General features: G+C 43.0%; 10 protein-coding genes and 1 long non-coding RNA gene across 24 annotated transcripts; 4 read left to right on the forward strand and 7 right to left on the reverse strand.

The window, feature by feature from the left end:
* Positions 1-13,322: 13,322 nt before the first annotated feature.
* On the forward strand, positions 13,323-30,527 carry lmbrd2b (LMBR1 domain containing 2b). Its single transcript, XM_023983656.2, has 18 exons — positions 13,323-13,429; positions 22,051-22,263; positions 22,421-22,536; positions 23,207-23,305; positions 23,522-23,689; positions 23,889-24,099; positions 25,660-25,734; positions 25,919-26,032; positions 26,173-26,356; positions 28,095-28,276; positions 28,415-28,548; positions 28,846-28,951; positions 29,042-29,139; positions 29,343-29,446; positions 29,564-29,610; positions 29,715-29,829; positions 30,077-30,203; positions 30,368-30,527. The coding sequence occupies exons 2-18, from the start codon at positions 22,090-22,092 to the stop codon at positions 30,429-30,431; spliced, it is 2,118 nt and encodes a 705-aa protein (XP_023839424.1). The 5' UTR covers positions 13,323-13,429; positions 22,051-22,089; the 3' UTR covers positions 30,432-30,527.
* Positions 30,528-35,511: 4,984 nt separating this feature from the next.
* On the forward strand, positions 35,512-39,649 carry LOC111961415 (calcyphosin-like protein). Of its 2 annotated transcripts, none has more exons than XM_023983659.2 (5): positions 35,512-35,632; positions 35,991-36,135; positions 36,529-36,706; positions 36,816-37,025; positions 38,960-39,649. In XM_023983659.2, the coding sequence occupies exons 1-5, from the start codon at positions 35,542-35,544 to the stop codon at positions 39,059-39,061; spliced, it is 726 nt and encodes a 241-aa protein (XP_023839427.1). In that variant the 5' UTR covers positions 35,512-35,541; the 3' UTR covers positions 39,062-39,649. The 2 variants fall into 2 exon arrangements, with proteins under 2 accessions (XP_023839427.1, XP_023839428.1); XM_023983660.2 differs by having other exon boundaries at positions 35,515-35,632; positions 35,994-36,135.
* Positions 39,650-40,098: 449 nt separating this feature from the next.
* LOC111961414 (interleukin-7 receptor subunit alpha-like) lies at positions 40,099-51,512 on the reverse strand. Of its 2 annotated transcripts, none has more exons than XM_023983658.3 (8): positions 51,332-51,512; positions 50,996-51,113; positions 50,654-50,805; positions 47,677-47,828; positions 47,332-47,491; positions 47,092-47,191; positions 43,706-43,787; positions 40,099-40,980 (listed from the first exon to the last, which is right to left on the reverse strand). In XM_023983658.3, exons 1-8 carry the CDS (start codon positions 51,411-51,413, stop codon positions 40,561-40,563), a joined length of 1,266 nt encoding a protein of 421 aa, XP_023839426.1. In that variant the 5' UTR covers positions 51,414-51,512; the 3' UTR covers positions 40,099-40,560. The 2 variants fall into 2 exon arrangements, with proteins under 2 accessions (XP_023839426.1, XP_023839425.1); XM_023983657.3 differs by having other exon boundaries at positions 40,099-40,983.
* Positions 51,513-60,856: 9,344 nt separating this feature from the next.
* LOC111961417 (unconventional myosin-Vb-like) lies at positions 60,857-142,958 on the reverse strand. The gene is given in 40 exon segments (XM_070441267.1): positions 60,857-65,032; positions 65,143-65,223; positions 65,441-65,615; positions 65,821-66,115; positions 66,386-66,536; positions 66,793-66,882; positions 67,047-67,198; positions 67,474-67,623; positions 67,763-67,856; positions 68,058-68,256; positions 69,948-69,978; positions 69,981-70,041; positions 72,762-73,007; positions 76,622-76,684; positions 76,868-77,002; positions 77,108-77,227; positions 77,321-77,454; positions 81,455-81,548; positions 82,208-82,444; positions 82,701-82,940; positions 83,388-83,544; positions 83,725-83,936; positions 84,514-84,625; positions 85,407-85,493; positions 88,494-88,591; positions 88,865-89,014; positions 91,081-91,164; positions 93,954-94,076; positions 94,621-94,761; positions 95,454-95,535; positions 100,334-100,599; positions 100,722-100,831; positions 101,002-101,109; positions 101,318-101,399; positions 101,688-101,831; positions 104,063-104,219; positions 104,908-105,052; positions 106,761-106,932; positions 107,528-107,638; positions 142,767-142,958. Coding segments are annotated over 40 exon segments (5,553 nt in total). The 5' UTR covers positions 142,878-142,958; the 3' UTR covers positions 60,857-64,879.
* Positions 142,959-144,990: 2,032 nt separating this feature from the next.
* On the reverse strand, positions 144,991-149,090 carry cfap53 (cilia and flagella associated protein 53). The gene is made up of 8 exons (XM_023983662.2): positions 147,813-149,090; positions 147,254-147,483; positions 146,977-147,150; positions 146,576-146,879; positions 146,249-146,467; positions 145,905-146,121; positions 145,637-145,739; positions 144,991-145,511 (listed from the first exon to the last, which is right to left on the reverse strand). The coding sequence occupies exons 1-8, from the start codon at positions 147,885-147,887 to the stop codon at positions 145,268-145,270; spliced, it is 1,566 nt and encodes a 521-aa protein (XP_023839430.1). The 5' UTR covers positions 147,888-149,090; the 3' UTR covers positions 144,991-145,267.
* A 2,611-nt stretch (positions 149,091-151,701) lies between these two features.
* Positions 151,702-161,968, forward strand: LOC139026002 (uncharacterized). Of its 2 annotated transcripts, XR_011477705.1 has the most exons (4): positions 151,702-151,918; positions 152,213-152,305; positions 152,407-152,490; positions 161,880-161,968. It is a non-coding gene; the product is annotated as an uncharacterized lncRNA (long non-coding RNA). The 2 variants fall into 2 exon arrangements; XR_011477709.1 differs by lacking the exon at positions 152,213-152,305 and having other exon boundaries at positions 151,708-151,918.
* On the reverse strand, positions 158,384-169,011 carry LOC111961419 (leukemia inhibitory factor receptor). 4 transcript variants are annotated; one of them, XM_070441284.1, is made up of 18 exons: positions 168,995-169,011; positions 168,825-168,897; positions 167,120-167,312; positions 166,835-167,019; positions 166,561-166,714; positions 166,197-166,451; positions 165,909-166,035; positions 165,583-165,719; positions 165,340-165,476; positions 165,094-165,247; positions 164,887-164,948; positions 162,485-162,863; positions 161,843-161,944; positions 161,572-161,745; positions 161,313-161,438; positions 161,138-161,231; positions 159,111-159,177; positions 158,384-158,996 (listed from the first exon to the last, which is right to left on the reverse strand). In XM_070441284.1, the coding sequence occupies exons 3-18, from the start codon at positions 167,184-167,186 to the stop codon at positions 158,541-158,543; spliced, it is 2,676 nt and encodes an 891-aa protein (XP_070297385.1). In that variant the 5' UTR covers positions 167,187-167,312; positions 168,825-168,897; positions 168,995-169,011; the 3' UTR covers positions 158,384-158,540. The 4 variants fall into 4 exon arrangements, with proteins under 4 accessions (XP_070297385.1, XP_023839432.1, XP_023839431.1 ...); XM_023983664.3 differs by lacking the exons at positions 168,825-168,897; positions 168,995-169,011 and adding an exon at positions 167,598-168,322 and having other exon boundaries at positions 158,384-158,993; XM_023983663.3 differs by lacking the exons at positions 168,825-168,897; positions 168,995-169,011 and adding an exon at positions 167,598-168,320.
* Positions 169,012-178,553: 9,542 nt separating this feature from the next.
* On the reverse strand, positions 178,554-199,676 carry LOC111961420 (rapamycin-insensitive companion of mTOR). Of its 3 annotated transcripts, XM_023983667.2 has the most exons (38): positions 199,568-199,676; positions 199,384-199,431; positions 198,167-198,264; positions 197,343-197,407; positions 196,472-196,603; positions 196,257-196,320; positions 194,380-194,506; positions 194,127-194,296; positions 193,957-194,024; positions 192,579-192,646; positions 192,352-192,434; positions 191,989-192,076; positions 191,785-191,875; positions 191,625-191,691; positions 191,405-191,485; positions 191,132-191,232; positions 190,637-190,802; positions 190,444-190,545; positions 190,287-190,333; positions 189,352-189,487; positions 188,928-189,127; positions 188,532-188,658; positions 187,696-187,860; positions 187,469-187,545; positions 187,304-187,382; positions 186,995-187,192; positions 186,797-186,889; positions 186,544-186,650; positions 186,178-186,416; positions 184,820-185,909; positions 181,556-181,639; positions 180,835-181,012; positions 180,545-180,629; positions 180,126-180,320; positions 179,252-179,410; positions 179,003-179,126; positions 178,788-178,926; positions 178,554-178,722 (listed from the first exon to the last, which is right to left on the reverse strand). In XM_023983667.2, exons 1-38 carry the CDS (start codon positions 199,614-199,616, stop codon positions 178,651-178,653), a joined length of 5,262 nt encoding a protein of 1,753 aa, XP_023839435.1. In that variant the 5' UTR covers positions 199,617-199,676; the 3' UTR covers positions 178,554-178,650. The 3 variants fall into 3 exon arrangements, with proteins under 3 accessions (XP_023839435.1, XP_023839436.1, XP_023839437.1); XM_023983668.2 differs by lacking the exon at positions 181,556-181,639; XM_023983669.2 differs by lacking the exons at positions 191,989-192,076; positions 193,957-194,024; positions 194,127-194,296; ... (5 more) ...; positions 199,384-199,431; positions 199,568-199,676.
* A 5,911-nt stretch (positions 199,677-205,587) lies between these two features.
* On the forward strand, positions 205,588-211,952 carry skp2 (S-phase kinase-associated protein 2, E3 ubiquitin protein ligase). 3 transcript variants are annotated; one of them, XM_023983671.2, is made up of 10 exons: positions 205,588-205,997; positions 208,187-208,431; positions 208,574-208,685; positions 208,854-208,997; positions 209,093-209,227; positions 209,335-209,433; positions 209,612-209,739; positions 209,829-209,880; positions 210,037-210,138; positions 210,261-211,952. In XM_023983671.2, exons 1-10 carry the CDS (start codon positions 205,984-205,986, stop codon positions 210,460-210,462), a joined length of 1,233 nt encoding a protein of 410 aa, XP_023839439.1. In that variant the 5' UTR covers positions 205,588-205,983; the 3' UTR covers positions 210,463-211,952. The 3 variants fall into 3 exon arrangements, with proteins under 3 accessions (XP_023839439.1, XP_023839440.1, XP_023839438.1); XM_023983672.2 differs by having other exon boundaries at positions 205,588-205,896; positions 210,031-210,138; XM_023983670.2 differs by having other exon boundaries at positions 205,589-205,997; positions 210,031-210,138.
* Positions 211,953-212,710: 758 nt separating this feature from the next.
* nadk2 (NAD kinase 2, mitochondrial) lies at positions 212,711-221,535 on the reverse strand. Of its 4 annotated transcripts, none has more exons than XM_023983674.2 (12): positions 220,524-221,535; positions 219,590-219,678; positions 219,388-219,476; positions 219,104-219,185; positions 218,848-218,931; positions 218,382-218,521; positions 218,061-218,145; positions 217,680-217,823; positions 217,388-217,443; positions 217,169-217,222; positions 216,954-217,077; positions 212,711-214,115 (listed from the first exon to the last, which is right to left on the reverse strand). In XM_023983674.2, exons 1-12 carry the CDS (start codon positions 220,749-220,751, stop codon positions 213,977-213,979), a joined length of 1,314 nt encoding a protein of 437 aa, XP_023839442.1. In that variant the 5' UTR covers positions 220,752-221,535; the 3' UTR covers positions 212,711-213,976. The 4 variants fall into 4 exon arrangements, with proteins under 4 accessions (XP_023839442.1, XP_023839441.1, XP_023839443.1 ...); XM_023983673.2 differs by having other exon boundaries at positions 218,358-218,521; XM_023983675.2 differs by having other exon boundaries at positions 217,680-217,775; positions 218,358-218,521; positions 220,524-221,534.
* A 7,052-nt stretch (positions 221,536-228,587) lies between these two features.
* LOC111961424 (ran-binding protein 3-like) lies at positions 228,588-248,633 on the reverse strand. Its single transcript, XM_023983677.2, has 14 exons — positions 248,230-248,633; positions 237,955-238,013; positions 237,795-237,822; positions 237,604-237,669; positions 237,217-237,279; positions 236,006-236,071; positions 235,750-235,847; positions 234,852-234,949; positions 234,486-234,558; positions 234,263-234,347; positions 233,939-234,060; positions 233,725-233,845; positions 233,256-233,603; positions 228,588-232,517 (listed from the first exon to the last, which is right to left on the reverse strand). The coding sequence occupies exons 1-14, from the start codon at positions 248,438-248,440 to the stop codon at positions 232,471-232,473; spliced, it is 1,485 nt and encodes a 494-aa protein (XP_023839445.1). The 5' UTR covers positions 248,441-248,633; the 3' UTR covers positions 228,588-232,470.
* Positions 248,634-260,354: the final 11,721 nt, after the last annotated feature.

A 260,354-nucleotide genomic window follows, 5' to 3' on the forward strand; every position in this document is an offset into this window, starting at 1 on the left:
CGCGATGGGCACACTCGCGCCCTCATCACCTAGCATAACTAACGTCGCCAAAAATGTCCAGTCATCAATTGACAATAAGGATTGATGAAATTATCAGCAGCCCGACGCAGGGTAGCACTTCCAGGAAGAAATCACGCGATTGCAACGGGACTAACATTGCTTCACCAGGAACATGGTTAACTCAAGAACGCCTAATAACGAGAAACACGTGGCCAGCCACCTGTTTGCTTCATGCATCGCCGCCAGACAAGCAAAACAAACATCTTCTCCTGTAAGGCAAGAGGGGCCGGCACCCAGCGGGTAGTGCGCACTTAGAGTGTAAACTTGAGACTGGTGTGATTCAGTGTCAATGGAAACAACACACCAGGAAAGGTCAAGTCAGTTCTGTTCAACACGATCGATGATCCCTCAGCAATTCTCAAAATGCGACACGTCTTATTCTACCCAAGCGGAACTTCTCCTTCAATCACTAATCGACAGGCCGCGTCATAGTAATATTCAGCCCCCCAAGCAACACAATCGAATGCGCCGTGGAAAACGAACATTTCACGCGTGACTCTTTGTCAAGCAACTGGAAACCCACCACACCGCTGACGGCTGCAGTATCAATGCGTAGCTGGGGATATTTAACAAGGCTAACTCTAAACAAAACCCAAAACAACTCCCCCTAAGATACGTAATTCAGCATATCGATTGCATGCACCCAGCGGCTGGGAAAAACCCCAAGATCAATTGCCTATATCACTAACGTCTTCCGCGCACGCATATTACCCCTCCCCCGCCCCCCTTTCGGGAAGCAAAGACTGACACGACTCCATTTTTGTTGATTCCAGGCCTACAATAACAGAAACTAACAACAACCAAGCTATCCCGCCGCTCAGTCGTTCAACCCTGGTCCCGACCAATACTGAATCCACGCCCTTCAAAGACTGCTTCGATCCACGCGGATTTGAATATGTTTCCGGCCATTGCACCGCTTCCAACAACAAATATTTGAGCGAATCATTGCTGCATTTCGCCCTTGAGCCGACGTCATTAGGGAAGGATGCCATTTGACGCATGTCGTCACCCACCAACAACGCATTATAAACATTCCCAAGACCAGGGAACCGCTGCGGATTGACGCGGCGCGGAGGCGCACGCGAGCGAGAGCTAGCATTCGCCGCATGAAAGAAGTCGACCGAAAAGACCACTGCATTCTAACCAGAAGCCATGCCAACCGACGTGACCGGGAAGCAATGACCGGACACAACAATACACAAACAGATGTAGCTATCCTACTCCGCGAAAGCACATCAAACAGGCTAAGTCCCAGTACAGAGGAACAAAATCGAGGGTCGCAATTCGAACACGTCCAGCTCCAGCACCACCAAGCGGGTAGTATGTGGCAAGGGTCATAAGCAGTAATCACGGATTACACAAAAGAAAAACCAGACACCCGTCGGCGCACGGGACCAGGATGTCTTGGCTCCCAGACAGGACTAAATAAACGTTCTTTTGCGCCGCTTTTGAGGACAACTGACAGTGCCACTGACACGAACCCCCTACCAAAGACCCCGCGGGCATCAATCCTTTCACCTTCGCCAGCCAAGAGGGTGAGTAAAAACACTTAACACGGTGTATAACCACCTCGCAGAGGCTTGCCAGCACCAGACCGGCATTTCCCAAGCCGCGTCCTCAGAGGCATGCGCAACCAGCTGGGGGTGTGTTGACGGCGACACTATTCAATCAACTTCCCCTCTATCACGCAGGTCTGCTGGATTCACCCCAAGTGCTTCAGAGGGCCACCATTGTTCCTGGTTCCCAAGATAAGCTAAACGGATACTGAGCTAAACCGGTCCCCTTACGGCCCCGTGATCAGGGCTAATTCACTTCCGTCATTCCAATGAAGTGCTTTGAGAGCGACTAGTCACAGGACCATATTCACCTCCCCCTGTACCGGACCACCCTAGACCCACCTCCAATTTGCATACCGACCGCCCAATAGGTCCACAGACGACGCCAATCGCAACCACCACGTGCACATGCCCGTAACCCAATCTGGACCAACGAGGATTATAAACCCATGTTCTTTCAGAATGTGTCTTATCGATTACAGCTCAGTCATTAAACACCATAAGTACACCTCAAACTCCGTCATCAAGCTCGAGACCCTGAGCGGTCTCGACCCCGCCCTGTTGCAACGGGGTCTGACTCCTGAACGTTGCCGCCCCCAGGTCGGTGAGGGTAGAACAACAATCTCCACCCCGCTGATTCACTCAACACTGGGGCCCACAAGGGTGCGTCTGAGCCCTCTCCCCTGGTACTCCCTCGTTCACCCAGAACGACTGACGTGGAGCCAGGCACGCCTCCAATCAATCATCCAGTTGCCGGCAAATGGACACTACAGTCGAGCTAGGCCTATGCTTACCAACAACCCGACAGACGGCCTTAACTAGGCTTGAGGACGGTGAGAGCCCTCGGATGTCAGGTGTCAGGAATAATAACCTCACACTCACAGACGTCAACAGACAAGCAAAGGAGATGCAATTGCTGGACTTCCAGAAACAGCAGAGGAAGCACCCCCGATCCCACACATCGAACGGCGTCCCAGTAGGTGGAGAAGGTGGAAGTTTTAAGTCCTCGGTGAACCACATCACGGAACAAATTGAATTGGTCGACGCGCACACAGGACACGTTGTGAAGAAGCGCCAGCAGCCGCCTCTTCAACCTCAGGGCTGAAGAAATTCGGCTTGTCACAACAAAGCACCTCACAAACTTCTACAGATGCGACAAATGAGAGCATCCTGTCGCTGTATCACCGCCTGGTACGGCAACTGCTGCCGCCACAACTAAGGCTCTCCAGAGGTAGTGAGGTCTGCAAACGCACCACCGGGGGCGAACTAACTGCCGCTCCAGACACCTACACACCCGATGTCAGGAAGGCCATAAAGATTACATCAAGGACAACACCACCCAAGCCACTGCCTTTTCACCCCGCTATCATCCAGAAGACAGAGCGTCAGTACAGTGCATCAAAGCAGGGACCGAGAGAACTGAAAAACAGTCTTATCTCAAGGCCATCAGACTGTAAACAGCCACCACTCAACATTTAGCGGGCCGCTGCCAACATACTGACTAAACTCCAGCCACTTTAAAAATGGGAATTGATGGAAATTATGTAAAAATGTACCACTAGCCACTTTAAACAATGCCACTTAATATAATGTTTACATACCCTACATTACCATCTATATGTATATACTTGTCTTCTATTATCTAATGCACTCTTGCCATCTTATGTATACATGTACCACTAGCCACTTTAAACTATGCCACTTTATGTTTACATACCCTACAGTACTCATCTCATATGTATATACCGTACTCTATACCATCTACTGCATCTTGCCATGCCGTTCTGTACCACCACTCATTCATATATCTTATGACATTCATATCTTTATCCCTTTACACTTGTGTGTGTGTATAAGTAGTAGTTGTGGAATTGTTAGGTTAGATTACTTGTTGGTTATTACTGCATTGTCGAACTAGAAGCACAAAGCATTTCGCTACACTCGCATTAACATCTGCTAACCATGTGTATAGTGACTAAATAAATTGATTTGATTTGTTAATAGCCATAAAAGGGGTGAGTAAAAACAGTGCTAATAGAAAAGAAGGCATTTTGAATAGTTAAAAGGGTTACTTTCCGGGTACTTTCTCTCTCTCCCTCCGGGTAAAGGGAAGGGGCGGGCAGGGAGAGGAGGTTAAAACAGGACTTAAAAGGAGATTTTGTTGAGAGAGTTGAGGGGGAAGGTTCTAGATTCTTCCTCCCCCTGGGAGCTCTCCCATTCAACTTGCCCTTTTTTTCCTCACCCTGTTCGGGTCGGAGGCTCCTCAGCATTCTTTTTCGTGGGGAAGGTGTTCCTCCAGAATCTCCTCACGTCTCCTGTATCTCCTGACACCGTCCCCATGCTGTTTGACCCACTTAGGGACTCTCGCTCAAAAACTCTTCCTTCAGGGGTCACAGCAGTCTGGCAGGGGACTGGGGTGGGGAGGGTTTTTTCCTCTCCTCCCACTTCTTCCACCACCGCACCTTCCACAGGTGGGTGGGCGCTCGCCAAAGAGGTTGCACAAACTTCCTCTCATCTCTGCATTAGCGTTGCGCACACCTCCGGCATTTCATGCAGACCACCTTGTCGCAGGCTTCTGCTAGGTGGCCATGTTCATCACACTTACGGCACAGCTTGGGCTGGCGGTCTGTAGTGAACATAGGATGGCTTTTCAACCACCATAGCCCCCGATCCTCCCTCTGCTGGACAGTGACCCTCCAGGCCCTCACATTCTGACCACTGCCCAGCCATACATCATGCTGTGGCACACATCATCACATCCATCATATGGTCCTCCTCATGCCAGCCAGTGCTGGGCATGCTCCCTTTAAAACCAAACACCAGTGAAAGGGGAGGGGAAGTGAAAATGGAGTGGAAGGGAGAGGGGGTTGGGAGGAAGGGGAGGAGTAGTAGGCAAACGAGGACACTATGGTGGTTGAAAGCCATCCTATGTTCACTACCAGGACCAGCCCAAGCTGTGCCGTAAGTGTGATGAACATGGCCACCTAGCAGAAGCCTGCGACAAGGTGGTCTGCATGAAATGCCGGGAGGTGTGCCAACGCTACGAGGAATGCACRAACGGAAGKTTGTGCAACCTCTKTGGCGAGCGGTCCCACCCACCTGTGGAAGGTGCGGTGGTGGAAGAAGTGGGAGGAGAGGAAAAAACCCTCCCCACCCCAGTCCCCCTGACCCAGACTGCTATGACCCCTGAAGGAGAAAGGGCCGAGAAAGACGGCTCTGGAGAGTTTTTGAGCGAGAGCTTCCTAAGTGGGTCAAACAGCATGGGGACGGTGTCAGGAGATACAGGAGATGTGGGGGAGATTCTGGAGGAACACCTTYCCCCACGAAAAAGAAATGCTGAGGAGCTCTCTGACCCCGAACAGGGTGAGGAAAAAAAGGGCAAGTTGGAATGGGAGAGCTCCCAGGGGGAGGAAGAATCTAGAACCTTCCCCCTCAACTCCTCCAACAAAATCTCCTTTTTAAGTCCTGTTTTAACCTCCTCTCCCTGCCACCCCCTTTACCCCGGAGGGAGAGAGAGAAAGTACCCGGAAAGTAACCCCTTTTAACTATTCAAAATGCCTTCTTTTCTATTAGCACTGTTTTTACTCACCCCTTTTATGGCTATTAACATCACAACTATTAATGTAAGGAGTGTAAAAACAGAGACACAGGCACAGTCGGTTTTATCCTTTTTAGAAAGGTTTCATTTAGATGTGTTTTTATTACAGGAGTGTGGTCTACCCTTTTTATCTTCTTACATTAAATGGGAGGATAAGTGGCAGCACGGGCCCTCCATTTGGAGTGGTTCCATTTTTACAAAAATGACGGTGTTGCCATTTTAATCAAGACCCCACAGGTGGTGGTGAGGGKGAGCACGGTGKTGGTTGGTGGGTGTGCTCTTTTAGCCAATTGCACTTTTATGAGGAGGGATTTTAATGTGCTAAATGTGTATGGTTTTAACGATAAACATGACCGGTGCACAGTTTTAGARGACCTGCAGTCCCACATGCTAAGGAGGGATCCTCTAGTTRTGGGTGGGGATTTGAACTGTGTTTTAAGTAGAGCAGATAGAMGAGGGGCGGTAGAGGATTTTAAGGTAGATAGGTCAAGTGTTTTATTGCAAGGGTTGTGCAAGGATTTTAAACTGACTGACTGTTTTAWAACTCTGCATCCAAGAGAGGAGGGCTTCACCTGGACCAGTGGTGACGGCACCAGAGCCTCTCGCATTGACTATCTGTTTACCCGGGACTGTCCCCCAACTGATGCTAGAATAACCCCTGCTTTCTACTCAGATCACGTAATGCTGACGTGCACCTTTTCACTAACTTCGGGTGTGACTGTGGGAAGAGGGCCCTGGAAACTGAACTGCTACCTTTTAGAAGATGATAGAGTAGTTAGTCAGTACAGGGAGCAGTTCAGCCAGTGGCAGAYGCTACAGGACTTMTTTGACACACGAGCACAGTGGTGGGAAATGGTGAAGGGTAGGACGAGGACCTTCTTTAGAGRGATARGAAAGAAGAAAAGKAAAGAAAAAGATAGAACCATGGTGGGACTGCAGAGRCGACTGGAAAGGTATTTTAATCTAGGTCAACAGGGCTTTGATTTTAACCATGAAATTAAAGTAAAAAAGGAAATGGCATTTTAGCAGAACAGAAAAGTAAGGGGGTTATTTTAAGAAGTAAGGACAGGGAATTAGAAGAAGGGGAGAAGTGCACAAGGTACTTGTAACGATTGTTCTCCTCCTCGTCTGAGGAGGAGCATGGATCGGACCAAAACACAGCGAGGTATGAAGACATAATGATTTTAATAATAATAACGAAGACGAAAATACACTTGAACAAACTACAAAACAATAAACGACGTCAACAGACCTGGACATGAGAACTTACATAACACGAAGAACGCACGAACAGGAACAGACTAAACAAACGAAACAGTCCCGTGTGGTACATACACAGACACGGAAGACAATCACCCACAAACAAACGGTGTGAACAGCCTACCTTAATATGGTTCTCAATCAGAGGAAACGTAAAACACCTGCCCCTGATTGAGAACCATATCAGGCAAATACAATTAACCCAACATAGAAACACWTAACATAGAATGCCCACCCAGCTCACGTCCTGACCACTTAAACACATACTAAACAAAGGAAATAAGGTCAGGAACGTGACAGTACTTTTTAAAAGAAAATAGTAAGGGTAGGACAATGACCGGTTTAAAAAACATAGATATTGTTTTAAAAACATATACAGAAGGAATAAAATAAGTTGTCGATGATTTTTATGGGGAACTGTTTGGAGTAAAAGATGTGTGTGAGGAAACCATGGGGGATGTTTTAACATATATTGACAGGACCTTACCCAACACAGACGACCTAACAAAAGACCTGACGATGACAGAAATTGACAAAGGACTGAGACATTTTAAGAGGTGTAAGTCACTGGGGGAAAACTCCCTTGGGAGGTATCGTGACACTTTTATATAAGAAAAACGACAAGRTGGACCTTAGAAACAGGAGACCGATTACCCTTTTATTTTTTGATTGTAAACTTTTTACTAAGGTTTTAACACTCAGAATGTCTTCTGTTTTAGGGGAAGTGATCCACCCGGACCAAACCTGTGCCATTCCCGGAAGGAAGATCACAGACAGCCTGGCACTGATGAGAGATGCCATCTGTTATGCAAGAGACAGAAACATGTGGCTTGTAGTCCTAAATTTAGATTTCGAAAAAGCTTTTGATCGGGTCTCGCACCAGTACCTCTTCAAGGTACTGCAAAAATGGGCTTCCAGGACAGGTTCTTAGCTTGGGTGAGACTGCTGTATGGGGATATCACCAGCAAAATTCTTGTAAATGGGCATTTGTCAAAAGCAGTGGGAGTACACTGTGGCGTCCATCAGGGCTGTCCGTTATCTCCTCTTCTGTTTATGGCCTGCATCAAACCACTAGTACAGGTCTTGCAAAGGGACCAACGGATCAGTGGGGTGGGTATCCCGGGGAGTGGGGGGATGACCACCTAGTGCATTTTTTACATGGACGACGTCAACATTTTATGCACCGACCTTTTATCTGTCGACAGGACCCTGAACAGGACTGACTGGTACGGACGAGACAAGACAGAAGCCCAATTTTTCGGACCATGGGCAGACCCAGACTTGACCAGACTACCAATGACAGTTAAAATGACTGACATAACTGGGGGTAAAGTTTGACCAGAAGGGAGGAGGAAGCGGCAACTGGAGTGGGATCCTGGGGACTGTACGACAGAGACTGGGTTTTTGTGAACTTCGACAGCTGACTTATGAGGGCAAGGGTTTAATCATTAAAGCTGTGATTTTACCTGTGCTTTTATTAATCAGTTCCGTTTTTATACCCCCACAAACAACTCTTTTAGTTCTGGAGCAGATGCTTTTTTACTTCCTGTGGGGAAGCAAGTGGGAGAGGCTGAGGAGGGAGGTGGTCAAGAGACCCAGGTCCAAGGGGGGGAAAGGCTTGCCTGACCTCTACTTGTTCCTGGGCAGCCGCTACACAGCGCTACATCTCACTCTTGCCACCTCCCCGATCAACAACAAGACCCAGGACCTCGCGCGGTTCTGGCTGGGATCTTACCTCAGGACTTCGAGGCTGATCCCAGTCGACCTGCGAGACCTAGTCTCTTTCCTGCTCTCCACACACTACTTCCAGCTCTAGAAGTTTTTAAGACATTTTAAACTGGAAAAAGAGGCAGTTACGGTTTTAACTAAACACCGCTCTCTTCTCTCTCTTGTGCAGGAGCAGGAACCAGTGTGTCCAGTGCGCAGGCTTGCTATAGGTGAGCCCACAATGGTTTGGCGCAACGTGGCCCATCCTGCTCTGCTGAATCGGCACCGGGACCTGTCCTAGATGGCCGCCCACGAGATCCTCCCGGTCAGGGCCGTTATGCACTCCCGGGGCATGGCGAGGACATCCGCGTGCCCCCGACCAGGCTGCGGCCAAGATGAGTCGGTGAGGCACTTGATCTGGGAGTGCAGAGCCACCAGGAACCTGTGGAAGGAGGCAGGCCACCTGATCTCTCCGTGTCTGCCAGCAGGGGAGGACCTAACGCCCCAGCTCGTGCTGTATGGGGTGGGCCGAAGGCCTATTCCACCAAAGGCCTTCACTAAGCTCTGGCCCACCCTCACATGTCTGAAGGATGCACTGTGGTCCTCCCACAACCTGCTGGTAGCAGAACGAGTAGAGACCACCCCCCAGGCATTGGACATGGTAGCCATGGAAGCCCTGGGGTGGTACGGAAGAAGGGGGGCCTCGACCCCAGGTAAAAYGTCCCCCACTACACCCAAGGTCCCGGCGGCCACGGCTTGAAAGCACTGCGGCGCCTAGGGGAGGGATCCCCTCTGGGCCCCGAAGGACAGGACTGTTATTGATTCAGAAGAGCAGGAGGAGGAGTCACCCCATTCCTGTACATTCCTGTACAAAGTCACTTTGTCTTCGGACAGCTTTTTAACAAAGTGACTTTTTAACATGTTTTCATGTCTTAAAAATGTTTTACTTYTGTTAAATCATCTGTACACATTTTAAATGGCTTTTACAGATTGGATGTTTACAAGAAAAAGTATGTTTATTCATAGTTGTTTCTACTGTTTTTAAATAAGCAACATGTACTTTTTAACTAATTTAAATGTAATATTCAAATGCTGTTTTTATGCTTTTATGCTGTTTTTATGTGTATAAATGTACAAATATAAATGAGCTGTTTTTAAAGGAAATGTAATAATAAAACTTTTCCAAAATAAAAAAAATGAAGGAAGTTAGATGTAGTCGGCAGAGCCAATGCTAAGTAGCGTTAGCGCAATGACTGGAAGTCTATGGGTATCTACTAGCATGCTAGCAGATACTCATAGACCTCCAGTCATTGCGTAGATACCCATAGACTTCCAGTTATTGCGCTAACACTAGTTAGCATTGGCTCGTGAAACTACCTCTAACTTCCTTCATACTGGACACAGAGACATAAAAAATGGTATCCACGAGTTCATCTGACTCTAGGGAAGTAGTTTAAGGGGCCTCATTGTCAAAATCCTAAAGTAACCCATTAAATAAATGCATGTGACATGAGAAACTTAAGGTGTCTCTGTTAATAATATATATATACACTACCGTTCAAAAGTTTGGGGTCACTTAGAAATGTCATTGTTTTTGAAAGAAAAGCAAATTTTTTGTCCATTAAAATAATATCAAATGATCAGAAATACAGTGTAGACATTGATAATGTTGTAAATCACTATTGTAGCTGGAAACGGCAGATTTTTGATGGAATATCTACATAAGCGTACAGAGGCCCATTATCAGCAACCATCACTCCTATGTTCCAATGGCATGTTGTGTTAGCTAATCCAAGTTTATAATTTTAATTATGTTAGCAGAGCTGAAAACTGTTGTGCTGATTTACAGAAGCAATAAAACTGCCCTTTAGACTAGTTGAGTATCTGGAGCATCAGCATTTGTGGGTTCGATTACAGGCTCAAAATGGCCAGAAACAAACGACTTTCTTCTGAAACTCGTCAGTCTATTCTTGTTTTGAGAAATKAAGGCTATTCCATGCGAGAAATTGCCAAGAAACTGAAGATTGCGTACAACGCTGTGTACTACTCCCTTCACAGAACAGCGCAAACTGGCACTAACCAGAATAGAAAGAGGAGTGGGAGGCCCCGGTGCACAACTGAGCAATAAGGCAAGTATGTTAGTGTCTAGTTTGAGAAACAGACACCTCACAAGTCTTCAACTGGCAGCTTCATTAAATAGTACCCGCAAAACACCAGTCTCAACGYCAACAATGAATCAGTGACCCCGGGATGCTGGCCTTCTAGGCAGAGTTGTAAAGAAAAAGCCATGTCTCAGACTGGCCAATAAAAAGAAAAGATTGGCAAAAGAACCCAGACACTGGACAGAGGAACTCTGCCTAGAAGGCCAGCATCCCGGAGTCGCCTCCTCACTGTTAACGTTGAGACTGGTGTTTTGCGGGTACTATTTAATGAAGCTGTCAGTTGAGGACTTGTGAGGCATCTCGCAACACACCTCCAGTCTGTGTAAGGGCTATTTGACCAAGAAGGARAGTGATGGAGTGCTTCATCAGATGACCTGGCCACCACAATCAACCGACCTCAACCCAATTGAGATGGTTTGGGATGAGTTGGACCGCAGCGTGAAGGAAAAGCAAGTGCTCAGCATATGTGGGAACTCTTTCAAGCTTGTTGGAAAAGCATTCCAGATGAAGCTGGGAGTGTGCAAAGCTGTCATCAAGGCAAAGGGTGGCTACTTTGAAGAATCTAAAATATTTGTTTAACACGTTTTTGGTTACTACATGATTCCATAAATGTTTTTTCATAGTTTTGATGTCTTCACTATTATTCTACAATGTAGAAAATTGTAAAAATAAAGAAAACCCTTGAATGAGTAGGTGTGTCTAAACTTTTGACTGGTACCGTATATATATACTACATGGTCAGAAGTATTTGGATACCTGCTCGTCAAACATCTCATTCCAAAATCATGTGCATTAATATGGAGTTGGTCCCCTCTTTGCTGCTATAACAGCCTACACTATTTTGGGAACGCTTTCCACTAGATGTTGGAACATTGCTGAGGGGACTTGCTTCCATTCAGCCACAAGAGCATTAGTGAGGTCGGGCAGTCGGCCTTCCAATTCAGTCGGCCTGCCAGTCAAGTCCTTCCACACCGATCACRACAAACCATTGTTGTATGGATCATTGTCATGAAGAAACAGGAAGCGTTAAGATTTCCCTTCACTGGAACTAAGCCCGAACCATGAAAAACAGCCCCAGACCATTATTCCTCCTCCACCAAACTTTACAGTTGGCACTATGCATTCGAGCAGGTGGCGTTCTCCTTGAATCTGCCAAACCCAGATTCGTYTGTCTGACTGYCAGATAGTGATGCGTGGTTCATCACGCCAGAGAACGTGTTTTCACTGCTCTAGAGTCCAATGGCGACAAACTTTACACCACTCAAGCCGACGCTTGGCATTGTGCATAGTGATCTTAGGCTTGTGTGCGGCTGTTCGGCCATGGAAACCCATTTCCCGAAGCTTCTGACGAACAGTTATTGTGCTGATATTGCTTCCAGTGGCAGTTTGTTGCAACTGAGGACAGACRAATTTTACGCGCTACGCGCTTCAATGCTCATCAGTTCCGTTCTGTGAGCTTGTGTGGCCTACCACTTCCCAGCTGAGCCGTTGTTGCTCCTAGCTGTTTCCACTTCACAATAACAGCACTTACAGTTGATCAGGGCAGCTCTAGCAGGGCAGAAATGTGACGAACAGACTTGTTGGAAAGGTGGCATCCTATGACAGTGTCAYGTTGAAAGTCACTGAGCTCTTCATTACGGGCCATTCTAGTGCCAATGTTTGTCTATGGAGATTGCATGGCTGTGTGCTCAATTTTATACACCTGTCAGCAATGGGTGTGGCTGAAATAGTCKAATCCACTAATTTGAAGGGGTGTCCACATACTTTTGTAAATATATTCTATATACCCATTGATTCTTGAAGAACATAGTGGAGCTTAGTTCAACTGTTGTAACCCATGAGAACCCAAAATATATGCTTATTTTACTCCAATGTTTGCAAACAAAGTAAATGGAAACAAACAATATCGTCTTAAAACATGTTTACAACTATGCATTATAGCTCTTTCTATTAATTTGAGAGTTGAAACATGTCCCATCCCTCAKCTTTTTTCGCCAAAACAGTGGTGGGGAACACACTGTTATTGTTTCAACTGCTCATTTTTTTTTTTTTTTTACCTTTATTTAACTAGGCAAGTCAGTTAAGAACACATTCTTATTTACAATGACGGCCTAGGAACAGTGGGTTAACTGCCTTGTTCAGGGTCAGAACAACAGATTTTTACCTTGTCAGCTCGAGGATTCAATCTAGGAACCTTTCAGTTACTGGTCCAACGCTCTAATCTAACCACCCGATTGCTGCTTTAAGGAGGCCAAATGACAGTACAAGGACAGACTGGAGCAACAATTCTCCACTAGAGATTGCTCATCTGTCTGGAGAGGGCTTCAAAAGTTCACCAATTACAAACACAAAGCCCCCATATAGCAGGCGACTCCCTACTGCCGAAAAAACTGAACCAGTTCTATTGCAGTTTCGAATCACAAAAGACCCTCAACATTCAGGTCACTACCCCCCCCTCCTCCAATCTACTAGCAACCCTGCACACCTCTCCTTCCCCCATTTCTCTCCAGGCTCCTYTCTACTGTGCCATCCCAGACAACGTATAGAGACAGAAACAGACAGAGGAATTTACACAAAGTTTATATACATTATAACCAAAAATTATAAGTGAACATAGAGAGCTGTGTAAATTCCTCTCTGTTTCTGTCTCTATATGTTGTATACTGCTAGCAGCACCATATCACCAATAAAAATTCTGGGTATGTGTAAATGTATTAACCGAATAAAGGTGATTCTGATCTGGAATAAGAACATAGTCATACTGATTTTGAGTGATTTTAATGCTTCCTTCTTTCCAACTTTTCTTTATTTTTGTCTGCGTTGTCATTTTGAAAGACGTGGCTCTCTCTGACTTTATTATTGGTTCCTGTATATGTAGTCCATAGTATTTTAGCTCAAAGGTACTTTGAGACAAAACATGTTAGAAACGCCAACAATTCCCATCATCCTCAGCGGCCATAACGCAGACCAGGAAGAACCAAGGATGTGACGTTATTTCTTACATGGTACACAGTGGTTGTATTTTACAATATCATAGCTGGGATTTTGGCTATAATTCTAACCGTATATTCGAAACAAAAACGAAGGTAAGATACTATTTTAGCGTGTGTAGTTAGCTACAAAGACAGCTTGTTCGCGAGTCGAGGTTAGCTAATGCTAGCTATAATTGAAAATGTTGACAGGTCGTTTGCTATTAATATTTCATCGCGGGCCAAAATGCGATAAATACATCTATAAGGCAATTGAAGCGTTGATCTTAATTTGGTTTGACAAGTTAGATTTTATGTTGTTTAACAAGTGTGAAAGCATCTTTGTTTKTTTTATTATTGAATTGTAATGTGAGCTGACATACTAGCTAATACGTTGGGCGCGTTCGACATTGCAGCCGACTTTAAGTCAGGTCGAGACTGACTCTGATCTACACATCACCTTGCATCCTAAATAACTACTCAATATTATTTGTAGATCAGTCATTCAGTCACWATTTACCCATCATACATCACGGTTTTGATGCTCTCGAACACGGCCAATATGTAGAATTAGCTAGTTAGCAAGCAAGGCGGCGCTCTCTGCTCATTTGAGGGATTTTATGTTTCCATACACGGGTTTACATTTTTCTAGCGATTAGGGAGTGACCGTTATTTATAATAAGGGTTGCATGGAGAAAATCGGACCTCTCAGAAATTAAAATGGATGGCCCTCCCTATATTTTACCTAAACCCTCCCTGGATGCTTGAAAGTGACCTTCCCCTATATACCCAAAATAATAATTAAAAYAAATGGGATAGCAGAAAACATGTTCACCATCAGGTCTTGGACAGACCAGATCCTTAGATATGCATCTTTAGAAACTGTTGCTGTAAGCATTACATGGATTTTGATGGTACACAGGGCTGCGGGCCAGCAGGTTGTGGGTTCGCAGACCACAGTATGGGTGGAAACATAYCCTTCATAGTAAAAGCATTGCATGAATCTATCATCGTATTTGCAGGTCCGAGAAAAAATGTCCTATTGTAGATTAGAACAGTGTTGCGGCGTCAYTACAGCCTGGGGTTCGATCCCAGACTGTGTCATGACTGGGAGTCCCATAGGGCGGCGCACAATTGGCCCAGCGTCGTCCAGGTTAGGGGAGGGTTTGGCCGGGGGGGGACTTTACTTGGTTCACTGAGCTCTAGGGACTTCTTGTGGCGGGCCTGGCGCCTGCAGGCTGACTTCGGTCGTCAGTTGAACAATGTTTCCTCCGACACATTGATGGAGCTGGCTTCCTGGTTAAGCAAACAGTTATTAAGAAGCGCGKTTTGGCGGGTCACGTTTCGGAGGACCCATGACTCGACCTTCGCCTCTCCCGAGCCCGTTGGGGTTGCAGCGAGGAGATAAGATCGTAATCACGAAAAGGGGGTAAAAATAAAAATCTGAGACATCATTAGGATCTGAGCCTGGTACTTTCAAARGTTAGGTCTACCAACGCAGAAAAATGTAAGCTTTATCTGCAGGCTACTCTTCTTCTGTTGCTTAACGAGGTCACAAGTGTTTCGCTAAAAGCTGGCTGGGTTTAAACATTTTCTAATGTACAGAAATTGAATAGCTTAATCAATTGATAGTGACTGAATTAGATTACTCCCCAAGCAAATTAAAAATTGACTTTTCTGTTAAATAAGGTTGTAGTTCAGCCTCTCAATGTTAAAGAAATGAAAAAAATGACATCACCATATGCATCGGAGTCACTTCTTTCCCGGGTATTTTACAGCTTGTTTCTAGCATAAAGCATCGCGGACCAAAGCGCTGTTATGGATTACTTTATTAAAACGGATCCGTTTTATTTTCTTCTWAATCTTAAGCTAACAAGGGGTAGGCCTATGCCTTTTGCCATTTTGCATACTTTCTCAAGTCGAGTCTTGGTTTTAACTTAACAGCCCTGATATGGAGGTAGGGCATTTAAAGAGTGCATGGTGGTTGGAGGAACTGACCGACAAATCTATGGATATAGCAGCCTTTAGYCTAATATAGTCTGTCAAACAGGTAGGCCTACCTCATAATAGAAAGATGTAGTCTCCAACACAAAGCTCTTTTGTTGTTAGCAAAGTCTAATTAAAATTAAGACAGTTTAAATTAGAGGTMGACCGATTATGATTTTTCAATATTGCACTTTTACTTTCTTCTCCAACACTTTATTTTTTATCTTTATGTTTCATTATTTATTTGAGACTAAATTGATTTTATTTATGTATTATATTAAGTTAAAATAAGTGTTCATTCAGCATTGTTGTAATTGTCATTATTACAAATGTATATATATAAAAAAAATTGCAGATTAATCGGTATCTGCTTCTTTTTTTTTGGTCCTCTAATAATCTGTATCGGCATTGAAAAATCATAATCAGTCGACCTCTACTCTCAGACCATGAGAAACAATATTTTCTGGTCTGATGAAACCAAGATTGAACTCTTTGGCCTGAATGCAAAGCATCACGTTTGGAGGAAACATGGCTCCATCTCTACGTACAAGCATGGTGGTGGCAGCATCATGCTGTGGGGATGTTTTTCAGCGATAGGGACTGGGAGACTAGTCAGGACCGAGGGAAAGATGAGAATGGCCTTATTTCTATTACAGCATATTAGATGACTCTCATTCATTTTCCAATCACCCAGTTCAATATTACAGCGATGGGTTTAGGCTACTATATATCACATTTTCCCWATATCAAATCAAAATGTATTGGTCACATACATGGTTAGCAGATGTTAATGTGAGTGTAGCAAAATGCTTGTGCTTCTAGTTCCGACATTGCAGTAATATCTMAAAAGTAATCTAACAATTCCCCAATAACTACCTAATACACACAAATCTAAAGGGGTGAATGAGAATATGTACATTATAAGTATATGGATGAGCGATGGCCGAGCGGCATAGGCAAGGTGCAATAGATGGTATTAAATACAGTTGACGTCGGAAGTTTACATACACCTTAGCTAAATACATTTAAACTAATGTTTTCACAATTCCTGACTTTTAATCCTAGTAAAAATTCCCTGTCGTAGGTCAGTTAGGATCACCACTTTATTTTAAGAATGTGAAATGTCAGAATAATAGTAGAGTGATTTATTTCAGCTTTTATTTCTTTCATCACATTCCCAGTGGGTCAGAAGTTTACATACACTCAATTAGTATTTGGTAGCATTGCCTTTAAATTGTTTAACTTGGGTCAAACKTTAAAGGTAGCTTCCCACAATAAGTTGGGTGAATTTTGGCCCATTCCTCCTGACAGAGCTGGTGTAACTGAGTCAGGTTTGTAGGCCTCCTTGCTCGCACATGCTTTTTCAGTTCTGCCCACAAATKTTCTATGGGATTGAGGTCAGGGCTTTGTGATGGCCACTCCGATACCTTGACTTTGTTGTCCTTAAGCCATTTTGCCACAACTTTGGAAGTATGCTTGGGGTCATTGTCCATTTGGAAGACCCATTTGCGACCAAGCTTTAACTTCCTGACTGATGTCTTSAGATGTTGCTTCAATATATCCACAATATCTTCYTCCCTCATGATGCCATCTATTTTGTGAAGTGCACCAGKCCCTCCTGCAGCAAAGAACCCCCACAACATGATGCTGCCACCCCTGTGCTTCACGGTTGGGATGGTGTTCGGCTTACAAGCCTCCCACTTTTTCCTCCAAAAATAACAATGGTCATTATGGCCAAACAGTTCTATTTTTGTTTCATCAGACCAGAGGACATTTCTCAAAAAAGTACGATCTTTGTCCCCATGTGCAGTTGCAAACCGTAGTCTGTCTTTTTAATGGTGGTTTTGGAGCAGTGGCTTCTTCCTTGCTGAGCGGCCTTTAATGTTATGTCGATACAGGATTAGTTTTTACTGTGGATATAGATACTTTTGTACCTGTTTCCTCCAGCATCTTCACAAGGTCCTAATTTGCACTTTTYGCACCAAAGTACGTTMATCTCTAGGAGACTGAACATGTCTCCTTCTCCTGCTGTTTCCTGAAGTCCACGATCATCTCCTTTGTTTTGTTGACGTTGAGTGAGAGTTTGTTTTCCTGACACCACACTCCGAGTGCCCTCACCTCGTCCCTGTAGGCTGTGTTGTTGTTGTTGGTAATCAWGCCCACTACTGTTGTGTTGTCTGCAAACTTGATGATTGAGTTGGAGGCGTGCATGGCCATGCAGTCGTGGGTGAACAGGGACTACAGGAGAGGGCTGAGCACTCACCCATGTGGGGCCCCAGTGTTGAGGGTCAGCGAACTGGAGATGTTGTTTCCTACCTTCACCACCTGGGGGCGGCCCCTCAAAGTCCAGGACCCAATTGCACAGGGTAGGGTTGAGACCCAGGGCCTCCAGCTTGATGATGAGCTTGTCAATGTTAGCGAGCCGCGACGGTGGCACTATTATCCTCAAAGCGGGCAATGAAGGTGTTTAGTTTGTCTGGAATTGTGACGTCGGTGTCCATGACGTGGCTGTTTTTGTAGTCCGTGATTTCCTGTAGCCCTTGCCACATACGTCTCGTGTCTGAGTCGTTGAATTGCGACTCCACCTTGTCCCTGTACCGGCATTTCTCTTGTTTGATTGCCTTGCGGAGGGAATAACTACACWGTTTATATGCAGCYGTATTTCCAGACCTCTTTCCGTGGTTAAATGCGGTGGATCGCGCTTTCAGTTTTGCACGAATGCCGCCATCCATCCACGGTTTCTGGTTAGGGTAGGTTTAAATAGTCACAATGGGTACAACATATCCAATGCACTTCTTTATAAACTCACTCAGAGTCAGCGTATAGGTCTATGTTGCTCTCTGAGGCTGACCGAAACATATTCCAGTCCGCGTGATCAAAACAATCTTGAAGCGTGGCTTCCGATTGTTCAGACCAGCATTGAATGGTTCTCGTCACTGGTACATTCTGTTTGAGTTTCTGCCTATAAGACGGTACGAGCAAGATGACGTCGTGGTCGGATTTGCMGAAGGAAGGGTGGGGGAGGGCTTTGTATGCATTGSAGAAGTTAGAGTAGCAGTGGTCGAGTATTACCCCTGCGCGTCGTGCAATTAATATGCTGATAGAATTTAGGTAGCCTTGTTCTCAAATTTGCTTTGTTAAAATCCCCAGCTACGATAAATGCAGCCTCCGGATATATAGTTTCCAGTTTACATAGAGTCAATCAATCAATCAAATKTATGTATAAAGCCCGTTTTACATCAGCTGATGTCACAAAGTGCTGTACAGAAACCCAGCCTAAAACCCCAAACAGCAAGCAATGCAGGTGTAGAAGCACGGGGGCTAGGAAAATCTCCCTAGAAAGGCCAGAACCTAGGAAGAAACCTAGAGGAACCAGGCTATGAGGGGTGGCCAGTCCTCTTCTGGCTGTGCCGGGTGGAGATTATAACAGATGGCCAAGATGTTCAAATGTTCATAGATGACCAGGAGGGTCAAATAATAATCATCACAGTGGTTGTTGAGGGTGCTACAGGTCAGCACCTCAGGAGTAAATGTCAGTTGGCTTTTCATAGCCGATCATTCAGAGTATCTCTACCGCTCCTGCTGTCTCTAGAGAGTTGAAAACAGCAGGTCTGGGACAGGTAGCACGTCCGGTGAACAGGTCAGGGTTCCATAGCTGCAGGCAGAACAGCTGAAACTGGACCAAATCGGAAAGATTGGTAGGAGCAAGCCCATGTAATGCTTTGTAGGTTAGCAGTAAAACCTTGAATTCAGCCCTTGCCTTAACAGGAAGCCAGTGTAGAGAGGCTAGCACTGGAGTAATTAGAGTCCAGTGAAGTTCCGTGAGGGGTGTCTTGGTGTTTGCTTGAGGGGGAATGTACACAGCTGTGACAATATATAGCCATCATAAGGTTGCTAAAACCCAGCCTATGAATGAAAGTTTACAACGTAGGTGCACACAGGTCGAGAGACAAATTTGAGGCGACAGACAGTGACATTAAATACTGCCTTGCAMACTTGCCTGCATCTAGCTGATATAGGGTGTAATCATTAGTCCAACCGTTGCAAACGAGAGTTTCTATTGGACACATTCAGGTATGTTTATCCCCGTTTGCTTCAGTTTAATATTTTTTTGAAAGTGAACTGAGTTCACTTTCATAGCAACCACGTAGTATTCMTTTTATGCGCTCTCCTCCTCTCACCTTGTCCCTTCGCTTGTGGACTTCAATGCACAACACATCAGCTGTATGTGACCAGGCGAAAAAACCTTTCMAAGCCAAACCTCTACACACAGCCTACATCRTTGTCACCATATTAGCTAAAGTAACGTCATAGACAGCATAGCTAATGAAACTAACATGTTAGTAAACCTGCTGCAATCATGCAGTAACATTAGTGTACAGTCAGTAAGCAGTTATACCGGCGGGCCCCGGTGGCAATAAATTAGTCATACCAAAAGCTTACCTTGACTTGGAAGAGTTCCAGTGTTGTGTTGGATAGTCATAGCCAACTAGCTAATATAGCATTGCTCTGTTTGAGCAGGGTGTTGCAGTAGGCTAAACTAGCTAGCTGTATTTGCTAGCTAAGTGAAACTGAAAGTGAAAAAAATGACAATCTCTCTATATTTCTCTCTTGCTTCTCCTTCATTGAGGAATAAATACTATTACTAAGAAAACTATTGTCTTTCTCACTCTGAGTCAACTACTCACCACATTTTATACACTGCAGTGCTAGCTGTAGCATATGCTTTCAGTACTAGATTATTTCTCTAAAACTTTGATTGGGGGACAACATGTCAGTTCATGCTGCAAGAGCTCTGATAGGTTGGAGGAGGTCCTCCGGAAGTTGTCATAATTACTGTGTATGTCTATGGGAGGGGTGAGAACCATGAGCCTCCTATGTTTTGTATTGAGGTCAATGTACCCAGAGTAGGACGGAAGCTAGCTGTCCTCCGGCTACACCGTGGTGCTACCCTACAGAGTGCTGTTGAGTTTACTGTAGACCTTCTTTGCAAAATAGTGTGTTTCAACCAATTGTTTGGTGATGCGATTATATTCAGTATAGTTTTATCTGAAATAATTACTTTTTAAACGTTTTACCATCTTTACAATTTCCTCCTCTGAGGAGCCGCCACTGTCGCACAGTGCTCMCAAAATAATACTCCTGCTCGCACAGCAAAATATTTGGTCGCATATGCAACCACATTGGTCGCRCTTTAGAGGCCTATGCTCCATTCAGTTTAGGAGTCTCAAAACCCCAAACCCTGCTCTCCTCAGAACGCTGCAATCAATACCTGTGCTTCTTCCAAAGCAAAATTGAAAACCTCAACACCATCCTGTCCTCTCCAGCCCCTTAGTTGATCTACGCTTCCTGAGTCAAGGTTCTCCACCTYCACCACAGTCACTACTGCTGATGTAACCAAGCTGGTTAGGACAATGAGGCCAGGAGGCCCACCACTTATTCACTTGACACTATTSCCCACCTCCCTGGTCAAGACCTGCTTACCTGCTCTGGAGCCTTCCCTCACAGAAATCATCAAGTCCCTTATCACTGGATGTGTCCCTCCTCAGCTCAAACTCGCCTCAGTCAAACCAGTACTTAAAAAGGCTGGAGCTTTATTTTTTTCTTAAGATCCCCATTTTATTTGGATCTGACCCTGACAACATCCAGAACTACAGGCCTATCTCCAACCAGCCCTTCCTGAGTACGCTCCTCGACACCATCTGGCCACTCACAACCTATTTGAGCCCTTCCAGTCGGCTTTAAGAGCTCACCTCCCCCATCTTCCAAGCAAAACAATTTAGTGGCCCCCCTCTTGACAACAGAGAGAAGTTTTAGAGTTCATTTCCTGCAATTCTACACATTTTGCCTTGGGGCGGAGAGAAGATTTCGCAATTTTATAACTCCGTTCATGCAATTCTACTCATTTTGCCATAGGGTGGAGAGAAATGTTTGCTAAGAAAATCAATGGGGGCCCCCCGGTTGGTAATTCCACCTTGATTACTACAAGTTTAATTATCTGGCCGCTAGCCTAACTTACCAATCTAAAACATGTTAGCCCACATGGGCTAGTTGAGTTACTGTCAGTGACTGACGAGAGAAAATCTGTACCCAAGAATCTGTCTGTCCTCATTCTACCCTCTTGCCCCACACACACCTTCACTCCTCCAGGTCTATCTCCCTTCAGCAGCCCCACAGCAGACTAAAAACTATGGGTGACACGGCTGTGGAACAGACTTRTAGTCACTGTCAGGGCTGCAGAGTCTCTGGCCTCTGCATTTAAGGCTCAGCTCAAGACTGAGCTGTTCAGAAAAGCTTTCAAGGACCTCTGTTAATTCTGTTCTACTGTCCACTGGACCTGACAACACCTGTATATAGCTTTGATTGACGTCTGCTTACTATGTCCTGTGTTTTGGATTGTTTTTATTATTAGAATTTTATTTTTGATTAATTTCTTCAGTGCCTTGGGTGTAAGAAAAGCCAGCGTTCTCTCCAAAGSAATGTTAGAGAGGCGCTGCGCCACCTTGTGGACTGGTAACATATGTTATCATATAAGGCAATTGTTTGCTCTAGATTGCAGGAAATGGTGGTTACAGTTCCCCCCCGGCTGTACGCAGCAGCACCATCTCATTAAAAGAATCCGCGGAAGAACCCTGAAAGCAAATTTTAAATGAATTATTATTTTATTAGGTAGTSAATATGGCATTTCTCTTTCACAGCCTCTAGTCTATATAACTTCTAGGGATTGATTCTAAAACGTTGTCTCTTTTCAGTGACTGTTTTGCCGTTGAGAGAGCGGTAAGAGAGGCAGGATGAGTGGGGCTGCGCTGGGCATTGAGATAGTGGTGGTGTTCTTCCTGGCTCTGTTCCTGCTGCATCGTTATGCAGACTTCCGTAAGCAGCAGAGGATGGTGCTGTTTGGCACCTTGCTGGCCTGGTACCTGTGTTTCCTCATCGTCTTCATTCTTCCTCTGGACATCAGCACGGTTAGTACTATTACTGAACACATTCACCACACACTGAAGCCCCATCTTATCCATTCCCTTTGACAAAAAAATTGGATCAAAATGGTGACCATTAACTTTGTGGTGTCTGTGTGTTTGCATACCTCTCTGATGTCTTCCTGTGTGTTTGACCTTTCAGACAATCTACAAGCAGTGTAAGATTGATCATGAAGAACATCCCGCCGTACTCCCTGTGACCCCACTGCTATCCAATCAAACAGCAGGAAACTCAACTATGGCCACTGCCACTAAAAGGTTAGAGTGCCTAGGGTGTCATCAAATGTTCATGTGTAATAGGATTTGGTTCAGCATTCAGGGTAATGACATGATAGGTCAGGATTTGGTTGAACAAAACGCCAGCATACCCTGGTTAAGACCAGGGACGAGGGGCCCAGCCAAAAAGCAGTAACCACTGCTGTAATTTCAAACATGACACTGTGTTTCAGCTGTCTTCTCAAACCAGAGAGGTTTTGCAGAGGCTCGTCTAAATCAGATTACAAGGCAGGTTTTGTATATCTGTTGTCACACACACTTATTTGCAACAGCTAGACGTAATCTAATTTCACTTATAAGTCCAGCCTCTTCCTACCATGAAAAGTTGAGTACTTCGGGTCCTTTTTAGTTTTGCTCATTGTTATGTAAAGTGTTTTTTTCCCAGTCTGACATGTTACCCTAATAGTTTATACAAGGCAAACATTGGAGTTCCATGGTTTTAAATATGAAGATCAATGTTCGTGTACTTTGCTCCAGTTTCAATGTTTTGATTCATCTTAAATAGGTCACCAGCACACTAGCACAGTATACACTGAGTGTACAAAAACATTATATAATTAACTCCGGGCGTACTCCGTGTATAATCAGTATAGCGTAAGCGTTATTTCCCCARGTTTGCTTACATATTAACACTTTGTGTTTCCCTTGACAGTGTTCTCAAGGTGTGTTACAAGCCATGGAGCTACATTCCAGATGGAATCATGCCTGTGTTCTGGAGAGTTGTTTACTGGACCTCTCAGTGTCTCACCTGGTGAGGTTTAGAGCAGAATTTGCATGGTGTTGTATGTACTGGAAACACTAGACTGACAAGGACTTGGGACAGGAATTGTCTGCCCGAGTTAATATAGTTTGACTGACCAGTCTTTCTTCACTAAGCCAATCACCCACATCTGTCCCTATAGAGATGTTCTCTTACTTCACATATTCTAGTACACCTACCTTACTCCAGATGTTTATGTTCTTGTAGGCTGCTGCTGCCCTTCATGCAGTCCTATGCACGCTCAGGGGGCTTTTCCATCACTGGGAAAATAAAGACTGCACTGATAGAGAACGCCATTTATTACGGAACATACCTGCTCATCTTCGGCTCGCTGCTTATCTACGTGGCCGTTCACCCTCAGTGGCACCTCTCCTGGTGAGTGCACAGCAACATGGACAAATTAGTGGTTTGGAAAGTGTAGCTGTTGACTACAAAAACAACGTTTAACATTCCGTATTTCACCTCATTTGTATTCTWCACAACTCCGTGCAAACATGGAAGGGTAATTAGGAGGAACCATGTTTGTCTTCGTCTCGCGTAAATCTGGTTTGGTATGTCTCCCTGCTTCTCTCAGGTATGAGCTGCAGACAATAGGCATCACTGCAGCCAACACCTGGGGTCTGTTCCTGCTGGTGCTGTTGCTGGGTTACGGCCTGGTGGAGATTCCGCGCTCCTATTGGAACGCCTCGCGGCGGGGACACCTGCTCATCAAGACCTACTTCAAGGCAGCCAAGCTGATGACGGAGAAGGCTGATGCACAGGAGAACCTAGAGGATGTCATGGAGGTAGGGAAAACTTCCTGCTCTCACTATGAAATGGAAACTTTAGTGTGCTCTGTTTCTTAGAAACTGAGTTAAATTGTGTTTAACACTAGAAAAGCCTGGCCTCGTTAGACCCCCCCCTTCGGGCCACATTCTAACAGTCTAATAAGACATTTTATATACAGTATGCTATCTCAAAAAATATCATTTGGTTGTGTTTATAACATTATAATACGAAAGAACATTTATTATCAAAGAACACAATAGCATTTTCAACTGTAGACCTTACAACGGTAAAACCACAAAAACGCCACAATTTGTGTTAAAAACCATTTAAATAAACATCGTCACAAATATCATTCATTCATTACAGGCAGGTCTTAAGGAACATTTTGATTTTTTTTTTAAAGCATTGAAGAAGAACAGAGTAGCATTTTGAATTTAAATATATTACTGTGAGTTTTGCGAGTTTACGTGGGGAGCGCATAGAATCTTGRTAATTCTGTCAAAAAGTTATATATTTTTTTTATAGAGCTCAAGGGTTGTTTTGGCAATGATAGGTGATTTGGGAACTGCAGAATATGCTCTTTTTGATACTATGTAGACATTTGAAAAAGTCACTTTTTGGCGCTCTGTTTACCTGCCTGTGTCAATTCCAAGCCCCGCTGTGAATCAATCAATCAAATGTATTTATATAGCCCTTTTTACATCAGCCGATGTCACAAAGTGCTGTACAGAAACCCAGCCTAAAACCCCAAACAGCAAGCAATGCAGSTGTAGAAGCACGGTGGCTAGGAAAAACTCTCTAGAAASGCAGGAACCTAGGAAGAAACCTGGAGAGGAACCAGGCTCTGAGGGGTGGCCAGTCCTCTTCTGGCTGTGCCGGGTGGAGATTATAACAGAACATGGCCATGATGTTCAAATGTTCATAGATGACCAGCAGGGTCAAATAATAATAATAATCACAGTGGTTGTAGAGGGTGCAAAAGGTCAGCACCTCAGGAGTAAATGTCAGTTGGCTTTTCATAGCTGATCATTCAGAGTTAGAGACAGCAGGTGCGGTAGAGAGAGAGTCGAAAACAGCAGGTTCGGGACAAGGTAGCACATCCGGTGAACAGGTCAGGGTTTCATAGCCGCAGGCAGAACAGTTGAAATATATTGCAACAGATTCTTCATATACAATTCATAATATTCTCACCCATCAGTCTATTGTCAATTTAATCTCCTCTTTAGGCTAACTCTCTTATTCTATGTGTGAATTTATTTTTCAGGTGTAGTTAGGTGTAGTTTCGATGGGCCATCAGCTACGCAGGCTGACTGCCAGTGAATGACTTGCGGTGAATAAGGGRCAGGGGGGAAAAATGTCATGTCCTCTTGAAACGGCTTATAACTCAATATGTTTGATTTTATAGACTTATTTAGGAAAGTCAAGGACAGGTGGGGACATGGCACGACTTAAAAAATGGCAGAGTAATTAAAAAAGTGCATTTTGTTTTGAGTCAACATGACGCTCTCGGCTCCCCTAGAGTTAATTGATGTCCTTTTTTTTTTTTTTTGTCCACATTTGTTGTGCGTCTGTTTTAGGAAGTGCGAAAGGTCCAAGAATCCATCAAGTACAACCACCCACTGAGGAAGTACATYGATACTGTTCTTAGAAAGGTAAGATTAAAGGAGCTTCACGAGGAAAGAAACAATTTGCACGTTCTTAGTGAAGAATAGATGGAGCCCCACCACAATCTCTGCTCCGTGTGCTTAAAGTGAGGATTAAACAAGTGAGGAATGTGACGTGGCCTGAGAGAGACGGGCGCCTTTTGTTAATCCTAACACGAGTTTTCTCCCTTAGTGCCCTGTGGACTACCAGGAGAAGATGGGCAGAAACATGGATGACTATGAGGACTTTGATGACAAACAGAACACCTATCCCAGTGAGAAGAGCCTGGTGAAGCTTCACAAACAAGTAAAATGAAGAAATATATTAGAAGGCTTTTCACTTAAGTATTTCATTGTGTTTACTTTATTTTACTGATATATCCAGTAGCTATATTAGATTCAATTGTGGTTAAATCAGACTAATGTGGTTATTTTGTGAATGGTCAGGTAATTTACGCAGTGCAGAGGCACAACAGGACCCGTGTCCAGTGGCTGATCCTCCTGCAGCAGGCTATGCACCTGGAGGATGTGGCAAAGAATGAGACCAGCTCAGCCCACCAGTTTGTCCGCAGCTTCCCCTCCACAGAACCAACTAGCTGGCTCAGCCGATACTTTTACACTCCTACCGTAGGTGGGTCACATCAAATTGTATTTGTCACATACACGTGTTTAGCAGATGTTATTGCGGATGTAGCGAAATGCTTGTGTTTCTAGCTGTAACAGTGCAGTAATATCTAACAAGTAATATCCAACAATTTCATAACAACACACTCAAATCTGAAGTAAAGGAATGGAACCAAGAATATACAAATATTTGGGCGAGCAATGTCAGAGCAGCTCCGACCAAGATACAGCAGGAAAGGAACAGGAACAGGAAAGAACACAGCATACACATATGAGATGAGCAATGCAAAATATGTAAACATCATCAGAGTGATTAGTGTTCCACTATTAAGGCGGCCAGCGAGTTTAAAGTCTATATATATAGGGCAGCAGCCTCCACAATGTGCCAGCGATGGCTATTCAACAGTCCGATGGCCCCTGTCCCTCAGTCTCTCGGTCCTAGCTTCAATGCACCTTTACTGACCCCGCCCTCCGGACGACAGCAGGGTGAACAGGCAGTGGCCCGGGTAGCTGCCGTCCCCGATGATCCCCTTGGCCATCCTGTGACATCGGCGCTGCAGGTGTCCTGGAGAGCAGGCAGCCCGCCCCCGGTGATGCGCTGGGCAGACAGCACCAACCTCTGGAGAGCCCCGCGGACGGTGCAGCCACCGTATCAGGCGGCGACACAGCCCGACAGGACGCCTGGTGTGCATCTGCAAAAGTTTGTGAGGGTTTTAGGCGCCAAGCCAAATCCCCTCAGCCACCTGAGGTTGAAGAGGCGCTGCTGCGCACCCTTAACCACACTGTCCACACGGGTGGACCACCTCAGTGTCAATGATGTTTACGCCGAGGAACTTGAAGCCCTCCACCTTCTCCACTGCGGTCCCGTCGATGCGGACAGGGGGGCACCCCCTCCGCTGCTTCCTGAAGTCCACGATCAGCACCTTTGTTTTGTTGACGTTGGGTGAGAGGCCATCTTGCCGGCACCACACCCCCAGGTATCCCACTTCCCCCCTGCAGGCCGCCCGGCACTGTTGGCAATCAGGCCCACCACTGCCGTGTCGGCCGCAAACTTGATGACCGAGCGGCCACGCAATCATGGGAKTACAGGARGGGGCCGAGCACGCATCCCCGCTGGGCCCCAGTGCCGAGGACAAAAGAAGTGGAGGTGCCCTTCACCACCTGGAGGTGGCCCGTCAGGAAGGCCAGGACCCAGTTGCACAAGGTGGGGTTCTGACCCAGGGCCTCAAGCTTAATGATGAGCTTGGAGGGTATTATGGTGTTGAATGCTGAGCTATAGTCAATGAACAGCATTCTTACATAGGTATTCCTCTTGTCCAGATGGGATTGGGCAGTGCAGTGTGATGGCGATTGTATCGTCTGTGGATCTATTGAGGCGATAAGCAAATTGAAGTGGGTCTAGGGTGGCAGGTAAGGTAGAGGTGATATGATCCTTGACTAGTCTCTCAAAGCACTTCATGATAACAGAAGTGAGTGCTACAGGGCCATTTAGTTCAGTTACCTTTTGCTTTCTTGGKAACAGGAACAGTGGTGGACATCTTGAAGCATGTGGGGACAGCAGACTGGGATAGGGAGAGATTGAATATGTCCTGGATCAACTTTACAACTGACTGATTGTTCACTCACCTACAGTATGCTCTTCGCAGTGTTGGGTGCAGGGCTGTCTAGTCTTCCATTCCGCTTCTCATTTGGGATGTTTCTGAACGTCTAAGATCCTTGTGTGTTTGTATGTTGTTCTTCTCCAGAGTGGTACTGGGAGTGCCTGCTGAGACATTGGTTCTACCGGCTGCTGGCTGTGGTGCTGTCTCTGTTTTCTGTGGCCGTGGTGTGGTCTGAGTGCACCTTCTTCAGCACCCGACCCGTCCTCTCACTCTTCGCTGTCTTCATCCAGCTCGCTGAGAGAGACTACAACTACTTGTACATTGAGGTGAGATGCCAACGGAAAGCAGTTACTGGTGTACTACTGTACTAATTGGTGTATCTGATAATATCAACATCCTGTTGTGTATTCATAATTCAGTTGGAGCTTGTCGGTCTCTCACATGGTTATTGTTTTGTCCACTAGATGGCGTGCTTCATCACCATCTTCTTCCTGTGCACCTGTGTTTACTCCACTGTGTTCCGGATCAGAGTGTTCAACTACTACTATCTGGCCTCACACCACCAGACTGACGCCTACAGCCTGCAGTTCAGTGGCATGTAAGTGACTAGATGGTAGAGAGCAGTGAGAGGATGAATTTGGGTCTGATTGGATAGCTAAGTATCAAAGAGGGAGAACATCTCTGGAAATCATAGACAGTATAAGGTAGAAATGGACAAAATTGACATTCAGAAAGTGGTGTGTGTTTCTGGTTTTGGTGCATGTGTGCACAGAGCTATACTGTATGAGGACAGCTACACTGGAAATGACCATACCATCCCTTACTTTTCACCTGGTATATGTTTATGTAACATGATTTAATGTTAAATGTSTAATGTAGTCTTGTTGCTCTTTAGGCTGTTCTGCCGTCTGACCCCTCCTCTGTGTCTGAACTTCCTGGGTCTGATCCACATGGACTCTGCCATCTCCCACCAACTGAAGGAGCAGACGGCCTACACCTCTGTAAGACACAGCACGTCCTTCTGACAGTGATCMAACGTATTCCTTGACGTGTTCTTTTCCTCATGTTGATGATATGTCACTCCTCTGCAGATCATGGGTTCTATGAGGGTCCTATCGTTCATAGCTAATGGCTTCTACATCTATTACCCCATGCTCATATTACTGCTCTGCATCGCTACCTACTTCAGGTGAGTCCAGTCTGCTGTTTAGATTTTGGAATTCAATTGCATTTGTAGATCAATAATATTAGGATACATGATGATATCAACTTACTGTTCTACAAGGAGTACTCCTCCAATGACCCAAAAGGACTATCAGCGCACATACATACTGTGCAAGAACAAGTATTGATTTATGATAGACCATCACTGTTTCTGTATGAACCCTTTAGCCTGGGCACCCGCTGTCTGAACCTCCTGGGCTTTCAGCAGTTTGTGGGAGACAATGAAATGACCTCTGACCTGATCGATGAGGGCAAGGAGCTCATTCGGCGAGGTTTGGCACCACTTGAATTGAAATCTTTTGACAGGGGGGAAAAAAGCTTTGGTTTTCTGTTTGTGTGTGGTTGTCGACTAAAACAACGGTACTTAGTGATTTCTCTGTTTCTAACAGAGAAAAGAAAGCTCCAAAGGATTGAGGATGGAGAGAACCGACGAAGGGTGAGTGCCTAGTTTTCATTTCCCATGCCCCTTTATTGTGTGCGTTGGTAGTTATTTTTTGCAAAGAAACAGATCCAGATGATAACGTCAGGCCTGTGTTGTAGGAGTGGAAAGAGCGCTATGGTAACACGCGGGAAGACACCGCCAGGAACAGGATTAGAAATGAAGCAGCAGAAATGACAGAGACCAACTACTCCGATACTGTCCCTAACACTAGACGTGAGTGAATGGTCGCAAAGCCTGCTTACATTACGTTGTACTTGTTTTTCTACCGTTTGGCTAGATTTTACTCATTGCTTTGTTAAACAATTAATCACTGGTTTGTTTCCTAATGTAGTCATGGCTCATCATAATGCCACTAAGGATATCAACACCACATCTTCTTTATAAATCCCTTCTAACATGTATCRGAATTGAGCTGCGGAAGGCAGTGAAATGGTATTGATTGTTGTCTTTTCTCCAACAGAGGCCAAGTACTCTCGGACTGGCAGAGGAACAGAGAGAGACTCTATAGAACTTCTCCAGGACGCAGAGCCTTTGGACTTCAATGCAGAGACACTTTCAGACGACCCTCTTGAAGCAGGCTCCACCAGGTAATACGTCCTCCGGTGCCCACTCTTATCTATTTAAGTGTGTTAGTATAATTTTCTGCTCTGCTGTGGTCGATACCTGTAAGCAAATAACACAGACGTGTGTGTGTGTGTGTGTGTGTTGTTAAACATATACAGTATGCTCACTGTGCCTCTCCATGTTGCAGACATGTACCAGGCAGGTACCTGTCCATGTCCTCGTCACGGAGCAGAATCTTTGATGACGTTTGAGAGAAGTAGAGAGGGGAAGTCGAAGGAACAGGAAAGCTAGAAACACACATTAATGTTCATCCTCCACTTTTCAGGGAAGACCATACGAAGGAGAGACGCTCTCTCAACCTCTGTGAATGTAGCACATGACCTCTATCTCACACTACACTGTTGGCCTGATGTATCTGCTACCCCTCGTTTCCAATAGCTTGTCGCCTGTCAGAACACTCCAGTGGCTGTTAATATACACTTCCCCATTAGGCAGATAGCTGTCCTCCCCAGTGCCAGCCAGTGTGCATCATGTCATGAATGCATGAACCTGTACCCTATTTGGGCTTATCATTGTTAATCCGTTTTGTTATTTCATTTGTTACTTATGTGCATGAATTTCAATTAAAGGTCATCTGTTCATTTGATACCCACTGGAATGTGTCTTCCCTCAAATCTGGTTGACGGGTTGAGCGAATTGTTAATTTCTTTGAGAAGATAAGTAATTACCACTAATGAAGGATATTCTGGAGGGGGGAGACATTATATACACTACTGTTCAAAAGTTTGGGGTCACTTAGAAATGTCCTTGTTTTTTGAAAGAAAAGCAAAAAATATTGTCCATTTTAAAATAACATAAAATTGATTAGAAATACAGTGTAGACAYTGTTAATGTTGTAAATGACTATTGTAGTTGGAAACGACATWTTTTTTATGGAATTTCTTCATAGGCGTACAGAGGCCCATTATCAGCAACCATCACTCCTGTGTTCCAATGGCACGTTGTGTTAGCTAATCCAAGTTTATCATTTTAAAAGGCTAATTGAACATTAGAAAACCCTTTTGCAATTATGTTAGCACATGGAATAGCCTTCATTTCTCAGAACAAGAATAGACTGACGAGTTTCAGAAGAAAGAGCTTTGTTTCTGGCCATTTTGAGCCTGTAATTGAACTCACAAATGCTGCTGCTCCAGATACTCAACTAGTCTAAAGGGCAGTTTTATTGCTTCTTTAATCAGGACAACAGTTTTCAGCTGTGCTAACATAATTGCAAAAGGGTTTTCTAATGTTCAATTAGCCATTTAAAATTATAAACTTGGATTAGCTAACACAACGTGCCATTGGAACACAGGAGTGATGGTTGCTGATAATGGGCCTCTGTACGCCTATGTAGATATTCCATAAAAAATCTGCCCGTTTCCAGCTACAATAGTCATTTATAACATTAACAATGTCTACACTTTATTTCTGATCAATTTGATGTTATTTTAATGGACAAAAAATGTCCTTGTTTTTTAAAGAAAAGCACATTTCTAAGTAACGCCAAACTTTTGAACGGTAGTGTGTGTGTGTGTATATATATTTTTTATGCGTTTGTATTTATCTCCGAAAAGTTCCTAACTACCTACTTATTTAACTGTGCCAGAAAAATAGAAATAGTGGAACAAATGATCAATGTTTCAATTAATTAGTCTTGTGTTGTCAATTTGTCAGTCTTGTAGAATTCTATGATTTATGGTTCTGGTTTATGGAAGGATGGACAGTTGCTTGGGACTRTTTCTGAAGCTGCTACCATAGAAACGAAGTGTACAGTAGACAGTCCTCTATTTCTTGTATAATCTATGTGATCAGGCCCACACAGAGCTAACACACATGGTGTGTATACTGCCCATAGAGCTGAATACTAACTTGAGATGTGTGTTCTTAATTCACATTTTTTGTGCAAGGGAATTGATGTCAGATTTGTGTAAATCGGAACTCAAGTGTGAATTCAGCACATAACGCTAGAGATGTTGTTGCAATTGATGGAGGTCAACTGATACAGCTGTTATGTATTGTTATGTATACTCTCTTTTCTATTCCTAATGTCAGAATGACCTTAAACTTTCGTGTTTGAGAATTTATTTGTTTAAATTCTGTTGAAAGGCCTGTTTTTAAAARATTATTTGCAATATTGTGTCATTAACCATTGACCGCTTGACATTTAGTAAACTATTTAGAATTTAGGTGTTAAAGAATCTACTGAAGTCTTTTTGGGGTATCATTGTGCCATTTATTGTTTTATTTGTGTTTATTCGGCTGCATTACGAAAATGGCAAATGCACATTTTCCCAATTATGATTCCATTTTTTGGTTTTAATTACTTGGCTCAATCAACAACAAAAAAGTGACCTTCAAATGTCTTACATTTTAAATATTTATTCTTACATTGATCAAGAGGTCTTGCTGGCAGGTACAGCAAAGCAACAGGCCATTTACATCTCTGAAATACTGTACATTCCCAAACATCTTTCAAGGCAGGGTCCCAAAAGTAGGACTGCACAATGTGTCAACATGGAATAACTACTGTATGCGCTTAGTTGGATTGAGTAATTCAGATGTAACACACACACACACACACACTCAATAGCATGCAAGTTAAATGCATGATATTCATATTTGAAGGAGATGGACAATTATCCTAAAATCATGTTCAATTATAATTGAATGTAATCTGCTGTAAATAATATTTTWGATTTAACCAGAAAAGTCTCCATGTCTTTGTTAATGATGCACTGTTGTATATTTTGTTAGATTTTTTTTGTTTTGTTTTATATTGTTCTTTTAATATAGCAGACAGAAAAGGTCAACACATGTACAACATGCTATTTATTGTAAATGAATTGAACTACATCTGTTTAGATGCCCATTTAACTTAATCTCCTTAAAATCTCTGTAAAAAGTAAGAAATGAATTATACAGTATACTGTAGTGTTAGTGAGATGGGTAACCTCACACTGATGATTTTGGTGAAGACGTTTTTGCTTTGTATCTTGAAATATATTATGTACAGGTATATTTCATTTTCTTTGCACATGTACTCTGATGCTGGAATGTTATAATTTATTAAACCCTGGTGTTGGTCCTCTGTGGGGTTTTTTATGTAGTATTTAGACTAAAGTGTTGTGGAACTAAATAAAACATCTTAAAATGATGTATTCCTATCATATTGTATTTTTTTKGGAGAGGACTGACAATTTACAGACAGGACAAGGGGCACCTATGGTGCACTTGAGTAACCTTTCTTTTCAACAATAAAAAGGTTATTATGATCTTYGTAAGCAGTGGTGGGAAAAGTACTCAATTGCCATACTTGAGTAAAGATACTTTAATAGAAAATGACTCAAGTAAAAGTGAAACTCACCCATTTAAAATTCTACTTGGGTAAAAGTTGAGTGTTTTTGAGTCTGCCAGATTAGAAGCAGTAGGGATGACAATGCGTAATATTGAGGATTAATGTATTGTAGGCTACTTACTGTGATGTGGTTGTCCCACCTAGCTATCTTAATGTGAATGTACTAACTGTAAGTCTCTGGATAAGAGCATCTGCTAAATGACTCAAATGTAAATGTAAAATATTGATAGGTGTGTGAATTGGACCAAATTRCTCTCCTTGCTGAGCATTTGAAATGTAACTAAACTCAGCAAAAAAATAAACATCCTCTCACTGTCAACTGCGTTTATTTCCAGCAAACTTGTGTAAATATTTGTATGAACATAACAAGATTCAACAACTGAGACATAAACTGAACAAGTTCCACAGACATGTGACTAACAGAAAAAGAATAATGTGTCCCTGAACAAAGGGAGGGTTAAAATCAAAAGTAACAGTCAGTATCTGGTGTGGCCACCAGCTGCATTAAGTACTGCAGTGCATCTCCTCCTCATGGACTGCACCAGATTTGCCAGGTCTTGCTGTGAGATGTTACCCCACTCTTCCACCAAGGCACCTGCAAGTTCCCGGACATTTCTGGGGGGAATGGCCCAAGCCCTCACCCTCCGATCCAACAGGTCCCAGACGTGCTCAATGGGATTGAGATCCGGGCTCTTCACTGGCCATGGCAGAACACTGCCATTCCTATCTTGCAGGAAATCACACACAGAATGAGCAGTATGGCTGGTGGTATTGTCATGCTGGAGGGTCATGTCAGGATGAGCCTACAGGAAGGGTACCACATGAGGGAGGAGGATGTCTTCCCTGTAACACACAGCGTTGAGATTGCCTGCAATGACGACAAGCTCAGTCCGATGATGCTGTTACACACCGCCCCAGACGATGACGGACCCTCCACCTCCAAATCGATMCCACTCCAGAGTACAGGCCTCGGTGTAACGCTCATTCCTTCGACGATAAATGCGAATCTGACCATCACCCCTGGTGAGTGAAGAGCACTTTTTGCCAGTCCTGTCTGGTCCAGCGACGGTGGGTGTGTGCCCGTTGTTGCCTGTGATGTCTGGTGAGGGCCTGCCTTACAACAGGCCCACAAGCCCTCAGTCCAGCCTCTCTCAGCCTATTGCGGACAGTCTGAGCACTGATGGAGGGATTGTGCGTTCCTGGTGTAACTCGGGCAGTTGTTGTTGCCATCCTGTACCTGTCCCACAGGTGTGATGTTCGGATGTACCAATTCTGTGCAGGTGTTGTTACATGTGGTCTGCCACTGCGAGGACGATCAGCTGTCCGTCCTGTCCCCCTGTAGTGCTGTCTTAGGCGTCGCACAGTACGGACATTAAAATGTATTGCCCTGGCCACATCTGCAGTCCTCATGCCTCCTTGCAGCATGCAAGGCACGTTCACGCAGATGARCAGGGACCCTGGGCATCTTTCTTTTGGTGTTTTTCAGAGTCAGTAGAAAGGCCTCTTTAGTGTCCTAAGTTTTCATAACTGTGACCTTAATTGCCTACCGTCTGTAAGCTGTTAGACCGTTCCACAGGTGCATGTTCATTAACTGTTTATGGTTCATTGAACAAGCTTGGGAAACCGTGTTTAAACCCTTTACAATGATCTGTGAAGTTATTTGGATTTTTACTAATTATCTTTGAAAGAAAGGGTCCTGAAAAAGGGACGTTTCTTGTTTTGCTGAGTTTAGTTTGGCCTACCCTTTCGAAAATGTATGGGAGTAAAAAGTACATATTTTCTTAAGGWATGTAGTGAAGTAAAAGTTGTCAAAAAATATAAATAGTAAAGTACAGACACCCCCAAKAACTATTTAAGTAGTACTTCAAAGTATTTGTATGTAGATACTTTACACCACTTTCCGTAAGCTGACTTGTGCTCAAGGGCCAAAGGGGGCAGGCAAGAGGATAAGGCAAGCCCACATTTCTATGGGAACGCGTAGGGGTGTGGACTGGGAAGAGGGGCCGCTGCTGATGTTGTTTACAGTTACAGGTTGCAATATCAATATTAACTTGCACGGTAGGTTGCTCGCATCTACAGATAAAGTAGCAAACAAATTCTAAATAACTTGTATTTAGGAAGCTAAATATCTAAATGTGTACCATTAGACTTTATTGCAAACACGGACATAATGCAAACGACTTGCTAGGCTAGTTTGACCGTTCAGCTAGCAAGCGCCAGGTGACAACTTGAACCTACCTGTTCGTTTCCCCACTACGCCCTTTTTGTCACATAGCTATCACATAGCTTTACGTTTCATTTATCATTGTCACCGTCTCTCAAATACTGTACTAGACATCATTGAAAATTGAATGTTTTCTGTATCAAATCGAAATGTATGCTTGGAAATCAGTTATGCAAATGCGTTTCCTGGCAGCAGGTTTCATGGCGGGGACGTCACGACATGATCGGGAGATGGCAGTGAACGCCAAAAAACAGCTGTCTGTGTGCACAGACCCTGTGGAAAGCTTGAGGTTGCAGTGTCTTGCAAGAGGCTCTTCTGGCATCAAGGGTCTGGGCAGGTGAGAGAAAGGACAGTATACTTTTATGTGATGGGCAGAGGAAATGGTTCTATATCAACTGTTGCCCAGGAGGTCATCAACATCAAATAATTTATTTTATTTTATTTGACCTTTATTTAACTAGGCAAGTCTGTTAAGAACAAATTCTTATTTTCAATGACGGCCTAGGAACAGTGGGTTTGTTTGATGCAGTAGTGATTTAACAGRCCAACTGTATCAAATATGTCACTAGTCAAGCCTGTAACGTAGTCTGAATTAGTCTAAGGACCTCTCTTGGTTGGTTTATAAAATGCAAGGATTGTTTCAGTAATGTGAACTCCACGAAATACTGTCTGATTTTCTTCAACCAAGTATTTATCTTTTTTCTTCTGCAATTGTTTAATTATCTGTCAGAACATTCAAGATAATGGATGATGACAATAACCGTACGTTAGATATGAAGGAGTTTATGAAGGGCCTTAATGACTATGGTGTCCTCATCGAGAAAGAGGAAGCCATGGCAATGTTTCAGCGTTTTGACCGGGACAACAGTGGATTCATCGACTTTGATGAATTTCTCCTCACTCTCAGGGTAAATATCAGTGGTAGGGGTAAGCCTCTGAAGTACATGATAACTGTTGAAATGTGATCACACTTACAGTATGCCATTTGTAAACGTTGTGCATTATTTCTGCTTGCAGCCTCCGATGTCCAATGCCAGGAAGGAGGTGATCATGCAGGCCTTTAGGAAGCTGGATAAGACTAATGACGGGGTGATCACTATTGAAGATCTAAGGGGAGTTTACAATGTCAAGTACCACCCCAAATATCAAAACGGGGAATGGACAGAGGAGCAAGTATTCCGCAAATTCCTGGACAGCTTCGACTCTCCTTACGACAAGGACGGACAGGTAATACTGATAACAATGTTGGGTAGAGGTAAAAAGGGTCTTACCATCATCCACCTCAACTATAGTGTACACCTATACTGCTCAACTAAGAAATATATAAGCAAATGGAGAGCGTTACACCCCACTAAACTTCTGCGTAGAGAAATATATAAGCAAAAGGAGAGCGTTACACCCCACTAGACTACTGCATAGAGAAATATATAAGCAAAAGGAGAGCGTTACACCCCACTAAACTTCTGCGTAGAGAAATGTAAGCAAAAGGAGAGCGTTACACCCCACTAAACTTCTGCGTAGAGAAATATATAAGCAAAAGGAGAGCGTTACATCCCACTAAACTTCTGCGTAGAGAAATATAAGCAAAAGGAGAGCGTTACATCCCACTAGACTTCTGCGTAGAGAAATATATAAGCAAAAGGAGAGCGTTACACCCCACTAAACTTCTGCGTAGAGAAATATATAAGCAAAAGGAGAGCGTTACACCCCACTAAACTACTGCATAGAGAAATATATAGGCAAAAGGAGAGCGTTACACCCCACTAATCTACTGCATAGAGAAATATAAGCAAAAGGAGAGCGTTACACCCCACTAAACTACTGCATAGAGAAAGACCATGGTGTCTCCTTTCGCTTATATTTCTCTATGCAGTAGTTTAGTATAATATGTACATGGGGCCGTGCATTATCATGCCGAAACATGAGGTGATGGCAGCGGATGAATGGCACGATAATGGGCCTCAGGATCTTGTCACAATATCTTTGTGCATCGAAATTTCCATYGATAAAATGCAAATTAATTGTTGTCCGTAGCTTATGCCTGGCCATACCATATCCCCACCACCACCATGGGGCACTCTGTTCACAACGTTGACATCAGCAAAACACTCGCCCACACAATGCCATGCCACGCTGTCTGCCATCTGCCCATTACAGTTGAAACTGGGATTCATACGTGAAGAGCACACTTCTCCAGCGTGCCAGTGGCCATCGAAGGTGAGCATTTGCCCGCTGAAGTCGGTTACGGTTACCCTGGTGAGGATGGCGAGCATGCAGATGAGCTTCCCTGAGACGATTTCTGACAGCAGAAATTCTTTGGTTGTGCAAACCCACAGTTTTATCAGCTGTCTGGATGGCTGGTCTCAGGCGATCCCGCAGGTGAAGAAGCCGGATTTGGAGGTCCTGAGCTGGCGTGGTTACACGTGGTTGTGAGGCCAGTTGGACATAATGCCAAATTCTCTAAAACCACGTTGGAGGCGGCTTATGGTAGAGAAATTAACATTACATTCTCTGGCAACAGCTCTGGTGGACATTTGTGATGTCAGCATGCCAATTGCATGCTCCCTCAAAACGTAAGACTTCTATGACATTTTGTTGTGTGACAAAACTGCACATTTTAGTGKCCTTTTATTGTCCCTAGCAGAAGGTGCACCTGTGTAATGATCATGCTGTTTAGTCAGCTTCTTGATATGCCAGTGGATGGATTATCTTGGCAAAGGAGAGACTCTCACTTACAGGAATGTAAACACATTTGTGCACATAAAAAAAAAAAAATCAGCTCATGAAACATGGACCAACACTTTACATGTTGCGTTCTTTTTTGTTCAGTGTATAATGCACCTTTAGTGGCCTGATTAAATAAGCATTTGGACGTTAGATGAAAATGTCTGAATGTATTGATCAAATCAAATGTTATTTATCACATGCACGGAATACAACAGGTGTAGGTAGACCTTACAGTGAAATGCTTACAAAAAAAGGGTGGGGGGCAATGCAAAAGGGTGACACCCTCAGCTCTCACACAACCTTGCCTTTCCCTTTCAACTCTTTTGTGTTCCAGTTCTCCTTATCAGTGCAATGTGGGTTTTCTGTCTCTATCTGACACTGATGGTATAGGCTGGTTCAGTAAGCTCTGTCTGTCACTTCCTCCCCTTCTGCAGGTCACCAAGGAGGAGTTTCTCAACTACTACTGCGGAGTCAGCGCCTCCATCGACAGTGATGTCTATTTCATTCTAATGATGAAAAATGCATGGAAATTATGAGTTTTAAGTTGATACATTTATGATAATGATTTTTAATGGACAGTTCTTCAAGGTGCTTTCTTAAACTAATATTTTGTTATGGAAATCATGTTGACAAACTAATATTTATAATTTCCCAATGATATGCAAGTGGTTATGAATGACTTGTTCATATTTTGTGCAATGTTAAAATATGTATTTCAGTTAGTCACTCTCTCCACAAGCTAACTAACTACATCTAGCTATATATGTATTGTAGAAAACTGTAGTCCACAGTCTGACACCTCGATCAGACCGACAGCATCATTACATACCGTTTTGCATAGCTACGCAACTAAACTGAACGCATGTATATACCATACCATGTTATGCATTACACAGAACGCACTGCAACTGCCTCTGCAACGCAATGCTGCAAAGCAAAAGCAGAATTCCTTTGTAAATGAATGTACTTCAACAGCGTTTTGGTACACCAGGTCTGATTGAGGCGTCAATGTTGGAATACAACTTTATAAAGACACAGGAAAACCATAGAGATCCCCTTACATTCAGATTGGTTGAACAGATACAACATGAATGATAAATCAAAGTACAGTCATTTCAGGGGATGAGAGCAGAAGAAATTATACTTTTAATTTATTTATTATGCATACACATTTGATCTGTTTTAATAAAATGTTTTAAACACAAAATTCAACAATGGTCATTTTTATACAGGAAATGCTGTCACATTTGTCAGAGTAAAATATACAAATACCAGATACACAGAAAAAAAAGCTGTAATACGGTGAAGCTGAAGACTGTCTAATGCTATGTCTCCCATAACGTGTTCAACAAAATGATCAAGCGTTCTGCATTGAAAACGAATGCATGATAGTTCATAGTACAATACATTCAAAGTTTTAAAAAACTACGTACTGGTAACTGCAGGAAATACAATCATGTATGTGCAAAAAGAATTAATCAAACCTTATTGCCATGTTTATGTCTATAAATGTGTAGAAGGGTTCAAACCCTGAGGAATTGAATGATACATTCTAGGTTTACTTTGCAGCTGTTGTCATGGTAAAGTAAAGAGTATCTTTGTCAAGGTCATAAGAAGCAGCAGTGTGTGTTATAATAATATTAGGCCAGGATATCACGGTGGCTCCTCAGTACAATATACAAAATGGGAAGAAGTGCAAATGCAAAAATAATATATAAAGGAGGGACAGCTTTGTATTTCAAGTTAGTCAAGTCAAGTTCTCCCTTGTCTTTTGCAACTACCAACAGATTAATAACACAAGACCTAAGAAACATAATGAGGATTATTCCTGTTCTGTCTCCTATCATTTGTAAATAACATGTGCATTGAGTTCTGCTAGTCTTGTGATACTGGGAGTCAGTGGATAGTCAGTTTGAGTCACGGTGGATCAAATAGACCTCATATGAAAGCAGCCGTTAACAAAGTCGCTCAGAGCTCAGCGTAAGAATGTAATAAGAAGCTATAACCTTGAATAAGCTCTTTCTCTCTACATCTCTCACTGGATCTGATAGAAACTAGACATGGTGACATACACCTCACCTTTACCTCCTTGCTGGGTAGCAACTAGCCCCTCAGGACCAATGTTACCATCACTGTCGTCTGTCTCCACACTCTCCGTGTCACTCTTCAGGTCCAGGATACCCATGGTGGAGCCACTGCTCCCAGCCCCAAAGTCGGGGTGCTCTCCTGGGGACTTGCACCTCAACAGTATGGCCTCCGAACCTTCACTACTGGTGCTATGGCAGGACTTCGTATCCCCATCACACTCTTGAATGAGGTATTGATCTTTGACCTCAGTGAGGTGATGGGCGTCAGAGTCAGGGGGTTGGGCAGTAACGTGCTGCTCCTCGTCCAGCTCCACCAGCTGGATCTTGAGGTCACTGAACACCTCTGGGTTAAAGCTCAGAGGTTGGCCCTGCTGGGTCACAGGAAAGAGACAGGATAAACCAATATCCTTCTAACTCATTATGGACATTACTGTTCCCAATCTAGTGCATATCAGAGGACTTACACTACATAACAAAAAGTATGTGGACACCTGCTCATTGAACATCTCATTCCAAAATCATGGGCATTAGTATGAAGTTGGTCCCTCCTTTGCTGCTATAACAGCCTCCACTCTTCTGGGAAGGCTCTCCACTWGATGATGGAACATTGCAGCGGGGACCTGCTTCCATTCAGCCACAAGAGTATTATTGAGGTCGGGCACTGATGTTGGGCAATTAGGCCTGGCTCGCAGTCGGCGTTCCAATTCATTCCAAAGGTGTTCGAACGGGTTGAGGTCAGGGCTCTGTGCAGGCCAGTCAAGTTCTTCCACACCAATCTCGACAAACCATTTCTGAATGGCATTGTCATGCTGCAATAGGAAAGGCCCTTTCCCAAACTGTTGCCACAAAGTTGGAAGCACAGAATAGTCTAGAATGTTATTGTATGCTGTAGCATTAAGATTTCCCTTCACTAAGAACTAAGAGGCCTAGCCTGAACCATAAAAAACAGCCCCAGACCATTATTTMTCCTCCACCAAACTTTACAGTTGGCACTATGCATTCGGGAAGGTAGCGTTCTGGCATCCGTCAAACCCAGATTCGTCCGTCAGACTGCCAGATGGTGAAGCGTGATTCATCACTCCAGAGAACGTTTCCACTGCTCCAGAGTCCAATGGCGGCAAGCTTTACACAACTCCAGCCAACGCTTGGCATTGCGAGTGGTAATCTTAGGCTTGTGTGTGGCTGATTGGCCATGGAAACCCAGAGTTTGCAACCACACATACAGACGATTTTTACGCGCTATGCGCTTTAGCACTCGGCTATCCCATTCTATRAGTTTGTGTGGCCCACTTTGCGCTTGAGCCATTCTTGCTACTAAACGTTTCCACTTCACAATAACAGCACTTACAGTTGACCGGGGCAGCTCTAGAAGGGCAGAAATTTGACGAACTGACTTGTTGGAAAGGTGACATCCCATGACGATGCCACGTTGAAAGTCAAAGTCACTGAGCTCTTCAGTATGGCCATTCTACTGCCAATGTTTGTCTATGGGGATTGCATGGCGATGTGCTGGATTTTATACACGTGTCAGCAACGGGTGTGGCTGAAATAGCCGAATCCACTCATTTGAATGGGTGTCCACATACTTTTGTATGTACAGTGCATTTGGAAAGTATTCAGACCCCTTCCCTTTTTCATATTTTGTTACGTTACAGCCTTATTCTAAAATGGATGTAATGTATTTTCCCCCTCATCAATCTACACACAATACCCCATAATGAGAAACAGAAAACAGGTTTTTAGAAATTTTGCTAATTTATTTATATACCTTATTTACATAAGTATTCAGACCCTTTGCTATAAGACTTGAAATTGAGCTCAGGCGCATCCTGTTTCCATTGATCATCCTTGAGATGTTTATATGATTGATTGAATTTACCACAGGTGGACTCCAATCGATTGGGCATGATTTGGAAAGGTACACACCTGTCTATAAGGTCCCACAGTTGACAGTGCATGTCAGAGCAAAAACCAAGCCATGAGGTCAAAGGCATTGGCCCTCAAGCTCCAAGACATGATTGTGTCGATGCACAGATCTGGGGAAGGGTGCCAAAAACTTTCTGCAGCATTGAAGGTCCCCAAGAAAACAGTGGCCTCCATCATTCTTAAACGGAAGAAGTTTGGAACCACCAAGACTCTTTGTAGAGCTAGCCACCCGGCCAAACTAAGCAACCCGGAGAGAAGGGCCTTGGTCAGTGAGGTGACCAAGAACCTGATGGTCACTATGACAGAGCTCCATCTGTGGAGATGGGAGAACCTTCCAGAAGGACAACCATCTCTGCAGCACTCCACCAATCAGGCCTTTATGGTAGAGTGGCCAGACTTAAGCCACTCCTCAGTAAAAGGCACATGGCAGCCCTCTTAGAGTTTGCCAAAAGGCACCTAAAGGACTCTGACAATGAGAAGCAAGATTCTCCGGTCTGATGGAACCAAGATTGAACTCTTTGGSCTGAATGCCAAGCGTCACGTCTGGAGGAAACCTGGCACAATTCCTACGGTGAAGCATGGTGGTGGAAGCATTATGCTGTGTGAATGTTTTTCAGCTGCAGGGAAAGGGAGCAAACTAAAGAGAGATCCTTGATGAAAACCTGTTCCAGAGCACTCAGGACCTCAGACTGTGGCGAAGATTCACCTTCCAACAGGACAACGACCCTATGCACACAGACAAGACAACGCAGGAGTGGCTTCAGGACAAGTCTCTGAATATCCTTGAGTGGCCCAGACAGAGCCCGGACGTGAACCCGATCGAACATCTCTGGAGAGACCTGAAAATAGCTTTGCAGCGACGCTCCCCATCTAACCTGACAGAGCTCGAGAGGATCTGCAGAGARGAATGGGGGATACTCCCCAAATACAGGTGTGCCAAGCTTATAGCATCAACACTCGAGGCTGTAATCGCTGCCAGAGGTTCTTCAACAAAGTACTGAGTAAAGGGTCTGAATACTTATGTAAATGTAATATGTCAGTATGCTTTGTCATTATGGGGTATTGTGTGTAGATTGATGAGGAAACATATATTTTTAATAAGGCTGTAACGTAACAAAATGTGGAAAAAGTCAATGGGTCAGAATACTTTTAGAATGTATAGTGTACCTTCATTGGCTCGTAGGTCTGGACGATCTGGAGAAGTGTGTGTTTGGGATGTGGAATGCTTGGCCATATGAAGGAATGTATTCTGTGAGGAAAGAGAGATGTGAGAGTGGAGGACATGCACACACACACAYGGAGCGGATGGCTGCCGTCTTATCGGTTCTTAACCAACCGTGCTATTTTGTTTGTTTTTTCACGTTTTGTACATAATGTTGCTGCTACCATCTCTTATGACCGAAAAGAGCTTCTGGACATCAGAACAGCGATTACTCACCTMGAATTGGACGAAGAGTTTTTCTTTAATGAGTCAGACGGGAAGGATATACTACAAACACTCTAACGGACCCTCATCCCCGTCATTCGCTCGAGAAGGAAACAAAGATTTTGCGTAAAGAGATCAGGGTGCCTTGTGAGGATCAGGCGACGATCTGCCTTTGCCATCCGTCCTGCTAGCTATTGTTAAATCGCTGGAAAATAAATGGGACGAACTGAAAGCACATATATCCTACCAACATGACATTAAAAACTGTAATATCTTATGTTTCACCGAGTCGTGGCTGAACGACGACATTAATAACATACAGCTGGCGGGTTATACATTCTATCGGCAGGATAGAACAGCAGCTTCTAGTAAGACACGGGGCTGGGGTCTATGCATATATGTAAACAACAGCTGGTGCACGATATCTAAGGAAGTCTCGAGGTTTTGCTCACCTGAGGTAGAGTATCTCATGATTAGCTGTAGACCACACTATCTACCTAGAGATTTTTCATCTGTAATTTTCGTAGCTGTCTACATACCACCAGACCGATGCTGGCACTAAAACCGCACTCAATGAGCTGTATACCGCCATAAGCAAACAGGAAAGCGCTCATCCAGAGGTGGCACTCCTAGTGGCCGGGGACTTTAATGCAGGGAAACTTAAATCAGTTTTACCTAATTTCTAGCAGCATGTTAAATGTGCAACCAGAGGGGGGGAAAACGATAGAAAAAAAACACCTTTACTCCACACACAGAGACGCGTACAAAGCTCTCCCTCGCCCTCCATTTGGTAAATCTGACCATAATTCTATCCTCCTGATTCCTGCTTACAAGCAAATATTAAAGCAGAAAACACCAGTGACTCGGTCTATAAAAAGGTGGTCAGATGAAGCAGATGCTAAACTACAGGACTGTTTTGCTAGCACAGACTGGAATATGTTCCGGGATTCTTCCGATGGCATTGAGGAGTACACCACATCAGTCACAGGCTTTATCAATAAGTGCATCGATGACGTCATCCCCACAGTGACCGTACGTACATACCCCAACCAGAAGCCATGGATTACAGGCAACATTTGCACTGAGCTAAAGGGTAGAACTGCCGCTTTCAAGGAGCGGGACTCTAACCCGGAAGCTTATATGAAATCCCGCTATGCCCTCCGACGAACCATCAAACAGGCAAAGCGTCAGTACAGGACTGATCGAATTGTACTACACCGGCTCCGATGCTCGTCGGATGTGGCAGGGCTTGCAAACTATTATAGACTACAAAGGGAAGCACAGCCGCGAGCTGCCCAGTGACACAAGCCTACCAGATGAGCTAAATAACTTCTATGCTCGCTTCGAGGCAAGTAACACTGAAACATGCATGAGAGCATCAGCTGTTCCAGACGACTGTGTGATCACGCTCTCCAAACCCGATGTGAGTAAGACTTTGAAACAGGTCAACATTTACAAGGCCGCAGGGCCAGACGGATTACCAGGATGTGTACTCCGAGCATGCGCTGACCAACTGGCAAGTGTCTTCATTGACATTTTCAACCCTGTCTGAGTCTGTAATACCAACATGTTTCAAGCAGACCACCATAGTCCCTGTGCCCAAGAACACTAAGGTAACCTGCCTAAATGACTACCGACCCGTAGCACTCATGTCTGTAGCCATGAAAGGCTTTGAAAGGCTGGTCATGGCTCACATCAACACCATTATCCTAGAAACCCTCGACCCACTCCAATTTGCATACCGCACCAACAGATCCACAGATGATGCAATCTCTATTGCACTTCACACTGCCCTTTCACACCTGGACAAAAGGAACACCTATGKGAGAATGCTATTCATTGACTTCAGCTCAGCGTTCAACACCATAGTGCCCTCAAAGCTCATCACTAAGCTAAGGACCTTGGGMCTAAACACCTCCCTCTGCAACTGGTTCCTGGACATCCTGACGTGCCGCCCCTAGCTGGTAGGGGTAGGTGACAACACATCTGCCACGCTGATCCTCAATACGGATGCCCCTCAGGGGTGCGTGCTCAGTCCCCTGTACTCCCATTTCACTAATGACTGCACGGCCTGGCACAACGCCAACACCATCATCAAGTTTGCCGATGACACAACAGTGGTAGGCCTGATCACCGACAACGATGAGACAGCCTATATGGAGGAGGTCAGAGACTTGACCGTGTGGTGCAAGGACAACAACCACTCCCTCAACGTGATCAAGACAAAGGAGATGATTGTGGACTACAGGAAAAGGAGTACCGAGCACGCCCCCATTCTCATCGACAGGGCTGTGGTGGAGCAGGTTGAGAGCTTCAAGTTTCTTGGCGTCCACATCACCAACAAACTAACATGGTCCAAGCACACCAAGACAGTCGTGAAGAGGGCACAACAAAACCTATTTTCAGGAGACTGAAAATATTTGGCATGGGTCCTCAGATCCTCAAAAGGTTTTACAGCTGCACCATCGAGAGCATCCTGACGGGTTGCATCACTGCCTGGTATGGCAACTGCTCAGCCTCCGACCGCAAGGCACTACAGGGGGTAGTGCGTACGGCCCAGTACATCACTGGGGCCAAGCTTCCTGCCATCCAGGACCTCTATACCAGGCGGTGTCAGAGGAAGGCCCTAAAAATTGTCAAAGACTCCAGCCACCTTAGTCATAGACTGTTCTCTCTGCTAACGCACGACAAGCGGCTAATCAAATGGCTACCCAGACTATTTGCACCCCCCCTTTCTGCGCTGCTGCTACTCTCTGTTATTATCTATGCATAGTCACTTTAATAACTCTACCTATATGTACATATTACCTCAATTACCTCTACACCGGTGACCCTGCACATTGACTCTGTACCGGTATCCCCTGTATAGAGCGCCGCTATTGTTATTTACTGCTGCCCTTTAATTATTTGTTATTCTTATCTCTTACTTTTTTGAAGGTATTTTCTTAAATCTTCATTGTTGGTTAAGGGCTTGTAAGTAAGTATTTCACTGTAAGGTTGTATTCGGCGCATGTGACAAATCAAATTTGATTTGATTTGACACACACGCGCACACACACACACACACACACACACACACACACAAAAGATGATTTGCAGAGGAAAAGGAGACCAATTTAATACTCACTGTAATCTCCAGAAAATACTAACTGCCAAGGTGACCAGAAGCAGAGCAAAAATGGCCACAATGAGTGAGTAGGACAGCATCTGGACATCTGTCTTTGTCTCTGTAGGTGAGTGGAGAGAGAACGAGAGCAGAGACGATGCATGTGACTCCCATTTCCTATACCCTCTATCACTTCCAACTGCACAGTCTCAATATCATACTATACTTTTTAGACACGTAAGTCTTTTTTTTTTTTTTTACCTTTGTCTGTTCTGAAACTGAGGGGGACACTCCATTCACTCCAGCTCCCATCAAAGTACCTCCCGTTTGGCTTGGCTCGAACCTTGACGTGATACTCTGTGTTCTTATGGAGGTACTCGTCCCCCTCGATGATCAGAGGCTGATAGGTTATGCTATGAACCTATGAACAGGGTACACCGTAAAAGAAGAACAAGACAAGAAATTGTGTTCATAGAATATACTGTACTATACAGAGTAACTACAGTGTTGCTAAATAATTATGTCTGAACTAAAGGGAAATATATATCATATAGTTAAGCGTTTGCATCCAAAAATCCAAGAAAAATAGACTTTTGGCTACTGTACCAGAGTATTTTTGACACTCCAGATGCGAAATTGGAACAGTTGATTGCTGGGGTTCAGGTAATCGTTTAGGTATGGATTCCCAATGTAAATAAGAGCCCGGTTGGAGCTCCCCAGAAATGTGACATTCACCACCCAAGGACTCATGGGTTTAACTAAACCATAAAGATGAACAAGAAACAAGAGGATAAGTGTTAAGGGCAATTGATGAAGGAGACAACTAAGGACTCTCAATTGATGGAAGATGTCATGTAAAAACTGTCATTCAAACCATAGTGTCTTCACGATATTTTCAACCTCTCCCTGACCCACTATGTAATACCTACAAGTTTCAAGCAGACCACCATAGTCCCTGTGCCCAAGAACGCCAAGGTAACCTGCCTAAATGACTATTGCCCCGTAGTGCTCACATCTGTAGCCTTGAAATGCTTTGAAAGGTTGGTCACATCAACACCATCACCCCAGACACTCTGGACCCACTCCAATTCGCATATCGCCCCAACAGATCCACAGATGACTCAATTTCTATTGCATTCCACACTGCCCTTTCCCAGCTGGACAAAAGGAACACCTATGTGAGGATGCTGTTTATTGACTACAGCTCAGCGTTCAACCCCATAATTCCCTCCAAATTAAAAACCTCCCTCTGCAACTGGATCCTTGACTACCTGACGTGCCGCCCCCACGTGATGAGGGTAGGCAACAACACATCCGCCACGCTGACCCTCAACACAGGGGCCCCTCATGTTTGCTTAGTCCCCTCCTGTACTCCCTGTTCACCCATGACTGCGGTGATATGCCTGATCACCGACAACAACGAGACAGCCTATAGGGAAGAGGTCAGAAAGCTGGCAGTGTGGTGCCAGGACAACAACCACTTCCTCAATGTCAGCAAGACAAAGATGCTGATCGTGGATTACAGGAAGGGCCGAGCACGCCCCCATCCACATCGACAGGGCTGTAGTGGAGCAGGTCGAGAGCTTTAAGTTCCTCGGTGTCCACATCCCTAAGAACTTATCATGGTTCACACACACCAACACAGTCATGAAGAGGGCACGACAACGCCTCCTCCCACTCARGAAGCTGAAAAGATTTGACATGGGCCCTCAGATCCTCAAGAAGTTATACAGCTGCACCATTGAGAGCATCTTGACTGGCTGCATCACAGCTTGGCATGGCAACTGCTTGGTATCTGACCGCGAGGCGCTACAGAGGGTAGTGCGTACGGCCCAGTACATCCCTTAGGCCGAGCTCTCTGCCATCCAAGACCTCTATAGCAGGTGGTGTCAGAGGTAGGCCTTAAAAATTGTCAGACTCCAGCCATCCAAGTCATAGACTGTTCTCTACTACCGCATGGCAAACGGCATCGATGCACCAAGTCTAGAACCAACAGGACCCTGAATAGCTTCTACCTCCAAGCCATAAGACTGCTAAGTAATTAGTTAAAAAGATAACCACTAGGCCTCCTGAGTGGCGCAGCGGTCTAAGGCACTGTATTGCAGTGCTTGAGGCATCACTACAGACCCTGGGTTCGATCCCAGGCTGTGTCGCAGTTGGCTGCGATCGGTAGACCCATGAGGCGGCGCACAATTGGCCCACGTCGTCCGGGTTAGGGGAGGGTTTGGCCAGCCGGGATGTCCTTATCCCATCGCACTCTAGAGACTCCTTGTGGCGGGCCGGGTCCATGCACGCTGATTTCAGTCGCCAGTTGTACGGTGTTTCCTCCGACACATTGGTGCGGCTGACTTCCAGGTTAAACGAGCAGTGTGGCTTGGCGGGGTCGTGTTTTGGAGGACGCATGGCTCCCAACCTTTGTCTCTCCCGAGTCCATACGGGAGTTGCAGCTATAGGACAAGACTGTAACTACCAATTGGATATCCCGATATTGGGGTAAAAAATAAAAAAATAAAGATGACCAATAGCTACCCGGACTATTTGCATTGACGCTTTTTTCACTTACTCTTTTGACTCATCACATACGCTGCTTGTACTGTTTATTATCTATGTTGCCTAGTCACTTTATCCCTACCTACAGTACCAGTCAAAAGTTTGGACACACCTACTCATTTAAAGTTTTTATTTTTATTTTTTTATTTTTTTATCTTTATTTATACCAATTTTCTACATTGTAGAATAATAGTGAACACATCAAAACTATGAAATAACAAATAAGGAATCATGTAGTAACCAAAAAAGTGTTAAACAAATCAAAATATATTTTATATTTCAGATTCTTCAAAGTAGCCACCCTTTGCTTTGATGACAGCTTTGTACACTCTTGGCATTCTCTCAACCAGCTTCATGAGGAATGCTTTTCCAACAGTCTTGAAGGAGTTTCCACATATGCTGAGCACTTGTTTGCTGCTTTTCCTTCACTCTGCGGTCCAACTCATCCCAAACCATCTCAATTGGGTTGAAGTCGGGTGATTGTGGAGGCTAGGTCATCTGATACAGCACCATCACTCTCCTTCTTGGACAAATAGCCCTCACACAGCCTGGAGGTGTGTTTTGGGTCATTGTCCTGTTGAAAAATAAATGATAGTCCCACTCAGCGCAAAACAGATGGGATTCCAGGTGATTACCTCATGAAACTGGTTGAGAGAATGCCAAGAATGATGTCTTCACTATTATTCTACAATGTAGAAAATAGTAAAAATAAAGAAAAACCCTTGATGTGTAGGTGTGTCCAAACTTTTGACTGGTACTGTGTATGGACATACAGTATCTGCCTCAATTATCTCGTACCCCTGCACATCGACTCGGAACTAGTACCCGTGAGTATAGCCAAGTTATCGTTACTCATTGTGTATTTATTCCTCTTGTCATTATTTTTCTATAAAATATATATTTTTAACTCTGCATTTTTGGAAAACAACCCATAAGTAAGTATTTCACTGTTGGTCTACACCTGTTGTTTAACGAAGCATGTGACAAATAGGTGTAATTTAGGGTGAGAAGGTATGAAATTATGATAACTTACTTATTTTTGCCAAGAGGATTGTTTTCCAAAATGTGCTGCCTCCTTTTAATTGAATGGTGAGATTACACGGTGGCAGAGTGGCCAGGTTCGTAAATGTGACATTATTCCCCTTCTCTTTCAGACAGCGTTGCTCACCAATGCTGTTGCTGTAGCTGTAAACATAATATTCATAAAATCAGATTCAGGGAATAATTTCCGAGTCCAGCTGAGGATTTTACACATTTGGATATCTGTATATGCAGTAAGGGTGGAGTTCTTCTACCCATGATTTATGTCCTATGTAATGTACAAGCTCCTAACTAACATAGCTGATGTTCAGTGGTCTTCTAGAAGGTTCATTACCAAAGAATCATGGCTTTTACGTCCTCTATTTCATCATCACCGTTGTCATCATCAAAGTGGCAGGTTAGGGTGTTTGGTGATGACACACTTAGATGAGAAGTGCAGAGTATTCTGGGTTCTGGGAGGGAAAGGAAAGGAAAGGAAACCATTTAAGCAATTTAGATGAGGTCAACAGCAGCGAATCCAGATACATTTTGTCAAATACATTTTGGTATGGAGTGAGAAATAACAGTCAATGATGCACCAGCACTGTATTTTTGGACACAAACGTTGCAGTGAATGTAAATAATTCTTAAAGAGAATTAAAATAACTCTTCAAGAGAAAAGGCAACTCACCGTTGTCAGCCCATTCTCTTCCACTTTGAGAGTGCACCAGAACTGGGAGAAGGAGTAGGGCGATCCACAGGCTGTATGCCATTTTTCACAAAGGTGTCACACTAACATAAGATGTAGTGGCACCACACACAGCGGTGTTAGACTCTAGGGCACACACGCACAAGGAACTCAAAGTGATGTCTCAATGAACTTTCAGTATAAATATCACAGAGGAGAGCAGAAAATAGCGAGAGAGAGTGGTAGGAAGAGGGGGTGGCAGAGAGAGAGAGAGAGAGAGAGAGCAAGAGGGAGAGAGAGGGCGGGGGCAGAGAAAGGGTTTTTGGGTCCATATACCTTACCGGATACGTTTATGCAATTGTCAGGTTATATTCTATATTCTGTAATATCCCTGAGAGTAGTATGATACTCATCCAATTGTCGGGTTATATTCTTCTGCTATTGACGGGCTAACCCTAACTTCAAGATTTGTATTGCCATTGTTTATTCATTGTTTATTGTTTATTCTGACCCCGTGATATCACTCTCAGTGATATCACAGGGGGTCAGTATTTCAAGGTTTATCTAGCCAGGTCACATTCCTGCATGAGAATTTCAGATAGTTGTTTCTGTGAGAATGTTTTCTAAGACAGGGGGAGGTGTTGGCTGCCTATTTATTCAGTGCTCCAAGCATTACAATATGGGAAAGGTTCGCTGTTACGGAGACCTTGTATATTTACACAGACAGAAGAATATATCATTTTCTTACTTTCAAACACTTGTGTTTTCACATAGTGTAAGGACCTAGTCGTTTGAATATTATAATACTTTTCAGCTGTCTTTACTATTGTGCAACAACCTGTGCTACGTGCATTTAACAAGAAGACAGTCTTCCTCTCCATGTACTAACAACCATGAAGACAAAAAACAAACCAGTAACCTACAAACCACTTCCTGTCAACTCAAATTAACTGGTTTGGTTTCAAATGAGGCCAGAACGTACTGAACTTACTCAACACTAACCTTATCACTGAACAAAAGTTTGAGTTTGAATAATTCTTCACTATCGATATATCCATCATTGCTTGCCAAAATATAACAATATAAAATCAGAAAAAGGAGTTCAAACCATTTACCACTACAGGATGTTGTGAGGATGACTTGACACTTGACACACTTGTTTCAACAGTTTCTAGTATTACATTGATAAGGTTCCATTGCATTTGTGGTATGTGTCCTGTAACTTGACAGTAAAGAAAATCCCCTTACTGTATATAATTTCCCCACATTTTCCTGTTATGTCTAGAGACCAACCTAACTACCAAGGAAATATTTAAAAAGTAAAAAATATAAATAGTAAAGTACAGTTACCCCAAAAAACTACTTAAGTAGCACTTCAAGGTATTTTTACTTAAGAAGGCCAGCATCCCGGAGTCGCCTCTTCACTAAGTGACCCCAAACTTTTGAACGGTAGTGTACATTGTAGTATTGTTGTATGGATACTCATCCAATACTCAGGTTATATTCTTCTGCTATTGACGGGCTAATCCTAACTTCAAGATTTGTATTATCATTGTTTTTTATTTTCTTGTAGTGAAGTAAAAGTAGTTAAAAATGTAAATAGTATAGTACAGATACCCCAAAAAACTACTTAAGTAGCACTTCAAAGTATTTTTACTTAAGTTCTTTACACCACTGGACACAGTAAAATACCTAATGTGTTTATCAGGATTTAACATTAGAGAGAATAACATAACCTAGATCTTTCATATTGTGAAGGAGGATTGGAGGGAAGGTGATGGATCTGTGTGTGTTTTTGGTACCTGCGGGTGCCCGTGGGTGGAAGGTAGATGTTGGTGTGAGCTCTCGAATGCGTCTGTGGGTGGCAGCTGTGGTTCTGATGCTGGGTTTGATGTAGAAGAAAGATTCAAAAAACATGTAGGGGAAGGGGAAGAATCCTATTCCTCTCTACACTCACTTTTGCACTGTTTACATTTAGGGGCCACATCTTACAAGAGATTACTGATTACAAAGCAGGATCAAGGAGGTGGCCAGCTAACTTGCCTAAATATTCAGAAATAACTGTTTTTGAAAGATAAGATTGAAATAGGCATGGTCTCATTGACTCAACAACCACAAACACATAGCCGTTTATCAAAGCCCGTGATTGCCTGTGTTACACTGATACCTGCGTTAGGGAAGGGGAGATGGTTATGAGAAGGGTCAAAGGTTAGTTAACACTTGCCTAGCAGCACAGCATTCTCTAGAATGCGTCGTAAAGCCTGGTTGGTACACATCTGATTCTACGGAGTTCTGAGGAACCAACCAGCCTGCCCCGCCTCCCCCGATGAAACCACAAGCTGGCGGCCTTATCTCTGCACTCATCTCACAAACATCATCTGCTGTGGTTTTATACCACATGGTTTTATAGCGCTCCACACCGGCCTGGGAATCTGTTCTCTCGTCTGTTTTGTAGTCTCTCGGGGGTGTCTAAATCCTCATCCTTTGACTGAGTGTAGAGACTATTTAGTGCTTGTGGGTAAAGCATGATGCATGGTCCCTGTGTGCTGGTGAAAAGAGTCTGTAGTAATGTATTGAAAAGCAACAGCAAAACCCCCCAAAAATATCACATAATTAAAGAGCAACTGTCCTTAAAAAGCTACTTTTCGTTTTGAAAATGGCCTATGTGGCATCAATATGAAACATTTATTATTGTGTAAAAATTGACTACAATGTGTAAATAGGATAACTTTTGTCATAAAGTCAACCTCGTCCAAAACTGAGATTTGAGAGATGATAGGATAAAATGGTATGTTACTGAATGAAGGGTACCGTAACAGTTTTCCATGGGTTGGGTTTATTTTAATCGTGCTCAGATGCCCACAGCTGGCAGCACCCAAGTAATCATACATTTAAGCGCAGCAGCATTGGACTCAATTGTAATGCCCATGGTCAATTTGGTTGTACATTCGACATCCCTATGGGGCAAGTTAGGGACCATCAGTAAAGGATGTACAAGGAACAATATTTTAAAAGATCAATAGCTCCAAATTTCAATGACTTAAAAACCTCAAACCAACTAAATTGTAGAAATTAATTTACAAATATTTAAAGCATTTATTGAGACAACTAATAGATATCAACATTAAAATATTGTCTCATTTACATTGTGTAATTTTATTGACGTCCCAAACTATCCTCAGATATAGTATATCCAAAGTCAAACCAATTTTGCCACAGTCGCACACCAGCGGGCTGAAGCTAATTGGCTAAATGATTTGCCTAAGTTTTCCCACCTGCAAACACACACAGGATACACCCACATCAAACCACACACCGAAACCAACTCACGTTGAATTCAGTAATGGCCGCTAGCATTTCTTAATTAACCAAATCTAAAACAAGGCCAAATCAGGAAGTGCAGTCGACCTTTAAAGATGCACTCCAGGATCTGAAGCACAACAAATTTGTAACATCATATGAATAGCAAAAAGAATATAAATATATACAGTATATATTTTTTGGCCCCACAAAATGGATGACGTAATACACAAAAAACGGGGACCACTATTGACTCATGAGCAGCACTTTCAAAACTACTGGCTGAAATTATACAGAAGTTTGAGAGTGCATCTTTAGCCAAAAACAATTAAAACATCCCCATCAAGCATGTAAACAGATTCGGTAAAGTGCTACTTAAGCCACCTCTGACCTCATCCTTCAGATATATCCTCCACCTCCTCTATGAAGGCACACTGTGAGCTCTTACTACTATTGTTTGGCTCATTTCCAGTGAAGCCACACCAAAATAAGCAACTCTTTGAACCTATGTCTGTGGCAGCCACATGAATCTCTCCGCTGCACAGCAACTCTGTGAGCTTCCTGCTTCCTTTTGCTTGTTTCTCTAACCAAGGTTGCACTCAACATCAACAAACTGTTTTGCAATATTCTGTAACAAAGGTAGACCTGGTTGCAGAGGTAACTGTGTTTTTGCCTATAAAACTCAACTGAATGCCTTTCACCTGCATATCTTTTGACTAATTGGTCAAGAAATCCACCTCCTTATGTCACTCTGTAATTGTGTTCAACATTCACGAATGTAGAGTGGATGTTGTTATCTCACAATGTCTCAAGTCTGTTCTAATCATATAGCTTAGTGTTTTTGGTGCAGGCGGAGGCATCGAGATACTGAGATACCATTCAGTGACAGCTGCTTAGCTATAGACACAACCGGTCTCTCTCCTCTGCTCTCATCCTTCTAGACCTATCGGCTGCCTTTGATACTGTGAACCATCAGATCCTCCTCTCCACCCTCTCCGAGCTGGGCATCTCCGGCGCGGCCCACGCTTGGATTGCGTCCTACCTGACAGGTCGCTCCTACCAGGTGGCGTGGCGAGAATCTGTCTCCGCACCACGTGCTCTCACCACTGGTGTCCCCCAGGCTCTGTTCTAGGCCTCTCCTATTCTCACTATACACCAAGTCACTTGGCTCTGTCATATCCTCACATGGTCTCTCCTATCATTGCTATGCAGACGACACACAATTAATCTTCTCCTTTCCCCCTCTGATAACCAGGTGGTGAATCGCATCTCTGCATGTCTGGCAGACATATCAGTGTGGATGACGGATCACCACCTCAAGCTGAACCTCGGCAAGACGGAGCTGCTCTTCCTCCCGGGAAGGACTGCCCGTTCCATGATCTCGCCATCACGGTTGACAACTCCATTGTGTCCTCCTCCCAGAGTGCTAAGAACCTTGGCGTGATCCTGGACAACACCCTGTCGTTCTCAACTAACATCAAGGCGGTGACCCGTTCCTGTAGGTTCATGCTCTACAACATTCGCAGAGTACGACCCTGCCTCACGCAGGAAGCGGCGCAGGTCCTAATCCAGGCACTTGTCATCTCCCGTCTGGATTACTGCAACTCGCTGTTGGCTGGGCTCCCTGCCTGTGCCATTAAACCCCTACAACTCATCCAGAACGCCGCAGCCCGTCTGGTGTTCAACTTTCCCAAGTTCTCTCACGTCACCCCGCTCCTCCGCTCTCTCCACTGGCTTCCAGTTGAAGCTCGCATCCGTTACAGAACCATGGTGCTTGCCTACGGAGCTGTGAGGGAACGGCACCTCCGTACCTTCAGGCTCTGATCAGGCCCTACACCCAAACAAGGGCACTGCGTTCATCCACCTCTGGCCTGCTCGCCTCCCTACCTCTGAGGAAGTACAGTTCCCGCTCAGCCCAGTCAAAACTGTTCGCTGCTCTGGCACCCCAATGGTGGAACAAACTCCCTCACGACGCCAGGTCAGCGGAGTCAATCACCACCTTCCGGAGACACCTGAAACCCCACCTCTTTAAGGAATACCTAGGATAGGATAAAGTAATCTTCTAACCCCCCCCCCCCCCTTAAAAGAGTTAGATGCACTATTGTAAAGTGGTTGTTCCACTGGATATCATAAGGTGAATGCACCAATTTGTAAGTCGCTCTGGATAAGAGCGTCTGCTAAATGACTTAAATGTAAATGTAATACTGGGTCATCCTCGGAGTCAAAGATGAACCACAGAGGCCCATTTGACCACACGTTTGTGTGAGACACACTATCATTGATGTAAACCTCCCAAAACCTGCTTTAACCCAGAAAGCTGTGATTTGTAATAAGACTGGCAGACAATAGAGATGTTGGTTATGGTGGTTATGTCAATGGAGGTCAACCTGTCTACGTCAGCCTTACTGTCAAACTAAACATAACGTGGCCTGGTGTGTTCTGGAGCACATGTACGATGTACCGCTGCCAGCATGGGTTTGAATCAGACCCACTGTTCTGTCAGCATTCCCTCTCCTGCCTTTAATTAAACAGACAGATTTTGATGGGGATTTTTGTGTTATGTTAATTAGATTTCCACAGGGCCGTGGAAACTGTAGAAAGGTTAACCTCTATCGTTCTCGATCCAACAAACATACTAAAAATGTACAAATATATTGAAAAACAAAACATACCAAACAGCCATGCAACACTACCTATCATTTCCTCGCTGATCAGCCTGCTCTGAGAGCAGAGTTACTAACCACCTGAGAGACTGAAGGTAACCACGGACACTGAGCTAGACAGCCATTCAGTGACAGCTGCTTAGCTATAGACACAACCGGTCTGCTACCATGCGAGACACTTTCACAAAGCCTTCCACACATCGGCTCTGTCCGTGTATCGGTGTTTGTGTGAAATGAAGGTGTCTGTGAGAGGAAGAAGGGGAGACTGCCATTCCACCAATACCCACAGACACCAAGTGGTTGCAGGGCTGTAGTTGTGTTATTACAAAAGAGTAACGTCAGCTACTCTTAACTAATACAGGAAGGAGCCTTTGGAGCAGTTTAAAACATTCCCCAGGGTAATCCCACACAGCAGATAATGTATGCAATTCTGTAATCACATCTGAAATGTTGTTTTGATAGTGTACAGGCTTTGGTTTTTCCATTTATGTTTTGAGGTTGGACTTCAGCACATATAGCTATAACCAATTGATGTCACCTCATTAGTCAGTATGCGTACACCTGTGCTGATTTGTCATCTCATTAGGTGTTTCACCTGTGCTGGCACAGCTGATATTTAAGAGTGGCTGGCCCAGTGCTCCGGTTGTCTTGAGAGATGTTTTTATTTTTTTATTTATTTAACCTTTATTTAACCAGGTAGGCAAATTGAGAACACGTTCTCATTTACAATTGCGACCTGGCCAAGATAAAGCAAAGCAGTTCGACACATTCAACAACACATAGTTACACATGGAGTAAAACAAACTTATCTGCAATTAATACAGTGAAAAAAATAAGTCTATATACAATGTGAGCAAGTGAGGTGAGATAAGGGAGGTGAAGGCAAACAAATATATGTATAAATAAATAAAATATAAAAGGCCATGGAGGCGAAGTGAATACAACACAGCAAGTAAAATAAAAACTAAAAACACTGGAATGGTTGGTTTGCAGTGGAAGAAAGCGCAAATAGAGACAGAAATAATGGGGTGCAAAGGAGCAAAATAAATAAATAAATACAGTAGGTAAAGAGGTAGTTGTTGGGCTAAATTATAGATGGGCTATGTACAGGTGCAGTAATCTATGAGCTGCTCTGACAGCTGGTGCTTAAAGCAGTGAGGGAGATAAGTGTTTCCAGTTTCAGAGATTTTTGTAGTTCGTTCCAGTCATTGGCAGCAGAGAACTGGAAGGAGAGGCGTCCAAAGGAAGAATTGGTTTTGGGGGTGACTAGAGATATACCTGCTGGAGCGCGTGCTACAGGTAGGTGCTGCTATGGTGACCAGCGAGCTGAGATAAGGGGGGACTTTACCTAGCAGGGCTTGTAGAGGACCTGGAACCAGTGGTTTGGCGACGAGTATGAAGCGAGGGCCAGCCAACGAGAGTGTACAGGTCGCAGTGGTGGGTAGTATATGGGGCTTTGTAACAAAAACGGATGGCACTGTGAGACTGCATCCAATTTATTGAGTAGGGTTTTGGAGGCTATTTTGTAAATGACATCACCGAAGTCGAGGATTGGTAGGATGGTCAGTTTTACAAGGGTATGTTTGGCAGCATGAGTAAAGGATGCTTTGTTGCGGAATAGGAAGCCAATTCTAGATTTGACTTTGGATTGGAGATGTTTGATGTGAGTCTGGAAGGAGAGTTACAGTCTAACCAGACACCTAGGTATTTGTAGTTGTCCACATATTCTAAGTCAGAGCCGTCCAGAGTAGTGATGTTGGACAGCGCGGCAGGTGCAGGGCAGCGATCGGTTGAAGAGCATGCATTTAGTTTTACTTGTATTTAAGACAATGGGAGGCCACGGAAGGAGAGTTGTATGGCATTGAAGCTCGCCTGGAGGGTTGTTAAACCAGTGTCAAAAGAAGGGCCAGAAGTATACAGAATAGTGTCGTCTGCGTAGAGGTGGATCAGAGAATCACCAGCAGCAAGAGCGACATCATTGATGTATACAGAGAAGAGAGTCGGTCCAAGATTGAACCCTGTGGCACCCCATAGAGACTGCCAGAGGCCCGGACAACAGACCCTCCGATTTGACACACTGAACTCGTACAGAGAAGTAGTTGGTGACCAGGCGGCAATCATTAGAGAAACCAAGCTGTCAAGTCTGCCGATGAGGATGTGGTGATTGACAGAGTCAAAAGCCTTGGCCAGGTCAATGAATACGGCTGCACAGTATTGTTTCCTATCGATGGCGGTTAAGATATCGTTTATGACCTTGAGCGTGGCTGAGGTGCACCATGACCAGCTCTGAAACCAGATTGCATAGCGGAGAAGGTATGGTGGGATTCGAAATGGTCGGTAATCTGTTTGTTGACTTGGCTTTCGAAGACCTTAGAAAGGCAGGGTAGGATAGATATAGGTCTGTAGCTGTTAGGGTCAGAGTGTCCCCCCTTTGAAGAGGGGGATAACCGCAGCTGCTTTCCAATCTTTGGGAATCTCAGACGACACGAAAGAGAGGTTGAAGAGGCTAGTAATAGGGGTGGCCACAATTTCAGCAGATAGTTTTAGAAAGAAAGGGTCCAGATTATCTAGCCCGGCTGATTTGTAAGGGTCAGAGTTTTGCAGCTCTTTTAGAACATCAGCTGACTGTATTTGGGAGAAAGAGAAATGGGAAGGCTTGGGCGAGTAGCAGAGGGGAGGGCAGTGCTGTTGTCCGGGGTAGGGGTAGCCAGGTGGAAAGCATGGCCAGCCGTAGAAAAATGCTTATTGAAATTCTCAATTATAGTGGATTTGTCGGTGGTGACAGTGTTTCCTATCTTCAGAGCGTTGGAAGCTGGGAGGAGGGTTCTTATTCTCCATGGACTTTACGGTGTCCCAGAACTTTTTTGAATTTGTGTTGCAGGAAGCAAATTTCTGCTTGAAAAAGCTAGCCTTGGCTGTTCTAACTGCCTGTGTATATTGGTTTCTGGCTTTCCTGAAAAGTTGCATATCACGGGGCTGTTCGATGCTAATGCAGACACGCCATAGGATGTTTTTCTGTTGGTCTGTGGAGGGTCAACACCTTTAGTTGGCTCTCCAAATTTGATTTCTAGAAAAACATTCCTTTGTCTGATTTTGTTTTGCTCCACTTTTTGTTTTACGTCCTGGTGGGGTTTTCATTTGTTTTACATCCTGGTGGGGTTTTCATTCTGTTTTACGTCCTGGTGGGGTTTTCATTTTGTTTTACGTCCTGGTGGGGTTTTCATTTTGTTTTACGTCCTGGTGGGGGTTTTCATTTTGTTTTACGTCCTGGTGGGGGTTGTTCATTTTGTTTTACGTCCTGGTGGGGGTTTTCATTTTGTTTGCCTGTTCTTGGGCAAATTTAGTGGGTCTCATGGTGGGTGTCTTTTTGGTTCCAGTTGTTGTAGTTAGTTAACTTTCCGTGGACACACCCACAAGTGTCGTTCAGAACCCCTCCTAAAACCCCACAAGGTTCCTTTTGGTAGTTGTCAGTGACTGTTAGTTCCCCCTTCTGTTTGAGCAACATTATTTGGTTTTCTTGCTGGGCGACGTAACAGTAGTAAACCACAATTCACAACACAAAATATATATTGAACATTTTATTTCATTTTTACAACATTTTTTCAAAGAAAGATTGTGAGGTTACATTTTGTTCAAACTGAGTCAATACACTGTATTTCAATTTCCCCCCAATGACTAAATAAGTTTCCTAATTATACAGATATAAGATGGAAAACCGTACATCACCCTGACCATACAAAACATTGTCATATGCATTTACTCATCCACAAAACCAGGTCATTGTGGGCTTTCAATGCTTCATCTAAAATATATTCATTTAAATTCACAATCCTTGATCAATCAATGAGATGTTGGCAGAATAAATGTGTCCATGTCACCAAATTCATATTGTGCAACATGTACTAATCTGCATACAATTAAACACACTTCCATAAAGTCCACATCAAGATTCAACTTTAGGACAAGACCACTGCTTTAGAAAGAGCTTCAATTAAGGACAACACATCAATCAATGTATGAACGCTGGCATCCATACTCTGATCACACACCAAGGCCTTGACTCCTGTTCAATTTCATCATTGATTTCCCCCAATAAATTACTGGGAGTTTATATATAGAGTGTGCGACAATATTTTTTATAATCAATGAAAATTATGACATTGTTAAATGTATGCATTGTTTGTGTTTTCTAACTGTTATTATGGCACACAGGGGCCATAGACTGAAGGCCTCTCTGAGGATGTGGCCCCTGTGAAATATTTTATTCTGTGTATAGCCTCATGATATAATGGATATGATCGTAAATTATGACAAAGAGGAATGCAGTGAAAAATGCTGAACTTCCAGTCTTAACATAAGCAATATCAAGTTCTTTATAAGTGAGAGTAGCAGAAAGAATGTTATAGGAACCTGCATTTGAAACGCTCTGCTATAAATGGCACAAAATCGACAGAAGACCAAGTTATATAACCACACAACGGAAATAGGAATGACGCTCAAAATGAGCGAGTAGTAGTGTTAGAAAAAGCCTGATCCCTTTACCATAAACTCTCAACAGTAATAATAAAAAAAACAACACATTAACATATTCCAAACAAAATACAAGCACAAGGTGAATCAAAGATGGTCCTGTACATGTTAGTGGCATCGTTAGTAGCTAGAGACCTTTCCCCACACAGGCTTTGTTCTAGTAAAAGCTGCTCTGATATCTCTGAACGTGATTTGAAGACGAGCGTAAAACTTCAGAGGCCCAACAACAGTATGTGTTTTCTATCCAATAGGAATAGCCGGTGCGGAAACAGTGGAGTTGCAGACATGATCTGTTATTTATTACTTCAGTTTCATGGAGCTGATACGCTCGGAGTCTTAACTTGAGATACAGTGCTCTCCAAGTATCATAATGAAGTTACTTTGACCTTCCACGTGCTCTCTGCTTCACAACTGTGGCAGCAGTCCAAGGAAATGGCAACAAATCAGACAAATGCCGCTTTCGATTACTTGGGCTCAAAATGTAGTCATTATTGGAAGTCAAGTTTCATTCTTCCTCTCTCATCAGTAGTCTTTGATAGCTGTGTGGCTCTTCCCGTTCCCGTCCAATGTCACTTCTAATTTTCTCCCTTTTCACTTACTAATGAACAATCTCTCACTTCCACTTAACCTTTAACCCTTTACACTCGTACCAGTATGCGGGGTTGTAAATGGCAGATTTGGCCACTGATAAGCGCCTAAATTGGAATGCAGTGGATGTACAGTAGCATGCTATACATTACATCCGAGCTCTGGCTCTGCGCTTCACAGCGCTGTAGGATTGTGACTGACAGCCGTTCTGAACTCGAGCACCGCATGCAACAAGAAGTTGACTCCATCCCTCCTGCTAATTGGGATACTTTAGCAAAATGTTTTGTTGTCTGAGTGAGGGAAAAGCTGTAATTTAAGAGGACTCATTGTATTTTAAAATTTGAGATGTTGAGAATTATAATAAATACCGCTTTGATGTCAAACAAGCCACATTTCCATATCCTAAAACTCGCATCATATACAGTGTCAAACGTTTATGATCACTATGTTTGATATACAGTTAGAAGATGACATGGCGTCATACCCTGGGGTGTTCTGAACGGAATGAGCCTGTTTGTCTAATGTAAAGAACATTTGCTCCGGAACACGCACCTAGATGCACTCAGGACTCCTTTCTACGCGCACCAAAATCTGTTTCTCTGAATTGCCTTGTGAAAGCTTAACACTGTAATATTGTATTTTTCTAACTTAGCTAGTCATGTTGGCAATAGAACAGGCTTTCATATGATGCCCACCTGACCCAGATTTCAATTTATAAATGGCCCGTTTTTTGGATTGGGAAAACAACAGTAATTGTGTGATGGCGGGGATGCAGGGTTGTGTTCCAAACAAAACTACAACTACAACTAGGAGAGATAAAAAAAGCACCTTATAATTGAAGGCTCTTCTTTGAATCGTACAAGTGGATTGAAATGACTTATAAAAGTGTGTGGCCACTTGGAGAAACCAGTTAGTCCTCTCACTCAAACCCTTGTCATTTTTTTGTATTATGTTGCACCTACCCCACAATTTCCAGGGAATATTATTATGTTACTGAACGTATCCAGAATTTTCAGATTTCGTTATCAACAAATGCGGCAAAATGTACAGTAAATATAAAATGCACATCCAATCAACAGTGTAATGTTTGGATTCAGTCTTACAGTATGTCAGGTGAACTGTTGTGTCCTCAACTTTGGTCTAATAATTTCCCCATAATATCCAAACTGTTCCCTTTCAATTGCTACCATGCTTCTGCATATGCTTTCCATAGGTCTTCTGTGAGAAACATTTCAATTTAGCCCTATCCATATGCCAATTCCCACAAGTGTAAAGGGTTAATCCCTCTGTCCTGCAGCAGACCTAGCATGGCCCCAGATCTGTTTGTGCGGTCTTGCCAACTCCTGCCAGTCATTGTCATGCCATGCAGGAGTTGGCAAGACCGCACAAACAGATTTGAAACCAGGCTAAGACTGTCCTGCAGGAATGGCTATTAGCTTACTCTACACAGGAGACTCTCCAGTCCCATTTTCAAGTGCTCTCTCTCGCCCATCTCTACTCAACCCTAGTCTTCACAAACACATGGATCTACCCCACTTACATAAAGCTTGCCTTCACTTCTCCTGATTCGGAGATGATACGGGTTCAATTCATTCAAATTGAATTCAGAGTAAAAACAACAACTAATCACTCTGTTGAGAGATTTGTTGAGCACTTCAGACTTCCTGGACCATAGCGTGTAGTAGGAGATGGTGTGACGGTGTGCTCTGATCTGAACACAGAGGAGATACGGCTCTTATATAAGATCAAACTCGAGCCTCAGTGAGAGAAGGGCTCTGAAGACTGAGGATTCCTCAAGGCAGAGGAAGGATGGAGAGCAGCAGAGCCACAGTGCTGCGTGTAGAGTGTGAGTCACAAACAGAGCCACTGCAATGCAGGGCTGCTCCCGAGTCTGATCTGCTGTCCATTGACAGGGTGTAGAGAGGAGTGAGGCTACAATTAACTCATCATGAGAAAGCCAGACAGACTGACACGGTAGACCACTGCCTAAGGTACAATAAATACAACTGGACACTTTGAATGCTTGGCGGAGTGGCTAACTGGGAATCAATACCTTGTCAATGGAAGTGAGAGCACAAATTTACACAGATTCAATTCATCTTTAAGAGGAATAAATTTACAGTCAGCTTACCATAGAGACTCCTTACAGTGAATGAAAAGAAATGTGACTGTCTGGGACAGAACTGATGAAGCACAGCATCTCAATAGCCCACTGTAGAAGATGCCAAATAGAGGAAGCAGTTGTGGACAGCTATAAAGAATGACTTGACACATTCTGCTGGATTTACACACAGAGGCTCGACAGCATCCAATGTTGGTCAGCTGGAAGGTTCTTTGCCTTCCATTGAGTCCTGTAGACTTGGCGCCCTCTGCTGTTTAGCAGAACAACTGAAAGCTACCCAGGTTAGAGGGAGCTCCTTTGGGCTCTCCTTCTTCTTGCTAAGAACCTGTGGTAGGCCTCGCTGAAGCCTCAGACTCGAGTGAGGAAGTGTAGGCTGAGGTTGGCAGGGATGTGAAGGGTCTCCAGGCTGAGGGCTGAGGGGGTATAGGGGAACAGGACAGGGAAGGTGTGCTTGGTGTCCACCAGGAGCATTGGGACATCGTTCCTCTCCTGCAGACGATTCTGAGGACAAGATACAAAAAACCCAGGAATAAATGGCATGGAAAATAGATTATATTTGACTGGAAGTGGTTTCAGGCAATCACACATTATAACGGACGGAGAGCTGTTACCTGGATGTTTCTGATGAAGGACACAGTGACTCTTTCCTCAAACTCGTTGAGCGGGGTGTAGAGGTTGAGGATTTTCACAATCTGTACGACAAATAGGACACTGGTTAATATATGAAGACAAGACACGTCACTCTTCCTGTGAACGTTGAGACGGAGTGGTGAGGGGCGTTCCGGTGCTCAAGGATTGTTGATGTGCAACAGGCTCGTAACAGCTCTCTGTAACAGGTGTACGAGTGTACCTGTTGCATGGTGAGAGCGGTACACAGTATGTGTATAAGAGACAGGTGTACGAGTGTACCTGTTGCATGGTGAGAGCGGTACACAGTGAGCAGATGGCCTCGGCGTCCTGGGACGTCTTCTTCTTGACCTGAAGCAGCTGGGCGGCCTGGATGACGGGCTCCATGTTAACCGCCGCCCCACTCTGGTGGAGGTTCTTCCCCCGAAGCCACTCCTCCATCTGACTGATGTTGTACCTGACCAATCCCAGTGAAAGACACTTAGTATAGACCCACCTCTTCAGTGACGGGTCATACATGAAACCCTTATGCTACTTTAATGAGGGCTCCTCTCAGCTATACTGTATGTAGCATTAAAAGACCTTTTCCTGGTCAGTCCCTAGAACATATAATATCCCCAGCATGGTTCTGTATATATATATATATTGATATATAAACATACCGGAGCTGCATGCCAGTGCTCCAGGAGCAGACGTCTTTCCTGAGCAGCAGGTTGTTGAGGGTGACAGCGTTGATGCTGTAGAACAGCTGCCGGACCACCTGGCCTGCTATCTCTGGGTCCAGGCCGTGCTCGCCCATCACCACGTGGAACTGGCCCAGCTGTCTGATCAGGGCCTCCAGGGTGTAGCTCCCTGGGCCCTCCTCGTCCTTGTCCATGCTGGAGGAGCGGTTCCTGTAACCCATGGGCTTCACTCCCGCAAGGCTGGGGATAGACTCACTCTCCAACATGGCCGACACTGCCCAGTTGAAGGAGATAGTTAACGCAATGTTCATTCATTGATATCTATAGGTTTAACTGGTTCACTTTTCTTCTTTTAGGAAACCTAAGTACTGAACTATAACATTCAGCTGTGGAAAATATAGATCAGTATAATAAGGGATTTTACAATGTCAAAACAGCGGTACAATCAACCCAGAATGAAGAAATGGTTGGTCAATTTCCAACTCCATTGTCTCAAACTTCTGGACCATACAGTTCTTGCCACCGAGCTACCCCAGCACCTCACCGATCATGGGCTGCATAACGTGCTCTGCCACCTTGACGAGCTGCTGGTAGATCTGGATGGAGAGGTCACTCAGCACCTGGCGGTACTCTGCCAGGTCAAAGTTCTTCAGACAGTGCTCATTCTGCTTGGCCGTGTTCTGAGTCATAAACGCCTGGGAACACAGCAAGACAGGAATGAGAGTTGTGGAGATCTACAATTTGTAGAGTAGGTTAAAGCAAGTTTATTTCCGTCTGTACATCTTTAAAATGCATTGTGCATGGAGAGGAATCAAGGAGTAGTCAGACTGTATAAATGTCAGACAATCTACCTCTTATTTCAACAAGCTAAAGTACTGAGAATCCTTTCTAGCATCTCGTCACAGTTTATAATAAGCAGAATGATCTCTGATCGTTCAAAGTAAGCCTCACCTCATCTCCACTGTACTGCTTGAGACAGTGCAGCAGACGACTCGTGTTGGCCAGCCAGAAGGAGGTCATCTCAAAGTCATCATTGTTTTTCTGCAGAGGCATTGCAAAATGAAGAGAACGTTCAAATACCAGAGTCGCTGTACTGTATTCTGACCGAGCTTTCCTCGCAACTTACTTCCAAAGATTGTGTACCGCATTAAAGTATGTGAGTGAAGTCGCCATCTGTATGCGGGAATACAGCTCTGTATCTATACCTTGAGGACCTTCTTAATGGCGTTGATGGTGGAGGTGAGCAGAGAGTGGACCTTCTGGTCATCGTTGATGTAGTCCGCATGGCGGATGCACATGAAGAGGATGTAGGCAGGTAGGCAGGGCACTGTTGCTGATACAGCGTGGGGCTTCATGTCTGGAACACCAAATCTTAGTTATTACAATAACATTGTTATCACAATAACATTACATGAACACAGCATTACAATAAGTTATCCCAATGTTATCCCATTCCATTTCGAAAACAGAGAGTTATGTGTCCTGGAACAAGTTCATCCACTCATTTCAGTAATCATTGTAGTCATCGTGTGGATTTGAGAATATAGTGATACGCCCTGGACTTGACAGGTGTTTGTACTTTGGATGCTGTTATATTGTGTGATGAGCTGACTTTCTGCCGCCACGTCGTACCTGTGATGAGCGTTTTGACCAGCAGGGCCTCGTCCTCTTTGTAGTACTCCAGCATGCCCTCAAAGTCCTTCTCCCTGCGCTGGACAGTCACCTGACGGGTCATCTCTGGTTTGGCCGTGGTGGACTGGGATGCTGCTGCAGTCACGGACACTGGACAAAGCAGAGGACAAAGTGGTCACTGACTCTGCAAAAACCATCATACAGTATGTCCATTTGGCCTTCATTACAGCTTAGTGAGACCAATAAATGAATAGGCTACAGAATTCATTAGGAGCTCCAGGTCTCTCACCTTCCAGCTCCTGTACTTTCTTCATGTAGATCCTCAGCTGCTTCTTCAGCTTCCTCTCGTTCTTCTCCAGTTTCTCCACAAGCTCTTTTAAGTCCTATAGTAACAAAAACATTCAAGATGTTCAACTCAACACTAACCTTCAGAGCTCCGGGCTGTTCCATTCCAATAGGTGCCCCTGGGCCTGTATTCAAAGAGTCTCAGAGTAGGACTGCTGATACAGGATCAGTTTTGCCTTTTGGATCATAATAGTATGGTTGAGAGTCCTAGATCAGCAACCTGATTGCAGTGTTCTCACCAGGTTGTCGTTGGTGAGCCGGGTGATCTCCTGCTGGACGCTGTACTCCACCTGGGCCTCAGGGGACAGAGACATGGTGTGGTTCAGCATCTCCTGCTTCTTCTCTATGTCGTCCTTTAGCAGCTCCACCTGGGTGTGGAACGCCTCCAGCTCATCCTCGTGCTTCCTGGCCTGAGACTGGAGCTGGGCCTCCAACAGCCTGGGGGAAAGGAGGAGAGGGGGAGGAGGAGGAGAGGGGGAGGAGGAGGAGAGGGAGAGGAGGAGGAGAGAGGGGATGGTTACAATAAGCCTAAAGCTGACCAAACCGTCACAAACTTCTACCTTGTAGAATTCCTGTACCATAGTGTGGAGACTTACTGTATTAAGTATGGTTTCATAGCTCATTAACTCACATCTTAACCCCCACAGTTTGTGCCTCTTTTACCAGAGGCATAGGAACGGGGAGAGGATAAAACAGGAAGGCAGTAAGTAGAGAAGGAAAGCAGAAGACGACAACCTGGCCACTTGTTTTAGACCCTGGTATGCCAGGCCCAGCTCGCCATCTTCATTCAAATAACCCCAGTCCGAAGCTTTGCTGCCGGTGGCAAGCCAGGAGAGATTGCGAGACAGAGAGATAGAGGAAAAGAGATGGAGAGATGGCAAGAAGAAAGGAGTGACAGGAGGAAGTGAAACAAAAATGGACAGGAGAAAACATAACAGAGCAATAGGAGTTAGCACCACAGAGAGGTAGAGCAGAAACAGAGATTCTCCAGTTAAAATCCTGTAGCTGACATAGGAAAAAGCTCTCACACAACAGACAGACAGACACTACCATCACCCTTTTAAAACCCGATCACGGTGAGAGTGTCGTTATATCAGCATCTGCCTCTCATTACTGCCATCTATCTGCATTCTGCCATAATGAGGACGTCTAACAAATACCTCCAGGTTAAAAGGTTCTGCTCTGCAGACACAACAGAGGTGTTCAAATCACCCTGGCATTTTGGCTAGGTCTCTCAAACCGGGCCGGGACACAGAATGAAAGATATAAAACAGGAATAGATCGCGGGTCAACGGAAGATTGCTTTGGATCGAGATGAATCTGTGTGCTTCGAGTGGCTCATTATGAGCAACACAAATGTCTTTCCTCCCTGGCAATCTGAGTGCCATCTAAGTCCCGTCACTCACTGGCTGTCTGAGGGTTCTGTTAATGATGACACAGAGGGCCATGAAGGTAGATGGCTCAGGAAGGATATTACTGTGTCAATTTCAATAGGGTGGAATCAAAAGCAGGGCAGTTTTCCATGAATATGTCATTATACCGTCAAAGTGATTGGGACAGTTTAGATTAGAAAGGTGATCCGATGTTACCCTGAGAGTAATCTCCTGTGGGCAGATTCTGCTCATAGACTGAGAGAAACTTCCTGGACTGAATGCGATGCGGGAGATCCGAGCAGCATTAGTTCTGTTTTTGGGGTTTTCGTCACTGGTTATATTGACGTATAAGGATTGGGTGAAGACGGTGCTTAAACTGCTTCGCCTCGAGTGCTTTCCCGTTGGGGGGGGGGGGTTGGTCTGTCACCTTGAGCATACTGTAGCTACACTGTCTCTTGGACTAAGCGCCGGACATAGAAGTACAGTAGTGAAGGTCTCTAGGCAATTTCTAGTTGGACAAAACAATAGTAGCACTGGCAACAGTTTGATGTAGTCACATGGAATGAAAACTGAACCACCAAACACTTTCCTCATTTCCATTTCACCCTGTCAACCCAGAAGTATAAATGTGATATTTACATTGAAAAACATTCTGTGCGCCAGTGGGTATGACAAAAAAAAAAGAGGCCATTATCATCACAGGCCAGTGTGTATTCCATGACTGTACTTCCAATATAAGGTAAAGACAGACCTTACTTCTTAGACTCACAGAGTCCATGATAGGCCTCAGAGCCTCCTCCTTGTCTATGGGCTTCTTGCTGTTGGTCCATTCAGGCAAGTTATTGGTTTCCTATGGAGAGAGGGGGACATGAAGGTCAATTTATGATGCCATTGAAGAGGTAGCAAAACCCGTGGGAGAGAGTTGGTGGGTACATCTGCCACTGCTTTATAAGGTAATGACATTCATCCGACTTGTCTCTTTCCCTCTTTAGGTCAAACCCAGTCAGTGTTTAACACGCACTCAAACGTGAGTCATAGGACATATTGTAGTACAGCTGCCCTCAACACACTTTCATATTACAGGCCAGCGCCCTCTCTAATATCTGCATCTGAACCAATCAGCTTCAACAGTTGGGAAAAGAAGAATCAGAGTGACAGGCCATCATCTCGGAGGAGTCATAATCACCACCCTTCTAAGGAGTATGACACACAAGGCATATCCGCCACTAGCCTAGCAGGTGGGACTGGGAGAGCGCAGCTCAGGAGTGTCTGAAATATTACTAGTGGGGGGGGGGGGGTGAGGGGGTAGAAGTGGAAACGCCTGAGTGAATGAGAGCTGTCTGTTCTGCTGCCTCCCGCACACCATGCGCTCTCTCTGCTCTCTGTCCTGAGGCACTCCCTCTCAAACCAAACGCCTGGCTACCCACGGTGTTTAACAGCAGTGGGGATCATCTTCGGAACTCTCTTCAGGAGGACATAACTACAGGTGAATGCCGCGCTGGATTATTACAGTGTAAGGACTGATCTGTCAGACGCTGTCATTCTCAGTTCCAGTTGGAGGTCTGGCACGGAGGCCAGTCTCTCTCAAACGTCTCATAATGAGACTCTCCAGTTACATACTAGTCTGCCTGTACCTCTGTCTAAATCCAACTGGAAACATTTGATCAAATATTCCAGTGTTTTGTTTGGGTAAGATACAGGTCACTGGAATCCATAACATACAGTGCAAGACTATCATGTGCTTTTCCATCACTGGCTGACTTGACTCAATTCAATTACGCTGCATAATGATAATAATCGTGTTGACCTTCAACCCACATAAGTCACAAACAAGAAAAGAATATCAGCCATCCTTAAACGAACGTTCAGGATTTTTTTTTTACCTACATTTTTTTGTCACGTTACGGAAACAGCTTCCAAATGCGTTCTGTAGATCAAAAAGCTAGGTATTGTTGTTTTCCAGATTTGACCCTAAGTGACATATTTGGAGGTAATCACGTGTTTTTGGAAAACTACAACAAGCTTTAGGGAGGAGTGAGGTTGATTTCCTGGTCTCCGCTTGTCCCACCCCCGAACGTAAGGAATTAAACAGCCATGAGAATGTAGTTCTGTGTCAGTCAGAGAGCTTCTATCGTTACTACTGTCACAAAACCTATAGCAGGGTTCCCCAAATGGTGGCCCGCGTGTGATTTTATTTGGAACCTCAAATTCTCTGAACAAAACCATCACTAACACAGAGAGGCTGCTGCCTAGATACAGATTTGAAATCATTGACCACTTTAATTAATGGATCACTAGTCACTTTAATAATGCCACTTGAATAATGTTTACATATCTTACATTACTCAGCTCATATGTATATACTGTATTTTATACCATCTACTGCATCTTGCCTATGCCGCTCGGTCATCCATATATTTATATGTATATATTTTTATTCCATCCCTTTGGTTAGATTTGTGTGTATTAGGTTGTTGTTGGGAAATTATTAGATTACTTGTTAAATATTACTGCACTGTCGGGAACTAGAAGCACAAGCATTTCGCTACACTCGCAATAACATCTGTATGTGACCAAAACATTTTTATTTTATTTATTTTAATGTTTTATTGTTGGACATTAAAGACTGTAAAAACACCAGCAAATCAGCTCCAAGTAACTTACATTTTGGAATGCTGTTGCAAAGTATTCCCATGCATAATAGAAAGATACTTTGTGATCATACACTCTAGTATACAAATGTAAGCAAGGTGTGAAATTAATATGTTTTAGTAAAATATATCGGTTTGTGCATCTTGCGGTCAATGTGCAGTCTACAAATTATTTGTAATTATGTTCCGGCACCCTGACCATCCACTCGAGGAAAAAAATATGCCTGGGGCCAAGAGAACAGACGACAACAGAGTAAGTGTTTGGGGCGCCTGCTAGATAATGTTTTTATATAGGCATAATTTCATATAGTGCTGTTGTGTGCATTGCGGTTGTGTATCGTTAGTTCTGCTATCGTTCCTATATAAAGCTTAGACACACCTCCCCATACTGTACCTGCCTTCCAGATGCAAAGCACCATCGAAGCTGTATTAATCTCATCATTCTAACAAATGACTTCCTGGTTCGATGCTTATATGCAATAAAAAAAAAAGTTTTCAAATAAATAAATAAATAAATAAATATATATATATATATATATATCTGGGCAATTTGGATAACTAGGGCCACTAACAACTTGCTGTGGAGCCGTGGAGACAAGCTGTGGAACATTCTTACAACCCTTGGCCTACAATGGTCGCGCCCCAGTGGAAATCTAATTAACATAAAAACATCTCCATCAAAATCCATCTGCTTAAGCTAGAGATGTGTGTGAGATGCTGAGACTCATGGACATGATGGTGTTCTCCGYTTTTCCCTAGAACGCAAGCCTCACAAGACTAATTTTAAGGTCCCTGGTACCAGTTTARTGTRKAGATAACCTTTTGATTAACAAATAGGGCCATATAAACTGGACAATAAACACTTCCCATTGGACAAATGAAGCCATGTCAACTTTCAGCTCCCAGTTTGGTGACTTACAATGTGATTGGTTGTCTCCTTCTCTTTCTGCTGGGCTGCAGTGACAATCTGACTCCTGAGGATAAGGACCTCATCCTTACGCACATCCAGCTCCTCATTGGCTGCCTTGAGCTGGCCCAGCAGCAGGTTGTAGCCGTCCTGAAGCTCATTGGAGGAGCTGTTCTTGGAGGCGCGGTCAGCGATGGCCTTCCTCAGCTCGTTCAGGTCATTCTTCAGCTTCTTGTTCTCAGACTCCAGCTCCTGTCTCTGTGGAAAAACAAGGCCAAAGTTCAAAGAGATTTATTGGCAATCTAAAATTTAACTTTGGTAATCGTTGGTAATAAAAGTAATGAAATGCCAAGGCTCAATGTAAGGAAGAATGACAGTGATTGATACCAATACAGGTACTAAAGTAATATAGAGCAGAATAAGATGTGATTGCTGTTTTACCACATTGTGAGTACCTTAGTAAGGAGGCTGGAGTATCTTTTGTAGAAGAAACTATTTTGTAGTTGATTTCATTTAGCTATGGCAAGTAGCTACAGTATTTAGCTATGGCAAGTAGCTACAGTATTAGCTATGGCAAGTAGCTACAGTATTTAGCTCATGGCAAGAAGCTACATATTTAGCTATGGCAAGTAGCTACAGTATTTTAGCTATGCAAGAAGGCTACAGTATTTAGCTATGCAAGTAGCTACAGTATTAGCTATGCAAGTAGCTACAGTATTTAGCTATGGCAAGTAGCTACAGTATTTAGCTATGGCAAGTAGCTTACAGTATTTAGCTATGGCAAGTAGCTACAGTATATTTAGCTTATGGCAAGTAGCTACAGTATTTAGCTATGGCAAGAAGCTACAGATTTAGCTATGGCAATAGAATCTACAGGATTTAGGCTATGGCAAGTAGCTACAGTTATTTAGCTATGGCAAGTAGCGACAGTATTTAGCTATGGCAGTAGCTACAGTATTAGCTATGGCAAAGTAGTAAGTATTTAGCTATGGCAAGTAGCTACAGTATTAGCTATGGCAAGATAGCTACAGTATTTAGCTATGGCAAGAAGCTACAGTAATTTAGCTATGGCAAGAAGCTACAGTATTTAGCTATGGCAAGAAGCTACAGTATTTGCTATGCCAAGAAGCTACATATTTAAGCTATGGCAGTAGCTACTATTTAGCTATGGCAAGTAGCTACAGTATTTAGCTATGGCAAGAAAGCTACAGTATTAGCTATGGCAAGAAGACCAGTATTTAGCTATGGCAAGTAGCTACAGTATTTAGCTATGGCAAGTAGCTACAGTATTTAGCTATGGCAAGTAGCTACAGTTTTGCTATGGCAAGTAGCTAACAGTATTTAGCTATGGTAAGTAGCTAAAAGCCACAAAACTACTGCAGTTGATTCATAGATACACTGACAAGATTATTAATCTTCTAAGATACTGTACAGTGACTGAAAGTGCTCAACTCTCTCTCTCTCTCTTTGCAATGAGTCCAGAAAGGCACCAATAGCAGTTATCATTTCACTTGTGCAGTAGACTCAGCTACATTAGATCCCATGGCTCAAACCTGTAAAATGTTCACGACGCACACATTTTTACTGCCAATCGAATCTAAACCCTGTGGCCTGTGCTATTATGGTGCTATTATATGGGATCAATATCATGCCAAATGTATTCACAAATGTAAATCCCCAATCCACAAATGCAATTCACTATCCAAACACCTTCTGATTTGTAAATCGATATATTGCATTATAATTTTTTTATAACTGCAGATATGCAGGTCATTTCCAAGGGCCTTAATTAAAATGACTGCCATAAAGATTTGCACATAGAAGAGATATGCGCAAACATGACAGACATGGCAAACCTGCAACTCCATATTTGAAAGCGCTTAGGTCCCCTGGCTTTTGGCAGGGATTTGACGACAAGAAAAATACAAAATGTTCTCACGCGTAGAAAGCGATTTGTAGTCGTAGAAAAAAAAAAGTTCACATGCGTATAAAAAAAGTTCACACAGACAGCGATTTGTATTCATAGAAAAAAGGTTAATATCCATAGAAAGCGATTTCTAGAAATCGCTGGCAGCTTCTCGTTCGGCCATGTTGATACCTGCCTTTCAAGGCTGCAGAAATTATAGTATGGTAACCATAATATGTTAACCATGTGTGTAACCATAGTATGTCTAACGTAAATAATCGAAACCCTATCCGCAGAAATGTTTTGGTACCCTTCCCCAGATTTGTGCCTCGACACAATCCTTTCTCGGAGCTCTACGGACAATTCCTTCGACCTCATGGCTTGGTTTTTGCTCTGACATGCACTGTCAACTGTGGGACCTTGTATAGACAGGTGTGTGCCTTTCCAAATCATGTACAATCAATTGAATCTACCACAGGTGGACTCCAGTCAAGGATGATCAATGGAAACAGGATGCACCTGAGCAAAATTGAGTCTCAGGGCAAAGGGTCTGAAAACTTACAAAAAACAGATACCTTGTTTGCATCTGTAATACATTTGCAAACATTTCTTTAAAAAAATGTTTTTGCTTCGTCATTATGGGGTATTGTGTGTAGATTGATGAAAAAATTAAATACAAATCAAATTTAGAATAAGGCTGTAACATAACAAAATGTGGAAAAAGTCAAGGGGTCTGAATAGTTTCCAAATGCACTGTATATATTATAGGTACTTAGTTTTATTAGTTGTAGTTGGAAGTCATTTTTATTAGWTGTAGACCTATTAGTAGTTGTACAACAACTTTTTTATTCTGTTGATTGTACGTTTTATTATTAGACAGTAGTTGCCATATTTTTGTTACCAAGTATTGTTTGTAAAAAAATAAATAATAATTTGAACACTTGAAAATGGAATGGTGCATCAAGAGATTTCATCCTGCAAAATTTTAAATCAATAAATAAAGTTGGTTTTTGGACTCATCACAATAGTCCCTAAAGAGTTTGAGAAAATAACGCTGATGCATTAAAAGATGGCCACACTATACCAGTGGAAGCATATTAGCACATAGGCTAATATGCAAAAAACACTTCTCATGAACCATAGGACCAAATGACAACACATTTGGAAAGTATACCCATGGTACGTGTCTTAACTTAGCTTGAGAAAAGCTGGACAAAAGATGGCGGAGTTCAGATTTTACGTATCCATTTAAACCACTTTAAATTCACTTCGCAGTTGCCTATTAACTTGAAACTTGTCATCGCTATCATGGACGTCTCTAAGGTAAACCACATTGAATTTGGTATTGATATCTCAAAAAACAAGGACTTTCAACATCTAATTATTTGCATATGTAACGGTAATGCTCAAAATCAATCATCTTGTCCTCATGCACCATATGCCAGATTCACTCCTGATTTTGTATTTAGACTCAAGTCTTTAATGGTTTTGAGATTTTTTGTTGTTGCTGCATTCAAATATGGCCGCATTGTACCTATAGATATACATTAGCAGATATGCTAAAAAAATACTTTAAACATATTCCTCTAATGAACCTTTGCTTTGTTATTCAACTGCCCGTGCGTCCTTTCTCTCATCCTGTGAACCCCATTCATTGCTGCTCGCAGCTATATTTTACTTTTTTGTTTTCAACTGTGTGTCATGGATATTGAAATTGTTATTCCAGTGAAAAGGTGTTGCTACAAAATTAACATGAATCAGATCCTCTACCTTTCTGTGGCGACCTGTGAACATACAATTTCATTTTTTGAATATGATCGAGAAGTTGAGGGCAGGAAGACCAAAGACACCAGAACATCCAGAGTGAAGAAGAAATGGAACACCACAAATAGAGACATCCCACTGCTGAATAGTACTGTACACTGTGGTTGTCTGTGTGTATGCATGTTAGTTGGTGTATCTGTACCTTGAGACTGTTGTAGGCCAGATCCGCATTCTCTTGCTCTGATGTCATCTTTGGCTCAATGCCCTAAGAGAGATGGCTTATAGTAAATATTCCACTTTGGGTCGATAAGGCAGAGGCAGGCAGCTTGAGGATCTTAAACTTAAAGGTATTCAAGACAAAGAGTAACGGGAGAAACTTCTGTGTAGGTATTTTAGAAGTATAGAAAAACAAGCAAGAGCATAACACTAGACTGAGACATAGGCCCACCTTGCGCTTAGACTGGTCCTCCATCTTTTCCAGGTTGACTTGCAGTCTCTTCCTCTCCTGTTCCAGCTCCCTAACACGCTTCTGCAGCTTCATGAACACACCGATGTCCATTGCTGCCTTCTCCACTCCCATCTCCTGCAGGGGAACAATGTCAGGTCAAAACCTAGTCCAAGCAACTATGTACAGTAAGCCTGTGTTAGACTGTATAAAACTGGTTAATCCTGGTTAAGGAGGTCTTACCTCTACGAGTTGGATRGCATCGTCAGTGTCTCCCACCTCCGAGGTAGAAATGGAGGGATAATTGGAGTCAGACTCCAGGCTGCTCTGGTTAGAATTGTTCCTCCTGTGGCCAGGCTGAAACTGAAGGGTAAGAGGAGACAGGAAACCATTGGATATCTGGCTTGGCATAGGACACCTACATGCAAATGTGCACACACACAAACACACACGCACCTTGGCCTCCTGTAGGTTGTCATATCTCTGCTCCAGTCTGGAGAACTCCCTGAGCAGGTTCTGGTAGCGCTGCCTCTCCTCATCCAGCTCTGCCTGGACCCGACCCACACTCTGGGATGCACTGCTCTCCTGGTCTGAAACACGCACACGACCAGTCCACATCAATCACTTTCATGAGTCTCCACTTTTACTATTACTCAATCACTGTCCTATAGATGAGCCTTCATTTGAGTGACTAGAAAACAAGCCATCAATAAGTTACATACAGTATTCTCCATTACAGGTACTGAATATCTATTGCTAGTCTTTGATGTCAAGTTTATTTTATTAAGTTACTTGGAATAGCACATTGGTGTCAGCACCATTTCAWATGTTAATTTGAGGGATAGGTTATTGTATTGTCAAGATTCCAAATAACTTTTCTATCTTGGACCGTTTTCACATTGCCGATAGCATAGGGACATTCTTGAGAGGTTCTCGAGAGGCATAGATTTTTGAGAGACAATACTGTCACGTAAACTTGCGAAATGATCACGCCTGGAGCGTTACATCTGGTTTTACACTAGAAAAGAGATGACAGTTTTCACGCACTACACTCGCCTGACAGTTGACCCCTCCCGAGCAGGGCAGTTTACCTCGTTGAGCTTAACACTCCTACAGAGCAATGTTTTTGAAACAGCTGAAATGTATAGACTATATTAGATACTTGTTTTATTGAGTTTTTACCTGTGATGGGTTCAGATTTCTAAACTTTAAATATTGAGACATGAGGGGTGCTATAGTCTAGGGTCTACACCAGAAGTTAATGGTTATCTGTAGGAGGAATGTATATGTGGAGGCAATTAAGCTTGGAATGTACTGAGTAAAGGAAAAACGATCACGTTGGCAGGCACTGATAAGGGTGGAGAGCTGTGGATTAGTGAGGAAGGGGGCCGAGGTCAGGTCACGTTAAGGGAGAAGGAACAGTTTATTGCCCGCGTCACTTAATTTCCTGCCTAGCAACAGAGATGTAATGTTTAAAGAGGAGGAGGAGATTCCACCCCAAACTGGGGTACATATACCACCACTGGTGGAACCATGTATAAACTTGGTTTAAGCTTTCATAGTGTACATTGAGTTCTTACTCTGATATTTAGAACCTAACAACAGAAATTGCAGTTAACACCCTGTTACATTCTGAAATTGTCACAGTAGCCGCTGCCTGCCGGCTGCACTGAGCCAAGAACAACAATGGAAGCCTATTAGCGCAGTGTGTGTGTACACACACACACTTTGGAAAGTATTCAGACCCCTTGACTTTATCCACATTTTGGTTAGGTTACAGTCTTCTTCTAAAATTGATTAAATTGTTTTTTCCCCTCAATCTATACACAATACCCCATAATGACAAAGCAGAAACAGATTTTGGATAAAATGGAAATATCACATTTACATAGGTATTCAGACCCTTTACTCAGTACTTTGTTAAAGCACATTTGGCAGTGATAACAGCCATGAGCCTTCTTGGGTATGATGCTACAAGTTTGGCACATCTGTATTTGGGGAGTTTTTTGCATTCTTCTCTGCAGATCCTCTCAAGCTCTGTCAGGTTGGATGGGGTGAGTTGCTGCACAGCTATTTTCAGGTCTCAGAGAATTCAGAGAATTGTCCCGAAGTCACTCCTGCGTTGTCTTGGCTGTGTGCTTAAGGTTGTCCTGCTGAAAGGTTGAACCTTACACCCAGTCTGAGGTCCTGAGCACTCTGGAGCAGGTTTTCATCAAGGACCTCTCTGTACTTTGCTCCATTCATCTTCCCCTCGATCCTGCCTAGTCTCCCTGTCCCTAAAAAACATCCCCACAGCATGATGCTGCCACCACCACGCTTCACCGTAGGGATGGTGCCAGGTTTCCTTCAGACGTGACGTTTGGCATTCAGGCCAAAGAGTTCAACCTTGGTTTCATCAGACCAGAGAATCTTGTTTCTCATGCTATGAGTGTCCTTGAGGTGCATTTTGGCAAACTCCAAGCGGGCTGTCATGTGCCTTTTACTAAGGAGTGGCTTCCGTCTGGCCACTCTACCATAAAGGCCTGATTGGTGGAGTGCTGCAGAGATGGTTGTCCTTTTGGAAGGTTCTCCCATCTCCACAGAGGAACTCTGGAGCTGTGTCAGAATGACCATCGGGTCCTTCTCCCCCGATTGCTCAGTTTGGCCGGGCGGCCAGCTCTAGAAAGTGTCTTGGTGGTTCCAAACGTCTTCCATTTAAGAATGATGGGGGCCACTATGTTCTTGGGGACCTTCAATGCTGCAGAAATGCTTTGGTACCGTTCCCCAGATCTGTACCTCGACAGAAACCTGTCTCGGAGCTCTACGGACAATTCCTTCCACCTCATGGATTGGTTTTTGCTCTGACATGCACTGTCAACTGTGGGACCTTATAGACATGTGTGTACCTTTCCAAATCATGTCCAATCAATTGAATTTACCACAGGTGGACTCCAATCAAGTTGTAGAAACATCTCAAGGATGACCAATGGAAACAGGATGCGCCTGAGCTCAATTTCGAGTCTCATAGCAAAGGGTCTGAATACTTAAGGCATTTCAGCTTTTTATTTTTAATACATTTGCAATCATTTCTAAAAACGTGTTTTCACTTTGTCATTATGGGGTATTGTGTGTAGATTGCTGAGGATTTAAAAAAAAAATGAATCCCTTTTAGAATAAGGCTGTAATGTAACAAAATGTGGAAAATGTCAAGGGGTACTTTCCGAAGGCACTGTATATATTCTTTGATAGGCCTACTATCCCAAAATGTTTAGATATGCAAGTCAACATTTTGATATACACAAGTGAAACTACGCAAGTCAAAATGTTGAGATAGTAATTCAAACAAATATAATATATTTTTTCATTTGTAACATTTTGTGGTGATTTTAGAGGTGGCACCAAAGGTCCCAGAGTGATGGGGGGATAGTCTTTCATGATCTGGTAGGCTAACCACACCAGGTAAAACTCTGGTTATGATATAATAATAAATCAGTTTTATTTAGGCTATGATAAAAAAATTGTTGTATTTAGGCTATGATGGGACCAGATTTGAACTTTTTTATTTATTTCAATTTTACACCTTTTTTTCTCCCCAATTTCGTGTCATCCAATTGGTAGTTACAGTCTTGTCCCATTGCTGCAACTTCCGTACGGACTTGGGAGAAGCGAAGGTCGAGAGAAGTTCGTCCTCCAAAACACAACCCAGCCAAACCGCACTGCTTCTTGACACACTGCCCGCTTAACCCGGAACCTGCACCAATGTGTCGGAGGAAACACCATACACCTAGCGACTGTGTCAGCGTGCATTGCGCCCGGCCCGCCACAGGAGTCGCTAGTGCACGATGGGACAAGAGCATCCCTGCCGGCCCAAACCCTCCCCTAACCCGGACGACGCTGGGCCAAACCTCCCCTAACCCGCGACGACGCTGGGCCGAACCCTCCCCTAACCCGGACGACGCGGGCCAACCCTCCCCTAACCCGGACGACGCTGGGCCAAACCCTCCCTAACCCGGACGACGCTGGCAAACCCTCCCCTAACCCGGACGACGCTGGGCCAAACCCTCCCCTAACCCGGACGACGCTGGGCCAATTGTGCGCCGCCCCATGATTTCCTTTTAACTGCTCTGTGATGAAAAGTCCCGTTTGAAGTACTGCCCATGGTATTTAGATAAAGGCAGTGGTCATGTTCAGAGATTATGATGTAAACTAGAAGTGACTTCTCATTGACAAAGACAAGTCCATTGACGAATGGATTTAACAAATTGATTGATTTATGTTTGGCACACATAAAGGTACATATTCCAAAACTAATAGTTTTCCACGTGAACACAGTGCTAAACAAGGGCTGACTTCAGTTTTTTTTTTTTTTTTTTTGTCTCACATTGCTGCTGCCGTGTAACTTGATGCGGTTTCTGCCTCTTGTCCTACTTCCACAAAAAAAACTTTTGTGTGGGGAAACAAGCCGTCCCTCCCCTCAGGTCAGGCAGAATGCAGGGCTCACTGTGACTACAGTTTCACCTTCAACCACTCCTATATATATGTATCAACTAATCACTGTAGTAGTACTATCGTTTACGTCTTAGTGGTGTATGAGATCTAAAAAGCACTTACCTTCTGTGCTCTTGGAGTGGTGCAGAATCCTTTGGTTCATCTTCTCCTTTTCACTCTTCAGCAGGGAATTCTCCCTCTCCAGCTCCTCCACTCTCTAAGGAAAAAGAACAAGAGCATTCATGAAAGAAATAGAGACATCAGAAAGAGCATGGTGGCCGTTCAAGAGCAATGCATTTTCTTTTATCTATTTCAATTTGCTACTTCAGACGAGACGCTACTTACTCTCTAAAAGTGAGAAAAAGGTCTATTTAGTTGTTTTGTTTCTCTTTAAGTGACTATAAATCTGTCGATCCTGCGTGTGAGGCTCTCATACTGATGTCAGACGGAGCTAGAGAGCCAGGGACAATTCCTGCATTGTCTGACTGACTTGGGAGAGAATCAAAAGGACCAAAGAGGGGTGTCTATTACCACTGAGAAAGCCCGAGGCCAATCTACTTAACAATGATCTCCTTAAGTCAGGTAGTCAAAACAATACAAAAATGTATGCATGATATCACTTTCAGACCACTGATACATACAGTTAAATCCACAGTGAGATTGTTGGAGAAACAGATGTTCAGTAATTCAACTCTTAGAGCAAGAATTCAGTAAAACCGCTGCTACCAGCATCTTCTGTAGTTACTCGGGCAACTGAAGACTGTTTTCACCCACGTGTTTCAAACAGAAGGCTGTTTTCAGTCAACATTAGGGCTTTGGAGAACATACAAGGTAAAGGAAAATGTACTTTCTCCTCTTCAGTGATTGACAGCTCACCTGTTCAAATCTCATCTTCTCGTTGCTGTGCTCCTCCTCCAGCTTCTTCCTGTGGGCATGTGCTTCCAGGAGCTCCGCCCTCAGCTTCTCCAGCTCATCCTTCAGAGAGGTCAGCTGACCGCCGTCTCCCTGGCGACTGCGCATGGTCTCCAGCTCCTTCTGCAGCTTGTTCACCTCTGAGCCCAGGGAGGCTTTGGCCACCACCAGCTGCTCATTCTGAGTCTTCAGATCTTTGGTCTAAACAGTGGGACAGGAGAGAGAGCTCTGTTACTACTATGGGACGTCACATCACTTTCAAATCCATCCCTTTTTAACATAACTTACAGTCTAGACTAGCCAAAAAACATTCTGTGCCAAAATGATTGCAAAGGGAAATATTGACCTTTCATTGACCCGTCTTTGTATTATGGCACTCATTGTAGGCTACTAGCGTTACAGGTCAGTGTACTCCTATAAAGTCGCCTGGGTCAGAACCACGCGTCTTTGACTGTACCTGGTCATCCATCTTCCTCTGCAGCTGGACGATCTTGTTCTCCATGCCCGTGTTGAGCTTCTTCAGATGTTGAGCGGACCTCGCCTCAATCTTCAGCTGTTTCAGCTCCCGCTTGGCTCGCATGCGGCGGTAGGCACACTGGATGGTGATGGCGGCGTTCCGTGCCACCTTGAACTTCCTCCTAGTAAGCCAGCCTCGGACATGCTTCTGGATGATCATCGCTTTGTGATGCAGAAGGAACTGGGGTGGGGGAGAGGAGAGGTAGAGATCAGGGACAAAGAACCATTTATTATACTGTACAATGTGATGAGAAATATGTAGTTAACTAGATTTCCCAGTAGGGGGAAATTCTAGAGTACTAAATCCAAAGGGAATCTAGAGTATCTGAGAAGGCGCAATAGCAGGCAGCATTTATGCAAGGCCCGCCTGATCACATTCCATTTCAAATCCGAGCACTTCGTCTCCAATTTTCCAGTCACACAAACAGGACAACAAGTCCAAGACTGAGGCCTCTTCCCAGGGTACTTTTTACTCCTGATAGAGATAGAGATCTAATAGAGATCTGATAGCTTCAACATGAATACAGTGTGGGATTGGGAACAAATGAGAGTGTATACAAAATCCAGGATCAAAAAAGGTAAAAGGTAAACCAGTGACATAACAGGTAGAGTGTTGTGGTTGTAGTACCTCCTGGAAGATCCTGCGGGTGAACATGCCCCTGGTAAAGGCCTGGATGGTGACAACAGCCTGTCTCACCCTCAGATAGCCCCTCCGCTCTCGGACCATACGATACTGCTTCTGACAGATAACAGCAGCGCGGCTTAGGCGCAGCCGCTCCGCATACCTGAGAAAGACAGCAAAAGGAGGAGGACACGGAAAGTAGTTACAACACTGGCACCGATATTGATTAAAACTTGTTCAAGACCCTTGTAGTGTGATTTATCAAGAAGTTGCCTCGTGGGAAAAAATCTGAATTGACCAGCTACTTTGTTAGTCTAGCAGAACGTTGTGCTTCTCCTCTCACCTGCGGGCCATGTAACCACGGCCAAATCTCTGCAAGGTGATGGCAGACTTGCGTATCTTCTTGTAGCGGGCCATCTGTAGCCAGCGTCGCACTGTCTTCTGGATCTTGATGCAGGCGGAGCGGAACTTGTCTGCCCTCAGCTTCTCCAGGTAGGCCACTTGGCCCGCCCGGAAGAAGATCTTGGTCTTACCAAACTGGAACTTGTCTGGGTCCTGGTGAGGGAGAAAGATGAAGTCATTTSGTTTCCAGTCATTCATTCATTCAGTTAAATTGAACTTCAGCTCGATCAACTGAGCATCAAGGCAGCTAGTTAAGTGGACGTTATCAAACACAAGGTTAAATTGTCCCCCCCCCCCCTAAGGAATCCATGACATACTGTCCAAGGCGCATACAAATGATATTCCAGTAATAATGTATTAATAACATGATTCATCTCAGGCTGTGTATGCTGAATTCTCCACTGTTCCTAGAGAACACAACGGGGTTTGTCCATTAGGACTGAAACTCGTGACCTGCCTTTTTACATCCCCATTCCCCAGGTTCATACATTCAAAGCTGTCTCTCAATACTGGAAAAGTTAACATGTACTGTATCAGAGCAGACATGCAGTAGGTTCAATGATGCAAAGATGGACTGGCCCTGAAGGAGTTAGGGAGCTCCGTTGAAGAGAACAACATCCTTCAACCATGGGAGGAACAATAGTGATCCTTTCTATTCATTCATTTCCTTTCTATTTGTTCATTTCCTTTCCTATCCTACTTGGGGCTTTAGGGCGTAAATCTTTCTTACCTTGACCAGGGTCTCTAGTAGGTTCCTACACACCAGTTTCTTGTCTCCTACGGTCATATCTGACTTCTTCATGAGGACTCTGTATCTGTTGAAGAAGTCTGGGTACGTCCACCTGGAATCACATAGGACTGGCTGAGAAGCAAGTCAAACACACACAGCCCAAATCTGAAACAGGCTTATTTTAATTCATGAAAAAGGAAACCATTGTATTATTTTGAACAAATCAAATTGTAAAAAATGTCCTTGCGACATAAAGGCATGATTATTGTTCATCTCGTTTCTTTTGGTTTGCGACCATGAGCAGGTCAGGACTAGTGTCGGTCCTCTAGACTTGAAACAGTAAGACTGCACTTTCTCACGCAGTACTTTGTCTTATGCAATCTGTTTTATGCTGTGTAACGGAATCAAATTGTTATTAAGAGAGTTTGTGCTCTGTGGTGAATTGCTCTCCTGCTGTTCTTCCTCAGGGAAGCACGTACCTCAGGGGAGACGGAATTCAATTTCCTCCCTGCTTAGGACGACCGAGAAAGCTCAATGATGGAGCAATAAAAACAGACAGAGGAAGAGCCTCCGTCCAGGCAGCACAGATTACGGAAGTGACATGCCCATTACATCACCAGGAGTCGCATAACAACCACATTCTATTACAAWATATATAATAATAATAATATTATTATTATATGCCATTTAGCAGACATTTTTATCCAAAGTGACAAATGTTTTCTATGGGTGGCCCCAGCGGGAATCAAACCAACGCCCCATGACGTTGCAAAGCACAATGCTCTACCAACTGACCCACACAGGACCACAATCAATTTCTATGCATCCACTATCTATTGCACAGAGCAGACAACAGGGCCACCCGTGTGACGGTGTGTGAGAAGCAATCTTACCTTGATGGGTAGCCAGCAGCACTGATGCGGATGGTCTCCAGGACTCCACATGCCCTCAGTTGCTGCACAGCTCTCCTAGAGTCAAACCTTCAACAGAGAGAGGGACAAAAGAACACGTATACAAAGTTTCAAAAACAATTCCCCATCACAATGAAAACACACCACTCTGGGAGTAGGGTTAATTACCATACATATACACAGGTAAAGGCTATTACCCTCTCCTTACTGTACCTGAGCTTAAACTTCCCCTTCAGTATTGTACACATCTCCACTAGGCAGAAGACAGAAGCATTGAGAGGAGGTTAATGCTAGTCAGCTAGGTGCTGCCTGGGCAGACTGACTGTGTCCCTACATACAGCCGTCGGTATGTTTGCTAAAGTCCAGCCACAGCATGTGACCAAGGCACATCATTAGATTTAGAGACCTTGAAGAGGCACTTGTGCAAAAGAATGCATCAAGACGATGGCAACATAACCTGACCTCTCCTTCTGTCCTGTTTTTCGGAAGTAAACATTCTAAGTCGACAATGTGTGCTGTAGTAGAAAAGCTTCAGAACACAAGACAATTCCTTAAATCGACCTCGAAAAACAAAAACCTAGGATMTCTAGTGTGCTGGTTTAAATGCCCCATTCAACACTGCTTATCAAGACAACATTGTTTATTGAAAAACAGTCTTTATTTTGGACGAGAGTTTCTGGTAACAGTCAACATGGCTGTGCCACTGTGAGCAAGAGAAACTGTTATTGAGTCAGAGGACTTGAGAGAGTTATTCAGCAAGAGACAGAATCAGCACCTCAGGCTACACTCGGGTCTAGGCAACCAAAGAACAAACACAGCACACGCAGGTGATGTCTCTCGCTCTGTCTGTCACACACAGTACTCTCTCCTAGTTGTCTTTTCCCATGACTCAATGCATGTTTATTAGTGTTCTGTTTACATAAGCCATCATTACCTCACCATGACCGTACCACGTTTAAATAAGAATGGCAGACCACATATTAGGCTCCTAGATCTGATTAGTGAAGCCAGTCACAGTAAGAAGTTGGCTTCTGATTCTTAAACACACTGTACACAAACATACACACAGAACAGAGCCCTCTTTGTTTACAGTAATACTGTAGTAATACTGTAGTAATACTGTAGTAATACTGTACCAGTGGGTACAGAAGTCCCAAAAGCATCTCTTCCACTAAAAATGGGCAAGGTTTTTCAGTCAACATGAAAAAAGTTTGCTAATCCAAACAACTTGGCTATTTGAGCAGAGAAGTTACATGAGACAGACAAGACACACAAACTCTTCCGTATTCTGTTGCCTACATACAGTTGAAGTCGGAAGTTTACATACACTTAGGTTGGAGTCATTAAAACTTGTTTTTCAACCACTCCACAAATTTCTTGTTAACAAACTATAGTTTTGGCAAGTGGGTTAGGACATCTACTTTGTGCATGACAAGTAATGTTCCCAATAATTGTTTACAAACAGATTATTTCACTGTATCGCAATTCCAGTGGGTCAGAAGTTTACATACACTAAGTTGACTGTGCCTTTAAACAGCTTGGAAAATTCCAGAAAATGATGTCATGGCTTTAGAAGCTTCTGGTGGGCTAATTGACATCATATTTTCATATTGACATCATATTTTTGAGTCAATTGGAGGTGTACCTGTGGATGTATTTCAAGGCCTACCTTCAAACTCAGTGCCTCTTTGCTTGACATCATGGGAAAATCAAAAGAAATCAGGCCAAAAATTGTAGACCTCCACAAGTCTGGTTCATTCTTGGGAGCAATTTCCAAATGCCTGAAGGTACCACGTTCATCATTACAAACAATAGTACGCAAGTATAAACACCATAGGACCCACGCAGCCGATTAACGTACTTTGGTGCGAAAAGTGCAAATCAATCCCAGAACAACAGCAAAGGACCTTGTGAAGATGCTGGAGGAAATAGGTACAAAAGTATCAATATCCACAGTAATACGAGTCCAATATCGACATAACCTGAAGGGCCGCTCAGCGAGGAAGAAGCCACTGCTCCAAAACCGCCATAAAAAAGCCAGACTACGGTTTGCAACTGCACATGGGGACAAAGATCGTACTTTTTTGGAGAAATGTCCTCTGTTCTGATGAAGCAAAAATAGAACTGTTTGGTCATAATGACCATCGTTATGTTTGGAGGAAAAATGGGGAGAAAAGGGGGAAGAACACCATCCCAACCGTGAAGCACGGGGTGGCAGCATCATGTTGTGGGGGTGCTTTGCTGCAGGAGGGACTGGTGCACTTCACAAAATAGATGGCATCATCACGAAAATTGATAATTTGAAGCAACATCTCAAGACATCAGTCAGGAAGTTAAAGCTTGGTCGCAAATGGGTCTTCCAAATGGATAATGACCCCAAGCATACTTCCAAAGTTGTGGCAAAATGGCTTAAGGACAACAAAGTCAAGGTATTGGAGTGCCCATTACAAAGCCCTGACCTCAATCCCATAGAACATTTGTGGGAAGAACTGAAAAAGCGTGTGCGAGCAAGGAGGCCTACAACAATGACTCCGTTACACCAGCTCTGTCAGGAGGAATGGGCCAAAATTCACCCAACTTATTGTGGGAAGCTTGTGGAAGGCTACCCAAAACATTTGACCCAAGTTAAACAATTGAAAGGCAAAGCTACCAAATACTAATTGAGTGTATGCAAACTTCTGACCCACTGGGAATGTGATGAAAGAAATAAAAGCTGAAATAAATAATTCTCTCTACTATTATTCAGACATTTCACATTCCTAAAATAAAGTGGTGATCCTAACTGACCTACGACAGGGAATTTCTACTAGGACTAAATGTCAGGAATTGTGAAAAACTGAGTTTAAATTTAAATGTATATGTGTCCTTTCTAGGGAGTTTTTCCTAGCCACCATGCTTCCACACCTGCATTGCTTGCTGTTTGGGGTTTAAGGCTCGGTTTCTGTACAGCACTTTGTGACATCAGCTGATGTGAGAAGGGCTTTATAAATAAATTTGATTTGGCTAAGGTGTATGTAAACTTCTGACTTCAACTGTACACCGTCACTGAAAAGCCAAATATTTACTCACGAGAATGCCTCCTTCTCGTCATTAGGCTTGATGCAACGCACATAGTGGGGGGTGGTGGCATTCAGGGTCTCCATGAGAAGCTGCAGGGAGCTGCGGAACTACAGTAAACAAACAGAGGAACGGAGGATGAGAAGCTGCAGGGAGCTGCGGAACWACAGTAAACWAACACAGGAGCGGAGGATGAGAAGTACTGCAAAGTTTAAAAAACTTGCTTAATCCCACCAATCATTGTAAAAATACAGACTTGTTACATCATTGCTTCCTAATGAAAGGTTAAAGACATTGTTAAGAAAATGACTATGACACTAACACAGACAGGCTCCTGTCCAGAGGCACACTGTTTGAACTCAGGCCTCATGGTGGATGCTAACCTGGTGGCCCACGGTTTTCCTGTGCTCCTTGTTGGGGACTTTAGGAGTTGGTTTGGCCGAGCGCACGTTGATCCTGGAGGACTTGCTGGAAGACGTGGAGCTGCTTCCGTCTTTATTAGTGTCCTGGAACAGATCCGCCACGAGCTGAAACTGTGAGAGGGGGAACATCATTAATATGTTTAGCAGATGGTTTCATCCAAAACAACTTAGCATAAAACAGATTATATTATAAGCCATTTTACAGCCGGATAACAACATCAATTCACCAAACCGCACAAAAAAAGAGGCGTTGAATTTCCACAAAAATCTTTTTCATAAGATATATTTTTACATAGTGCTGTACTGTCGGATCCAGTGTAATAGCGGGTGTGTTAAAGAACACTGATGAGACTACAGTAATGAAAAGCATGGCTGGACAGGACGTCAATAAACCAGCATTTAGGCGTCTGTCAGGAGAGTTCTGTAGTCACATCTCCACAGCAGAACCAGTGAAGGTGAACAATTTGAGTGTCAAGCAGCAGCATCCACGTATTTGCAGTGGATGCAGAGGGAATATTGATAATAGCACAATAATATCTCTGTCACAGATAAGGCTGGTGCGGTAAAACAGTACTAATAGACTGCAGTGCAGTCCCACCACCATATTGATAATAGCACAATAATATCTCTGTCACAGATAAGGCTGGTGTGGTTAGACAGTACTAATACACTGCAGTGCAGTCCCACCATCCATACGGATAACTATTCTCTCATGCCAAACTTGCGAAAAAATATTCTGACATTAACACGAAATTCCTTTTCGGAAAATGTTTCCTTTATCACTTTGCAAAGAATATGCTCTGTAAGCAGGATTGGACTTCTATGAAGATTCATGGAAGTTCCTTGATCCATCCACCTCCTCTGGCTTGRGGGTACAGCTCAGGTACCTCAGAGTTAGCAGGGCTTTCAGGCTGTGAGAGATGATAGTAATGGTCATTGAGGAAAGACTTATCAGCCGGAGGAAGTTTCATGACCCTCACATGTCCTCCAAGGCTCTCCAATGTTGATAGGTTTCTGCATCACTGTCAGCTAGATATGAGGGGGTTTAAAACAAGCTAGGGGCTCTTGCCAAGTTCTCAACTACTGAGMAAAATTGACACTAGAAAATCAATTGAAATGACAGAGACAAAAATGCAGTACAGCATATTGTACAATATTGAGACTTGCTATGTCTTTATCACTGCTTTTGTTTCGGAAACCTCACTGCAGCGTTTCCCAAACTCGGTCCTATCCATGCTGTTCWATGGAGCTTGGTGTCTTTCTGATAGTGAATAGATTTGGCACAGACAAGATGCTTTTAGACAGAACATAAAATATGAAATCTCTCCTTGCCTCTCAATATTCCTTCTCATTTGCACGCTCTTAATGGCTGTTGCATTAGTAATGCTGAGGAGAGGATTTTGGCGAGAGGGAGACAAGATGGTTGAAAGAGAAAGGGCTGAATATGAGATGCCTAATACGAGATGAAGTGAACTAAAGTTGGTATTTGTCCCAAAGAGAGTGGCAGAGAGGGTGAACTGAACAGAAATGACTGAGAAAGCTAATGCACTTTTGGCTCTCATCACTTAATCAGTAAAAAAGTTCATGCAGAGAACATGAGCTGAAATTASGTTCCAATCAAGCAGTTTGAGTTTGGCTTGGAGAGGCAGGAGTCAGCGGATCTCTAGAAAGTGTGTGTGTGTCTGTGGGAGACAATTCATCTGCAATATATTAGAATTTTGATATGACATCTTAATTTACATTTCATGTATTTCAAATGAGAATGTAAAGCAGGATTTAAACTTTAGGGTTCATGTGAAGTGTTGCCAAGTTGTCAGCCTGGCTTTAAACAACAACTATACCTGATAGGAGCTATACTGCCCATCATATGAACCTGTGAAATGCTTCCAACTTGCCACTTTCTAAATCGTGTTACTTTTTTTGTGTCGTTGCACTCTATTCCAAAACTGAAGCCTCTTTCAGCAGTAATCTAATTTGGTAAAAGCTTTAYGGTGCTGCTTTTCCAAGAAGTCCACACGGTTAAATTAGTTAGARCTTAAAAATATAATTATTTGCGACATGCTTTCTGCATTTAAGTGGTCAGAGTGTGCTGTTGAGTGTGAGTTGAAGTGTCCACTAGAATGGTTTTGATGATTGTGTCATTGTGGTAGCGATCTAATGACATTGTTCTCTCTCACCTTGCTGGCCTTCAGAATGTTGATGTGTTCCTCGTAGACGGTGTCTCTGTTCTTCTCCAGGAAGCCATCACACTGGTACTCAACCTGCCAAGGGCGGGAACAGAGGTATATATAACAGACTACACTTCACAGCCAAATACACTGACAACTAAATTAGCAAACATTTAATCAACTATGGTAATTATGTACAATAGGGACTGAGGGTTGTTTGTTCAAATCCCAGGTGGCCCATACAGTCCTGCTGTTGTGTCCCACAGCAATGCACTTACAGTAACCGTAGCCAAACATCCAGCTGTACATTGAATAATTTAAAGCATGTGGCAGTTTAAACAGAAGCATTTACTGAGCATAAAAAAAAGATGAACCAGATTAGCAAACATTCTGTTTATTTATAAAAAGTCAGATGTAAAATAACATGAGTGCAGGTATTGTTTGGAAGGAAATCCCCCTGTCAGTCAGTCTATCGTCCTTCCCTTTGTCTGTCCATCAGCAGCCCCAGCCTCCAGGCAGTCTGGTGTCACACTTCACCCCTGCTCTCTCCTCTTTCTCACAGATAGGGTTGCAGGCTGTTCTAATTGTACAGCCGTGGCCAAAAGTTTTGAGAATGACACAAATATTAATTTCCACAAAGTTTGCCGTTTCAGTGTCTTTAGATATTTTTGTCAGATGTTACTATGGAATACTGAAGTATAATTACAAGCATCTCATAAAGTGTCAAAGGCTTTTATTGACAATTACATGAAGTTGATGCAAAGAGTCAATATTTGCAGTGTTGACCCTTCTTTTTCAAGACCTCTGCAATCCGCCCTGGCATGCTGTCAATTAACTTCTGGGCCACATCCTGACTGATGGCAGCTCATTCTTGCATAATCAATGCTTGGAGTTTGTCAGAATTTGTGGGTTTTGTTTGTCCACCCGCCTCTTGAGGATTGACCACAAGTTCTTAATGGATTAAGGTCTGGGGAGTTTCCTGGACTTGGACCCAAAATATTCGATGTTTTGTTCCCCGTGCCACTTAGTTATCACTTTTGCCTTATGGCAAGGTGCTCCATCATGCTGGAAAAGGCATTGTTCGTCACCAAACTGTTCCTGGATGGTTGGGAGAAGTTGCTCTCGGAGGATGTGTTGGTACCATTCTATATTCATGGCTGTGTTCTTAGGCAAAATTGTGAGTGAGCCCACTCCCTTGGCTGAGAAGCAACCCCTCAAATGAATGGTCTCAGGATGCTTTACTGTTGGCATGACACAGGACTGATGGTAGCGCTCATCTTGTCTTCTCCGGACAAGCTATTTTCCGGATGCCCCAAACAATCAGAAAGGGGATTCATCAGAGAAAATGACTTTACCCCAGTCCTCAGCAGTTCAATCCCTGTACCTTTTGCAGAATATCAGTCTGTCCCTGATGTTTTTCCTGGAGAGAAGTGGCTTCTTTGCTGCCCTTCTTGACACCAGGCTATCCTCCAAAAGTCTTCGCCTCACAGTGCGTGTAGATGCACTCACACCTGCCTGCTGCCATTCCTGAGCAAGCTCTGTACTGGTGGTGCCCCGCTCCCGCAGCTGAATCAACTTTAGGAGACRGTCCTGGCGCTTGCTGGACTTTCTTTGGCGCCCTGAAGCCTTCTTCACAACAATTGAACCGCTCTCCTTGAAGTTCTTGATGATCCGATAAATGGTTGGTTTAGGTGCAATCTTACTGGCAGCAATACCTTTGCCTGTGAAACCTTTTTTGTGCAAGCAATGATGACGGCACGTGTTTCCTTGCAGGTAACATGTTTGACAGAGGAAGAACAATGATTCTAAGCACCACCCTCCTTTTGAAGCTTCCAGTCTGTTATTCGAACTCAATCAGCATGACAGAGTGATCTCCAGCCTTGTCCTCGTCAACACTCACACCTGAGTTAACGAGAGAATCACTGACATGATGTCAGCTGGTCCTTTTGTGGCAGGGCTGAAATGCAGTGGAAATGTTCTTGGGGGATTCAGTTCATTTGTATGGCAAAGAGGGACTTTGCAATTAATTGCAATTCATCTGATCACTCTTCATAACATTCTGGAGTATATGCAAATTGCCATCATACAAACTGAGGCAGCAGAGTTTGTGAAAATTTATATTTGTGTCATTCTCAAAACTTTTGGCCACGACTGTACAACTGGCGCGTGAGAGGAAGAGCAGTAATTGAATGCAGATCCTACTCCTTTTCACTTGAAGAGTTAGACGAAGAGAAACACCAAGGGAATCGGTTTAATACCATCTTAAGAGGAGAGCTGAGGAAATCCCATCCACATTAACAGGACTCTCTCGTCCCACTCTAGCCACTCACATCCCTAGCTTTTCACGGAAATTACCACGGTAAATAAAAGGACATTGCTACAGCTGCCTGCCTTTCATCTGTTTACATGACCCACTTTAGGCAGACACATAGGCAGTCCTTTCTATTTAGTGCCAGCTCCTCTGCGTAGGAGCACTGCTCTTTGAGTTAATTAGAGCTTGTGTATGTGTCATAAGGAGGAGGGGTGACATTGCAGGGCCAATGAGATCACTCACAGTAATACTAACACACAAAGCCTCTCTGATGAGTCATCATGGGATAATCATATTAGCTCTTTTCAGGCAAAGCCCCTGCAATGAGGGTGATTCATGTCAGGTCCTTTGAATAGCACAATTTGTAGATGCTCCCAATTACTCAGCCAGGTATACTGAAGCAGTTMGGTTTAAACACACAACCTTGCTTAAGGACTGTAACAACAGGATTTCCCGGCCAAAATGACATTTGAACCAACAGCCTAGCATCAGGTCAATTTTCACCTAACTGAAGAGCCTTACGTACAGGTGCTTTTCATGTGAAACATGTCTCTAGGCTGGGTCTACCCACCTTATCAGCAAAGTGAATGATAATGAAAGATATGTTGGACATCCGTGGTTTCTGGAAATGGACGCTGCTTGAAAGGCGATCGTACAGCTTCTGGCACCAGTTCTGATCTGTCCCTTTGGGCACCTGTARCAGCAGCAGGCGAAGGGGAATAAAGGAGAAATATTATGTAAAACCATGAAGGAAACCAAAACTTTCTATCCAGGTTAGCTGTGCTCAGAATAACAATTATTTTGAGGTTGTTCCAAATGATCGTCAATAACTTCAAAGGGCTGTGGGATGAGGATGAGTGAAATAAATAAGTAATCTGTGTTTTGTTGCAAAGTCCTTAACTCCGATAACAATCTGGATGCAGGCAGGGGAAACAGACGCAGGCCACGGTGTGCACCTATGAATGCAGGATGAATCCCATTAAACTGAGACCAGAGGTTTAAAACGCAGGGATCAGCAGTGTGTTCCGCTCTGCTCCCTCCAGACCAAAACACAGAAGATTGTTCAACACCTGTGACTGCTCAAGTGCATTCAGCGTTAAAACTCCTCCAGTTGCCAATTGTTCATATACACTTCCCCRCTAATGCATCCCAAAAAGAGAAGTTAAGAACTACTGGAGCAAGGACAGAATTCAGGACTAAAGACGAATACATTATGTATGGAAGACCGGGTACTCCACCTTGCACTCCTCATCCAGCAGGTCCAGGATRCCCAACTTGGCCTCGATGAGGTCGATACACGGCTGGTTGTCATAGAAGTCGATGAGCGTCCAGGGGATCTGCTCCTTCATGTACTCCTCCTGCTCCAGCTTGAACACATGCTGAGGACACACAGAGGCAGTCCCACAGTGAGCTACAGCACAGTAGGTTATCAGTTAGACTAAGTCCTGAATTATTTCACTTGAAAACATTCATGTTGAGTCATGAGGTTAACAGCTTTATGTTTAATGTTATGTTTTATGTTTTGCTTTATGTTCTCAGGTCTCCTCTACTGAACATTGGAATATAAGGTAGGTAGCTACACTGAGTGTACAAAACATTAGGAACACCATCCTAATATTGAGTTGCACCCCCTTTTGCCCTAAGAGCGGCCTCAATTCGTCAGGGGCATGTATACTCCAGTTGTGTGAAGTTGGCTGGATGTCCTTTGGGTGGTGGACCATTTTTGATACATACTGGAAGCTGTTGAGTGTGAAAAGAACTGCAACACTGCTGAGTTTAACACACTCAAACCGGTGCGCCTCGCACCTACTACCACACTTAACTATTTGGTCTTGCMCATTCACCCTCTGAATGGCACACACACACAATCCATGTCTCAAGACTTAAAAATCCTTCTTTAACCTGTCTCYTCCCTTTCATCGACACTGATTGAAGTGGATTTAACACGTAACATCAATAAGGGATCATATCGTTCACCTGGATTCACCTGGTCAGTCTATGTCATGGAAAGAGCAGGTGTTCTTAATGTTTTGTACACTGTGTATATTATAAATATAAGGCTTAAACTCACTTGATTGAACTGCTGCTGCAGTTTCTCATTGGCGTAGTTGATGCAGAACTGCTCGAAGCTGTTTATCTCAAAGGTCTCAAATCTGTTCAGATGAAGAGAAAACAGTCACATATCTGGTGAGTTGGAAGTCTCCGGTCTATTTCCATCCTGTGTTTTAGACAGTGATTTTAGGCCTAGAGGAAAACTAAATAGTAAATAATGTAGTGTGTAATTTTGGAGTCACTTTTATTCTAAATGAGAAGATAATGTTTCTAAACACTTCTACATGCATGTGGATGCTACCATGATTACTGATAATCTTGAATGAATTGTGAATAATGACGAGTGAGAAAGTTACAGATGCACAAATATATCCCCCCCAAAATGCTAACCTCCCCTGTTATTGTAATAATCTGAAATGCAACCAACTCAAAACAGYAAATGCATCCAGCAAATTTGTAGAGTCACAAGCTTAATGTAGTCATAGTGTGCTATGAATATGGGACCAAATACTTCACTTTTTACTACTTTAATACACATAAGTGAATCTGTCCCAATACATTTGGTCCCCTAAAATTGGGGGACTATGTACAAAAAGTGCTGTAATTTCTAAACGGTACACCCGATTTGGATGAAAATAACCTCAAATGAAAGGGGACAGTCTGCACTTTAACCTCATAGTCATTGTACAAKTTCAAATCCAAAGTGCTGGAGWACAGAGACAAAACAACGACAARACTGTCCCTTAAATTTTGAGCTTTGAACTCACTGTTGATCACGTGTCAAACTCATTCCACAGAGGGCCGAGTGTCTGCGTGGTTTCACTCCTCCCTTACACTTGATTAATAAATGAAACTCACTAATTAGTAAAGCACTCCCCTCACCTGGTTGTCTAGGTCTTAAAAAGAAACTGCAGAAACTAGGCCCTCCATGGAATGATTTTGACACCCCTGCTGCATAGCCACGGGAAGTAGGGGTGCTGCAGCACCCCCTGAAAAATCTGAATTCAAAAATATATTTATACAAACATTTTTAAAAAGTACTGTAGTATGCCTTTACCAGTATTAGCGGACAGATAGCTTGGGCAAAATGTTTTTTCCACAGCATCTCTGCTTTGGCAAATAAGGTAGTTGTATTATTGAGAACTGTATCTTGCAGCATTCAATACAACTGTAAGAGTTGTTGCCCTTGTCCCTTTCTTTGCGATTGTCATTCTAATGGAACCCAGAAAGATTAAAAACCCTGTCCTCAAACACTTACATCAAAAAGGTACAAAGTTATGGGCAAAGACACAAAACATCCACATCAAATTAAATATTTTTCTTAATCAAATAACATGGAAAACAACCACTTTTTGTGCAGCATTAATGTGCCATCCTTACAAACCAYTTCATGTAAATGTATATTACCGTATTGTACATAGGCTGGTCATCGAGGTTTGTACCTGTACACTTTCCATCACAATACAGTAATTGAGTACATTGACGATGATGTGATGTGGCTCAGTTGGTAGAGCATGGCACTTGCAATGCTACGGTTGTGGGTTCGATTCCCACAGGGGACCAGTACGAAATAGTATGAAAATGTATCCACTCGCTACTTTAAGTTGCTCTGGATAAGACTGTCTACTAAAATGGAAAAGGAATGTATAGACCATTTCACATAGAAATAAGTTGCGTTTGCAAAGTATTTCAAGAAACTGGAAAACATGACAAACAGTGAATCAAGCAAGTATTTTATATTCCACAAGTATTTTCAGATGAACTGTTTTGTACAGATAATTATCAGACTCAAGTTACAAATAACCCCCCGCTGTATGTCTTATTATTTGGGCTTTCTACTGTAGCTCAGCATCTTTCCCCTCCCAGCACCAGGCTGCCAGTTTTATCAATAATCTAACCCACAGCAGAGAACCAATTAAGCCCTCAGTCAAACAGGGTCATGAATAAGAAAAGCACCGCTCCCCCAATTCAATATGGTTCCATGCTCTATCTACTGTAATGAAAAGAGGCACTTGCAACACAGGGGATGGAAGTATTTGGCTGGAGACACGCAGAGCGCTCACACACACAGATGAGTATGTGGCAATGTCTACAGACAATCACGGATTACAAAGGGAAAACCAGGCACGTCGCGGACACCGACGTCTTGCTCCCAGTCAAGCTAAACACCTTCTTCACCCGCTTTGAGGATAACACAGTGCCATCGACGTGGCMCGCTCCCAAGGACTGTGGGCTCTCGTTCTCCGTATCCGACGTGAGTAAGGCGTGCTCACCCTCGCAAGGCATACTCACCCTCGCAAGGCTGCCGGCCCAGGCGGCATCCCTAGCCGCGTCCTCAGAGCATGCGMAGACCAGCTGACTGGAGTGTTTACGGACATATTCAATCTCTCCCTATCCGAGTCTGCTGTCCCCACTTGCTTCAATATGTCCACCATTGTTCCTGTACCCAAGATAACAACAGTAACTGAACTAAATGACTATAGCGGCTAGGGATGCCGCACTCACTTCTGTCATCATGAAGTGCTTTGAGAGTCTGTACTTTGCCTACCTTACATAAACACCCTTACATAACACCCGAGACCAAGGGGAGGCAAAGTACAGCCCGCATCCGGCCAGCCGGGCACTTCAATCCGGCCCGTGAGACATAAGAAATACATATTTTTTTCCCCTTTTTTCTCCCCAATTTTGTGGTATCCAATTGGTAGTTACAGTCTTATCCCATCGCTGCAACTCCCGTTACAGACTCAGAAGAGGCGAAGGTCGAGAKCCGTGCATCCTCCGAAACACGATCCAGCCAAGCCGCACTGCTTCTTGACATAATGCCCACTTAACCTGGAAGCCAGCCGCACCAATGTGTCAGAGGAAACACTGTGCACCTGGCGACCGTGTCAGTGTGCATGCACCCGGCCCGCCACAGCGCGATGGGACAAGGAAATCTCGGCCTGCCAAACCCGGACGATGCTGGGCCAATTGTGCGCCGCCTCATGGGTCTCCCAGTCACAGCCAGCTGTGACACAGCCTGGGATCGAACCCGGGTCTGTAGTGACGCCTCAAGCACTGCCATGCAGTGCCTTAGACCACTGTGCCACTCGGGAKGCCCCCACAAATTCATTTTAACAAACAATTGGTCCTCCAAAAAATGTGGCCCTCCGTTGAATTTCAAAATCCCGATGTGGCCCTTGAGCCAAAAACTTTGCCCACCCCTGCCTTAGAACCACTTAAATTTGCTTACCACCCCAATAGATCCACAGTCGATGCTATCGCCATTGCAGTGCACACTTCCCTATCCCACCTGGACAAGAGGAATACCTATGTAACACTGTTCATTGACTACAGCTCAGTATTCAACACCATAGTACCCTCCAAGCTCATCATCAAGCTTGGGGCCCTGGGTCTGAACCCCGCCCTGTGCAACTGGGTCCTGGACTTCCTGACGGGCCGCCCCCAGCTGGTGAAGGTAGGAAACAACTTCTCCACTTCATTGATCGTCAATACAGGGGCCCCACAAGGGTGTGTGCTCATCCCCCTCCTGTACTCCCTGTTCACCCATGACTGCGTGGCCACACACCTCCAACTTAATCATCAAGTTTGCAGACGGCACAACCATAGTAGGCCTGAGTACCAACAATGACAAGACAGCCTACAGGGAGGATGTGAGGGCCCTGGCGGAGTGGTGCCAGGAAAATAACCTCTCCCTCAACATCAACAAAACAAAGGAGCGGAACGTGGACTTCAGGAAACAGCAGAGGGAGCGCCCCCCTATCCACATTGACGGGACAGTACTGTGGAGAAGGTGAAAAGCTTCAAGTGTCTCGGCGTACACAGTCACTGACGATCTGAAATGGTCCACCCACACAGACAGTTTGGTGAAGAAGGCGCAACAGCGCCTCTTCAACATTAGGAGGCTGAAGAAACTTGGCTTGGCCCCTAAGACCCTCCGAAATCTTTACAGATGCACAATTGAGAGCATCCAAGTGCATCCAAGAGCCCGCAAGTGCAGGGCTCTCCAGAGGGTGGCGCGGTCTGCCCAACCCATCACCGGGTCACACTGCCTGTCCTTCAAGACACCTACAGGACCTGATGTCACAGGAAGGCCAAAAAGATCATCAAGGACACCAACCACCCGAGCCACGGCCTGTTCACCCCGCTACCATCCAGAAGGCGAGGTCAGTACAGTTGCATCAAAGCTGGGATAGAAGCTGTTTTTCAGTCTCAAGGTAGACTGTTAAATAGCCATCACTCGGCGGCTACCACCTGGTTACTCAACCCTGCACCGTTGAGGCAGCTGCCCTATATACAGAGACATGGAATCACTGGTCACTTTAATAATGGAACACTAGTCACTTTAATGTTGTTTACATACTGTTTTACTCATTTCATATGTATATACTGTATTCTAGTCAATGCCACTCTGACATTGCTCGTCCTAATATTTATATATTTCTTAATTCCATTATTTTACTTTTAGATTTGTGTGTATTGTTGTGAATTGTTAGATTTTACTACACTGTTGGAGCTAGGAACACAAGCATTTCGCTACAGCAGCAATAACATCTGCTAAATATGTGTATGTGACCGTTATGAAATCTACTCATCAAATATCATGCTTCTCCGTGCCTTTAGTACAGAAAACATTGTGTGACAGAACTGCGAGGGAAAATGAGAAATATTGGGCTGATGTTCTTCTGTGTGTCTGCTGTCACAGTGTGTTAACTTACTGCCAGCCTGGGATGCTTTTACCATTCACCATGGCTGAGATTACACTCCTGAAATAAGACTTCTATTGCTGGCATGAAAATCGGTTCTCACCACACAGTCAAGTTTCTCTCACAATCCAAACCAACCCACTGTTGAGGTTTGTTTTCAGAGGTTCTGGGGAGCCCAGGTGGGCAGTCTTACCCATAGATATCCAGAACACCGATGAAGGAGTGTTGTTTGGAGGAGGTGTGCAGAGACTTGTTGACGTGCWCCACAATCCAGTCAAACATGTGTGCGTAGATGTGTTTGGCGAGCGCGTCGCGGGCATTAGCCGCCTGTTTGCGGGACATGTTCTTGACGTAGGTCTCTGACGTGGTGACCAGCTTCCTGTGACATAGCCAGTGTTCCATCTGCTCCAGCTCCACCCCCAGCAACCGGCAAAAGTGCGTCAAGTGAGGGTCGTTCCTCTACAAACACACACAGATTTAATCAATAAATTAGGTATAGAGAAGATATACGGTTTGAGGCTGTGATGTGGAACTATAAACTCAAACAGAATTAATCTGTACAAGGCTGTATAGTGACATACTGATATGTGGCAGGAGTCTCCGTCTCTCTCCGAGCAGATCTCCACGTTCCCCAGATGCAGGATGGAAGCTATGATTCTGAAGATGCTGCTTTGATTGCTCTCCTTAACACCTGCAAAAACAAACCACAGTAAGGTAAATATTGTTCCATCGGGAGATTGAAAAAAAGAACAAAAAACCAGTCAGTATTTATGTCCAAGATACATAAACCCTTTGTTCTGAGCCTGTTCTAATGTAGCGGTGTTACCATCTTAGAATRTACCCATGCAGTCAGACCATTACCCAGTAGCGTAAAGGCTTCCTTCGTCTTCTTGAAGTCCTCGGCATCATTCACCCCCTCAATGAAGATGTTCTCTCCTTGCGATGTGAAGATGAAGTCTTCCGCACTGGCTTTAAGATGAAAGCAGAGATAGAAATAAACGTATTAGAAAAGTGTTCTTTTTTGAACGTCCTCACAGACGACACGTACTATTCTCTGAATGTAGTTCGAAGGACTATGCTCCAGTAAACATGACATAAAAATAACGATTGCAGTTATTATGCAGTTGCTTCCTTAACAGAAACGTAGTTGAATATTGGCTCGGTCTGCGACACTTACTCAAGGCTAGGTCTTTGAACTCCGGGAAGCTAGCAGAGGCACACAACTGGTAGAAGATGTGGTAATTCCTCTCATCCTCAGCCTAAAAAGCAGAAATATACTACACTTAACTCTTGATCAATAATATATTCTGATGAATGAAATACTTTTGTTAGCACATGAGTTCCCCCAAGCTGCAATTTAATATTGTATTAATTTCTGTAAAGTACTTAGATACGTTTATTTTGATATTTGATTGGCTGGAAAAAACATGTCAAGCTAGGACCTAATCAAATGTTTAAATGAAGGAAAGTAAATGTGAAGGGAAGCATGGACTTAGTAAGTAGCAATACAGAGTTTCCCAGACTGCGCAGCATGGAGCTACACGTACCTGGAACACCACCCTTGACTTCTCCAGCAGATACGTGCGCATGTTGGCACCTATTATGTGATAACGCCTGTCAAAACCAATCTGGATGTACTTCCCAAAACGACTGCTGTTGTCATTGCGCGTGGTTTTCGCATTTCCAATAGCCTGAAAAGAGAAGCAGAGGGGTGGAGAGTTTCAGAAATCAAAAGAAAATCATAACCACTGTAAAATATATTTAAACTCGGCAAAAAAAAGAAACGTCCTCTCACCGTCAACTGCGATTATTTCCAGCAAACTTAACATGTGTAAATATTTGTATGAACATAACAAGATTCAACAACTGAGACATAAACTGAACAAGTTCCACAGACATGTGACTAACAGAAATAAAATAATGTGTCCCTGAACAAAGGAGAGGGTTAAATCAGAAAGAACAGTCAGTATCTGGTGTGGCAACCAGCTGCATTAAGTACTGGCAGTGCCATCTCCTCCTCATGGACTGCACCAGATGCCAGGTCTTGCTGTGAGATGTACCCCACTCTCCACCAAGGCACCTGCAAGTTCCGCGGACATTTCTGGGGTGAACGGCCCTAGCCCTCACCCTCCGATCCAACAAATCCCAAACGTGCTTAATGGGATTTGAGATCCGGGGCTTCTTCGCTGGCCATGGAGAACACTGACATTCCTGTCTTGCAGGAATCACACACAGAACTGAGCAGTATGGCTGGTGGCATTGTCATGCTGGAGGTCATGTCAGGATGAGCCTGCAGGAGGGTACCACATGAGGGAGGAGGATGTTCTTCCCTGTAACGCACAGCGTTGAGATGCCTGCATAGACAACAAGCTCAGTCCATTGTGCTGTGACACACCGCTCCAGACCAGACGGACCTCCACCTCCAAAATCGTTCACGCTCCAGAGTACAGGCTTCGGTGTAACGCTCATTCCTTCGACTATAACGCGAATCTGACCATCACCCCTGGTGAGACAAAACCCTGACTCGTCAGTGAAGAGCACTTTTTGTCAGTCCTGCTGGTCCAGCAACGGTGGGTTTGTGCCTACAACCCTCAGTCCAGCCTCTCTCAGCCTATTGCGGACAGTCTGAGCACTAATGGAGGGATTGTGCGTTCCTGGGGTAACTCGGGCAGTTGTTGCCATCCTTACCTGTACCTTCTATGACGGATGTACCGATCCTGTTGTTTCACGTGATCTGCCACTGCGGGACGATCAGCTGTCCGCCGTGTCTCCCTGTAGCGGGGTCTTAGGCGTCTCACAGTACGGACATTTGCATTTATTGCCCTGGCCACATCTGCAGTCCTCATGCCTCCTTGCAGCATGCCTAAGGCACGTTCACGCAGATGAGCAGGACCTGGGCATCGATCTTTTGTGTTTGTGAGTCAGTAGAAAGGCCTCTTTAGTGTCCTAAGTTTTCATAACTGTGACAATTGCCCACCGTCTGTAAGCTGTTAGTGTCTTAACAACCGTTCCACAGGTGCATGTTCATGAATTGTTTATGGTTCATTGAACAAGCATGGGAAACAGTGTTCAAACTCTTTACAATGAAGATCTGTGAAGTTTKGGATTTTTACGAATTAGCTTTGAAAGACAGGGTCCTGAAAAAAGGAAGTTTATGTTTTTGAAGAGTTTATATCTTCTGAAATTGTGATTCATGCCACACAAAAACCTTTAGCTTCTCCTTGCTGCTCGTAATGTGTCTTGACAGTTGTAAAGCTCCTAATTTTGTGTTGTGTCATCTGCCAAGATGGAGACTGTGCCCAACTGGCCTTGCATACAGATCTGTCCTGTTTCTTCACTCTGACTGATCTAGCTGAGGTGAGGCTGGTAATGGACTCAGAGATGTCGGACTCTCCTCAGCTATAACTTCCTGAAGGACAGAGAGTCATGACAACTTTCTAGCTAGCAGCTTCTCCTAGTCGTATCTTTCCAGSCAGGCTGTGGGACTTTGCTGTTCAYGGACTCCTGGTGTGTTTAGCTTCTCCACCTACAGTTTACAAAATGATTCCCCATAAGAATACTGTGCTGTAAACTCTACAAAGTTACAGCCGAGTTCATAAAACTTTCAGGGCATAGAAAAAGTAAAACACGATGACGTTTTCACTAGAACCCATCTAAGCAGGTAAATAAAATATGACTTGGTTATCCAGAAGATACATGTGTCATCTCCAAAAAGGCACAAATCATATTATGTAACCCATATATTCCGGGATCGACTTCCTTTACTAGGTTGCCATACTGCTGGGCTGGCCTACACTATGGGACCAGCAGCCCACCCCCAGTTCCCCTCCTCACCTCCAGTATGGGACCAGCAGCCCATCCCCAGTTCCCCTCCTCACCTACAGTATGGGACCAGCAGCCCATCCCCAGTTCCCCTCCTCACCTCCATGATGGGGCTGGAGGCCAGCACCTTCTCCTCAACGTTGGTGTCGTTGGCCGACCCTCCCACAGTGGCGAAGAACCGCATGGCGTACTTAGCAGAGACGGTCTTCCCTGCCCCCGACTCCCCACTTACTATGATGGATTGGTTCCTCTCATCTCTACGGGAAAAGAAAGAGAGAGAGAAAAAGAGATTTGGAACATTTAATAAAAATAGGTAACTGACCAGAGCTGCATTAATGGGCCACGTCTACAGTTACACAACGCTCATTTTCTCTACATGACTGGAGTTGCCAGGACTACCCAGCAGTGGGCATGCACAGTATGTAGGCAGTGGACATGGTATTTATTGTCTTTTGCTCTACAGAGAAGAGCAGCATTGATGAGGTTGACAGTTAATGTGGACCGGAGCACTGTTATTATCCACCCACATCTTCCATTGAAGACACAGTTTATCTCTGTGGCAACTCATTATTCAGTCCCACACCAACACTATTTACATTTTAGCAGACGCTCTTATCGAGAGTGCATACATTTACATTTCACACTTTTTCCCCCTCATACTGGTCCCCCATGGGAATTGAACCCACAACCCTGGCGTTGCAAGCGCAGCGCTCTACCAACTGAGCCACACACTATCAAAATGACATATCAAACCGAATGAGGAGTCTAATCAAGTGCCTCCTACGCAGCTCCATGTGCCACACAGTAACAACTCAATTGCTTCCCAAAGCAGACTAATATATAGAAYGTGGTTATTAATTGGCAACTCTTCCAGGTCTAATACATTAACAGTATCCTGATCCTGTGTTATACCCGTTTAGCTGTACCCTGAGGCTCATCCAGTACCTGGCCATCTGCTTGTATGCCTCCTCAGCAACAGCAAAGATGTGTGGGTCCATGTCTCCCATGTTCTGCCCACTGTAGGCATTGATGACCTCCTCTCCATAGATTTGAAGCTGGTCGTAGGGGTTGATGGCCACCAGTACGATACCTATAGAGCAAGGAGAGAAGGGAGGACAGAGAAAATAGTATGACCAGTCAGTGAGACTGTAACCTCTAGTTCCTTAATCCTATATTTAGTAATACATCCCATATATTCTTGTGGGTGTGTATTTGTGTGTCTCACCCAGCTGAGGATCTTAGCCATCTATTTCCTGTGTTTGAGGAGTGCAAAATCCACTTTGTCACTGAAATCTTGCTGGATTGATTGCTTTCATTTCACTGGTGACTCTTTCCCACTATTGCTTGTGCCATTCGTTCCCCCCCCCCGTTAAATGTAACGACCGCGGAAACGTTTGTAATGACCTGTCAAACACACTCCGGTAATGGCTGAAATGGGCTCAATAGAATACATTGGCTTTCCGTTGCATCTATAAGAACGCTAACGCTTCGTAAGGGATTCAACGGCACGTCTTCGACAGTTACATCCCAAGAAAGAGAACAAAGATAAAGGTATTTTGATGGGTGTTAGTTTTTTTGTCCAATTTGAGAGAAAAAAGTAATGATTTAATACAGTTGAAATATTTACAAATGAAATGCGCTGAAATGAAARCAACTTCTGAAAATGAACACTTGGATTAGTGACATTATGTCTCATCTCACAAAAAACGTAAAATATGTTTGGATGGGTGTAATCTAGAGCCAAGCGTGTAGAGTTCTATTAGCATTGGTTATCCTTCTCCCGACACACTTTCTCCCGACACACTTTCTCCCGACACACTTTCTCCCGACACACTTTCTCCCGACACACTTTCTCCCGACACACTCCTTACTGGTGACAACAACAGTAAAGAGTAACCTAGAGACAGAGCAAGTTTTTGGTGGTTGCAGCCCTGCTCCACCCCTTCATATTAATTTATTAATGAATGCAAATACACCCAGCATACTGTATATATGCAAATGAGGCAACATATTTTCAAAGTATTTAAGAAATACCTGATATACTAAGAAAATGTATGAGAAAGTAAATACCTGAATTCCCACCAAAATACCTTAAGTCCATTAATTGTATGTGCATCTACATTTCAGTCATTTAGCAGACGCTCTTATCCAGAGTGACTTACAGTTAGTGAGTTCACATTAASATAGCTAGGTGGGACAACAACATATCACAGATAATAATTATATAATCCTATCATACAGTACAGTACAATATGCTACTGTGGGTAAAAACACATTGTTAACAGCCCTTTGTATTTTTCCTGCTAACTTTGATAGGCAAATACTGTCAAAACATCCATATTACCAGAGGAATGTAGTAGGCTCACCCAAGTTTGCACTGGCAGGGTTACTATGGGGACAGATTTCCCTAATTAAAACATGATGGTGATATCTATAGCCAGTGTAGGATCAACAGACAAATATTGTCTTTGCTCATTCCCCTTTGTCTGCTTTGTTTAGGGCGCATATCACACATGGCAACAGCTCACTCGTTGGCTGTTTAAGTCAATGGAACCCTAGTTGATTGGGGAATTGGGAGGACAGGTTTGTAAAAGTTGGGACAAGACAACCATTAAAAAGGTAAATGAAAGCATCGACCCTACATGGTGTAAAATAAGCCAGCTACCATAGTAAACATAGGAGGAATTTGCAGCACAAGGTCAGGCCAAGGGCTTTGTTAAGAGACCATATACAGACCAGACATTCTGGTTACTATAAGTGGCGCTGTCAGAGCAGGTGGTGGTACAGTATAGACTTACCACAGTATGTGTAGATGTGGTTGGGCTCGAGGAAGCGCACTTTGAGGTTGTGCAGGACAGCAGGCTCGTGCAGGTAGCTGAGCGCTGTGAGGTCATTCTCCCCCACCAGGATATCAGGGTTCCGGAGGAAGGGAAGAGGGTTGTCTTTGGGTCCGATGCGGTATTCCAACGGCTGGGACAAGAGGGGTTCAAGCAAAAAATGTCAATACTAAAAAAACATTAAAAGCAAAGTCTTTGTACATGTGCACCTGGTTTGAGGGTATGACGACTCCCTTTACCAGTTGAAATCATAATGGAGCACTGTCCATAACTACACATGTTAAAGGATATGGATTTGGTGGCTTCTAGGTGTTTATGAATCATACCTGTATCAAGTAGAGATTGTGATCATGAGTAGGGGAATATACTGCTGCTGCACAAAGCGATAATATCATCATCTGCTGATTCATTCAAACTACTCTTGGCACAGTACATTGTTATTTAATAACTGTATCTTGCATCTCTCAGGGCTTGCATCTCTCACTTCAAAAAATATGATTAATGATTCATGGCACCAAAGTTTCTGAATGTGTGTAGGGGCGCACACACATTAACTGCTTTAAAATGAGGACATGTACAAATGTACATGAGCACGACAAAATAGACCAAAGCATATTGAGTCCTTAGGCAAGGGCTATAAAAAATAAAATACAAATATTACGATATTTATCTTATAATTGTGGCCTGATCTGGGGGGGTTAGGGTTAGGAGAGGGGGGGGTAGATTACCGATTCATCTTCAAGTTTGAGGTGCAGGATTGGCTCTCCCTCCTTGTAGTCCTTGATGATCTCTGCAGCTCTCCATACATCCTCTGGGTCTGGGATCCACACCCGAGTGTACTGCAACACAAAAACACAAAGAGATTTAATTCAACTCATCAATTACTTTGAATATTGTTTGCACATTTAGACAGCATTCCTCCCCCACTTGCCCGTGTTCATTGACAGTGTGTAATTTATTGTCAATGCATACATACTGTCAATCCATAAAAAGCGACAGAACAGCTGAATGCTCTAGAGATGTCCATTTGATATGACAGCTCAAAGATGTTGCAATGCGTTACTGTTTCAACAAAAGCTGAAAATAAGTGTCAATAGGTTGACGGTGTGGCAGTGTTGAGGTAATTGTGTTTGCGACACATCCCGCCTTGAGATACCCTAGATAGGCCCGTAGTGAGGCGAAAATGCTGACTGATCATTTCCAAGGGCACATTTGTTTGCTAATCTTACTTCTTATATAAACCTAGCCCTACCTTTTTGATTGACTCACTTAGAATCACATAAAAATGTACTTCAAGTCGGGATGCCATTAACGGCAAAACTAAGTCGTCTCCTAAAGCGATCGTCAACAACTTATTCCATCTTCCAAAAATGATTAAATTGCACCTTTCTAACAGTTCCTTTGACGATAAATTCGTAACTTTACGGGATGAATAGAACACATTATTATGAGAGAAGTTTGGCCTGATGTTGAAGATAAAGGTTTTGTTTTTAACCTATTAGTGCTGCTGAGGCATCACCCACACATTGTGAAGGAGAAGGGCTTGACCCTCGACAAGATCACCATCAGATTCCATCAACCATCTCCCTCTACCTTCATCTGATCAAGCCATAAACTGACCATCTCCCTCTACCTTCATCTGATCAAGCCATAAACTGACCTTATTCATCCCTCTACCTTCATCTGATCAAGCCATAAACTGACCATCTCCCTCTACCCTTCATCTGATCAAGCCATAAACTGACCATCTCCCTCTACCTTCATCTGATCAAGCCACTAAACGACCATCTCCCTCTACCTTCATCTGATCAAGCCATAAACTGACCATCTCCCTCTACCTTCATCTGATCAAGCCATAAACTGACCATCTCCATCTTTGGAGGATTCATGCACTCAAAGACTTGGCCTCTATTGGTTGACCTAGCTAACTATAGCTAGGCTACTCACGACATAGCCTATTGCTTGATCGTTTTCTTTTGTTGTTGCTTTTGAATCGCTTTGAGATTTCTTTCTGTTATGAAAAGTGCTATAAAAGTTTAAGAAATGATTATTATTTTTGTCAGGAGAGTGGGAGTGATTACTCACTGTGAATAATCATACAAACCATTAGCTGGTCCTCTGCTGCTAATTGCATTTTGAAATTAGAACAATTAGTAAAAAATAAATAAAAAATAGGGGGGGGAAAAGAAAAGAAAAACACATGAAATTAGGTATTGTCAATTTCATTCAGGATCAGAACAATCATTTTTGTTTACARAAAAATCCCTGCTGAACAAACATTGAGCATATCATTTTATGGAGTTCAATGCAAGAGTTTTATTCGCTAATTAATCATTAATTGACTAGTCCATTTCTCAGCACATCGGCCTAGGTTTCACTTCAATGAGTTAGGCCTATAACGACCGTACCACAGATGCAAACGACTGCCCCACAGAACAAAAGGACAAGCAGTTTATTTTTTGTGTTCTTGAGGGCAAAAAGAAAAGCCAGACAAATGATCCAAACACAGTCCTCCTGACCTCCTATTCCTTCACAGGCACAAAACAGCCTAACAATGCACTGCCACGAGGTAATAGGGAGTAAGTGGGGGAAACAGCAGACAAAGGAGAAGGCTAAACAAAACTACTGTACGCAGTACAATCACTGTTGAGATGTTTCAGCTCTTTAAAAACCATGACCATATTTTAACTGACAGAGATAAGCCCGCCTAAGCTGCAGACCTTAGAAACACAGTAGAGTAGAGTAGCAGCCTAACCTCAGACAGCAAAACTACATAGGGTTCACTGTGCGTGATCAACCACCAGTCATTTTCTATTAAAAGGTATCTTWACCTTGACTCAAGTAGAATTGGGTACCTTTTCCACCACTGCACAGGGGTGAAAGTAAGGCGGTCCGGTACGGCGTCCCGGCAAAATAAATAGTGGGGGTACGCCGTACCGGTAAAACCTGGGCCGATCACAATAACTAAAACATCAAGAAAACTGTAGGCTGTACCACCATTAKTTATCATTACCATACGTCAGAGGCATGAAAAAGCGAATGGACTCGAAAGTGGGTGATAGCCTATGTTCCAAAATGCAATGTGGTTCGACAAGATCACAGAAATGTGCCAAGGCAGAGATGAGTGGCCACACCGAGAAGCACACGGACAGCAGTGGAGGCATTAATTCTGGCCTAATGACAATCACCAAATGTCATGACACTTTTTTGGTGTAACAGAAGTGTCTTTCCATTCACAACTGTTTGGAGGATGGAAATATGTTGTGAGTGGATGAACGTGTGTTGGTAGCCTAGTAAAGGAGCCCTTTGAAGAGATTGTTTGACAAGCAGAGGAAAACATCATGACTGGTTGTGTTTATGCCACTATAAAGCTCAATGACAAATCTTTATGACTAGGCCCACACTCTGGTTTGACATTGGAGAAATATGCCTATTCCTCTGTCCATTGTTCCCTGAAAGCTCTATTTTTCATTATCCATCCYTCTTTTCAGACTTTTTCAGAGCGAYATTCTCTTGACTGCAAGCAGTTTTCCCCCAATCAACGCACAAAGAAATATAAAAAACGAATTTAATAGAGACGTTGGTGATTTTATCAGTGTAATCAGATTGAAAATATGAGGATATGTTATTGACATTGACCTGATTACATAGCCAACTAACCAGATGTGTTAAACATTGTGTTTAATGTGTAACGTAGGCCTATGAATTGGGCTGCTATTATGTTCTGTTCTGCTGACTATTAGCTGAGAAAACTTGCCCTAGGCCAAACCTATTGCTAATCCCTGCTGTACACTATTCTAGTTTAGCGAGGATGAGGGGGGGGGTATTTTTTGTCTCGCCTAGGGCGGCAGAACTTCCAGGGCCAGACCTGTTAAGCTCATACATTTTCTAGGTGCACAGGCATGCACACATAGGGAGGTCCCATACCAGGAAKAAATTAATTCTACTTTCACACCAATATATACACAGTTTATGTACATAAAACCAGCAGATAGCAGCTAGATGCATGTCAATTTGATGCTAGCAGAGGAAGAAAGCCAAAACAAAAAAGGGGTGCTGACAGAAGGAGAKGGGGGGTAATAAAGCAGCAACATCCCTCCAGTGCAGAACTGTTTCTCCTTTACATCACCCCAGAGAAACACTACAGAGGGAGAKAGGAGGAAACTTTTAGAAAAATAACTACATCTGAAAATGTTAATGAATATTCCAACTMATTTCCTCCATTCTGCCACATTGGCATTATATTCATTAGAAAAGGTAAGTGGACGGAATCATTTGTAGACGATGGTTCACATTTCAGCAGCAGACTGAATTAACACAGTTTGTCAGGGGTAATAGAGTTTATGCAGTGCTCAGCCCTACGGAGCTGTGTACTCTGTGTGTAAGTCAAGTGGATTTTCCACAGCTGAGCTCTGCGTGTCTCAAATGGAGAACAAACTCTCTGTACGACCTTCTCAACTTCATAGGAAACTTCTCAACAAGTTGTCAGTGTTTACTGTTACCAGAGGGCTCAGCTATCTCCGATCAGTACATCATGATATCTCAGCCTGATATCAGAACAGTGAGAGGAGTCAGATGACAATGAGGTTTAACCTAACATTTACCTCAGTCACAGAGGGCCCATTCATATTTCAACAACAACAAGCACACCTCCCAACCAAGTCGCAGGCCACTCCCCTGTAGAAATACATTATAGAGAAGACACCTACTGACGCCAAGTCCTCGTTACTCATGCTCTGACTGAGAGGCTGAAAGACTGAACTTTGAGCGCTGTCTTCCCCCCTGGGCAACTGAGAGTCACAGCGTATTACGACAGGCGAGATGACAGCAGCGCTTTTTAATCCGCTTTAATAAGGAGGCAGCGGGCGGGCTGGCAGATAACTGGGGGGGAGATGTAGCGATACAAAATAACCTTGCGTAGCGCTGCAACCGACCGTGCTATCACTAATATTACCCACGTGTCAGCCAGGGTYACATGGGCTTTGACTCTGGGAACACTTGAAGACAGTTTGTCTCCTAGTCTGAAACTCTCACACAACCCTAGGGAAGATCTTATTGTACTGTGAATGACTTTCATTCTGTTTTGCAGCTTACAGTTGTAGGTAATAGTATGGCTCATTTGACCTGATCAGTACCTTATTTATGACTAACATATTAGGTTACATAGGGCCTTGTTCAAAACAATTGCACAACAGAGCCAGCAACTCCCTCACCACCAGTCCATTTAGACGTGGGACATAAAAACCGATTCACGCGCTGACTTTTACGTAGATCGACGACAGGTCACAAAGGTGCTTTCACTTCGCTCCCGATTGCAAGCTTACGCTCATGGGTTACAATGCTTCTCCTTTGCTCAGAGTTCTTCTTTACAAGCACAGAGACCTTTGTGCACTTGTCAAGTATCCAGCAGAGCCATGACAATTTGTGATCGTTCTTTTAGCACGGAAATAAAAGAACAATGAGTGAGTCACCCTACCTCCAAATCACAGAAGTCAGGTCAGGTGTGACTCTACATTACTGTAGTTCATCATCATCATCCCAGGGCGACACATCAGAGAAGGAAATAAACAAAGCCTTTTCTCTGGATCCCACTGAGCAACTACAGTAATTCCCATGCCGCTGATACCACATGCTCGGACACATTTTCATTTGTTAGCTCCATGTAAATCAGTTACTTAACATCACCAGGGAAGAAATCAATAGGGGAAACATGAGAGAGCATGAGAGGGAGCGAGGGATGGATCTAAGGAAGGAGAGATGGAGGGAGAAATGTTTAAATCAATACAAGATGTTTGTAAGCATGGCTGACATCGTCACACTTCTCCGATGAATCCTTATTGACAAAACGATTGAGGACATTTTTTGGCACAACCGTAGGCATATAATGCAAGAGGAATCCTCGCTACTCTTTTCACACACTGTTGCTTCTTCATATTTGAGAGGCTGATTGAATGTCAAGATCAAGAAAAGATCAAGGATTTGGAAGGGAAATGGCAACTGTGCTGTGCCATTTCCAAAGGTTGCGTTTGAAATGGCAGCATTCATTATTAGCCTAATTGAATTACTATGCATGTCCTGGGGTTGTATCCACAAAGCGTMTCAGAAAAGGTCCTAGGAATCTTGTTAAAACCGGTTTTAAAACAAAAAGAACTCCCAGCTCAGAGTGGGTTTTAGGATGATGTTCAACTCAACCTCAGCCGGTAATCGTGACAGTTTGAGGTACCGCAAAGGAAAGATAGCGATGCCGCTTATTGACATTGTTGCAAATTATGGGGAATAACCAATGGCGATGAGGCGCCAGCTGTGAACTCTATAGCATGCCTCAGACAACCACAGTGAATGTGACTCTACATCAAAATGTTGCAAAGATAAAAAGCGTGATATTTTTGCCTGACACGATCACTTTGTCTACTCTTAAATCTTTTTAACAATTCTGATATGTTAAATAATGTGATAGGCATATTGCACTGAATCATATGTGGTTGTTCAAAGCCAACTTTTTATAATATTAGGCTACTGCTTTGTCAACACACTCGTCACTCCCGTTCAACAACTCTAAATGGCTTTGGCAGAGTAGGCATCAAGTCCCTTGCTGATAATGTTGCATGAAATGTTTGGAAGGTCTCTCATTTTCACCAAACACAATCAAAGTTCACAGAGGCCTTGGATGCCTTCAATAGCCCAACTTACAGGCATGGCCAATTTAGGCATATTTTTCAACAACGTGATATTGCGCTCCAAAGGGATAACTTGAAATAACATGATTAATGGAATAAATCGGGAGGGGGGGAAATTGTGATTATTTATTAGCCTAGAGGTTATAAGTATTTAGGCATATCATGTGAAATAGGCATCATGGTGAAATCATTGTCAAAAGCACAGGAGAAACTGCTGCATGAAGGCCTAGGTTATTTACGGATTGATCAAACAGGAATATATACACTGAACAAAAATATAAATGCAACACGAAAAGTGTTGGTCCCATGTTTCATGAGGTGAAATAAAAAGATCCCAGAAATGTCCATACGCACAAAAAGCTTATTTCCCTCAAATGTTGTGCCCAAATTTGTTTACATCCCTGTTAGTGAGCATTTCTCCTTTGTCAAGATAATCCATTCACCTGATTACACAGCATGATCATTACACAGGTGCACTTTGTGCTGGGGACAATAAAAAGCCACTAAAATGTGCAGTTGTGTCACACAACATAATGCCAGATGTCTCAAGTTGAGGGAGCGTGCAATTGGCATGCTGACTGCAGGAATGTCCACCAGAGCCATTGCCAGAGAATTGAATGTTAATTGGTGTACCATAAACCACATCAAACATCGTTTTTTAATTTTTWATTTGGCAGTACGTTCAACCGGCCTCACAACCGGAAGACTACGTGCAACCACGCTAGCCCAGGACCTCCACATCCAGCTTCTTCAGCTGCGGGATCGTCTGAGACCAGCCACCCGGATAGCTAATGAAACTGTGGGTTTGCACAACCGAAGAATTTCTGCATAAACTGTCAGAAACTGTCTCAGGGAAGCTCATCTGTGTGCTTATCGTCCTCACCAGGGTCTTGACCTGACTGCAGTTTGGCATCGTCACCGACTTATGTGGAAAATGCTCACCGGCACGGCGGAGAAGTGTGCTCTTCACGGATTAATCCCGGTTTCAACTGTACAGATGGTGTCGTGTGGGCGAGCGGTTTTCTGATGTCAACGTTGACAACAGAGTGCCCCATGGTGGCGGTGGGGTTATGGTATGAGCAGTCATAAGCTATGGACAAGGAACACAGCTGCATTTTATCAGTCGCAATTTTAATGCAGAGAAACCGTGACGAGATCCTGAGGTTCATTGTCGTGCCATTCACCCTCCACCATCACCTCACGTTTCAGCATGATAGTGCACAGCCCCATGTTGCAAGGATCTGTACACAACTCTTGGAAGCTGAAAACATACGTTCCAGTTCTTCCACGGCCTGCATACTCACCAGACATGTCACCCATTGAGCTCTGGATTGACATGTACGACAGCATGTTGTGTACAGATCCTTACCACCAATATCTAGCAACTTCGCACAGCCATTGAAGAGTGGGACAACATTCCACAGGCCACAATCAACAGCCTGATCAACTTTATGAGAAGGAGATGTCGCGCTGCATGAGGCAAATGGTGGTCATACCAGATACTGACTGGTTCTGATCCATACCCCTACTTTATTTTATTTTTTTTTTTTTAAAGGTATCTGTGCCCAACACATGCATATCTGTATTCCCAGTCAATTWAAAAATATATATTTTACCTATATTTAACTAGGCAAGTCAGTTAAGAACAAATTCTTATTTTCAATGACGGCCTAGGAACAGTGCCTTGTTCAGGGGCAGAACGACAGTTTTTTACCTTGTCAGCTYGGGGGTTCGGTCTTGCAACGTTTCGGTTACTAGTCCAACGCTCTTACCACTAGGCTACCTGCCGCCGTCAGGGGAAATAAATAGAATAGGGCTTAATGCATTTTTTTCAATTGACTGATTTCCTTACATGAACTGTAACTCAGTAAAATCTTAGAAATTGTTGCGTTTACATATATATAAAAAAACTCCAAAGCAATTGCCTGTATATGGCGCGGGAACCACTAACTCGCTGCCTTTTATGACATCTCATGAGGTCTCCTAAATAATCTGTCGACTCAGTAGGAGTCTTATGACTAAAAGAGGCTTCATGCATAGCTTTTATTTTTACCCATAAGAGTAGGCGTAAAATGTCTACATCGTCAGGACCAATTTTCGAGTCTGAGACGCGTTATGGATATGGCCCCTGCACCGATACTGTTTGAATGAAAAGCTTAGTCGCCATGACATTATTTCTTAAAAATTACAAAGTGGCTGGGATATAGCCAATATTTTGTATCCCATGGCAAAAAAAAAAGAGGAATTCAGCATCACGTGTATTACTGCGCCTCAGTCTGCACTCAGGCTGGTGGGCAAACTTCCATTAAGTCTTCATCTTTACTGGGTCTTTGATGTCTGAAATCCTTTTGCCAAAACCCCATGCAGTGGTAGTAAGACAATTTTCCATGAAATTGGATAAACAATATCTAAGTGGATAAATAAATCGCAAAGAAGTACTGAAGCATCCCATCTCAATGTCACTCATTGATGCATTTGACTTCAGCATTACTGTGCATATGAATCTCCTAATTAAAATCACACTTGTCTCTGTATCATTGAATTGCAAGAATCCACCACTACACGGTCTTGAGTGACTACAGTGCCCCTACACAGTAGACTATCTACACATGCATTTAGAGAAGAGAATAATTCATTTATAAATAGCAAGGATTTTGGCAAAGTGCCACTGAACTGGCCATTTGATTATCCTAAAGATTGGATGATGGGACCAAGACAGAACTTTTGGACCATGTGATTGTAAACAGAGCATAAACATACAGTAAACAGAGTTTGCTGCCGTTTTTCCTGGCTCTGCGGGTTTGGGTCGAGCCAGCACAGCGCTCTACTCAGCCCATCACCTGGAGCGTGTGTGAGATCCAGACTGACACAATGGGGACATGATTCAGAGTCTCTCTCAGCCCACTATTGGATGGGATGTAGGATGGATCTGCCCAGAAGAGWTGACCAATCAGGCCCAGAGCCCAGAGCTCCAGGTTACAGACTCTTTCAAAGGACAACTGGTATTTCAGTGGCACACCAGAGTCATTTCACTTTGATCCTGACAAGATGCTTTTAACGCTCTGCTTCATTGGCTTCCACTACGAGCATCACTGATGGCTTCAAAACATCACTTTCAAAGCACAATCTAACCTACTCACTGTACTATTTGTTCAATGGTTAGGCTATTTGTTCAAAATTGTGGGGGGCACCAAAGTTTCCTGGGGGGGAGGGGGGTCACGGGACCTTCCTTGATATGAGTGGAAATTTTATAAAAACATTTTATTTTACAAATTCGGGATTGTATGAACCGATCTATAACAACGCATAACTCTGTGAAACAAGCTGTACAATGCCAGAGATAGACGCGACTGATGCACATGGGAATATCTTTGGTTTGTCTCTATGACGTTCAGAAGCTGAGCTAAGACCTTCTAAAGTCGAGGAGTAAAAAAATGTAGACTTTGCTTGGGAAGTTATCTAACGTGTGACTGTCACTATACATAGATCTTTTGACTTTCTGTAAAAAGAGAATAGGCTTATGTATAATTCAATTGAGGGTTCATATAGTATAACATTATAGTAATAAAACATTTTTTAACAGAATATTTGGGGAAATCTGCTCTAGACTTAAATTTTCCTTATGGGCATTTTCATGTAAAAGGACTGATGAAAGATTGTTGTCCTTCTGGAAGTTTCTCCCATCTCCACAGAGGAACTCTGGAGCTCTGTCAGGGAGGTGACCAATAACCTGATTGGAGCTCTGTCAGTGACAAACTTCCAGAAGGACAAGCATCTCTGTAGCACTCCACCAATCAGGCCTTTATGGTAGAGTGCCAGACGGAAGCCACTCCTCAGTAAAAGGCACATGACAGCCCGCTTGGAGTTTGCCAAAAGGCACCTAAAGGACTCTCAGACCATGAGAAACAAGATTCTCTGATGAAACCAAGATTGAACTCTTTGGCCTGAATGCCAAGCATCACGTCTGGAGGAAACCAGGCACCGCTTATCACCTGGCCAATACCATCCCTACGGTGAAGGATGGTGGTGGCAGCATCATRCTGTGGGGATGTTTTTCAGCGGCACGGACTGGGAGACTAGTTAGGATCGAGGGAAAGATGAACGGAGCAAAGTACAGAGAGATATTTGACGAAAACCTGCTCCAGAGCACTCAGGACCTCAGACTGGTGCAAAGGTTCACCTTCCAACAGGACAACGACACTAAGCACACAGCCAAGACAATGCAGGAGTGGCTTCGGGACAAGTCTCTGAATGTCCTTGAGTGGCCCAGCCAGAGTCTGGACTTGAGACCGATCGAACATCTCTGAAGAAACCTGAAAATAGCTGTGCAGTGACGCTCCCCATCCAACCTGACAGAACTTGAGAGGATCTGCAGAGAAGAATAGGAGAAACTCTCCAAATACAGGTGTGCCAAGCTTGTAGCGTCATACCCAAGAAAATTTGAGGCTGTAATTGTTGCCAAAGGTGCTTCAACAAAGTACTAAGTAAAAGGTCTGAATACATAAATGTGATCTTTCTTTATTTAGAACTTTGCAAAAAGTTCTAAAAAACAGTTTTTACTTTGTCATTATGGGATATTGTGTGTAGATTGATGAGGCTGTAATGTAAACAAAATGCGTAAAAAAGTCAAGGGGTCTGAATACTTTCCGAATGCACTCTCTCTAGCTGAAACTGACTTTTTTAAACGCTAACCAGATTACCATAGAGGTRTGGACATCGACTCTGGGGGGTTAACAAGTAATCTTTCTCAAAAAGATTGGGGTCAAAATTACTGGTACCCTGTTTTCAATACCTCACCCTGCAAGGGTAGCGGCGCAGAGCCTTTTAAATATTTTACGAGACCAATAACATTTAATCCCCCACCATATTTTGGGGTTCTTTTCTGCTTATGTATCCTTATTTCGAAGCCAAACACACCACTGGTGTGCGTGGCCAAAGAGCTCCATTTTCATTTCATCTGACCATAGCACCGGTTCCAATCCAAGTACCAATGCCATGTAGCAAACTCCAGGCGTCTACATTTGCTGGGCAGGGAAAGGCGCCTTGTTGAAGGCTTGTAGCAGTCCTCTGACTGGGGGATACCCGCCAGAGATGTAAATAACATAAGGGGCTTGTTGAAGGCTTGTAGCAGTCCTCTGACTGGGGGATACCCGCCAGAGATGTAAATCACGTCTTAAGCGGCACTCTGCTCACCTGCTGGTGGTAGAACTTTATTGCCTTCTGCTTCGGGAATGGGGAAAATAGCGAGCGTCACGCTTTGTTTTGCATGCTGGGTGGCTGCTATGGCCATTCACACAGCAGCAGTGTCAGACCATTGTGATATAATCTGGTTTGATGGCAAACAGTTCTAACGCTGTAGCAGCCCAGTCAGTTTCTCTCAGCAGTGTAAACATGACCGGCACATATGGTTGCCTTTACACAGACACGGCAACGTTCTAGGGGACCTGAACAAGAGCAGATGGACAATCTGCTGGCAGTAGTGCATGGTTGTAGTAGTCACTTGGGCATCATGTAAGTTAGAGTGGACATACAATTCTCTAATTTAGCACATAAAGGACAAATCTGTGGAAAATACCCATGTTTGACCATAGACAAAGTTCAAAGGCTTCATGAATCAACACAAATAAGGAACTATGGTACAGGTACTACCTCTGATGTGGTATTTGCCTAATAATGAAAGAAAGACAACAGAAAAGGGAAATAAAGTGTGGTGGGATGGAAACTCTGTCAAAAGAGGAAGAACAGGAGAAACATGAGAGATTGAAAGGTGATTGCCATTACATTGTAAATGGCTTCAGTCAGTCAGTACTCCGTCATAAAGACATTTTGAAAGGAATAGGCTAATTCAATTGTCTTGGACTGCTCCATGGGTCAGGTGATTGTGCAGCACTCTGAAGTGAACTGGAAGCAAGAGGGAAAACTCCCAGAGAATGCTGTTCCTTCGTGCAGTCGTAGCAGAAATGCAAATCTTGCTCAGTGATGGCAGGAACTCATTTGATTTGTAAAACAGTGTCATCTCCTAGAGCTCCGCYTCACTCCTCCTCAAACCAGCATGATATACACTTAAACTAAACAGCAATGGCTGACAGAGCCAGGGCTAAATATGACCTCACTGTTACATTAGAAAACAAATGAACGGAGAGACTTGACAGAGGACTTCTGACTGCAGTTTGCTTTGTAGAGATCAGGAAGGTGCACTAATGACTTCACAATATCCGTTCTAGCCACCATTCCAACAGCTGCCCCTGCTGTAAGCAGTGCTAAGCTACAGCAATGCCTGGGAATAGCAGCAGCCACCTGTAAGTCAAGCTGCAGTGGTGCTGAAGTAAATCAGCWCCATTGAATGAGACGGACTTGATCAGTACTGTAAAACTCCCTCTACTCCTCATCTTTCTCTCACTCGTTACATTCTATTGCTGGGACTGGCATTCCGGCATTTTCCTTCCTTCGCTCCGCTCTTTGCTTTGTGATTTTCTACAGGACGAAAGCATTTCGAGACTAACAACAAACAAAATGAAAGCCCTGTTATGTGGCATAAATCACCTTCTACAGAAGCAACAACAGTACGCATGCAGCTTTTGCATCAAAACTGGACCATTAGTCCACCTCTCAAAACAGTCCATCACAACACTTGACTATTTCCAAAGGTTTGTTGCAAATTTGGACTGAGGCAAGACAAACATTATTAAATCAAGTAGCCAAAATCATACCCCGGTTAGATGGAACGTGGAATTGTTGTTTCTCTTCTTGTGACAATATTCACGATATCCTCTCAAAATGTCATAGATGCTGCATCGGACTAAGAGAGWGAGTTAAAAGGGGGAAACGAGGTCATCCGTAGTAAACTCCTCCCCGCACCCATATGAGCACATGCCGTAGTAGACATTTCTGCTTCTTGCAGGCCTGGGCATTTTAATAAGTCGGCCTAAGCTATTCTGTTAAAATTGAAATATATCAGTGGCAAAGCGAATCCTCCTATCCCCGTTTTCTGTGTTTATCTGGGTCAGTGAAGTTCTCCAATATGTACAGCGTACAGAAAAGAGTGCTGCCCATCCCCTGAATGCAGAACAGCTCAGTGTGGGCCCTATCAAACTGTAATTAGGACACCAAGAATGTACTGAAAACTCCCACTATAACACATACAAAAGAACACAAAGTCCTTTGAAGAGTTATCTGACTCAGAGAATAAGTTTGGGATGATTCCACGCCAGCGTAGACAAAAATATTTTGGGTGTCTCAAATTGTTCTGGCAATACTTTCAAGACCCTTTCTTCTTTAAGGTTGCTGCCCCAATCATCGCAAAGCCYATCTCCAACCTTTTTAACCCGTCTCTCCTTTCTGTGGAGGTTCCCATTGCTTGGAAGGCAATGGTTCGTCCTTTATTTAAAAAGGGGGAGATCAAGCTGATTCTAACTGCTATAGGCCTATTTCTATTTTGCCCGGTTAATCAGTGTGTTGGAAAAAGTGTTGGAAAACTTGTCAATAGCCAACTGACTGGCTTTCTTGATGTCTATAGTATTCTCTCTGGTATGCAATCTGGTTTCCGCTCGGGTTATGGATGTGTCACTGCAACCTTAAAGGTCCTCAGTGATGTCACCATTGCCCTTGATTCTAAGCAATATAGTGCTGCTATCTTTATTGACTTGGCCAAAGCTTTTGATACGGTAGACCATTCCATTCTCGWGGGCCGGCTAAGGATTATTGGTGTCTCTGACGGGTCTTTGGCCTGGTTTGCTAACTACCTCTCTCAAAGAGTGCAGTATATAAAGTCAGAAAAACTGCTGTCTCAGCCACTRCCTGTCACCAAGGGAGTACCCCAAGGCTTGATCATAGGCCTCACGCTCTTCTCAATTTACATCAACAACATAGCTCAGGCAGTAGGAAGCTCTCTCATCCATTTATATGCATATGATAGTCTTATACTCAGCTGGCCACTCCCCAGAGTTTTGTGTTAAATGCTCTACAACAAAGCTTTCTTAGTGTCCAACAAGCTTTCTTTACCATTAACCTTGTTCTGAATACCTTCAAAACAAAGGTCATGTGGTTTGGTAAGAAGAATACCACTGAGGGTTTAGAGCTTGAGGTAGTCACCTCATACAAGTACTTGGGAGTATGGCTAGACGGTACACTGTCCATCTCTCAGTAGATATCAAAGCTGCAGGCTAAAGTTCAATCTAGACTTGGTTTCCTCTATCGTAAATCACTCCTCTTTCACCCCAGCTGCCAAACTAACCCTGATTCAGATGACCATCCTACCCATGCTAGATTAAGGAGACATACATTTATAGATATTGCAGCCCTCATTCTCCACATACAACACCCATTCTGCCAGTCACATTCTGTTAAAGGTCCCTAAAGCACACACATCCCTGGGTCGCTCCTCTTCAGTTCACTGCAGCTAGCGACTGGAACGAGCTGCAACAAACACTCAAACTGGACAGTTTTATCTCAATCTCTTCATTCAAAGACTCAATCATGGACACCCTTACTGACAGTTGTGGCTGCTTTGCGTGATGTATTGTTGTCTCTACCTTCTTGCCCTTTGTGCTGTTGTCTTTGCCTAATAATGTTTGTACCATGTTTTGTGCCGCTACCATGTTGTTGTCATGTTGTGTTGCTACCATGTTGTTGTCATGTTGTGTTGCTACCATGTTGTATTGTCATGTGTTGCTGCCTTAGGTCTCTCTATGTTGTGTTGTCTCTTGTCGTGATGTGTGTTTTGTCCTATATTTAATACATTTTTAATCCCAGCCCCCGTCCCCGCAGGAGGCCTTTTGCCTTTTGGTAGGCCGTCATTGTAAATAAGAATTTGTTCTTAACGGACTTGCCTAGTTAAATGAAGGTTGGCACACTCAGACGAGAGTGTTCTGAAATCAGAGTAAATAGCCAGAGTTAAYTTACGAASGCAAGAGATATGCTAACTGGATAACAGTCGTTCAAATTCAGCATAGCTAGCAAAGCGATTCACACTTYTTTCTAGCTAACCAAAKGACACCCACTCCTCCAATGACATGACATCCTCCCAGCAGCTAGCTAATGTTAGGCTGTGTGTTTTTAGCTTGCTAAATAAATAGCTACATAAATAGATACGCTAGCCTATTAGCCACGTTATGACTGACTTGTGATCATTGCCCTTCCTAGTTWGATTGTATTGGCATTCCCAACCTTAGTTGCAATCATCCATTTTTGTCAATATAGTGATTTGAAACTGAAACAGTGCATCCCAAATGGGTGGAGGCAACAAACAATTTACCAGGCCAGCTGTGATTTACAACCTGAAAGCAATATTTTTAGGACTACCAAGAAATGTATTAATTAATTATATAAATTATGCATTGTACTGCATCCATCGATTCTGTCAACAATTCTTTACTGTACGTCATGGAATTTTGAGTAAAACATAAAACTTRTTTGAAAAACCTCTTATAAAAGTTGSTTTTGAGCATAAACTGGGAATTTGATATGACAGATTTTATGATTGTCTGTTTGTTTCATATCTGTGAAGTAGTTAAAAAGTTTGGAACAATATACTCTAAGTACATTACATTTCCAGAGTGGGCTCWCTCGTAATTCTGAAGTTATGAATTCAATTCAAGTAAATTTTATGAGCATCGCCAACATAGTGAATGAGAACATGGTTTCAAATGGATCTCCCTCTGCTGGTGATTTGCTGAATGTGCAATCCTAAAGGAGGGCTGTGATTGGTTATAATGTAAATGTYGATGTATAAAATAGGTCATATCATTAAAAGTACCACAGAGCCACTATGGAAATTTGACATGTTTGAAGAGCATATTGTTCCAAACAATATGTCTAAAAATAAGCTAAATAAAAAGGGGACTTTTGAAATATTCATCTTTTATGAATGTGAAAATGTTTATTTCATAAAATAGACAGACTCCATATTTGAGAGCACACTAAGGAGTATAATGACAGCCTGATGGTGTCTGTATCATGTACGGTTCATAGGGTCTTACAGGAGGCATGTATAGGTCTAATTTCATCATGATTTTCTAAAAATTGGTTTGTGACACAAATGTAAAAAGCATGTTAAACATCCTTCCTCCCAATAAGTTTCTACGTGAGAATTTCCAGAATAAATATTTCCACGTTATGCTGGCATGGAAACTCCCTTTGTAAAAAATGGACATGGCGGCACAGTTAAAGGTGAAGACCTCTGTTTTCCCTACTAAACATGGAGTTCATGAGTAAATGGTTCAGCATGACAACAATAATAACAACAACCTCTTCCTCTGATGCAAATGCAACCACCCAGGGGGCTGATTCTCCTCCTTATAAATCCATTTAGAGATTGAGGGTGGGGGGGGACTGGCCCTCTGACTGCGCCCGTCTCATTCAATGACCGTCACAAAGGACCTCWACATGTCCCACGGCCCATGGATTGACCCAGAGAAAACAATACAAACAAAGCAGGCCAAACATACGGACTTATGGTATGTAGGCTATGCCTAACATACAGTAGGCCGGAGTAGTGTATGCCTTTATTAAGAAACCTGGTGCTTAGCCTGGATGTAAGACACATTTTTTGTTTTGTGCTGACACTCAAATGTAAAATTAGGAGTTTGTTTCATAAGCTAAGGCATCCAGGAGATCATGATCATTAAGGATTATTTCAGAACACATTTATGCAAGTAATCAATTCTTGCCAGACTTCCATAAAAGCATCAGGGGAAATCACTTGGCGAGGTGTTCTTCTCTCTGCAGTTGATTTTTCTCTCCTAATCTTTCATGTCTCTCTCCCACGGTGTGCTAAGGCGTTTGAGGGCAGTGTTCTTGCTAGGTCCTGATCAAACCATCTTTAATTATGTACCAACATAGACAGAACACCGTAAGAGGAAAGCCAAGCTCCTCTGCCAATGTGAGCAAAAGACGGCTAGATCCTTCTCCACATTGATTCAACGGATTACTTAGTACCCTATCTGTGCCTCTGGTGAAACATAGAGGTGACTAAACATTCTCCAAATTTCAAACTCTTCAACAACTGAGTTGAAATCCAAAATAAAATAACTTTATGAGTAGTGCAGCGGGTCACTTCAGCCCATCACTGTTTGAAGAAAGGACAATAAGACAGTGCCAAATGAACGTGCAACCTAGATGGACAGAGAGCTTTGTGAAGGAGTCTTTTTGCTAAAGACTTCTGTTCTGATGCGATGCCACACCCGGTCCTACCCACCTTCTAAAACACATACAATAGCCTATACACACACACTTTTCCAACCCATTCTTCACTTCGGAAACAAACATCAATCCTGAACGCGTATGAAGCAGCCTAATTTATCCTGAAGTGTCCTCCCCTAGATCCATGACACCACTCCTTTCCTCCGTCAAAACATATACATCACCCTCCTAAACYGAACCAATCTATCCTGTCCTTAGACGTGGTTCACACAGAAGTCATCAGAATCACAATACTTGACCAACTAACCTTGTTTCCTACTTACAAGCAAAAACTCAAACAGGAAGTAGCAGTGACGTGCTCAATACAGAAGTAGTCCGATTAAGCGGATGCTAAGCTCAGGACTGTTTCGCTAGAACAGACAGGAATTTGTTCCTGGGTTTATCTGATAACATTGAGGAGTTTACCACGTCAGTCTCCAGCTTCATTAATAAGTGCATCATTGTCCCCACATGTCCCCACAGTGACCGTACGTACATATCCCAACTAGAAGCCATGGATTACAGGCAACATACGAACTGAGCTAAAAGGCTAAAGCTGCCACTTTCAAAGAACGTGACACTAATAAGTTAATGAGAGCACCAGCTGTTCCGGACGACTGTGTGATCTCGCTCTCCGTAGCTGATGTGAGTAAGACCTTTAAAACAGTTAACATTCACAAGGCTGCGGGGCCAGATGGATTACCAGGATGTGTACTCAGAGCATGCCAGCGAAAATGGAAATTGTCTTCACTGACATTTTCAACCTCTCGCTGACCCGGTCTGTAATACCTACATGTTTCAAGCAGACCACCATTGTCCCTGTGCCCAAGAACGCCAAGATAACCGGTCTAAAGAACTTTTGCCCTATAGCACTCACATACGTGGCCATGAAATACTTTGAAAGGCTGGTCATTGCTCACATCAAACACCATCATCCCAGACACCCTGGGCCAACTACAATTCACATACCGACCCAACAGATCCACAGATRAAAATATTTTTCATGGGCCCTCAGATCCTCAAAAGGTTCTACAGCGGCACCATTGAGAGCATCTTGACTGGCTGCATAACCGCTTTGTATGGCAACTGCTTGGCATCCGACCGCAAGGCGCTACAGAGGGTAGTGCGTACGCCACAGTACATCACTGGGGCTGAGCTCCCTGCCATCTAGAACCTCTATACAAGGCGATGTCAGAGGAAGGCCCTAAATATGGTCAAAGACTCCAGCCACCCAAGTCATTGACTGTTTTCTCTGCTACCGAACGGCAAGCGGCACCGATGCACCAAGTCTGGAACCAACAGGACTCTGAACAGCTTCTACCCCCAAGCTATAATACTGCTAAATAGTTAACCAAATTGCAACTATTTGCATTGACCCCCCCTTTGAACCAACTCTTTGACTCATTACACACTGCAGCTACAGCTTATTATCAATATTGTTTCCTACTCATTGTGTATTTATTCCTTRTGCTATTATCTTTATTATTTTTCTCTCTGCATTGTTGGGAAGGGACAGTAAGTAAGCATTTTACTTTTAGTCTACACCTGTTGTTTACAAAMAGCATGTGACAAATTGTGATTTGATAGGATAGTGTGGTGGTGTTCAGATAGAGTAGACTACATTACAGATATCTGCCTATAGATACTCTAAATTGAATACTGTTGATGAAATGTGACCATATTTAAAAATATATATTTTTGAGGCAGCCGTTTGAATTTAGTCTGTTCTGCTATGTCAAACGCTGCGGTGGTGAAACTTCAGTGAAGACTCTGATCGTAATGAAATGAGCCCCCAGCATGTTTTGAAAGCCAAGTTCAATGACACTCAGCTGAGTGTTTACCTCTACACTCCTCTCATCCAATCCTTACCATCCCACTGTGAAACGAAAATAAACKAAAAAAAATGCTTCCTCGCTGGGCAGAAATAAGTTATTTCCTCATTCTCCTAGAAATATGGTTCCCGMTTTTGATCAAATAGGACCTTATGTCTTTGATAATGGAACTGACATGATTTGCAGTATGTGCTGCATCATATGCCACAGTTCTATGATGATTGGTACAGTTCATCAGAATTCAAACACAAAGAAGCAGTTTGCTCAGCAAAAAACKTTGGGATTCTGCAGTCAGACATCAGCCAAAATAATAGGAGACATTAACATTACAAGGACAAAGTGCCACCATGATTTATACTGGGAAAGATACAATAGCCAGGACCTMATCTCCATGTCCCTTCTACTGTCCATCAGTCACAGACAGGGTAGTCAAAGCATTACCTACAGGTATTGGMTATAAGCACATTCAAAAAGAGACAATGGGTGACATTTGCTGTACACCGACAGCTGTTGTTGTGAGTAATACAGTMATTTTTGTTCAATCAGTGCTATTTAGAAGACTAACAATGTCGCCCATGGTTATCAAAAAAAGTGATGCCATTCCTCATTGTTGAGTACAAAAGGCAGGATCAGTAATGACAGGGTATAATAAGCCTACATTCACTTAGTACTGGCTTTGACTACTAACTAACTGAGCCCTACTCTCGCTCACTCCCTGACTCTTTCTCCCCCTCCCCTTCTGATCACACTTCCAGCAGACCTAATGAAATTGCTTTATTTTATTTTATTACCATCGGCCACTGCACTGGGTCAATTCAATCAGGCTTAGTGTTGGTCCTGCTTGCTTTGCAGATGGGCTGACAAGACACAAAGGAGTTACACAGGGATGTTTATGATCTTGACAAGGAAACATTGAGAATCAGTCTTTACTCTAGTGTGTGTGTGTGTGTGTGTGTGTGTGTGTTCTCTCTCTCATGACCATGGACTGACAAAATTGTGATAGGGGTAGTACCCTATGCACTGTGTCAAATATGTAGAACATAAGAGAAGGAAAACGAATAGATAGATGCCTGAAATCTGATCTGAGTTACAACAGTGAGAAGAGGCAACAATACATTAGATACAGTAGTACTCCAACCAAATACTACTAATGTAAAGAAAAATACATAAAACAAGCACCCAGACAGGTCTGGTGGTGCTGAGTTAGTGGAAGTACACCTGTAAGTACACCTGTAAGGGTGGCGGGAGGGATGAGTAAGGAAATAAGGGGGAGGAGAAGAAGATAACGTAAGAGGAAAAAGTTACATTACYGGTTTCCCCTTTGACCCTGATGAAGTAATGCTGTTGCGTAATGTCTGACAATGTTTTAAAATCCCCTTACCTTTCTGATACTACCCGTATCCACGTCAGTTAACCAACCTACAACAACACTGATTAAACTCATGAGGTTATAACACTAGCATAACCAGTGAGGTAGTGGTAAAAAATGTCATGGGTAAACTAGGGCTGTGACGGTCATGGAATTTTGGATGACGGTAATTTCGACGGACATTTTTTCCCTCTTCTCGGCTTCTGACTGTGTGCTGCCATAGATTTTATTTCTGTGTGATGCTGCTGCACCTTGCTTGTAACGCACAGCGTTGAGATTGCCTGCAATGACAACAAGCTCAGTCCGTTGATGCTGTGACACGCCGCMCCAGACCATGACAGACCCTCCACTTCCAAAATCGATCCCACTCCAGAGTACAGGCCTCGGTGTAACGCTCATTCYKTCGACRATAAACGCGAATCCGACCATCACCCCTGGTAAGACAAAACCGCGACTCGCCAGTGAARAGCACTTTTTGCCRGTCCTGTTTGGTCCAGCGACGGTGGGTTTGTGCCCATAGGCGACGTTGTTGCCGGTGATGTCTGGTGAGGACAGGCCTACAAGCCCTCAGTCCAGCCTCTCTCAGCCTATTGCGGACAGTCTGAGCACTGATGGAGGGATTGTGCGTTCCTGGTGTAACTCGGGCAGTTGTTGTTGCCATCCTGTACCTGTCCCACAGGTGTGATGTACCGATCCTGTGCAGGTGTTGTTACACGTGGTCTGCCACTGCGAGGATGATCAGCTGTCCATCCTGTCTCCCTGTAGCGCTGTCGTAGGCATCTCACAGTACGGACATTGCAATTTATTGCCCTGGCCACATCTGCAGTCCTCATGCCTCCTTGCGGCATGCCTAAGGCACATTCTTGCAGATGAGCAGGGACCTTGGGCATCTTTCTTTTGGTGTTTTTCAGAGTCAGTAGCAAGGCCTCTTTAGTGTCCTAGGTTTTCATAACTGTGACCTTAATTTCCTACCGTTTGTAAGCTGTTAGTTTCTTAATGACCGTTCCACAGGTGCATGYTCATTAATTGTTTATGATTCATTGAACAAGCATGGGAAACAGTGTTTAAACCCTTTACAATGAAGATCTGTRAAGTTTTTTGGATTTGTACTAATTATCTTTGAAAGACAGGGTCCTGAAAAAAGGGACATATCTTTTGCTGAGTTTGTGTGCTCCTTTGCTACAACACCTTGCTTGTATCAGCAAGGAGCAACATTGGAGATAACATAAGACAAGTACTGAAAACAATGGAACACTATGAAMAATCTGGGAAACCAGGCTGGGTATTCATAGCTGACTTTGAAAATGCTTTTGATAAAGTACGACTGGAATTTATATATAAATGCTTGGAATATTTCAATTTCAGGGGAATCTCTTATACAATGGGTTAAAGTTATTTATAGTCACCCTAGGTGTAAAATAGTAAATAATGGCTACTTCTGAGAAAGTATTAAACTGTCGAGAGGAGTAAAACAAGGTTGTCCACTATCGGCATATCTATTTATTATGGTCATCGAACTGTTAGCTATTGAAATCAGATTCAACAAAAATATCAAGGTGCTAAAATCCAGGGCTTAACAACAAAAGGTGTTATTGTACGTTGATGATTCATGTTCTTTTAAATCCACAATTTGGATCCCTCCACAGCCTAATAGAAGATCTAGATACTTGTTCTAACCTCTCTGGATCACAACCAAATAATGATAAGTGTACTATATTACGTACTGGATCACTTAAAACTACAACTTTTACATTACTGTGTAGTTTATCAATAAAATGGTCTGACAGTGATGTGGACCTACTCTGTATTTATATCCCTAAAGAAAAACAATTCTCACTACAATACATTAATAGAAAGTTGGTAAAAATAGATAAGATCTTACTACCATGGAAAGGAAAAAGTATGTAAGTTTCATTTAAGGACCAAAAAATCTATGTGGCACAGCTGTACAAAATAGTTGGGGAAGAGATTTGATGCACCGATTCCATGGCACATGGAACTGATACACAAAACGACGCCAGATTTAAAACTTCACATTTTTCATTTGAATTATTATACAAAATTCTTGCAACCAATATAATGTTATATACAGTGCATTCAGGAAGTATTCAGACCCCTTGACATTTTCCCCATTTTGTTACGTTACAGTTTTATTTTAAAATTGATAACTTTTATTTATTTTTCATCAAACTACACACAAATACCCCATAATGACAAATCAAAAATAGGTTTAGAAATGTTATTCAACATAAAAAACTGAAACATAACATTTGCATAAGTATTCAGACCCTTTACTTAGTACTTTGTTGAAGCACCTTGGCAGAGATTACAGCCTCGAGACTTCTTGAGTATGACACCACAAGCTTGGCACACCTGTATTTGGAGAGTTTGTAGGTTTCCTCCAGACGTGACAATTGGTTCAGGCCAGAGTTCAATCTTGGTTTCATCAGACCAGAGAATCTTGTTTCTCATGGTCTGAGTTTCCTTTAGGTGCATTTTGGGAAACTCCAAGTGGGCTGTGATGTGCTTTTTACTAAGGAGTGGCTTCCGTCTGGCCACTCTACCATAAAGGCCTGATTGGTGGAGCGCTGCAGAGATGGTTGTCCTTCTGGAAGGTTCTCCCATCTCCACAGACAAACTCTGTCAGAGTGACCATCGGGTTCTTGGTCACATCACTGACCAAGGCCCTTCTCCCCACATTGCTCAGTTTGGCCAGGCGGCCCAGCCCTAGGAAGTGTCTTGGTGGTCCCAAACTTCTTCCATTTATGAATGATGGGGGCCACTGTGTTCTTGGGGAACTTCAATGCTGCAGAAATGTTTTGGTACCCTTCCCCAGATCTGTGCCTCGACACAATCCTGTCTCGGAGCTCTACGGACAATTATTTTGCCCTCATGGCTTGGTTTTTGCTCTGACATGCACTGTCAACTGTGGGACCTTATATAGACAGGTGTGTGCCTTTCCAAATCATGTCCAATCAATTGAATTTACCCCAGGTGGACTCCAATCAAGTTGTAGATTTTTTTTCTTCATAAATCAGCAAAAATCTCTAAAAAAACAGTTTTTGCTTTGTCATTGTGGGGCGTTTACGTTCCACTAATCCACTGACTAGAACATTGGAAAGTTTGGTGGGCCATATTGTTAAACATAATCGCAATGATTAAAAAATGAAATCAAATAATATATTTAATAATATATTTTTTCTTCAATCTCCATTGTCATTTTTGTGAACTATTAATGGGTTTTATAACAGTTGGTGAAAAGTTATCCTCTTCTTATCTATAGGATAAATTGGTGAGGAGTCGTGAGGAGAGAAAACGAGGTTAACCTGAAGAGACGACTCTCGGGTTTCAGTAAAAGCCCCTTTATAAACTGCTGAAGTAAATACACACAGGTAAGATGCAAACCCTGAGAATGGAGCTAGCTACTGTACAGGTGTTCCATCCTTCCGCTCCAGTGCTGCTATTGCCCCGCCCTGCTAGTATGTGCGTGTCAGCACAAGGACTATTATTACCTCGTCAGGTGAAACCTGCTGCCTGGGTGTTGCCAATAGGAAGTCACGTCCATAATCCCTTCCTCCAGGAACTTTGACCTGTCTGTTTATCGTAAAAAGAGAGCGCTAATTACACCTGCTCTAAAGACAGAAGCAAGGAGAAACGTTTAGGTGTTAGGGGAAAATGCTGAGAATGTCAGCTAGCATGATCATGAGGCAGGCAGTTGGAATAAAAGGTTTTCCTGGAGTGCTTTGTTGTACAAAGGACATGACACATTTTCCTAAGCAACAGACTAGCTCCAGATAATTATCTAGAGATAAGCTTGATGATGCAAAAGATGTGGTGTTAAAAACATGTCACCCTTTTCAGTAGAATTCGACCACAAAACTAAATGCTAATCACTTTGGGCCCTATTCAGACTGGAGTTGACTTGTTAAGTCTACTTACAGTATCGCAAGTCAGAATCGGGCCGTTTTAGAATAGCCTACATAGGACATTGAGGCTATATGCAACTAGTATCTCCCTGACAGACATTTGTGGGCTGGCAAGCGACTCTACTGTGAAGCTTCTGAGTAATGTTACAGTTACAAGCCCTATGAGGGACAATATATCCCTAGGGAGAGGAACACACAGACACACACCTGGCTTTAAGCTCAATTCCCTGAAGAACCAAGGTTGTTGTTTACCAGCTTCTCTATGTGCTGTACTCCTGAGAATCACAGCAACTTCCTGCTTCATGGTACAATTTTCTTCCTCTGTTTTGTGCCTTACATTTTTACAGTTAACTTCCCTTCAGCTACRATACAGTAGGACCGAAACACGGACCCTCTTACATACAGTAGCCAAGTGTATACTTCAGGAGTTTAGGACACTGGGGTCTGGAGTAAAGAAATGTCTGTTTAGGCGTGTATGGAAAAAACTTTTAGAATAGCCTGCAAGATAACTTATGTTGGCACTGAAAGTGGCTCACTGACAGCACCCTATTACCTGTTAATGAAAGKAAAGTACTGCACTGGCATGTCTAAGAAACAATGTATAGAGTAGAATTACAGCATCATCTAATACCTTTTGACATCTTGCAATGGAGATGTTTAACATTAGCTGACTGCTGCCATTTAGCAACAAGCACTTGTCAATACTKCTACATTAAGTGGGAGGTGAGAGTTCAAACAATTCAAATATTGCAATGATAAATGGGAAAAACAAAGGCCTACCAATAGGCTGGGACACAAGCATATTAGAAATAAGTGAATTGTCCTCTCGCTATCATTGCCTCAAGTTAAAGAAAAGGTCAAGACAGCGTAACATTCCTCTGAGGCCCACATTAACACATACAGTTGAAGTCGGAAGTTTACATACACTTAGGTTGGAGTCATTAAAACTCATTATTCAACCACTCCACAAATTTCTTGTTAACAAACTATAGTTTTGGCAAGTCAGTTAGGACATCTACTTTGAGCATGACACAAGTCATTTTTCCAACAATTGTTTACAGACAGATTATTTCACTGTATCACAATTCYAGTGGTTCAGAAGTTTACATACAGACTGTGCCTTTAAACAGCTTGGAAAATTCCAGAAAATTATGTAATGGCTTTAGAAGCTTCTGTTAGGCTAATTGACATTGTTTGAGTAAATTGGAGGTGTACCTGTGGATGTATTTCAAGGCCTACCTTCAAACTCAGTGCCTCTTTGCTTGACATCATGGGGAAATCAAAAGAAAATCAGCCAAGACCTCAAAAAAAATTTGTAGACCTCCACAAGTCTGGTTCATCCTTGAGAGCAATTTCAAAACGCCTGAAGGTACCACGTTCATCTGTACAAACAATAGTACGCCGTCATACCGCTCAGGAAGGAGATGCATTCTGTCTCCTAGAGATGAACGTACTTTGGAGCGAAAAGTGCAAATCAATCCCAGAACAACAGCAAAGGACCTTGTGAAGACGCTGGAGGAAACAGGTACAAAAGTATCAATATCCACAGTAAAACGAGTCCTATAATCGACATACACTGAAAGGCCGCTCAGCAAGGAAGAAGTCACTGCTCCAAAACGGCCATAAAAAAGCCAGACTACGGTTTGCAACTGCACATGGGGACAAAGATAATACTTTGTTTGAGAAATGTCCTCTGGTCTGATGAAACAAAAATAGAACTGTTTGGCCAATGACCATCGCTATGTTTGAAGGAAAAAGGGGGAGGCTTGCAAGCCGAAGAACATCATCCCAACTGTGAAGAACGGGGGTGGCAGCATCATGTTGTGGGGGTGCTTTGCTGAAGGAGGGACTGGTGCACTTCACAAAATAGATGGCATCATAAGGCAGGAAAATGAGTGGATACATTGAAGCAACATCTCAAGACATCAGTCAGGAAGTTAAAGCTTGGTCGCAAATGGGTCTTCCAAATGGACAATGACCCCAAGCAAAGTTGTGGCAAAATGGCTTAAGGACAACAAAGTCAAGGTATTGGAGTGGCCATYACAAAGCCCTGACCTCAATCCTATAGAAAATTTGTTGGCAGAACTAAAAAAGCGTGTGTGAGGAAGGAGGCCTACAAACCTGACTCAGTTACACCAGCTCTGTCAGGAGGAATGGGCCAAAATTCACCCAACTTAATTGTGGGAAGCTTGTGGAAGGCTACCCGAAACGTTTGACCCAAGTTAAACAATTTAAAGGCAATGCTACCAAATACTAATTGAGTGTATGTAAACTTCTGACCCACTGGGAATGTGATGAAAGAAATAAAAGCTGAAATAAATAATTCTCTCTACTATTATTCTGACATTTCACATTCTTAAAATAAAGTGGTGAACCTAACTGACCTAAGACAGCGAATTTTTAAAAACTGAGTTCAAATGTATTTGGCTAAGGTGTATGTAAACTTCCGACTTCAACTGTAGGCATTTGTCGTGGATTTAGGAATCCACTGAAACCTCTGAACAGAGGGCAGGTTTAGGCTAAATTCACTCCAAGGCACCCCCTAGCCCAAACTGTAGGGGGCTAGTGTCGACTCCAAATAATCGCACTCTAAAAGGCCCACAGCTTGACTAAACACAAAGAAACAACATTCCACCAGCAAACCAAACACACAGAGGGTAGGCCTAATTACTATAGGTCTGCAATGACATCACAACATCTACAGGTTATGTACATAATGCAAGGTAGATAGACGACACATGCTGAATCTGTGTTTTGACTACAACATAGTAAGCTAAAAAAGAATGTGTGTGCCAACTGGTACAGCCGTTGATCACAAAACAGATGGAATCGTAGGATTTGTCTTTATTCTGGATTACTGGGCTTCATGGGTGGGGGGGGGGGGGGCTACAGAGAGTGTGAGTGGGATGGACCAGGAGGATAACAGCTTATTAACTGACGAGTGCAATTTGAGGACTGTTACTGTACTGCAATCCAGTATCAAAACTAAATCTAAAAGCTAAATGGATTCCTAATCAGAAGACTTTGAACTGGCCCAGCGAGACAGAATTATGGCATGAAGAATCTTCTGATACAATATAATTCACAGACTGGGTAGAATATTTCATAGAGATGTCACACAATGCAAGGTAAAAGGTCATGGATGAAAGCACCGAGCAGGAATGACTAGAGAGGAGAAWTACTCAGATGACAATGCCTACAGGTGTGTCTTTAGTGTTTTACAATGATGTCACAGTCCTATTTTTTACTAACTATASACAAAGGAAAACATTAAGAAAAAGGTTTGACATCTGTCAGASTAAGTTAATTATTCACAGGACAAAGTTTGACTGGTCTGTCCCTGAGTAAACAAGAGAGACAGAGGGAAATAACTAGTAAATAAATAGAACAATACGTTTGGACAGAGAACTGTAACAGCCATTCACTCAACAAGTCAAAAGTTGAGTAAAGGGAACACCTAAACTAAATCCAAGAGTTCTAAAGTAAACAACAATGCAGCTATTTTTGTCATTTCTGCAGAGGAATGCGAAACTAGATTTGGAGTCRTGGAGGATTAGTGACAAATAATGTGTGTAACCTGATTCTGTTCTCTATCCAATTACACCTGCAATGTATGACTCTACACTTCAAAGACATCGCTTTCTCAATAGTTTGGCTAGGTTTCTTCTAGCCCAATTATGGACTAAAGTAGCCCAACGTTACTCCTTATAGTCCAAGGACCTTACATGTTCTGTTTAAAGGTGAAATGGCTCTGGCTGCCAAAAGAGCCAAATACTCCATTTAAACGTGAATCGATATCAGTATGGTTCTAGAAACATATATCCCTCTACTTTCATATCACAGCAAAATAATTTCACAAATGCAAAAACACTAACTGTACACTGTTTTAACCGGTTTTAACACAGTTGCAGCCGACAGTATTTCTCAGTGACACCACGTTTGTGGCGTCTGTCTTCCGTTTGCACACAGGTGTTCAGAGACGCAGATAGCTAATTAGCACAGGTAGTCTTACGTCTGTTATACGTAAACAAGCACTGTAACATGGAAATATGGCCATGTGGGAACCCTAACCCTATTAAAAAGGTATGAAGTAAATTAAACATTTTGTTTTTGAAAATTATTTCTCGCTGATATGAAAGACACGTTCCTTATGTTTCCAAAACTGTGCCGCAAGCGATGAGTGTTACTGTTTAGAGCAAGCATCAGGGCTTTTAAAMAACTCCCCCGGCCAGGAGACACTATCGTCACTAGGCGCTGAAGGCAGTTAGTGTCTTTCATTGGGCTAGTTKTCTTCCTGAAATGAGTCATTCCAGTGGTGTACACAAATCTTCGAGGTTAATCMACACATAGGCCTACACCACAAGAAACTATAATATTTCATAACAATTGGAACAAAATACGAAGTATAAATTCAAAGTACTAATTTCACACAACAATCTATGTCAGAGAGTAGGCCAGTAACCCATCAATTGTCTGTAATGTGTGTAATGGTGTCAGCTCAAGTTATTGTTGCATGTTCATTCAACTGTGGGCCCCCAGTATTGGAAAATAGGCTAGTGGCAAGGCCCCCAAAATGTTTTACATAACCCTACCAAAGGTATAACGAAACAACCACATTTTTCCATATCTCTAAAGGTCTCCTATATATGAAAAGGATGGTTGTATACAAATATTTGATATCAAAAGTGGTTAAATTGATAGATGTTGTGACATCCCCTTAACTCAATCAGTACAGAATAATCCCTGGCTGGAGGGGGAGTGGGCCACATAAACTCATGTAACCCAATACTGCAAACTCTGATATTGCTCGAATTTGGAATACAAGGAGACAATTATCTGCCCTACATACCGAAACAAACAACATTAGCATATGTTAAAGCATCTTGTAAATGTAGACCTGTAAACACACAGATACAATAGACGGCAATATCAACTACGAATATTTATGATGAACTTCACGTTTTGGTAGCTGTTCAATAGAAAACTTTCCAAGTCAAATTTGCTCTCATTCAATGCCGTCTGGTCCTGCCTGAAAGAAATACATACAGTTACACATTCTTTGATGTTGTGGCTATTGTAATTGGCTCTAAGGAAAACAACAAACACCCATATAAAAAAACTTTTGGGGTCCAAGGTTCCTTAAAGRATTGCAATTAGGTCAAAGGGGCAATCACAGATTATCTTTATATTTTGCCTCAAATCCTAAATCTAAATTATGGCTGCCATAATAACATTTGATCACGGTTAAGTCACCTGCAAATATGAATTTTGTAAATGAGAGGCATTTATTCACAATTGTGTACAACCCTCATGCCTAATTGTGAATCAACTATATTCGGATTCCAATATGGCCAACATGATTACCCTCAAACACCTTAGCCTGCATATAAATAGCCCTTGTTAATTTTGTTATTCTGTCTTTGAAATGGTTTCATAAGGCTCTTGGTATATCAAGGACAATGAGTGGCACTGTCATGCCTCTGTTGTGTTTGAATAGCCACAATGTGTGTTCATGTTTTAATCTCATTCATATCAACAAGGGGCAATACCTTCAAATATAATAACAAGCCTTCACAACACACAGTATCGTAACCAAGTAACAGGAAAGCAACCGTAATWAAACAGTCAGCTACTCTAGTAGTGTATACACTACCGTTCAAAAGTTTGGGGTCACTTAGAAATGTCCTTGTTTTTGAAAGAAAAGCAMWTTTTTTGTCCATTAAAATAACATCAAATTGATCAGAAATACAGTGTAGACATTGTTAATGTTGTAAATGACTATTGTAATTGACTATTGTAATTGGAAACGGCTGATTTTTGGGGGAATATCTACATAGGCGTACAGAGGCCCATTATCAGCAACCATCACTCCTGTGTTCCAATGGCACGTTGTGTTAGCTAATCCAAGTTTATMATTTTAAAAGGCTAATTGATCATTAGAAAACGCACAGCTGAAAACTGTTGTCCTGATTAAAGAAGCAATAAAACTGGCCTTTAGACAAGTTGAGTATCTGGAGCATCAGCATTTGTTGGTTCGATTACAGGCTCAAAATGTCTAGAAACAAASRMCTTTCTTCTGAAACTCRTCAGGCTATTCTTGTTCTGAGAAATGATGGCTATTCCATGCAAGAAATGGCCAAGAAACTGAAGATCTCGTACAATGATGTGTACTACTCCCTTCACAGAACAGCGCAAACTGTCTCTAACCAGAATAGAAAGAGGAGTKGRAGGCCCCGGTGCACAACTGAGCAAGAGGACAAGTACATTAGAGTGTCTACTTTGAGAAACAGACGCCTCACAAACCCTCAACTGACAGCTTCATTAAATAGTACTCGCAAAACACCAGTCTCAACGTCAACAGTGAAGAGGCGACTCCGGGATACTGGCCTTCTAGGCAGAGTTCCTCTGTCCAGTGTCTGTTCTTTTACCCATCAATCTTTTTATTGGCCAGTCTGAGATATGGCTTTTTCTTTGCAACTCTGCCTAGAAGGCCAGCATCCCGGAGTTGCATTGACTACGGTAACTGGAATTTTATCCCAGCATGAATGTTGCTGGGGATACACCAGTAATGGAATGGTTGGTTGTCTGGATGTGAAGGACAGTCTGTGAAAGGGCTGTCAAAAACAGACTTGCCTTTAGATCTTTCCAATGCATAATTGGCCTGTGGGTGTTTTTATTTATTTTTTATATATGTTGAATGTGGCAAAATGTCCTGCAGGTCACATTCTACATATTCCTTCATATTCCTTTGGAAGTCAGGTAGGATGATAATTTCGCCAATATTATCTGTGGGTGGTTGGCATTGATTAGCGACTGGGGCACAACAAGCAGGAGATGTAGAATGACAGAACCTGTGAGGGTGACTTCAATTTAGAGGTTAGTTAGAGTGTAGCTATTTTTTTTATTTTATTTAACTAGGCAAGTCAGTTAAGAACAAATTCTTATTTACAATGACGGCCTACCCCAGCCAGACCTGGACGACGCTGGGCCAATTGTGCGCCGCCCTATGGCACTCCCAATCACGGCCGGATGTGATACAGCATGGATTCGAACCAGGTACTGCAGTGACGCCTCTTGCACTGAGATGCCGTGCCTTAGACCGCTGCACCACATAGACTATGACTAAGAAGCGTTGGTTGTGAGGGACATAGCACAGCTCCACACACATATACATTTGAAGGCGATACCTGGGATTTGATGGACAGTAAAAGGGTTGCAGAGGAGGTGGAACAGACTAAGCATGACGCACAAAGACCGCTCTCATAGTCAATACCCAGCCACCATAAACSATCACATACAGCAAGTTTTACCATCCTAAGGTTCCTCATTTGCCATAAATGACATATGTCCTCATAGGGATGTTGGGATTTTCCCAGACCAAAGCATGAGTCACATCAGCAGAAAAGGCCATTCTTCACAAGTGAGTCCAGTTCAGGTATCACATGGCTTGGCCAGCCATGGTTGGTAGCCAAATACAGTACGTACATATGAGGACAATGCACGCCAGCAATGTCCAGATGGCATTTTTGCTGTTGAATGGCCTCCTGACATGTGGCAGTCCAGTTCCATGGTGTGTCTGTCTCTAGTAACTACATGAGGGAAGGACTGATAGTGGATTGGGCCTATCAAGGACAGTTCTGGGAGATCCAGGATGGCATGTGAAGGCCCAATAAGTTGATGGCATTTCTTGTCAATGAGTTTCAGGTTGTGTTGGTTCATTGTAGTGAACACCTGCCTTATGAGCTTGTTTATGTGTGGTTGCATCCTCCCCATACACCATAACTGTCACCAAGTCAAGATGTACAGCAAGTCCAAGGCAGATAGCCAGGATGGTGGACATGAAAGTCTGGAAGAAGCAATGTGCCAGCTCAACCCAAACAGGATAAGAGTGCACCAGAACATCCCAATAAACATCAGAAATGCAGTGAGCCAGCAAAAGGTCATGTTAGATTCAGGCAGACATATTAGACTAGCAATGAATCAAAGCTCACTTCTAAATGATAAGGAGGTGATTTGAGAGCCCAATCCTGGAGGTGCAAGTTATACCACAGTGGAGGCAAGTTGTAGAGCTAGGGAGACGGTGTCAGAGTCCAGGGTTAGATTATCTGTCCTGTTGTTGGAGCCTCCCAGTCGCCTCATTGATCCTCAGAGGCTTGTGACTTGGAATAACTACTTGGTGTTGCCATGCCAAGCAGTCTGCTGCCTTTTTATATATCCAGACAAAGGTGTTTGAGTGTATTCATGAATTCCTAACATAGTTGAAGTACACAAAAATTATCTTGAGTACAGTACACAAATCTGACATTTCTCATTTAAAACGTGTACAAATACAGGTAATTAAACCACCATTTAATTGCAATGTGGCAGCCATATTGGATTTGGAGTCAAATCTAGGGGGGGAGGGGCCTAATGTAATTGCAAGAGTAGGGGCTAAACAGAGGAGCCTTTGGCTGGAAAAAAACATGACAGTCTTTAGTGTCTGAGCCCACTTGCCTTAGAGCTGATTACAGTAGGCACAACTTTAAAATAAAAAATGTAACTGTATGCATTTTTGTCAAGCAGGACCAAGTGAAGTTAAACTATTAATTATTATGATGAATGTTATATTTTCATGCTAGGTCTAAATTTCCAAAGGGAATTAAGATATGCTAATGTTATTTGTTTGTGTATGTAGGGTAGACAACTGACCACTTGTATTACAACATTTCAGCAATACCAGAGCTTTCCATTTTGGGTTACATGAGTKTGTGGCCCATGTCCCTCCTGTCAGGCATTATTCTGCACTTTTTGAGTTTAGGGGGTGTTTTCCTTAGAGCAAATTACAATAGCCACAACATCAAAAAACATGCGTTGCTGTATGTTTTTTTCCCAGGCAGGACCAGACAGCCCTGAATGAGAGCAAATTTGACTTGGCAATGTTTCTATTGATATTTACACCTATTTTATCTCTGTGTTTACAGGTCTATATTTCCAAAAAGCTTTAATTAAGATATCCTAATGCTGTTTGTTTGGGTATGTAGGGCATTCAATTTACTACTTTTATTCCACAATTTGGGTTGAGTTTATGTGGCCCAGCCCCAAATCCATCAGCCAAGCATTATTCTGCACTGTTTGAGTTAAGGTGGTGTGTCACAATATCTATCAATTTAAACACTTCTCCAGTAAAATATTTTTATACAACCATCCATTTCGTATATGAGAGACCTTCGAGATAAGGGGGAAAAAATGGTTGTGCTTTGTTATACCTCGGGTAGGGGTATATTAGCCCTTTTTGAGGATTGGGCACAAGCCTGTGTTACTGCATAAAGCATGTTCCCACTAGAAATAGAATATTCAATCAATCCATGATTAAAACGCCTCTTTTGACCCTCTTCACAAAGCAGCTTAAGTATAAATTGTTTGTAATTATCTATCCCGTGTTCAAAATTCACTGCCGCCTGGGAGATACTGTACAATCAGATTATGAATGCTTTGACTCGCTTTCCTTTAATAAGATATTATCAGTTATTTTATCTTAAGACTAGTCAGTATTGAAAATGTATGATTTTACTATTAYGGACACAACTAGGTCCAGCAGTAGCCCACAAGGCTAGAAGACAACAGTAAACTACAACCGAACACCGATACCAGACCGAAACTAAACTTGCTCGTGCACCTGTCAAACAAGCTGCAATGACATCCGAGCAAGCAGAACTGGGATGGCTGGCGCTCGATTTCTTCCTGAACACTTGTCATTATGCCTGCATTAAAATACATGACATCCAAGCAGGAAACTGGCTACAATGGCGAATTCTACAATTACACCCTCTATAGATGTGGTGGCCCAAGAGGTTGCCACAATAATTATGCAGTTATGCAACACGAAATGGACCTGGACAGGAGAAAGAAGTGTATATAAAGAATCAATTACTGTACAAAGCACTCACCTTTGAATATAACTCGTTTACSGACATGGTCCAACACTATCAACGAAAACTGAAAAGTAACTGCAGCGTTTTATAAATGACAATATCTCATGATTGTTGATAATCCCATAAAGTTGTTTCATCTAATTAGAAGTTAATTTCGTCGTCATATTCCCGAGTGTCGTCGTCCAGAGTTGAGTTAAATATGTTAGCCACTTCCGACCCCTTTCCTGGTCACGAACGGCAGGTGTCTTCACGTGGATGAGTTGCGTAACACCTCAGTTTTGCTTGATCCCCCTTATATTACTCAATAATGAAAAACGCCAACGAATGACGACTGGATATGGGTAGCCAGCCCCAGTAGGTTATAAGTGCAAATACATAAACTATAAATAGTTGATCAATAGCTTCCCTTTAGATCCTCCCCGTCGTATCCATGGACTCAAGTCATGTTGACTGGCAATGGCTCAGGCTGTACCGGAGTACCGCACGAGACCCCATCTGGCTCATCAGCGCACTACAATTTATTCCACGCTCTAGATTAGAACGAACATTAACAGTGGGGATACCATGGTGGACTGTGGAGGGGTAGATCCAATTATGGGTTTAGGTCATAATGTTACATTGAAAACTTCTAATATAGGCCTATATGTATGGCTATTATATGATTTATCTTGACACATTTCGGGAATCTTAATGAAATTAACGCAACTTTTTGCTCCACCCCACAAAATCATTCTGAATAGCAAAGGTATGGATAATCAATTACTATGATTTCCTGAACTCAGTGGACCTAGTATCTTAGTTCAAGGCAAGCATCAACACGTCAGAGTGTTATCTTTGATTGTAGTAGTACAATCTGTAACAGGAACTAGGCTGGTACCTGAAGCCTATAAAAATGTCATGCTTAAAATTTGAAGTTTTATGTCCATGACAGCTGCAAGGTTACAATATTTGGGGAAATTAGACTTTATAAAACACAGCATCATTTATACATCCTGTTCCGCATTTCGTCCCACTATGATCAACAATATCACAAAATACAACATGCACTGTAGGTCTACAGCAGTAGTATGTTACCTTGCAGTAGAGTTCATAGTCAATCTTCCCCTCTTGTCTCTTCATTATGGTGTTATKTTSCTTCACTTGCCTTTTCATTATGGCGTTATGTTCCTTCACTTGCCTTTTCATTATGGCGTTATAGTCCTTAGATACTGTATGTAGTAGAAGATTCTGCTAGAGTATTCAGAGGTAGCTGTGATTATTCCACGATCCAGATCATACTGTCCTCAAGTCATTACTGTCAGCAGGCTATTTAGAAAGAAGAAAAAATCCATTCCAATATCATGCCATGACTACACTCCCAACCACTCCTTCTGCAGGTATGGGGTGTTGATTGACTTCACCTACCAGGCTGCTATATGGAATCTGAAAAGTATGCAGGCACAGTCAAAATACATTCCACCCATTACAATCATTCAAATAAAAAAATAAAAATTAAAGCCCTGCCTTATCTCAGCTCACTGGTCACCATAGTAGCACCCACTCGTAGCACGCGCTCCAGCAAGTATATCTCACTGGTCACCCCCAAAAGCCAATTCCTCCTTTGGTCGCCTTTMYTTCCAGTTCTCTGCTGCCAATGACTGGAACGAACTGCAAAAAATCACTGAAGCTGGAGACTCATATCTCCCTCACTAGCTTTAAGCACCAGCTGTCAGAGCAGCTCACAGATCACTGCACCTGTACATAGCCCATCTGTAAACAGCCCATCTATCTACCTCATCCCCATACTGTATTTATTTATTTATCTTGCTCCTTTGCACCCCAGTATCTCTACTTGCACATTCATCTTCTGCACATCTACCATTCTTGTGTTTAATTGCTATATTGTAATTACTTCGCCACCATGGCCTTTTTATTGCCTTAACTCCCTTATCTTACCTCATTTGCACTCACTGTATATATACTTTTTKTTTTCTTTTTTTCTACTGCATTATTGACTGTATGTTTTGTTTATTCCATGTGTAACTCTGTGTTGTTGTGTGTCGAATTGCTATGCTTTATCTTGGCCAGGTCGCAGTTGCAAATGAGAACTTGTTCTCAACTAGCCTACCTGGTTAAATAAAGGTGAAATTAAAAAAATAAAGAGAACAGAGATCACAGATGGAACAGGTSACAAGGAAAATGACTAGTAATGTGTTATTTGCTCCATGCCTTGTACAAGAATACACAATTATTTTTCAACATTCTACAATTTGTAATGTATACATTCTACTGAAGTTCACATTGAACTACAGTAGTATTGATAACTAGCACTGATAAKTAAAAGGGTTTGTAAGGAAAAGGGTTTGTGTTATGAAATGGGCCTAAAACAGTCGGTTACAAAGAGGATAGACATTACTCAGTGCTTGTGAAATATTTCCCACAGCAATCCGTTTGGAGAGTTGTGTATGCCTCATTCCACAGCAGGTGGTCCCAACGTTGGGGCTAACACCATGGGTTGCTTTGGGAAATGACACTGAGATAATAGGACTCAATGCTTTGACATGCCACTAACAACCTTTTCYGGTAACTCAAGTCAGACTAACCACTGAATTCCTATCACCTGCTCAACTACCTACAGGTATGTGCCATGTGATGAGTCTAAGCATAATAGACTTAATGGCAGTATGGCACTAAAATCCAGTTAGTCGAGTTGGGTGATACAATAAGCTTTTAGCCCAATTCTTATTTTTGGCACCASTAAATCATGCCTTATTTAACATGCTAAATACAGGCACATCTAATTTTTGCTTGGTAGATTTATATAGCACATGATGCATTAATTTAAATGTCACACACACACTTTCACACTCGACAAGATAGTTTTTCTTGTATCTTTCTCTGCCTTCACTTGCTGTAACTATATCCAGAGAAAGCAACTTATGCTCATGASACATAATGTATTTCAGACTTTATCCCTGTATTACCCAACAATGTTATGTTTGCCATCACGTGAGATTACATTACAGTGCAATGAAATCCAAAGACACTGCTCTCTTCATGTGTATGCAGGCAGGCCTCCGCCTCCACAGTAATATTATTCAATTGAAAATCGACTTATTTTTAAAATAGGTACATTTAATATACCAACAATTTGCTCAAAAAGAGTTCCTGAAATTGAACTGAAATTGAAATTGAAAAAATACATTTTCAGCGCTACCTACTGAACAAAATATGAACAGCTTTGTTCCTGGTGAAATCCTCCATCAATGTATGCAATAYAGCACTCTGCCAAGGAGCAAAATGGAAACATTTTCTGAACTCAAAAATATGATTACATTTATTTTATTTGAATTTAATATCCATTAGCCATTTTCTGAGAAACTTGGGACAGCTAATTTCCGATTTGTCTTAAGAGGATTACACATAAAGCACTTGCCGGAGATGTATGTTTGTGAGGTAAGACAGGGTTAGGCGTGTGTTCGTGTGGGTGTATAATTTTTAGAGATTAGTGTTTGTGTACGTTGTCTGAATTACGAAAGTATGTGTTCCCTGCCGAGCCAGGCCATAAATGCATTTGCTTTACTTCACATGCTAGGTTACTCCAAGCTAAACTGTCCCTGTGGGTTAGTGGAAGAGGTTCTCCTGAAGGGGTGGACAGCCCTGGTGTGTGAGGTAGGCCTGGAGAGGATCTCCTGCATCTTTCTGTTGTACTGCTCCTGGTAGACCAGGCCTTGCTGGTGCTCCTGCTCTGTCTGAGATCTCCCCTCATCACGCAACTGCTGCTGGTACATCATCTGGGCCAGCAGGTCTGCCTGGAACTCCTGACAGCCCTGTCTCAGACTGGGAGAGGAAAGCAGAGATATGTATTAATTGTGAAGTCTTCTGCTGTGTGTGAAAAAGGGTAAAATGATTGTGTATTTCTGTGAGAGGACGCATGTCAGAATCTTTGATCACATTATGCATACCGAGTTTTCTCTCTCTCATCCAGCAGTTGGTTCTCCTGTATGGTTTTGTTTAGCTCGTCTCTCTCCTCGGCCAGCTGAGCCTGTTTCTGCTTGTTCAAATCCACTAAAAAAKAAGCACAAATACACAAGCACACACACCATGAGACCACATCCTATTTAAAAGATGACTTGTGATATAAACAAGTCATTGTATACTGTAAATCAACTGCACTGTCACAAAGGACCTGCCCAAGTGACAGATCTGCTTCCCTCTCTTCCGCTTTCTTACATTTCTCCTGGATCTGCAGGCGGCGTGTGTCCATCACATCCTTCATCAGCCTATCCCTGGCGTGTTTCTCTTTGTGACACTGCTCTGCCCTCCGGGCCCAGGTCTGCTTTAGCTCTGCCTCGATCAGCTGCTCTGTCTCCACCTCCTGTCTCTTCTGTTCCTCAAGCTGATCGGCCAGGTACTGCTGGTACCTACTCTGCTCCTCTCGCAGCTCAAGCTGTGAAACACACACACACACTCAGTCAGTTATCCTCTGCCTCTTTTAGTTTAATAAGATTTCTTTGTGTGCCAAATAGAGTGACAATGTGGTAATTTAACATGCTAATACGACTCCACTTTCCCACCTTCCTCGTGACCTTGCCCTGTTTCTCATCTCTCTCCTCCGTCAGCAGATGCTCGAGCATGCTCATGTCCAGGGCCAGCTCGTCCTGCTGCTCCCTGGCCTGGCGCTTCATTTTCAGCCTCAGAGAGTGGTCGAGCAGCCTGCGCCGGCTCTCCTGACCCTGGAGCTTCTGACGGCGCTCTCTCTGCTCCTCCAGATGCAGCATCTCTCTCTGCTCCCTCTGGGACACACACAGAGAAAAACAGAGAGGGCTCAATTAGTGATCACAAAGCAGAAACCGACACAGACACAGAGAGAAACATCTCAATTACAGGCTGAATTTGCCTACCAGTAGCAGGGCCTCTTCCTCTTTGAGCTGCTTGGCCTGTTCTCTCTGCTGCTCGGCAGCCTCCATCTGAACACGCAGGTAGGCCAGCTGCTGCAAGTTACTCTGGCGTTGCCTCTGCGCATCCTGGCCCTCCCGCTCCTCCTTGGCTCGCCGGTCGCTCTCCCACAGCTGAGCAAAGAGCTGCTCCTCCTCCTCTTTCTGTCGCTGCGTCACCTGCCGTGTACATAGCTGCGCAGCCCGCTCTGTGCAAATTTCGTCCTGCCTGCGTCGAGTCTGTTCAGCCCGGAGCTCCTCACTCCGCTCTCTGAAATTGGTCCATTTGTATAGAGGTTTTAACACACACATATAAAAGAAAGCTGCAACATTGTCTTGTAGAAAATCCCTTTAGTTGTTCTCTCTACCTGAATTGCTGTTCAAGCTTGTCTTCAACCACACTTAGCCTTTCACTCTCCCTCCTCTCTCGCAGTAACTTGRCTCTCTCTCGCATCTTGGCTTGTCTCTCCAGCACTGTCTCCTTTTTGGTCTCCATTTCTCTCAGCAGTTCCTTCTCCTCTGCCCCCAACATATCATGCAGTCTAAGGGAGACAGGGGTGATAGACAGACATGGAGCAATTGAAATACCTCTTAAAAAATATGATCAGCTGTTATGGGAACTCAACCAAAAGATTTGTCACAGACCTCTCCCTCCTCTCATTGATGGTCATCTGATACTGCCCAATGGCATCTTTGACCCGTCTCTCAATGGTTCCCAACACAATGCGCCGGTCAGAGTTCTTCTCCCAGCGCGTCTTAAGGTCACAGGTGTTCTGGTACTTGGTGAACTCCAACACCTTGTCCCGGGCCTCCTCCTGTTTCCTTCTCTCCAGGATGAGGTAGTCTGGAGGCCTGGATGATGGGAACCTCGCCCTCTGGAAAATGTTGGTAAGGGTTTAGTAATTATGTTTATGGGAGGCAGCAGTTTCTCCTGACCAAGTGACCTGGCCAAGGAAAACTCAAGGCCCTACTGTAGTTATTTGCTTTAACTAAAACATTGTACAGAACTGTCACACAGGAATCTATCTGGCTAAGGGCCAATTTTCCTACCCAGGTCAACTGGGGTCGGTAAAAACAATTTTAAAAAGAATTGTTAGATATGCTTACTCTCTAATTTTACAAAACAATACGTTTGTTTAGCTATGTACAACAYGTAGCTAAGCTTATTAACGTTAACTAGTCACAGAGTTTGTATTGAACTTACCACCGCCACTGAATGAGGTGTTGGTCCCGTAAACTCGCGACATTGTGGTTTATTTCTAGTCTGACTGGCCAACATACTTGGATACAAAACAAGCTTCTTCCCAGCCAGATACTTCTATTTGTCCTGCATCCCATCAAGTTTCCCAACTGTTTCACATGGACCTTGACGAGGAGTCTCTCCGGCGATTTTGTTGACGGAACTAGTAAATTGTTACCATGACAACTACAAAACATGCTGCAGGGGTTGATCACTGGAGCTGTGTTCGAATACCCATACTAACATACTGTATTCTACATATTTAATGAGTATATACTACATACTATTAGTTAATTGTAGTATACTGTAAACGGAACAGTATCCTTTGTTGAGCGTGCCGGTCTACCGGAAGTTGAAGTTGTTGCTATGCAACCTCTTGCTAGCTAGTTAGCATAACAAATTACTAGTTAGACATTTTACGACTTCGGGTGTGTTCTTAAATTCAACCTGGAGTGTCAGAGTCCGCTCGTAAATTCAGAGCGTTRTCATTGTCCGTTTGGAAAGTCGGAGCGCACACTGGACGCTCGGCCCGAGGAGTAGGATTTGAGCGTTCTGACCTTACAACGGTAGTCAAGCACCATGCTAACGTTGGCTAGCTACTTCCAGACACAAATGAGTGACACCACTCTGACCATTTTACTCGCCATAGCAGAGCTGGTTAGGCAGTTATGTTGTCCAGAGCGTTGGTGGCAACAATTTAATGACGCTTTTTTGTCGACCATATTCAACCGCTGTTGAGCGCTCGTAAATGCATTATTCTGGCTCTGGACTGGTACACAATCGGAGTAGATAGCCAGAGCGAATTTACGAAAGCACCCAACGTTCATTGAGAACGCACAACGATAATACAATTTAGCTAAGAATGGAATAATTAAGTCAATAAACGTTGGGTAGTTAGATAGCATATAGTTAATATACTGGCAAGTTTGATGTATAAGTAGCCAACTAACGTTAGGTAGCTAACATACAGGTGTTGTGCCGAAAATCTCGCCCTGCCAGAACCCCCCTGTAATGGGTGTAAGGCCCTCCTTCTAATTTCCTTAATTTTGTGGCTGGAGTCAAATACTTTGTGGCACACATCAGAGTCAAATACCTTCTATAGAACAAACTTCACGTCAGGATAGGCATCCGAAAGTAATAATGAATGTATGTGTGTTATATTAAACATAGAGGACGGAGTAACATGTTAGCAAGCAATAAACATTTCAWTACTATGGCTGAATTATTATCCTYACACTTTCAAAAATACTAGTCGAATAAGACATGGGAGAGATGACGAAGTTTGGCTAAAATATGTATTTATAGACTACAAAATCATTTGCRGATTTAGGTATGGGCGACAATGGCAGCCGCCCAGGGCGCCATACAAGCTAGAACCGCCACATACACTTGAAACAAATAGCCAAACCAAAAACTACAGACAAAAATTATTTCTGCTACTAAGATCAGTGAAATGTAGGCTAAACTGACAACAGAGTGAAGAGCAGAAATCTCAAGTTTTAGCAATCAAGTCGCAGCAATGAAGAACGATTTTCGGCACACCTGTTCATACTGCTGTAATGATATGCTGTGGTTCGTAAGGACAGCGTAGGTAGCAAATTGTCAGCCAACAACGTGTAAGGTAACTTACTGGAAAAGTCATTATTTTATTACATTTCTCAACATTTTGTTAACATTTGTCATAATTAGTTAAAGYAATGAATTTGTATCCGCTGTTGGACTTTGCTGCATATTTTTCGCMATTTTCTTGAAATCTGAAAACGATGTGGAACCACGCCCATTTCCTGAAGAATTGCAYTGTCGGCCCTAAAGCACGGAAATAGTGTCCTCTGCGTGTAAACGTCATATTTTGGCGAATTTWGTTCGACATCTGGGGAACTTGTAAATTGTTAGGTAGTTAGCTAACTAGTATGGATATAMTAAATATATCCATACTATGACCAATAAGCATACTATATACTCAATTAACGTCACAAATAGTACGGTTAGTGTGGGTAGTATGAGTATTCGAACACAGCTTGGGAGTGGGCAGGAGAACGTTCCCTGATCTCGAGAGACCCCTACTAGATGCCCCACGTTCACTAGCACGCGGTGAAACACCGCTTTCCATTAATTTCAATGGAAGGAGAGCGGGGGGACATTTGGGCGGTGCGAATGTGGCCTGGGAGGCGGTGAAAAAGACACGCTTTCCCAACTTTATGCAAATCACCAGCGGCGATGACCAATCATATCGGGTGGTTAATTTACGGAAATCGCGATTTAGCAGACTAGCTAACATTAGCCAGCTAGCTGGCCAGCTTTATGGTTGTTGTGACATGAGTATGAACATTTAATTCTGGTTGTTTAATGTTTTAGGGACTCCTGAAACAACCAGCAAACCAGGCTGTCGTCTTGTGAAACAGTGGATGTACAGAATCTAGCTAGCTAAAGCATTCACTGCAAATTGAATGTACAATTTTGTGATCTTGCCTTGCTGATATTTGCCATGCAATGCAGATAGATTAAATAACGTAGCTAGCTAGCTATTTTCTTGCTTATTGTGCAGTGGAGGATAAAAAATACCTGTATGCCTATGGATGTGTAGCTAGCTATGTGTATAGACCCTAAAACATTTGGTATACATATTAGTTCAGAACCTAGCTATCATAGCCAGTTGTATCAACTTCAAAACACTCAATGACATTAATGAAGGCTATGGATTGAGTATAATATAATATAACTTTGTGCCAAGGAAGTCATATATACATGTAGTTATTACCATGCATGAGATCCCCACATTGTAGCCTGTACATTTAATATATTCACTGGTCATGTACTCTGTGGCAAATGAAGGTACAGTTCAGGTATGAATGTCTTTGAGATAATTTTTCAGTCATATCCAATACCAGGAGCATAAAATTCCAGTCTTTGAATGATGCTGTGTCTGCATGTATGTATTACAATGATACACTTCAACAGTGTTTACGAGTCTAGGTCCTGGGACATCAATGGTTACACATTGTAACTATGCAATAGACTAGAAACATGATTTAACTAGTTAAAGGCTGATTTGTAATTCATATACACAGAAATATAATTTTTAAAAACAGTACACTACACTTCCTATGCATCATGTACATACTCAAACCGGTTCATCTCAATATCTAATTTCCATCATCTGCATTGATCTGATAAACACAGGATAGGGTGTAGTATTTCATCAAATGAAAGACTTCATTTTAACCAGTAGAGAATGTAAAACCCTTTATTGAAAGAAGTTAATTGTCCAAGTGTTATAAATACATGCATTATAAATATTATAATATTCTAAATACATGTTCAATCTGTAGTTCAATGCACATATGTTGTGCATTATAAAAACAGAGGAAGAAAGAGGTAAGGACATAGGAGCTGGGAAGGCAGCATATGATTAATGAATCACAGTGCTACCATAATTTTCTCTCAGTTAATCACAATTACATAATAGTGTCTCCTAACCAGCCTTGGGCTCCCAGTCGGCCCAAAGGTTATCTTTAGAGAGGGTGAGGGGGCGATGACGGCATAGGCGGAAATCCCAGGGGGGACACGACCACCCCCATCCTGGGAAAAATATGATTTGTCCCCCCAATATATCACTGTAAACATAACTATGTAATTTCAATAATATTAATAATACGCAATGAAAGCACTTGTGCTGATTATAGACACTTAATAGCGCGTTTTTAAGTTTCAAAAGATTGCGACCTCCCCCGCCCTTTGCCTCACGATGGTTTGATACACTGCCAGTTCTTTAGCTGGCAAGGTAATAGAGGGTTCGTATCTACTGTCCGAAAGGCACTCAATGTACGTAACTGACGTGAGGTTAATCCAGTCAATCGCGCCATAGCAATGTTTTTTTATTTTTATGTTGGCAGGGTTCACACACTAGCTGAATTTGCAGAGCTAGCGCGCAAACTAAAGCAAACATTAACTATCAAGCTAGCTAGTACCTATTCCATTTATGTGGCGTCGTGAAAGATGGAATCTTTGCTATCGTCAGTTTATTCCAAGATCAGCATGCAGCTGTAGTGCTTCAAAGTCCCTGTGATAAGGTTAGCGATAAACTGAAGTCCAAACTGAACAGAACTACACTCTCTTATACCATTGTCTTAAATATATTTAATGGTCTCGTTGCAAAAGCTAAATTGTCGCTAGTGAACTTTTTGTATTTTATTTCACCTTTATTTAACCAGGTAGCAAAGATTATAGCAAACACCACAGAAACGGAATTGGTGCTCGCTAGCTTTACAAATTCAGCTATTGTTGGAAGCCAGCCAATATGAAACAAACTATATTAAAATTACAAAAGGTTGCAGCATGTGTTGTGTAAATGTGTGTGTGTGCAGCTAGGCCGGCCAGCCAGCCAGCCAGGTAGAAAAATGGCAGAAAAAAGTAAAAAGACAGACATCAGAGTATTTTTCAGTACATCAAAACGCAAAGTAAGAACTCTAGTAGCCTAATATCTCAAAGACTAGTTGATAAAATGTTAATAAGAAAGAAGTGAAATGCTAATGTAAATGTTTCACAATGATGTCATTAGGCAGAGCAGGCAACAGATGGCACACAGACAGCAGAGCTGGGGACAGATATGCAGGGACAGACTGGCAGAGACAGGGAGTCTCAGGTAAGTTTGTTGAGTCTTTGTTTGGCCACATTATGAAACGTTCTCAATTTTTTTTACTTGTAAAAAAGGGACATCATTGGAAAATTCCATGGATACCCCTACTCTCAACTTAAACTGGTGACTAAACTAAGATTTGTTTAAGGCAATGGTATTGCTGTTGTGATTAATTGTGTAGTTTTAGGTACCGGTAGTTAGGAGTACGGCAAACACCTTATTTCTTTTCTAGGAGACAGACTGAGTCAGTGAGGGTGGTGAAAGGGAAAGAGCCAAAGAGAGAGACTTCRGAGGACAGTGTCACAGCCACGGCAGGACCAGGTGTCACCCTTGTTGCCAGCAGCACCAGTATAGGGGACAGTGGCACAGCATTGTCCAGTTACCTCAGTGATGGCACAAAACCTTATCAGCCACACCCACAATTTATAGAACCGCAAACTCTTGCCAACAGAGCGTTCACGTTTCAAGAGAGATGGTTTCGCGATTTCCCCTGGCTACATTATAATCCATCAATAAAAGGAGTGTTGTGTTTTCACTGTAGCAAAGGGTTTAAGCCAGCCATCTTTTGGCCAAAGAGCAGATGCTGCCTTCATTAGTGCAGGATTTAGGAACTGGAGAAAAGCCATTGAAAAATTCACAGCACATCAAAACTGCCAAACCCACCGCCACTTTGTAATTGTAACAGCACACCAGCTAAATCCAATCAGTGTCCAGTTATCCAGCGCGTGGGGTAAACAGCAGGAGGATGCAAGGCATTGCTTGATGAAAATTGTTAGTTCGGTGCGGCATGTAGTAAGACAGGGACAAGCCTTTAGAGGCCACACGGATGACAGTGGGAATTTATACCAGCTTTTGAAACTTAGGGCAGAAGAGGATGATCCCATTTTACTTAAGTGGTTAACAGAGCATACCACAATGTACACAGGCCCCAAAGCACAGAATGAAATTCTGAACATCATGGCCAATACAGTCATTCGAGGCATTGCAGCTGAGATTAGGTCTCTTCCGATTGTACAATTTTCATTAATTGTTGATGGTACTCAAGATGTCTCTGGTGCTGAACAGGAGAGTGTCTGTCTGCGTTATGTTGACCATGACCTTGTCCCTCACGAGGAGTTTATTGGGCTATACAGGGTGTCGGAGACAACAGGCGAGGGCATTGCGAAAGTGGCAACTGATGTGTTGTTGAGGCTCAATTTGCCCATGTCTGGGCAAAGTTACAGAGTTACGATGGTGCCTCAAACATGGCAGGAAAATACACAGGTGCACAGGCAATTGTGAGGAGGCAGCAGCTATTAGCCCTCTATGTCCATTGTGGAGCACACTGTGTAAATCTGATTACACAGGCTGGCTGCTCAGCCTCCCCACTGATCCGGAATTCCCTTTCCTGGGTCCATCAGTTAGGTGTCCTCTATGGCCAGTCARGAAAGTTTAAGAGCATGTTTGAATCAATTGCCACGTCCAAAGATACAAATCTGACCACCCTGAAACCCCTATGTCCAACAAGGTGGACTGTGCGGAATACTGCTATTAGAGCTGTGCTAGGGCAGTATGAGMGGRTACTAAGCAGCCTAGAGGAGATGGCAAAAWCTGCATCCAAGACAGCTTCAACTGCCAGTGGCTTATTCGAGCACTTCAGCAAAGGCAAGACTGTGTTGGGCCTCACACTTGCCTCTGCTGTTCTTGGAGAGCTTGAATGTCTAAACATTTCACTGCAGAAGAAAACTCAGACTGTCTCTGGTATGCAGGCTGCAGTCGAGTGTGTGCGGTCATCTCTTAGAGGCACGAGAAATGACGAAAGCTACCTTGCACTGTATGAGAAAGCAACAACATTGATTGACTCTATTGAATCCATTGAGACGCACTCAAGACGATTTTCTGGCAAAGCAGTGGATCACTATAGAGCAGAATATTTTTAAGTGTTGGATGGTGTGGAGGTTCAGTTTGGCGACCGTTTTGACCAGGCCAGTCAAAACGTCCTGCAAAAGTTGGAAAGAGCGCTTCTCACGGGGGAGTTGGATGAGTCTCTAGATCAGTACCCAGAACTGAACATAGATTCTCTTTTAGTGCAGATCCCTCTCTTTCACAACAAATACCCCTGTAGCAGCAGTGGAGAGGCAGCAGAGGTCCTCAGGAGGCTTCCAGTGGAGGTGCGGGGGTTGTTTGACCAAGTTGAGGTGCTGATCAGAATTTTGTTTGTGGTGCCAGTGTCTTCATGTGAGGCTGAGAGGAGTTTCAGTGCACTCCGCAGGTTAAAGACTTGGCTACGGGCTAGCATGGGCCAAGAGAGACTGAACGGCGTAGTTGTCTGTAATGTACATAAAGACAGGCTGGACAGTCTCAAGGGGGAAAATATCTGCCAGCAATTTGTTGGATCCATTGAAACCCACAAACATATGTTTGGTTCTTTTGTTCAGTAGTGTGTATAGCAGTGGTTCTCAACCTTTTTTGGGTACTGGAACCCATGCATATTTTGAGGCAAGGTTTTGAGCGGTCCTCAGGGACCTCCACTCTATATTATATGTAAACTTACTGGAAACCTTGTGGCACTGACTACATTCATTACACTTTTTTATTTCACGGACCCCTTGCAATTAGTCCATGGACCCCTGTTTGAGAACCCCTGGTGTAATTGATATTTGTTCTTTTGTTTAGTAGTTTTCAGTTTTTAGTACATGACAGTACACTTACAAATTATTTATTTCATGTTATTTTATTTAAAATTGCATACTTTGTGCGACATACTTGTCCATAGCTGCTGTTTGAAGAGTTGAGACACTGACTGAAGGATATTTTGTTTGATTTATTTGGGTTTTTCATTGCTTTTAGAACTGTACTTATTTTAAGCTTTTTGTTCTTGTAAAGATATTGTAGTAGATTCAGGCCAGTGGCACATATTTAATGACTATATAAATGTACCAGAAAAAGTCAACTTAAAAGGTCATTTCAATACGGAGACCAACTTTGTGATGGTTCTCAATGGAGATTCTTTTAGATGWGATCACACCATGTTCATTGTATTTATGAAAACTACACCCATACAGTGTACAGTACCATTGCTACCTACTGGCCTTTCTTGATATTGCTAGTTGTAAGTACGAATACCTGCATACATACTGGACTGGTAAGGAGCACTGCTATAACTATTATTAGTAGTAGTATTATAATGATTTAAACATTTGAACAAGTTGGTTAAACCCTTCAGTTAACTACTGTACCTATCAATTATCCAGTTGTAGGAATTATGGTTCCTCAATATACATTTAACATATTACAACGTAGGCTATGTGTTACAGCACTACTTTTGGTGTCCCCCTCAGGAATTGCTCTTGAGAAAATGTAATGTAATTGTCCCCTCCAAGGTTGATATCAGATTTTCGCCCCTGTATGACGGGGCTGGGGGTTGGCATCCTCTCTCACATCAAAACATACCTGCAGACGAGAGAAAGATGGAGAGATAGAATAAACATTTAAAAAACCCAAGGCTTAAACATGCTAACACTGTCATCATAATCATCAGGTGAAATGCAAAACTGACCTTGGATCATTAACTATGGGACTACTGAATCTCTATTTCAATGTAAAGAATCTCTTCAATAATACTTCCTGTTGACGTGACTTCTCACCTCTGATCATGCTGTGCCCTCTAAGTAGCCAGTTCAGATGYGAGAGGGGTTCACTGACACAGCTGATATAACCTAGAGGATTTAGGGAGAAGGGGAGAGAGGGATGAAGTGAAGGAGAGAGACTGTTATTGAGAAAATAAGGTAGTTAAAGAGAGTGTTCAACAGGAATCTGTGTGTGGCCTTACCTGGTGTCCACACTAAGTGGCTGCAGAGTACTTTATGCTGAAAAACATGGACAGACACACGAGGACAAAAAATATAGCGTAGTTATAGAAATAATGAATTGTCTTACTATTCTCCATGGTTGGCCCTCTTGCCTATTCTTTGAAGGTGGAAGGAGCCACAGTTATACACCTGAGCCTGCTTACTGCACAACGCAATCCATCAATCAGATTGATACATGCGTGTATGTGTGGGTTATAGGGTGTCTAATTGTTTAAACTTTTTTCAATATGGAKGACTTAAAATAGCCTGTTTTGTTTTTGTACAGACATCACACCCTTACCTAAACAGCACCATCACCTGAGAATTAGAAATTAAAGGGAGAGAAACTGGGAATTKAATAACTGCAGTTGACATAGCTAAGTAAATGGAAGAATACTCTTACTGCAATGTGGATGGCTCTTAAAAGAGCCTTTGGTTGTGCATAGTGTAGTCTATGGTGTTGCCAGGGAAYAGCACCCTCTTCGAAGAAGTAGGAGGTGAAGATCTCCCGCACACGGATTGCCTCTCTTGCTGCGTTGTTGGACCCCATCCTTGAAACATCCTGCAGGGCACCAGACTTCTCCTCTGGCACACGCCGGCGAGCTGCAGATCCCCCTCCTGGTCCTCGTGTCCATCCTTATGAAGTTATGCAGGACACAGGTAGCCTTCACACGCCTGAATTCCTCCAGGAGGCAGTCCCAGATGGCCCTGGTCACTCAACCTTGCAGTGCTCTACACAGTAACTGTAGGCAATCGTTTTGAAGGAAACTCCATTTACAAGGTATCTAGGAATATGGAATATAATGTATGTCATTATTAGACTTTTACATCACCAGGTCATTGTGGACTACTAAAGTATAATATCCCTTATAACAAAGCATGATAACATTGGATTGATAGATGCATGGGCACACACATGTGCATGTGTAGCATGTGACACTAACAGGATCATAACAAGGATAGCATCACAAATGAATACATTAATACCACTCGAAGCTTGATGATGAGTTGATCATTTGAATCAGCTGTGCAGTGCTAAGGCAAAAACAAAAATGTGCACTCCTTTGAGTCCCCAGGATCAGGACTGAGAACCACTGCTCTTCATTGGGAACTCTTCATCCGTAGTCAGGCGTTCAGAGCTCTCTTTATCTGAGGAAAGAAAAACTCACAAGAAACAGACTTCCTTATACCCAAATTACACTGCACTGAATATTATGTTACTTTTACCTCCGTCCTCACTTCTAGGGACTGGAACTACACACAAGTACCTGCCCTATCCAGAATAACCTACTCTCTCACTTTGAAAGTTGGGGCTGCTAAAAATGATCCTTTCACCCTCCTCCATGGCATTTGGAGTTTGTTTTTTACAGTGATAAATACATCAAGATAGCGAACTAATATGAAGTTAGGTAGCTGGTGATATTTAATTCGCTTAGCCAGCTAACGTTATCTATACAGTRTGTAAAGTCGTCTAGCTARCCAACTAGCTAGCTCATTTGAGTTAGCCTGCACTGTAACAATTAATAAAAAWWAAAAAACWTTTYCKAAAAGTATTTACTTAACTTACTTGAATAGGTTCTCCCAGCCATGTAGATAATTGGAAACAGGGTAGCAAMGTTTGTCACCAGAGCGTTTTAGACCATATTACTATTGAACTATTTACCCATTTAATAACCAGACCTTCATACAAATTTGCTATGCTGAAATCTTGACGCACAATCGAACGTGCTTCCATATGCTGCCAGAAAAAAACCGGTGTGAATTTGTGAAATAGCTAGTTAGTTGGGTGACCGCTAGCGTTTCAATCGGTGACGTCACTCGCTCTGAGACTTGAAGTAGTTGTTTCCCTAGGGCCGCGGCTTTTGTGGAGCGATGGGTAACGGTKCTTCGAGGGTGACTGTTGTCGATGTGTGCAGAAGGTCCCTGGTTGGGGCGAAGAGAGGGACGGAAGCAATACTTACTCATGCTGTATCTATTAAAAAATGTCCACTGTCATCTAGATATTTAACATAAAGCAACATATCAAGTCAGCAGAGAGAAGTGCATTTAAATAAATACAAGAACATCAGTTCATTCTTTCTGTTTGATAAGCCACTTTTATTTCCAGGAGCAGTGCAATCATGGCCCAATCAAAATCTTAATTGGTCTTCTCAGCTGTGTTAGTGCTGGGCTGGAACAAAAATATGAATTGAGTGGAGCTGATGGAAATAGGGCTGCCCAGAAGCTCTACTCCTGGAGAGGAGAGCTGTCTTCTATGTGATACTGGAACTTGTAACCCCAGGAATCCGTCTCAACGGGCACATACGACATGGCGTTGTGTGGTTCAGGGTTAGGACAGGAGAAAGAGTTCATATCCGGCTCATATCCCACAGACTGTTCCATATCTAAACTAGCCTGTACTTCTAGGTTGTATGAGGGGTTCTGGATTACTGTGCCTGAGAGTTGAGAGGATGGCGATCCCATTGTGTGAGGAGAGAAGGTGAAGTGTCCTGAAGTGGTCTTGCTGAGGAGCTGGTTGTAATATCCATGCAGAGCTGGGACATCAGAGTTTGTGTTGGTTAAGGCACCCTTTCCAGCATTGTTATCTAGTACAGCTTCTCCAGACTGCTCTCGGTTACACACTATATCAATCTCACTGGGTTGACATGGATCCACATAGAGGATTTGGCGGCCATTGCCCTGCTGGAAAACAAGAAAAACATTAATATCAGGATATACTCTACCTGCAGCAAGTACTGCTTTCTAGTCTAGAGTGCTTATATGCAAAAACAAGATGGAGTGGGACCGAGGACCTACCAGTGGTGTCAACCATTCCTCCTTCCATACTGGCTTTGGAATTTCAGGATACAGGTTCTCTTTCACACTGTTGACATGAAGAAAATAAATGGTTGATAAAACAGTAATATGGACAGGTCCTGGAAAAAATAACAGCCAATGGAGTGGGGTGGGCACTGTCTTTGTAACAGCATTTTATGACAAACATATCATAAATATTTTCAAGAGCAGTTTGTAACATTGCAAAAATCTGAAACTGTTTGTCCAAAAATTATGCAGAAAAACTAATCCATGCTTTCGTCACTTCAAGATTAGACTTCTGTGAGACCAGGCTGTACTGAAATGCTCTACTCTYCGGCTACACTTCTGGTCATCTATGAACGTTTGAACAATCTTGCCTAAACGGCCATGTACTCTTAGAATCTCCACCCGGCACAGCCAGAAGAGGACCTCTGAGCCTGGTTCCTCTCTAGGTTTCTTTCTAGGGTCCTTCCTTTCTAGGGAGTTTTTCCTAGCCACCGTGCTTCTATATCTGCATTGCTTCCTCTTTGGGGTTTTAATCTGAGTATTTTTATACAAACGTTGTGACAACTGCTGATGTAAAAAGGGCTTTGGGTCGTTCCACCTTAAAAAACACATCTCAGATTGTTCTGAAATCGTTTCTGTTGTTATAGACAGATAAAATTAGTATTCCTGCAACATTATTTTGTTAAAATATAATTTGATCTCCAAGAAATTGAGCTAATTGATTGCATACAAATTGCCTATTTTAATTGATAGGATTCATATATTATTCAATATAGTACCTAACATCATATTTAGACCAAACGTCTTTCTAACAATGAGATCGTCATGAGGAATCCAAAGGAACGGTCAAAAGTCACCTACAAACACCACACGCCAATCCCAACCCAACAACAGGTATATATTATCAGTTCACTATGTCTGACTAGTTGTATGGAGCTGCAGCTCTGAGTGTTGTTTCTTCATCCTATGTAATGTATTCTCAGTGAATTTGGTCATGTTTTTTTCCCCCCTGTTCAGAGAAATGAGTCATTGAAGTTGTTAGGTTTCTGTCCCATCCTATATTCTCATATTACTGTTTTCTGACCACTAGATGGTGCTGTTCCCATTATTAGGTGAAAAAGTTAGAAGATCCCCCCCTCAATGTTAAAGGGAGTTCACCCAAATTACAAAATGATACTGGTTTCCTTACCCTGTAAGCAGTATATTGACAAACGTTAACAGCAAACCATGCTTTGTTTTTTTTGGGCCACTGTTTCATATGCTAACTTTTTGGCATTTGTGGCACAAATCCAATGCAAGTAAATGGTACCTATATTAGCATTTTCACACTTCAAATCATCCTAAAGTATCTACAAATGTATTGTGTAACTCAGTGATGTTACTTATAGATGGGGGGGGGGGTTGGTTGGTTCTTAAAAATACAATAAATAAATAAAAAAAATCACCTAATAGCAGGAATAGCACCCTCTACTAGTCAGAACCCGGTAATATCAGAATATAGGATGGGACAGAAACCTAACAACTTCAATGACTAATTTCTCTGAACAGGGGGAAAAAAACATTACCAAATTCCCTGAGAATATATTACATAGGATGAATAAACAATACTCAGAGCTGCAGCTCCATACTACTAGTCAGACATAGTGAACTGATACTCATTGTTGGGATTGGTGTGGGGTGTGCAGGGTCCATAGGTGGCTTTTGACCATTCATTGTTAGAAAAAAAGCTTGGTCCAAATCAGATGTTAGGTTCTATATTTATTAAATATTATATGAATCCTATAAATTAAAATGACCAATTTAGGTGCAATCAATTAGCTTAATTTCTCAGATATGTAATTATATTTGAACAAAATAATGTTGCACAAATGCTAATCTTATCTGTTTCTAACTACAGAAACAATTTCAGAACAATCTGAGATGGTGGGTGTCTTGGCTTTCTGAAATGACATGGAACAACCCACTTYATAAAATACATTTGATTGATTGATTGATTGACATGACAGTAAACATGTTCCTACCATTTCCAGTTTCTGTAGCATAAGATGGTCACCAGAGTGAGGAGACAGGCAGCTGAACCCAGGGAAATGATAATCACTGGGATCAACTGATCAGCTGTGGAATGAAGTCAGAAAGTTACAGCTTTTTACAAAGCAGCAGCAATAAAAATACACAACTGAATAGGTCAGGACATACTCTGCGGGTTCATCTGGAGGAAGACTGGTGAAGAGTCTCCGCCCTCCCCTACTGATGTGAGGGCCTTCACTATGAATCTGTAGGAGCTGACAGGTATGCCTGTCAGATTCTTGGCCCCAGGCTCATCTGGCCATCATAGCAGGCAATGATTMAAAAAGAAGAAAGTAAGGAGAGAAAAAAAGAAAGCAGCAAGATATGATTACATTTAATCAATTTGTCTCCGAATACTGTAAATCTTCTCTGGACATGYGTTTCATACCTGTAGTGACATTGAAAATTCTCATGCTGGAAGGATGGGAAGTATCAAAGTAGTATATGATGTAACCATGAATGAATGCYGTCTGATTCTCAGGGGGAATACCAGTCCAGGAGATCAGAACCGTGTCCGAACCATGCTGTTCTGCAGCCAACTTCTGAATCTGTCCTTTTGGAACTATGTAGCAAAGATAGAGATGGATGGTCAAATACTATAGCAAGAGGAAAGAGAATGAAGAATTCTGGATTTATAAGTCAGAAGAGTGGATACTTACGGCACTCTTTTACATAGCCCTCCCTTCTCTCCCATAGCTCTGGAGCCCCTGGAGTACAGGCAAAGATGGAGAGTGTGTACCTCACCCCCTCTTCAAAGCTAGCTGGGTGTGAGAAACCGCAACAAGGGCATGAAGGTATACATATTCTTCACGAACCAAACTCCAAAGGTATTACAATAACTATTAAAAAGCATTTACCTTGTGACATGGTGTTTGAGCAATTTCAGCCTGACCTGGTTTCCAATACTATTTCAAATATCTCAATTACTTTCACATACATTTCGAAGTAAGTATTCAGATATTTTTTATTATAAAAGACAAGTAGTTGAATATTGGAATGTATCTGGAAATACACAAATATACTGACACAAAAAAAAACACTCCCATGCATTTAACCCAGGTATTAGAAAATAGTATTTAAAATAAGTACTTGAAAACACTTTCAAATAGTAGGCTATTTAATGGACATAATTTCAAAATACTTTCAAATACTGCCAGTAGAAGTAGCGGATTCGGGAGACATTATTTGAAAATACTCAACTACACAGGAAATAAGTATTTAAATAACAAAAAATCTAATACATGTGTTTGAACCCAGATCTCATTTCAACACACTATCCCCTTACTGAGATGGCATCTTACCTGATTGGATTCTGGCCCTGGTTATACCAGCTGGTACCTTAACCCACTCCACTCTGCATTTAGTATGTGTGGGACACCAGTCCACCACGTAGCCACAGCTAGCATTGGGGCTAGCGGACCAGGATAGATTAAACCCACCATCACTGCCAACAATTTTCATGGAGCTTTTACTTCTGTGAGGAAGCCTGGGAATAATGATGATCGAGGGAAGGGAGCTGCCAGCAGAGTTTTTGGCTGTAACTGTGACCCTATGCCCCTCATCGGTGGATCGATCACTGATGAGAAGGTCATTCTGAGGTGGATGGACAATTGTCTCCTGCCTTCCCCAGGTCACCTCATAGTCCTTGATCTGCCCATGACTCTGATTCACTGTAAGGGGCTAAAGAGAAAGGGATGAATATCATAATCTATTTGATATAATTCATACAGTGGGCTCCAAAATTACTGGCACCCCTGACTGGCAATGCACAAACAATACTTTAAAAAATATAAACAATATAATTATAGAGATAAACTCAAAATACCAACATGTGAGAAATACTGTACTTTATTAATGTTTCAATGGAACCAACCAAAATCATTCAATTATTTAATACAAAATACATTTCACCAAAATCAAGGTTTCATAATTATTGGCACTCCTCATTTAGTACTTAGTGCAACCACCTCTGGCAAGGATAACAGCATGGAGTCTTTTCSTGTAATGTTTGACAAGGTTAAGGAACACATTTGGAGGGATTTTGGACCATTCCTCTATGCAGATCCTTTCAAGATCCTTCACATTCTTGGGTTTGCGCTTATCAACTGCCCTCTTCCACTCAGCCCRCAGGTTTTCGATTTGATTGAGGTCCGGCGACTGAGATGGCCATGGCAGAACATTGATTTTGTTGTCACAGAACCATTTCTGTGTRGATCTTGAGGAATGTTTCGGGTCATTGTCTTGTTGGAAAGTCTACTTACGGCCAAGTCCCAGCCTTCTGGCAGAGGCAACCAGATTGTCAGCCAAAATTGCCTGATACTTAGTAGAATTCATTATGCCATCAATCTTAACCAGTGCCCCATGACCTCTGGAATTAAAACAGCCCCAAAACATCACTGACCCCCCTCCATATTTCACTGTGGGTATGAGGTGCCTCTCCTTGTATGCATCTCTGTTTCGACGCCAAACATGCCGATGCTGTATCTGACCAAAACGTTCAATTTTGGTCTCATCTGACCAGAGCACCTTCTTCCAGTCATAATTTAAATAACGTTTGGCAAACTCCAAGCGCTTGCATCTGTGTCTTGGGGTCAGAAAGGGCTTTCTTCTGGCAACCCTTCCAAAGAGCCTGTGGTTGTGGAGGTGGCGTCTGATGGTGCTTTTTGAAACCTGGTGACCCCAAGACGCCACCAAGGCCTGCAATTCTTTCAGTGATTCTTGGGGATTTTGTTGCTTCTCTCACCATCCTCCTCCCTATCCTGGGGGGCAAAATGCATTTGCGTCCTCTACCCTTGAGGTTTTCAACTGTTCCATATCTTTTGAATTTTCTAATAATTGCCCTGATAGTGCTCAGTGGTATATTCAATCATTTGTGGATCTTCTTGTAGCCATTACCAGATTTATGAAGGTCTACGACCATCTGTCTCTTTTGAACTGCTAGTTCTTTTGTTTTCTTCATGGTGTTGGATGACAGCGGGATATTGCAGGTGTGTTACCTCATTTTTATACCCTAGTGAAACAGGAAGTGATGTAATGGCTCAATATAGTTCCTTAAAACTTAGATAAACTTAAATAAGTGGAATTTAATTAGTGATTTAATTTTGGTAGATGTTATTTCCAGTAATCTTTAAGGGTACCATTAATTGTAAAACCTTGATTTGGAGGACATTGAATTTTAATTAAATCAATAAATTATTTTGGTTGGTTCCATTGAAACATTAATAAAGTACAGTATTTCTCACATGTTGGTATTTTGAGTTTATCTCTATAATTATATTGTTTATATTTGTTTAAGCATTGTTTGTGTATTGCCAGTCAGGGGTGCAAGTAATTTTAGAGCCCACTGTATCTAATTAAAGTCTTGATTATCAGCCCAGTCCCCTAATGTGCTATACTTAAGCAATAAGGCCCGAGGGGRTGTGGTATATGGCCAATATACCACGACTAAGGGCTGTTCTTAGGCACAATGCAAAGCGGAGTGTCTGGATACAGCCTTTAGCCGTGGTATATTGACCATATACCWCAAACTCCAAGGTGCCTTATTGCTATTATAAACTGATTACCAMCGTAAAAATAAATGTTTTGTTATACCCGTGGCTGTCAGCCAGTCAGCATTCAGGCCATGAACCACCCAGTTTATAATGTAGTATGACCAATATCACATAATGTATACTATAKAGTGTACACAATCTTCAAAACTTACTTTCCATAGTATAATGGTTTGGTTCCCTTCAATCTGCATCCATACATCTAACGCTTCAGGAACTGGGGACAAAAAAACACACAATGACATAAAAATGGTATGTAATCAAATACAATCCACACATACGGTGTGTGTTTGAACTGTCTTCCTTTTTACCCGTATTTAAAAAGGTGTGTCCATGTAGCTGCATATGGATTGGATACTCACTGTCCTCTTCGGTTTTGAAGGTGCTACCTTCGCTCCAGTCGCCCCATTTCCAGAAATGCTGTTTCAATCCACAACACACCTGCACTGTGTATGTCTGGGCAGGTGCTAGGCCATGTAAAACTACTGACCTAAGACCTATGCCAGAATAGTTCCTCTGTGAATAGAATGTAAATGGGCTTAGCATTAGTATTGCCTAGTTAATAACTCTATTGTCCATTGTATTGTAGGTGTCCTACTGTAACTTACCATGTCTATGTGCCCACTATGGTTCAGCTGTACTTGGCAAACCATTAATAGTATATGGTACTGCGGTCTTTCCCACTGCCACTGAACACTGGCATTCACACCTGAAGCCACCACTTCCATGGGAGCTAGTAAACGCACTGGAAGGTAGAACCTCAACATTCAATGGCCTTGTAAATCAATATACTAAGAGTAAGGAATAGATTCATATGCAGTGTGTGAGGAGCTGCTATCACACTACTGTACCTCTTTTCTTCAGATCTGCTGTGTCTCTGAGCTCCAGTGTGCCGAGCGGGTTTCTGGCAGTCAATGTCCAATTCCTCTCCCCCTGATCCACTCGTACTGTTTGGTAGCAGTTTGAGACTGTTCTGTTTGGACAAGCTCTGAAGAATACATGGACAGASAATGTCACCTCCAGTGATTATTACACAATAATACTAACAATATCATGGCCTGGGTAGTACTCTAGCCTGATAAAGACAGCTTGCTGTTGAACTGTTGGTGAATAAATTATTGCATTGGAGCTACTAGAGTGTGTGGCTTTTCCTTTTTGTTATAGTACTGTACTGTACCTTCCATTCAGGTGATAACGAGTCATCCTCTGTTTAGTCAGGTTGGTGGCCCTCCCTGTGTCCCAGTGACACTCCACTGACTCCAGGTCCCGGGTCTCACACACAAGGTTCCTGTCCCCAGGGGGGTCTGGGGGGGTGAATTATAGGATCTATATGTTTGAACACATCCCATATCCATTATGATTACATTCAAATAATGCTGTAAACATTACAGTATGGCAAGGAACTACAGAGCTGTTTAGCTGCTTAGATTGGTAAGAGGGAGGCTTACAAGAAGTTTATACTTACATCCCACGTAAACACAGGTGCCATACAGAGGTGAATTACAATAGACATTGATGCAACTGGGCGGAGAGGGAGACTGCATATGCACAACCATGGCATAACTCTGGTCAATGATGTGGGTGGTGTTCATTAGAATGTTGTTGTATTTCATGTATTCAAGTCTCTGCCCTGGCCCAAGAATACAGCAGAAAGTAAAGTTGCTATCGACTTGAACCACGCTGCTTCTTGGGAAAACCTGTGGATGTGATGAGGCACTCCCTGCAGAAAGGTTACGGATGTGAACGAACAGCATTGTTTGTGTGTACTGTGTGTGTGTGTATACTTGCCTGCGTGTGATTATGCGTTAATTGTAATAAAAAACACCAACCAGTGATGGTCTGTAGGGGGCTCCATTGACTGGTGTAGTTCTGGTATCGGGAGCGGAGCCTGACTGAGCGGGAGGTGCACTCTAGTGGTAAAGCCGAGGTCCAACTCCAGTGGTATTTCCTGCTGGCGAGGGTTGGTCTCACATCCACAGCTTCCTGAGGACATCAACACCCACAACCAGCCACTCATACTTCTATATAGTAACCTTGGAATTGTGTCCGGTGGTAATAAGGTCCATAGTAGTAATGTGCATAATTGATTTGGAAAACACTCACACTGTGTACTTCAGTCATATTGACTGTTAAGAGAACCTCCACATCATAAATCAGTTTGTCCGGTACTCTGGAGGAAGATGGGTCATCTTCCCATGTTACAGATATCCTCTGGTCTTTTAGGTCATAATCCACACTCACATTCTGAGGTCCAGAAAGCTGAACACCTGGAGCTACATAGGTATAGCCTGTTACAGTATGCATGATGAAAATGCAATTCAACATCACATACTTTACAGTTCTGTATCAGTCAAAAATATTGATAAAATTATAACGTTTTGGACTTACCATCTTGACCATTTTGTTCTTGGAGGCTTGAGAGGAACAGTGAAGCCCATAGCAGGAAAACCAACATGATGTTACTCCCATAAAATATGCTGTGGTGAGGTGTTGGTTTAAAGTCAGCCTCCGTAGTTTCTGGTCGGGATAGTTGTTGGATAGACTGGTTGGTTGTTTAGCAACAAAACCAACGCGTGTGCAACTATGGGGAAAAACAGACGGGGTTGGCTTAGATTGTTGACAACAAGTAAACTTTTCGTCTCCAATGTTTATTGAAAACATAATTACATTTGCACAATGAGCACTTATTTGTTAATGATTTATGTATTATTATTATTTTTACACTGAGCACTTGTCTCTCAAATACATCCTTAGTTGTTGGCTAGCTAGCTAGCAATAATGGAATTGACATTCAATCAGTCAAAACACCTCAAAACAAGACATGGTATCAAGAACAAGCTGAAACTAGCTAAAACGAGTCACTTACAATTCCCCACATGGTTGTTGGTAGCTATCTGGCCATCCAGAATCACAACTCACAGACTGTTCTGCCCCATTGAAGCGCACGCTTCGTTTTCGTAACGTTGTCAGCTAACCCACTATCCCATGAGTTTGTATCCTCAGAAAAAAATATTAAAGTGTGGTTCCTTTAGGCTGGCCAACGTGCTGTACTACAAAGACACAACTTGGCAAAGCGTTGGGAACTGGAGGAGTTGTTAGGGGAGGTTTTTCTTGTAAAAGCAATGTGGGAAAAATTTAAAAAGTTTGGCACATTGACATTTTTCTCCAGGCTGACGTTTTTCTTGCTAAATCGTTTAGTAGAAACATGATACAATACAGGAAATCCTATCGGTCATGAAAGTCATAGGACCAGACTACTTTTTAGACATAAAGAGAAGTAAGAGAAAGCGACACCCCTCTCTCATCGGCTGACAGATTGCTATAACATATGTGATTAGCCGATACGTAAATTACTTAACCCAGGTAAAGACAAGTTTCAAGTTGGATATTCGCGCTTTCAAACCACTTGAACCAGACTCCAAATAAGTGTCATGATGTTGGAAAAATTGCGCACAACATTGCAGAGGTCTTATATTCCCGATTTGGACATTAATTCGCTTTCCAAAGCTAATAAACATGTGGAAATGTGAGCAGCATTTTGTATTCCTAGTTTAATTCGGTAGGGAGCGTAAACAAAGAACAACGTTTTTTACATTCGAATTTCAATAGCTCCTTGGTCATGTGACCTACTGACTTCAAACAAGGTTCGGAATGTCCACTCAATGGGCCTCTACACATTAACACCCTTTAGTTTGTCCATTTTCATCGCACAAGATTTTACATGCATTTTTCTTTTTCTAATAGTTCCTTGGTCATGTGACCTACTCACTTCAAACAAGGTTCAGAATGTACACTGACTACCCTTCTATATTGCACACTTGTTTATGTACTGTAAAATCACGCAGTGTAATGTACATTTTTCATAGTTTTAAATTGCAATAGCTCCTTGGTCATGTCAATTACACACCTAAGAAGCGTGCAGTGGATATACACCCATAATGCATAACCTCTAGGAACCACCGTTGGCATGCAAAACATTCAATCTAAAACAAAACAAAGCGTAACACGTTATAAATAATATCAAATATCAATGCAGTATGACAAATTAGCCATCCATTGTGTTATATCATAAATTGTCTTACATCTTACTAACCCAGTCAGTCTTTGGGCCACATCCAGGTTCTTTATCAGTGGCACACATGAAGCAGTTGTTGGTTTGTTGAACTCTGAAATCATAGGCATGAGCTGAACATATGGCTGTCCCACAAAACTACATACAAATAAAGAATTGACATTTACTTTGAATTAAATGTCATTACATACCAGACATTTTTAGTAAATCCTCAGCCATTTCTTTTCACAGTTGCTCCATGTGTTTTTGTGAAGGTTCTATATCAATTTGGGAGGGGATGTTGGGGAAGTTCTGTGCAACTTCCTTGGCCATCTACACCAAAAAATAAAATAGAGTTTTTGACCTAATTGTCACATAACAGCAAACCATTCATTATTGAAAATATAACTATCAAACCTGCATTACAAAGACCCCGCAGCTGAAGGTGTCCGTCCTGCTGCATGGTGTGAGTTATTTCCCCTCCTTTCCACTTTATGTCCACCCAGTCGTATTTTCCATGGCAGGATCTTCTCATTTTGAAGTATTCMGTTTTTAATGTAAATGTAACAGTATAACTTTAGTACGTCCCCTCGCCCCGACCTCGGACGCGAACCAGGGACCCTCTGCACACATCAACAACAGTCACCCACGAAGCGCCGTTACCCATCGCTCCACAAAAGCCGCAGCCCTTGCAGAGCAAGGGGAAACACTACTTCTAGGTTTCAGAGCAAGTGACGTAACTGATTGAAACGCTATTAGCGCGTACCCGCTAACTAGCTAGCCATTTCACATCCGTTACATAAACATAATGGAATTCTGATTAGTTATAGGCAAATKAATACACAGGCCAAAATTATATGCAGTTTTCCTTATCACTATGATCTAGTAGAGGTAATTTCCTTTATGCCCCATTCTACACACAGCCTAAATTATAGGCACTGAACCATTTACAGGACAATAATAAAAGTAGCATATAAGATCCAACCCTATCACAGAGTGAATAAATGTAGAGCGTTTGTAGACTTTAAGAAAAAAATATGAAGTGACAGTTTCATCAGTACGTGCTGAAAGAAAGGCATATAACATTGATCACAGATGACAGTGCCCACCAAATCTATGACAATAAAGAATGAATTGTAAGCTMCAAAATGTGTTAAAGTGTGTTTGTCAAAATAATATCTGAAAATGTCAGTTGTTGAACATAATACTTATATTTGCAATAGCAATTTATGATATATGCAGTTGAGGAATATTCCATGTACCAACTCTACATGTAGGACGGACATAAGACATTCCCACATACAGTAGACACATACATAGAGGCATTTTTCAGCTATGATTTTACCACTCAGAATCCAGAATGGATAGGACAATGGGGCCAGCACAGGACGTAATACACCCTTACAAYAATCTACTTTTTGATCTTCTTGACTTCWTATCTGGTAAACTGCTACTATGTGTCAAGAAAAGAGCCCYAATTAGGGGTTAGTGTACTCCAGTAAAAAAGGKCTGGTTTAGATTAAAAACTATTGCCCTGTGTCCCCGTTCATAGGGGCATGAGAGACTAGTCAGTGTTAGAATTGAGTTGGCACTTTATTGGCCCAAACACCCACAGACTCACAAGGTTGAGGTTACTCATGGATAGTAATTAGTAATATTTTTTTTGTTGCATTGATGCAGTGTGTCTTCTAACTGTCGAAGAATAGGATCCAAAGTGTCAGGTAATATTTGTTCCCATAAARGAGGATGTCTCTCCTCATACCTCTGGCACTTTAGTCAGACTGCCAGACTGTGTAAAAACTTTATGATGGGGCTGGCAACGGAGTTCCCATTGACTAAGTACCACAGAGCCAATCAGGAGAGAATACACAGGTCACCTGCAGCAGGTCAAGCAAGTTAATGTTTTTGACAGCTTACTTAACATCTACTGATTTAGAACCACCAGAGTTACCACAAGTCAGCACAAAGACAACAGGAGTACTGCCTCCACTATTCCAGCACCATTTCAACTTAAAAATGTAAACAGCATCAAATCAACAATACACTAAAAACAAACTTAGATACCAATAACAATTTAGTTCCATCAATGTTGCTAAATATCATGTGACTGTCCATGGTACTGATTTCTGTGTAAAACTGACTCTCCCTACTTGTAGACTAGTTGAAAGCCAATGCTATCCTTCTCTCATGTTTGCACAACAGTCTATGGCTCTGTCATACAGTACACTTTTAGTTYTTGTTGTAATAAGCTAGTTGCAAGCATTTTAGCGAGGTAGCCTAAGTTCCTCGCATGGGCTACAATGAACTAGTTAACGTGAGCCTACTAGGCTACATATTGAACTATTAATCGTCTCAGGTCAGTGGCACAACATATTCATTTATGGTTAGATCAGAATCGACGTCATCACAGGCCTGTACAGAGAATTAAGTCCAAATCTCCATCCATGGCTTAGGAAAGGGATTGATTTAGCAAGCTAGCTACTGCAGGACATCAACGTAAGCTGACCAGAAACAGACATTTATTTCAGAAAATGACATTTTGCTGCACCAAGGACAACCCACAGTTGAGCTCAGCACATCGCTGATTGGCAAAAACAAATTATGAAGGGAGGCCAAATTCTTGCTGACATCAATCATACGCTATGGCGGTAAAATGTTATACTCTTTTGGTTCAAGCAGCATCAGATACATGGGCTACACATACTGAGACAGAGGGGCACTGTTTCCTCGCTCAATGATTTCTCCGGTGAGGTTCAGCCACTTGCGAATTGATGGAAAATTATGAACACAGATGAAAGATTCATTTGATCTTTTTTTATTGGTCATATAATTGGGGAAGCCTGGCTTCCCTTGGCATCCGTGCTTTCCTGTGTTCCTGTTAAGTTCTGTTTCCGAGTTTTTCACGGTTCTGACCGTTCTGCCTGCCCTGACCCCGAGCCTGCCTGCCGTCATGTACCTGCCTGACTCTGACCTGATTACAAACCTGAGCCTGCCTGCCGTCCTGTACCTGCGTGATAGATCATGTCAAAAGCTGCATTGAAGTCAAACAAAAGTCTACTATAGTGCCTTGTTGCAAACAGGATGCATGTTATTTATTAGGTTAGTATTGTGGAGTAACTACAATGTTGAGCCATCCTCAGTTTTCTCCTATCACAGCCATTAAACTCAAACTGTTTTTAATGTCACCATTGGCCACATGGTGMAATCCCTCAGTGGTTTCCTTCCTCTCCGGCAACTAAGTTAGGAAGGACGCCTGTATCTCTTTGTAGTGATTGGGTGTATTGATACACCATCCAAAGTGTAATTAATAACTAACCCATGCTCAAAGAGATATTGAAGGTCTGTTTTTTTTCTACCAATAGGTGCCCTTATGTGCGAGGCATTGTAAAACCTCCCTGAGGGACCTCACAAACAATTGTATGTGTGGGGTACAGAGATGAGGCAGTCATTAAAGAATTGTGAGACACTATTGCACACAGTCCATGCAACTTGTGACTTGTTAAGCACATTTTACTCCTGAACTTATTTAGGCATGCCATAAATGGGTTGAATACTTATTGACTCAATACATTTAAGCTTTACAWTATTAATTTTTACAAATTCGAGAAACATAATTCCTCTGACATTATGGCGTATTATTGTGTGTTGGCCAATGACAACAAATCTAAATGTTAAATTCAGGCTGTAACACAACAAAATGGTAAGTCGAGGGGTGTGAATAATTTCTCAAGGTATTGTAGTTCTAATTGTACCCYAATTACATTTTGTGTGATTATGAAAGCTCTTGAGGATTTCAGAAATATATCATGTGTTGTACTATGTTGGATAGTTGTTGAAAGAGGTTACAGAAGACGGAAATGCAGTGTCCMTCTTTTTTTCCTGAACTCACCTTACTATAGTTCTGCTTGGTGCCATGTGTCCAAAAATGAACAGGATAACAGTACTACAAGAACCAGAGCCCTGCCTAACATACATACAGGTGGTCCCTAATGTAAACTGGATATCCTTCCTTCATTGGAAACGCCCAATAGAAGACTGTCCCACTTTGTCCTATTTTCACCGCTGTCCTATTTTAGCTAGCTACGGTTGGTAAAGCGTGACACAATTACAGCATTTTGACATTTTATAAGCTTAACATCAAAACACAAATAGCTATGTAACTGATATTACTGTATGCCTTGTGGGGTGAGCTTCCTGTTTRAAGTTGCCCTGCCCCCACTCTGTTACACCAATGAAGTGATGTGGTTTCTCTGCATGGGCTTAGTAACAATAAATAAATATCAGGATTAAGCCATCCCAGTTTATATGATGTCCCACTTCATCTAACTTCACCCTAAATGTCAACAGACAATGGGTGCGTTTGAGCGGATCACTTCTGACAAGTGGTTACCGCCTTTTCAAAGTGTTACATTATAGGGATACAAAACCTCTCTCATCACCTATTTTTCCAACAGTATGTGATTGTGGCCTGCAATTTGGGGTGTTCCTGCATATCAGCGTTGTTTTTTTATTTTTTTACTGTAAGTTGCCTATATACAGCCAAAACAGAAAGAGGAATGTGGACAGGAAYCTACTAGAGCAGCACAGCCCTCAATATTCTGAGCCTGCCTGGCAGGGTTGGTTCGACAAAGCCAGAGCCCCCTGATGGTAGAGCATAATATACAAGTAAATTCTCAAAGCTGCTAATGAGAACCTTGATGACCTTGTACCTAGCCGGTGAGGATTCCGGTGGGGTACCCCCACGCAGGGGGTAGCAGTGCTGGCAACACTGGCTGCAGTAGCCCATGGGAAGGGGGTCACACTCAGACAATCAGAGGGGACATACTATTGTGACCCTGGTGGGACAAAATAATCAAAGGTCTAACTGCACAGAGATGGTTGGGAAAATGGTCACAACGGGGGACCAGAGTGTGTTTCAGGGGAAGGGGGTGCATCCGATCTCCATCACCTAGGACTTGACAGTGGCTAATCAAATCTCTCAATTTTTGCCAATTTTGCTCAATCTTGCATGCTTTCTCAAACAGCTGTAACTGTAGAATGTCATGGAAATTCTAAAGAATCAGGAATGACTTGGATAATTCTTCAAGCAATCAAACACTTTAAAGTCTTAACGAGGGAGCAGGTCAATACAACACACACATACAGGGTGAATCGATTGAGTGCTCGACTAGTACAGAAACGCAAGGCGTTTTATGTAGAAACCATAACTGCTTAGTCATGGTTGGTTCCACCCCTTCCCGGCAGATCAGGACATCCTAAGCTATCTTGTTTTCTTCTTGTGGTCCGACATATCAGGTGTGTGAGGTCAGATGTATCAAGTGTGTAAGGTCATAGCGCACAAAGAAGTGATAATGTTAGTTCCGTTACTCCTCTCTGTTCACACATCTCCACACAGCTGTGCCCTTGAAAGATATGAGAAGAACAGGATGGACTGAGACAATGTGCGTACCTCTGAGGCCCTTTGTTCAACTTGGTCACACGGCATAAGACAGGAAGAGTGGAAAAATACCAGCTTCTTCTTAGACAGTGGGAATTTACAGGTTTAAGGCTCATAAAGATGGTGCATACATTTTTTTGCCATTTTTGCCCAGACAATATGCATTCTTAAATCAAGTCCTTTCTTGAGTTGGGCTCTGGGATGTAACAACCATTGCGCATCTGAGCTTAGGGTTGAAAGTGGGGTGGCAGTTAGCCTAGTGGTTAGAGTGTTGGACTAGTAACTGAAATGGTTGCTAGATCGAWTCCCTSAGCTGATAAGGTAMAAATCTSTAGTTCTGCCCCTAAACAAGGCAGTTAACCCACTGTTCATAGACTGTCATTGTAAATAATAATTTGTTCTTAACAGACTCGCCTAGTTAAATAAAATATGTGGTGGAAAGGGGTTGAGTGTGTATCCAACATCTGTTGCTAGGGGGTAAGGATGTTAGGGACAACAGGATTAATCACAATTGTTTGCTCAAATAATAATTGCCTGACAAATAACCAGGATTGCCATTGGATTTAGGTAACAATCTTTTGCATTAACTATTGACATTATTACACATATTAATTGTTAATGATGGAAATTAAGAGTAAAAAAAATAAATAGCTATGCATAAAGCAAATTGAGGTGAGAGCATTGGAAATGCTTTTAGAAGTTGATCTGCTTCTATTCTGTGGGTGGCACTGGATGGGTCCTGGCCTCTCGGGGGGGCCTAGGGATCCGGAGGGACGGGGGTGGCCTGCCGATCACTGGGATGACAACCCAACTTGGGATTGGGAGGGGCTTTAGTGGGTGGAATAGTGGAGATATATGGTACAGAAAATATCATGGWACAACTATATGGACAAGCAATCACTATTGTACTTACTAATGGTAAACACCRGGATGCTGGCCTTCTAGGCAGAGTTGCAAAGAAAAAGMCATATCTTATTCTGGCCAATAAAAAGRAAAGATTAAGATGGGCAAAAGAATAGACACTGAACAGAGGAACTCTGCCTAGAAGGCCAGCATCCCGGAGTCGCATCTTCACTGTTGACATTGAGACTGGTGTTTTGAGGGTACTATTTAATGAAGCTGCCAGTTRAGGACTTGTGAGGCGTCTGTTTCTTAAACTAGATACTCGAATGTACTTGTCCCCTTTGCACAGTTGTGCACCGGGGCCTCCCACTCCTCTTTCTATTCAGGTTAGAGCCAGTTTGCGCTGKTCTGTGAAGGGAGTAGTACACAGCGTTGTACGAGATCTTCAGTTTCTTGGAAATTTCTYGCATGGAATAGCCTTCATTTCTCAGAACAAGAATAGATTGACGAGTTTTTGGACTGTTTTTGGACAATCCATCATAAAGACACATATACACAAAAATAGTGMCATAAGTGAGTAGTTGATGTCTGTTTTTATTATCAATATGCATCCCTTMATTAAGATTTATTCTAATGGCCCATATAATGCCAAAAACATAGAAACCACAAATGGGGCAAAAAAAAGTCATACAGCTTCTTAAGTGTAATATATTTCCTCAAGAGAAAACATTTATCTTTGTCTCTTTGTTCCTAAATGGTACAGGTATATAAAAGGATTTGTTTTCAGATCTCCATACAGTGCTTTAGAGAAACTCAGAATAAGTCAACTTACAACACATTAAGAATAAGGGGTAATTTTTTTTTTTTTTTAAATGTCTCAATGCACACAGCAGTTAAATATTTAAGTTAGTACTTCCTGTTCCAATTGCTAGAGAACAATTCCAACTAGTTAAGTCAGTTTGGCTTTTTGGTCCATAACAGAACTTGTACAACTATGTTCCCAAATAATTGACCTTATTCGTCTATCTGAAACAWCAGTATAAATGTTAAAACCTGCTATGAAATGTAACATTTTATCTATTTAGAATTTGCAGTGAGTTGAAAAGGTGAGCTTAGAATGAATGAAAAAKGAAGATCTACGAAGGAATAGAGGAATCTGCTAAATCAAAATGTCCCCATTTCTTTTTAATTTAGAGATGTGATCAAACATGCACATTGTACTGCAACTATAGAATTCTCCACTTGCAGAGGACTTATTTTTCCAACACAATGCATTTACACAGAGGAATGTGGATTGCTCAGTGCAATTGAACTGCACCCCAATCCTCTTTTCACCAGTCCATTTCTCTAACCACTTCATCACATAACTAACCAAGGCCAATATAAACAGTAGGACTAAACATTTCCATTGAGTCAATCATAAGTGCATGTTGCTGTTGAATGATTCAGCACAAACAGTGCAGCAATAGAAGTAGCATCGTCAAAGTGAATGCTCAAGGCAGGCTGGAAATGAACACAATGATAGCCACCATTTCTTTAAAACAGTTACTAAACAACACAACAGCTAATTCCCAAACCACCCAAGCTCCACCTCAGCACTCTAAAACCAAGCAGGTGCTTTTGACAGGCTCTTCTCTCTACAACAGGCATAGGTAGATTGTGGCCTTAAYATTGGTTGCTTATCATTTTCACAACCTATTTATCAATTAATTCCGCTATAATTAGGGCCAGAATTATTTACTTTTAATTTATATTAGAAGTAAAAAAAGTWATGTCTCATATGTCAGAGCATTCCGAAAAATAAGGCAATGTCATTTCAGCTGCCGAAACAAATTTTTAACAAAAGCTGAAAAAGTACAACATTAAACCCCATTACTCATCTTGCATAGCAAAAAACACCAGTACAATCCCATATCGAAATGTTTTAAACCATCATCATTTCACAAACATGTAGATAGATTTCTGGATAACGGATGTGGCTGTCATTGGAAGTGTTTTCAAATGAAATGAGTGTTCTTATTGCACATGTTCAGGCAGGCCCTGCTCTCCACTAAGACATTTGCTCCAGTTTCGTTATTCTCCAGTTTTACCGGAATGAGGACAAGCAGACAGCATCTCCCAAGGAATGGAAACTGACTGGAATGGCAAATGACTTCTGCCCAATACTGAAGCAGCAATTCTCCTTGGCCATCAAGTAGTGACTGTTTTCATGGACCATGTTCTGGGGAATTTCACGGCAGAAGAAGAAGCCGTTAAGCATATACTAAGATGACTACATAAACACTACCGCACAGTAACATACGTGTGTATTCTTTCACCTTGACGAGCACCAGATCTAAATGTCCTAACCCTGTGCTTTTACTTCAGGGTTTAAATATCTAGGTAATAAACAATAATGCATGCAGCCTTGGTTTCAAACATCAGTTCAAYAACTGACCATATAACTCCTCTGTGCTGAAACACACAGACCGATGTTCAATGGCAATCATTTGGTAGATTTCACTCCTACGTGTAGCTGTTCAGTTCTTGGCATGAATGCTTAAAAACACAAACAAAAACGACATCCAGCAAGGAGGAACATTTCCTCTTTAGCACATGTCAACAAAACACACAACCACCAAACTGCATCAGTGACTGATCATCTAGCCTACCTGTATCTGCAGTCATTGAATAGAGCAATACCAAAAGCCTTTTCAGCACTATTCTCCTTCACTGTTCTTTGTTCWGGTACAATGAATAGACATATGGATATTCGCAATGTCATGGTCCTCTCTCCAGATGCGGAGAGGTTTTAGTGTTATGCAGAGGAACACGGCCTCTCCAGTGTTTTAGTCAAAGTCACTGGATCCACTTTGGGAGAAGCTGAGCTAAAAACAACATGCTAAGTTATTTCATATAAGTGGTTGGGCTGCAGTCATGTACTTAGAAAAACTGAGGAAGCCCTCAGAAATGATGGACCGTTTTACATTTTTGTATTATGCCATTTTGGATTTGATTGTGGTCCAAGATCAGTTGGTGATGAATTTCCAAATATGAAAAAAATCTAATAAAATGCTCACAGCTGGCTGTTATCATTTGGTCAGATAAAACATGTTTGTTCATCCTGTGTTATCCATCAGATCTTAAAGTCAATAGGAAGAACATATGTCTTCCCTCTATTTTCTCTTCTCTCCATTTGTGTCCAAATCCTAGGAGGACATACAGTGCACTCTTGTATGGAGAATTAAGTGAGGATGTGGGGGTGGTTCAGTGGTTAGCGTTGACTCAAGTCAGGGGTGGGGTTTGACTGAAAGTTAAGGGATAAAAAGTTCAGGGAGTGGGTGGTGTTTGACTGGAAGAGCAGTAGTGGTGACTATGTTTGACGGAGGGGGGGGTGTGTGAGGTAGAGAAGTGGTGGTGACACTGTGTTTGACTGGGGGGTGTGTGTGACTGGTAGATCAGTAGTGGTGACTCAGGTTTTGACTGGGGGGAGGGTGTGACTGGTAGATCAGTAGTGGTAACTCAGGGTTTGACTGGGGGGGGTGTGGGGTGTGACTCAGGGTTTGACTGGCTGCGAGAGGGAAGGGAAGACAGAGGATGACTCAAGGCTCAGCAGGAGGGTCGGTCGGTCGGTCCGTTCTTTGGCGACATGGAGAGGATGCTCTCTGCCTCTTCGTACATCTGAGGAAGAGACAGAGGTCAATAGAAGCCAGTCAACATGTATTGTTATGAATGTGTGCGTTTACCGGGATAAATGGCACGTCCTGGAAGAGCTCCTGAATGAAGCGGCGTGCCGACAGACGGAACATGCAGTGGGCCAGCAGGTAGGACACCTCAGAGTAGAGACAAATGTCATCGAATGCATAGGGGAACTTCTCCTTGATCCTGTCAACACAACAGACACAGGGATATCAACCTCGGTTTGAGTGTGTGTAGTGAAAGGAATGTGTGTGTGTCTTACGTTAGCAGGTTAGTCTCGTGGCCTTTGGTCCCCACAGAGGAGCTGAGGTTGACCACCAGACGCAGGACCTCCTTCCTGAGGAGAACCCTGCCGGCCGGAGCATCCTCTGGGATGGACTTCACTCCTGAGGGGGGAGAGAGACCACAGAAAGCCAGGAGGGTTAGTCCATTCCTCTTCAACAAACAAAATAACCCTTCGCTTGTGAGAAAAGCATTGTATGAGAGAAAATATATATTTTTAAACACTTACCCAAAACCAGTTCAGTGCTGCGGGTGCTTCCYGGGGAGCCCTGGGACATAGCATCACTGCACCCAGACACCCCTGACAGTTTGATTTGGGCCATGACCTCCAGGTGATTCTGCACAGGTGGACTGCACCACTCTGAGAAAGGGTGGTCCTCCGTCAAGTCTGAGGGAGAAAGGAGAATTCAATTAAGTTGTTTATTGGTCACAGACTGCTAATATAATAAGTAAAAAGAATACAAGGAAGCAAAAACACAAATTGATAAACAGCACAATGTTCTATATACACACTGAACAAAAATATAAACGCAACATACAACAATTTCAATTATTTTTCTGAGTTACAGTTCATATGAGGAAATAAGTCAAATTCATTTATTTCAATAAGCTCTAATCTATGGATTTCACAAGACTGGGAATACAGATATGCATCTGTTGGTCACAGATACACCCCCCCCAAAAAACAAAAAAACAATGGGCCTCAGGAACTCATCAGTCTTTCTGTACATTCAAATTGCCATYGATAAATGCAAATTGTGTTCACTGTGCATGCCAAACGCATCTGCGGCATTGTGTTGTGTGACAAATCTGCACATTTTAGAGTAGCCTTTTATTGTCCCCAGCACAAAGGGCACCTGTGTAATGATCATGCTGTTTAATCAGCTTCTTGATATGCCACACCTGTCAGGCGGATCAATTATCTTGGCAAAGGAGAAATGCCCACTAACAGGGATGTAAACAAATTTGTGCACAAGATTTGAGAGAAATACGCTTTTAGTGCGTATGGAACATTTCTGGGATCTTTTTATTTCAGCTCATGAAACATGGGACCAACACTTTACATGTTGTGCTGATATTTTTGTACAGTACAAATAGCTGACCTGGGTGGCTGTTGGATGCGCTGAAGCCAAGCACAGTCAACCCAGTGCAGTAGAGGCAGTTGTCATCGTTGTGTTCCTGTAGACCAGTCTCCTCTGAGCCCAGTAGCTGCTGCTGCTCTGCACGGCTCACCCCCATCAGCTCTGTGATGCTCAGCTGGGAGCGGAGCACAGCATGCCGGGAGTGAGGGCTGGGACCTGGGGGAAGGAGCACACACACACACACACACGCAATCATACATTTACTCCTTTTTATTCAAGCCTGTTGGTCCTGAGCAGGCCTCATCTCAAGCAGAGCCATGATCCCCCCCCCCCCCCCCCCCCCCCCCCCCCCCCCCCCCCCCCCCCCCCCTGTGCTAAGCTCAGTGCTATACAACTCCTTACTGAAGGAAAGAGATTGTGTTGACCCTGGGCTTTCTTACCATCTGAGTCTCCAGAGAAGAATTTGGCAGATCTGTCCTCAGAGGGCGGGCTGGTTCTCTTCAGGAAATATGGTGTTTCTTTTATCTAAAAAACAAATGATGCTACAGTTAGCAACACTCACAGCTTTATCCTTAAATATATAAACAACCTCAATTTCTTTGGTAAAATATTTAGAGTACAAGTTAAATTGATAGATGAGGGGGCAGAGTGGGATGAGATGGGGAGTGGAGTGGGCCAGGGGGCTCAGTGCGTCTGGGTTCAGAGAGAGGGGTCAAACGATGGTCACTACCTGGAACATGTTGTTGATGTCCACGGGCAGCGCCAGGCCAATGAAGTCATCAGAGCTGCCGTAGGTGGCGCTGGACACCATGGATCTCACTGAGGAGGACCGCTGCAGAGTGGTCTGGCTGATGGGGCTCAGCAGATCCTCCTTATCCAGAGAGGCAAAACTCAGAGCCTTCAGGAACCTAGAGATGGAGAGAGATAGTGAGTTARGAGGCAGGGCAGGTAGTGTGATGGGGGGTGGGGAGAAAGAGAGATCAATACTGAGTAAAAGAGACAAGACTGTACTTATAGAACAATGCAAACATGAGGTAGGTTTGACTTGACTTTCTACATACAATCAGCAGTTGGTTGCCTCAGTCAGGGACATGGGTCAGGAAAAAAGGAGGGCTAGACTTCCCACACCATAATATAGATTAACATTTAGGATGTAGGAACAGTGGAGTCACGTCTACTCAAATGACCACAGCAGGGCTCAGAAGGGCCTAGGGTTACAACATTTCTGTAACTTCCCCAAAATTCACAGGATTTCTGGAAAACCTGTGAATTTTGGGGAAGTTACTGGAATTTTGCTACCATAGAAGGGGCACAATAAAGTTGATGCCAAGGGTGGACGTGGGGGACGGGGTGTTGCAGCTTAGCGCCTCCTCTATGGTGTCAAATAAGGAACATCCAATAAAGGAGAGGGAGGGGTGAGCTAGCGCCTGCTAAGATGTCTGTCCACGCACCGTGGAAGGAGGGCTCTGACAGGCCTGCGACTGGACCCAGCTGGCCCACCGTGACCCAAACAGCCAAACCTTTTTACTGAGCACCTATTGAAAAAGGGACCATCAGAAACAGCACACACACAGCATGTTACTCCCATTGGGGGAGGGCTGCTGAGGGCTGAAGAGACACGACTTTACCGAAGATGTGTCATCAGATACAGTTGTTTAACATGATTCAGATACTGTTGTTTAAGAACATGATCCTGGTGATGGGATAAGTCTACTGAGGGAGTGGACGACAAAAAAATGTTGTAATAGTTACAAGTGGAATTACTCATTATTTTGGTTTCAACAAAGTTCCTGGTACATTTCAGCAAATTCCAGAAGTAATTGGAACATTCATTCAAGCCAGAGCAGAGGCCAAACTGTTGATCTTGTGATGCAAACTGCTGAGGGCCCAAAAAGGTGACACTTTTTTTCACTGAAACATGCAAAACAAATCCCTGCTAGGGGGAAATGCAGGTTAACTAATTAAACAAAGAATATGATCTACATGATCAGTCTCTGTGTGTAAAATAAAAAGTGGTTAATATGAACCTAACACACAGCWAAAAAAATGTAAAGAAAGCAATCCAATGTTATTTGTTGCCTAGATTTACTGCAAATGACACTCAAGTCTTGATAAAAAAAACAATACACTAATATCACAGTTAGTCATGACAGCCTATATATATTAGAACGCTTGAGACCACACACATACAGCTGGAGTCAGAAGTTTACATACACTTACTTGACTGTGCCTTTAAACAGCTTGGGAAATTCCAGAAAATTATGTAACAGCCTTAGAAGCTTCTGATAGGCTAGTTGACATCATTTGAGTCAATTGGGGGTGTAACTGTGGATGTATTTCAAGGCCTACCTTCAAACTCAGTGCCTCTTTGCTTGACATCATGGGAAAATCAAAAGAAATCAGACCTCCACAAGTCTGGTTCATCCTTGGAAGCAATTTCCAAACGCCTGAAAGTACCACGTTCATCTGTACAAACAATAGTACGAAGTATAAACACCATGGGACCACGCAGCCGTCATACCGCTCAGGAAGGAGATGCATTCTGTCTCCTAGAGATGAACGTACTTTGGAGCGAAAAGTGCAAATCAATCCCAGAACAACAGCCAAGGACCCTGTGAAGATGCTGGAGGAAACAGGTACAAAAGTATCTATATCCACAGTAAAACAAGTCCTATATCGACATTACCTGAAAGGCCGCTCAGGAAGGAAGAAGCCACTGCTTCAAAACCGCCATAAAAAAGCCAGACTACGGTTTGCAACTGCACATGGGGACCAAGATCGTACTTTCTGGAGAAATGTCCTCTGGTCTGATGAAACAAAAATGTAACTGTTTGGCCATAATGACCATCGTTATGTTTGGAGGAAAAAGGGGGGTGCTTGCAAGCTGAAGAACACCATCCCAACCGTAAAGAACGGCGGTGGCAGCATCATGTTGTGGGGGTGCTTTGCTGCAGGAGGGAGTGATGCACTTCACAAAATAGATGGCATAATGGCTTAAGGACAACAAAGTCAAGGTATTGGAATGGCCATCACAAAGCCCTGACCTTAATCGTACAGAAAATTTGTGGGCAGAACTGAAAAAGCGTGTGTGAGCAAGGAGGCCTACAAACCTGACTCAGTTACACCAGCTCTGTCAGGAGGAATGGGCCAAAAWTCTCCCAATTTATTGTGGGAAGCTTGTGGAAGGCTACCCAAAACGTTTGACCCAAGTTAAACAATTTAAAGGCAATGCTACCAAATACTAATTGAGTGTATGTAAACTTCTGACCCACTGGGAATGTGATGAAAGAAATAAAAGCTGAAAGAAATAATTTGACTATTATTCTGACATTTCACATTCTTAAAATAAAGTGGTGATCCTAACTGACCTAAGACAAGGAATTTTTACTAGGATTAAATGTCAGAAATTGTGAAAAACTGAGTTTAAATGTATTTGGCTAAGGTGAATGTAAACTTCCGACTTCAACAGTAAATATTGCACTTATATCGGGAAAAAAACATCTTAAATTRGAAATAGAATGAAACAAACAGGCATTCTATTTTTGCTCTGTTATCGTGGCCACTATAGACATCAATCAGGGGCACAAGGCTACATGTGTGCAAAAATAACGTTCACTGAGTAAAAAAAAATATTATTTCCCCCTCACACACACAGGTGTAACTGCCAAATTCAACACAACAAAAACAATATATTTGAGCTACACTGCACATTATTACATTGTACACTTTCTGCCTGTGGACATGTGTTCTACAATGTGCCAGCAAAAGTGAAAAGGAGGGAAAGTGTGTGCTGTTCCTTTCACCTCTATAGTGCCATCCAGCTTAAGCCAGGCCCAGCTCCAGCTACACTTAATTCCTGAATCCACTTGTTAAATGAGGCGTTGCCTGTTTTCACCTAATTCTCTCATTCGGRAAATTAACCACATACTGTAGAGGGGAAACATTTGTTAACAGATGGTGGTTAGTTCGTTAGCATTTCACACAGTGACATTTTTTCACGTGTTATAACTTAAGGAAMGGCAAGGAGTCGTATACCAGTTAATACTATAGCGAATTGGTTAGGTTACTAACGTTAGCTGGCTAATGTTAGCTGTCTGACTTTATTAGCAAGCTAATTTTCACACCATAAACTAAATTACTTGATCAGATAAGTTGGCTAATATTGCKCAACATTTATCTGGCTAGCTACTGAGAATTCGATCCAGCTAACAAGATACTTACTTAAAACAATGTTAATACTTGTTCCATCACACTTTCTCCCTCACCTCAAACTTTCGAAATGCCAGTAGTTTTTCGGCTACAGCTCATGAAGTATGCTTCAGCACCTTCTCACCCCCGTCTCMGTGGTCAGGCTCCTCACCTAACGTTACCTCTTCGTTATCGCTGCTGTAACTGGCAAGCTGCCTTTCCAGAGGCGCGCGGATGCTGTAACTAGTAAATTGGTTGTCTCTTCTTTCCTTCAGTCATGTGCTGCGCTGCATTCTGTTGTTATGTAAACGATTGGCTGAGCCTTGGATACAGCAGCCAGTATTGCTCCAAGCGCGCATCACTCGTTCTCTTACAGCCAGTAGTGATCCAAACCTCCCCCGTCCAAACTTTTCTCATCAGATCTACACGAATCACTTAGGTCACTTATTTTGGATTCAAAACGGCGAATTTCGCCAAAAGGTGACTAGTTTGCATCCCTGATTTATGTGTATGTGCGTGTCTGTTACCTCCTTGGGGTGAGTCTGGAGTCCAGGCTGCCAGTCTTCATGTTGATGGTATCGGTGAAGAGCATGTCTTTGGCTGGGGAAGCCAGAGCCTCGCTGTGGGACAGGGATGAGTGKATCCTCTGCTGCTGCAGCCTCTTCAGCGTAGCGTAGCCCAGCGCGTCACGCTGACTAGCGTACGTGTCACGACAACTTGCGTACTTCAGCGTGGCGTAGCCCAGCGCGTCCCGGGAGTTGGAGTACATGAGGCTGCAGTCCGTCAGGCCGCTCAGGGTGGTCAACGAGGGCGACTTGAGGGACTGGGCGCGGCGGGGAAGGGTGTGGGAGGAGCCGGGGGGCACCAGGGAGGCAGAGCTGGATTTGGACAGGGAGGAGAGGTGGGCGGTGTGGGGCTGGGGGGTGAGGGAGGTCAGGGTCTGGATGGTTTGRGCGCTGATCACACTGTTGATGCTGACACCGTCCRTGTCGATGGTGGAGGGCAGGGTCTCCCTGGAGGGGCTGGAGCTCATAGAGCTGATGCCGCTGGTGGTCGTGTCCGTGTTGAAGCTCTGACTGCGTGATTTAAACTGAGTCCCCCCGCCCCCTCCGGACGGGCCATACCCGGCCAGGCGCTCCCGGCTAGCCTGTTCTCTCTGGTTCTCACCCACCCCTGACCCTCCTACACCCACTGACTGGCCTGGCAACCTCCCCTCCCCCTCCCCAATGCTGGGGGTGCTGCCCCGGTTCTCAGATGCCTTGCTGCCCACAAAGGAAGTTTCTAGGTTGACAGAGGGGCTTTTGGGCAGGTGGCCGTCATTATAGATTGGGAAGACGTCTGAAGATCCAAAGGTGTAGCTGGGCTCGGTGACGGTGCGTTTGCGCCCCTGTTCCCCCTCCACCCCTCCTCCGCGGCCCCTGGGAATGCCCTTGGGGTCGCTGTTGCTGCGGAGCTTCTTCCCAGATAGCGACAGGGAGTGGAGGAGGCGGTTGCGGAAGCGGCTGGAGGCCAGGAGGGTGAAGGGGCTGCGGTCTTTGTACTTGGGTCTCATGTACATAGGAGGATCGTCCGACAGGTCACAATTCTCCAGCCTCTCATCGTCCATGATGTACATACCTGGAAGTGACCATTCACGGTTAATCAAATCAAATTGTATTTGTCACATGCACCGAATATAACAGGTGTAGGCCTTACCGTGAAATGCTTACAAGCCGTTAACCATCAATGCAGTTAAGAAAAAAAGTGTTAAGAAAGTATTTATTAAAATAATAAGAATATATATTTTAAATAAAATGTACTTGGTAGTTTGGGGTAAACATTTGRAGATACTGTACCAGTTAAAATTAAATTATAACTAGTTGTACAATGATGACTAGAGACTTACTGGGTTGTGTGGAGTCACTCTCACTGTTGTGYATGGAGCTGGTGGAGTCAGAGGCGAGRCTGAGGCTGGAGGGGACAGAGGACAGCAGACTGGGGGGGTTGRGGTGGGGCTCCATGTCATCAGGGACAACGGGCCACAACGTCCGGCGGCTGTGTCTCACAGCGTCCCAGCCGTGCTGCTTCAGCATGTCACAGCCCTGACGCGTCTTCGAGATCAGCCCCAACACGTACAGACACGTCCTACACAGAGTCAGACATTACAGAAAGGTCCTGGACAGAGATAGAGTAATCTTATGGGACAGCACAAGYATGTTGCTTCACTAGAAGCACCTTCAATATGAGAGTTTCAAATATGAATACGTCTTACCCTCTGACGGAGAGAACCTCACAGTGCAGAGCCAGAACCACTATGTCAGGGATCACCCCTTCCTCTTGCAGGAGGTTCAACCCCCAGTTTGACGACCCTATGTTACCCTGGAAACAAGCAGTTTAAAAACATTAATTCTCATGTAATTAGGAAAMCGATTTCATGGGTGAATCATGTCAATAATTGGCACATAATTGTGGAACTCCTCAGGTTAAAATAGATGTGGTAGTTAGTCATTCTTAATTATACTGACCAAGSCCCAAAGTGCTGCCTTAAGTTGTTTAATGCCCTCCCACTTGTCCAGCATTGGGGAGCGAACAGTGTAGCTTAGGTCAGGAACCACATTCTAAAGAGAAAGTAAGAAACTAAAATAGTATAAACGCATTATGCCTGTAGGCCTAATTGCTACTTGATGAGTGTAATAGTGGGTGGTTCAACTAGCTGCAGTTACCTGGACTTCCAGTAGATGGCAGCCTGTCTTGTCATGGACAAGCTGGCCATACAGATGCACAGGAAGATAAACATTGGGCCTCTGTAACCTTTGGTTGCTTCGACGTACATAGTTGTCTCCGTCGACAGGTTTACGGTACGTGGTGAGAGCCTCGTTCAGCTGCTCCTCTATCATGTCCACATATTTCAGGTTATACTCCTACAAAACATACGAGGACATAAAAACTCGGCCAGTTTTTGATGCTCTCATGCGACAGCCAAAAGATGCAACTCATCATTTATTACATTGTTTGCTTGAGTATSAATGTACCTTCTGCCATTTCTCTAGCTGCTTGGTGACGTAGCCCCTCTCATTGAGGTAGGAGAAGCCCTTTGGAATGGACAAGAACCTGGAGATAAGAATGACAGAGGTTAGAGACAAAAAGGACCTAATACAGACTACAAATAACAGCGGCGTTTTCTCCCAGCAGCTTACCGTAGCAGCAGCAGGACCCCCTTGTCCCCCAGGTGTGTGAGAGCTGGCTTCATCTGGATCAGAGCATGGAGGTTTGCCTGGAGGGAAAAAACCCCACATCTCAGCTAATACACTACTGGAGTCAAAAACTACTGGATTAAACTAAATTACAGACGATAAGGTACAGCAGTGACCAGGGATGACATAGCAAGACACCGCAACAGAAACTCAGGCCCCTCATTCCTCACCTTGTCCTCGCAGGCCTCATCCAGTATGTCCAGCGCCTCCATGGAGATACTCTTGTTGCGGTCGTGGAGCTGGGTGACCAGGAGCTCGATGCCCCAATTACTGAAGAACTCCACGTTGGCACGCAGCAGCACCCGCAGGTGTTTAGTGGCATACAACCTGCAGTTCTGTGGTACACCAACAGAGGGCAGAAGAGGACAGGCTACAGACAAAGACAGTATGAAGATTGGCTAAAACTGCTTCTTCAATAGAAATCCCCCCATCACACTTGTAGCCCATGTCAAGGCTACGTTGGCTAGCTAAGCTCACGAGTAGAAACACGTCGTCAGGTCCAACGGTCATCTCACTCCGAACTGTGCATGTGCAGGCCGCCAAATCAACGGCACTCCTTCGATGTTAAATTGTTTTTGACGGAAATTCTAACGCGTCAGTTTGTCACTTTCAACGAGGTTACTCGTGAACTACTAAAGACATTGGCTCGAATCTACATTCTGCCTTTTAATTGAGGTTTAATTAACAACTAAGGAAGAATTTTTCACTACTCTCAWTGACTTCTCAAACCCCAAACCCCGGCCTGGTCCATTTGGTCTGGTTCACGAGTGTTCCCGAAGGTCTTGCAATGTTGTTATGGAGTTACTGTCATTCTGAAACCCTAACACATATGCTCCATTTCAAGCACAACAAACCGAATTGCACATCACAATATACAAATGAAATACAGGTAGTTGCTTTCCAAACACGTGTGCAAGCTCCTCCACCCTCTCTATGACACCAAGAGTGATCAATTCCTGTGTGAATTCCATCTGTGCGTTCTCAGTGTAGGTGGTGTTGTTCTTACGTCAGTGGCAGCGGTGAGGATCTTGGACAGGATGACCCTGGACAGCCCGTCACGGCTGTAGTCCAGTGTGGACACAGTGAGCTTCAGCAGGTGGTCCCGATTCTTCAGTGTACAGATGTTCAACAGGCTAGTAGGMGAGCACAGGATACAGGGAATCAATGCACTGCTCAAGGACCATACACACAACAACACAATGACTTGAGTGAAGATGAAGTGAGAGTGAATAAGGACAAAGGAAATTATCTGCAGTAGCTTAAAAAGGCACCAGGCACCTCTAAAAATGGGCCTGTTGAAGGTACTAGGGATCTCCCAAGAAAGAAAAAAACACCCGGAAGAAACTTGTTTGGAAAAAAATAAAATAAAATAAAACACACTAATGGACATTGAGAGACTGACCACTGGAAGACACTGCACTTCTCCAGCATCTTGACRCCGTGCGGGTGTGAGGAAAGAGTGCCCAGGAACAGGAAGTAGTGCTGGCTGAGGGTGGTGAGCAGCCCATTGCTCTGGAGACTGCGGTCGGGCTTGAGCCCCGAAGAAGATGAGAGCCATTGGACTATGTCCTTCACCAGGTCCTCCAGGTACACCTGCCCATCCTGACACACAGAGACGTAATGTTCAGGTAATGTTGGACATGGTGAGAGAGGTCAAAGCAAGGTCATGTCATTATTTGATTATCAAAAGAGTTTACAATCAGAAGTTGTTTAAAACGTTTTTTTTTTTTATTGTTAATTAATAGGCCTGCATAGTGAAATTCTCTACTGCTGTTTGTAAATATCAGTAGTCTATTAGAGTGTTACCTCATAGTAAACACTCTCACCTCGTCAGACTCCAGGAGGAACTCAATGAACTGGCATCCCACCACAGTGAGCTGCCTGGCTTTGCTGTGGTCCAGCTCCAGGCTGGCATACAGCTTACTGCTGGGCTTATAGAAGAACAGCAGCCTGCGCACAAACCTGCAGAAATAGAAGCCCAGCGTCAGTCAGACAGACAGAGAGAAATAGAGAGAAGCCAGCGTCAGACAGAGAGAGAAGCCCAGCGTCAGACAGAGAGAGAAGCCCAGCGTCAGACAGAGAGAAATAGAGAGAAGCCCAGCTTCAGACAGAGAGAGAAGCCCAGCGTCAGACAGAGAGAGAAGCCCAGCGTCAGACAGAGAGAGAAGCCCAGCGTCGACAGAGAGAAAGCCAGCGTCAGACAGAGAGAGAAGCCAGCGTCAGACAGAGAGAGAAAGCCCAGCGTCAGACAGAGAGAGAAACCCAGCGTCAGGCAGAGAGAGAAACCCAGCGTCAGACAGAGAGAAACCCAGCGTCAGACAGAGAGAGAAAACCCACGTCAGACAGAGAGAGAAACCCAGCGTCAGACAGAGAGAGAACCCAGCGTCAGACAGAGAGAGAAACCCAGCGTCAGACAGAGAGAGAAACCCAGCGTCAGACAGAGAGAGAAACCCAGCGTCAGACAGAGAGAGAAACCCAGCGTCAGACAGAGAGAGAAACCCAGCGTCAGACAGAGAGAGAAGCCCAGCGTCAGACAGAGAGAGAACAGCCAAAAGGCGGTCCAGACAGAGAGAGAACCCAGCGTCAGACAGAGAGAGAACCCAGCGCCAGACAGAGAGAGAAGCCCAGCGTCAGACACAGAGAGAAGCCCAGCGTCAGACAGAGAGAGAGGAAAGGCAACAAAAGAGGATCAAACACCACAAGCATATTCCCTTCATGTTACCTTTGGTTTGGTGAAAGAAGTGGTTGTAATGTTACTTACTTGTGTATTTGTTCATCTTTATTGCTCCGCAGGTTAACGTTTGGCCACTACAGATGGGAAAAGGCAACATAACAATTAAAAAAACTTAAATTGAAGACACAGTACTGAAAAAGAGACTGTAATAAGTTTGGATGTATTGCAGTCCTGCTCCACTCACCTTCAGTATTGTTGCGATGAGAACCCAGTTCCAGTCCAGGTTCTCTTTGTGGTTCAGGATGTGGCTGTCTCTCAGGTTCATCATGAGAGCATCCTCAGTGTCCTGCAATGCAAACAAGGACAGCATTTCAAATACCACCACAGCAAATCCCAGATGTTTTTGTTGCAACACAGGGACATGGTTTGATATGTACCTTAATGACAAAGATATCTCTCTGTGGTCTAAAGTGCTGGTCTCTACAGTAGTGTGAAGCCTTTGATTTGCGGATGATGTGGTCCAGGTACAGGCTGTTGGGTTTGGGTCCTTTCTTCTTCTTCTCGTGGAAGCGCTTCAGGTAGTTGACCGCTGCACTCGCCCGTCTGAAAAATGACAATAGATGTCGTGCCATTGTCATTAACACGAACCCAAAGTATTTTATGGGATTCTCCTGTAGCATATGCATTGTTTACGTCTGAAAAATGACAATAGATGTCGTGCCATTGTCATTAACACGAACCCAAAGTATTTTATGGGATTCTCCTGTAGCATATGCATTGTTTAATGAAGATTAGGGTAGAGAGTTTCATGTAACTATAGTCGTACAGTCTTTGCTCCTGTCTGCTACAGAGTAAATTCCTCACAATGGTCCCTGTCTATAGTGAACCCAAGTAACTTCCTCTGCGCTCTATGGTAAGTAGTTGWCACTCACAGTCTCTTCTCCTGGGCGATGTCGAAAGAAGCAGCCTTGTTGATGAGTGTGGGCAGACAGTGCAGGTGGTGGCTGTGGGAGTGTGGGAGGATGGTGTTGGCCTGGGGGAACAAAAATAAACAGTTACAACAACCATGAAAAACAAAATTACAAACTGACACCAAAAAAACTAATTAAAAACGAATGTGTCAAAAACTCCTAGAGCATATCCTCTGGTCCAGTTCATTGACCTCACATAATGTTAACATCTTAGAGGACAATGACTTGAGTTACCATGTGAAGCAGTTCTCCCAGTAGAATGGTGGCTCGCACAGAGTTGTTGTCATCGGTGCTTGTGATAACCTCAATCAGACCCTGTTGAGAGGTACACAGGCTTTACACGACAGGCAACAGTGGTTTGCGTGTGGGATCTTTAGGTAGTAACAGATATCCAACAGCACTATTTGGTTGAACATACACAAACTTATTGATCCTCTGACATTGATGACCATACCTCAAGAAGTCCACTCTTGATGAAGGCAGACAGTACCAAAGCCAGGTAGTTATCCATTAGGTCAGGCCTGAGGGGGCAGACAGAGAACACTGAGTTTATGCAGAGAATGTGTCACATAATCATGAGTAAAGGAGAGTTGAAATTCAGTGATTGTTTTTACCTTGACCGAGCTCGATGTGGAAGGATACATTTTGCTTCAGAAGCCACRAAGCCGTCGGATAACCTCCAACTGTCTTGGAACCTACTGGGGTCTATAGGGGGAGKATAGAGACAAGTATACCTTGTGACTCAATAATATATGGTACATGAGATACATGATAAGGCGGTTAGAGGTTATTTACTTGAACAGTGACATTGTACCCACCCACACTGATAAGTGCTTCAATAAAGTCTGCRGTCGCAACAGGCATGGGGAGCCGGAATATATCATACATCACCTCTAACAAGCCTTTCTGTGGGAGATTGAGAGGAGCCATGTTTACTTACACACAGTCTAATAGTGACTCCATTATCCCCTCATTAAAAATGTATAACATTTTGATGAGGAGTGGGAAAATAATATTTTTAGGGGTGTGCTCTACATTATTCCTACATTAAACTGAGTGACATTGTTATCTGTGTTTTTGAGCCCAACCATAGAGCAATCTCGAGGTAAACTTGAGGACACTGCATTCCTTTTGACCTCAGTTGTCACATGCTGATAATGTCCATTTGATGCTATGCTTACCCTTACTTCCACATTTGGTATACATAGCAGGCCAATAAGAGACTGGATTCCAGAGTTGCCTGACTTGCACAGGTTAATGATGCCTGGGGTGAGATTGAGACAGAAAGACAGCATAGGGTCAGGTAAGAACACGTTCATATCACATCACTAATAACATATATCAAAGCTATCAGGGTATATAGACACTCAAACTCATAGATGATTGAATATGAAGGATTAATGTTCACCTGACCAGGAGCGAAAGGAAGCAACTATGGACATCTTACTGGCCAGGAATCGAGCTTCCCGGTCTTCCCTGGTGTGGACATCAAAATGCATTAACATCCCCAAAATAATTGATACATTAAATACAACACCAGTCAAAAGTTTGGACACAAACTCCTCTCACTGTCAACTTSGTTTATTTTCAGCAAACTYAACATGTGTAAATATTTGTATGAACATAAGATTCAACAACTGAGACATAAACTGAACAAGTTTATGTTTTGCATTTTGGTAGGCCGTCATTTTGGTAGGCCGTCATTTTGGTAGGCAGTTTTGCATTTTGGTAGGCCGTCATTGTAAATAATAATTTGTTCTTAACTGACTTGTCTAGTTAAATAAAGGTTAAATAAAATAAATAAAAAATAAAGAGGATAAATTCATTAGTTACCAGCCTCAGAAATTGCAGCCCAAATAAATGCTTCACATAGTTCAAGTAACAGACACATCTCAACATCAACTGTTCAGAAGAGACTGCGTGAATCAGGCCTTCATGGTCACATTGCTGAAAAGAAACCACTACTAAAGGACATCAATAAGAAGTAAACTTGCTTGGGCCAAGAAACACAAGCAATGGACATTAGACCGGTGGAAATCTGTCCTWTGGTCTGATGAGTCCAAATTTGAGTTTTTTGGTTCCAACCGCYGTGTCTTTGTGAGACGCAGAGTAGGTGGACAGATGATCTCCGCATGTGTGGTTCGCACCCTGAAGCATGGAAGATGTGTGATGGTGTCAGAGTGCTTTGCTGGTGACACTGTCTGTGATTTATTTAGAATTCAAGGCACACTTAACCAGCATGGCTACCACAGCATTCTGCAGCGATACGCCATCCCATCTGCTTTGTGCTTAGTGGGCCTATCATTTGTTTTTCAWCAGGACAATGACCCAACATACCTCCAAGCTGTGTGAGGGCTATTTGACCAAGAAGGAGAGTGCTGTATCAGATGACCTGGCCTCCACAATCACCTTACCTCAACCCAATTGAGATGGTTTGGGATGAGTTGGACCGCAGAGTGAAGGAAAAGCAGCCAACAAGTGCTCAGCATATGTGGGAACTCATTAAAGACTATTGGAAAAGCATTCCTCATGAAGCTGGTTGAGAGAATGCCAAGAGTGTACAAAGCTGTCATCAAGGCAAAGGGTGGCTACTTTGAAGAATCTCAAATCTCAAATATATTTTGATTTGTTAAACACTTTTTTGGTTACACTTTTTTGTGTTATTTCATAGTTTTGATGTCTTCATTATTGTTATACAATGTAGAAAATAGTAAAATAAAGAAAAACCCTTGAATGAGTAGGTGTCCAAACTTTTGACTGGTACTGTATGTATAATCCACACTTACTTGAGTTGCCCCTCTGATGTGTCTGCATTGTGTCTGTAGTGAAAGTCCGTGTACGGGGCCAGGATTTGCTGGAAGAAAAACAGAAAAACGAAATCACATTCAATGAGGAAAATAATCAAATTAATCAAATTCCWATTAATGAATGCTGCTCGAGCGTGTATTGTCAGTACCTCGAGCTCCACATCTGAGCGCACATACTGGCGTGTGTGTGGGTGGTTGAGGAGGTGTAGGATGGTAGTGATGAGTGCCTCGTTGATGCGRCTCAGCTGACAGTCGATCACGTTCTTCAGAATGGTGCTGAGACCACTCCTCTGGGCCACCACCACAGGGTTCTTCACAGCTGCAGAACAAAGGAATCACACAGGGTTTAACCAAAAGATCACGAATARATAAGTGTGTGCGCGCGTGTGGTGCCTCACTCACCAAGTTCACAGATGATGGCGATACAGACGCGCACCATGCGGTCTCGCTCCTGTAGCCCATCTTTGCCCACGGCAATAAGGGAGTTGGTGACAGACGAGGGGAAGAGCAGTGCATTCACTGTGATCATCTGTAGGGGGCAGCAGAGAGGGGACAGTTCAGAGTCTCACATAGTAGTACTCGCGTGGTAGAAAGATGTTTACTAAATAAGTAAGGGATAATCAACGAGGGGCTATGCGTTCTATGGAAAATAATGAACGACGTGGAAGGTGTGTTCCACAACGTGGTAGCGGAGTGGCATTATTTTCCAGAGAACGTATAGAGCCCTGAGTTGATTATCCCTTTCATACCATGGCTATAATTTCACACATGCCCCTATAAATGTGTTTATTTGCCATTAGAAATGTGTTCAACATCCACTGAAGTAGCTAGAAAGTTTACTAGATAGCTACAGTAGTTGCCGTGGTAACCAAACAAACAGACTTGCTTGATTAGTCCTAGCTCGCTATTATGAAAATCGAATTCAACAATATCAATAMTGTTTTCAAWTCTACTTTCAAAAGCAGCTCAAACAAACATGTAAAAATKAATTGTACCGTGCAAATATACTGTGTGTTAAAGGGAAATAATGCATGCTTTGGAATGCCCTTCAAGCCAATCAGAAATGAGTATTCAAGTTCAACAATGCTATGGTATAAAGATTGTGCCTCTAATCCTGGACGCTGATTGGTTAAAACCGCATTACAGCCGGTGTCTATTCCACAAGTTACCACCGGCTAAAGTTATGACGTTGAAATGCCCATTTACTCTGTTCCATCTSACTGCGCAATTCACTGTCTCATCAGCCCAGCCAGACAATTTATAAACTTGATCTGCACTGTAAACAGCATCTAGACATTATCTTACATTTCTTTTAGACTAACATTTAGTTTTCAACAGCAGAGATTTGTATAAACCTTGCTGTCTCTGACATTAGCAACATTGTTTCAGAATTGAAATTCGATCTCCAGTTGTCCCATAGTAATGAACTTGTCGGGGTCGGGAGTCAGGATGAGACAGACAGACAGGCAGGCAGCTTTTCTCAGCCGGTCGAAATCATGAATCAGCATCATTTTTATGTATATATACAAAGAAATGTCAGTAGAAAACAGGTCAAACGAAACGAAGTGCAGCTTGTTTACAGTCTTTCCAGCTTCAGTTTGAAGTGATTGTGTTAGCTGTGTTGTTGGCTAGCTCCTCTGAACAACAGTGTCCTGACGAGAGAGCACATTTTCTATGCCAGGTGAAAACGCATCATTAGTTCATTGTTATGGATGTATCTAAATAAATGTCACTAGAAAACAGCTTAAACAAATGCAAATGCAAAAGCTTAAACAAATGCAAATTTTTCTGGCTGCACTGTTTTGATGGGACTAAGTTAGCCGTAGTTGGCTAGCTAGCAAGCAAGCGATAAGAACGTTGCCAGCCAGTATGGCAATAGAACATTTAGAACCTCCGAACCAATAGAAYGAACGACCAGCTGGYTCGGGTAGAAATCCWAGATTTGCRTCAAGACTATATCTTGTGGAAGGATGAAATAGTATAAATAAATTCTGCAAAATGACATTTATAATGAAAATATGCAAAGAGTTTTTTTGAATATGTTGGTAACCCATTKTAGAAGTGATAATGCTCTTGAAGCCAGTGTTTGGAGAACATATTGGCATGGTTTGCAGGCCCTTGAATTCATCTCGAGCGAAACCACACCCGTGCCAATATATCCTCCAAACACCAGCTTCTCTGGCATTATCACTCAAATAACTTGTCATACTTTGACATCTTACTGAATGGTACACTATGCATGAAATTAATTGAGTTAGGGAGAGGTTGGGGTGTCTCACCTTTCGCACCAGCCTGAGAGCCTGTGTTCTTTCCACCTCATTGCTTTGCTGGATGTCTATGCACCTGGAGAAGGACATACTCAGTCACTCAGTGGTTGAGAGGTTACGTGGGCTCAACATTGGGATAAGTCACACACACACACACACACACACACACACACACACACACACACACACACACACACACACACACACTGTTCAGATGTAGCACTCACCTGGCGATCAGGTAGTCCACCTGAAGACGGAGGACCTTCTGGAGAATAGCGCTGTCTCTGATCAGGTAGCGTAGAGCCCTCAGCCCTGCAGCTCGCACCTCCTTAACCTCATTTAACAGCGCTAACCGGAGACTAGAAAAGCGGCAGGATGGGAAGTGTGGGGGGGAGAGAAGAATAAGAAACAACAAACCAGTCTGCACTTGACTTCATTATAATGGAAAAATCATTGTATAGTGGAACTGGAAACAACGTAGGCCGTCATTGAAAATAAGAATTTGTCTTAACTGACTTGCCTAGTTAAATAAAGGTCAAATAAAGAAAGAAAATAAATCAGCAGTGGTCCAAGTGGTCTAAGGCACTGCATCGCAGTGCTAGCTGTGCCACTAGAGATTCTGGGTTCGAGTCCAGGCTTTGTCGCAGCCGGCCGCAACCAGGAGACCCATCGGGCGGCGCACAATTGGCCCAGCGTCGTCCGGGATAGGGGAGGGTTGGGCCRGCATGGTTGTCCTTGTCCCATCGCGCACTAGCGACTCCTGTGGTGGGCTGGGTGAAGTGCACGCTGACACAGTCGCCAGGTGCACAGTGTTTCCTCCGACACATTGGTGCGGCTGGCTTCCGGGTTAAGTGGGCATTGTGTCAAGAAGCAGTGCGGCTTGGCTGGGTTGTGTTTCGGAGGACGCACGGCTCTCGACCTTCGCCGCTCCCGAGTCCGTAAGGGAGTTGCAGCGATGGGACAAGACAGTAACTACCAATTGGATACCACGAAATTGGGGAGAAAAAGGGTTAAAAGTAACAAAACTAAAAAAGAAAGAAAAAACAGCTGGTACTGTATATGTAGCACTACTGAAGATTAATTTCTCAAAAGAATCACCAAATGACGATCTCTTCATGTGTAAACCCAAGCTTCTCCTCTGAGTGGCCTGCATTGCAGAGAAGCTGTGACAGATGGAGACAAACATACGCGTAAGAACACATTGTTGTGGTAATTTCCTGTATTACTACGTGATGAGAGCAAACCACACACAAGTCAGAGTTATATTTAAAAGTCCATCTTTAATTATATATGAGCTTCACCATAGCCCTTTTTGACTCTCAGATCAATTCAGTGTCTATAAATGAATTCTCTGAGAGTGCTTACAAAACAATTCTTAGTTTATTTTATAGAAAAGATACACCCCTCTCAACTTACATGACGAATAACAGATCTTAGGAACATTACAAAGAACCTTTTACTTGAAAGAGGAGTATCCCATAGCTAGATAGCATTAGCTATAAATTATCGTTCAGTTTGGTCTCCTAAAACGAGGTTTCAATCTCGTGCTTGATACCAAAACATTACCTCATCCAATGGCATATATCAATTGTCAATTCTAGATACBCCCATCTCAAATACACYCCCTCCTGGACAAGATCAGAAAAGACAGTGAGCCACTTAGGTCATCACATGGTTTAACAGATACATTGACATATGAAGACAAGCCTGACCTCTCCCCTCTCTGGGCCCCAAGTGACTAAGCCCTAGCTGAGAAGGGATAACAGTATAGTCCAAAAGAAGACATTCTAATGACAAGWATAAATAAAACATCTTATTTATCTATGTTACCTAAYTAATTCTGATTCAGCCACGACAACATTCAACATAAAGAATCAAACGTTACATACACTTAATGTCTGCTGAGATGTTGCCCCACAAACCTTTATAAAGTTGTTCAGGTGACCRAGTTTGCGCATGTTGGAGACTCCTTGTTGCTTGGCAACATTCTGAAGGATTTCCCGAAGGTTGTCTGAAGGATCTGAAAGGAAACATCAATAGGTACAATGAACTGAAAGGTTCTCTCACTGGGTTACAACTCTGTTCCAATACGTTACAGTAACAGAACACACTGTGTTCAGGAGAGACCAGCATGACTAAGCCTCATTAATGAGTGGGACCGGAACACTAAACTGGAAATAGAAACACATTTGGGATCAGGGCATTTGGGATTTCTTCACCCGAGTGAGCAATATAAAATCTTAAGCGATAAATCAGTAAAACATTACTATTCAGCAATGGTCCGAATGTGCTTTTCTATGCTTCAGTCAAGTGACTTCAGATTCGCAGTGTCCATGGGGAAATCTGGGGATATCACTTGGACAGAGTGTTCCTGTAATGAGGACAGTTAAGATGCCAACATGTATATTTAGCTGAATTGTGGTGATACTGCTCTGCTGTCACTTCAGTGACCCCAAAAAAATCACTCAGTATTACCATAACATCATACTGTTGATCAAGGTTGTGGCATTTTGAAGGTGAAATATGATTCAACTAACTTTTGAAAATGACTCTAGGGGCTTACTGTTACATCCATCAGTTTAACAGGGGAGCTACTATCCAACGTCACTTTTTATGCAGTAGCTACATAACTTCAAACAATAACAACATCATTTGTTTACAAACTCTCCCATGATGAAAAAACAAACAATGCAATACAGGCCCTTAACATTTGGATTATGATGATAAAGTAGATATGTGTTGGCGTTTAGCTTCAATAAGGCATGGGCCTATTCTGCAAATAAATCAAGTGAGGGACTGGGACACATTTCTCTAGTAGAAAATCAATGGCATTGAATTAGCATTGAATTGCATACAAGCCATATGCAGTGAGCTAGAAACATTGAATGACACTAGCTAATATCCAAACAATAACATGCATCAAAACAACAATGTCGTGATGATCATGTTTTGAATTGCTGCTAGCTATGCTACTTAGCCAGGCTGTCAACACAGTTAGCATTGTAGCTAACTAATTTATATATAGGGAGTTACCATGTTCGGCCATTTAGCAGCAAGCTAGCAGCATCCTACTAATAAATTAGCTAGCTTCGATTCAATTCTGGGATGGTGACTCCAAGCTCCAATCTGATTCACCCACCTCTGGAGAGATCGAGTGGTACATTTTCATCCCCACTGTCATTCCGACCTGTCAAAGCAAACCATACACACCAAGCATTAACGGTTAGCAAGGAGCCAGCAACTAACAGGTACAATGAAAGTTCCGCTTTGTGTTTTGGAGGGTTGCTAATCTCTGGTCCAGACTGAAATATATATTGTCTCACCTCGCATCCGAATGCTTCGATTCGGACGGCCTCGGATGCTGACCGCCATCTTTACAGAATAATTCAACACCGACCGGACCGGAATCAACAAGGATTATCCCGAGAAATTCCACACTCATTGCCTCTTATCTAGCCCAACCACAGTATATATGGGGCTGCAGTATTTAATGCATACTGAAATAAAAGGTATTTCTGCACCATCTATGTGCTGCCCCTTGCAAATCATTGTAAATTCAACATTTTCATGATTTGAGGACAGTGCCATTTATGACAACCGACATTCGGCAATATTTGCTTTAGTTTCTGTCAGGCCCATAATTCGCTCAGAACTCTTGAACTCTGGAAATGTGTCTCCTACCTAAAACTGGAGAACCAAGTAAACATTTGGATAATTTCACGAGTACGTCCCTACTTTCACAGTGTGAGGGGTCACCACTAGAAGGGATCCAGCTTAATGTCAGTGATGTCAAGCTTCCGCGAGAGTATGAAACTTGTCTGCCAAAATTGGGACTTGAGAGCAGTGTTGCCATGTTCGCAGTTTTCACACATTTGGGCTACTTTGAAAACGATGTCGCGGGTGAAAATGTATATGTCGTGGATTRCGAGTTTTTGGGCTATGTCTAAGTTGCACCGCGGCCGCCATGGCATTTCTCTTAAAAATATATATATTTCACTGTGACCTCCTGCTGACTGTCAGGCAGTGAGGCAGGCTGTTGTTGAGTGTGTGTGTGTGTGTGTTGAGAGAGCACAACAGCTATTGGCCGAGTCACGCGAGCGAGAGGAGAGCRAGCAGCACATTGTCACAACTTTTTACCAGTTGTATATAGGCTATTTAGATTGTTATTATGGAGACACACTTTTTGCATAAAACATATTAATACCCTAGAACTGATGCACATAAATAAATGATGGCGGCAAAGCACTGGAAAACGACTTTGGGCGTCCTTGGGTCTCGGGGATGCCCGAGTGGAAATTTGAAATGGAAGTTATGGAACTCCCTCACCTAGTCTTTTTATGGGAAAAGTCCTCAACGAAACTGACATTAGGCTAAATGTGAAGAATGATACATTTGCCTCTGTTGGCCATCATGGAGCTATTAATGTATATGCCATTGTAGGCTACAATTTGATACAGTAAATATGTTGAAATGACGATATCACTGTCATTACAACTAAWTGTGTGCCACTTGTGTAGCCTACCTGAAGCTGGCAAACCAATTTAATAAATAGCCTATTCCTATAATTCCGTTTATTGTAGTTGTAGCATTGTGTTGTTATGCATTAATGGACATCATAAATTAATTAAATTAGAAATTACCAAAGTTCTATCGCAGTTGCCGATCGATCAGTTGTTAGAACGCGTTAGATTGACAGTAACAGTAAGATTTGGCKACAGGTAAAACAAATTCAAAAAAATAAACTGGCTGTTGCTGACAAGCATATTCAGGTCATATACATATTATTAATAATTAATTCAGTGATTGATATTATGAACCCATCCTCAGTAGCCTATTCCACCAGGCTATTGGAAAACACAAGCACATCTTACCTCTTAATCTCTTCACTATTCATGTTGAATAAATTAGTCTGTTAATTTGAATTAAGCAAGCTGCTAAATCGTTCAGTTTACATCTTGCCTAAATCTTGTCTAGGCTACTGTGGACTATCTGAAATTAGATGTAGGCATATCAGGGGCTATCGGCTACCTGCCTTTATCCAAGCAAACCATAGCAAAATTGAATTACAATCATAAACCCAGGACATTAGACTTAACATTTGGCACATAATAACAACACAATTGCCAGAAAATAGATTTCGAGATCCTCTGTYCAACTTTCATCACTCAAACTCTTCTGTCTGATTTATTTAAGCAATAAGGCCAGATGGGTCTGATATAAGGTCTGATATATGGCCAATATACCACGGGTAAGCAATGTTCTTTGCAAGACGCAATGCGGGGTGCCTGGATACAGCCCTAAGCCGTGGTATATTGGCCATATAGCACAAACCCCTGATGTGCCTTATTGCTATTATAAACTGGTTACCAACGTAATTAGAGCAGTAAAAATAAATATTTTGTCATACGCGTGTTATACGGTCTGATGTACCACGGCTGTAAGCCAATCAGCATTCAGGGATCGAACCACCTAGTTTAGGGGATTTATTTATTTATTTACAATTATAAACCTGGTTCTATCCCTGAATTCAGCCAATCAGACCATATACCACGGGTATGACAATCATTACTTTTTACTGTTCTAATTATGTTGGTAACCAGTTTATAATAGCAATAAGGCACCCTTAATAAGGGCAAATTATATTTTCCTCATGCCACATATTCCAATTCCTTTATGTCATGTCATAGCTTGCAATAATTATTATTTTGAGTAAACACTAAGCGCGGAAATCGACTCTGCCGCTTGAGCATGCTTTTGCGGCACAGTCGATAGCGCGCCGGACTCCCTGCTGTTTCATTACATTGGTGTCAGAAGTGATCGGACCTTTCATCCACGACAGTGCGTGTGCTTGGCCGGTGAGAGTCGCAAGCTAGCGCGAGGACGCGCTTTTTGAAAGGAGGGAGTAGTGTAACGACCCTGGGTTTATAAGCGCGGAAATCGAGCACGAGCATGCTTTTGCGGCACAGTCGGACCTCGGGCTAGAAGGTCGAGGGTTCGARACCTGCTCCCTGCCTGTTTCATTACAATATTTTCCTGCAACCCACCTCACCCAATGTGGTACGGATCTGCTATTTTTATACTTTAGAATCGGAACCCCCATCAGAAGCTAGCCAGCTAACTAGCTACTAGTCAGTCAGTTAGCCACTGCTAGCGGTCTTCCCCGTTAACTCGAACACCAGCCAGCTTCAGCTCGGTCAATACCTGCCAGTCTGCACAGCGCGTTATCAACCCAGAGCATATTGGGCTGCTTTTTCTCTACCTCATCACCGGATTCCTGCCGCAAGTCCTGGTCCATTACACCGGATCATCGCAGCTAGCTAGCTGCATTCGAGTGGCTACTGCTGGCTAACGCCTCTGTCCCGGAGTAAGCAACCGGTTAGCCTTGAGCTAGCCTCGAGCTAGGCCCATCTCCTGGCTAGCCGAAGAGGTCTACCAGCTAATTCTTGGGCTATAATACCTCTTTTGCCAATTGGCCTGGAACCTTTATTGCCGACACAGAGCCCCACCGATCCATCACGATTGGTCTGCCAACAGGAATTGTCCGAGGTGGTTTCAACAGGCTTTTCCTGTTGCGACGACGCCGAAGGCCCACCTGCTAGCCCGGGCCCTTAAGCTGTCTGAATCGCTGTGTCTCCAGCTCGCCTAGCATAGTAGCGACTACCGAACGGCTCCCTGACTCACCTATTGATGCTCATTGGACCCTATGATCACTCGGCTACACATGCCTCTCCCTAATGTCAGTATGCCTTCTCTATTGCTGTTTAGGTTAGTTATTATTGTCTTATTTCACTGTAGAGCCCCCAACCCTGCCCAACATGCCTTAGATAGCCCTTTTGTCCCACCTCGCACAAATGCGGTGACCTCACCTGGCTTAACTGGTGCCTCTAGAGACAAAACCTCTCTCATCGTCACTCAATGCCTAGGTTTATCTCCACTGTACTCACATCCTACCATACCCTTGTCTGTACATTATGCCTTGAATCTATTCTTCCACGCACAAAAATCTGCTCCTTTTACTCTCTGTTCCGAACGCACTAGACGACCAGTTCTTATAGCCTTTAGCCATACCCTTATCCTACTCCTCCTCTGTTCCTCTGGTGATGTAGAGGTTAACCCAGGCCCTGCAGTCCCCAGCACCACTTCTATTCCCCAGGAGCTCTCATTTGTTGACTTCTGTAACTGTAAAAGCCTTGGTTTCATGCATGTTAACATYAGAAGCCTCCTCCCTAAGTTTGTTTTATTCACTGCTTTAGCACACTCCGCTAACCCTGATATCCTAGCTGTGTCTGAATCCTGGCTTAGGAAGGCCACCAAAAATTCAGAAATTTCCATCCCCAACTACAACATTTTCCGACCAGATAGAACTGCCAAAGGGAGCGGAGTTGCAATCTACTGCAGATATAGCCTGCATGGTTCTGTCATACTATCCAGGTCTGTGCCCAAACAATTCGAGCTTCTACTTTTAAAAATCCACCTTTCAAGAAACAAGTCTCTCACCATTGCCACTTGTTATAGACCCCCCTCAGCCCCCAGCTGTGCCCTGGATACCATATGTGAATTGATTGACCACCATCTATCTTCAGAGTTCATACTGTTAGGTGACCTAAACCGGGATATGCTTAACACCCCGGCCGTCCTACAATCTAAGCTAGAGGCCCTCAATCTCACACAAATGATCAAGGAACCTACCAGGTACAACCCTAAATCCGTAACCATGGGCACCCTCTAGATATCATCCTGACCAACTTGCAACTTCAACCAGGATCTCAGCGATCACTGCCTCATTGCCTGCGTCCGTAATGGGTCCGCGGTCAAACGACCACACCTCATCACTGTCAAACGCTCCCTAAAACACTTCAGCGAGCAGGCCTTTCTAATCGACCTGGCCCGGGTATCCTGGAAGGATATTGACCTCATCCTGTCAGTAGAGGATGCCTGGTTGCGCTTTAAAAGTGCTTTCCTCACCATCTTAAATAAGCATGCCCCATTAAAAAAATCTAGAACTAAGAACAGATATAGCCCTTGGTTCACCCCAGACTTGACTGCCCTTGACCAGCACAAAAACATCCTGTGGCGTTCTGCATTAGCATCGAATAGTCCCCGCGATATGCAACTTTCAGGAAAGTCAGGAACCAATATACACAGTCAGTTAGGAAAGCTAAGGCTAGCTTCTTCAAACAGAAATTTGCATCCTGTAGCACTAATTACAAAAAGTTTTTGGGACACTGTAAAGTCTATGGAGAATAAGAGCACCTCCTCCCAGCTGCCCACTGCACTGAGGCTAGGAAACACTGTCACCACTGATAAATCTACGATAATCAATCATTTCAATAAGCATTTTTCTATGGCGGGCCATGCTTTCCACCTGGCCACACCTACCCCGGCCAACAGCTCTGCAGCAACTTGCCCAACCCCCCCCCCCCTTCTCCTTCAACCAAATCCAGACAGCTGATGTTCTGAAAGAGTTGCAAAATCTGGATCCTTACAAATCAGCTGGGCTAGACAATCTGGACACTCACTTCTAAAATTATCAGCTGAAATTGTTGCAACCCCTATTACTAGCCTGTTCAACCTCTCTTTCGTATCGTCTGAGATCCCAAAGATTGGAAAGCTGCTGCGGTCATCCCCCTCTTCAAGGGGGAGACACTCTAGACCAAAACTGTTATAGACCGACAGTTGAAGTCGGAAGTTTACATACACCTTAGCTAAATATATTTAAACTCAGTTTTTCACAATTCCTGACATTTATTGGCCCATTCCTCCTGACAGAGCTGGTGTAACTGAGTCAGGTTTGTAGGTCTCTTGCTCACACATGATTTTTCAGTTCTGCCCACAAATGTTCTATAGGATTGAGGTCAGGGCTTTGTGATGGCCACTCCAATACCTTGACTTTGTTGTCCTTAAGCCATTTTGCCACAACTTTGGAAGTATGCTTAGTGTCATTGTCCATTTGGAAGACCMWTTTGCGACCAATCATCATCTGCACATCTATCACTCCAGTGTTAATGCTAAATTGTAATTCTTTCGTTCGCCACTATGGCCTATTTATTGTCCACCTCCCTAATCTTCTACATTTGGACACACTGTACATATATCTTTATATTGTGTTATTGACTGCGTTTGTTTAGGTGTAACTCTTTGTTGTTGTTTTTGTCGCAATGCTTTGCTTTATCTTGACCAGGTCGCAGTTGTAAATGAGAACGTGTTCTCAACTGGCCTAACTGGTTAAATATAGGTGAAATAAAAAATGTAAAAGATGCTATTTTTAGCTTGGGTAGCTAAGTATACATCTTCTGACCAGTTCCCTACGCTCAAGCATTCAGTAGTTTCTCAGTGGCTCAAGCCATGAATTGACCCTTGCCTCTCCATCTTCAGAGGATGCAGCTTTCAAAGACTTGGCCTCTATTGTTTTACCTGTCATGTTTGTTTTTGCTGTTGAACCGCTTTGAGATTCTATGAAACCACTTTGAATCGCTTTGAGCGCTATGAAAAGCGCTATGGAAATTATAATACATTATTCTTACTTTGTGGCTGTGGTAACGACGAGATGTTGATTTCGAGCCAACCACAGAACGCTGCAGAGCTGATGGCGGGCAACCACGGACTGTCTATCACGCGGGAGGTTTAAACAGTCCTGCTTGGGTTCAGAKAAGTAAAGTTGGCGTCTTACTTGTTTACTTTTTCTATTAATTTATACCACCGATTTTTGGGTTGCCTATTTCAGCAATTACTTGGGGAGATGTCACACGAAAGGTATGTTATAGAATTCACAACCATATCTACATTTTTGAGATGTTGATTGCTTGGTATGGGTGGGAGCATTCTAGAATGCAGTGCGAATTGTTCCAGCTTGGCATTTGTTAACGATTCGTCGTGCAATGCAGGACTCAAATGAAAATAGTMATTATTGTTCATGATAAGGGCACAAGTACAGTTCGAGCAAAAATATAGCCGATAATACCAAAAATGCATTGGCAGACACAACAATCGAACGCACGCGCTCTCAACACGAGGAGGAGGCTAGCACATCGGAATTGTATCATTTACGTTCTAAAACAACTTTATAGCTAGGAACACTAATGTAAAACTGTATTGCATAGCTACGTCTTTTTTTGGAGTGATATGGCGATTTTTTTGGGGGGGGGTTGAGATTAGCTACTAAAATGGAACGCCCGCAAACATTATGGCGGGCATTCATTTACATTGTAGCGAGAGAACGTGAACTATCTAACTACACTTTGCTAATTAGCTACATTGTGTCACATCCCGGGTAATACAACATGCTCACAAAGATGGGTTGGTACAATTTGTGGAACGTTCCAACAGGAATCTGTAACAAAAACTTCGTAAATAACACGGTTGCCAACAAACAACGCGTACAAAGTTGTGTAGCGGCCGAATAAGATGCAAATCAATTCACCTTCGGTTAGCAGATGTTAATGCAGTGTAGCGAAATGCTTGTGCTTCTAGTTCCGACAATGCAGTAATATCTAACAAGTGATCTAACAATTCCCCAGCAACTACCTAATACACACACATCTAAAGGGATGGAATATGTATATATGTGGCCGAGCATCATAGGCAAGGTGCAATAGATGGTATAAGGTACAGTATATACATATGAGTTGAGTAACGTAAGATATGTTAACATTATTAAAGTGGCATTGTTTAAAGTGACTAGTGATCCATTTATTAAAGTGGCCAGTGATATGAGTCTCTTTGTAGGCAGCAGCCTCTCTGAGTTAGTGATTGCTGTTTAGCAGTCTGGTGGCCTTGAGATTGAAAAACAGCTTCTATCTCTTGGTCCCAGCTTTGATGCCCCTGTACTGACCTCSCCTTCTGGATGGTAGCGGGGTGAACAGGCTGTGGCTCGGGTGGTTGTTGTCCTTGATGATCGGGTGCTGTAGGTGTCTTGGAGGGCAGGTAGTTTGCCCCGGTGATGCGTTGTGCAGACCGCACCACCCTTTGGAGARCCTTGCTGTTGAGGGCGGTGCAGTTGCTGTACCAGGTGGTGATACAGCTCGACAGGATGCTCTCGATTGTGCATCTGTAAARGTTTGTCAGGGTTTTAGGTGACAAGCCACTGTTGCGCCGCCTTCAGCACACCCTCTTTGTGGGTGGACACTTTCAGTTTGTCTGTGGTGTGTACGCAGAGGAACTTAACTTTCCTCCTTCTCCRGTACTGTCCCTTCGATGTGGATAAGTGGGTGCTCTCTCTGCTGTTTCCTGAAGTCCACGATCATCTCCTTTGTTTTGTTGACGTTGAGTGAGAGTTTGTTTTCCTGACACCACACTCCGAGTGCCCTCACCACCTCCCTGTAGGCTGTCTTGTCATTGTTGGTAATCAAGCCCATTACTGTTGTGTCGTCTGCAAACCTGATGATTGAGTTGGAGGTGTGCATGGCCACGCAGTCATGGGGGAACAAGGAGTACAGGAGAGGGCTGAGCACACACCCTTGTGAGGCCCCAGTGTTGAGGATCAGCGAAGTGGAGATGTTGTTTCCTACATTCACCACCTGTGGGCGGCCCGTCAGAAAGTCCAGGACCCAATTGCACAGGGCGGCTTTGAGACCCAGGGCCTCCAGCTTAATGATGAGCTTGGAGGGTACTATGGTGTTAAATTCTGAGCTGTMGTCAAAGATACTGGGTAGGGAGTGGGCTATTTCATTAAGTTTTTCACTCACCACGTTTATTCTGAAAAATGTCTCTCCTCACTCTGGTAGCCTGTTGACAAACATTAAGAATAAGCTACGTGGTGAGTTGATGCCTATTCGGCAGCTAGTTAGCTAGGTGAATTGATCATTCTACTTTGTATGCGTTGTTTTTTGGCAACCTTGTACTTTACAAAGTGTTTGGMCAGATTCCTGTTGGAACGTTCCACAAATTATACTCACCCCACAAAGATTTCTGTTTTTATCATTGTCCCATTATTTTTGTATCAGGTCTTTGCAGGAGTTTCCCTGCCTGAATGAGAATTTGGAGGGATCGATGCTGTCCCTCTCACAGAAGAGAAAATGGAAAAAGAGACAGTACTTTGGCGAATGTCTGGACACGGAGACCACCCCTCACGAGCTCATTCAGCAGTGGTCACCACCTCACAAGCAGCGGGTGGTCTGCAAGGGCAAAGAGAACGAGGATAACCAGTTGGTGCTTGCCAGGCGACCAAGGACAAGGATGGAGTTTTCAGGTGTGTATAGCCATGTGTTGGGAGGAATACAACAAGCTTAGAAAAACGTAGCTAATTATCTGGAATTCTTAAGAATTATTCTGTTTCAGGGAAGTCACTATTTGAGCAAGTTATTGATTGTTTGACGTTGTTTTTATGGCAGGCTTGTCCTGGGACAGTCTCCCAGATGAGTTGCTGTTGGGAATCCTGTCCTGCCTCCCTCTGCAGGACCTTCTCAGGATGTCCCGGGTCTGCAAGCGCTGGCATCGCTTGGCGTAAGTCTTTGACCATTCAACTGTCTTTTTAAACTACTTACATAGTACATTGTGGTATTTCTGCTTGAACATCTTAGATATCACACTGTTTTTCTAACACAGGYAAATAGATCAGCAAAATATATCGGAGTATGTCATTAAATCTCTACATGTTTTTGTGCCTGGCAGGTTTGATGAGTCTCTGTGGCATAGTGTGGATCTGGTAGGGAAAGCCCAGCTAGATCAAGCTCTTGGGCAGATGCTTACGGTTGGAGTACTGGGTCTGCGCTGCCCCCATACCTGCATTGGAGAACCATGTTTCACCCACACACAGTAAGTCCATACATATAATGGGGATACAGAGGTATCTGTTGTAGGTGAACACAGACAATTCTATTTGTCTTATGTAATTTTGTCTGTTATTTCAGACACCTGCATGTCCATCACATGGATCTCTCCAGCTGCACTGTCACAACCCCGGTTCTAGATGACATCATCTCCCGTTGCAGGCTGCTAGAGAATCTAAGCTTGGAGRGACTGGAGCTCTCTGACAACATTGTTCAGTGAGTAAAGAAGACAAATGCTCTGTTTACAATTATGATCTGTTATAATGATGTATTGTTTAGGGAGCATTCAGAATGACTCAAAACAGTCTTCCTCTACCCATCAGTTCCCTATCTCAGAATACTGAGCTGGTACGGCTCAATCTGTGTGGCTGCTCTGGATTCTCCCCCGACTCGCTTAGTCAGATTCTCAAATCCTGCTTACGGTAAGCTTAGTCTTTCAATTTCTAATTGTTTTATTTGATTATTTTGAATGTGTTCAAATGTCTAAGTATTTCTGAATGATAGCATAATCTCTTTAACTGGCTGTTTAAACCATGATCTGTACATTGGTAAACTAATACATAACTTTGTTGCTTTCCCTTTTTCCGTTCCTATACCAAGGCTTGAAGAGCTGAACTTGTCGTGGTGTGACTTCAGCACTGATCATGTGAAGGCTGTTGTCAGTAACATCCCCTCCAATATAACCCAGCTCAACCTCAGTGGCTACAGACAGAACCTTACTATGGAAGGTGGGGAAAAGCTGTGGCATTGACCATTTTCCCTCTGCCCGTTTTTGATTATCTCTGATGAGTTTAATTTACCAATGGCCTCTTTTCAGATGTGAAAGACTTGGTGGAGAGATGTCCTAACCTCGTAAATCTGGATTTAAGGTGCGTTCATACTGCATGTCCTGAGCTGGGCTGAAATGTGGATCCACATGATTGCTTTGGCCATGACATTATTTGACATGGATACTGTACAACTACTGTTTCTTCATACCATATTCTCATTATGATATCTTGTCTGTGTATTTGTGTTAGTGACAGTGTTCTGATGACGAGCTCCAGTTTCCCCATCCTCCAGCAGCTGCAGTCTCTTAGACACTTAGCTTTGAGCCGCTGCTACCAGATTCACCCTGCTGCCTTAGCGTAAGTCACAGACAAGCTCTCAAGTCATAATATGAATGCTTTAGTAGTYTTGTTGCTTTCCTTAGCTGCCAATTTCTCTTTTTTTTTGTTGTTGCACTAACTAAGCCTGTTGTTTATTTCAGTGATTTTGAGAMGTTCCCAGAGCTGCAGACGTTGGAGGTATACGGGCTGGTCCAGGACACCTACCTGCCAATCCTGAGTAAAGGTTTGCCCCGTCTCCAAATCAACACCCGGCCCTTCTCAAGCGTGGCCCGTCCCACCGAGGCCACCCGGAGGGACCGCACCATGTGGGGCATGACTTGTCGCTTGGTGTTCAGACCCTAGCCATAACGCCTTCCTAACGCTGTCACTAACATGTCATAACTCATTTCTGTCTGATGTGGTCATGATATAGGAGGAATATTAGCTATTTTTWGTGTGTCCGTGTCAGACATTGTGTCTATGAATATTCCATAGAGCCTTTTGCAATTTGTTGTACACTGACACCAATTGTTCTGTTGAAGATGCCTGTTGTGCTGTGCTTTTGTCAGCACTTATTTTTGTTTTATAATGGTGGGCATTGGGTCTAAGTTATTATTGTAATAGGACATGTCCTTCAGATACACAGTAGTGAACGTTTTTAAATGCTGGTAAATTGYTTTTCTCCACAGTAACGCTACTTGAATACCATGCAACTGAATTCATAAGATTTTAAAGCGTTCCTGTTTTAGAAATATTTGAACCCTGATAATGTTGAAGACAGAGCTTGTAGCTTTCAGGGAAATAACTTTTAATTTTTTACTTGAGATAATCATAAATTCTGATTTATAGGCTGCTGATAATGTATCCATAATCTGGCCAATTTATTGACTTCCGAACATTCCAAAGACAGTAAACTGTGCAAAACTTAAAAACTTTATAGATTGATMATGTTTGTTCATTCTGTAATGTTTTACCAACTGGATAATGGAACATCAGTTCCAGTTACTGTCTATCAGCTGTAAGCAGTGTTTGCCAGAAAGACAAGGAAGATTTTGGTCCGAGTTRGATTATTGCATAGGTGCACCACCATTGTAGCTGGTGAAATCTCTTCCTCATGATGCAATGGTTAGAATTCTCCTTTTAAAGTGTTTATAAAATACAAATCTGCATTTGAAGGCCAATGTTAAATAATGATGCCATTTACTTGATCTGTTTATTTTAAAGGGAAAAATCAATTTACTTCAACCTCAGTTTACTTCAACCTCTACTTCCAAATCAATGTTATTGGTCACATATATTTAGCTGCTGTTATGGCGGGTGTAGTGAAAATGCTTATGTTCCTAGCACCAACAGTGCAGTAGTATCTAACAATACATGCAAATCTAAAAGTAAAATAATTGAATTAAATGTATAAATATTAGATTGCTCAATGTCAAGAGTGGCATTGACTAAAATACAGTAGAATAGAACACAGTATATACATATGAGATGAGTAAAGCAGTATGTAAACATTTAACCTGTTTGACAGAATAAAAGCTGAGGTGGTTATAATGTATACAAAAGTCTAGATCGGTTGACATTTTTGTGGAAATACAAATGTAATCTTGTCCCTAAATTAGGTACTGAATATGAGAACGTGCACTACACTACAGGCATATAATGTAGAAGAAAATGCTAGTCTCTGCCACAGGGGGGGCACTAGCTATGTATGGATCTGAGCTGTGTCTGGTCTGGTTCCTGTTTGTGCTCACATTTGGTTTAGATGTTTAAGAAAATGTAGATGTTTCTTTTTAATTCATGCATTGACAAATAAGATGCACTGTCAATGTCTAAATAAATGTTTTATTTAAAGAGTTCTGWGATCATGTTTTGATTTCACACAATTTAATAATCAGACAAATGCCTCCTGTGTTTTATACTGAACAAAAATATAAATGCAACCTTTTCAAAGATTTTACTGAGTTACAGATCATGTAAGGAAATCAGTAAATTKAAATAAATTCATTAGGCCCTAATCTATGGATTTTACATGCCTGGGCAGGGGCGCAGCTATGGGTGGTCATAGACCCACACACTTGTGAGCCAGGCCCAACCAATCAGAATTGGTTTTTCCCCACAAATAAGCTTTATAACTGACAGAAATACTCTTCAGCATCCCTGCCCACCCTCTGACGATCCCGCAGGTGAAGAAGCTGGATGTGGAGGTCCTGGGCTGGYGTGGTTAAACATGGTCTGCGATTGTGAGGCCGGTTGGCTGTACTGCCAAATTGTCTAAAACTACATTGGAGGCAGCTTATGGTAGAGAAATTAACATTCAATTCTCTGGTGGACATTCCTGCAGTCAGCATGCCAATTGCACATTCCCTCAAAACTTGAGACATCTGTGGCATTGTGTTGTGTGACAAAACTGCACATTTTAGAGTGCTCTTTTATTGTCCCCCAGCACAAGGTGCAACTGTGTAATGATACTAATATTTTAGTATCAGCCTCTTGATATGCCACATCTGTCAACTGCCTGGATTGTCTTGACAAATGATGAAATGCTCACTAACTGGGATGTAATCAAAGTTGTACACAACATTTGAGAGAAATAAGCTTTTTGTACATATAGAACATTTCTGGATCTTTTATTTCAGCTCATGAAACATGGGAGCAGCACTTCACATGTTGCGTAAATGTTTTTGTTCAGTGTAGTTTCATGACCTGGCACCATAAGGAGCATAGACAGTCATTTCAGATGTAGAACTAGAGCCACAGAAAGTAGCCCACATACAGTTCACATGGCAGGTTTCACAACACAAGGATTTAGACATCGCTCCCTTCTGCATATTAAGCTTACACAATGTGTGATTCATAACTGAAACTATCCCTCTTAACTCCCGGGCATTTTCCAAATGACCCCTTGATGAACACTGGAAGCAAATATTTTAGTATTTTGCAGTTTCAGGCCCAGGCACTGTTTTCTTGGTTTGTCAAAGTTGAGGTGAAGACCCTCGAGGCCCTGACCTGTTGAGCAATACAATCCTTTCAGGTTTTGATCTTAGTGCATTTGATTTTTCATGTTCTACTCCCACTCCCCAACACAATCAGTGTTTGAAGCCAAGCAGCTCAAAAGACCTAGAAAATATATTTTTTTAAATCAGCCAAATGGAATTTTTAAAAAAAAGTACTTTTTTAAAATCAGAATTTGTCCACCAACACATTACATTTTTTTCCAATAGTAATTGGCACGGTCTGAAAAACTCCCAAAATATAAATGTATATATAAAATAAACTAATGATGGCAGCACATCCAGTTATTATAACATGACATTCTGTAAGAAATGGTATGTTACGTGGGCTCGCTCTGTCCCTCAGTTTTGAATTATATAGCAATGGGTGGAGAGGATTGATTTGGGTAGTGTTTGGCAACGATAAATGGCCACGGCAAAGTCAAACTCACAGCTGCCTATACCGTCTCTTAAGCAAACTCAAAACTTGTGAAACTAACAMTCCATAATGGAGCAAGACGAATAATTGAATAACGCCAGGCTGCTAATTGTATTGTGAAAAAAGTTGCAAATACTGCATAATTACACAAATTTCTGCTGGCCCGGTAAGCTTGTGAAGATATTGGATAAATCAAATTGAGACAAAAAGCTAAATAAAACCCAAATGTAACTAATACAGCCAACACCAATGCAAAAGTAAAGAACACATTTGTGAATATAGCCTAAATATCATTCTGCCAAACTCCAAAAAGCTACAAGGGGAGGATGTGATAGTCTCATCAAGTTCACAGGTCCTAATAATGCATGAGACTAGCCTGTCCTCCCTGCTTCCTTCATAGATCACTGCTGTTGAGTCCACTGTGGGCTCAGTAAGGATGGTTGGCCGGTCAGTTTTCAAGGAGAACAGTCCGGAGCTGGTCCTCCTCGTTCATGGTGATTGTTGCTATGGCACCGTCGTTGAACTCAAAAGAAGTCCCGCCGTCCACCACCATGCACGCGTCCCAGCACCGCGAGCGCACACACACCCTGAAGAGCAAAACCCAAAATATATATAAAAAAGAAAATAAAAAAAATAGGTTTCTTGTACCCCACTGCAAGACAAGAAGAACGGGCAATGTGCCTTCAGAAAGTATGCACACCCCTTGACTTATTCCACATTTTCTTGTGTTACAGCCGGAATTCAAAATGGATTCAATTATTTCCCCCACCCATCTACACACAATACCCCATAATGACAAAGTGAAAACATGTTTCTTTTTGCGTATTTATTGAAAATGAAATACAGAAATCTAATTTACATACTGGGAGTATTCACACCCGAGTCAATACATGTTAGAATCACCTTTGGCAGCGATTAGAGCTGGGAGTCCTTCTGGGTAAGTCAGAGTGTTCCACACCTGAATTGTACATCATTTGCACATTATTWTWTTTTTTTWATTCTTAAAGCTCTGTCAAGTTGGTTGTTGATCATTACTACAGCCATTTAAGTCTTGCCATAGATTCAAGCCGATTTAAAAGTCAAAACTGGAACTACGCCATTCAGGAACATTCAATGTCATCTGGGTAAGCAACTCCAGTCTACAGTCGTGGCCAAAAGTTTTGAGAATGACACAAATATTAATTTCCACAAAGTTTGCCGTTTCAGTGTCTTTAGATATTTTTGTCAGATGTTACTATGGAATACTGAAGTATAATTACAAGCATTTCATAAGTGTCAAAGGCTTTTATTGACAATTACATTAAGTTGATGCAAAGAGTCAATATTTGCAGTGTTGACCCTTATTTTTCAAGACCTCTGCAATCCGCCCTGGCATGCTGTCAATTAACTTCTGGGCCACATCCTGACTGATGGCAGCTCATTCTTGCATAATCAATGCTTGGAGTTTGTCAGAATTTGTGGGGTTTTGTTTGTCCACCCGCCTCTTGAGGATTGACCACAAGTTCTTAATGGGATTAAGGTCTGGGGAGTTTCCTGGACTTGGACCCAAAATATCGATGTTTTGTTCCCCGAGCCACTTAGTTATCACTTTTGCCTTATGGCAAGGTGCTCCATCATGCTGGAAAAGGCATTGTTCATCACCAAACTGTTCCTGGATGGTTGGGAGAAGTTGCTCTCAGAGGATGTGTTGGTACCACTCTTTATTCATGGCTGTGTTTAGGCAAAATTGTGAGTGAGCCCACTCCCTTGGATGAGAAGCAACCCCTCACATTAATGGTCTTAGGATGCTTTACTGTTGGCATGACACAGGACTGATGGTAGCGCTCACCTTGTCTTCTCCGGACAACCTTTTTTCCGGATGCCCCAAACAATCAGAAAGGGGATTCATCAGAGAAAATGACTTTACCCCAGTCCTCAGCAGTTCAAACCCTGTACCTTTTGCAGAATATCAGTCTATCAATTATGTTTTTCCCTGGCGAGAAGTGGCTTCTTTTCTGCCTTTCTTGACACCAGGCCATCCTCCAAAAGTCTTCGCCTCACTGTGTGTGCAGATGCACTCAYACCTGCCTGCTGCCATTCCCGAGCAAGCTCTGTACTGGTGGTGCCCCGATCCCGCAACTGAAACAACTATAGGAGACGGTCCCTGGCGCTTGCTGGACTTTCTTGGGCGCCCTGAAGCCKTAACAACATTTGAACCGCTCTCCTTGAAGTTCTTGATGATCCGATAAATGGTTGATTTAGGTGCAATCTTACTTGCAGCAATATCCTTGCCTGTGAAGCCATTTTTTTGTGCAAAGCAATGATGACGGCACGTGTTTCCTTGCAGGTAACCATGGTTGACAGCGGAAGAACAATGATCATGATCAATAGGACCACACTCCTTTTGAAGCTTCCAGTCTGTTATTCAAACTCAATCAGCATGACAGAGTGATCTCCAGCCTTGTCCTCGTCAACACTCACATTTGTGTTAACGAGAGAATCACTGACATGTCAGCTGGTCCTTTTGTGGCAGGGCTGAAATGCAGTGGAAATGTTTTTTTCAGATTCAGTTCATTTGCATGGCAAAGAGGAACTTTGCAATTAACGGCAATTCACCTGATCACGCTTCATAACTTTTTGGAGTATATGCAAATTGCCATCATACAAACTGAGGCAGCAGACTTCGTGAAAATTWATATTTGTGTCATTCTCAAAACTTTTGGCAATGACTGTTTGGCCTTGTGTTTTAGGTTATTGTCCTGCTAAAAAGGTGAATTTGTCTCCCAGTCTATTTCAGACAAAGTTCATTTCTTTAAAGTTTTACTTTAGTGCCTTATTGCAAACAGGATGCATGTTTTAGAATATTTKTATTCTGTACAGGCTTCCTTCTTTTCACTCTGTCATTTAGGTTAGTATTGTGGAGTAACAACATTGTTGATACATCCTCAGTTTTGTCCTACCACAGCCATTAAACTCGAACTGTTTTAAAGTCACCATTGGTCGCATGTTGAAATCACAGAGCGGTTTCCTTCCTCTCCGACAACTGAGTTAGGAAAAATGTGTGTCTTTGTAGTGACTGGGTGTATTGATACTGCATCCAAAGTGTAATTAATAACATAAAGATAATTGTATGTGTGGTATACAGAGATGAGGTGGTCATTCTAAACACTATTACTGCACACAGAGTCCATGCAACTTATTATGYGACTTGTTAAGAAACGTATTTCTGAACTTATTTAGGCTTGCCATAACAAAAGGTGTTGAATACTTACCGACTCAAAACATTTCAACTTTTCATTTTTAATTCATTATTAAAAGTAAAAACAGTGTGTAGGCCAGTGACGCAAAATCTCAATTTAATCCCATTTTAAATTCAGGCTGTAACACAAGAAAATTTGGAAAAAGTCAAGGGATGTGAATACTAAGGCACGGTAGATAGAACAGACCTGTTGGCAAAGCCTCTTTGRCGACTGCTGGAGAATACTCTGTTGACTATGGGCTCTCTGATGCTGAAGATCATTCTGCCTTCCTCCGGACCAAACACCAGAGACTTGTTGTATTCATCAGTCACTGACAAAAGATATTGTGCAATTCATGTATACACATTTTCCTTGAGCATTCATCCATCCACACATTCAGCTGTACATCTTTTGGAACTCACCCTTTTCAATCAATTCCTGACTCAGTGGAATATCAAGACCCATTTGTGCCTTTCCTGGGAAGATAGAGGACTCAATCACTGTCAGTGTAGTAAACAGGTTCTCTCCAAATCATTGATTGTCTCAAATTTCCAGCTGTAATTCCATTTACACACAGATTTAAGAACACCAATAATCATGTGGATTTGTGTTTTCATAAAGAAAGGTTGGAGTCCACATACCTATTCTTAAGACTTCTCCCACAGCCTGTTCAACCAGTTTGTTAATATTGTAAGACCTGTGAAAACACACCAGAACGAGTCTCATGAAATAAACATTCTACTAAAAGCTGTGCTGTCAGTTAAATCATAATTTTTCCTGATTGAGAATTATTTTTTATTTATTTATTTTATTTTTTTAGAACTACCATGAACAAGAAGTAGCATTCAAAGTGGACTTCCAGGACCACTAATTGGCAAACACCAACGTAGGTAAAAAAGAAAAAAAAGAGAAATATGTTGGAGCTTAGTGTACCAGGCTTTAGATCCAGTCCCAGTGCAGATGCTAAGTCCAGAGCTCTTCTGCTTCTCCCACGGTCCATCGTCCACAGAGATCTCATAGTAGGAAGCCCTATGGAGCGAGAGGGTGAGATGAGGTTTGAAGGATTTATACTTCACCCTGTGAGTGACGGACAGAGATCCACCAATGAGTGCATGGAGAAATGGGTGGGGGTGGTAGTATTTATATTTATCTAGGCAAGTCAGTTAAGAATAAATTCTTATTTACAATGACAGCTTACCAAGTAGTACAGAGGAGGGTTAATGAAGGGGGAAACATGCAGAGATAAGCAGCAAAACAGGCATTCATGTTTTGGGGGGGGGGGGTCAAGATGCCATGGTTTGGTGACAAGGGTACCTGGAGGAGAGAGATTCCCCAATGAAGATCTCATTCAGTCCTCTGACAGGGAGTAGGTAGGGCTTGGATAAGCTGCAAGCCTCGCCTGTATCAAATAAACAGCTGAATGAATAGAGGAACTGGTAGAAAAKAGCTTTTTGACAAATCACATGAAAATAATTGTGTGAATTAATACCAGAACAAAAACGACAGACCAGAAGACATGTTAATCATTCAAGACAGTGCCCCCTCCATTCAATTAGTCTTTGATTATCTCTAAGGGCCCAGACAGACAGACAAAGAGACTGAGCCAGGTACACATAGGAGGCCGAGGGGCCGTACTGCGCTGGGCCTCCATGAGGGTGATGCGGTGGGCCTGGTTGTGTTGCTCCAGACTGAGCTGCTGTTCATGTAGGTCCACTGGGGTGGGGTTGATCCCTGTGCCCTCCAGGTGTAGACGGATCCTCTGCCGCCACTGCCACCTGCAGAACGTATAGGGGGAGGGGTTGAGAGGGAATTGAATCAGTGGAGTTAAGTAGTAGTGTGTTGTAGGCAGGGAGAGGAACATATGGAGAAAGAAAAGGGTGGTGGTGAAAAATGCTATGATATTATTAGGCATTACTGTTCCTGGAATCAGAAACGAATGTCTTACAGTTCAGCAACAGTAACACGAGGGCAGTGTAGTAAGACCAGGAATGCTGAAAAGAACTGGGAAAGTGTGGCAAAAAGATCTGAGTATTCTTCACGAGTAAACATAGCTTTCCTTACAGCAGTATTCTAGCCAGGGAAGTGAAAGGGAAACACCCACCTGAACTGACCACGGCGGAGTTTTTGTAGTGCCTCAGGGAAGGCATGTGTGTAACGCACAGGCAGGCACAGGTGTCCCTCTGACCTTCATGTAAAGCAAAAAAAGACTGCTTTAATATGAGCACTTTTCCCCCTCAAACTAGATAAAGCAATTCCCCCCCCTCTCATTCCATTTAACAAAATGTTGAAATTCACCACAGGGAATTCCCCAACCCACCACTTTATTTTCATTAACCCCTTTTGTTGTGAGTTCTTACCTTTCAGGGTCAGTGTTAACTCCAAGAACGGGTTGGTCTTTATTGAAAACCTTACTGGCGACAAGTAGCATAGTCCCATCCCCTAACAAAAGGAACAGGAGGGGGTCAGAGCTAATGACAGCAAGGTTTCTGGGTGAAATAGGCCTATTCATGGGTTGAGCTGAACCTTCGTATTCTCTGAGCACTGACTTACAATTGGGATTGTTTTGTACCACTGTGGGAAAGTGACCATGTAAATTATCAGCTACTTTTCTCAAACTCTTAAAAAAAGGTAGAAAACGTACCCCCTGCAGAGATAATAGCATCTGCCCATCGCACTGTTTCTTCATCATATTGCCCTCTCTTCACCACACGCACCTCCATCCCCTCTTTCCTAGAGGGAACAGAAAGACACAAAGGTTAGGGTTGTGGTCACGTTACAACTTCATGACTGCTTGTATACAGTAAATCACAACAATATCCTTGAATAGAATCTCATCATCTTACTGTAGACTCTCCACAATGTGTTCCACATTGCGGGTATGGATGTTGTGTCTCTCCAGAAGCCCAAGGTAGCTGGAGCCCTTCAATGCAAGCTGTAACAAGCACAACAACTCAGATTATCACAATTTTAAATCACAGCAAAGAYATCAAGGCTCTGGTGAGGATTATTATATAACTCACAACATTGAGAAAGGAATCTGACATCCTGCAATATAAATATCTGTCCATCACCAGCAAAGATCTATGGGATCACCAAGTCTGTCTGAACTGAAAACTAGTGTGTGCCGATGCCTAGTTGTTCAGGGGGTGTTTTACTGTCAAGGATGAACACATTTAAAAATAAGTGAGTTTGAGAGCAAGTACTAGTGGTGGAAAAAGTACCCAATTGTCATAATTGAGCAAAAGTAAAAGAYCACTTAACAGAAAATTACTCCAGTAAACATCACCCAGTAAAATAATACTTGAGTAAGAGTCTAAMAGTAATTCGATTTAAATATAGAGTATGAAGTTAAGTATCAAAAGTAAATGTATTACTAAAATATACTTAAGTGTCAAAATAATAAATAATACAACATTCCTTATATTAAGTAAACAAGACGTCACCATTTAAAAACAAATRTATGGATAGCCAGGGGCACACAGACAKAATTTACAAACGAAGCATGTGTGTTTAGTGAATCCACCACTTCAGAAGCAGTACGGATGTTCTGTTGATAAGTGTGTGAATTGGACCATTATCCAGTCCTACTAAGCATTCAAAATGTCAGGGAAAATGTATGGAGTAAAACGTAGATAATTTCCTTTAGGAATGTAGCTAAGTAAAAGTTGTCAAATAWAAATAGTAAAGTACAAATACCCACCAAAACAACTCAAGTAGTACTTTCAAGTATTTTTACACCACTGGCAAGTACCATACTTTTCCCCCACATTCCCTTACCAGCTGTTTTAAGTCCTCTTCTGAGAGCTCTGAAAAGCGATATCTTTGCTGCTCGAATTCATATCTTGTCATCTTTGTCACCACAGCAACTTTCGCAGGGTTGAAACCACTTTCAGCCTGTGATGCAATATTTCGTATCCCCATCTGGATGTGACCTGAGCTCCTATTTAAAATAGTGACAGCTCGATTCCCAAGGCACAGAAAGTTTATAAAGGCTCGGTAAGTCATTTTTGTAAATGGTAAAAAAAAAAAAAAAAAGAAGACAATCAAAAGTTAATCGTTGTTGGTCCCCTTTAATGTAGTCGTTGGTCAATTCGGTGGTAACCCAATGTCGGTAATGTAAGTTTGAGCTTCCTCCCAGCTGTTTGACTTGGGTCCATTCATTCATACACACTAAACTCGTTGAATCCAGATGCTGCGAGACCACTCTCACCTAGCGTAGTTCTGAWTTGACAAAGCACGCCCTAGCAAGCTTAGCAAGTCCGCTACTGTAGAAGCTTAAAAACAAATCACCTTATCTATAGTCAGCGCTCTTCACTTTCACGAGCAAGCAAGCAAGGCAGCTAGCGACTTTTGTTTTGGCTAACTACAGTAACCTTTGCCAGATAACTATGTAATGTGAGCAAAGAAGGTCACGCGCGCTCTGATCCAGCTAGATAGAGCGGTCTAAGTTAGCTGACGATAGCTAGCCTCCAATCGGTCAAATCTCAACGTAAACCCGTCCCTAGCAAGCTCAACACACCACACAGGTCAGTTCAAAACACAKCAACGTTACACATAGTTAGCTAGCTAACCTGCCTCAAACTAAGTTCCTTGCTAACGACCCTCTCTGCATGTACCTTTCACCTTTTTTTTGTATCCTGCAAACATCAGTTTGATCATACTTATTTACTCTAAGCAGCTCCAAGGAACTAAATACATGCATGTAGCTATTTGAGACTCAGATGACTTCTAGAACAACAGTACCCAGTTCCTACGACACCATCTTTGATGCACGTAACGCACGTACGTTTGTTGAAAGCGGTCGCAGGCATATTTTATTACGTACAACAACGTGCTTTTCATGGGTGGAGCCGGAGCATTGTTCTCTAAATAGTGGTGCTTCTTATTTTACCTCATCGCCAGTGMTATCAGTCCTATTTTGTTCGACATTATGATTAACGATGTGTTTTCGAATGTAGGTAGGGGTATTGGAGCTTCGCTATATGCTGATGGTGGCGCTATTTGTAGGGTGGAAGGAAACTCGTGATCAAATCTATTCAACAAGCTATAGTGGATGTTGAAAGATGGTCGATTGACTGGGGGGTTAAAGTTGTCAGTGGCGAAGTCTTCTCGAAGAACGAAGTCGCCGATAACATACAGTTGTTTCTGTATGGGCAGCCCACGGGGAGGGTTTCTAAGCACCAACATTTGGGTCTATGGTTCAATGAGCAATATACAGTTGCAAGAAAAACGAAATACCTGGATTTCTACATAAATTGGTCATCAAATTTGATCTGATCTTCATCTAAGTCACAACAATAGACAAACATAGTGTGCTTACACTAATAACACACATTTTTGCATTTTTCTTGTCTATAATGAATGCATCATGTATACATTCACAGTGTARTTTGGGRAAAGTATGTGAAGCCCTAGGCTAATGACTTCTCCAAAACCTAATTGGAGTCAGGAGTCAGCTAACCGGGAGTCCAATCAATGAGATGAGATTGGAGATGTTGGTTAGAGCTGCTTTGCCCTATAAAAACACACAAAGTTTGAGTATGCTATTCACAAAACACATTGCCTGATGTGAACCATGCCTCGAACAAAAGAGTTCTCAGAAGACCTAAGATAAAGAATTGTTGACTTGCATAAACCTGGTAATCAGTCCACAGTAAGACAAATTGTCTATAAATGGAGAAATGCTCAATGAGGTTAAGAAGAATCCTGTAGTGTCAGCTAAAGACTTACAGAAATCTCTGGAACATGCTAACATCTGTTGATGAGTCTATGATACGTAAAACACTAAACAAGAATGGTGTTCATGGGAAGACACCACGGAAGAAGCCACTGCTGTCCAAAARAAAACATTGCTACACGTCTGAAGTTCGGAAAAGAGCACCTGGATGTTCCACAGCGCTACTGGCAAAATATTCTATGGACAGATGAAACTACAGTTGAGTTGTTTGGAAGGAACACGCAACACTATGTGTGGAGAAAAAAAAGGCACAGCACACCAACATCAAAACCTCATCCCAACTGTAAAGTACGGTGGAGGGAGCATCATGGTTTGGGGCTGCCTCAGGGCYTGGACAGCTTGCTATCTTCAACGAAAAAAGGAGTGGCCACTGGAGTGGCCCAGTCAGAGTCCTGACCTCAACCTGATTGAGATGCTGTGGCATGACCTCAAGAGAGCAGTTCACACCAGACATCCCAAGAATATTTCTGAACTGAAACAGTTTTGCAAAGAGGAATGGTCCAAAATTACTCCTGACCGTTGTGCAGGTCAGGTCTGCAACTACAGAAAACATTTGGTTGAGGTTATTGCTGCCAAAGGAGGGTCAACCAGTTATTAAATCCAAGGGTTCACATACTCCAAGGGTTCACATACACGGTGTGTTCAATAAAGACATGAAAACGTATAATTGTTTGTGTGTTATTAGTTTAAGCAGACTGTCTATTGTTGTGACCTAGATGAAAGCCAGATCAAATTTTATGACCAATTTTATGCAGAAATCCAGGTATTTCTAAAGGGTACTTTTCCTTGCCACTGTACATGGAAAAGTCATGTCATAAATGTTGACAAAGTGTAAAAAGGTGGTGAATCTGTCCCTTGACACAATCATGTCTCGCAGCTCTACGGACAATTCCTTCGACCTCATGGGCTGGTTTTTGCTCTGCACTGTCAACTTTGGGACCTTGTATAGACAGGTGTGTGCCTTTCCAAGTCATGTCCAATCAATTGAATTTACCACAGGTGGACTCCAATCAAGTTGTAGAAACATCTCAAGGATGATCAATGGAAACAGAATGCACCAAGGACCCAGATATTGGGCGCACAGGAGCAGGCGTTTACGTTCCTGAATTTGATGTGCAGAAGACTAACAGATGAACTGTCAGTATACTCAGTTGAACTGTTGGCGATAGTAGTTGCCCTCCAGTGGGTGGAGGACATACAACCTGTTAGAATTATAGTATGCTCAGATTCTCTGTCTGTATTGAATAGTTTATCATCTGGTAAATCTAATAGGAGTGACTTACTATTGGAGGTATTCATGTTATTTTGGAGAATTGAGAGATGGTGTAGTAGTGAATTTCTGCTGGGTCCCAGCACATTCGGGTGGGRAAGGGAATTAAATTGTAGACCAGTTAGCCAAAAGAGCTTTGAAACGAGATATAATTGATATTAATGTTCCACTGGGTAGAGGTGAGGCCAGATGTAAGATCAGAGCCATTTTGATAGAATTGTGGCAGAAGAGATGTGACTGAGTCCAAGGGCCGGAATTTATATGCCCTCCAAAGAAAGTTYGGTGGACCAAGATTCAAAGATCAGATTAGGAAGGAAGAGGTGGTGCTTGCTCGATTGCACTTAGGACATTGTAGATTGAGCTCGTCATTACATCTGGTTGGCAAGCCATGTGAATGGTTTCTGTCTGGATTGTATGGTCGATGAAACGGTGGAGCATGTGTTAATATAGTGTTGTAGGTATGTTGAAGAGAGGGAAAGATTGAAGTGTAGGGTCATGAAGGTTATACAGGGTTGGTGGCATTTGGAAAGGATTTTGGGTATGGAGGAGTGTCTATTAGAAGTTAGTAGGTCTCTTTTTTAAATTTTCTCAGAGGTACTGGGGTAGGTAGGAGGATTTAGAAATGTTGTAAACCGTGATTGACCACACACTCCAGCACAGTAGGTGGCGGCATGCACCTTTAACGTTTGTTTGCGGGCCGCCATTATATCATAGAAGATTTATACCTCGTTTGCCAGGGTCAGAGTAGTGCACGCGTCGTATGCTGAAGCAGTGAAGAAAGAATGGATCAAGGGCGAACGATTCTGAGAGGATCCCTGTGAATAGTAGATCTGTGCCAGAACGGAGGGATAGGCCAATGAGTSATATGTTTCAGTAAGGTTAGCTTAGCGTTCATAGCAATGGTCAAAGTGTAATTAATTCACACTCCAGCACAGTAAACTGACACACAGCCCACACAGTAGGTGGCGTCATGCACCTCGAACATATGTTTGCAGACCGCCATAATACCATAGAATAAGATTATGCCTTAGTTGTTTTGAAGAGGAGTCTACTGTGTCCGAAAGCGACTTTACCATTCATTTTCTGTATTCAGGGTTCACTCAAACATCGCATTAAGCTTTGTTTGACTATTGACAGTTACAGCTGATCACACTAATAGCACATTTGATAATATAGACCATGTGTTAAAATATGTTAAAATCATTTTTACAAATATATTATTGAGCCCATTTCTGAAGGTGGAAATTTGATTTTAGAWGGTGTCCAGCATAATTTTATTTTCATAAATTTTGGTGTAGACAATCCTTTGAAAAAGTCACCAGAACTGAGCTTTTCAGTCCTACATAACAATTATCCCAGGGAGGACCCCAGATCCCCTAAGCAAGGGGAATGGAATTGGTCAAACTCAGTTTTATACATGTAGAAATTATCCTCTTTCCCTAAAAGCATGATGGTAATGATTTTCTTACATAAAAGGGTATATTAACTTCAGTGGCAGTTGGTGCCTTTTAAGATGAGGGAGGACAATTCGTTTTTTTATGAGCATGGCCTTATTTCTATTACAGCATATTGGATGACTGTTATTCATATTCCATTCACCCAGCTCAATGTAACATCGATAGTTCTAGGCTACTACATGATACTCACATTTTCCCTATACCCATCATGAGRTTGCTACAACCTAGCCTATGAATGAAAGTTTACAATTGTAGGTGCACTGGTCGAGAGAAATTTGAGTAATCAAGGTGACAGACATTGACACATTCAATACTGCCATGCACATTCTTGCCTGCGTCTAGCTGATCTAGGGTGTAATCATTAGTCCAGCAGTTGCAAACAAGCRTTTCTATTGGACAAATTCTGGTATGTTTTGTTCCATTTAAGAAGCGTTTTAACAGAATCGGCAGAATGAATACACCCCTGAAAACACAGTTCACTTTCATAGCAGCCACATAAAAAAACATGATCCCTTTGATTGTTGTATTCCTTCTCACATTTACGCTCTCTCCTCACATCTTTTCTCTTCACTTGTGGACATCAGTACACAACACATCAGCTTTTTGTGACCAGGTGAAAAAACCTTTCCAAGCCAAACCTACATATCATAACTGCTACACACAGCTTACATCATTGTCACCATATTAACATCATAGCTGCTAGGGGTGTGTTCATAAATTCACTCATGAGTGCCAGTGTGTGCTCTGGGCGTTCGTACATTCAGAGCGTTGTCACATTATCTGTTAGTAAATTCAAAGCGTTGTCAGATTGTCTGTTCATAAATTCCGAGCGTTCTGACCTCACAACAGCAGAGAAGCACCCAAGCTAACTGGCTAGCTTGTTAGCTACTTCCAGACACAAATGAGAGAACACCTCACTCTGACCATTTTACTTGCTCTAGCAGAGGTGGTTATGCTGTTTTCACGATGTTTAGACTGCAACTGTGATGCTGGCAACAATTTAATTATAAATATTTTTCTTCTAACTACGGTCACATTCAAGGGGTGTTGCGCGTTCGTGAATTCATCAGTTAACCTGCGCTCTGGCACACGCTCTGGCAAGAGTGCTCTAAAATCAGAGTAGATAGCCAGAGTGAATTTACGAACGCAACCTAGAACTAATGCGTTAGTAAACCCACTACATTCATGCAGTGTAGTATACAGTCAGAAGTATACCGTTTAGCAGCTGCCCGGTGGCAATAAATGAAGAAAACCAAAAGCTTACCTTGACTTGGAAGAGTTCCAGTGTTGGATAGGCATAACCAGCTAGCTAACCTAGCATCCCTCTCTGTGCCAGGTGTTTGAGTAAGCTAAACTAGCTAGCTGCATTAGCTAGTCAAGTAGGCTAAGTAAAAGTAAAAAAATATATACTACATTATTAAAGCTAGTTAAGGAGGGAAATGATGCATTTGCAGCCTGAATGGAGGAGGCTTTATGTTCGAGCCGGTCCATGGGGGACCTCATTGCCAAACTTCATAAATACTGCACCCTTAACTTCAAAACTCTGTTATTAGTTATACAATCATGTAACTAAGAAATTAGCTGGAAAGAAACTTGAAAAGGAAATATTGTTTTGTTGAATAGTCATGACTGGTTCGAGGCATCTGTCGTAAGACGACTGTGGCGAAGGATATCATTGCAACTTAACGTGGATCCAAGTTCAGTTTTGAGATCCACTGGCGTCATTGGCGTAGGGTTTAAAACATTTTTCAAATGTACAATATTGTGTACATATATGGGTGTGTTGGGGAAATCAGTAGATATCCCATCAAGCCAAGCAGGGCCAGGATGCCCATTGTCACAGTTCCAAGACCAGTCGGAAACGTTCAGCTAACCTTGAATATCGTATGTGTTGATTAATGCGTAATTTAGGAATGTCACAAGTTAATTGACATGAGAAAATAGCAACTCTAAAGAGTGCAATGACTACAATGAATGGTTAAATTGTTTCCGGACCCAAAGGGTCAGCGAAGCTCCTCCTCCTCACTACTCTATAGTTTCCTTTCCTAGACTAATTTCCTTTGTCACCTGAAAAGGACTAGAAATGTGAGAGCAATATGAATGGAACCTCACCATTTATTATGTTTTACAACAATACAATACAGCCAATACAAATTAGCACTCCCAAAGTGGGTGCTCTGGTCAGAGGGTGCGCTCGCCCCCACCTGTCCCGAGACGCCGGCAAGGCCCCAACCCAAAGCGATTTTCAAAGGGCGTGAAGAATCAAGCCTCGCCCGACGCCCGGGCGAGCATGGACGCGAATCCATATTTCCCAAGGGGTCTCACTAGGGACCTGAACCTCCCCTTCGGCAACATTTCTGCCGAAATTGCCCCATAAATATACATTTAACCCAAGAGCACAACGATATTACCTATTGACTGACTGTGGTCCTTCAAATCCCCCAGCAATACAGTTTGCAGGTCCAACCGCACCCTGATATTATGGCATAACAACCATTCCTGGACCTGACTCCAAAAACAAGCCACCGGTGGACAGTACCAAAAGAGATGCTCTATTGATTCTGTTTCAGAGTCTGTACCGGGCTGACTGTTGAATACCCCCCATATACTGAGCATTATGTTTGTAGCGAGAGTTGTATGTAACAGGATCGGTGGGTCCCCTGCGGGACGGTTGAGCTAACGTAGGCTAATGCGATTAGCATGAAGTTGTAAGTAACAAGAAAATTTCCCAGGACATTCTTGTTAATCTAACTGCACTGTCCAATTTACAGTAGCTATTACAGTGAAAGAATACCATGCTATTGTTTGAGGAGAGTGCACAGTTTTGAAAATGAAAAGTTATTAATAAACAAATTAGGTACATTTGGGCAGTCTTGATACAACATTTTGAACAGAAATGCAATGGTTCATTGAATCAGTCTAAAACTTTGCTCATACACTGCTGCCATCTAGTGGCCAGAATCTAAATTGCACCTGGGTTGGAATAATACATTATGGCCTTTCTTCTGCATTTAAAAAATTTGCAAAAAACGTTTTTTYCCCCTTCTTTGTATTATCTTTTACCAGATCTAATGTGTTATATTCTCCTACACTCCTACATTTCCACAAACGTCGAAGTTTTTCCTTTCAAATGGTACCAAGAAAATGCATATCCTTGCTTCAGGGCCTGAGCTACAGGCAGTTAGATTTGGGTATGTCATTTTAGGGGAAAATGTAAAAAAAGGGTCCGATCCCTAAGAGGTTTTGATGCATCAATTCTTGTTTTGTATATCAGTTCATAAGCCTGATGCCATGGTATTGGGACACAAAATCTGTTCCCAACTATCTTGATTTTTATGTGGCATAGTGAAACTGATACATTTTACGCTTTATATTACTCATTTTATGCCATTTGTTTTTTTATTGTTGTTAGACACACTAATTCATACCTCACCAGTACTTACATGTATCAGTGTTCGTGAAGGAAAAACAGCAGTAGAGAGGCTATTCATTTGGCACACATTGTACAAAGTGGCCTACCTTTGTCATCTTTCCTTCACTGAAAACACTGCATAGATGAAGGCAGGTCTACTAGGCTCTAGGGCTCTGAGTAAAATCAACTCAGCACCCCCTATAACAATAATAAAAAATTATTGAAAACTCAAAAGTTGTATCAGAAAATTAGTTATCATTCATTCACAATCAACTGTTTACATAACATGGTGATATTACCAGAAGCAGATAAATATAATATACAGTGCATTTGGAAAGTATTCAAACCCCAAAATTTGTTACGTTACAGCCTTGTTCTAAAACTGATGAAATAAAACATTTTCCTCATAAATCTACACACAAAACCCATAATGCCAAAGCGATACATTTTTTTTTTTTTAAGTATTCAGACCCTTTGTTATGAGACTCAAAATTGAGCTCAGGTGCATCCTGTTTCCATTGATCATCCTTGAGATGTTTCTACAACTTGATAGGAGTTCACCTGTGGTCAATTCAATTGATTGGACATGATTTGGAAAGGCACACAGTTGACAGTGCATGTCAGAGCAAAAACCAAGCCATGAGGTCGAAGGAATTGTCCGTAGAGGTATGGCAACTGCACCACCCTTAACCGCWAGGCTCTCCARAGGGTGGTGCGGTCTGCACAACGCATCACCGGGAGCAAACTACCTGCCCTCCAAGACACCTACGGCACCCGATGTCACCGGAAGGCCAAAAAGATAATCAAGGACAACAACCACCCCGCTACCATCCAGAAGGCGAGGTCAGTACATGGTGCATCTAAGCTAGGACTGAGAGACTGAAAAACAGCTTCTATCTCAAGGCCATCACACTGCTAAACAGCAATCACTAACTCAGAGAGGCTGCTGCCTACAAAGAGACTCATATCATTGGCCACTTCAGTAAACGCCACTTCAAACAACGGCACTTTAATAATGTTAACATCTCACATTACTCATCTCATATGTATATACTGTACCTTATCGATCTATTGCACCTTRCCTATGATGCTCATCCATATATTTACGTATATGTACATATTCTTATTCCTCCCGTTAGATGTGTGTATTAGGTAGATGGGGAATTGTTAGATATTACTGCACTGTCGGAACTAGAAGCACAAGCATTTCGCTACACTCGCATTAACATCGGCTAACCATGTGTATGTGACCAATAACATTAMATTTGATTTAGAGCTCTGTCAGGATTGTGTTGAGGCACAGATCTGGGGAAGGGTCCCAAAACATTTCTGCAGCATTGAAGGTCCCCAAGAACACAGTGGGGATGTTTTTCAGCGGCACAGACTGGGAGACTAGTCAGGATCGAGGGAAAGATGAACGGCGCAAAGTACAGAGAAATCMTTGATGAAAACCAGCTTCAGAGYGCTCAGGACCTCAGACTGGGGCGACGGTTCACCTTCCAACTGGACAATGACCCTAACATCCCGACCGAACTGGAGACCTGAAAATAGCTGTGCAGYGACGCTCCCCGTCCAACCTGACAGAGCTTGAGAGGATCTGCAGAGAATAATGGGAGAAACTCCCCAAATACAGGTGTGCCAAGCTTGTTGCCGTCATACCAAAGAAGACTCGAGGCTGTAATCGCTGCCAAAGGTGCTTCAACAAAGTACTGAGTAAAGGGTCTGAATACYTACGTAAATATATTTCAGTTTTTTTATTTATGTGCCAACATTAAAAAAAAACATTTTTTGATTTGTCATTATGGGTTATTGTGTGTAGATTGAGGGGGGGGAAACTATTTAATCAACTTTAGAATAAGGCTGTAACCTAACAAATTGTGTAAAAAGTCAAGGGGTCTGAATACCTTCTGAAGACACTGTAAGTAAAGACATTCTAATATATTTGTAGTGAAAGATCTAAAAATTGCTTAAGTTTTCCCCCCCAAAATATAGAATAACAAAATATTGGAAACATTCCAAATAGGTTTCCAGTAAGTTTAATGTGCGTGCCTCAGCCACAAATAGCACTTATTATAAATGCATAATAAAAATAATGTGGCAGTATACCCTCTCCCTGCACACTGCCACAATTTGGTAAAGTATACAACTAAGTACAGCAATATAGTTATGTCAACACAAAGGTACACTTTATATACAAAAGTATGTGGATACCTCTTCAAATTAGTGTGTTCTGCTATTTCASCCACACCCGTTGCTAAAMGGTATATAWAATCAGGCACACAGCCATGCAATCTCCATAGACAAACATTGGCAGCCTTACTGAAGATTTCCGTGACTTTCAACGTGGCACTGTCATAGGATGCCACCTTTCCAACAAGTCAGTTCATCAAATTTCTGCCCTGCTAGAGCTGCCCCAGTCAACTGTAAGTGCTGTTATTGTGAAGTGGAAATGTATAGGACAGGGATCATCAACTAGATTCAGCCGCGGGCCAGATGGTCAGAGGGCCAGGTCATGATTAAAGATCAATTGTAGACTGCAAATTGACCGCAAGAATCTCACAGATAATATTTGACTAAAACATAACAATTTCAAACCTTGCTTACCTTGGTATACGATTACGTTTCTATATTATGCGTTGGAATACTATGGAACAGATTATCCAAAATGAAAATAAATTGGAGCTGATATCTTGGTGTTTTTAGTCTTATGTCCAACAATGAATTTTAAGTGTGTATATTTTTTTTGCTCAGAAACTCAGAGGGCCATATAAAACCACTGTCCTCGGGCCGCCAATTGGGGAACCCTGGTCTAGGAGCAACAACGCCTCAGCAAAAATTGTCTGTCCTTAGTTGCAACACTCACTAGTGAGTTCCAAACTGCCTCTCGAAGCAATGTCAGCACAATAACTGTTTGTCGGGAGCTTAATGAAATGGGTTTCCATGGCCGAGCAGCCGCACACAAGCCTAAGATCACCATGCGCAATGCCAAGCGTCGGCTGGAGTGGTGTCAAGCTCGCCGCCATTGGACTATGCAGTGGAAACGCGTTCTCTGTAGTGATGAATCACGCTTCCCCATCTGGTGGTCCGACGGACAAATCTGGGTTTGGCGGATACCAGGAGAACGCTACCTGCCTGAATGCAGTGCCAACTGTAAAGTTTGGCAGAGGAGGAATATTGGTCTGGGGCTGTTTTTCATGGTTCAGGCCCCTTAGTTCCAGTGAAGGGAGATCTTAACACTACAGCATACAATGACATTCYAGACGATTCTGTGCTTCCAACTTTGTGGCAACAGTTTGGGGAAGGCCCTTCCCTGTTTCAGCATGACAATGWCCCCATGCACAAAGCGAGGTCCATACAGAATGGTTTGCCRAGATCGGTGTCGAAGAACTTGACTGGCCTGCATAGAACCCTGACCTCAACCCCATCGAACACCTTTGGGAAGAATTGGAACACCGACTGCGAGCCAGGCGTAATCGGCCAACATCAGTGCCCGACCTCACTAATGCTCTTGTGGCTGAATGGAAGCAAGTCCCCGCAGCAATGTTCCAACATGTAATGGAAAGCCTTCCCAGAAGAGTGGAGGTTGTTACAGCAGCAAAGGGGGGGACCAACTCCATATCAACACCCATGATTTTGGAATGAGCTGTTCGACGAGCAGGTGTCCACATACACTACATAACCAAAAGTATCTTCTCTTGGCAAAAGGCAGTCATGGTAGCTCAGTAAATGCTAGTATTTATTTTTGAAAGCTGTCTCTTGATGTTTAGTTCCATGATGGCTAAAAGTTCTGTTCAGATGCGATGACACCACAAACTGTTGCATGGTCCAGGTCAGGATATAATGCCATGTCACCAAGAATCCAAACTGGGTTTACTGTGTATCCAATCACAATCCACTGCAAAGGAGAGAGACAGATTATGAGMGGTGTGTAAGTGAAATAAACTCTTATTTTAATACTGTAGCTCTGTTTTCTCAGGTAAATGGTGATGTTAGGGGTTCAAGATGAATTTTCATGCCTTGCAGGTCTCTACTGAGTTTTTACATTAACAGCACATATGTTGTGGCTTCAGAGGACATAGGTTGCCCACCACTGGAATGTGATTTATGCAGGGGTAGGTTATATGGGGTTMATTTTAGCTTCATCTTTAGGCGTCTTCTTGACATGCAAGTTCAAAGAGGCTGAAGGARAAGTTGTTGCGAGGAATAACAAGTGGACTATTGTTTTATATAAAACAGCAAGACTTAGTTCTTCTCTTTTTCATAAAGGTTAAAAAAAAAAGCTAACCTTTAGGCCTGGGACTTTTAGGAATGTAATCCACCGTGATGGGGGATCCATCTGTTACTCTGTTTTATGTGGGGTCTGTGAGAGACCAGCACCTGCTAACAGCTCCCTCCCTCTGGTACATGGACTGGGGATTAGGGACATGTGACTACCCACCAGACATGCACTGGAGGTTGAGTTTTTCCTTACTCAAACTATGCAAACAATTTCYAAACCCACGTTTCTTTACACAGGAAGAACAATGAGCTAAACATTGGATTTAGTCATAGCCATATAAGTGAGTGGATGCAAGGGCAAATCTCAGATAACTGTATGCTCGATAATTCCATATCCCTGTTGCTATTCACTTACCAGGTCGCAATCGTGTCACTAGCAGCCCTTCTCGTTCTTGCCGTTGTCTCTGYTCTTCCTGCTCCTCCTCATTCTCACTGTTGCAGTGTCCCTCCCTGGTCCTGCCCCCTGCAGCCCCTGCCTCCCTCCCAGCAGCACTGGCCCGTAGGGCTACCAGCCKATGGTGGATGGCTACGTAGAGGCGAGCCACGTCCCTGGCGCTGGCCTGGATGAGGAACACCCGGATGGCCTGGGACTCCACGTCGGTGGCCGTCACCTGGAGGTTCCGACGGGCGGGGCRACGCAGGTGTGTGTGGAGCCAGAGCTTAGTGTTGAGGATGACTTTCAGACTGCCCTGGTGCCTCATCACTGTTTTGATCGGAGGGAGGCAGGTGTGAGAGATGTACTGAGGATGAGAGAGAATTACAGAAAGACGGGCAGATGTTGGTCAGAGAGAGTGGAATAGTAGTCTTCTTCRTGGTAAACTCACCTATCCTGGACTGCAGCCCTCCTTTGGTCCCTGATGTTAGATCATTGAGTCGCAGGACTCCTCTCCCTCGCTCATTCCATGCCTGAGTTCCTTTTTCCAGAACAAACAGTCTGCAGGTCAGCTAAAAGAAAGGTATTTAATAAGGTACATCACTATCACTGCTCTAGCAATAGGCATATTGAACATTTCCTATTTCAACATAACATGTCCTCACCTGGACCACATTGCTCTCCTTCTCCTCCCCAGTGAACAGCTGAACCCGCCTGAGCACACGCTGCGTCCCACAGGACTCTGTGTAAGCTGCAGCAGACTCCCTCAGGCTGCTCCACACAGCACCTATCAACAAACACAGACAGCACTTCAGCTGCAGTTCTGAAAGGCATCCACTAAGAGGCAGTCAATTGCTATTAGAACCGAGGTGCACAACTCTAGTCCTCTGGAGCGTAGTCTGGTGGACCAGTAAACCGGTAGACACTGTGGCCCTTGAGGACTGGAGATGTGTACCCATGCAAATCCAATGATGCCCCTAATGATTTACCTTTATGCCTTGTCTCAAAGGTGGAGGACTCAGAATTAGAGGAGCTGCAATCAGAATGTTCACTGCTGGGCAATTTCTGTGGTCTCTATATGAGGGYGAGAAAGTTAGASTATTTMTGTAAATGCAATGTATTTTGTAACACAGTTAGATATGTTTTATAGTYATATGCAAACTTGCTACTTTATAAGTATGTCATTGGTGCTCAAAAGTTTCCTGAACTCACCAAAACTCTCACGCCCATGTTTTCCCCAAATACAAACTGGACCCTGTCTGAGGTAATAGTGTCTGCCTTCGATCTGTGGAGGGTGAACCAGAGGTCAGCAGAGAGGTCAGCAGGTTCAGAATCACTGCTGGGAACTAAACCGTATCTCTGACACCACGTAGCTCTGACAGAGGAAACAAAACCCAACACCACCGTCAAGGTCTCTGGATTAAAGCAAGGCTGTCCAGTCCTGGGTCTGGCCTGGAAGTTAACTCGTAGCACTAACTACCCTGATTTAATTAACTAAACCCTGCCATAAATTGATTTATAAAATCACTTCATTGAAACATCCCCAATATTATATATTAAACCAGGTGCCCTGCATACCTGTGAACTTGAGGGGACGTCTTCAGATGTAATACACTCACAGTGGAGGAGAGGTCAGCTGTGACGCTGCAGCAATCGTCTGAAAGGTCATGGCTGACCTGTGGGMCAAAATACAATGCAAACCTTTATTATTTTACAGTCCTATTGTATTTCTGATAAATTACAGTAATGGCCGCTTGAGTCAAAGAACTCAACACAACCTTTATGTAAATATAAAATAAATTGCAGCCAAAACGTATTATATAATTGTGTGTTAATGTGGCAAGTTTGGGAGTAGAAAGGAAGCTATTCAGTCTCAGTGTGGTAAGCATTCTGATGCAAACCGGTTTTGGGGTTTATAAACCTGCATCCTCCCACTCTCAGGCAGTGCGTGAATATGTTTCTCTGAGAAAAACATGTTGGTCCCTCAGGCAGTGATGCAACCACAACTGAGGGGAACAAGTGTTTTACTATTGAAATACTTTTAAGGCCTGAGTGAGTTTTCACTCTTTTTTTACCTGAGAATGTTCTTGTTTCACTCTGTCAGGCCTTGTAGGACAATACCTGCTTGTTCACAGGCACTGACGTAACGCAGTTTCTCAGGACCCCCCTGCAAGGTCGGAGTTCGGCCTATTTGGTTGTCATTCTCTCATGTTAAGCTAAACATTTCACGAAGCTATACACAGTGCTGAAATGCTCCCATTTTTAGACTGTTGGTAATACTGTAATTACTTGTTCAGTAAATCAAATTGGAAATTCAAACCTTGCAGATTGCAGGGCTGCGGGAGTGTCCGGTACGCCAGTGTTCACAGGTGCCAGCTCAGGAAGACAAAGCTTTGAGCCTAACACCAGGGTGTGTGACACGTGTCAAGAGAGAGAAGCACGGGGCGTGACGGGGGGGTGAAGAGTTGTGGAATACCTCAGATAGGTGTGGCTGTGAGATGTTGTTCCTGGGCTGAGGGGCGAGGAGACGTGCAGGCTGAAGTAATGACCTTCTGACCCTGTTCAGAGGTGACACTACAAAGAAAGAGATGGAGTGTGTGAGAGGGAACGATGTCCTTTAAAAGTCAGTCTTACGATCAGATATGGATTAAATATTAGTCGTTCAGGGAATTGGAGGTCCTTTTGTTCAGCCCYCTTAAAGATAAACATAACACCAGACAATACAAACTAACCTGTGTTTTGTGAAATGTTGGTCTGGTTGCAGAGATTTGAGGGCATGAAGACATTTGATCTTGAGACTAGGAGAGAGGATATCCATCAGAAGAGTTTAAACACACACACATACAGTATATCATATATGGTTAAAGTCAAAACGTGACCCAGATTTGTCAAAGTGACCGCCAGACTTGGCACATGACAACATACAACATGCATAGCCAACACTGAGCAGTGAGGTTTCCACATGGGCACTAGTGGGTCATGGTGGTGATTTGTGATGAGCAGGTGAGGGCTGCAGTGACGGAGTGAAACTGAAACGGATTAAGGGAAAGAGATACCAGGGGCTGCTGTGAAGTGGCTGCTGGGAATCTGAGGCCCTGACAGGGATGGTGTGACTGGAATGTATGGACCTACAGGGAATACTGGCACTGAACATAAACAGAAAACGTTTAAGAGAGTTTGACCATGATGCACTGCTTCGGTTCGTTTAATAGATGGGGAGATATTTTATCCCAGTAAGATCMCAGTTTTATTAAGGCTACAATCATCTGCAGGTGAGTCAAGGAATTAAGCAGCGTGACTCAGTTGCCACTTATTTGCATTGGCAATGTATGCCCTAGGGCAGTGGTTCCCCAACTGATATTGGGTAGTGCATCATCAATTCCTCTTGTCATGTTAGTCATTGCATAACTTAGAGAGCTATTTATAACTTGTCAGAAATGGCCAGATCAACTAGCTGTCAGCTAACATTTATTTATTTTTGCCCATAGATATTGTTGTAATTTGTCACTCATATCACATGAATACACATTAGACATGGCAAAATGTATAGAATTGAAAGAAAAGTAGCTTTAAAACTGCAAAATGTTATTTTCACCCCATGACAGAATGTGTAGTATTTCATCAAATAAGCTTTAAACCTGCACAATTCTCGTGAGAACAGTTTGTGTCATGAACAGTGCTTGTGCCCATGTTCCCCAATGCTGGAAGGGGAATCCCTGCCCTAGGGGACACAAATCTCGCAAACAGAGCGACATAGCGTCATACACGGTCCGATCCAAAATGTAAGCCACACAAAAGTACGTAGAACTATGTGTGAAAACGACGCTCCGTCGCTGCGCTTTCCTAGTTTGCGTGATGTGTGTAGGGCCCTTTAGAGAGATGATARATAAAAGGATAGAGAAGAGAGATCACAAATGTTGTGTAGGAGGGGAGTTTTGTTCACCTGGAGGACGCGGGGGAAAAGAGAGAGWGCTTGATCGCACTCGTCTACTGCYGTCACAGGAGCCTGTCCGAGACACAGAGAGAAACAATGCATATAAGACCTTGATTGGTTGGATTACCACACTGATAATCACAGGCCAATCATTCTAGTCAATGATTGACAACGCCGCCTACCAACCCCACCACAATACAGGGTCCTTCATCATTAGAAAAAGTTAATAATGTAACCCATATATGATTCATAATGCCTTGTACACAGTATAAAGGTGCAATTTTAATCTCCTTTACCAAAGGAACAAAAGAAAAATGGAGGAAAAGGCATTATGATTCATGATTATGTCTGGTGTTATGCACCAGTACTTATGTGTACTGGACAGTGGAAACTCACCTTTCCTGGTTCTGTGGTTAGGGTAGGTGAGCGATCTGACTCGTTTGTTTGGACTGATTCCCATAACTATTTGGAGAACAAGAAAACGATGCAGAAGCACGACTGTCCATGCAATAGAAAGTAACAAAGTAATCATCTACCAAAATGGTTGATTGTTATGACACGCAGCAGCGGCAAGTTACGATGCTTACCTGAGCCCTCCCATCTCTCTGCGATTCTCTGTAAACAAAATGTTTATTTTAGCATGTAACGAAATGATACATACTCTTTCATTACGTGATTTGTTCCACACCATGCATTTGCATCCTGTCAACATTGTAGGCCTACCCAGTATTAGGATATAACGTTTACCTTCATGGATGGGGTTTTCTTTTGAAAGATGAACATTGGTGRAGCAAGCACAGTTTTTTCTGTAAAAAGACAAATAATAGCACAGTTAGAGAGAATTCTCCTTGTTGCAGTTTGATATGACTGAATCAGTACTTAAAAAGGGACTTTTTAAAATGTTTTTTAGTCAAAAAGATAGCGGAATATTTGTTTTTACAATGGCATCATCTGGTGTGCATCATGTGATTTCAACCAAATATGAGTAGGCATTGCCTACTAATTAGTTCAAATCACATGATGCATAACAGATGATGCCATTGGAAAAACGTGTCTTACTCTGTCTTTTTTGACTAGAAAACATTGAAACGTGCCATTTTCACATACGTTGATGTTGTTGGGGTAGTGCTGGAGAAAAAAATAATATTGTTATTACATTATTCATGCATGAATCTTAGCTAAACTCTACCTGAGCTTAAAGCATTAACTTCAATTCAAATAGGAAAACACTTTTCTTAATTTTGTCACTGAAACCACAAAGACGTAACTAGGGAAATGGGTMTGAATCTGTGAGCTGTCAGTACGCACCGTTCTGCCAAGAACCTAAAATGCGATGCTAGGAAAATCAACAGTAAAACTGTTCTGAATTTAAGAGTAATTTACACACAAACTATTATTCCTCAATAAACCCTCAAAACACACAGCCAGCTAAACAACTATTACCAAAGATCCACTCACAATGCAGAGGATGACAGCCAAGAAGTTGAAATGTCACAATGGCATGTAAAAATCAGCACAACAGCCCAAAGAGCAGTGAGATCGCTAGGCTGGCCCACAGTTCTGGAGATGTCAATTGTCATCCCACCTCAATGTATTATCCTAATGAATGGAGGCTTTGACATCCAAGGCCTCTTATGTAACCACACAGCCTGACAAGGGGCTCTGGGAGCTGGGGACAGGCCCACCGTGGAAGGGGTGAGTGATGGGATAGCAGTGGAGGTGTGAGCCAGCTAGGCAGCAGACGCCAAGGCTTGGCCATGGGTAAAACTGACCTGTCTGGAGGCTATAAATACACAGGGACTCACTGATCTGACCTTGTACTATGAACTCTACATGAACTCCGCGAGTAATGTCTTTTGGTGTGTTAATTCCAGGGGAGAACGACTGCCCCCTCTCATTGAAGCCACGGAAGTTCAAGGAACACCGCGGTACAGCAGGCATTGTTAACAGAACATTTTTACCAAAGACAATCATGGTCACAATAATTGATTCTAATACACCAGATGTATGTCCTTGAACAAATTATTTTAAAATCGCACCCAGAAGAAGTGAAGGATACTTTAGTTGCTAAKGGCAGCCTGCAGTACCCAGGCTGGCCTTCAACTTGAGTTACTCAATGAGAGGGGGCAGCACTGAGCTAGCCTGCAATGTCACTTCCTGGAGTAGTTCAAACTGCGCCACAGATTATGTATTATATTGACAAGAAAGTGTCCACTCTTACAATTAAAAAATTAAATCTTCAAAAATGGAAGGCAAGATCAGGTAGGACCATTCTAGCCAATGAGAGGGCAGATACGTGTGTAAACAACAGGCACATCTCCGATATAAAGTTGTCTAAGTTAACATGTGGAATTCTTTTAAGATGGTCATACCAAGGATCATTTAGCTATTTGATTTTGAATTTTAAGACCCCTTATCCCAATTTTTTTAAATTTTATTATTGGATGAAACATTGAATTTGGCACTACTGCTATTAGCCAATAGAACGAAGGTTACGTATGTAACCACGGTTATGTGAGCTATATGGATCACTCCAATATATTGGTATCACTCCGCGGCGGAGGGATACATCCGAGGTGAGGATTTACAGATTTACTCCCGTGTGCACCTGTGTCACGGCTGGGATCMGCCCCTATATATAGACCCCATGGCCGCCGCGACACACGTTCTTTACATACGTTTTTAGGCGCCTCTAGCACCGTAGAGGACTGGAGTGATCCATATCGCTTTGTGGTTACATACGYAACCTTCGTTATGTTTCACTATATTGGATCACTTTGGTATACCCGTACCAGATTTAGTMGGTGCTAGAGGGACCTGGCCAGCCAGCGGCAAAGTCCCAACGCGGGACCGAGACACAGGGGCCGTCAATGTGGAAGAGGGGTCCCGGCACAGTCCCCGGAAAGAGAGGCGATGCCAAAGGACCGCTGAACCAACCGCAGAGGGAGGTGCCACATTCACCCGATAGTACCTAGCAAAGGTGCAAAAGGAAGCCCAGCTGGCTGTAGCACAGATATCAGCGAGGGGCACTCCTCACTGGCTCCACATAGGCAGCCAGTGCCCGCACAGGGCACAGTATGCCCGACTCCCCCGCCRSKGSSGGGGGGGGGGGGGGGGGTCGTACGCAGACAGGATAAAAGGGATGTTCACATGCCTGTCTGACAGAACCTTGGGGAGGAATGAAGGGTTGGGGCGGAGAGATATACTCCTCCTCCCGGGGTCCATCCAGTAGCACTCAGAACTTACCGACAGAGCATGGAGCTCACCCACCCTCTTCATGGATGTAATCGCTACCAAGAAAGCCACCTTCATAGAGAGGYGTTTCAGGGAGGCAGACTCCAACGGTTCRAAAGGCAGCTTTGCCAAGACCACATCCAGATCCCAGCTCGTCATTGAGCGGGTCCTAGCTGGACGCAGGCGACGAACCCTCTTCACAAGCCTGGAGACCAAGGAATGGCGCCCCACTGGCCTGTCCATCCAGAAAAACCTCCAGCGCAACTGGTATGTAGTTGTAGCCGTTATCCTTGAGCTCTGCATGGTGTTATTTATGCCCTCTTGTAGTCCTAACATGGACCATTGGTGCCGTTCAGCGGCCAAGCCCACAGACTGAGGCGGYGCKGTCTYGGATGCCACAGCGTTCCCCAGGCCTGAGACAGCAGGTCGGGTCTCAGGGGCAGTTGCCAAGGTGTCCCAGACAACAGGGACAGGAGAAGGCAATATATTTTGATTTGTTTAACACTTTCTGGTTACTACATGATTCCATATTTGTTATTTCATAGTTTATGTATTCCCTATTATTATTCAATGTAGAAAATAGTAAAAATAAAGAAAAATCCTTGAAAGAGCAGGTGTGTCCAAACTTTTGACTTTTGACTGGTACTATATATATATATATATGTGTGTGTATGTATATATATATATATATATATATATATATGTGTGTATTTATCTCCTTATTTAACACACTAAAATATCTCCATATATACTTCCATTTTTTAAACTGGTACCGAAGACCTTCTTGTGAGGCTTGTGGGTGTCCTAGAGCTAAACACCATTGTGCTCTTCAGAGTCTCAGCTTTCAATCGAGTCATGGTCATAGTACTTTGTAGTACCGTTAGGAGCCTACAGACGTTTTGGTGAGAAGACCGATTTCCGCGATGTCTCATGGTCTGACAGACACCGCTCTAGCTCCGCCACCTTCCACCCTAGATACAGAAGGGCGATATCGGCGGATGTGGTGGATTGAGACGCAGCCCATGCTAACAAACCGATATCTCTCCATCTTAAACAGACGGATGTTGATGGGATTTTTGTATTATGTTAATTAGATTTCTGCGGGGKTAGAAATTGTAAGCTAAGGGTTTAACCGACTTCATTTGGCTTCAATGCGCTACTGAGTCTTCACATAGGAATGAATGTTGTCACGTGGTCCATTCACATATACCTTGAGATGTGCCAGTGCTGTGTCAGTGAATGTGCTCACTCTGGGCATGGAGAGAGATGGTGTTCACACTTCAGTCAGTGACAGATGATCACTTGGAGTTCACCCAGGTCTACCGTGTAAGCACCCTATTCTAATGACTATTGACTGTTCAGATGCAACAGCTTATTGTGGCCTGCACTGATTAACATTGGAATGTGTGTTGCTTCTTGCATTTATGTGGTTGTTCAGCTTTCCTTGAAAGCTAAAAAGTACAGTAATGCTTCATCGGAGGCTATTTCTGCCACATCCGCAATCCTCTGTGACCTGGGGAAATCAGACACGACTTATTAACCCTGGAGTCCAACTCTGAGGACTTCCAATCACATGACCTACGTTAGACAAACAGCAGGGCACGACAAATGGAATGACACTTTACACAACACTCCAACACGCCAGTGATGCCAGAGACCAGTGCCGATCCCTCAGAATATGTACTGGAAGCAGCAGCATAGAGAGGCGATCATCAGTGTATACAGTAGAGTGTTTTTGCTGTGTCAACTGTCTACTTGACATAATAGCAGCACTGTGTATCCTCCCTGACATATACAGTAGGTGATGTTAAATGTGCACGTCATCGCTACTGTGTGAAAATACTTATTCACAGGTCAGGTACCTTTCTACTCACGGCCAAGGGCCATACGTATCACACGTCATGAGAAATTCCAGAGAGCAGCAGACAGGCCAACACTTTATGACAGACAATTATTTTCCACATCACGGATTACAAGGGTCATTACATAAGTGAGAGAGGAGGGTATTAAAAAAACATTATTAAAACTGTCAGCGTTTCGTGAACAGACATGTTGCCAAATAGGAAATGAAAAAGAAAAGAAGCTAGCTTCCTTTGAGCTTAAAAGAGCACGCACTCTGAAAATTCTCTGGAATATTGCAGACAAGGTCTGTCTAAGTTAATGACGTAACTTAAAGCGTTTTCAATTTCAAGTTTTTACTTAAAAGTGATCCTCAGAGAAAACCCCTTACATGCCTCTCTGGTAGAGAAAGCTGAAGAGCACTGCAATCTGGCAGTGGCAAGCTCCAGTCACTCAGAGAAGAGGACCACACAATGGTGATCTATGAAGAGTGACGTCAATAGAGATGCACATGCTCTGTCCATGCTCAGCGCAGAAGTGAACCATTCCTGAGACCTCTCATAGTGAATGAACGCATTTATCATGAGGAGATCCAACCAAGACAAAGCTGCCCTTTGATGAAGCAGTTCAGCTTGACAACAGAGATTGCAGCTACTGTAGATGTGTTCAGCCCTGCTACAGGACAAGCTGTGTGTGTGTGTCGTTGTGTTTTGATCTCCTTCAAAAATGTGTGTGTGTGTGTGTGTGTGTGTGTGTGTGTGTTGAACGACACCAAGGTCAGGAGAACCCAGCAGAGAGAATGATGGATGGCTGAATCATCATGGGGTCTGTGTGCTGTGCTCTCCCTCAGTCACGTTGGTCTTCCATCCAACCCTGTGATGACCAGGCATCCGGGCTCGGAGATTAGCACAGGCAGAAACAGGCAGAAACACACACACACAGCACGCGCATGTGCACATATTCATGCACCCACAGCTAATCCAGCCTGCATACCTGCAGAAACAATAACCACACAGTACAGCCATGTGGTATAGGCCTACATACGTCAAACACCTGTATTGACTCACAGCTAAACCATTCTATTGCAGACTGTATAAKGAAGAAACACTAACTTGTCTTTATTGTAGATAACTCACACTGCTTCAGCAGAGCCTTTCAGCAGCAGGAGCAAAAACAACAGTAAGCCTACTCTAAAAGCGATCCATGTAGCTTTTCCATGGTAATACCTTAATTTATTCCAAATCAATTTTCCGTCCAGATTTTGTAWAAAATATTATTGTTTGATGTTCCCCAGTTCCAGGTTTTGGAAGACACAGGTAAAAGATTGGAACTGTTTGTTAAAGTATGTTCTCTCGGTCCTCCGCTAGGGTTAACTTAATGGAACTGTAGAGAGGCAGTGTGCTCCTCTTCTAGCTGTAGCTGGGCTCCACAAACCTCTGCCCTGAGAAAGATACCCGGAGGAGAGCCCATTGAACACACACAAACACACGCACAGTTTCAGAAATGTCCTTGTCTCTGTTAGGAGCAGGAATGGGGGAGAGGAGGGGGCACTCACCCTAAGCTGCCTCAGACCGGGCCACTCTGGACTCCAGAATGCCACTCAGGGGCTAGTCTGGGTTAAATKAACTGTCCAGTGAAAACGTTTAAAAGTTCATATTCTGTTAACTCATACCTAATAATGTTGTTGATTCTTCCTATACTMATATTTGTGGCCAAAGCATACTGTAAATTGGAGAAAACCCCACCTCAAACTGTCAAACCCCTGAGGATGAGCTGGCCAATCAGGGGTCTACTCGCACGACTATTTTTTATGAAGGGTATACGCCCACACCGTTCTTTTCTTGGGGTACGCCCAAACCATTCCAACACAGAAAAGCTGTTTTTACCGTACTTCATTACACTTTTTTGTAATAATTTAAAAAAATGTTTAGGTCATATTTCAAAGAAATCTGGAAACATTTCATTTAAAGGGGCAGAGCCCCCCTCCCCCCCCCCCACCAAGGGGCAGAGGGCCCACCCCCACCAAGCCCCTCATAACTCTGCCTTGCCTCCCCCTGTCTTCCCCCTGATAGAACATGTGACAGTGGGTACGCTCTATGCGAAGAGAGCCTCTATTCACACACTTGCTGGCTGCGGGCCCAACTGGGGTTTCAGTGGTTAGTGGTTACAATAACTGTTCTCAGATCGCCCAAACAACAACAACACACCAATAGCTCAGTCTAGCAGTACATCTGGGCTTCATTTAGGGAGCTGGGATTACATTAGAAAAACCAACTAGAAAGACCACATACAGAACAGCTGCATCACAGCCTAATGGCCAGGCAGATGGTTACAGACATGGATATAAACTAGTCAGACAAAAACAGCATTCATCTTCTAGTACAAGAATGTGAGTTCTGGATTCGTGAACTTAACAAAATCATATTTACAGTGTGCATTTCAGCCACTGGCCACAACTAATAAGTGTCACTCACCAATACACGTTAATTGCTTTGCACACAAACACTCCACGCATGTCAGTTAAATTCAGCTCTGTTGTACAGAATGACCATGAACTCATAATGAACTATGGGCAATTCCACGGTAACAGAGTGATGCTAAGACTCAGATTYTTCATTTTAAAATGTATGTCAAACAAAAACCAATGATTGCAAAGTTAAACAAACCACACAACTCTATGCAAAATGACTATTTTTAACAATTTCCACAGAAATGTTTACAAGAACACATTTACTTGAAGAACAGTGTAGATGCAGTGTTCGKTAACAGAATGACGTCACACAAAACAGCACAAACCGTCAGTCTGTTACTAAACTTTGCGTCTGTGCTGTTCTTCAAGTAAATGTGTTTTTGTAAAATGTTCTCTGTCACCGTGGAATTGCCTCTATGTTCCTCTTCCTGATAAAAGGCTTTCCTAATGTGCATAGGGACTAGATACCGTTTTAGGAAAAAGTTTGAGGTATCATCCTAATGTAGAACAGGAAATACTGCAAGAAAACATGACTCTGCTGGTGCCCCAGATTCCAGCCCCAAGGACCCCCTCCAAAGGGTCTACAAATCTAAACACACACACTCCTGGAGATCCCCCTGGATGATCTCTGACTGCTGGGAGATAAGCCAGACTGGGCCTCTAACAGGCTATTAAACGGAGCGCTTCGCCCCATAAGAATGTGAGGCTACTTACAACCTCCAACTATGGGCACGGGCGTATCTAACTCACCGAGATCTCAGTCACAGGCTCATTATTCACTTGTCATAACTTTGTTAGCTCTGCAGCTCTAGATGAAAACAGTCTTTAACTGGGAACGTAGGGGAAAACAAGGTCTGAGCATGTGATTTTCCTGGGAATATCAGGAATCATAATTTAATGAGGGTTTATTGAACAAATCTTTAATAATTTGGTTACCTAGATGGCCTCGTCCTCAACACGTATCTCAGCCTGCTTATTGTGTCCCCTACAGCAAACAGCTGGGAATTGGTTATCATTGAAAGTACAGTAAATGACCCAGCATTTCTGACCATATTGAGAGCTATACAGCAAAAATATCTCTGTGAATATATTGCTGTGAAACCTTTAAAATCAGGTTAACTCCTCTGCTTCTCTTGCAGATGTGTTTTTCACCTGGMAAAACACTTCCTTGTTGCAATAGAATGATCTAGTATGTATTTTTCTTCTCTTCAGTCTGAAACATGACACTATAAGGGAGAGAGGGGCTGGAGTTTGGTTATGGAGGAGGGTGGGGGGGGTACCCAACCTATGTCAGGGTTCACGCTCGAATTTGAGAAAGTGGCTAGGCATCATGCATGACTGGTAGCTTGGTGTAGAATTAGCTAGCCTGATCTGGTTTTCGTTTTAATAAGTGGACTCTGTAACCTTAAGTGGGGGGGGGGGAGAGTGAAACCCCTCCTCCTGAGATGAGATCTGATCATGTCTTGCACATACAGTACTTCTCTCCAATGAACTCACTTCATTCCTGAATGACACTGAGCTGAAGAGGAATATCCTGCCGCCATAGAATGTCAACTCATCCCTGTAGGTTAGACAACGTTTACAGGCTTGGTTCAAGAGCATCAACAAGACACAATATTTATTAAGATCCAAGCAGTACTATAAATCAGTTCATTTACTGAACCATACAATCATTTGGCTGCATCATTTCCCATAAAATCAGCATGCCAATTGTTTCTCTTTACAGCCAGAGGGCTGCTCTAAAAAAGCGTCCATGCTTCATAGTTGTGTGGAAGCTCTCATCAGCGATATCATCAGGGCTGATTGATCAGCTACACTACATGACCAAAAGTATGTGGACACCTGCTCGTCAAACATCTCATTCCAAAATCATGGATATTAACAAGGAGTTGGTCCMCCTTTGCTGCTATAACAGCCTCCACTCTTCTGGGAAGGCTTTCCACTAGATGTTGAAACATTGCTATGGGGACTTGCTTCCATTCAGCCACAAGAGCATTGGTGAGGTCGGGCATTGATGTTGGGTGATTACGCCTGGCTCACACTCTGCATTCCAATTCATCCCAAAGGTGTTAGATGGGGTTGAGGTCAGGGCTCTGTGCAGACCAGTCAAGTTCTTCGACACCAATCTCAACAAAACCTTTCTGTATGGACCTCGCTTCATGCACGGGGGCATTGTCATGGGGAAACAGTTATGGRCCTTCCCCAAACTGTTGCCACAATGTTGGAAGAACAGAATCGTCTAGAATGTCATTGTATGCTATAGCGTTAAGATTTCCCTTCACTGGAATTAAGGGTCCTAGCCCAAACCATGAAAAATATCCCCAGACTATTATTCCTCCACCAAACTTTACAATTAGCACTATGCATTTGGGGCAGGTAGCATCTCCTGGCATCCGCCAAAACCATATTCGTCTGACRAAGTGCCAGATGTTGAAGCGTGATTCATCACTCCAGAGAACGTGTTTCCACTGCTCCAGAGTCCAATGGCGGTGTGCTTTACACCACTCCCGCCGACACTTGGCATTGCACATGGTGATCTTAGGCTTGTGTGCGTCTGCTCAGCCATGGAAACCCATTTTGTGAAGCTCCCAACGAAGAGTTATTGTGCTGACATTGCTTCCAGGGGCAGTTTGGAACTCGGTAGTGAGTGTTGCGACCGTGGACAGACGATTTTTTACGCGCTACGCGCTTCAGCACTTGGCGCTCCCATTCTGTGAGCTTCTGGGGTCTACCACTTCGCGGCTGAGTCGTTGTTACTCCTGGACATTTCCACTTCACAATAGCAGTACTTACAGTTGACCGGGGCAGCTCTAGCTGGGCAGAAATTTTACGAATTGACTTGTTGGAAAGGTGGTATCCTATGATGGTGCCACGTTGAAAATCACTGAGCTCTTCAGTAAGGCCATTCTACTGCCAATGTTTGTCTATGGCTGTGTGCTTGATTTTATACACCTGTCATCAACATGAGTGGCTGAAATAGCCAAATCCACTAATTTGAAAGGGTGTCCACATAATTGTCTATATATAGTGTATTTACTGATGCCTCCCACCTTTTACAGGCCTGAGATAAGAACCTGACCAGAGCCTACAGAAAGTCTATGCTTGTGTGCTCTATGAAGTTAAACAAGAACCCTAGAGATACTGCATCAGGATAGAGAGAGTGTGTGTGTGTGTAGGATTAAATATAAATGTCACTACTGTAAGAGCAAAGATGAGCACATGATATGTGACACAGTAAACAATTGTGTTTTTTTTTAAATCAATTTATTTTTTGGGCACAAGTGAATGAGTTTCATTTTTGCAGCAGGGCCTATTAAAAGGCTTGTCACATTGAGAATATAGGGAATAACAATACTGTGTAGCGTTATGGCAATACATTTATTTTTGTCTTAAGTATACAATTATATTTAGATTATTATCTAACAGTCAAGACCTGTTAAAGTGACTTTTGAAAAAGTGAGATGAAATGACAACTTTACCCTTTAACTCTTCAGCTACATCCTGCGCGCATCCTCTATCCTGCGCCAGAGAGGTATTCCCCATCCGCGGTCTGGAGGTGACAGGTGCTGCCGCTCCACACACACTCTCCGCGGGCTCCACCGTACAGGGAACATTTTCATGGAAGTCCGAGACAGGCATCATTGAATAATACGCTGAAATATCTTCGTTCGGGGAAAGATTCCCTCTCATTCTTCGGATCTGAAGCTGTGACAAACTAGTAAAATAAACACAACCTCAAGAAAAGGAGGAAACCCCCAGATAAAAGTGGTGATTTGCTCTCTTGGTGTCAAAAGCTTGATTGTCCGGAATTGTTGATTTTGTAACTCTCGATTCAACGGTCAGTTTGCCTTTGCTGTGTTTATGAATGAACAGTCATATACCGTGTTCACTACCGAGTGTGCGCCACATTGTGGCTCCTGTCTGCTTGGAAAATGTGGGCGTGGTGAGCGACAAACCAGGTCAATCCCCTCAATCAGTTTATAGTGCTGTGGTAACTGTACTTAAATGAATGCACTCAAAATGGCATTAAAAAACATAAGCTTAACGAAAAGCATCTATAGAAAGGAATCCATATCTATACCAACATAGGCAGTTACTCCAAAAGAGCACATGTTCCATAAAAAACAATGAAAATGGGCATGATGCTCTGTCAGGGTTCCCCAACTGGCGATCCACAGCTGGTTTTATTTGGCCCCCCAAGTACTGAGCAAAAAAACGTTTTCATTGTTGGACATAAAGACTGTAAAAAAAACCCACCAGGAAATCAGCTCCAGGTGTTTTAATTTCAGAAATCTGTTCCCAACTATTCCCACCATAACAGAGAGACAGGTGATCTTATACAAACGTAAGCAAGGTTTGAAATGATTATGTTTTAGTCAAATATGATATCTGTTTCAGCTTCTTGCTGTCAATTTGCAGTCTCCAAATTATATGTAATTATGTTCCGGCCCCCCGACCATCCGCTCAAGAAAAAATCGCCCCGCGGCTGAATCTAGTTGAAGATCCCTGCTCAATGTGTTATTGCCTTATCACCCCACTCTTATGGAACTTTGCCCAAGATCACCTGAATCCAAGTAGGTCACACAGAATCATTTTTTTCAGTAACCAAATAGGTAAAAAAAAAAGGTAGTGACTGAGTAGCCATGCCTACTGTAATTGAGTTATATGCGACTCTCTAAACTTTTGGATGGGAGTTGAGCAACCTCTAAGTATTTTCGTATWATGCCTCATTTTGGCTTGGCCTTTTGCAATATGCTTAGCTTGAACTTTGGGAAATGTCCAGAGTGAGCTTGCTTTCAATTGTTGTTGGATTCTTTCCCCAAATCATGAGGGAGAAACAGGATATGAATATGTGCTCTGTGTAGCCTTTGCTTTATGAGAGCAAAGTGCTGCTGGCAACTCCACCTTGTGCTGCAACTTTATTCCCACTCTTCCTAAGTTCCCATAGTAGCTGTACTACTTCCTTATTATTGACACTACAGCATATATGGTGACACAGAGCGTTGATTCATATTAGTAGATGCATAACACTTATTAGCACAATTGTCCACATMATTTAATAAAGCATTCTGTCTTCCCCTTGATCCTAACTTGGTCTTGTCTGTTCAGTGTGTASTTTACCCTGGGATAGGAATCGTAAATGTGGCCCAGTGTCAGTGCTTGACTTGGATTGTAATAGGTGCCGGTACTAATTTTGGGTGCTGGTACTGTTTAAATTTAGGTGCAGGAGCTCCACAATACTTTGAGCTGCAGGAGCTCAAGCAGTAGAACATTTTAGGTGCTGGTACTCAGCTCCAGTGAGCTCCTGCCCAAGTCAAGCACTGCCCAGTGCCTATAGCTATTAATAACCTGGAGTGGATGCCTGCTGGCTATAGGCTACTACTCTATTTCATTAAACAATATGAATTATGCATCAGCATGGGCATCTGTCCAACACGGGACAACATACCTGTGTGTACTTTGTTTTTGAAAATATGGCCTCTATTCAGAGTAGTTTTATGAATTGCTAAATACATCAACAAAGRTTGTTTATTAGGCTTCTGTAACAAGGTGCTACAGGCCAGGCATGGATTACTGTGATATCATGAGATGTTTCAAAATGCCAAGCAGCATTACAACACAGTCCCATGCTGGTGCCTGCATGGTTGTCACGTGAGATCCCCCAGCTGGTGATTGTGATGCATGACGATACACTCTAAGAGAAAAAGGTGCTATCTAGAACCTAAAACGGTTCAAGAACGCTTTTGCGTTCCATGTAAAACCCATTCCACAGATGGTTCTACATGGAACCCAAAGAGTTCTTCTACCTGGAACCAAAAAGGGTTCTTCTATGGGGACAGCCGAAGAACACTTTTGGAACCCTTTTTTCTAAGCGCGTACAGGAGGGATAGGACAGACTCTGAGTGAAGGGTGCAGGACTGGAACAGGCTGGTTTTTTGAGCATGCTCAGTTGGAGCGGGAGGAATTTTCCACTGTGTGTAACCAGGCAGCAGCCTTGGAGGGGGCGAAGGCTCTCTGCTCAGAGGGGCTGTCTGTGTGCATGAGTTATGTTGTGGTGTGCTATTGTGTGTGACTGCATTAATGTTGACTTCATGTSTGTAGTGGTAAAGCTACTGTGGCTGATTGTATGTGTTTATGTGTGTATGTATGCGCTCTTCTGTTCTTTCATGTTTTTTTTCTTCACATGGTGTTTTTTATATAATTGGGGCTTGTGTCTGTGTGCTTGTCTATATGTTGTCTGAATGTGTTTGCTCGGACTGTGAGCGTTTTACAATMAATKTTTAACTCTCAGTGCCAGGCTCCCCCTCCACTCTCCTCTTTAGGTCCATTACACATTACACAACCCTTTCTGCCCTTCCTCAATCTCACCTGATAACAACCAGCTGGTCTCTCTCTATATACAATGCATTCGGAAAGTATTCAGACCCCTTGACTTTTTACACATTTTGTTATGTTATAGCCTTATTCTAAAGTGCATTAAAAAAAAGTTTTTCCTCATCAATCTACACACAATACCCCATAATGACAAAGCGAAAACAGGTTTTTAGAAATGTTTGCAAATTTATTAACAAGAAAAAACAGAAATACCTTGTTTACATAAGTATTCAGACCCTTTGCTATGAGACTGGAAATTGAACTCAGGTGCATCCTGTTTCCATTGATCATCCTTGAGATGTTTCTACAACTTGATTGGAGTCCACCTGTGGTAAATTCAATTGATTGGACATGATTTGGAAAGGCACACACCTGTCTATATAAGGTCCCACAGTTGACAGTGCATGTCAGAGCAAAAACCAAGCCATGAGGTTGAAGGAATTGTCCGTAGATTGTGTTGAGGCACAGATCTGGGGAAGGGTACCAAAACATTTCTGCAGCATTGAAGGTCCCCAAGAACACAGTGGCCTCCGTCATTCTTAAACAGAAGCAGTTTGGAAACACCAAKACTCTTYCTAGAGCAAAGTACAGAGAGATCCTTGGTGAAAACCTGCTCTAGAGCGCTCAGGACCTCAGACTGGGGTGAAGATTCACCTTCCAACAGGACAACGAACCTAAGCAYACAACGCAGTAGTGGCTTTGGGACAAGTCTCTGAATGTCCTTGAGTGGCCCAGCCAGAGCCCGGACTTGAAATTGATCAAACATCTCTGGAGAGACCTGAAAATAGCTGTGCAGCGACACTCCCCATCCAACCTGACTGAGCTTGAGAGGATCTGCAGAGAAGAATGGGAGAAACTCCCCAAATACAGGTGTGCCAAGTTTGTAGCATCCTACCCAAGAAGACGCGATGCTGTAATCATTGCCAAAGGTGCTTCAACAAAGTACTGAGTAAAGGGTCTGAATACTTATGTAAATGTGATATTTCAGTTTTATTTGTTTGGTATACATGTACAAAAATGTCTATAAACCTGTTTTTGCCTTGTCATTATGGGGTATTGTGTGTAGATTGATGAGGGTCAAAAACAACTTCATCAATTTTAGAATAAGGATGTAAAGCAACAAAATTTGGAAAAAGTCAAGGGGTTTGAATACTTTCCGAATGCACTGTGTCTCTCTCTGACCTTGGCACAGAGCTCTTTATCTTTCCAGGACTATAGCTGTGTGTGTGAGGTCTACAACATGCCCTTCTAATGCTCAGGTGTGACCAGGGTCATTATAACCCATAAAACAGAGTTCACTGAACCATCATATTACAGTATTGAAAGGGAATTCAGTCATGTTCCTGTTTTAAAKGTGAACATTATATGGTCATTTACCTGTATGCAATGAGGGAGAAATAAGTKAAACACTACATTTGCAGAAAAGATGAGTTCCTCATAAGTCACTACATCTGGGATTTGATGGGAGTGCTTTTGACAATTTTGCCCATGGGATATTTTAAGACCACACTGATAGCGCTGCTAGGAAAACATCTGGCTACTACACTGCCATCTACTGGTGAAAGGTTCTCAGTATTCTTTTTCCTATGTTGTGTACATTGTTGTTGTCAYGATCGTCGTAAAGTGAAAGAGAGGAGGACCAAGGCGCAGCGTGATAGCAATACATCTTTACTTTAATAAAGACGAAAAAACGAAGAACACTATACAAACAAAATCAAAACAATAAACCGACGAACGTGAAGCTATACAAACWAAGTGCTAACATGCAACATAGACATAGACAATCACCCACAAACTACCTAATGACTATGGTTGCCTAAATGTGGCTCCCAATCAGAGACAACGATAGACAGCYGTCTCTAATTGAGAACCAATCCAGGCAACCACAGACATACATCCACCTAGACTAGMCTAGACACTGCSCCATAAACATACAAAAACCCCTAGACAATACAAAACACATACATCCCCCATGTCACACCCTGACCTAACTAAAATAATAAGGAAAACAAAGATAACTAAGGCCAGGGCGTGACAGTTGTGCTACTTTGATATTGATTAATATATATGTGGTTCAGTAACACAGTTATCCATTCCTTAGTGATTGTTATATTTCAATGCTCTAACAACCACAGATTCATTGAATYCCTACAGCTGACTGCTTATGTACCATTGGAAAGAAAACTGGAACACTTTGTCAAGGAACACAGAGGTTCCTTGACAACCCAGAGAGGCATTTAAAGCTCATAGCCAACCTATCCATCGCCAAAACTGAAGAGAAAGACTAAAAAGAAGCCTGGCATAAGGAGCAGAGAAACTAAAGAGGGAGAGAGTAGTTTTGGCCAGACAGAGGTAGGGAGCTTAAAGTAGTCTACAATTAATTGGGATGCTAAARACTAACTTGACTTGCTTCACACAGTCTCTCCAATGAACTGAAATAAACTCAAATATCACTATCCTATGAAGTGACTCAAACTTCTAACTTTACCCAGTTTTGCACAGGATCTTATACCTTTTATGTAYTTGTGCAAGTCCCCCTTCTCACCACATGGTGACACCCATGTCTTGCTACATAATCATGGCCTCCATGCAAAAAATCACCTATCTTATTTAGGCCATACACTAGTATATCAATAACAAGTTCATACATGCTCACTATTCCTTCAGCARGCACTCCCAACAACAGAAAACAGTTCGTCTTGGTACATTGAAAGACAATTGTTATTACACAGTCATAATCATATAATTAAATCAAGACAAAGGAGATGATTGTGGACTACAGGAAAAAGAGGACCGAGCACCCGCCCATTCTCATCGACGGGGCTGCAGTGGAGCAGGTTGAGAGCTTCAAGTTCCTTGGTGTCCACATCACCAACAAACTAACATATTTCCCCTCAGGAGACTGGAAAAAATTGGCATGGGTCCTCAGATCCTCAAAAGGTTCTACAGCTGCACCATCGAGAGCATCCTGACGGGTTGCATCACTGCCTGGTATGGTAACTGCTCGGCCTCCGACCGCAAGGCACTACAGAGGGTAGTGCGAACGGCCCAAAACATCACTTTGGCCAAGCTTCCTGCCATTCAGGACCTCTATTCCAGGCGGTGTCAGAGGAAGGCCCTACAAATTGTCAAAGACTCCAGCCACCCTAGTTATAGACTGTTCTCTCTGCTACTGCACGGCCTACCCAGACTATTTTCATTGCCCACCCCTCCTCTCCCCCTCTTTTACACCGCTGCYACTCTCTGTTATCATCTATGCATAGTCACTTTAATAACTCTACCTACATGTACATATTACCTCAACTAACTGGTGCCCCCGCACATTGACCCTGTACCGGTACACCTCTGTATATAGTCTCACTATTGTTACTTTACAGCTGCTCTTTAATTACTTGTTACTTTTATTTCTTATTCTTGTCTGTATTTTTTTAAACTGCATTGTTGGTTAAGGACTCGTAAGTAAGCATTTCACTGTAAGGTCTACACCTGTTGTATTCGGCGCATGTAACTAATAAAATTTGATTTGAACATTTCATTTGATAATTAACAGATTTGTTATCTGTGCATACCAAATCGCTCACACCCAAGAGAGTGCCAGAAGTCCTTAGAGTTATAATAGTAATTATATTGCTGTTGGTATTAAGGCACATAGATCTACWCAATGTCCTCTTAATCTGACTGCATGAGACCCCAGTGAGAGGCCAGGCCCCTGGACCACAGGTGGGGCCAACAGATGACTTGTTACGTGCTGAGAATAAGGCCAGACTCATTCACATCACTGAAAGTAAACCAGGTCATAGACAACTATCCGTCTATGGGATTCTGCTTGTATCTTTTAATGGATTTCGTGTTCAAGTTGGAGGGTGTTAAGACACCAGACCTTGGTTCAAATACTATTTCAAGTATCTAAATTACTTTCACGCACATTTCAAAGTAAGTATCCTTTATTTGACATTTTTAAGACAAGTAGCTGAATATTGGAATTTATTTGGAAATACATTTGGAACGTATTGGCATGTAATTGAAAATACTCAAATACACTCCCACTCATTTAACCCAGGTATTTCAAAATAGTATTTTATAAAAGTATTTGAAAATAATTTCAAATAGCAGGTTATTTCTAGAAATGATTTGAAAATACTTTCAACTACTTCCAATAGAAGTAGTTAATTCTGGCCACTATAAGGACCTGAACTTGCACAGGCGGTGGCAAAACTCCCTGCTTGACTGTCTGGGCTTTTGACAGGTCAACAACAGGACATGTTAGTGATGTGCTCGTTGCTCCGGAAGGGCTTGTACAGGCGAGCTCTATGCATGTGAGAGTGAATTACAGCACAGTCCCAGCTCTGGATCTTGGCCATTCATTCTGAGGGTGTGGGGTGATGGTATTGAAACCTTTCTTCCMGCCTCCTGCGTATTAGCTCTGTGTGAGTCATTTTGGATTTCATTAGCCGGTGCCATTATGTAAGTCCGTCAGCAGTGGGATGGGGAGATGTATGGTGTGGTRGAAAAACCCACACAGAGGACCCGATTTCAAGATATGACAAATGGCTACTATGGATTTTTAGATAATAACCTGTCTATTGCTACAAAGAAAATTGGTCAGCTGTGTGGTGTTCATGGCCTTGCAGTCACATATTGGGCCCAGCAGGAGTTRGCTTTGTTTGGTTTGGAGAGGTATAGCTTTTAAGGCTGTTAGATCTTCTAACATGGACATTGAGCGTCACAAAGACGATAAGCCGTAGCGACTGTCTTGCTCTCCTGGACAGTGCTGSTCTGCCCAGTCTGGATTCTTCTGCCAAGGCATCGTGTGTGACTGGCCAAAACTAATGGAGCCATTGCCACTCTTCTGCTATTGGCAGCCCCACAACGCAAAGGAATTTAGACCAGGACTTGAGTTTGTCTGGACTGGAACTTTGAAGAATAAACGATGAAAACATGGTTCCCTTGCAAATTCACTAGTAATTGGTGGTGGTGATGTTGGGCTGGGCTATTAATATGCACAGAATGTGGGTTGGCCCCCCTGAAATTTGCCCCTCAAACTTTGCTAGTTTGGCCAAGTTTACAGGATTGGCTACAGGCATTGAATCTCATACTTCCACTGTGCAGTGCTCAAAGTCATGAAACGTCGATTATAATTTCATACATTTTCACAAGTTCTGTGTCAGTATAATTTTTGGATCCCTAAAAACATAAATCCCCATTGGAGTATATTCGTATTCATTCATTAATCTGACAGTTTTATTTGTATRTAGATACGTGGCCTGATTTCAGGGGTATTCTTCACTAATTATACTCCACATCACTGGGGAATACATTTTCCATACAGTGAGGTCACCCACTACTGCACAAGTTACACTTTTTTCAACTAACTATAATTGACTTTGTCTGTCAGTTACACTGTGGATTGACTTTGAACTATAATAATAACGGGTGTAGACTAACAGTGAAATGCTTACTCCGGGTCCTTTTCCAACAACGCAGAGTAAGATACAATATATATTTTTTGAAATAGTGACACAAGGAATAAATCCACAGTGAATAATTAATAGAAATAACAAGTAAAAATAATGGCTATGTATAGGGATTAGGAAACAACATGGTTATATACAGTGAGTATCGAGTACCGAGTCGATGTGCAGGGGTACAAGGTAATTGAGGTAACTATGTACTGTACATAAAGCATAGATAAGGATAAAGTGACTCGGCAACAGGATAGATAATAAACAGTAGCAGCAGGGTATGTGCAAAGAAGTTAGTGAGTTACTGCAAAAAAGCGTCAATGCAGGTAGTCYGGGTAGTCATTTGATTAGCTATTAAGCATTTTGTTTAGAAGTCATATGCCTTGGGGTTAGAAGCTGTTCAAGGTACTCTTGGTTCCAGAMTCAGTGAATTGGAACCGCTTRCCATGCAGTAGCAGAGAGAACAGTCTGTGGCTTGGGTGGCAGGAGTCTTTGACCATTTTTTGGGGCCTTCCTCTGACACCGCCTGGTATAGAGGTCCTGGATGGCTGGGAGCTTGGCTACAGTGATGTACTGGGTGGCATTACTATCCTCTGTAGCGCCTTGCGGTCGGATGCCAAGCAGTTAACATACCAAGCGGTGATGCAGCCAATCAAGATGCTCTCGATGGTGTAGCTGTATACCTTTTTGAGAATCTGAGGGCCCATGCCAAATATTTTCATTGTCGTGTCCTCTTCACGACTGTGTTGGTATGTTTTGACCATGATAGATCCTTAGTGGTGTGTACACCGAGGAACTTAAAGCTCTCTACCCACTCCACTACAGCCCCGTCGATGTGAATGGGGGCGTGTTCTGCCCTCCGTTTCCTGAGCTCCACGATTAGCTTCTTGGTCTTACTACTGATGTTAAGGAAGAGGTTGCTGTCTCCTCCCTATAGGCTGTCTCATCGTCGTCAGTGATCAGGCCTATCACCGTTGTGTTGTTGGCAAACTTAATGATGGTGTTGGAGTCGTGCACGGCCACCAGAGTATGTGAGTGGAGTTGAGCGGTCGGATCACGGATCAGTGCTTGCACACCGTTCCTGCGCTCCAAGTCCTTTCCAACAGCTCCGCTAAAAAAACGCTCCTCGCTCACATGAAAAAAAAACTGCCACTCCAAATTCGCTCCATTCATTAAAATGACAATTTAACCAACAACCATCCATTTTTGTGACTACCTGGACCTACCATGTGGTTTTGARGTATTGAAACCAAACCATATGATTTGAACGAAAAACATTTTAATAAACATGAAAAGRTGACTGTAAGAAGCGCTCATCRTGTTACATGYSGCATTAAACAGCATATAAACACTCTAAATAGGTAAGGAGCCAGACTGGTACCCTAAGAAGGAAAGAAAATGAATTATTTAGCTTACATTATTAACCTATTATTTCAGTTATTTCAAGGCTATAGCCTACAAAGATATAAATTGGGAAGCATTTGATAGTGCGACACACTAGGCTGATAGGAACATTATAGTGCTAAGCATTTCAACATTTAATTGTGTTAAATCATTATAGTCTATAAATTGCGCACATAGCCTGTGCCTTACTTAGAATTAWATAAAAATGAAACGAAAAATGCCTTATTAGGCTCAGTGCCTTTGAATTCATTTTTAGAAACAGCAGTTTGGTCAGAGTCAGGCTCATGCGATGGTGCCAGCAGCGGAGAATATCCTCTCTGCGCTTGCAGAGCCACTGGGGATGCTTAACACCCTACGGGCCACTCTTGCCATGCTGGCAGGGATACAGAGTTGTATTTTTATTTTTATATAGGTAGGCCTAAAGTTTTTAGGCAAAATAACCCTATCAAAATGGAAAGTCTCCTTGAAAGAGGTAAGGTGTCAGACCTATTGGGCCAAAATCAATGATAGCCTATTATATAGATAATAGAACGAAAATGAAATAAACTTTTAAGAGATCTGATTTTTTGTTTCGAAAAACTTTGCTACTATGAAACACTTTGCTAGCTACCCACCTCCTTCCTTTCTATTAGCATGTGCATGTAGTAAGTACACCATCATGCTTTCGGGATATGTGTAATTTCAGATTCCACAATGATTTTTTAATTCTGGACCCTACATCACCGCACTCCCTCTCTTGATCTTGGTACTCCTTATCTTTGTAATTTGTGATTTTTCACCTGTGTGTTTTATCAGTTTCTTTATGCATGCTTGGCCCAGCATGCATTTGTAGTCTAATTGTGTGCTGCTTGAGCTACTGTAATGGAGTTCGCAAAATATTTTCATAAAGAAACTGATAAAACAGGGAGTACAGGAAGGGTGAACAGGGAGTACAGAAAGGGGCTAAACACGCACCCCTGAGGGTCTAAGCTACAGGACTGTTTTGCTAGCACATCATGGATGGCATTGCAGTATTTACCACATCAGTCACCGGCTTCATTAATTTACTGTAGGGGGCTAAATCAGGGTCACAGGTGTTTCTTGGTAGCTTTAAACAAATATATCTTCGAAACAATAGTATACACCTCACACACATGGTTATGGCCTTAAAAAAATAAGACACATGTACCATGTCAAACATAGAGTTGAACTATATGAAAATTTGAGTTTGCATTCCAGTATAAGACTTTATATACATCACAGAAGACTGAAATATAACAAAACCGTTTGACATCAATACACTTTTCATGTTTATTAATGAAGAAATTATGAAAAATATGAATAACAATCCACCCATGAGGCCACTAGAAGGCGCTTTGATCATTAGACTGCAGGAAAGGGCTACTAAGTGCATCGACGTGACCATACGTACATATCACAACCAGAAGCCATGGATTACCGGCAACAGCCACACTGAGCTAAAGGCTAGAGCTGCCGATTTTAAGGAGCAGATCACTAACCTGGACGCTTATAAGAAATCCACCTATGCCCTCCAAAGAACCATCAGATAGACAAAGCATCAATACAGGACTAAGATCGAATCCTACTACACCGGCACTGACACTCGTCAGATATGGCAGGGCTTGCAAAATATCACAGATTACAAAGGGAAACCCAGCCACAACCTCCACAGTGACATGAGCCTACCAGATGAGTAAATACCTTCTATGCTCAGTTTGAGGCAAGCAACATTGAACCATGCGTGAGAGCACCAGTTGTTCCTGAAGACTGTGTGATCACGCTCTCCATAGACGATGTGAGTAAGACCTTTCAACAGGCCGCAGGGACAGACGGATTACCAGGACGTGTACTCAGAGCATGTGTTGACCAGGTGGTAAGTGTCTTCACTGATATTTTCAACCTCTCCCTGACCCAGTCTGTAATACCTACATGTTTTAAGCAGACCACCATAGTCCCAAAAACGCAAAGGTAACCACTCTAAATTACTATGCCCCGTAGCACTCACATCTGTAGCCATGAAATGCTTTGAAAGGCTGGTCAGGCTCACATCAACACCATCATCCCAGACACTCTGGACCAGCTCCAATTCACATACCACCCAAAAGATCCACAGATGACGCAATCTCTATTGTACTCCACACTGCCCTTTCCCACTTGGCCAAAAGGACCACCTACATGAGAATGCTGTTAATTGACTACAGCTCAGCATTCAACACCATACAGTGCCCTCAAAGTCATCACTAAGTTAAGGTCCCTGGGACTGAATACCTCCCTTGCAACTGGATCCTGGACTTCCTGAGCCACCCCCAGGTGATGAGGGTAGGCAACAACACATTCCGCACGCTGATTCTCAAAACGGGGGA

This window comes from Salvelinus sp. IW2-2015, linkage group LG4q.1:29 (genome assembly GCF_002910315.2).
Source record: "Salvelinus sp. IW2-2015 linkage group LG4q.1:29, ASM291031v2, whole genome shotgun sequence".
Taxonomy (NCBI): domain Eukaryota; kingdom Metazoa; phylum Chordata; class Actinopteri; order Salmoniformes; family Salmonidae; genus Salvelinus; species Salvelinus sp. IW2-2015.

What these genes read in the sequence shown, in the direction of transcription:
- LOC111961415 (XM_023983659.2), top strand. Translation starts at nt 35,542, where the DNA reads ATGGGAACGCGTAGGGGTGTGGACTGGGAAGAGGGGCCGCTGCTGATG. An exon ending in GGCATCAAGGGTCTGGGCAG is followed by an intron (nt 36,136 to 36,528) that starts GTGAGAGAAAGG and finishes ATTATCTGTCAG; the next exon opens with AACATTCAAGATAATGGATG. An exon ending in AATTTCTCCTCACTCTCAGG is followed by an intron (nt 36,707 to 36,815) that starts GTAAATATCAGT and finishes TTCTGCTTGCAG; the next exon opens with CCTCCGATGTCCAATGCCAG.
- LOC111961414 (XM_023983657.3), bottom strand. Translation starts at nt 51,413, where the DNA reads ATGGCATACAGCCTGTGGATCGCCCTACTCCTTCTCCCAGTTCTGGTG. An exon ending in AATCCTCTTGGCAAAAATAA is followed by an intron (nt 47,829 to 50,653) that starts GTAAGTTATCAT and finishes TTTATGGTTTAG; the next exon opens with TTAAACCCATGAGTCCTTGG. An exon ending in CAGTTTCAGAACAGACAAAG is followed by an intron (nt 47,192 to 47,331) that starts GTAAAAAAAAAA and finishes ACTCACCTACAG; the next exon opens with AGACAAAGACAGATGTCCAG.